The sequence below is a fragment of the Mya arenaria genome, chromosome 3 (assembly GCF_026914265.1).
Source record: "Mya arenaria isolate MELC-2E11 chromosome 3, ASM2691426v1".
In the NCBI taxonomy this organism is placed as follows: Eukaryota; Metazoa; Mollusca; class Bivalvia; order Myida; family Myidae; genus Mya; species Mya arenaria.
Window position 1 is genome coordinate 69,869,343 of NC_069124.1, and position 252,744 is coordinate 70,122,086.

The 252,744-nt window shown below is 35.5% G+C and overlaps 11 protein-coding genes, 2 long non-coding RNA genes and 1 pseudogene across 24 annotated transcripts in view; 7 read left to right on the forward strand and 7 right to left on the reverse strand.

Annotated features, from left to right (window-relative positions):
* LOC128228940 (uncharacterized) overlaps positions 1 to 1,798 on the forward strand; it is a 3,375-nt gene extending 1,577 nt beyond the window's left edge. The window contains exons 3-5 of the mRNA XM_052940502.1: positions 288 to 385; positions 718 to 807; positions 1,026 to 1,798. Of these exons, the coding sequence (XP_052796462.1) occupies positions 288 to 385; positions 718 to 807; positions 1,026 to 1,069 (232 nt within the window). The 3' untranslated portion in view covers positions 1,070 to 1,798. The remainder of the gene's footprint in view (positions 1 to 287; positions 386 to 717; positions 808 to 1,025) is intronic.
* A 2,966-nt stretch (positions 1,799 to 4,764) lies between these two features.
* On the forward strand, positions 4,765 to 7,434 carry LOC128228939 (uncharacterized). The gene is made up of 4 exons (XM_052940501.1): positions 4,765 to 5,040; positions 5,421 to 5,518; positions 5,913 to 6,002; positions 7,276 to 7,434. Exons 1-4 carry the CDS (start codon positions 4,904 to 4,906, stop codon positions 7,371 to 7,373), a joined length of 423 nt encoding a protein of 140 aa, XP_052796461.1. The 5' UTR covers positions 4,765 to 4,903; the 3' UTR covers positions 7,374 to 7,434.
* A 35,559-nt stretch (positions 7,435 to 42,993) lies between these two features.
* Positions 42,994 to 51,961, reverse strand: LOC128228869 (uncharacterized; annotated as a pseudogene).
* Positions 51,962 to 53,926: 1,965 nt separating this feature from the next.
* On the reverse strand, positions 53,927 to 57,310 carry LOC128229212 (uncharacterized). Its single transcript, XR_008260055.1, has 3 exons — positions 57,211 to 57,310; positions 56,245 to 56,315; positions 53,927 to 54,485 (listed from the first exon to the last, which is right to left on the reverse strand). It is a non-coding gene; the product is annotated as an uncharacterized LOC128229212 (long non-coding RNA).
* A 4,112-nt stretch (positions 57,311 to 61,422) lies between these two features.
* LOC128226607 (uncharacterized) lies at positions 61,423 to 62,998 on the reverse strand. Its single transcript, XR_008259704.1, has 3 exons — positions 62,945 to 62,998; positions 62,662 to 62,719; positions 61,423 to 62,281 (listed from the first exon to the last, which is right to left on the reverse strand). It is a non-coding gene; the product is annotated as an uncharacterized LOC128226607 (long non-coding RNA).
* A 3,760-nt stretch (positions 62,999 to 66,758) lies between these two features.
* On the reverse strand, positions 66,759 to 67,799 carry LOC128226238 (uncharacterized). Its single transcript, XM_052936125.1, has one exon. It carries the CDS (start codon positions 67,797 to 67,799, stop codon positions 66,759 to 66,761), a length of 1,041 nt encoding a protein of 346 aa, XP_052792085.1.
* Positions 67,800 to 82,026: 14,227 nt separating this feature from the next.
* LOC128226869 (uncharacterized) lies at positions 82,027 to 100,508 on the reverse strand. Of its 5 annotated transcripts, none has more exons than XM_052936962.1 (18): positions 100,133 to 100,508; positions 98,897 to 99,009; positions 97,542 to 97,612; positions 93,999 to 96,357; positions 93,599 to 93,727; positions 92,809 to 92,906; positions 92,304 to 92,468; positions 91,881 to 92,051; positions 91,483 to 91,635; positions 90,999 to 91,160; positions 90,597 to 90,686; positions 90,172 to 90,253; positions 89,300 to 89,373; positions 86,524 to 86,661; positions 86,134 to 86,274; positions 85,706 to 85,851; positions 85,363 to 85,522; positions 82,027 to 84,460 (listed from the first exon to the last, which is right to left on the reverse strand). In XM_052936962.1, exons 2-18 carry the CDS (start codon positions 98,925 to 98,927, stop codon positions 84,377 to 84,379), a joined length of 4,254 nt encoding a protein of 1,417 aa, XP_052792922.1. In that variant the 5' UTR covers positions 98,928 to 99,009; positions 100,133 to 100,508; the 3' UTR covers positions 82,027 to 84,376. The 5 variants fall into 5 exon arrangements, with proteins under 5 accessions (XP_052792922.1, XP_052792917.1, XP_052792921.1 ...); XM_052936957.1 differs by having other exon boundaries at positions 91,480 to 91,635; XM_052936961.1 differs by lacking the exon at positions 100,133 to 100,508 and adding an exon at positions 99,573 to 99,587 and having other exon boundaries at positions 91,480 to 91,635.
* Positions 100,509 to 100,815: 307 nt separating this feature from the next.
* LOC128226868 (3'-5' RNA helicase YTHDC2-like) lies at positions 100,816 to 128,649 on the reverse strand. Of its 2 annotated transcripts, none has more exons than XM_052936956.1 (34): positions 128,512 to 128,649; positions 127,516 to 127,722; positions 127,149 to 127,239; positions 126,315 to 126,502; positions 125,877 to 126,079; positions 125,239 to 125,405; positions 124,807 to 124,909; positions 124,018 to 124,174; positions 123,642 to 123,696; positions 123,457 to 123,509; positions 123,176 to 123,314; positions 120,672 to 120,829; positions 119,689 to 119,881; positions 119,062 to 119,246; positions 118,216 to 118,303; positions 118,004 to 118,091; positions 117,698 to 117,778; positions 116,151 to 116,233; positions 115,413 to 115,518; positions 114,868 to 114,987; positions 113,636 to 113,801; positions 113,328 to 113,434; positions 112,946 to 113,040; positions 112,575 to 112,751; positions 108,311 to 108,540; positions 107,951 to 108,063; positions 107,602 to 107,697; positions 107,290 to 107,359; positions 105,076 to 105,219; positions 104,490 to 104,719; positions 104,105 to 104,250; positions 103,633 to 103,717; positions 102,676 to 102,796; positions 100,816 to 102,432 (listed from the first exon to the last, which is right to left on the reverse strand). In XM_052936956.1, exons 2-34 carry the CDS (start codon positions 127,715 to 127,717, stop codon positions 102,197 to 102,199), a joined length of 4,476 nt encoding a protein of 1,491 aa, XP_052792916.1. In that variant the 5' UTR covers positions 127,718 to 127,722; positions 128,512 to 128,649; the 3' UTR covers positions 100,816 to 102,196. The 2 variants fall into 2 exon arrangements, with proteins under 2 accessions (XP_052792916.1, XP_052792915.1); XM_052936955.1 differs by having other exon boundaries at positions 107,263 to 107,359.
* A 4,657-nt stretch (positions 128,650 to 133,306) lies between these two features.
* LOC128228248 (advillin-like) lies at positions 133,307 to 152,999 on the forward strand. Of its 3 annotated transcripts, XM_052939431.1 has the most exons (27): positions 133,307 to 133,488; positions 133,976 to 134,165; positions 140,901 to 141,102; positions 142,681 to 142,834; positions 142,992 to 143,066; positions 143,246 to 143,302; positions 144,251 to 144,328; positions 145,457 to 145,509; positions 145,662 to 145,761; positions 146,050 to 146,160; positions 146,331 to 146,397; positions 146,669 to 146,819; positions 146,978 to 147,158; positions 147,502 to 147,658; positions 147,892 to 147,989; positions 148,218 to 148,436; positions 148,653 to 148,718; positions 148,858 to 148,941; positions 149,170 to 149,315; positions 149,571 to 149,670; positions 149,780 to 149,863; positions 150,009 to 150,053; positions 150,177 to 150,242; positions 151,211 to 151,336; positions 151,582 to 151,653; positions 151,958 to 152,053; positions 152,353 to 152,999. In XM_052939431.1, the coding sequence occupies exons 2-27, from the start codon at positions 133,982 to 133,984 to the stop codon at positions 152,500 to 152,502; spliced, it is 2,922 nt and encodes a 973-aa protein (XP_052795391.1). In that variant the 5' UTR covers positions 133,307 to 133,488; positions 133,976 to 133,981; the 3' UTR covers positions 152,503 to 152,999. The 3 variants fall into 3 exon arrangements, with proteins under 3 accessions (XP_052795391.1, XP_052795392.1, XP_052795393.1); XM_052939432.1 differs by lacking the exons at positions 133,307 to 133,488; positions 133,976 to 134,165 and adding an exon at positions 136,212 to 136,839; XM_052939433.1 differs by lacking the exons at positions 133,307 to 133,488; positions 133,976 to 134,165 and adding an exon at positions 139,848 to 139,956.
* A 479-nt stretch (positions 153,000 to 153,478) lies between these two features.
* Positions 153,479 to 168,266, forward strand: LOC128226833 (uncharacterized). 4 transcript variants are annotated; one of them, XM_052936905.1, is made up of 4 exons: positions 153,479 to 154,232; positions 160,005 to 160,053; positions 165,961 to 166,249; positions 167,178 to 168,266. In XM_052936905.1, the coding sequence occupies exons 1-4, from the start codon at positions 154,140 to 154,142 to the stop codon at positions 167,746 to 167,748; spliced, it is 1,002 nt and encodes a 333-aa protein (XP_052792865.1). In that variant the 5' UTR covers positions 153,479 to 154,139; the 3' UTR covers positions 167,749 to 168,266. The 4 variants fall into 4 exon arrangements, with proteins under 4 accessions (XP_052792865.1, XP_052792864.1, XP_052792866.1 ...); XM_052936904.1 differs by lacking the exon at positions 153,479 to 154,232 and adding an exon at positions 155,632 to 156,570; XM_052936906.1 differs by lacking the exon at positions 153,479 to 154,232 and adding an exon at positions 158,206 to 158,563.
* Positions 168,267 to 170,410: 2,144 nt separating this feature from the next.
* On the reverse strand, positions 170,411 to 174,320 carry LOC128226743 (uncharacterized). The gene is made up of 4 exons (XM_052936768.1): positions 174,102 to 174,320; positions 173,229 to 173,444; positions 172,306 to 172,428; positions 170,411 to 171,493 (listed from the first exon to the last, which is right to left on the reverse strand). Exons 1-4 carry the CDS (start codon positions 174,308 to 174,310, stop codon positions 170,668 to 170,670), a joined length of 1,374 nt encoding a protein of 457 aa, XP_052792728.1. The 5' UTR covers positions 174,311 to 174,320; the 3' UTR covers positions 170,411 to 170,667.
* Positions 174,321 to 174,400: 80 nt separating this feature from the next.
* Positions 174,401 to 195,850, forward strand: LOC128229410 (putative elongator complex protein 1). Its single transcript, XM_052941322.1, has 33 exons — positions 174,401 to 174,480; positions 177,584 to 177,758; positions 177,968 to 178,114; positions 178,493 to 178,574; positions 179,277 to 179,357; positions 180,360 to 180,445; positions 180,699 to 180,798; positions 181,609 to 181,699; positions 181,995 to 182,118; positions 183,742 to 183,820; positions 184,044 to 184,271; positions 184,528 to 184,698; positions 184,901 to 184,994; positions 185,234 to 185,392; positions 186,351 to 186,457; positions 186,769 to 186,866; positions 187,482 to 187,535; positions 187,812 to 187,914; positions 188,192 to 188,381; positions 188,836 to 188,994; positions 189,301 to 189,456; positions 189,613 to 189,698; positions 190,167 to 190,312; positions 190,531 to 190,654; positions 191,974 to 192,071; positions 192,263 to 192,464; positions 192,727 to 192,851; positions 193,154 to 193,328; positions 193,633 to 193,756; positions 193,973 to 194,100; positions 194,439 to 194,593; positions 195,326 to 195,419; positions 195,628 to 195,850. Exons 2-33 carry the CDS (start codon positions 177,612 to 177,614, stop codon positions 195,696 to 195,698), a joined length of 3,984 nt encoding a protein of 1,327 aa, XP_052797282.1. The 5' UTR covers positions 174,401 to 174,480; positions 177,584 to 177,611; the 3' UTR covers positions 195,699 to 195,850.
* A 3,787-nt stretch (positions 195,851 to 199,637) lies between these two features.
* On the forward strand, positions 199,638 to 209,819 carry LOC128229033 (protein C1orf43 homolog). Of its 2 annotated transcripts, none has more exons than XM_052940674.1 (8): positions 199,638 to 199,740; positions 203,978 to 204,052; positions 206,354 to 206,455; positions 206,832 to 206,931; positions 207,596 to 207,649; positions 207,951 to 208,111; positions 208,386 to 208,444; positions 208,863 to 209,819. In XM_052940674.1, the coding sequence occupies exons 2-8, from the start codon at positions 203,990 to 203,992 to the stop codon at positions 209,191 to 209,193; spliced, it is 870 nt and encodes a 289-aa protein (XP_052796634.1). In that variant the 5' UTR covers positions 199,638 to 199,740; positions 203,978 to 203,989; the 3' UTR covers positions 209,194 to 209,819. The 2 variants fall into 2 exon arrangements, with proteins under 2 accessions (XP_052796634.1, XP_052796635.1); XM_052940675.1 differs by having other exon boundaries at positions 199,683 to 199,714.
* A 4,270-nt stretch (positions 209,820 to 214,089) lies between these two features.
* Positions 214,090 to 215,391, forward strand: LOC128226239 (putative nuclease HARBI1). Its single transcript, XM_052936126.1, has one exon. The coding sequence runs from the start codon at positions 214,090 to 214,092 to the stop codon at positions 215,389 to 215,391; it is 1,302 nt and encodes a 433-aa protein (XP_052792086.1).
* The last annotated feature ends 37,353 nt before the right edge of the window (positions 215,392 to 252,744 follow it).

Below are 252,744 nucleotides of genomic sequence, written 5' to 3' on the forward strand. Positions count from 1 at the left end.
TACCAAGTTTATGTCAGTTTTCGACAATTTGTTTTCGCTATTTCATCATACAGTGTATAGCCCCTAAAATATAAGTTTATTAACGTTTTCTTAACAGTTCGAATATTTACAACACATTCTCCTTAAGAAAAGAATGGAATGTCAGTGATTTATTAAAAACCCATGTAGCATTAGTCAATCAAATCAATGATTTGAATCGAGTACATGCCAATTGCTGTTAACATGCGTCTGGAAAGGAAGGCTATTTATTCGTGTAATATGAAATAGGATTTTTTCCTATCCAACAGAGCAGTACACTACTTCGCCAGACACGGTCTGTGTAACCATAGTTTTGGCAAGGTCAGATTCTTCAGGGCTCTCCAGAAGCACTTCCATAACATATCAGGTTTGTTAAACACATTCGTTTTTTAACATTAATTGTATTGAATATACTATGTTGTGATTGGCTAATTACCTAAGAGTATCTAGTTCAACTTGTATGTATGTCTTGGAATATTTTGACATATCGTATGTGGAAAATATTGTTCGTGTAAAAAAGCGTGTTACAGAGTCACAGCACATAAAGCGCTGTATTTTATATTCGTATTAAGTTATACTAAAGTACATAATGGCAATAGTATGTGCAGTCAAGTTGTCAGACAATTTATCTAATGTGTATATCTGTTAGGGATTTCTTTTTGCTTGTCTCTTACCTAATATTTCAATTTGTTGTTTCAGATGATATGAAAATTGCATTCGTTCTTGATATCTGCAATAGACGAGATCATATGCTTACTAAGTGGGTCCAGGAAATATTTGATAAAGACGGTATGTTCTTAATCTGAACTGGTTTAACGAAAAGCAATTCTGAACAAGTCTGATTTTCGTAACGCATTTGAATTTGTGATTATATTATACGCAATTTGCTTTTTAAAAAATACTATGAAGCTAAAGTATTAAATTTTAATGTTTTATTGCTTAGCAATTGAGTAAGATACACATATAGGTTCGCCCAAAACACATATTATTACGTTTGTATTTGAAAGGTGACGGATACATCAGCCATTTTGAAAGGGAGATAGACAGATGAGCCAATTACGACAGCGTTCGTCACACCCAAATGAAGAACAGTTATGCAATACATCCGTGCAACGTGTAATAGTATATTTGTTACGGATACGTTCTTGAGGAAAACCCTGTCTCCTTCCAAAGGGGAGTAATCGGATGTTTCGGTCGGACGATTAAAATGACAATATAGCATGTCTCAATCTTAAATCCCTTTAACATTTTGAATAAATCTCTCCAATGTGCTAGGCGTATGCTATACTACCAGAAACCTTCTAATTTCAAGAAGAAGAAAGAAACAAACATATGTTGAGAGAACAACGAAATATACGAGACATTCACATTTTTGATACAATGACCTTTCTAAATATTGCCAATGTTTCCGATTCGTTACGTTAGCGTATCCTTATGAACACCACTGCAGTCTGTGATAACCCTGTTTTCGGGGTATTTGTGATTTAATTATTTGTCAATGTTGTTGTTTTCATTTTACAAACATAATTTATTTGTTTTACGCAGGCAAGACGTACATGTGTAGACACTGCATTGTCTAGTCATCTTTGTTAAATTATATTTTGCTTTTTTGCATACCTTATCCCACCATGTTATTATTTACTCTAATGCACGTCCAAAATAAACAAAACAAAACAAATTCGACCGCTAGGTGTTGAGTACATTTGATTTAAAAAGACACATGTGTACATATATTTTTACATGTATGTTGAAATATGTTATAATTGTATATGCGATTAAAAACTACATGTATTTAATAACTAATTGTATGTCTATCATCATTAATATAAATAAAGAGGATCCCTTTTTAACCGTATAAAATACATCGGTCAAGACTTTCCTCCAGATCTATAAAGCCACTTTGAACAGAAAACCTCACTTTTATAATGACACGTTAAAACATTTAATACATGTTGTTATTGAAATGCAACCTTGGTCCAGAGAGGTCTGTCGTACTTCCCATAATTGACGCACTTCCCATAATTGACACATCAAAGAAAAGTATATTGTTTGTATCGCATATTGCATCAGTTAATATTTTTTTCTATTTGTTTGTGTTGTCGCAACATACATTATTTTGCTGATTTTGTTCTGAACACGATTCGTCTTCGTCTCGAAGAATTAAGAAATACTTCCTTATCAATGTATTAGTTATATCATAGGTTGTGTAATTTTATTATAATATTATTTTATTTAATTAATCTTAATAAAGTTTTCCGATTAGGCGGTGACGGGAATATAGGGCAATAATTGTGAGAAGGCAGAACAATCGAAGAATGCATTACTATTAATGCAGAAATATCTAATACCACACTCTTTCAATTGTTAGATTGTCAAGCATCACATACAACAAAGAAGGTGCATTCATCCTAAACTTATTACTTTATAAAGTGTTTATCTTGCAGAGTCAATGTCTACGTTACCACCTTATCCTGTTTTAGCAAAGATTAGGTACACGTTTAAATCATAAATGTGTCGTGACGATAACTCATCGGCATAACCATATATCCCGAACATTTAATATTTTAATTTAATTAAGTATCTGCATAAATGTTTAGTATACGTAGATATCACCAGACAAAAATATGAAAAATATATTCAGTCTATGGTTAAAGTAACTCGCTCGTGGTTTGTAAAATGCTATCTTTAATTACGAAATTCTGTAGCATAATGTTAGGAGAGTTAAAACAAAAAAAATCCAAAAGCTGGAACCCATAAGCATTTAATTAAGTATTAATTTTGCTCAAATATCATCTTTGAATACCACAATTTCCATTAGCGTTTATTATCCGATTGAAAATTAAGTACGGCTGTGTTGTCGCGAGATTGGTCGATGGACATTATCACGTGATGTTATTAATGTATCCTTAACAGGTCAACATACCAACCACTTGTGTTAAAGTCCTTGTGGCCATGTGGACTACCTGCTGTTTTCTATATTTTCATGACTTTACCGCCGTTGGTTAGAACTCCATTAAAACCAAAATACTTTTTATGTTATAACTGTATTTTTTCTGTAATTTCGATATCATAGAGTAAAATCATGATAAAATAAGTGTTTTCAGATGCATTAACGGAAAAACTAATTTTTAGTACAAAACACGATCGAGTCACTTTAAATGTAATAAGGAAGCCGCAATAAGATACCTATGAAATAACGTTTATAATTCAATATCATTTTCTTTTTTTTTATCAATATGCACTCTGCGTCCGCTTTCATTAAAACTTCAACACGTTCACTTAAGTCTTGATCTTTGAATATTAAAAACTCATATATTCATATATGTGCCATCTGGTTGGCTAAAATTCTTAGGATAACCGACGCATAGATAAGATGGTAATTAACAAAATGATGTATATTTAAGTACACACGTTTCTCACGATTTCATTTTTTTTATTTTAATTCTTGGTAACAAGGAACACCTAAACATGTATTAGATCTATACATATGTGTTTGCAAGATAATATTGTGACCTATCATTTCTAAGCATAACGTAGCGGATGCTTTATTTTTTCGCACTCAAATAAGTCAACTGTTCTATCCATAAAAACGCAATCAATTTATTTTAATAGATTCATGTGTAAAGACACTGCTCGCGGATTAACGGAACTGAAGCCCATATTTATGTAATGCGATAGCATGTTAAAAGACATAACATTTCGTAGTATGTCGTATGTTTGTGTCTATATGACAGTTCTAAGCGGAAGTAAAGCTGAGTGCGAATCAATGACCTAAAATGTCCACAGACACAATATATGACAGTTCTAAGCGGAAGTAAACCTGAGTGCGAATCAATGACCTAAAATGTCCACAGACACAATTAAGAATGTTTATGACGGTCATAAAGCTAGTTCATTTTGATGTAAGCATAGGCAAAAACATTAAAGTGAGGTTTCGGCTCACGCAATTCGTGCAATTAATTCAAACACACTGTATGAATAGTAGCAAAATGAAAATATATCATTCCTGTGATTACGATCTTACACTGTATTAAAACAAAAAGCTGATGACGTCATTTTCATTTCTATTTCCGGTGCAAGGAGAAATAGTAGTCATATAGTGTGTTTATTCTTAACTTCTGTTTTAGTGACAACAATTGTCAATCATTCGGCAATGACTTTTGTTAATGCATCTTATTTTCCAAATAATAACAGTTACTGCACGAAAGTATTTTCAAAACTAGATACTACACTAAACAAATGTCATATATTCGCGCCAATAGTCAATAGTTGACACCCTCGAATTCGGTGAAACAAAAACCTTCTTGGATGCAGATCAAATCTTCATGTCTCAACATTGGAAAGAGTTCAAGGTGCAACACGAATAATAACCACAGACAAATCCAATTGGTTCTAGGAAATTATTTTAATGACAAATGTAAACGACTTAATAAAGTGATATGTAATTCTTAATGTAGACGTTTAAGTGCATATTGCTTACATTATCTTTTGCTCTCAGATGACATTTCAGTGAACCGTATGAACCACGGTTGTTATCTATGCCATAATCTGGGACTAGCTTGAAACAACAGCATCATTTAGGTGCAGCATCGTACGACGACCTCAAGTGACACGTGGGAAGCAGGATTGTACGCCCGTTTACATTTCAAACCTAGTTCTGGCTATTTAAACGGCAGTCTACCACTGCATTTGTATGCTTTTGTTTTGTAACTATACTTTTAATGACATTTATTCAGAAATAAACATTTAAAGAAAGAAACATTGTTAAATAACACTTGAAAATTGAATGAAGAGGAAATTTTAACGGAGTGAATATTCTCGAAATTTGATTTTTTTTGCAAAAGTTAATAGTTGTACATCGACAATATTTATTGAGCATTTATTTATGAAAATGGAATTGAGTCTGACGATAGTTGTAACGATAATTTTAATCAATGGATTTTACGCAGCTTCACTGTCCGGGATTGACATTACTTTACAGACTGACCCACACAGTGACAGGCATCATCATTATCAGCGAATGTGAGTTTTATAATATTTATTCGTACATGTATTTTGCTGTTTATATAATCTTTGTTTAAAAGCGTACTATGTCGGGAAAATATTTTATCCCGTTTTGACCCTTGTGTCTTTAAACGATGTCGTTCTACAGCAGATGCTCCAGTATCTTGAATTGTAGTAAAATTGTACCTATTCACATGTTCATAATATTCAAGGTATTACTTGTCGTCTGTAGTACAGTGTTTAACTGTAGTCATACATTGTCATTCAAATTAAATTTTTATTCATGTATATACACATATTTTAACGCGCAGTAGTAATAATGTTATGTTCATTTAGGTGACAATTTAAAGTTTGATAGTGTAAGTTGTTTTTAAACTGAACTATCATTCTTCTTTCAGAACATTAAAACACTTCTCAGAACACGCTTTATGCAGAAATACTCGTGGAAAGATAACGTTCCTGACGGCACTTGAAGACTACTTTCAAAATATATCAGGTATGAATTCAACGTTACTCATTTATATGAGTTTAACATACGCTTCGGGTTATTATCCTTAATTTGTTTGCAAAAAATTGTAATTTTTCAATACTTGAATATTGAAAAATAATATTGATGAATATGAAGGTTGAAATCCCTTTCGATATCGACAAGGTAATTTATTATTGAACATCATTCATTTTCCATTCTTTTCAATGTTGAGGCTGTGTTGTTTAAATAATGTCATAACGATATGGGTCACCAGATTTTACATTATGCCCAATTTAATTGAATCGTAGCATAGTGGTAAGTCAAACAGCTATAACATGTTTGCATAACGCTTTCCTTTATTGCTAGACTGTCACTTATTGTATTCCTCCGCACCATATGCTCTTAATTCGTCTTATTTCAGAGACATTGCGGGTCAATTTTATCCTTGAATTGTGTTCGAGACGGGATGACATGCTGATTGACTGGGTGAAGGAAATATTCGACAAAGACGGTAAGTAATAGTATTACGTGTTGACATCTTTGATTAAGGTATTTCCCATGTAATACACACCTTTCTAAATCCTTTAACCATCAACATAAATATACTCTAAAAATAGCAACACCCGGTACATACCGAATATGCGACCTGTTACGGCGAGTGGCGATATATATCGGTGTTACCCGATGTTACCCGAGTTGTATAACATGGCTAATACCTTAAAGCATCCGTACTGTTTTCTGCCGCTGAGTTATACTGCCCGATGTTGAGTCTCGCCAATAAGAATCAAAATAGTGTTGAATAAATTCATTTTGTCATTTACAATGTTTTCCACATTCCAGGTAAAGGAAAGTATTTTAATCAATTAAGTTTTTTTTCGAGCATAAATAGTCTTAATTAAATGGTGAAAATTGACGAAATATGAGACATTCTGAAAACAAGCTTAACGAAATAATTCCGAAAATGCTTTTTCAGGGAAGTATTTTCAGTCCATTAAACCATTCATATACTATATACAACAGAATGCCAGGCGTCAAAATGAATGAAGCAAAAAGCATATCTATTAAAGAGTCCAAATCAGTTGAATGTCATTTGACAATGGCAGAAATGCTCATTACGGAAACCGTTTATACCCCTTACAGAAATAGTTTCGTAGCTCTCAAAATAGCTACCCCCATTACAACTATCATCGAAAGCTCAGCTTACACACCGATATTACCAATTAACGCATCCAATATAAAACTATGGGTCGCCTCACTGTGGTCGCAAAGATACATTTAAAGATAAAGAATCGTTTTGCGTTATTTATAGATGCCACCAAATGTGATCAAATGATATATCTTAAATCCTTACGATTTAGTTATGATAACTTATACTCAGTCAATCTTGTTGGCACGATGTTGCGCGAGAGTGTGGTCTTGTGTTGTTGGGAAAACCGGAGTGCCCGGAGAAACCCCACTTGTCTGGCTTGCTGACCACTTGCCAAAGTCACATGCGCCCTGGCCGGGAATCGAACCCGGGTCGCTTTTGTGATAAGCGAGTGCGCGATCAACTGAGCGAACCGGACAACCCTTATGATTCGGTGTCACAAATTAAATCTGTATGCATAAACAATATATAATTGATGACGTAAACTATGTGTGTAGACCACTGTGTACCTTTCTTTTCTAGAATGCATTAAGGTTTTAACATTTTGCTTTTAATAAAACAGTTCTAAATTCTTATCCACTCGGCTTGTACATATAATAATAATGTCGTTTAAAGTTCGTATACTTTTTTACTGCAGGTGACGGTTACATATCGCACTTTGAACGGATATTCTACAACTACAGAATAGTATATGGAGAGGGCATTTGGAAGAATAACCTGTTAAACGACGTATAGTATTGAACACATCATGAATAGCGAGGAAGAAATAGCAATACCAGAACCCTTTCACCAACAAGATGACGTTATCCCGATGTTTACTGTGCAGCTTATGTCACTGTAACCTGTTGGCAATAGTGATACAAACGCTATATATACCAACAATAGGACTATATCCAAATAATTGCTAATTGCATATCGTTTAATTGTTCAATGGTTTAACTTATTAGTCTCAACAAGCAACGGTCTAGAGCAGCAATAAATTCGTAGTGGACTGGTCAATTAATCATTTAACAGATTATCAAGAATATATTGTGTGGTTTGTCGTAGTGTTGACGCCACACGATGACGCTCTTTCCCATATTTTGTGTAATTCCCAGTATTACAAACTTAAGACTGAATCCGTAAGTCCTTAATTGCAATTATCCTAGTCATGACCTCTCAATAGAGTTGGCAATTGTCTATTTTTATTCTAAGGCTTTCCACTGTATATTTTATTATTTCAATGATCGATTCTGACCTGGCTGGTTTGTCAAGACCAGAATTGGCCTGGATTTAATAGTGTGGTATGACATTATTATTACTGGTGGGATGAATATATAAGATTGCCCATAATCTTAGAGACAGGCTTATTTGTTGAAGAGGTATTTTGTAATAATTTCTTGAATGTCCCCATGGAAGAGAAATTTATGTCGTGAGGACGTACCAGTCGATGCTGCATGTCATAAAGTCGAGATTTCAATTTTCAATTTTGAATCAAAACATGTTTTAAAATAATCAGCCCCTGGTAAAATATCTTAACAATCCACCATTATTCTAGAGGTTGTAACGGTTAAGTTTCAGTACGTTGTCACCCACCGTTAAAACCTAACTTAGGTAAAATCAAAGGCATCTTTTTAAGCCCAGAAATTGTTTTTAATGTCACAAACTCACCGCATTGTAAGTTACATTAAATAGCTCTTCATAGTTATTACTATTACTGTCACTTTTGCCTTTAAGCATGGTATTCATTAAATGCATGGCTACCGGGTTTTTCCCTTGATCTTCATTGACTCATCATGAGATCGTATTTAGAGAGAAGCTTTTTTGTCTTATCAAAACGGATGCAATTTCGCAAACACTTGATTCTCGTTTAAACTAAACCTTTGGCAAGTCTGGAATGTTATATTAGAACAATAATTACATTGTCTAGAAATTTTTTAAGACATTACAGGCATTTTTTCATTACATGTAATATCCTGATAAAGTGCGTTATAGCACCAGAACTAAATATGTCAAATCATATCGGAAAATATGAGAAAAGTTCGAGATAAAATCAAAATCAAACCGTGTAAATTGTTTATGTAGTAAAACTAAGTCATTACCAAGACTCATTAAAATATTCAGTTGAGGAAATATCGCTTATTAAATACATTCTGATAGCTGAAAGCTACATTTTGGTTGAAATGAAAAGATTGAATAATTGTATCGGTCGCAGTTTATCTTTATAAACAGTTTAATTTATACAGCTACTCTGTGTAATAAATTACTAATTTACTGCTGACGACATGCGTTGACGATAAGAAATATGCTTTAATTACCAATATGAACCAGCGAATGATTCAAACGGGTATCCTATCTCTGTTGAATCTGATACACTGGTAATAAAGCATATGATACGGTCAGATATACGATGAAATAAGTGATAAATGTCGACGATGCAAATGACTCTTCTATAAAAGGACTATTTAGTGATTAAACAGATTAATGCTGATAGCAACGTGGTATTAATATTGCTTATCATAATAATCATAATCATCATACATAAACCAAGGAATAACCATCTCATTAGCGTTTCATTTTCAATTTAAAATAGTGATAATCCTAATTAAAATAAAACATTTAAGAGTGGCAATAATTGATTAGCCAAGTGATCAATTGATTGAGCGTAATATCTAGATACAAACGTTTGGTATGATATGATCAGTACTGCCGTTAAATCAACAAAAGTCACAGATATAATATTTAAGATACCGATTGCAATCAGTTGACCAAGCTTTCAAACGTCCCTTAACAAAAAGCACACGTGCGAAATAGGTAAACAACGACATCCCCCATACTACTAAGGCTCATTATATACTGTGTCATATTTTTCGCCGAAATTTCATGTTTTACTTAGTAACTTTATCATAGTGTAAAACTATATGATGATAATAAAAAAAAGAAAGCTTAAGGGGCAAAAAGCCAATAATTAAACATTTAAAAAAAACTGTTAGGAAGCACGCGTCAAGGATCAGGCTAACCCTTACCCTGGCAAGAACCCTTACAATTTTGAATAAATCTTAAATTAATTTATATGGCCGAAGCATAACTCTTGTAAAAACATTTATAAGCAATGACAAAAATTAACAATTCATGAACTCGATGATCGGATACATCACCTGAAAAATAGATACATACAGCACAGCAGTGCTATCTCTTGAAAGGTACACTAACGACAGTCAAGGACATTTATCTAATATAGATCGCCTAAGCAACGAATGTTAAACTACTTTTACAAGACGAGGTATGCAAAACAAGTTTTAAAAGTTTAATTATATGATCAAAAGAAAAATAATAATGAGAAGTAATAACCTACCGTGCAAGGAAATTGTGATTTTCAATTTAAACCCAAAACTGTTTTAAATTATGACATTGAATACTAAAATATACTCTAGTGCAGTTATCTGGCTACTTTTTCACCACAGAGAAACGTTCTTGGTTGTTCATTACTTTATCTGTTTTTAATTTATGTCGATATTAGATTTTAATTGAAATGTTAAATGTTAGGTATTTGCGGCTATGACACCAGGTCTATATATATTACTGACACGAGAAATTTCATGATTCAACCGGGTATCATATCTTTGATAATACATAACAAATTGAATGGCAAAATATGATATTACAAAGTAAAGCTGTTAAAAAGCGATAACATGACTACTTTTACTACATACCACAATGTTATAAATCTAAAATAACTTTCCAGAGTTCTTCATTTTAGCCATCATCTTCTTGAAATCGGTCAACTTAAAAAGGAGTGACTAATTTATCATACAATTGATGTAGATAATTTGTAAATACCGCGATAAATAGTCAGGTCATATTTAAAGTGTCCATCTTTCTGATGTTTTACGAATAAAGAACACTTGAAAAAAGCATGTTGTATGCATAAGAATAATTTTCGGTTGTTAAACGATAACTTACTTCTCAAGCACTACATATGTTATTTATCTTGCACTGTGGGTGGTTCAGTTTACAAATATGTGTACCGTATTTTACATTGTTATATTGTGATAAGCAACATTTAGTGTCTAATTTGTTATTAATTGTTGTGGTCGTTTTACATAATCAAGGGCATTCGCAATTATTTGCCATTTAACCATATAACAGATTTCTCACCTGAGAAATTAATTAAGGCAAATACACCTGCTAAAGAAAAGTAATTGTCATAAAAAATTGTTCGTTCAATTTGTTATCAATTATATTTAAAAGCCTGTTAACCATAAACAATTAATTTCAACTCTTACTTGGTGGCAATACAAATGTTAATAGTTGCTGTATGTTGACAATGAATGATAGATGTGCTATAAATTCCCTACGAATGAACTATATTACCACATCAGACGCAAATCGTAAGCGTTCCGTATCATTGTTTAATACTAAAATTAAATATCATTAAAACACATTACAAAAATGTCCATGCGTTCTAACAACTTGCCATTTTGCATATGGACATAGAAATCACAACAGATGGTAAAAACATTAGGGTAAAAGACAAGTCGATCCAATGAAATAACTTTATCAAGAGTGCCTACAACATTTTCTTTGAAAATGTTCTAATTTATTTCAAATCAAAACGGTTCCTATCAAGAGCAATGATTTACAAGATTTTCAGTTCCAGTTCTGATCAAGATTAAAACCAATTCTATCAAACTTTAAATCCCATTTTGTAAGCAAGAATCTGTGTTTGAAGCATATAATCAGAATTACTCAGTATCTGTCATTGTGCTACGTGATAACTAGATCTGAGGCATAAGTAGAGTGAATCATAACACGCATTGCCTTATATTAATGACAATGTCATTAGGTTAAGTGCCAAAGTATTATACAACGTTCACTACGGGCGCTAATGATCCAGTGAGTCAATGTGAAAGGCATTGTTAAAATATTTAATGTCCAACAACATTAATGTTATTTAATTTTATCTTCTTCGTTCTGAAGCATATTAATGATGCAATCATAATGCATTTAAATTAACTCATATATTTTCAATTTGCATTCAAACTCAATCTCTCTGTAAGCTTGTTTAATCTTTTTTTATTAACAGTTAAGGTTCAGAGAAGATGCGATCAGACAGGAAAATAAATTGTTTGGTATATAATATTACAACATATTAAGAAGAGTGCAAATGGGAATTCTTGCATTCCTTTCTATACCAGAGTGAGCACATGAAGCAACGTAAACAGTGTATTTACTGTCATTATGAGATATGGTATGCATTATAATATATGGGAGATGTGATGTTTATCTACTTGTCAAGTTTCATATAAACCCATTCATATAAATGTGTCAGTACCAGTAGTCGGTTTCTACTATTTCTTTAAATCAATTAATATTACATTAACCTTTGTCAATGTTTGAAAATGAGAATCTTGGTGTGTTACCACATCAGTGCATTCATATTCCGACCAATATCTGGATTACTACGTAAGAGTGGAAGTACTTGCGTACTTTAATTTACATTTCTGGTAGGCGTACGGAGGTATTAAAACTTCGAAGGACATCTAAAATCTGAGTAATGAATCAAGTCTTCACTATAAAATAAGATACATTTCCAACTTAAGCTCGGTTTCAATATCTAAAGTATCACTGACTTTACTGAATTCACTTATTTATACGTGTGGAGTATTCATCTTATTTGAGGAAAATAGGTATTTCATACGATATAATATTCATTTTCATACGATATTAATTATGTTGTGTACATTTTGATGTAATTGGAAGGTTTTGTCAAGAAATGTTTTAGTAAACTCTTCATATCTTTTTCATGAAATTTTAATCGATTAATCATGCTAATGAATGGCATCCGTGTTTATTTTAACGTGCGTTGGTTAGCGTTTGGACTTCGGCTTGTCCCGTAGTTTTCATTATTTAATTTTTGACAATAATGGTTATATGTATGCAGTGGAGTATGTTAGGGGGGTATTTTAACATTGCCTTCGTTAGCTTTTTGACTACGGCTTGTCACTGTTTTTTATTGTTTATATTTTGACAATACTGGTAATAAAAATGGTGCGAAGTATGTTTACATTTGTTTTTACTTACAGATCGAACACAATATGAGACAGTTTGTCGTGTTGGTTCTGACTGTTTTCGGAATGGACGTTTTATGTGTATCTGGAAAGTCCTTCCACTATTTGTAAGTAGCATTCTTAATGACTACAGCGTATATATTTATTTTATATATTAAGAATATGTTTGTGTTTAAAAAATTGTTATCATTTTAACGTTAATTTGATCAATGCAAAAATTCCCCCATTCTAAATGAAAAACAGTATACAGTTTGAACAAAAACATTGTTGCAGTGGGAAGGGAACTAATGCCAGTACAGTCAATAAAAAAGAAAACCGCTCGCCAACGAGGACTCTAAATAAACTGAGGGATGATTTAAACGTTTAGCCTTTTGTTGAAAAGCATTACTAATCGTGGACTTCAAAGATATCATTTGAGCATATATCAACATTTTTTAAAGGGTTCAAGGCGTCAGTGTATATATTTAAACATCCTAATGATTTGTCAATTTTTGTTCCGTTAGAAAAAAGTGTATTTTACAAAACATTAGTACATACAAATGAAATATACAAGTACATACAATTGAAATATACAAGTACATACAATTTAGATAAACGAGTACAAACAATTGAAATACAAGTACTTCCCATTGAAATATACAATTACATACTTTGAAATATGCAAGCACATAACATTGAAATATACAAGTACATACTATTGAAATATACAATCACATACAATTGAAATAAACAAGCACATACAATTGAAATATACAAGCACATAAAATTGAAATATGCAAGCACATATTACTAAAATATACAAGCACATACAATTGAAATAAACAAGTACATACAATTGAAATATACAAGCATGCACTTTTAGAATATACAAGCACATACAATTGAAATATACAAGCGCATACAATGGTAATATAAAAAAGCACATACAATTGAAATATAGAAGTACAAGCAATTAAAATATACAAATACGTACTATTGAAATATTCAAGCACATACAAATGAAATATACAAGTACATACAATTGAAATATAAAAGTACACACACTTTAAATATAGAGGTACATACTATTGAAATAAACAAGTACATACCAATGCAATTAACTAATTAATATAATATACATATACTAGAAGATACCATTGAAATATTCAAGTACATGCAATTGAAATATACAGGAACATACAATTGAAATATGCAAGTATATACAACTGAAATATACAAGTTTATACAACTGAAATATACACGTTCATAAAATTAAAATATACAAGAGCATACAATTGAAATATACAAGTACATACAAAAACGAATGAAAATTCAAACAAGCAACGGACGTCAAACAGAATAAAATTGAATTTCAAATGACTCATAGATTCTCATCAAATACCTAGCAGAAAGACTGTAACTTTTTGCTCTTGTATTTAGGGAAAGTGCTCAAAAGTTCGGACAAGACAACCTGTGCAAGACTTATGATCAGAGACAGATGCTCCAGAGGGCAATACTTGGCAAGGTCTGTTCATCATCTGACACAGGATTTTTAAATGGTATGTGAATACAACATAGGTGAAATATGACGAATAACTTGTATAAATAAACTGAACGGATAAGTTGTTGATTTTGTAATCAGGATAAATAATACCATTAGTCCAATCGATTAATTGTATGTTTGAGTTACAGAATAAGACATCATTATGTATGTATTAAAATGTTAACATAATGTGTATTTTAACTTGTTGTCATTAAGTATAACTAATTTTAATTCAGAACGAGTATTGTATTATAAAAAGAACGAGGGACGTTGTTTTTTATTGATTTATGGATTATTTCGTGATAAATCATTTATTGAACTATTATTCATTCCCTTGAACGTTTTAAGATGACTTCATGATGTACTTAGTACACACACTTTGCAAAGTTACAGGCGGCTGGCTCGCTGATTGGGTGCTCACACACGTTGATACGGATGGTAAGAATGGCTCCTGTTTTTAATATTTTCTCATAGCAAATGCCTTTCAGTATCAGATTTGTGTAGTTTAGATAAGCAAATATAATAAGGATTGTAATATATATTTTCAGGTGATGGAAGGTTATCCCATTTTGAGGAAAATATGTTCTACAATAACTACGAGCTGTCACCAAACTCGGAACAATATAATTGTATTATTGAATACATCCGGTCTTGTTTGAACAGCTTTCGGATTGCTGGTTAATCCGTTCTGTATTTCCAAACTTTATTGGACACTTCTGGTGATTTGCCAGGGGTGCGGATGGCTGGTCAAACCTTTATGTATTTCCAACCTTTATGGGACACTTCTGGTTATTTGCCAGGGTTGTGGATTGCTGGTCAATCCGTTTTGTATTTCCAACCTTTATGAGACACTTCTGGTGAATTACCGGGGTTGTGGATTGCTGGTCAATCCGATTTGTATTTTCAACATTATGGGACATTTCTGGTGAATGACAAGGGTTGTTGATTGCTGCTGAATCCGTTCTGTACTCTCAGCCGTTTAAACTATTATGTTTAATTTGCAGATTGGCTCTTATGACAACCAATGAACTTTCTGTCTGTAATATGCCTTGCTTTTTGTTCAATTCATTTTCATTTTTACTCGTTTTAATGAATCGTTATTTATTGTGTATAGCTATTTTAAATGTATCTCAACCGTTTATTATTTTCGTTTGAGTTATGCAGTAAAATAGTTGATTATTTTCTACAATCTGTAAGACTATGTATGAATACAACGATGGGAAATAATTGTAAACTTTGGTTCCTCTTCAATTGAGTAGTATATAACTTGTGGTTTTCTAATGTGTAAAGTAAATGACAGAAACAAGATGTATAGATCTTTTTCGCAGCTTGTATTTTAGTTGTTTATTATAAACGAAATCGGTCATGCATTAGGCTTTCGGTATTTTTGTATTGTATCTATATGCTTTTTGGTGTTAAGACTATAATAAATGTATTAATAAACAATTAAAACAACTGCGATTCTCCGACTTTGAGCATTCGAACAAATGAACTAGTTAGAGCATTGTTGCAGATGGGAGCCTACGTCTACCTGGTCAATTCACAGAGGTTGGTTGACTGATATGGTAAAAGTACACCATTTGATAATACAATCGTGTATTATTATCTATTAATCTATTAAAAGGTTTATTAAATGGCAGATTGCGTCGTAGGCTGGACGAACTAAACCATTCTTTTAAACGATTTTAATCAACATCAAAAGCAATTACTTGTTTTAATACGTTATAAAACATTTGCATCGAGCCAAATATGAATAATAGCAACACTTTGTAAACGTACAGTTTGCTATTCGTTTTACAAATCAGGTAACCACAAAGTGAAGCGAATGTGTAAGCTAGAAAAGCAAATGGCATGCCGGCCATATTTCTATTTTTACTGTTATACTGTTTCTAAATGCTACATTAACAAATAAACTTGCAAGTTTAAACATCTCGCCAATGAGAGGATCATCATAAATCAGAATACTAAGTATGATTTTCTGCAATATGTTCGCCGCATTTAAAGCAGCAGTACCATTCAAACATCTGTATTACACTCAGGATATATAAACATGACAGCATGAGGACAAATAAGATTAGTCAACAGTTTCATTAGAGCTTGATAATAGTAATACGGAAAAGAATAACCTCGAATGGCCAAAAGGGAATGGTTGTGTATTTTAAATTGTTTTTAAGCAAATCTTAACCATCAGTGTGCATATGTATCTTACATTGTTTTAAAATTCGTTATATATGAAATGTGGTTAACCAATGGCCATTTCGCACACAAATCCATCTTGCTAAGCATTGCGTTTAACAAAAGTGTATGTTTTGAAATGCGAGATTGTAAAATCTGAACTATTTTCTTTTCAATACGAAAAGTCCATGCAACTTAAAGTGTGTTAACTGAATAGCGTCATAAAATGAGTATATGTATATATCAGTAAATATACTCGTACTTAAAAACCATAAACGACTTCAATATCTATTGTACAAACGCTACAATTAAGTTTGTCTCAGGGCTTGGTTTATGACAAATCATGCCTTAAAACGACAAAATATACATTGATTGAGTATTGATTTTTGAAAATGCCATCCTCGATTTGTCATGACATTTTTGTGAATGTTTGTTAGTTCATTTCGTATTTCCTACCAATCTTTTTGCTGCTTTAGAGGGCAACCTGATTGGTAACTTTTTCGGTAGCCGCTTTGCAGACGAATAGGACAGGTGCAAATATTTTGTTGCAAGATCATAAGGAGCAAAATGAAAAAGATGGGTTGCTTGCTGAAGCCGGAGTTTTTGACCCGGTGAATAATTCAAATTAAAAACAGGTATCTTCCTTCCGGAATGTACCTTGGAATAAGTCGAAGATATTTATACAGTTTTAATTGACACTTGTATGAACATTTAACAGCAATGTTTGTACAATGTGAAAAGGTAATACACAAAACACCACTAGAATTCCTCCTTAAATAAATATTATGTCTACGCTGTATGAGAAGACAATCACTGTTTGATGAATAAGAGATTCCTATTATCAAGCCGGTGATGGTGTCTCAAACGCCTCAACTTTTCAAACAAGTAATCTGGATAATACACTACAACATTCCTTTTTGCTTTATAATTCAATGCGCATGTGATTGTACAGATGTTTTGAGAGTTCAACGTTGATGAAACGAGATATTTATAAAAGTTATAAACACTGCACATTATTTACGCATGTGTATTAAAATCGTAATATGTATTGTTGCGGGAACAGAATGTAAATTGTGTACGTAACAGTATGTTAAGAAGTCATTCGAACGTTCCCGAAATATTAATAAAACTAAATTCAGCGTTTATAATTTATTTTTCCTTAAAGGAAATGATAATTTTGCTGCTGCTTTTGCTGCTACTGCTACTGCTTCTGCTACTACATCTACTGCTGCTGCTGCTACTGCTGTTACTTTTACTTTTACTATTATAATTAATGTTATAATTATGGTTATTATTATTTTTTTTATCATACTTATTATTAGTATTAGTATTAGTATTAGTAGTGGTAGTGGTAGTAGCAGTAGTAGTAGTAATAGTAGTAGTAGTAAAAGTAATTGTAGTAGTAGTAGTAGTAGTAGTAGTAGTAGTAGTAGTAGTAGTAGTATGACTGTTATTAATATTAGTATTAGTATTTTTATTAATTGTAGACGTAGTGTTAGTATTAGTATTCGAATTAATTTAATTATTATTATTATTATTATTATTATTATTATTATTATTATTATTATTATTATTATTATTATTATAGCATCATATTACAAACAGTTTGATGTTTTAACCTACGACGCATATCAAACAGTAATTGAAACCAACGGAAGAAATAAAAAGAGAGTCTTAAGAAATCGTATATTTACCATTACTATGACTTTGCTGCAAATGAATGATTAGTGTCGCGGAAAGTAACCAATAAAAAAGTATTTGATTTCAATATATTAGGCCCACAACTATTTAGTATACTTTGATGACGTGCTCGGGGTAGTTTTCTTTAATACAATGAATCACTGTGTTAAACAGTATTATGATTAACCCTATCCTTTTTGAACTGTTTTGAAGGTGAAAATGCTACGTCTAAAATTCCTTTAATATGTAATGGAACAATGATAAGCAAGTTTATATTGAATGAGTCTTTTCCTTTTCTAAAATATTGTATAATTAATTCCTGCGAGCGTAAAATATGGTGTAATTAATGTGATGACCAACACATATTGTTAATTTGACGTCGAATGGACATATTTACCAGTTTGGAAGATACTTGTGTTAAAAGTGAAAGTATTTCTCTTTTTATAAAATCATAACATGTCATGACCGGTCGAATGATTTAAAATCCCCGGCAAAAATATTAATCAGGGAAAATGTCAGGTGAGATATCATTTAATAACCGTAACACTCGAAAGGTAAAACACTTTTCAATCACAAGTCTATCACTATTCTAAGCCATTTCAATTAGATCATTGTATGGTTTACCATTGCACAGATTCATGTTAGAATTTCTGGATTATATTATTTCAAACTCATAATTTCTGAGTGTTTTTCTGCAAGGCATGGAGGCAAAACAAAGGCAAATATCCTTAGATGTAGTGTTGAACAAAACAAAGTATCTTCTACCTTCAACAAACTCTTGTTATATTCTTTGATACACTTTCATGTCTGAATGCAATGTGAAATAAGCTGAATTTTGGGATAAAAACTTACTGTTTTCACAAAACTACACAAGGAAGATTAAATGAGTAGAATTCAAATATCAGCGTACTGCGGCGAATACAAGGAATGGATTATATTTGTTACACAATTGCCGTATGGTATTGTGGTTATGATATTATCCAATATCATCTTTTTAAGTGATATATGAGCTTATTATATTGTAGCTTAATTGGACGTAAAAAATATCAAATCTGATTGAGAGGAATTAATGCATACATTTAAACAAACGCAAGATAAGAAAGTGCGTGTTCATTATAAATATCAACTTCTGTATGGTGTACCAGTACTTGCGATATGTCTCATGCTTTTTCTGAGTAACAAGCAGATTTAAAATGATTCATGTTTATGAGAAACGCTAGACGGGAAGAAGATTAGATACTTCAATTCAATATAATTATTTTAGAAGCCGAGCAGCAATTCCTTATCATGTCAATGGTATTTCTAGTTTTTGTGCTCGTCTTGTTTCTCACCGACGGAAACAATAGCCACCTGCCTCGCTTTTATTCCTTTATCAAACCTAATGAGCAGTTTTCATAATCGAGTCGACATCAGTATTAATATTAACATACAGTTGATTTACATTTATATGATATGAGATGAACCATGGGCTCTGTTATTTACCAGTAGGTCTTTCCACGATCCAACGCGTGGGCGGGTAAAACGTTTTGAGGTCAAACAACGTTTATTATATCTCTCATGAGATATGTATCCCGTTTGGTTTCAGTTCAAGTGCAGACATACTCTTACATATCTACATATGTTTGTTTTACGATAACATATGATAGAGAACGACGATTACCTTGAGCTCTATATACCTATGTTTGCGAGTTTAGAAGTTTTATAAATTAAATCTGTCTCGTCGATAAGACGGTCATCATAAACAGAAAACACATATGTTTTTTGACCAAGTTATATTGTCACCTTAGTGCAATAACTCAATATCTGCATCTATTTCTTAATGTATATATTGAGTTATTGCACAAGGACGACGATTAATGAGTTGAAATTGAGGTTAACCAAAGCAACTTTCGCACTAAAATCGATATCGCTACGCGCTAAACGATAAATTATGCTTTGAAATGCAAGATCGTAAAATATGTAAGATTTTATTTTCCAATACGAAGAGTCCATGAAAACCAAATTATAATAATTGCATAGTGTCAATAAAATGAGTATATATCAGCAACTATATTTAAAAGTCAATACAAAGATTATAATATGTATTGTACATACGCTACATTTAAGTTTTTCTTAGTGCCTGGTATATGACAAAACACGCATTTAAAACGACAAAATATACATGAGTTTTGATTTTTGAAAATGAGATCGACAAATTGTCATTCTTTTTTCGTGTATGGTTGTTCAAGACGGTGTTTTTCGTATTTCCTACTTATCTTTATGCTGCTTAACACGGGCAACGGGACTGGTAACTTTCACTTTCACGATAGCCGCTTTGCAGATGAATAGGACAATTGTTTGTAAAGATTCCGTTTCAAGATAATTAGGAGCAAAAAGAGAAAAAATGGTTTGCTGAAGCCGATGTTTTAATTTTCGACAGAGTGGTAGGTTTTATTTATGTTTACAATTCTAATCTAGAACAGGTCTCTTCCTTCCGGAATGTACCTTTCAATAAGTTGAATATTTTTCTACAATTTTAATTGACTCATACATAAAACAGCAATGTTCGTACAATGTGAATAGGTTATACACAACACACCACTAGAATTCCTCCTTAAGTGAGTATTTTGTCTACGCAGTATGAGAAATCGCTGTTTAATGAAGTTCCTATTATCAAGCCGGTGATGATGTCTCAAAGCCTCCTCTTTTTAAACAAGTAATCTGGATTATATAATACTAACTTCCTTTTTGCTTTATAATCTAAGGAACATTTGATTGTGCATATGTTTGAAATTTCAACGTTGATGAAACGAGATATTTATAAATGGTATAAAAACTGCACCTTATTTACAAGTGGCATAGTGGTATATCTTAAATTCAATCTGCATCGGTGCAGGAACAGAACGTTAAATGTGCATGTAAGAGTATTTTCAGATGTCATTCGAACATAAACGAAATATAAATAAAACTAAATTCAGCGTTACTTCTTTATTCTTTGGTACTCAAGGTATGCTTAATTTCTACTACTACTACTACTACTACTACTACTACTACTACTACTACTACTACTACTACTACTTCTACTACCACTACCACTACCACTACCACTATTACTACTACTACTACTACTACTACTTCTACTACTACTACTACTACTACTACTACTACTACTACTACTACTACTACTACTACTACTACTACTACTACCACTACCACTACCACTACCACTACCACTACTAATACTACTACTATTACTACTACTACTACTACTACTACTACTACTACTACTACTACTTCTACCACTACCACTACCACTACCACTACCACTACTACTACTACTACTACTACTACTACTACTACTACTACTACTACTACTACTACTACTACCACTACCACTACCACTACCACTACCACTACTACTACTACCACTACTACTAATACTACTACTATTACTACTACTACTACTATTACTACTACTACTACTACTACTACTACTACTACTACTACTACTACTACTACTACTACTACTACTACTACTACTACTACTACTACTACTACTACTACTACTACTACTACTACTACTACTACTACCTACTACTTCTACTTACATTAATTATTTTTAAAACTTTTATCAATTAGTACAAGTCGTAGAAGTAGTATCGTATTATATTAAGTTTGATGTTTTAAACCTACTACACATGACAAAACATCGAAAGAAAACAAAGCTAAAGAAAGTCTTAAGAACTTGTATATTCACTATGACTATGACTTTGCTGTAAACGATACACTTCAAATTTATGACAAGTATCACGGAACGTAGCCAGTAAACAAGTATCTGATATCAATACATTATGCCCACAACTATTAAGTATGCTTTCTTGACATGCTAAGGGTATCCTGCGTTAAAACAATAAATCCCATTGTTAAGTAGTATTATGATTAACCCTGTCCTTTTTAAACTATTTGAAAAGTGAAAATGTTACGGCTAAAATTCCATTTTTTAGTAATGTACGACTGTAATGACTGGTCTGAAACAATACTATTACTGGTCTGAAACAGTATAAGCAAGTTTAAATTGAATGAGTATTTTCCTTTCCTTAAACTATTGCATTATAAATACCTTACTAATATGATGACCAACACATATTATTAATGTGACGTTGAGTGAACATTTTTACCTGTTTGAAAAGTACTTGTGTTAAAAGTTAAAGTATATCTCATATTTATAAAATCATAACGACTGTAATGACTGGTCTGTCAAATATTTCGAAAAGGTGAAAATGTCAAGTCAGATACCATTTAACCGTAACATTCGAATGGAGTTGTTTTTTTCAATATTCTTAGCCCGTTCAAGTAAATTATTATATGGTTCACGATTGCAAAGATTCATGTTTGAATTTTATGATTTGATTATTTCAAACTCTTTGTGTTTTAGTGCAAAGCAAGGAGGCAAAACAATGGCAAATATCTTTAGGATGCAGTGTTTAACAAAACAAAGTACCTTTTACCTTCAAAAAAAGTTGTCATATTCTTTGACAGACTTTTAAGTCTGAAATTCATGGCAAAATGAGCTGATTTTTGGGATTAAATCTAACTGTTTCCACAAAGCTGCATAAACACGATTAAATGAGTACAATTTTAATGTGAACGTATTGGGTCGAATACTAGGACTGGATGGATTTTTGTAACACAATGACCATATGGTATTGTGGTTTGGATAATATCAAATTTTATTCATTCAGGTGAGTTAAAGGCTTATTATACTGTTGCTTAATTGGATGTAAGAAATGATAAAGGCAGATTGACGAAATTTAATTCATACATTTAAACAAACGTTAGATAGAATAGTGCAATTCATCATTAATATCAGCTATGCAATACCTTACTTGTGATATGTCTCATGCTTTTTCTGAGTAACAAGCAGATTCAAAATAATTTAATGTTATAAGAATCGCTTCACAGACATAACAAACAATGTCTACTTCAATCCAATACAATTCTTTTAAAAGCCGAGCAGCCTTTCTTTATCATGTCAATGTTATTCCTATTTTTTGTGCTGGTCTTATTTCTCACCGACGGAAATAAGAATTCCGCAGCATCAGTGGTATCTTTGTTCATGACCCGTTCCGTACATATTTAAACTGTTAATTTGCTACTGAAGTATTTTGAATTGTGTGTAAACGAGTAATGAAAATATGCCTAATTTATAAAATATGCAGTTTAATTGTAATCAATAAACGTAGGTTAAAAAATGACATATTTAATAAAGCACACAAGAGTATGGGAGTATTGGGTTATTGGACATACTCTCTCATACTCATATATTTATCGTTGTTTCATTAATGTTAATATCAGTGTTAACTGTAATTTACTAAATCATTTAGGTCAGTGCATGTGTTAAATTTCAGGTAAAAAATAAAACAGACATCCATTTAATCAAGTAGAGCGTTTCTCGCTTTTATCACTTTATTATACCTAATGAACAGTTCTTATATTCGAGCCGATATCAGTGTTAATGTTCACTTACAGTTGATTTCCATGCATTTGATATGAGATGAACCACCGGCTGTGTTGTTTCCCTAGTAGGTCTTTCCTCGACCCAACGCGTGGGCGGGATAACAGTTTTGAACAAGGTTAAGCGACTCTTATAATATATATCATGACAAATGTATCCGTTTGGTTTCAATTCAAGTGCAGACACCACTCTAACATATTTACAAATGTTTGTTTTACGATAATATATGATGGAGAACGACGATAACCTTGGGCGCTATATACCTATGCTTGCGAGTTTTGAAATGATAAATTATATCTGTCTCACGTATAAAGTTAAAGTGATTGCTGTCTGTGCAGTACAGTCAAACAATCTTCATAAAGCGGTGTAATGTTTAGGTAATGCAGCTGTGTTAGTGAAAGTTTATGTTTGAGTATGTTTTTGACAAAGCAGATTTATCATGCATATCAGCGTAGTTGCGTACTCAGTGCTAATGCAATTCCGCCTCAAAAAGGAACGAATTTGAACAGTATCAAATGTTCGGACGTAATAACATCAGCCTATACAACACAACACTGCATGCATGCTGACTAATCATTTTGATATAATATCTGAGTGTGGCTATTCAATAATCCTTAGCATATGCTGAAGTATGTGTACATCTCTTAAACAGGGTGCCGAAAGATTTTTATTTGTTGCGTTATTCTTCATTGCTTTCAAGCTGACGCGCGCTCTGATGAGGCTTATTGATTTAAAATTACTAAACTTACAAACGTATTGATAAATTATTGGACAAGTGTGTGGTTATGGCCATGCTTACTAGGTAAAGCTCCCAGTAGACTCCAGTTAGAAAGAACTCTTGTTTCACTGACCGTTCAAATGCTGTTATCCTATTATTTAAAGCCTTCGGGTTGGTATTTGTGTATGTGATGTTAATATGTTTGTCGCGACTTTCGCGAGTATTCCGCCGGATCATATCCAACGGATATAATCCTTTCGGATTGTGCACGTTTTTCTCGGGCGTTTCGGGCCCGAGTGGCGGGATAGAAAGGTATATAAGGAACGGTTTTATAGTGCCAAAAAAAGGAAGTTTTTCATTTTGGACAATGGATTATTAAAAACGTGAGTGATAAACGATTTATTGTGTATTATTTAGGAAAATCATTTAAGAAAACTATATTAAATTTGAAACAAATTAAAAACTGTAAAAATTAAACTGTGTTGTTTCTTGTGAGAACATTCAAAACCCAACCCCAATGTGGCAATTAAATCTCAGGGGGCAATAACTCAATTAAACTTCGCCATATTGATGGTGCCGGAACCCGGGACTATTAACCGGACATAATGAATACGTGTGCAGGTGGAATAATAAGTAATAAAATGTAATTTGAGTGCAAATAAGATGGATTAAAATTGTGTAGTGATGAAGTTATGCAGCTGGAATTTTCAGTGCTAAGCGAATTAGACATTAATAAGTTTGTCAGTGAATCAGGAATAAAGCAATAAGGAAATAAATTAAACAAAATGGCTGGGATTTCGTATTTAAAGGGAGTTAGAACAAGGTACAGAAATACCTTAGAGACCGAAATTGACAAAAGTGTTTTGTTAATAAAGTGTAACTTAGATACAAGTAACATAGATGATGTGCTTTCGAAGACAAGTAAGTGTTTAGAGAAACTAAAAACCTTTTCAGAAAAGTTAGAAATTCAATCTGGAAAATTAGCAAGTGCTCTTGATGATAGTGAAACAGAGTTAGTCAGTGCAATTATTGATGAGGACTGTAGCCTGTGTGATGAAGCCATATCGGCTTTACTCGATTTGAAAGAGTATAAAGCTAAACTCATTTCTAAGAAAGAACAGGATGTGGATATTAAGAAAGAAAAGGATGAATTAAGTCCGTTTGTACAGTTACAGCATGAACTTCAAAATATTGCTCATGCTCAAGTGAAACAACAACAAGAGTTTCTTGAACTACAAAAAAAAGAACAAAAACAGTCCCAAAAGAAAGCGTCAACTTCAGTTAGACTCCCAAAACTTGAGATGATTTCCTTCGGTGGTGATAGATTACGTTGGATAGAATTTTGGGATTCGTACGAATGTGCAGTGCATAAGAATGATCAATTATCAAAAGTGGATAACTTTAATTATCTCAAAAGCAAGCTCTATGGTGAAGCGCGAGGTGCTATAGCCGGATTAGTTATCAAACGAGAACTATGAGGTAGCGATTGGAGTACTGAAAGAGAGATTCGGTAAGACTCAACAAGTGATTGACTTACATTACAATAAATTGATAAATTTACACAGTGCAAATAACAATGTTCCCAGTTTAAGGAATTTCTTGGATAATGTTGAGCGTCATCTAAGGAGCCTTGAGGTTCTAGAACAGAACATAAATCAGGACGTATTCATATCGATGATACGAGCAAAACTTCCTGAAGATGTGCTTCTTCAATTAGAAATGTTAAATGGTGCTGAAAGAAAATGGACAATAACTACATTAAGGAATAGACTGAGGGAATATATAGCTGCACGAGAAAAGTCAGACAAACGGCAGTTTGATACAAAACCAAAGATACCACAAAATAAATCGCTGTATCGTGGTTCGGAGACTGATCGAATACCAAATAAATCAAACTATGGTTATAAAGCAATAATTTCGGCTGAGGCTTTGGTTGCAAATACAAAGAAACTAACGCCGCAGCAATCAAAACCAAGTAAAGATTACTCGGAAATGTGTAGATACTGCGCAAAACATCACTGGAGTGACGAGTGTCTACAGTACCGGACACTCAGTGCGCGTAAACAAGTGCTTAAGGAGAGTTGTTTTAGATGCTTAAAGGTTGGACATAAAACAGCAGAGTGTAAGAAGAACAAAGTGTGTGTCTATTGCGGGGAGAGAAACAGCCACCATAGAAGTCTATGTCCAAAGCGCTTCAAGAGTTCTGAATCTAGTGTTCATTTAACGGAAGAGTTGCCAATGACACAAAAAGTGATATTCCAGAGGAAAACGTTCTTGTCTCTTCAGGAGAAATGGTACTAATGCAAACGGCGAAAACGGAAGTTAAAGATGCAAAAAGTGACAGACACAGAGTCGTGAGAATGCTCTTAGACTGTGGTTCTCAGAGGTCATATGTTTCGGAGGCTTTAGCTCGAAAATTAAACCTAAAACAAGAAGGAAAAGAGGAAATCAATGTTATGACGTTTGGTAGTGATAAATCCAAAGTTGTGAAAACAAAGATATCTACAATGGAACTTAAGTTAAAAACGGCTGATTATATGACAATATCGGTGAATAATGTGCCTGTGATCAGAGGAAATATTCAAAGGCAACCCATGAAAGGGCTATCCGAAAATGCCAATCAGTTGTTGAAATCAGTGGATTTGGCAGATGACATTGCCGAAGATAGTGAATTGTGCCAAATTGATCTACTCATCGGTAATGATTACTACTTGGACATTGTGCTTAGTCAAAAACTTGAAGTTCAACCAGGATTATATTTACTTAGTTCCAAATTTGGTTGGATACTTACGAGACGTACACAGGAAGGTGTCCATGACAGAAATGACGTCAACATGTTAATTATGACGTATGGTACAAAGTTTAATGAAATCACCGCATTCGTTTCCACCGATGATTGTTTACCGAAAGTGCCAGATTTAGAAGATTTCTGGAAAATCGAATCCATCGGAATCAATGATTGTCCAGCGCTTTCTAGTGACGAAAAAGCAATGTCAGCATTCAAAAATACGCTTCAATTCTCTGATGGACGTTATCAAGTCAAATGGCCCTGGAAGGACGAATCACAAGATCTACCAGTAAATCGCCAACTAGCTATGGGACGACTGCGTTCGACAATTGCTCGAATGAAAGATAAACCGGAGTTAATGATAAAGTACGACAGTGTGATAAAGGACCAACTGACCAAAGGTATCATCGAAAGGTCAACGCAAGGACTGGTAAAATGATACATTACTTACCACACCACGCAGTGATTACTCCGTTGAAAACAACCACGAAATTGAGAGTAGTCTACGATGCGTCGGCAACATCTAGATCCTGTGACAAGAGTTCGAACGAGTCCCTTTATAGGGGTCCTGTCATGCTTCATGACCTGTGCGGAATGTTGTTACGGTTTCGTGTTCACAACATTGCAGTTGTCGCCGACATAGAAAAGGCGTTTCTCCAAATAGGATTGCAACCAAGTGATCGTGATGTGACGCGTTTTTATGGATTAAAGATTGTGACAAGCCTGTAGTTAACAAAGATACGATCGAAGAATATCGCTTCTGTCGTGTCCCTTTCGGAGTTATATCGAGTTCGTTCCTTCTAGGTGCTACCATAGAATCTCATTTGGATTCGTACGAGTGCGAATTGTCTAAGAAAATTAAGAGTGATATATACGTAGACAATCTAGTAACAGGAGCAAGAAACATCACAGAAGCAATTGAGCTTTACAGCGGTACAAAGCAAATGTTCAATGAAGCCTCAATGAACATAAGTGAATAGATATCTAATAGTGTTGAAGTGAACACTGTTATTCGGGAATCCGATCGAGCTACTGAAAGTTTAATGAAGGTTCTTGGACACATCTGGGATACAAGCAGTGACACTTTTGGATTAAAGTCATCTACAGTGCTTGAAAAAGGTGTACAGACCGAAACAAAACGTACTGTTTTAAAGTCAGTGGCGTCAGTGTTTGACCCCTAGGACTTTATTCACCAGTTGTGCTACAAGGTAAATTGCTTATGCAAAGTTTGTGGAAAAAGCAAGTTAAATGGGACAGTGAGCTCGACGATGAAGACAAATGTTTGTGGGATGATATAAAGGCAAACTTGAAAGATATGTGAGTTCCAGATTCCAAGATGTGTGACATTAATTGCCAAAGATAGTGTGATTGAAACCAGCATTGTGTGTTTTTGTGATGCCTCTGCGAAGGCATACTCTTGTGTGATTTACCTACAGCAAGAAACCAAAGGTGATTCAAAGGTAGAATTAGTGTTTGCAAAAACAAGATTGGCTCCAATAAAGGAATTAACAATTCCAAAACTTGAACTTATGGCGGTTGTAGTTGGTGTAAGGTGCTATATACAGATGCAAAGTGTGTTTTACAATGGATTAAGGCAAAGACGGAAAAGTCAGTATTCGTCAGAAATAGAGTGGCCGAAATACAACACCACGAAGATATTACGTTTCAGTACGTACCAACCAATCAAAACCCAGCTGATATTGCAACCCGTGGGATAAGTGTAGAAAAATTGAGAGCAAATAATTTGTGGTGGCAATGGTTAAAAGGCCCATCGGTGCATCGAAATAAACAAAGATCAAGTGAAGTAGTAAGTGAAGCAAACAAAAACAATGAACAAGAAAGTGACAAAAAGAATGATCAAAAAGTGAAACTGAGAACGAACAAAAGAGTGAAATGGAGTTAGTGAGTTGTCCAAAGAAGAAATTTGATTGTGAAAAACCGTGCGTGTCACATGTCATAGATATAGAACGATTTTCACCCGCAACTAAACTGATACGTGTGACAGCGTACGTTCTTCGTTTTGTCAAAATACTTTGTAAGAAGACGAGGAAATCAGAGCTCGACGGATTAAACAGTTGTGACTTGAACGAAGCAGAGTTATTGTGGTTGAAATATACCCAAAGAAAACACTTTGGTGACGTCATAAGTGACATTGCAAACAAAACAAAAACAAGTAACATACAACGTCAACTTGGTTTATATTTAGACGAGATTGGCCTCCTTCGTTGCAAAGGACGATTGGAGAATTCAAATATCGGCTCGAGATATCCAGTGTTGATACCTAAAAAGGACAGATTCACGGAGCTTCTGATTGAACGGTCGCACAAAGATCTGTTACACAGTGGTATATCACAAACACTTCGTAAAGTTCGACAAAGATTTTGGATACCACAAGGGCAAACAAGTGTGAGATATGTTCTAAACAAGTGTTTCGTATGTCGACGAATAGAGGGTGGTCCCTACAAAATGCCAGAAATGCCACCCCTACCGAAGTCACGTGTTAATGAAAACCCACCATTTTCTCAAACAGGGTTAGACTACTTCGGTCCTTTGTTCATAAAAACAAACAGTGGTTCGCAAAAAGTATGGATTTGCCTGTTCACATGTCTAGTTACGCGAGCGGTACATCTCGAATTGGTGCAGAATATGACAACAGAGGAGTTTTTAATGGCATTTAGGCGGTTTATTTCACAGAAAGGCGTACCGACAAACATAATAAGTGACAACGCGCTCAAGTTCAAATCAGCAAACAAGACTTTAGAGAACGTGTTAAAATCGGAGGATGAGCAAAGCTATATGTCAAATAAAGGCATTCGTTGGTCGTTCATAGTTGAACTTGCGCCATGGATGGGCGGTTTTTATGAGCGACTTGGTGGATTAGTAAAACAAACACTCCGAAAAACACTCGGACGCAAATTGTTGACTAGCGTAAAATTGCAAACGTTATTGAAGGAGATAGAAGCCGTTATAAACTCTCGTCCGTTAGTATACGTTGGTGAAGACATTAACTCAAGCATCACGATAACACCATCTCACTTTATTTCACCAAACATGAATTTTAGTGTTCCAAACATAGAGTACAATGAAGACAGTGACTACAGTCCCAAAAATAAAAGTGCTAACGACCTTTTAAATATTTGGAAAAAGGGACAAAAACTGTTGTGCGCGTTTTGGAAACTTTGGCGGGATGATTATTTATTAAGTCTTAGGGAGCGAACTCAATATAAATTAAAAGGCAAACGCATTCAGTCTCAAAAGTCTCCAAACATAAATGATGTTGTCCTGGTCAAGGATGATTTACCACGTGGTTGTTGGAGATTTGGAAAAGTGAAATCTTTAGTGAAAAGCTCGGATGGAAATATACGATCGGCAAAACTTCAGTTGCCATCAGGTAGAGTTGTTGAACGTGCACTTAACTTATTATACCCCCATGAGGTTTCCGATCAAAATACGCAAACTAGTGACAGTTCTATGAATAAAAATAAAGGATTTAGATATGCAACCAAATCGCCCGGTGAGGAGGGCTGCAGAGTGCGCTAAGAAAAAGATCAAAGCGCAACTCGCAGAGTAAAGTGACATTGACTGTTGAATTTAATGTGATTATATTCGCTTAAAAGTAGGCAAGGCGTACTATAATCAATTAAGAGTCATATTGAATTGAATAACCAGCCTAGCAGATCAAAAGTTACAGTGGGTGTATATACGGTAATTGTATTACAATTGATCCGCCGGACTCAATAATTGTGCACGAGGAACTCGATTATAATGTGCATATGGTAATATAGAAAAGTCATTTCAGCCAAAATGTTTGTCTGTGACAGTTGTAATCGCTCTTATAAGTATAAATCAAATCAAAAGACATTCGAGAGAAGCATCTAGGTGCTGATCATTGGGAATGTTTAAACACGACGTGCAGTTCAAAATTCATAAGGAGGAGTTATTTGTATCAACATATGGTGTTAAAACATGGGATACCTAAGACGGAAGCTGTAAACATGTGTGTTAAGGTGTCAAGGTGTGGGACAAAACAAAACAAATATTATTCTGATGTCAGTGATGACGATTCTGTTTTTGAATTGATAAATGATATCAATAATAACAATTGTACATCCACATATTTGACGACGCTGTAGCTTCGTTTGATACGGGATTATTCGTTAGCAACCAAAGCACTGTAAAGGCTTCTGGAAGTGGTGTTGCTTCAAGCGCCGTGACTTCCGGTATGGACAAAAGAGAGCCGTCGGATAGTGATTCATCTTTCGGTACACAAGAGAGTCGTCGGATAGTGATTCATCTTCCGGTACAAAATCCGAAAGTCATGGTTCATCTGACGAATCTTCTGTTGGTGAAGACACTGACAGTAATGTTGCCAATAATGATTCCAGCGCCGTCACTTCCGGTATGGACACCAGTGAGTCGTCAGAAAGTGAGTCTTCTTCCGGTACGAACACCGGAAGTAATGTTGTCGACAGTGTATCTTCAAATGATGTGAATAGTGTTCATGATGTCGAAAGTGTGTCCCAGGATAATTCAGGATCAGCTAATAATGATGATGAAAGTGCTAAGACCGTGAAAGAGTGTTATTCGCCAGAGGTAGTATGGATCAGTGATGACGAAGAGTGTAGTGCACTAGTGCCTTTAAATAAGTGTATTATATATATAAAAAAGAAAAGAAAAAGTCTGGATTTTAATTTAATATGAAAATGAAATTGCCAGGTAGCAATCAGAAAGTGTTTAAAACAATTGAAACATTAAAAATTATGTATTGCTAGGTAGCATTATGAAACAGTATAAGCTTAGAATTTAAACGTCATTGTTTGTTATGTTCTCAGTAAGCATATAATATCTATATTGTTTGTAATGTTGTTAATATGTATTTGATGTGTCAATGTTCATATAAACAGATGCAGTTCTTGATATTAATACATATGTATTAAATTGTCGGCGGATATAATCCTTTCGGATTGTGCACGTTTTTCTCGGGCGTTTCGTGCCCGAGTGGCGGGATAGAAAGGTATATAAGGAACGGTTTTAGAGTGCTAAGAAAGAAGTTTTTCATTTTGGACAATGGATTATTAAAAACGTCAGTGATAAACGATTTATTGTGTATTATTTAGGAAAATCATTTAAGAAAACCATATTAAATTTAAAACAAATTAAAAACTGTAAAAATTAAATTGTGTTGTTTCTTGTGAGAACATTCAAAACCAAACCAATGTGGCAATTAAATCTCAGGGGCAATAACTCAATTAAACTTCGCCACACAAGGAATGAAAGAAAATGTCAACTTTGCAACACTCTCGAGGACGAATTTCATTTTTCCTTAGAATGTCTTATATATCATGAATTACGAAAATCATACATACACCGATATTATTGGCGTCGCCCGAATATTATAAAATTCACTGAACTTCTTTCAACGAATAACATAAATATCATACACAAATTATCGTACTATATAATTAAAGGTTTTAAAACACGACAAAATACATACTATAATTGACACTTTCCTCCAAATGTAAGATTTAGAGATATATCTGTTATGAAATGGATATTTTAAAATTACGTGAATAAGGTAATGCTTCTATAAATCATTATTTAACCGAATTAACTTTTTCACTTGTAATTTTATTGTTAGATATAATATATTCCGTTGATAATTGTATTGGATAGCATCTTCTCACATTCAATTGTTAATCGTTTTGAAAACATCTATTTATCCGATATAGAAATTGATGAAAAATGTATAAGATAAGTATTATCATTTTGCATACCGGAAATGTTTTATTCTCTATATTATTGCTGCAGGAGTCATGCGACCTGATGTTTTGCGATGAAGAGGAAGAAGGCCAGATCGCCGCAGCCTTAGATCGTCCGCTTAGGGACGTTGTCGGCGCCAGCGCCCTCAACGTCGACCCTGACACAACGGTGGACGTGGAAGTATTGAACGTTGCAGATATGCGGTATTTTATTGCTGTATATATTTGCTTTTCATATGAAAAGTTCCACCAGAGTCAAATAACATTCTTATAGGCAGGCCAAATCGACTCAGTCTTAATATAAGATTGCCCGCGAAGGGACTTTGTCGGCACCAGCGTCCTCATCGTCAACCCTGTTACAAAGGTGGACGCGGAAGTGTTAAACGCTGCAGGTATGGGGTATTTTATTGCTGTGTGTGTTTGCTTTTCATATAAAATTGTTCCACCAGGGTCAAATAACATTCTCAGTTCCGCATGTCCGCAGTAGAAAGTGATTGCTACAATGTCAGATGGACCATATCGACTTGAAAGAATGCGCCCTTCGTAACATCGCCGTAAGATACAAATCCGACAAACATTCCGACGCCGTTGCTAAGGCAATCACCGCTCTCACTATTGTCACCGCCCGAAGATAAGAAGAAGGTACTGCAGAACTTTGATACACATACTCTAAGCATTTAAAAGCTGTTGAAAATAAATTGGACCCAAAATATATCTTGAATAATTTGAAAGATTTAACACATTCAAATAAATGTAATAAAATAAACTTACCAACACAATTGGTTGTAGATAATAAGTTATCAACGGAAAATGATACAGCATTAATGAATTGAATAATCATTTCATAAACATGTCAAGTATACTTGAAACAATACCGTTTAGACATGAAAATTGTGATGCTCTAAAAAATCAGTTGATATAAAACTGGGATATAAAAAGTTTTGTTTAGAATAAATTACTCCCTTAGAAGTAAAACATATTATACTTATAGATAAACTTGATTTACATAAATTTACCGGTTTCGATATAATAACACCAACTTTTGCCTCTATTATATATACTAGTATCAGGAAAGAAATATTTCCTGATAAATTGAAAACTGAACGAGTGACACCATTATTAAAGAGGAACCAAACAATTATCGACCTTTTTCAATATTACCTACAATATCTAAGATTTTTGAAAGACACGTAGCTAAGCAACTTCAGTCTTACTTCCAAGAAACTAATATAATATTTAATAAACAATCAGGGTTTAGGGAAATAAATGTATTACAGCATTGATTAGTTTAATAGATGCGTATATTAGAGATGTAGATAGTGGCAAGCTCATTGGAACTGTTTTTCTTGATCGCAGTAAAGCATTTGATTTAGTGGATCATGAAAGTCTTTCGCACAAATTGAAACTGTACAACGTGTTGGTGTTCTTTTCGTCATACTTAAGTAACAGAAAATAGTCTGTAAAGGTCGGAGATATACAATCTGAATTACTCACTGTTATTTCTGGTGTACCTCAAGGGTCCATATTGGGTCCTTTATAATTTATAATATATATATCAATGATATTGCTACATGCATTAATAAAATGATGTTTTGCAGATGATACTACATTGCATGAGGCGGGAAGTAGTCTCTTAGACGTTGAACATAAGCTTCGAAGTAATCTGATAGTATGTTATTGCATCCAATTAAATCAAAATGCACGGTCATTGGAATATCATTTAAAACGAAACGAGCATCCGACTTGCATCGAATAATAAACGAAACTTCATTAGAAAATGTAAATGCCATAAAACTACTTGGTATTTACATTGATAATAATAAATCTCAAGTGGCATTTACAGATAGAGTTTGTCTGTAAAAAAGTAAACTCAAAAGTTTCGCTATTTAAAAAAGTTGTCTTTTTTCAGTCTGATCAGATGAAATATATGCCCATATATATTTCTGTTATTCGATTAATGTTCTCATATTTGGGACAAAGGCAATGGTTCAAATGCAAATACAATAAACATTTTACGAAGAAGAGTGGCAATAATCATATTAAAAAGACCAAAGCGGTCTTCATCTTGTGGATTGTTGCAAGAGTTAAAATGGTTAACAATAACAGATAGATGTAACTATCATACTGCCGTACTTGTATATAAAAACCATGCATAATATGGTACCAACATAAATGTCAGATCTTTCTTAACATTTTCAAATGATCAATTCTTTAAACTTAGATCAGTTTCAAAATTACACTAAGATCAGTTTCAAAAACGGACCTTATTTGTAATATGTTGCCTAGAACAAATTACCTCAAGCATTCCTTTCATATAACAGTGTGCACGTATGGAATGAAATACCTACAGAAGTCAGAAATGTCAACAAATTGGCAACGTTCAAATTTAAGTATAAAACTTTTCTTTTGCATAAACATTTAAACGTTCTAATAAAGACTTGTAATCCGACTGAATATATTAAAACAATTTATGAAAACGTTATATTCATTATTATATTTCTCAGCTATTGTAAAATAAGTTGGGTTTTTGTCGGCAAATGCTTGAAATGATACATGTGTTACCATGGTTTATTATTCATTAATACTTCATATGATTTATTTTTATCTTCATTTGCGATTTGAATGGTAGTATACATGTGTGAATTGTGTACTTATGTTTAACAAAATTAACATGTTTAATTATTCATTAATGCTTTATATGACTTGTTGTGTTTTTTAATGATATTTGAATAAATGCTTTGGTCCTGTGCTTTCTGAAGATCATTTCACTAATCTTACTGACGTTGAAAAATTGGCTTTTTACATAAATAACAAATAATGCAGTAAGCGAAGTAAACTGTGAAAGTTATAAATGCTCTAAGAAGTACATGCACTATAAGCATAGCATTTACACTTGTATTAATATGTCTTATGTCGTTAAATTTTGTATTAAACATATGTTTCAACATAGCATAAACGACCAAGTATCTTCATTTATATGAAGGATGTTAGATAAACACGTTAGCTGTTCGATGTTCTGGAAATGATCATGATTACTTTAATTTTTTAATAGTACACACTATTTGCTAAAGAGAAACAGCACCGCGACCTACATTAACTATATATGCTAATATATGCATCAATGCTTGAGAAATGTTAACATTAAGATTGGCCGGGTGTTATCATCATTTATATTTGTATTGTGAATGTCATTTGTGTTATGCACATTCTCTATAATAAACAACTTACTTACTTACCTACTTCATACAAATACAAATACATTTGTATAGCGCAAAAAGTATTGTTCAATATTCGATTGCGCTTCACACAGTTCATGCGCTATTTCACACAAGGTATATACAGTCATTTACACATAAAATCTGGTAGGCTCCTAATTATAAAACAGTCCAAACAAATACGTTTTCAGTTCCTTTCTAAAAGTAGGTTCACTTTTATGTGTTTTATGTCTCTAGGAAGAGCATTCCACCATTTTGGCCCAACCACAACAAGTGATCTGTCAGCAATTCTGGTTCTGGTTCTTGGAACAATAAATTGAATGTCATCAGAAGATCTTAGTCTGTATTTTCCCTGAACACGGTTTAACAAAGACCTCAAATAAGAAGGAGCTTCTCCCTGCACAATACGGAACACATTGACAAGAATTTTAAACATAATTCTTGCCCTCACAGGTAGCCAGTGAAGGGATTTGAGGACTTCGGTAGTTGGATGACCGTATGGTGTGTTGGTCACAACTCTTGCTGCTTGGTTCTGAACTTTCTGAAGTCTGTTAATCTGATAGGCAGGAATTTCCGTAAATAATCCATTGCAAAAGTCAATATGAGAATGAATAAGGCCGTTCACCATTATCTCTGTTGATCTTTGTGAAAGGTGTTTACGAATTTCTTTCAGATTTCTAAGCTGAGCATGCGCAATCTGACATTTTTTCTGATATGCATGTCAAAATTAAGCGTACTTTCCATATGTACACCCAAATCTCTGACATTATTAACACATTTTACTGATGATCCACCAACACTCACACTCGAAATGTTAAGTTTTGCTAGCTGATGTTTAGTGCCATACATGATAATTTCTGTTTTTGAGTTATTCATTTTCAACTTAAAATTTGTCATCCACACAATTATATCATTGAGACAATCATTAAGCATTTCAAGCACATTCGCCTCATTTTGTGCATTTCCAGCTTGAATTCTGAAAGCAATTTTATGATCATCAGCATACCCATAAAGTCCAGCTGGGTATTTTTGTACAACTTTGTTCAGAGCAGCAATATACATGGTAAAATAACTGGGCCTGCACAGGACCCCTGTGGTACACCGAACTGCAGCTGTTCTGTGTTGGAAGATGTGTTCTCAACAATAACTTTCATTGTCCTTTCAGTTAAATAGGAATTTATCCAGTTCAAAGGAATACCTTTAATACCAAAGTCTTCCTGAAGAATTCGAAGTACAATTGGAATATCCACTGTATCAAAAGCTGCACTGAGGTCAATCATGACAACGATAGTAACTTTATTGTTGTCAAAGCATCCAATAAATCACAATACATTTTCATCATTGCAGATTCGACACCATGACCCTTTCTGTAAGCGCTTTGATATGACGGAAGAAGTCTGTTTACTTCGATGTGATGAGTAATTTGTTGTAATGCAGATTTCTCAAGGATCTTTGATAAAAACGACAAGTTTGACACAGGCCGATAATTTTTAAGTTCTAGAGGGAGACCCTTTTTCTTCAATAGAGGCTTTATCACAGCACGTTTCCACTCTGTTGGAAACACCCCAGATGATAATGATCTATTTACAATTTCTGTCACAACTGGTATAAAAATATTAAGATTGTCTTTCAACTTTGGTGTTGGAATAACATCTAGTTCACAAGTTGTTGGTTTTGATCCTTGGATAAGTTTCATGACATCATTTTCTGAGAGTGGTGTGAACTCAGTCAAAATTGTGCCACCCAGAGGCTCGTTTAATGATACAGACCCGATATGTGCCGATTCAATGGTTATATTATCTAAGTCATTTCTCAACCTGGCAATTTTGTCAACAAAGAATTGCAAAAATTCGTTGGCTAGAGATACATCATCAGTATGCGGTGGAAGTGGATTGTCCTTTGTACGACCGAGCAGACAGGCAGTCACCCATATAACTTTTTCACATCGCCCTCTGCCCCACTGATTTTAGACTGATAATATCTATTTTTTGATGTTGTCACTGCAGTAGTGTAGCTGTTTCTAACCTTTTTATAAATATTTTCCATCAAATTTGATTTGTCAGACTGGTAAATACTTTCTATTGACCTTTTAAACTGCTTGAGGGATTTCAGGTATCCAGAATACCATGGTACATTTGGTCTGCAAATAACAGTTCTCTCTTTGAGTGGAGCATGCTTATCAATTACATCTGAGGTACTCTTGGTAAAGTTTGTAACAAGTTCATCAACATTTGAAAATCGTTCTAAAAGTAGATTCAATTCAGAGATGTCTTTCTGAAAAGCTTCTTTTGACACTGATTTCCAGTTTCTGCTTTTGACAGTTTTAACAAGTAGAGGAGGACGACACTGTTCAACATAACAACTAACGAAGCAGTGATCAGAAATAAAATAGTCAGTCAGAGGTTCAGTTACATCTGAGAATTTATCTCTTTTTCTTGTAATGATCAAGTCCAAAATATGCCCTTTGATGTGTGTAGGTCTCTTAACTCTCTGCACAAATCCAAATGTGTGAAGACACTTCATGAACTGTTTGGTATAACAATCTGATTTATTGTCTTAGTGGATATTAAAGTCACCCATTAACACCAAAGGTTCAGATATCACTGAAAGTTGCTCCAACAAGTCTGAGAATTCATCTATAAACATTGCTTGTGTAACTGGGTGCTTCTCAGAGTATGGCGGTCGATAGATACCAATTATCAGGAAAACAAAGTTGTTTCTATTTATCTTCCACTCAACATACTCAAAGGACTCAAAAGTTTTGCAAGAATTGCGTGACACTTTTAAGTTGTCTCTATATAACAGGGCTATTCCGCCTCCTTTTCGCTCAGGTCTAGGGACATCATCAAAACGATAACCATCCTGTGACAGTTCTCTCCGTACAACATCATCACCATCAGCATGGAGCCAAGTTTCAGTAATCACACAAAGATCAATGTTCTGCTCAAAAATATGCTGTAGTAGGTCAGACGATTTTCCTCGAATAGATCTTGTATTGACAGTTGAACATTTGAGCCTGCTTTTTCTTGTTTCATTTAAATAAATTGTTCTGTCTAGTTTTATCTGTGTTAAGTTCTTCAAGTGAACACCATCATTATAATCCTTGATCCTCGTCCTGAGGCGACCAGCCCTTTTACCTCTGTATACCAGTATACCAAATTCTTTCAGCCTTGTTAACACTTCTTTGTCTAATTTAATTGACTTTCTCGGTGGTGAGCGAAAAGTCAGTAATTGCTCAGTACTGTACTGTATAACAGTAAACGGCTTATTCATTGTGAGAGCTGATAATCTGTCCACCATGTAAGTTGAGATCAATGGGGTGGAACACCCTTCTTTGTTACATTGTCTTTGTTTCAGATGCAGATTTCTATGTAATACAATTAAAATTCCTAAGAATAATTTCACCAGCATATTTAATATATATTCATAACACTATAGTCCAAAATTCCAGTTTTTACACACAGTAATTCCAACAGAAAATGCAAATTATTCAGAGAACAAAATAATGCAGCCTACACCTGGCGCAATAATACCTACAAGTATTTTCATAGTATGTGTACATGTGTGTGAATTGTGTAGCTAATGGCATTATGTTTTAATTTAGAAGGCCATATTGAAAATATGATGTTTTATTGTTGACACTGTAATTATATCATAATGTGTTACCATCTTAAAATAATTGCAGATTCTGAAGTGCCAAGAAACTGCGCATGGCTCCGGCAAGTGGTCAAGAAATCCGAAACCGGTTAGTGCAGCTCCGAATCCCCCATTTCAGGAGAATGGAGCTGTCAGTCACCCCTCTAGGACGTGCTGGTGTGTAAATGATTCAATAGATTGACTATCACACTAAATCAGTTATAATTAAGGGCCTTCCACAGTGCAAAAGTGGGTGGGGAAGGCTAAAAATTATTACGTTTCAAAAATTCGTGTATCATTTAGTTGGAGGAACAATCTTTTTAAGAAGTAAAATATACATCCTTTGTTTCGGGGTATTAAGGGGTTGGCCAAATTTTACGAAACAAGATTTTACATGATTTTGGACCAGAAAGAGTTTGCATTTTTTCGAACAGTCCGTCGACATTATTTTCTTCAAAGTCATCGTTTAAGATTACAAATAAAATAGGCATTGCTCACGTTTTCTTATCAATATAAATTCAATTGATTAACTCCCTGTTGCTCTTGGTGATACCATAGTTTTCTCATTTTGTCTTTTTATTTTGAAAAGCAAACTAGTCTCATACAGGTTTGTATCTGGAACAGCCTGTTGGTTTTCTACCACGCTATACAACTAAGCTTCCGAACATTGTGACCCACCTAACCAGGCATTACAATCCCATGTTCACATACACTATATACCGGTATGTAGTAACTATACAAATTCAAAGTCAGTTATTGACCTTTTAACAATAGCTGACCCTTGAGCTCTACTTGAAGAGTTATAATGTTGACCTGAACGGACGATCATGGGCAGTGGCAAATCACAATAGCTCACCATTAAAAATAAACATGTGCAGCTAAGTTATTGAAATTAGACTCCTGCCCTGTTTTGTAAAATACAAAATTTGAGCAAGCCCTTAAAGCATTTTACTAGAGCAGGGCTGCTGGCTTGTGCTTATTTCAACAGTGTTCACACCAAGATGGTACATGTATCTGAAAAAGATCATTGATAGGAACAAGTCAACACTGCCAAATCGTTTCTTTAAAAGTTTCAAATAGCTATTTTTATTTTGGCATATAGGCATTCAAAGCAAAGAAACGTCCATTCATAATTATAACAACAGCTTTTGTTATAGAACGGTTTATATTCAAGTACAGTTAAAAGTGTCTCTCAAGCATAAATGTTAAAATGTTTTGTAGATAAAAGCATACAATTGTAAGCATACACATAGTATTAAACAACATTACACAAAATAAAACCAACAATTTCTTCTGTTTTCAACAATGAATATATTAACAAATGCATATATTACAATGAACAGTGCATAAGGACTAAAACAATCAGTCATAAAAAAGTAATACCACTGAGAGACAGCAGCTAATTTAACATTACTTAAAAATGTATCTTACATTCTTCATTTATATAAATAAAAATCTAATTACAACAGTTAATAAAGTTAACGCATATTACCTTAAAAAATAGTTAGTGGTCAACATAATATTTTGTTCATTGGGAAGGCAGTGTACTTCAAATTTGCCAAAACCTCTATTTCACTGTGTGGGAACGGACACCGGATACTGTTAACGCTTATCTACCGTATCAACAAATGAAACAAGTGTTTTAACTAATAGCTGAATGCTAAATTTGGCCTATGGTATACTTTAAAGTGGTTATGATTTAGCAGACCTCGAAAAATGTTTCTTCAAATCTGAGATGATCACCTCAAAACTTACAGAATTTCGACAAGTTTAGATATTTTTAGGAAATATATGGAAATAAATAAAAATTCTGAATCGAAGGATTTCACAAGCATAAGTTAAATATATGCCCTTAGAAATGTTCACAGTACTGTACTGGGGATAGCCGTATTATGTACTGCGGATAATTTCACAAAGTTGAGAAATGTGTCCTGGTGATAACATGTAAAATGGGACAAAAATTGATAGTAACACTGTTAATATACAATATACATGTATGTCTATTTCGAACTTTCAAATAATCTGCAAAAAGTGAGAGTACAATATGATGAGAAATTATTGAGCAAACTTTAGTTAACAATGAGTTTGATCCATGCTCTCCTAAATGTTTGTTGTAACAACTGGCAATGTAACCTTTAAACTGTTAAAGATAAGCCCTTAGAAATGTTCACAGTACTGTACTGGGGATAGCCGTATTATGTACTGAGGATAGTTTCAAAGTTGAGAAATGTGTCCCGGTGATAACATGTAAAATGGGACAAAAATTGATAGTAACACTGTTAATATACAATAAACATGTATGTCTATTTCGAACTTTCAAATAATCTGCAAAAAGTGAGAGTACAATTTGATGAGAAATTATTGAGCAAACTTTAGTTAACAATGAGTTTGATCCATGCTCTCCTAAATGAACGTATATATGCAAGATGCTTAAATATCAGGGTTGGTCACAATCCATACTTTCTCACTGAAGTGAACGAGTAGAGACCATTATTCTGTTCTCAGTAATAGCAACATCGACCCAAGCTTAGAAAAAAGCTTCACATGTTCCGAATTTGATCAAAATATCTCATTCCTTACTGATGACTTTCAGTGTGCAAAAACGTACCTACTTGATTTACATAGCAATACTATATATAGTCTCGTTATTCTTATTACATCGTTACTATCCTCAGTCCACTTAATAGCTATCCCCTGTGCAGTTATTTATTTGCTTCATCTATCCCCAGTACACTGCCAGGGCATCAAAAGGTATTAATATCTCCGTAACAACAAATCATATCATATTGATATCTTACACATTACTAGATAATGTAATTACAATGAAATCGCTCGAGTTTTATTCTTATTTTCAATATGTTGATTTATGTTGAAATCGTACCACAAAAATGAACATTTGTGAGCGATCATGCAACTTTCGGCGAGAATTGGGCTATTATACAAAAGAGGACACACATTTCCATCATAGTCGTATATTGCACAGGGTCAAGTTATTTGAAACTCTTCGATTTTGATAAATATAACCATAACATACAAAACATGATAGAAAACTTTCCATGTGTCAAAATCAAACGCTTATCGATTTATCACTTTTTGAGCTATATCCGGTGTCCGTTCTCACACAGTGTATTTTAGTAAAACAAGAGTCAGCCATTCTTGATTGTAATTAGGTAAAGCGGTAGATAAAAACATAGTAAGTGGGTAGTTTACACAATATTATGCTGAACACTAAAAAAGTTCAAGGTTGTTAGTATGAACATATACAAAATAAGCAAATTCGTTGAATTGATATCCCTGGTAGATTAGGCAATAGATTGCATTAAAATCATGTGTTGGTGAAACATTCCAATCAAACCAAGCAATACGACAACAGAATGATGGACTCGAATGAGCATTGGATATGAGAAATGAGTTTTTTGCAACTGTTAGAAATAAAAGAATATCATATATAGTGTAGCATTAAGATTTGACCCAGTAACCTTGAGTTTGACCCCACATTACCCAGTTTCAAACTATTAAAGTATTATTTCATCAAGGCCAGATTGGACAAGTAATATTGCAAAATATAAAGCCTCTAGAGTATTCCCAAGGTTTTTCAAGATTTGACCTAGTGACCTAGTTTTTGACTGAGTTTTTTCAAACTAAGCCAAGATTTCATCAAGGCAATTTCTGATTAAGTTTAATAAAGGTTGGATTGGATACATTGCCTTTTTGTTCACTGGTTTTCTTTAAAATTTGACCTAACGACCAAGTGCTTGAACCCCATGTAACCCACTTTTAAAATCTACCAAGATACATCAAGAGGAACACTCTGACCACAGTTTGAACAAAGACCAATCAATACCAATATTTGGTTTCAGACATGTTTTTTGAAATATTCGACATAGTGACCTAGTTTCTGACCTCATGTGACCAAGTTTCAAACTAGTCATTGATTATATCAAGGAAAACGTTTTGATTCAAGTTTTATAAATATAGAATCAGAAATTTGGAATTTATAAATTGAAAAATAAAGGGCCATGATTAGCATTTTATGCAAAATAGAGTTATCTAATTTGAGTTCCATTGTATAAAGTCTTGATGCAATACATCAAGTAGTTGATGATATATTAACTTATGTATGCTTACATGCAAAACCATAACCAGAATTTCTAAGTCAAATAATAAAGGCCCATTATTTGCATTATATTCAAATAAGTGTTATCTAACTTATTAATTAAGTAGGTTGGATAGTTGGGAATACATATCTAAAGTTTCAATGCAATACAATTTGCTGAGATAATGACCTAAGGTGCTTACATGCAAGACCTTAACCAAGGTGTGACGCTGACGTCTATGTTTGGGTGAGTAGTATAACTCTCCTTATTCTTCAAATAGTCGAGCTAGAAATCAATTTATATTAATATGTGCACGGACCTATTGTCTGTGATTTACAATCAGAACATATCCAAAGATGTTGCGTTCTTCAGAAATGTTCATTTAAAAAATGGAAGTTGAGGTGTAAATAGGATAGATTAAAAACCTAAAAAAGATTGTTCAGAGGTAATTGATACTTGTCAGATTAAGAACATTACCTAAAAATGCAAGTCATAATATAAGTAGATGGTCAATAAAGAATAAATTAAGAACACCTTCACATTTCAAAATCAAGGGAGCACACTACAGGTAAGTTAAACCTACATTGAGCTGTTTCTTTTATATATCTTAACACTAGGAACTATCTTGTGAATATCCACTGGTCCTTTCAGTGAAATACGGAAGTTCAAGTATGTGTGTATCCAATGATGCTCTGTAAATGACACATTCAGTGGCTTTCTCTTACCACCCACTCGCTTAAGTGTAACACAAGCTTGTTTCTGTATGTCAGTCAATTTGTTAAAATTTGAGCACTGTATTCTAAACCAAAAATGTTTTGAGGGGTCGATAGTGGGAAAAAATATTCTGCAGGGGCAAGATATACGCCATTATCATTGATGGGTTCTAAATGTGTTTCATCCGTATACCTTCTATACACATTGGTCAAAAAATGTGGACCTGTGCTGTCCAATACATTCCACATATGAGAAAAATATGGCAAATTGTCAATAAGCATTTTCATGAAGGGATGTCTTGGCCTGCATCCCATAAGCGCATTGATAACAAGATGTTCAAAGTTGCCATAAAGTATTGGATGTTCGTAGGGCTCCTGAGGAACAAAGCAGGCATACTTTCGCAACATTGGGTCCAGATTCTGCAGACTTTCAACATCCATGTCAGCGTACACTCCTCCAAACTCGTACAGTATAACATATCTAAGGGCGTCAGCCCTTCGTATGCCCTCAGTGTAGCTATCAAATGTCTTCAACAAAGTAGGGTGTCTTTCTTTTATCAATTCCCTAGCACTCTCATCGGTCCAAAGATAATACTGATAATCAGTATTTACTTTTAACCATGACCGTACCCAACTGGTTAGTTTCATGGGAATGTTGGTATCTTTCCAAGTCTGGTGTATAATTCTGGGTACCCTTACTTCCCCACTAGAAGGGAATATTTCAAACTCCTTCAGGTACAGTGGTTGATAGTTCGAAATCTCTGTATCAGTCAAAGGCAGATCCAGACTCTTGTAGTCACCATGTTCGTGTATCTGCTCGAACTTGATGATGAAATGCATCACGGTGATGATAATGACACACAAGAACAAAGTTTTGGTTGTGTCCCTCCGGCACAATGCCTCCATGTACCGTGCCTTGCATGCCATAGTCTCTGAAATGAGAAATCACTAATATTGTAGCATGCATTGTTACACGACAAGTTTGCTTTATATAATATAGTTTATTCATCTATGTATTAAAACTTTTTGTACTTTTACCAAGACACTCATTCAATAAAAATTATACATACAACATTACTAGAAACAAGAACACATTGTCACATAGAACTAGTTTTATTAATTTTAGTCCTCTATAATTATAATCCATGTTAAAGTCAGCAGTTTTAAGTATTAACCTAAAGTTATCCAAAGCAGAGGTTTACATCAGTGTGCCCCTGTGTACAAATTAAGAATCTAAGGTCTCTTCACATATTGATAGTTCGCTAATATGTACATGCATGCAGGTACGATCCTTCAAACATTAAACTGTTAAAAAAGATAAGCATTTGAGGTTTGAAGACATTGCATAGTGGCAAACAGTGATGATGAGTTCAGCCAAAATCACCAATAGCTTTCTTAATCATTCAAGTTTCAGGAACATAAAAAAGTGATGGGGTTGTGAGGGTCACATGTCAAAGCTGCAAAGAGAACGTGCCTTGTGTGACGGATGGAGTAGAACATTTTATTTGCAAACAATTGTACAAGTACAATGTACATTCCATTATGATAAACAGGGAAAATCTGTGTTTCTTTTAGGCATAATGTATTTTAGTTTGAATTTACTACCAAAAAAGATTATCATGATAACTATGAAGATATTTTCCTTTAAAGGTCTCAGAACAAATGTAACACTAATTATAACAAAAAATAGTGTGTTTTTACATTGGTTAAACTATACCAATATTCCCAAACCGATCATTGAGTAGTCAAATGACCAGATGTTAACCATTTAATACTTCATTGTAAATTGTCATGATTTGCTTGAAATATTATCTTTATGTGCACTCAGCCATTGTGAATGCATTCACTCATCAAATATTAATATTATATATTGATATTGAGAGATGAATGTGAAAAGTGACATTAAATTTAAAAAATGATGGAAGAACCATTTTGCTGTCACTCCTAGACATGTAATTAGTAAGTGTCAGCAGGTGGTAAAAACAAATATACAAGAAAAGGTTCTAAAAACAAAATCAAATATGAAATTAATACTTTGCTTGATCCTATTATAAAGAGCATGAGATTGTTCGAAAAATTCGGACAAGATGTTCTTTAATTATAAAGATTGTAGGGTTTGAAACTTCATTTTGTCAAGCCTCTGATTGAGTAGACAACCACTCAGCTAGTAAATGTCTTTTAGTAAGCAAATTTGGTCAGTGGTTGTGATGCTGCAACTGACCATATTCACTTTCATAAATACAAATACTATAACCTATACTTCAGGTTGGCTGACCAAAACAAATAAGTTATAAAGGTTTAACAAAAAGTTGGTATCAAGCATGGTAAACATTTTATTTTGTCATTTTAATGAAAAAGAAAATGAAGTATTAAATAACATGTGCAACAACAAGAAACGCTGAGTAGGCTGAGGCAAATCATACACATTAGTAGAGAGAAAACAGATATGCAAGGAGAGTTAGATGGAATCAAACAGCAAAGACCCCACGCAGGTTGAGAACTAAACCCCAACATTTCCCTTGTGATTAGTTTCTATCAAACTACAAAATATTAAACCTCAAATATTCTAATGATTACATACCATTAAGTATAATCAGCCTGCAAACACATCCAAAATAAGCACTTAAATACACACCTTATCTACCGTGCATTTAAGCCAATACAATTTAATTGCCAGGGCAATACAAGATCAGACCTTAAGTATTAAATCGTTAAAATGATCTAGTTAAAAAATGGTACCAAACACAGTCCAAAGTTATACATGCGTTTTAAGTAAATGTTGTCAAAAGCAACTTAACAGCAAAATATTTTCTTCATTGACCTTCAATATTGTTTAAAACTGTTGACATAAAGTCATTGTTGTATTAAGCAATTTATCTTTCCTCCAACTTTCATCAATATTCACACAGAACTATTAAAATGAGAGAGACAGCATTTTTTTCTATTTTAGTGACCTTGACTATGACCTTATGGTCCAAAGAGCATTCTTAATATACTTTTTCATTGCAGCTGCCTGTATATCTATATGTTGACAATTGACCTACTGATCTCAAAAACAGTTAAGGTTCATCTACTGCTCAAAGACATTCTACCACTGCAGTTACATGGTCCCCAGAGGTAAAACTCTCCACGCCAGTCTACTGACGGACCAACCTACCATACAACATTGCAAACCTTTATTCACTTTTTTCAAAAGGGGGCATAAAATTAATTTGATCCAACGCTATTAAACATACATAAATATTGATTTGAGCATATAAGTAATTCTTGTACATATTTGGTGTAAAAAGGGTATAGTGTAGTTTTATTATAAATAAATAATCATTATTAATTAATTTACTTACTTTTCTCCATTGGTCACTAGATATTTTCAGAAAGCAGTTTCATCCAGGCAAGTAAGAGTCACCTGTGACTAAAAATAAAATAAAAAAACTTAGTAAAAATATTTAGTTGTATATAAAGCAATTAAACTCTACTTTTCTGACTAGGCAGTAAGTGTTAAATAATTACCATTATCATTTTCAGTGATATAAGTTTCTTTGATGGTTTGAAAATGTGATGTACCATAAAGAATTTAGTAAACTTTTTATTTACAGTTTGGAACAAAACTCACTCTGAATAGCCAACTAGAGCAATCAAAGGAATTATTACTACATCTGCTTTAAAATGACAAACACCATGAGTTTTAAACTCTGCTGTATACATGTGATTAATTAGACAAATGATCATGTCGAAAAATTAGGATGAGTCTCATGGATTCAACACTGACTCAAATAGTGGAGGCCCTTATAGTTGATTTTTCAAGATATCTTTTTATTAATCAATGGACACAGCTTTATTTCCAATGACTTTTAAACAAGTAAGTCTTTAAAAAGATTTTATCAGGGCCTCATAAGGTGAAGGCAATTATAATCATCAATCTTGTACATCTAACAGAGAAAGCTATATAAAAATCATCCTAAATTGTCTTCAAGAACCATCTAAGATTCCTTGGATAAAACAAGATATAATAATCGTCATAGTTCTGAGTGGGAATCAAACTTGGAACCCTCTGATTATGAGTATGAAATAATGATATGCTAACCAATTGGCAATCGTAAATACTTTAAAGAAATATTTCCAAGTGTAACACAGTTTTCACTTTTAGATGCACAAGTCCCAAAATCCTAATTGTGGCACATGTCATCATCTGACTTTCTTTCTCAAATTTTGTTAAAAAAAATATTTTATTTTTTCGAGCAATATTTTATTTTAAATAATACCTACTTTCATATTCAATTTTCTGCATCAACTTTTGTCTGTCATTCTAATTGTGTTTTGGCATTTCAGATAAGATTTTTACTGCTTCCTCTTCTTAATTATTATCAACTTAATTATCTCAGATTTTAATCATAAACCTTACTCTTTAAGACTATGACACTTCAATTATCTCAGATTTTAATCTTTAATTGTAATTTTACTTTTTGACAATAGTTATTATTGTGTGACACTTCCACAAATCTGCATTATCTTTTTATCACTAAATTCTCATTGGTAACTTTTTCTCTTTAAGTTTGTTTAAATAGTCTGTACATTATTTATTTATGGGTGGACAAACTTTGAAAATTAACTAGGAACTTTGTACTTCTTCTTTTACTAAAAAAACTATCAAACTTGTTTTATTGCGGTAATATATTTCATTCACTTTCTTTCATAACTGACAAATCAAATCAACTAATTGATGTTTCTTATTGAATAAGTCTTTGGATTTATTTTGAATTACTGTAACTATAAAACTTCAATGTGGAATAAATCAATAACTTACTTTTAACATGTTAATTGGACTTGAGTTGTTAATCAAATTGAAGATTAAATGTGATCCGAACTACAGCGACAACCCACAGTTGTGCCAGCTAATTAATGGCATACTGCACGTGCCTCTTAGACAGTGTGGCTTGGGCTTGATGACACCTACTATATACTGAAGTGTATATACTGGCCCGTTCCTGACGCTGCACGACTTAACCAGCACAAAGTCGCACACACTTGGTGAGGCATCAATGTCATTTTGTTGTTGATGAACTTATTAAACTACAAAAGGGTACGATTATGTATATATATATATATATATATATATATATATATATATATATATATATATATATACATACATAGTGTACATCTTTGGATATTGCCATCAATGGATTAAGATTGGGCTGGGACCATAATTTCTATAGGAAAACTAATACAACTTCTATACAACTTGTAGTTGAAATAGAGTGGATGCAATCGATATTCAACACATTCATAGCACATTGACTTATATTGATCTATTTTGTGAACATAAAAGTCTTATTTACTGAGGAATGGTTAATCATGCAACGTTGTCAATCCTGCAGTGGAGTAGCACTAGTCCAATAAATGAACGTCATAGAATCTTTTGACATAATTTTAGTTGGCAGACTCATTTATAATACAGGGGTACAGAACGATTGTAAACTCAAAATGACTAAAAAGTATCCCTGAATGCTTTTTATTGTGACTTTAAGGTAGTCCACCTTAATAGATGCAATCAAGTGTTTTGAAGATTCTTGGCATGCTAATTACAGGTATACATAAGAAACGTCAAAAAGATAAAAAAAGAAAGAAAAGATATGACTACCTAGTAGGCGAGCAGTTTTCAGACAAGTGTTTTTTTTTAAGATATTCTGATGTTTGAAGATACATCTGAATATTTGTCCAAGTATAATAAACCTCAGAAATTTTTATGAAGAATTTGTTATAGTATGTGGTGGAGGAGTTGTGATCTTGTGATGCTGTCAAGATGGTCTTTTAAGTGAGATAAGGTAGCCGTAGATGGGGATGGCTTTAAGGTTATGTGTTATTATGTACATAAGAGAGAGCCCAATATCTTTTGCTCTATGATCAAGACTACATCACTGCATCTAGTCTAAAATAATAGACTTTCAATACCGGTTTCTTTTAATATTAAGAATTTGCCATAACAAAAATCGTAAAAATATCCATCCACATACAATTTTTTGCACTAAGACTGCGTCATGTCTGTGACACTCGTTGTTTGTCCATAGTCATGTTTGGTTACTACTATTAATTATAAGGTTGTTTGCACAAATAAAGAAGTAGAAGAAAAATATCGACTAATGTGCCTTAAGTCCGGATTTAATGAAGATTTTTGCAGTAGCTATAAAGCACCAGTCAGTTGTAACCACGGCCCCCCAGGTCGGGGGGGGGGGGTTACTAACTTCAAATATATCTTAACTGATAAAAAGTGCTTTTGACCGCTGATACGTTTTAAAAACCTAAAAATGACAGGGTTCGAATTTTACTTTGAGGAGCACTCGCAAAATTTTGCGAGTGCATTTTGAGGCAACTCGCAAAATGAAAAATCAACTTGCAATTTTATTATTTGCTTTATTCCCTTATAATATTGTCTAATTAAAGTAGAAATTTAGGCCTAAGACATATTATGAATATTAAAAAGTATCAATCTTGAGTGACTCAACTACTAGAACTTGTTGATGGCTTATTCTATTTGGGGGTACTGAAAGACTCACCTGATGCTGGCAGCTTTTTGATAACAAAGCTGTCCAATAATTTGACAATGTTCACTTTGTATATTTACGCTCGCCATCGGGTAATTTAATACCCATTCGACAAGCACGCTACAGATTTCATTAAGTCTGTAAGTATTAAAATCAATAACAATATAAATTTGAAATAAAAAAAAGCAACCGTAAATGTAGCTTGGATACATTGGACCATGATATATATCGATAGACGAAGTCTATTCATTTTGACAATTGGGCCAAATATATTCAAAGGGGAATGCGCGAAAGCGCTAAATTTAGCCAATGATTGAGCTAGGTGATTACGTCATTCGCATTCACTTTGTATAATGCACGCCTCGGAGCATCCCGGAAAGATTCGAGATAAAACTCGGCCTTTTCCGTATTTGTTCTATTTTTGGAAACTTACTAGAGGGTGACTCCGTACTGTCTTCTAGTGTAAACATGTCACTTATCGGCTGTTTACACTCGACTACGTAGCGGAGTTAAGTTCATGTTTATTCTACTTTCCTTTTAACATTTTGTGGTCTAGAAAAAGCCACTGGCAGAATTTTGCGAGCTTGAATAAAAGTCACTCGCAATTTGTAAATGTCGCTCGCATTTTGCGAGTATGCGAGTCTAAATTCGAACCCTGAATGAGGGGAAATTCACGAGTGTCCGTGAGATACTTTGTCCGAAAACTACTCACCTACTACTGATAAATTATATTTCTCTGCGTCGAGTCGACTATATTAAATAATCATCATGAAGGTGGAATGTAATCCTTACTTGTTCGCTTTTGTGTTGCCGATAATTTGGTAAAAAGGTTGGCTGTGACATAAAACATGAAACAATTACAATGTTGTCCATCGATTTGGACGATCGACTTCACTTGACAGAAGTTCGAAACACACAACAGTTATGGCAATCGTAACAACTCGGCCATCTCCGGCAAGCTTCGAGATATACCTCGTAAATAGTAGTAAGGATATACGAAAGTGCGATGCGGCTGCCGGCGATTAACACCGTTTTCAATCCGCGTAAAGAAGGCCCATTGTAACAACAAGGAAATGGATTGTGTTAAATTAAATGTGCTTGTTTAAGAGAAAATATTTATTTTAACCTCAAAAAATGTTCGTTTTATGAATATTTAGATGTTTTCTTATAGTTGAAGCACTCTATTTTCTCTAGAAAAATCGTGAGCACACAGAAAATGTACTTGACAGTCATTGAAATGATCATACGGTTCATGGCATGCATGAATCATTACATCGGATTAAATGCATGCATGGACTAAATGTCAACATTTTCTCAACAGTTATAGGAATACCCTATGAAATGTAAGTTTTAAGTCATACTTTGCCGTGTTATTTTTCACACCATGCCTTGCCATTAAAACAACATTACTATTCTGTAAAATCATTGATTGCATATTGTGCAGACTTTTGTGGATTGTGGTAGGATGGGTGTGAGCTTGGCACCCAGTCAGCTTTACCAGCTGAAATCTATGCATGCTTTTACTTCAGCATTATTAGGTTTGGGCTGCAGATTTTTTTTGTGTAAGCAGTTCTGTGGGGTTGAGGTGGGGCGGTGACTATCCACACAGTAAGCTCAATTGTTAGAGTACCAATACAACGTTCATGTGGATATGCACCAGACAATTGTAACCACGGCCTCCCCAGGTCTGGGGAATAGTGGGGACTTTGACTTTCAGTACAGCCAACCCCGGCTAAAATCCCCACCCTGTGCGGACGATCCAATGGCAAAATCCCTGCCATATGCCCCCACACCCAAGGGACTCTAGGTAAGGTCCATTCCCCTCTATATTTTAAGCGAAGATAAAACCACTGCATTCAACCAGCACTGCAGGGCCACCTGATAGGTAAAAACACGGCCCATATCCCCTGGTTAACCCCAGTATTCCCCCGGACCTGGGGTGGGGGGGGGGTACAATTGACTGGTGCACTAAGTTGACAGATGTTGTCTTAAAATTGTATTTGTTCAAGGCAGATCATGCTTCACTTTACCTCCTAGGCTGTGGATAAAACCCACTCATTAGAAGTTTCCTTACACATTATACTTGTCTAAATCTATAATTATTAGTCTCAATATCTTTGAGTAAATTGTCATTTTTTATTAAAAACAACACCAAATGAGTAACTGATAAGATACTCAACTGATTCATTTTTTTGTCAATAAAAGCCTTAAACAAATATTTAAACAGGTTGCTAAGCTTTTCAGCAATGTATACCAGACTTTTTTCAATAATACTTAATCTATTTTGAATAATTAGCCTTTAGATCACTCTTCACCAAATGACTCTTTTATGTCCAACTCCATAAAATGCAAACAAGAATAATTACAGTTTGGATCAACATGTCTCTTAATTTTATTTTTAATATTAGTCAAGTAATAACAGAGCCATGTGTATGCAATCCAATGTAAAACTAATGATAAATTAGATTTTGCTCCCATTTTTACTTTCATTTCTGTGCCAAGCCCTTTTAAGTGCATTGAGTCTTTTGGGAGACTTCACAATATTTCTGGCGCTTAATCCCCATATATGGATAGTAAGTTGCCCTACAAATTTAAGTCTTCAATACAAAATATACTGTATGTCTCCACTTTAACCATAAACACACAATGTGAGGACTATTTAAAGCATTACCATGTGTCAGAATTATAGATCTTTCTTTACATTTTATTTGTCTAATTGTATTACCGGTCTCTTTAGCAATATCCTTGTGCCTCTTTGAGTACTTGGCTTGACAGTTTGGTTTTTAATACATTGTTTTGAATGTTTTATTTGTACACAACAATGATGATGATGATGATGATGACACTATGCTATGCCAAAACCTCAACACATTTTCTTCAAACAAAAAAAGGACAGTCATTCAGAATAACTTTTATTACATCATTTGAGAAAATAAACTCATACAATCAACGAAATAAACATGCATCTGTAAAAGCACAAGTCATGTTATGTGTTCGTTAAATTCAACTTAATAAAGAAAACAAATATTGGTTGCAGTAAGCAATGCGCATCACTTCTAATAAACATTCCAACAGACTGAAAAATAAATCAACACAAATGGAAAAACTGTTTGCAAGTCAGCTAGTACTTATTCTATGCCTTATCAGATTGCTATGCAAGCTGGAAGCTTACAAAATCACTCTTAAGTCTGTTGCCTAAGAAGAAACAAGTATGGACATCCTTTTCCTGAGGTCAAGAGAAAGTATCTTGGAGGTCTTGAACTCACAACCTTGAATTTGGGACATCAGTATGTAAGTCATCAAATATTTGAGATGACAAGATGTTCCACTAAACGCTTTGTTTCCATCTTGCACTCATTTTTCCAAGGAAGGCGTTGCAGTTGTGTTAAGATGATTGCCATGCATTGCAGGTCAATCCTCATACAATGGCATTTTTTATTACATTCGGATTCCAGTGCCTGAAATAGAAAACAGAAAATACAACAATAATAGGAATTATATTTTCAGATCAATTATTTTAAAAGCCTGTACAACAACAGAAAAGTATTCATTAAACATTAAGTGCAACACCAATTTAAAGCTGCATCCTCACAGTTTTACTGTTCTGACACCTTTGTTATTTTTGTCTTTAAACAAGCCAATTGGCAATTATTGTGCAAATGTATGGAAACCAGTCAGGGTTCCCCCTGGGTTCTAAAAAGTTGTCGCCACTTTTTCGCGGGGGGTTAAGGGGGCCGCGATAGGCCCCTTTACGGGTCCAGGGCAGCGCCCTTGTGGGGGCCAAGGGGGCAAAGCCCCCTGAAGCTCATGGGGTTTAAGCATTTTAAGAGCCTTAAATTGCATTTAATTAGCACATTGTTGTGCAAATCATAACATTTTGTTGTACATGAAGCACAAGATATTAATAGCAAATTGCTATTCTGTTGACAAAATTCATTGTATATGGACTAGTATATAAATAAAAAAAATATTGCAAAAAATGTGACATAAACATCAATATGTTGATTTCAGTCTAATGCCTGCATACAATAAAAGAATACATTTGTGAAATTATGAGATAAATTTAAAATAAATGAAAACTCTAAGAAATATACATTGTCAAACTAGGGCCATAACTTTCCTAATAGAAATTTGTCTACCTACTCTTTACTCCAGCCAATATATTAGAAGCCTTATCAAATGGGGTTTAATCCTATTTATTTGATTTCTGTTAATCTTTTTGACACTTTTTGAACTCTTAGAATGCTGCATTTATAGCAATTACAAATTGCGACAAAACCGAAAGCAAGTCTATTTTAAGCGCGTAAACGTCATTACGAAATTTGCATATCACGTGACTTTCCGACAACATAAAATTCTACGATTTGCATATTTAAAACTAACACGATAATTACGCAACAACAAGGCTGTTGAGCTAAATATTAAAATTGTTTGCTAATAAGAGACATAACAGTTAAAGGATGTCATTGTTTATCCGTGAAAGCAATAAAATTCTGCAATAATTAGCGAGGTGTTGACTGGGCCGTGACTGCTTGCCCTAATTATCGGATTAATTTTTGTTGTCGCACTAGCAGCTCTGCGCTTGATTTATGGCAGTGACAGAATCGATTATCATGCAGGCCGCATGGTCACCACTTACGTCATTTTAAGAAAATATTTCAGAAAAAAATCGTTGTCGCCATAAATTCGCCAAATTTGAATAGTTATCGCCACTTTTGCGATTTTGTCGCAAATGGCGACAATGGCGATCGCCAGCGGGAACCCTGCCAGTGATATTAGACTGCTGACATAATATCAGATCACAGTCTTTCATATACAAGTTTGAAAATTTGGTAAAAATTCCTCCAACTAGTCATATAAGGTCACACATAATAGAACAGATTTCAATTGATTGGAAAATATTTTTTGCTATCGCTTTAAGCCGTATAATTAATTATATGTGTAAATTTAATTTAATTACTCCTTTGGGCTTTTGAAGAATGACCAAGAAGAACTGTCAATCTGTGAGAGAGCAGCTTTTAGCTCTGGACTGCTGGTTAATTAAAAATATGAAATGAACTTGTTATCATGTTTAAATTCATCTACAATGTTGATATTTTAATACTGTCAATCCTTGTTGGTTAATTGTACAAACATGCAGGTACTTTTGGGCTTAAACCAATAGGATACTTGACTGTTAAATTATTGTCCGAATTTCGAAAATAGCACAACCATTACCTCATCTGCCTTTTTTCATTTGAACAAGCCGGGAATCAGAGTCAGCTGCACCCCTGGTACCATACTCTTCTCTGAAAATGACAATAAGATTAAAATTTAAATGTCTGCATTTCATTGGCACAGTAAAAATGTCAACATTTTTCAATGTTTCTGCATCACCACCACTGGTGGATATCAAAGAATTTAGTCTTGAAAGAAATGTGTGCTGGTTTATGCGTTCAAACTTATTTTGTTAAACCAATAGAATGAAGATCTAATTTATTTAGAGAACTATATTAGTGAACAGGGCCGAGGTATTCAATTCAGTGTTCTCAATAAGAACCGGCTGCCGGCCAAAATGGACGGTTCAAATGGCAATAGGGCCGGTTCAAATTTGGAAAACTAAATGAATTTTTAGTAGAATAAGTAGAAGCTGGTCGGTAACTTTACTATTGGAGATGGTTCGACCGAAACTTATTGAGAACCCTGCAATTGTGCCATTACATTAAGTTGTTTGCTACCAACAATCACGGACATATAAACTATACATCCTTGGTTAAAAGAATGTAAATTTTAATTATAAAAAATTAAAGTTAATGATATGAAATGTATGAGATAAATACACTGAGAAAGAAAGTCTAACCTATTATCGATCTAAGTAAAGTCAGATTCAGACTTATTTGTTATTAAAAAAAAACAAAAAGAGTATTTGTTTTCTTAATTTTTGCCACTGATCACTGGAGCTTCAAAATTGTTATTTACTAAATTAGAATCTGTCAAATGAAAGAATACTTTACCCCTAGTCATTCTAAAATGCCGTCCAGGCTAACCATCATTAAAAAAAAAGCCTGGACGGCATTTTAGAATGACTAACTTTACCCCACCCACTAAGAATTTATGACATTTCCAATTAGTTTCTCATTAGGGCTCTTTTAAAACTATTTTTGTATTTTATTAAAATACAATAAGTATAAAAATAACACTTACACACAAATAAGTGGTAAAAGTTCGCTCCTCATTCTGTCTTTGGACTAACATATCTCTTGGTTGTTTGAACATCTTCTTGGTCGGCCATGATGGACTATTTTCTTACGACCCGTATTATATCCGAGGCCATATCTTGATACTAGCCGAGGAGTTCCGATTGCAGTTATGGGCGATACTATTTCCCGGTCCCGGTCTCATCCGGTCTCTGTTTTTAAAATTTTATAGTAGGTATCGGGCGTTATCGTGAAGGTGTGAATGACCGCGGGGGGTAATAGGATTGCAAAAGATTACAGTTAATTAACGTTGTTAAGAAAACAAACATTAGATATTTGATGATAATTATTTCATTTTTTATATCAATAAAACAAATAATAAATTAAGGCAAAGATAATAAAACCCATAAAATATACACATGTACTAAAATTAATGTCATGAATAACAAACACATTGTTTTTTATTGTTATTTTTTATTTTTTTTTATTTTTCTATATTAAATTCAGTTATAAGTATACTAATGATAAAAGCAATACAAATGTAAACAATGCATGCATACATGTAAATCAATTTTGCAAGTCAACTCAGTACTTCAGAAATTCTAACATTTTTTGTTGAAGTGACACTCGTATTTGTAACCGATACAAACACATTCATAACAAACATAAATTTTGAGTAATAAACCTTTAACTTTTTACTAAATAATGCATTTATGCAAAATATAAATAACTGATAACAAGATTGTAACCGTGTAGCTGAGTACGCAAAACTATTAAATGACTGGTGAATGCTTAAAGATTTAAAGTGGTCAACTATCATAACATAAGGTAGGAATATCGTGTTTTTTCACTTTTCTTTCAAATTCAACACGGTGTCCATTATGAGATATGTATTCATCATGGTTGGTAAGTTAAAAAACAACAACATGAATTGTAGTATAAATCATTTGGGAGTAATAGTGCATCTTTAACTAATACTTATACTTATTATATTTTCTGAAGGAACTCTTCATAACAGGTTTATTACAATACACAATAATTTCATACCATGAAAGTGATTTGAAGAATGATGATGTTGCTGTCGTAGTTGATGGTGTTGTTGTTGATGATGGTGTTTGTGATGATGCATGTGATGTTGGTGGTGATGATGATGCTGTTGTTGATGTTGATAATGTTGTTAGTGATCATGAATGTTATGTTGGTGGTGTCGATGATGCTGTTCATGATGATGATGATGATGATGATGATGGTGATGATGATGATGGTGTTAGTGATCATGAATGTTATGTTGGTGGTGTCGATGATGCTGTTGATGATGATGATGATGGTGATGATGATGATGATGGTGTTTGTGATGATGAATGTGATGTTGAAGGTGGTGATGATGATGATGATAATGATGATGATGATGATGATGATGATGATGATGATGATGATGATGATGATGATGTAAATGATGATGAAAATGGTGATGATGGTGGTGTTGGTGATGGTGGTGTTGATGATGATGATGATGATGATGATGATGATGATGATGAATTGTAAATCCATGAACCATGTTACGTATATCAACCAATGTACATGTAAAAATAACCATAAATAAATGTCTGGCATAAACAAATAATACAAAACAATTTTCGGATTATTTATTAAATTTTTAATATTTTCAAAATTCGAAAGTAAAAAAGGGCCATGATTGAGGGCGCCTCCACGTGGTATGGTCTGGATGTGTATGGATATTGTGTTTATCATGAACACATTAAACAATTATGCATACACAACACAACGCCCTCAAAATATAACTTCAACTTCCTTAATTTTGGATCAATTTGAAAAAAAAAATGAAATATAAACCCATTATGAAGCCTTTTCAATTATTTGTTTAACAAAAAAAATAATTTGTTAAGAATAAATGAGTTATGAGTGGATTTCACGTCTCAAAAAGTGGATTTCACTTGTCAAAATGTGGATTTCACTTCGAATTCCGATCTTTTTTTTCAAAATAGATCTACAACTTTCTTATTTTTGGATCAATTTGAATAAAATTTGAAATATAAACCCATCATGAAGCCCTTTCAATTATTTGTTTAACAAAAAAAACTTATAAAAAAAATGAGTTATGAGTGGATTTCACGTCTCAAAAAGTGGATTTCACTTGTCAAAATGTGGATTTCACTTCGATTTCCGAAAAATTGCTCTTACTTCTTCATTTCTTGATATATTTCAATAAAATTTGAAATGTAAACCCTTTATTAGGCACTTTCCAAAATGTATACAAAAAAATAAAAATTACTAATTAATATAACTGAGTTAGGAGTGGATTTCACTTCTCGAAAACTGGATTTCACCTCGATTTCCGATCTAATTTCGAAAAATTGCTCTAACTTCTTCATCTTTTGACCAATTCCAATAAAATCTAAAATCTAAACCCTTTATGAGGCACTTTCTAATAAGTATACAAAAACACAAAATTATTTATTAAAATTAATAAGTTATGAGTGGATTTCACTTATCAGAATCTGGATTTCACCTCGATTTGAAAAAAAAAATGAAAAATTGCTCTAACTTCTTTATTTTTTGACCATTTTCAATAAAATTTGAAATATAAACCCTTTATGAGGAACTTTCCAACATGTATATATATATATTATATTATATATAATATATATATTAAAATAACTGAATTCTGAGTGGATTTCACGTTTTGAGTGGATTTCACGTGAAATCCACTGGATTCCTGTATCACCCCGCACCGGATTCCGCCAGTGTGTCACAAGCGGTAGTGCTCGTTTTGTCGCACACACTTTTTGGAATAAAATTCATATTATCTTTTAGAGGTATTCTATTTATTATAAGTTATCGTTTATATTTTGAATTTCATGCAATATAACACAAACGCGCTCGCACTGTGAAATGTTCCATGGCAGGAGGTGTCCTATACGTACATGTAGCATGTGCGTTTCAGATAGATTTTACGATCTGCCATTATCGTAAATTTGCGATCGTAATAACGACCAACTTAACGATAATCATAAAGGCGTTTCAGAAACGTCTCGTAAACTCTCCGGTCGTACGTAAAGAATAACGATAAAGCACAGCGTTAAAGCGAGTGACCCAGTCTGAAGTTAAATGACGTTACGTCACTTTGACCTGGTGAGCGCACCTGTCTTTTTTATTAATGATAGTTATAGTAATAATAGTAATAATAATAATAATATAATAATAATAATAATGATAACCTCTTGAAGGGAATCAATTAATGTAACTCTCATTTTTATAATGATTTGCACAAATGATACAAACTCGCGGTCTCTATTCTGCTATTAATGTTACATTTGTATCTTAAGTACATCTTCATCCGGGTTTTCTGTGATGGAGGCGGTGGCGGGTTCCGACGCTCATTTTAAAATTTGTGTGATTATAATGAAAATTGGACAACAACAAAATACATTGTTTTTTTCAGGCTGGTGATTTTTCTTTGAATTCGTCTTTGATAAGTGAAATATTATAGTATGCGTATTATGAATGTTCTGTAAAGTAAATGCAAACGTGCAGAATGGTGCTGATGATGATAGTCACGATGATGCGACGACAACGGCAATGATAATTTAATAATAATAATACGACAACGACACTATCATGATGATGCGATGACGACGATAGTGATAATGCGGCGGCGACGAAGACGAATATTATCAGTATTATAATGATAATGCGACAACGACGACTAAGATGAAGATAATAATAATGATAATGCGACGACGGCAATGATACTAATCATGATGTGACGATGACGACAATGATCATGACGAGATGATGATATGTAGATGTTGCTGATGATTGATGATGTGGATGATGATGAAGATGGTGAAGTTGGTTGTGGTGGTTGTTGTGGTGGGTGCGGTGGATGATGATGATGATGAATGATGATGATGATGATGATGATAATGATGATGATGAATGATGATGATGATTATGATGATGATGGATGATGATGCTAATGATGATGATGATTATGAAAATGATGATGATGATGATGATGATGATGATGATGATGGTGATGAAAATAATCATCAACAACCAGCCTTAGTTCGGATAACGAGTAAAGTTCATACGTTTGTGCACCAAAACTGTGACTGAGAGTTGTTGTATTGGGAAATAGTTCGAAAATACAATTTTGACTGGTTGGATTTTTTGTATGAAGACAATTCGTGTCAATCGTTGTTATAACAGTTAAATAAACAGCATTTCAGATCCATTCAAAATACATGATAAAATCTACATTTGCAGACATGCTTCAAATACACAAAATTACTAAAAGAAATACAGCTATTTTACAAGCTCGTCTCTTCAAAACACATTATTTAACAAAAAGTATCTTAACTGGTGCAGATTGTCATAGTGGTTAAGTGTTCAGAGTTTCATGCAAATATTATCTATTATCTTTTTCAGTCATGTCATGATATACACTGGAGTATACACTTTATGTAGCATTCTGTGTTTATACACGAGACAGTCAAAGTAAAAATAAATGTATTCAGAAATATAAAGATGCACTTAATTTCTATAATAAGATAGTATGAATGTTTACATGATCAACCATGGTAGTGTGTGTTTTATATACTATCATAAGTTTGAATAAATGAATCATTTAGATTTTCCTATATAATTCAGAAGTGTTTTAATCCTTAGAGGAAACATGTACAACTGGATATACATCACAGTTGAAACTGTATAAATATATATATATATTTGGAAAATCTAATGCCAATGGCTTTTAAATGCAAAGTCAAACTTAAAAAATAAATAAGAAATTTGATTTCAAATAATGAAAGTTTCACACAAATTCCTCACTGCCTATTTAACAGTTTAAAGTTTTATGTTGTGTTGGGATATGCAATTAATTTCAGGTTCTGTGTCAATATATCTGTAGTTATCTGCTGGGTCTGGTATCTCCAGTGTATGTAGGTATTAAGTACTGTTCTGACAAAGTCTCCTAAAACACACTGGAACCTTTAAGGTGAGTATCTTGAAGACTGACTGTGAGCATATTCTAAACCTTGTGATTTTTCAGTGTCCTGAAAAAGACAAAAAGTTATAAAATATTGTTTAAAACAGCACAATATAATGCATTTATGAAAACGCCTTTTAATGGTTAAACAACAAGAAACACATAATTTTCATTCCCATTTTTCAACTGAAATAGTTGGATATTTTATGAAAATTATTGTCTTTTTAAAAAAATAAATAAGTAGGGTATTTAAGAAAACATGAAAAACACCATTCTGGTCACATTTTATTTCTTGTTTAATGTTCATATAAGTTAAATAACAATTATGCTATACCAGTTAACTGCTCAAAGTAAGATGCCCAACATTGTATCAATATGAAATTCATTTTATTGTATTATTCATAAAATCGGTTGATATCTTATTGCATTTTATCATTTCCTACCTACTTTTACATTTCCCTCCATTGCCAGCTTGAAGCATTCCTGATAGTTTTCTATCACCAGCCTGAAATAATTAACTTAAACAATATTTAACAAGCAAAAACACTAAAAAAAAAACATAGAATATCATTAAGCATCCGTTCATAGCCTGTGCATTAACTGCAGGTACATAATATGGTTTTGCAGTTTAGTTTCTACATTAGTCCTTATGAAAATGTGTTCATATGTTGAATATACCTCCATTATTATTCATTAAACCAACATTAGAATTAAATTCCCTTTTCCATACCATTATTAAACAGAGGTCAATGAAGAGCAAGGCTTTTTCCACCAAGACCATGACACTTTTGTTGTCAATTTTCATTGTACACTTGGCATCAAATGGTATGACTGAAAAAGACAAGATTTAACCTTTGTCAGTTGAAAACTCACATATGTACATATATACTACAAAGTTCTACATAAACCATATCATACCTTACTAATACAAGTTTCAATTACAAGTAAAGGTGAACTAAAATGATTACATTGTCACCCGATAGTGTTCATGGTATTAAAGTAGCCAATAATCAACTTATTTGTTGTGACAGTGTTGTTTACATTACTGTACAGTATCTATATTTACATATTAAGCATCAGTTTTAGATGTGTAAAATTAAGGAAAATAATTATGTTATATCATGACATGGTAATATGGTAACACTGTTTAATAATTCACTGACTACATGCCACAAAGACCGGTAATGTAACAACAAAATATGTACATGCATTTATTTATCCGAATTTAAAACCATCCGAAATAGAAGAATTTCAAGAACATGTTTTACATGACATATTAAACAACAATGGAACCAAATCAAATTCAACATCATATTCCATGTTTAAGATGTACTCAATATCAGCACATTAACAAAATATAACAAAAAGCTTACATCTTCTACAGTTAAAATCCGTTTTTGACAGAACGGCGGAAATAGAACATTTTCGTACTGTTTTCAGCTATTTTTAGACATAGTTTGAAAATTCCACACCAGCGAACATGCTACACGTAATATTAAACTCTCAAATGTTAATAAAAAAGTAAAAATATACTTTGATATGGAGAAAATCTTCGTCCGCCATCTTGATCGTTAAGTTAACGAGTGCCTCTTACCGGTCGTAGGTTTACGAGCAATATTAACGATAAAGCAGGTGCACGTTGCGTCTCTGAAACGGTGCGGATCGGTAATTTTGGTCGTACTACCCAAATCAGCTAACGATCGCCTTAACGATCGTCTCTGAAACGCACCCCTTTTTTAATAATATTTTAATAAATATTTTTTTAAGTTAAAGGGTTTGTCTATTAAGCCCTAGTAAGACTTATTAGGAACATAAGATGACTAGATTATGGGTTGGTATAAACCGCAGTGGCACAGCCAATATAAATATATATATATATGCTTACACCCACTGGACAAGATATGGCATTCAAATACCAGAAAAGATTCCATAGGACTTTTTTGATTAAAATAACAACTAATAAAAGTAAATTACATGGGCTCACATCTATTTATGTTTGTTTCAAATTTATATAAAATCTGTCGAACACATACAACTACTTGTGTTTTTCTTTCGGTGAGTATTTTATTTAGGTGTTACGACTTTACTTTTCAATTAACATCCTTTTACAGTGAGAGGTATATAATATCAAGATAACATGATATCATGCATCCTGTAAGCAATACTTTCCAAAGATTTTCCCTATCAAGCTAGATTAATTAAGTTTTGTTTACGAACTACACATCGATGTACAAAGATGTTATTCCCTTGTATATTTTTGCTACTTACAATTATGCTTTTTCAATGTATATGATTACCCTTTAAGTTATACTTTTGAAACAACTAACCATTTTACAGTGGTATATCAACTAGTGGAACCGTGCGCGTGTTGACTGGCCGCACAGCCGGGAAAACTTGTTGATGTTATCACTGTTTTCGATGATTTAATCCAATTTTCCTATTTGTATTTGTATGCATGATTATGATAAAAATGGCTTTTGTAAATACTTGCTCTAATATGTGTTCATTTTAACATATATGATTTTAATTATTTCCAAGTCACAAGCTCATTGTTATTTTCTAGTTGATATGTTAGGTATGTCTGTTATTCATGTCGGAAAATAGCTCATTAAGCTAATGTTTCTTGTTAACACATACCCGACTTTAAAAAAAGATTCTTGTATCTTGTATCTCTTGGGAAAAAACGGCGCAGCTTTATTTAAAAAAAAATGCATAGTTACTGCTAAAAAGGGGTAATTATATTATGATTTTATCTAGGCACAGTTTGGTATGTTAAAATAATTAATTAGTTAGCTACATAATTACAGCGAAAATTAAGTCAGGTTAACACGTAACAGTTCGCGAACGTTAACAGATAATCTTACGGCAGTTGCATGCCACTATAGATTAAAAATAATGAATACACACACTCAAAACATTGCCTTTTTACATCTCCATCTCAAGAAAGATACTCGGTACGTGAAGGCAGCATGTTGGAACACAATCCTTATAGACACGTGTTCACATTTACATTAAGATACTTAATAAAGGCATACATTGTACATCTCGCGCTTAAAAACCTTTTACAGAAAACCTGATATTTTCCTTTTCCAGGAAACACGATTTTAAAGTAACGTACATTATGTCTGGATAGACGTACCTTAATTAATTTGTTTGAAACGTATTAAATTAATGCCTACAGTAAAAAGCATGCACACTACAATGTGCACAAATAATGTGCCAAGAGCTTATTTCCCTCAAAAATAAAGCAAATTTAAGTCAATAAAAGTAACATTTTCCAGGTAAAGTATATTAAGTCATGGACATAGCATGCTCTATTCTGCTTGAAATAAGCACGGACCGTATTATATGCTTTAATGCTTAATAGGTCCGTGAAATGTGTTATTTAATTTTTAAATTAAAATGTAATATCAAGACAGGAATTGCGCAATAATAACCCATTATTATCAAAATCCTTCTGGTTCACCAGGGTGATGATGCTATGCGTTAGATTTGTCATTATCAAACCTCTGATAAATGGGAATGAACAGAATAGGCTGCTTTCAAGAGAAAACGCATTCGGAACTCCTCGGCCATTTTATCGAAAACAACCTCGGATGTATGCCGGTACATCAGTTGAAGTAGTTCGTAATATTTTGAATTATATCATTTATTAAATGTAGTGTTTTAGAGTTGCATTTATTGATCTAAGTTTAAATTAATTGCCAATGAAGTAAATTATTGCAAACATAATTAAGATTCTCAAGAGTTAAGTCATAAAGTTTACATGCTAAATAAAATTACTACGCGATCTACTTGCAGCGGACTTAAACGTACCACTTTTTGAGTATGTAAACCGTCCAAATACATCCGAGGTTGTTTTCGATAAAATGGCCGAGGAGTTCCGAATGGAGAAAACGCACGTTTTAAGACAACGCAGCTCATGCATCGGATATGTTATTCTATGTATTGCTTGAAATCAAACTTATATATTTATTATTTTTGTTTACTTCAGTACTCGCTTGAAATACGACATATTTTATGACATATCCTAATTTCTATTTTAAAATAGATAGATGTATGTAAGTGCGAGTGGTAATACGTGTGAATACGGATAATAATGATTCAATTATCTGTGAGACTGATGTTTGTGCTGCGTTTATTAATATGTACAATGAATTTCATAAATACAATAACATTAATCGATTTGGAAGTCCGTAGACTGCAGTCCGTTTCTGCACCTGGAAAAAAAGAAATCCATGAATTGTATTGTCAACCCTCATAAGTGGTAACTGTATAAAGATTATATAAGTAATTTACATACAGTTTAAGTTCATATATTCGTCATATTACATTTATTAAAAGTAAATGTTATTTGCACCATTTGAGCAGACGTGCAAAGGTAAAACGTTTTTATTGGAAGGGTAATTCTTACCAAACTAAGAACATACTTAATTGAAAAATTCGATAGAGAACATACTTAATGGAAAAATTTGATCGTTGTTACTTTTCAACTATATTATGATACATACCATGTATTGCGTTTTGGTTGACGGATTGCTGGTTTAATAAACCCTGGAACCGAAAACTTTATTGCCCCAGCCACTATTTCCATTGCCACCATAACCGCCATAACCGTAACCCATTCCGCCCTTTCCTCCGCCGTAACCGCCATAGCCGCCGTTGCCCCATCCTCCCTTTCCGCCACCATATCCGCCATTGCCTCCGTAGCCGCCAAAACCACCGTTGCCCCATCCTCCTTTTCCACCACCATTTCCTCCGTAACCTCCGTATCCTCCAAAACCGCCGTTACCCCATCCTCCCTTTCCACCACCATAGCCTCCGTAACCTCCGTATCCTCCAAAACCGCCGTTACCCCATCCTCCCTTTCCACCGCCATAGCCACCGTAGCCGCCATAGCCACCATTCCCCCATCCTCCTTTTCCGCCACCATATCCGCCGTAACCACCCATACTTCCCCTTCCGCCACCATATCCACCGTAACCGCCGTTGCCCCATCCTCCATTTCCACCATAGCTACCGTAACCGCCAAATCCTCCCTTTCCACCACCATATCCACCGTAACCACCATAGCCACCATTGCCCCATCCTCCCTTTCCGCCATAGCCGCCATTGCCATATCCTCCCTTTCCGCCATAACCACCAAATCCACCGTTGCCCCATCCTCCTTTTCCACCGCCATAGCCACCATACCCTCCGTTACCCCATCCTCCATTTCCGCCATATCCACCGTAAACACCAAAGCCTCTATTTCCGCCGCCACCATAACCACCATTACCCCATCCTCCTTTTCCGCCACCATAGCCACCGTAACCGCCATAGCCACCATAACCCCATCCTCCATTACCGCCGCCGTAACCGCCATAGCCGCCGTTTCCCCATCCCCCTTTTCCGCCGCCATAGCCGCCGTTACCGCCATAGCCGCCGTTGCCCCATCCTCCTCTTCCACCGCCATAGCCACCGCCTTTAGAACTTACAAAGCCGCCATAGCTACCCCCTTGTCCGTATCCTCCGCCTAACGCCTTTTTTTTGTAATAGGCGTTGGCTAGGGCTACTGTTGTCAATAGAAGCAGCACCGTCTTCATTTTGGCATCAACTGTAACAATTAAAAAAAGAATGTTTGTTAATTCTACAATGTAATGATGTTTACCAGACAATGCAACGAGGTCCGTATTAAATATAAGTTTATTATAAAATAAATTCAGCATTGATGTTAATAGTGGGATAATTAAGCGACTGCTTAAACTATTTTGATATATCGATTTTACAATGAATTTTCGTCTTGGGCAGTGATTTCTTTCAATGATTGCTTTGACGATAATCATAATTGTGGCAGTATCGGTCAGAATTGTGGAAGTATCGGGCAGGGATATGGTAGTACTGACCAGGGATGTGACAGTATCGGCTAGAAACGTGACAATATTGGTCTTGGATATGACATTATTGGCTAGGGGTTTGACAATATTTGCCAGGGATGTGACAGTACCAACAAACCCCCCTGCCAACACTTTAAACCAAATAAATTTCAGTTCAGAGTGAGGGAGTTATTCAAACGTTTGCGCCCCTAATATACGTGGAATCCTAGATCTGCCCCTGCATTGTAAATAAAAAAATTATTCGACTTTTTTTCTCACGGACAGTTACTGTCTATAGGCAAGATAGATAATAACAATATGGATTTAAAACCAAAGTTGAGTCAGTAAAGGCTAAATAAAATTTGATTTTATTTGACCAAATATAACATTAACTTTATGACATAAAATCAAAGTGATTAATAATTATTGAGTCTATGAGTGTTATTGTAAGGTATTATCTTTCCTTCATGAAACTTTAATTAAATTATACCTCTTAGATAGATTAGTGAATGCACTTCTTTGTGAACCAATGAGAATGAGTATTATTCAAGTACTCGCCTCTTTATATTCCACGGAACGCCCTTGGACTTAATTATGTTGAATGAACTGACAGACGAAATTCACCCTTTGTTTTTTTAGATACAGGTTGATTTTGACATAAGATATGTTCGAATGTTTGGTTGAACGAAATGGCCCTTTTGACTATTAATCCAGTGCCTTCCTAACACTAAGCTATCGAGCATTACATAAATTACTTCTTCTAAACCGCTTTTGAAAAGTTTGCTTAAATGTCTTTCAGACGTCTTTGGCCTGGAGGCGTACTGTGACTCTTACCTTCTTTGGGTAACAGTCGATTCTCATTAGTCCAAAACTACTCCCGTGCCACTAAACATGAGGGTGAATATTTTTAACGTTCTACAGAAAATAGAAAACTTCTTTCCGATTGCGGCCTCAATTTAAACTTTTATATACGTATAGTGATAACTGCGCTCAAACAAAGGTGCATATGTTATGCTGAAGCATTCATTATATTGATTCTCCCTTAATACGGTAATAATAATAATAATAATAATAATAATAATAATAATAATAATAATAATAATGATAATAATAAATTAATTAGAATATAATTTACATAGAAAAAAATAACTTACAAGATTTCTATGGCTCCCCTGGCTTGTCTGAGGTGCGGAAAACGGTCTTTATATATACATCCGACTCCTGACCATAACGCTGACCGAGCGCAAGTCATTTCTCCATGTGGACATATTCATTGTGCATTTATTGTACAAGGCCATAAAATTCAATTTCAAAATGGAAGTCACATTCATCATAACATCATCATTCATCATTCATTCCCTCCCGAAGTTCGTCTTTATGTGACATATATTTATCTTTTATAAATAAAAACAAAAACAAATCCAGGCAATAAATCCCAAATATGATTAATTAGCATGTGAACGTTGAACAGTGTTGTACAAGTGAGGACATTAATGTTAAGACATCAACAGTCAAATACATGTATTGATAGACAAAATATACTTTTCTCATTGTGCTTCTTTCAAAACAACATATTCATTTGAATTTAAAGTTGAACAGGGCAGTTTTTAACAAGTATTAAATTTATAACATTATGTTAATTATAAAATAAATAAGTCATCACTTTGTTATTAAAAAATCCACAGAAACAGTATATGCATCTTTGGGCTGATCATCTGCTATTTTGAGAGTCTGTCTCAAGGCGTGTTCGGCCAAACTATGTATAGCATTGTGACGGTATAATGCGCAAAATTCTTACCATTTTTTAAATATATCAACCTATGTATTTCCAATGAGCCATTGCTTTTAAAGTTGTATATTTAGAAAAGTTATCTAGTAATGAGGGTGTCAAAATAAATAACAAGCGAGCAAATACTACCGAAAAGAAAATTGCACATCACACCCTAACACATAGTCATAGTCGTTTGCATTTTGATGGTATGTACATCAGGCTCTGTCTAGTTGTTTCTCATAATTGCGTGGGCCTAAATTTCCAAAAGGCTATATTGCATTCAATTATAGCTACACCACATAGTCAGGAACAAGAAGAAATATCAGTTTTAAGTCGCATGGAATTTCCTTTTAGATGAATTTACATTGTCAATCAGAACACTTTTTTTTATTGATTTTAGTAGTATCCGTGTTTTATCACAATTCACTTGAACATGCAATATACCTTGTACGTGAGTATCGGTGGTTCGTAGGTTTGTTGTTTGGTGCCGAATTGTCGGAGATCTTGGAACATTTTATTCCAATGATCTTAAACATGGTCCGAGGGGTCTGGAGCTCTCCAATGGAAAATGTTAAGCGTGTATTCTTCTGAAAAATAGTGCCATATTTACCATTTGTAAAGGAAAGTCAGTTTACTACAGCAGTTAATGTTATTTGTTTCCTTGTGCAATTCGATTCAAGTTTGCACAACTAAGTTTTAGCCAGGGTACCTAACCTCGGCATCCGGGATACCGCCCATTAAGTCCCGGAATCTGGCGTCCGAAAATGTTTAAGTTTAATCATACTGTATTGTTCTTTTCTGTCAACAGTATAACATAATAACCTTAGTGCAATAACTCAATAACTGCATATAGAAATAGAAGCAGATATTGAGTTCTTGCACTAAGGTGACGATATATACATTCAATTTAAACACACATACAATCGAATCAAACAGCAGAAAAATGGGTTGGGCTACAAGTTATTACAACATTAGTTTCAGTTCCCAGGCGTCAATGTAACGTCAATGTCGTTTAAATCTATGACGAAACGTAACTAGAAAAAGGAGAAAATGAAAACTTACCTTAAATGTTAAATATTGGCAAAAATTGAAGTTGAAAATTCGCGTTCCGTAGTGTTTTTGGCGTCACGACACGCATCACGCATTTTGACGATAAATATTTACCTTTCTTTCATGCTTTTCGGTGGTATATCTTTCTTATTTCACTTTTGTAATTGAGAAAATGTCAATTTTGATATTTTCAATAATCTTGCATATCTTTGTTGCCAATAAAAGTAACGTGTAAATAATGTTTTCGTGACGCCGGTCACCAAAATGTAGTCACCAAGTTTCGCTACCATCGCTTTCATTCAATTTACGCTAATTGAATTAGATTAGTCCATCACTTTAAAGGAAACAGAAACATGTGTTGGGACATATTTCATCGCTATACAAAAATAGTCGTTTCGACGACAATAAATTATCATGGAATTAAAACTATTTCAAGTGTTCGATTGTTTTCGTTCTTATTCTAGAAAGTTGAATTTCGACAAGATATTTTGCCGGCTTCCAGACGTTTAGGTTCACATACACATGTCCAAGACATGAAATATGCATATACGTGCTATCCTTATTTGCTACCATCTATGACTGTATAATGTATATATGTATAATAATATCATAAGAATAAGAAGATATTTAAAGATTCCCAGAACTGCCACCTGTTACCTTTTTTTAGCTGTAGAGCCCTAACAGGTTAACTAGTTCTGTATCTGTATCTGTAAGAATACGACGCAAGACCAATTCTGGCATAAGGCGTCGGTGGTCTACTTTTACACTGACCGACTTTTCACCCTCAACAATAGCATTCATGATTCTGTTTTTCAAAAAAGACGCGAGCCAAACTAGTAGGTTTTCTCTGATACCATAGTTTTCTAATTTCTGTAGTTGTTTGTCGTGTTGGACAGTTTTGAAAGCTTTCGAAAAGTCAAGTATAGCTATATTTACTTGGCACTTTTTATCATATGGTTGTAGTAGATCATCCATATAGTTACTAATAGTTGAGTTTCTGTTGAAAACCCAGATCTAAATCCACGATTTCTATCAGTCAGAATAGTTATGGTTTAAATTGCGAATTCCACTTAAGGTAGCACACCCCTAATGGGCACCATTTCAAACTATTGTCAGCTTGATAATTTCTTAATGTGTATCATTTCCTGGATTCAGAAAACAAGATTAAAAAGATATTTACCGTCAAATAACAATTTATTTAAATTTGAATTACCCTGCCCCCATTTCAGAATTGTCGATTAAAACGACATCACCCGATAGACAAAAACAATCATTTATTTCATTTATTTTTCAACATTTTGGTAATAATTTGGTATCAGAGTAACAAGAAATATATGTGCTTTCAGAAATAATACATTATTGATCGCATCACCAACAAATATAATCATACTGTACTGAAATAGTCATATGGTATTTCAATTTTAACATTCTGTTTGACCGCGTAAAATTGGAACATCGACGTTTAAAAGCAAAAATAACAAGTTCTAGAAATACTCATGACCTGTTCTTAATTAATAATTATTTTTAATCTTTTGGGAACTTTATGCCAAAAAAAAATCAAAATGTTCTACCGTCTCATTTTGATAAAATATAAAGTATGTAATTCCTAACCACCTATTTCAGAAATATTTGTGCTTATGGATGGATTCGAATCACTTAACCGAAACCCTCAAAAGATATGCAGTCCTGTAGGCTAAAGCATTCAAATTGATGAGTTTCAATTGGAGGTTTTCATTAGGGGTGTGCTACCTTAATAAGTAACATAATAACTGGTTAACGTAATGAGATCTGGATACTTTCAAGCCTGTTTTTAATCTTATGATATTTATCATACCAACAAAAGTAACGCGAATATTAAGTAGATAGCTAGATAATTATCGCGAAAATTAAGTGTTTTACACGAAACAATTCGCTATTTAAAGGTTAACAGTTCAATTCAATTCAATTCAATCTACCGGCAGTTATATACCACCATATAAAAGCAATGTGCTCTTGTACGCAAGAGTACGGGAAGTATATCGTACACGGTGTCTATGCAAAATAGGATCTTCCGGTAAAATGTCAAAATATGCGATGTGGCTAAGCTTGAAATTATTAGCCTAGAACAAATTATTCTGTTTCGAAGCAAAAACTAACCTAAAGGCCTTTAAAACAATTGACATGAAGCATACAAGTGTACAGTTGGTTCTGTGTTTCCTTACGTTATTAATAACTCAATATGTCTCTGTTGATGGAACAGAGGAATCAACAAAAGCTAAACCCCAAAATAGTTTAAACACGCAAGCAACACAAAAGACAACCACTGTAGATTCAAACCAGAATGCAACAAAATATAATTCAACTGATGATGATTCCTTCTACAATAAGGTTAAGCAAAACAAAGGCATGTTGATGAGGACTCTCTTTGTTCTCATGGCAGTCACTAGCATCGTTGTTATCTACTTCGGAGTCAAATACTGGAGGTATATTTGTAGTGTCTTACTTACTGATATAGTCCATTCTGTCATAATTGAAAGATATGCTGAATACTGATAGAGAGCTAACCTGGAGCATATTACAGCTGATGCCACAACAGTGTTGATCATTGAATGCAGAACTATTGCATCCCTAAGTTTTAACACAAATATTTTTCACGTACAGTACTTTTGTGATGCGATACTAAGGGGTCTAGCCCATAACCAGGGTTCTCAAAATGAACCGGCCGCCGGCCTATTTGACCGGTTAAAACCAGAAATCGGCCGGTTAGAATTGTTCTAGAAACCATAAGGTCAAATTATTTTCTGACATGTTTAAAACTGATTATCTATTTTATCTATCTAAGAGTCTTCAGGTTTGAAATCGTATTGGTAAGAATGCTCCGTAATTCGCGCATGTGCAAGCACGTTTTCCTGTTAGAAGAACACATTGCCGATGTCCAAAAAATAGAACATACTATAATTCACCTCAGAGTTCCGACACTCTAAAAATTCGGACACCCGTAATTATTTTCAGAAATAATTTATTTTGCGTACCTAATTTTTGGACACCCAAAGGACATCAATCATAACTTTCACAGTTACCAAGTTTCACAGACGAAGATTATTGATTTTTATCTTAACAATGCCTGGCTAGATCACCTAACCATATACACCACTGGGACAAGTTAATTAGTTAATACCCATCCTAAATGATTTATTGCCTGAAGAAAGAGGAAGTGTGAAATATTTATTGGAGGATTATAGAAACAAGAAGGGCAATCAAGGGATTAGGAAAACAAAGACGTGAGTCTGACATTTTGTAAAACAATCTGCCAATAAACTTTGAAACTTGTACCACAAAATATAGACTGTAAGAAGTAATAATCGTACAGTTATACTTATTGAAACATCAATAAAAGTCAACACATTCAATGATATAGGTTACTAATTAATGTGATGAATTAAAGTTTGAAATGAAATACTTAAGTTACAATCGGAAACACCACTCAGACACATTAGTCCTGCATAGCAATATCCATGCTGTCCACGAGATCCTCGTGGGTATAACTGTGAGTTATGTGACGTCACACAATGTGACTGTTTGATCTGAAGCCGATAGAATGTGCTTATTCATTTCAATGCATGTATAAAATGGTGATTAATGGGATTTTAATTAATTTGATGAAGGATTTACACTTATAGGCGTAATATTAATAAGTTTATGACCATTGATAACTACGGATAAAATAATAAGTGGTAAAATGCAAACATGAAGAAAAAAGGCAGGTTTAAAATACATGTAGATAAAATGTAAAAATGGTAATTTTCTATGAAATCTGACAGCAAAAAAATAATTATTTAAAGGTGTCCAAACTCTAAGGTGAAATACGGTAGATTACTTTTTTTCGGCCACAAACAGCCACTCGTAAAGTATGAATAATTAAATACCATTGAGTATTCATCCATTTATTATCGACCTGTTGCATAAGTTAGGATGATATTTCTCTTTTTAGTTTATATATTCGATCGATTCTTATTTTGATTTGTTTGCAGGAAACTTCAGGAAAAGAAAATGGTTTATAAAATCGGTCTGAAATGTGTTCTTTTTTCTATTTTCAATCCAAAACGGCTTAGTCAGTGATGATACAGACAGTGACTTGTCAAGGTCTTTTTCTGAATGCATGCTATGTATGACATTTCTGTATATTGTATGTAACTTATGTACAAAACAGTATTTTTATCGAAATTTTGCATTGTTGTTCACTTCAAAACTCCTAGAAAAACAGTACCCTTAATGGCTCAGAATGCAGGAAATTGCATTCTTGTTTTAAAAAAGTCCGGAGGGGGGCATGACCCCGGACCCCCCTAGAAAGCCTGTTACAAATTCAATTTGGCCTGTTCAACTCAAACATTTTGAGAACCCTGTATAACCTTTAAGAATAATAGTCCGACTTTTGTGTAAGTTATGTTTTACATTTAGAATAAAATGCAAGCTACAATACTGGCACAGCTGCTTCTTTTATCCTACCTTGAACCTGTTACATGACTTAATCAAGCTTTTGAATAAACAATAATTACCATTTTTGCTGCCTACAAAGCTTGGCAGCCAAAGAGGGATTGCTTTGTCGGGCCGCTGTGCTTTCAGCATCACACTTGCGTTTTTTATCAATGTCTTTTAAACTTCTTGATATAGCGTCAACAAACAGGGTATGTATACTTCTAATGGTTTGTAGATGAACCCAATCAGGTCCAAAATTCAAGGTCATGGAAACATTTCTATTTTCCATTTCATAGAAATGTTAAGTGCCCTTTGCTTCCAATCAATAGTTTTGTATGTTTTGGGGAAGACTCTTGATACTTGGTAGGCACATTAGTCATGGTCAGTAGAATAGATGAATCCTATTGATTTGGTGGTCAAAGGTCCAGCCAAGGTCATGGTGACCATTACAACAAAAAATACAGGGGCTTTCATTTCTGATCAATAACTTTTGAATGAATTGATGAAGAGTCTAAAGGTCATGCTGACCTTCAATGTGAAAGTTATGGGCACTCCTGACAGGTGGCACATCTGATTTGTGGAATTGTAGGTTTATGTTAATAAGTGAATTTATAAACCAATTTCAGAACAAGACGTCGACGGAACAAGTCGAGGAAGTATGGTTTGATAACGTCTTCTGGAGCTGACCTTGAGATGGAGCCACTGGACAGGGAAGATGATGAGGACGAGGATATGACAATGTTTGACCGCACCAAATAACACAACCGATAACTAATTATGGTATTTACCCCATCTTTAAAATTACTAAGTAATTGCTTTTGAATTTTAATATTTTGTGTATTATAGGAATGGTAGGTTTCAAAGAAACAAATTGATATTAAATACAACTTTATTTGTCATAAAATGACAACATGTACTGGTTCACTTACTTTTTCAATGGAACAAAATGCTTATACAAATGTATGACATTTACATCAGTCTTTAATTGATTTATAGCATTACCTCTTCTTTGTTTCAGGTTCTTTTGTTACATGAGCTGTTGAGATGAACAGAAATCCCTCGAAGTGCAATATCGAAGTGATTCTCATAATTTTATGTAAGAAACAACTGTGATGTGAAGTTTTTGAATATTGGAGTTATGAGAAAGTACAGCTCTGCTGAATAGCTACCATTAAGATTGTAACAGCAACAGACAAGACAATATGAGATTACAGGAGTGGATGTATATATGACACAATCATAATTAACAATACTATGCATTCCTGACCAAGAGAATCATCTGCAAATAGGTTAAACATAATCTTCTGAAATATGATTTATTTTTATATGTGAACCTTAAATCCACTTTTCCATGTCACATCACAATGCATATATACCGGCATACACATTTATTCTAAAATATGGGAGAAACTGAAACCATTTCAAATTGTTTATTCTACAATATTTTTCATGTCCTCACACCTGTATATATTATATATATATGTTTTTGCATTGAATAACATTTACCTGTATATACCATGCAGACAGGGATTGATTAAACACACACACACACACACACACACACACATACACACACAGAAAGACTGTTTTTGACTGTTTACAGTATGCAATGGGGTTTGAGGGTTTCCAACTTCAAAAAACTCTGCCAAAGATACAAATTGCCAATGTGGATCATTGAGTCATTTTTAAATAGCAATCAGATTATCCATGTGCATCTATAATGTACGCAAAATGGTCATGCATTTGAAAAATGAATCAGTCACTTACATAACTGTAAATAGATTGCTTTAATATAAATAACTTGTGTGTAATGGTTCATGTGAATCATCAAAAAAATATTAAATCAACTCACATTTTATTTTGAATAATATTAAACCATTGAGTAAGTGGCATTGTAATAATGAAAAATAATTGTAATTTTGAAATGATTTTAGTTTTCTTTTTTAATCTTTTCATATGTCCTAGACTTTGTTATCAGAAATTTCCCTCATTCTAGAGCAAGTTATAGCGTACATTTTGTAGAGGTATCAGGAAACAGAATGCAATGAATCATTAAAAGTATTTGGACTCATTGTACAATTACAATTGGTTTAAATGTAAAACTTCCTTTTCTTTTCATGATGGATATCTTGATTGTTTGTCATGTCCTTGTGTGTGAGCACTTGGGTATTGAGTGTAAAATACTAAAAACATGTAGCCAAAATCGTTTAATGGAACTGATTGGCTAGTTGAGCCATTTCATCAAAAGACATTAAAAAGAGACTGTCGTGAAATTTGAACCTTGTTGATTATGGTATAAAATGAGTGAGCTGATACAATAAAAATGTTGTTTGCATTTGCTATAAAATCATTGGAGACCATCTACTATAAGTAAAGACATTAAAAAGAGACTGTCGTGAAATTTGAACCTTGTTGATTATGGTATAAAATGAGTGAGCTGATACAATAAAAATGTTGTTTGCATTTGCTATAAAATCATTGGAGACCATCTACTATAAGTATTCTTTGTTTCTTGTTGTATTCTACATATGGTGCTGGCTTTCAATGATATTGTCAAATTATAAATTTGTTTCGATATTTCAAACCTAAATGTCAGCAACACATTTCAGAAATTACCTGGATATGTTACGTGACAGGTTTTTTTAACCTGTCATATTTGTTATATTGCAACATAACTTCAAAAGTAAGCACTGATAGTATTTTTATTTGCTGATAAGTGACACAAACAGGTAATAAAATGCTTATAGTTTTTGTATGAAATCTTGAGGTCATTTTCCTACGGTGGTCTCCATGAGGGCAGAAGGGTCCCTCCAAAAAGGAGAGGGTGCAGAACCCTTTAGCTTAAACCCTACTAATTATTAGTAGTTCAATGGTCATATTCCATTTTAATAATTTTTATAATACCCAGGTTTTGTTGTGTTGCCAGAACTTTTCATTTCATTTGTTTCATTGTGTATCTCATTTTTTGTTGTTGTTTTTTATGTATATTTTCTTAACATCATTACCTTAGATGGTTGTCTTACAAGTAGAATTCATTTGTGATTTAAGTTTTTGTAGCTTCTCTTAGTTTTCATTTGCTCATCTAGTGTCTGACCAACTTTGTTTAAAGATTAAAAATAGATGAACTTGTAGAGACAATGAGCCCTAAACATGACCCCGGGGATATACATGTAACTGTAACAAAATATACCTGGTAGATACCTACATAGTTATAATTATTAAAACATATGTGGATTATGAATAAAAAATCACCAAATACACATACTATTTTTATGACTATATTATGTTCATTTGTGTTAAAATAATTGAATTCAATTTTTGAAATTCTTCAAATTGCCATTTGTTGTGATGGCCAGGTATTATTCTTTGTGGAAATAATATTAAAGATACATGAAGTACATGACGATGTAGTATGATTTGTGTAATATTTCTCAAGGAAAAGGTTTGTAGCCTCTGTATAGAGCTATATGATATGGGAAAATTATGGTTTTGTTACAACATGTATTTTTAAGAATTTCCTATAAGGCCTTCAATATGATAATACATTCCAGTTCGTGCCATTTGATTTTTCAGTTTTTTCTTGCTCATTATACCATTTCAATTTTTGTGTGCTAGAAAAATCATACTACTGACTTAATAAACTTACATGCATATACTTTCTGTCCTGCCCTGGTATGTATTAAAACACCTTTGAGTATCAAATTTATGGATTAATAACTGTATTCTTGATTAAAGATACATGTAGCGGTGAAGGGTTTTTTATACAACTTTTAGTTTATTTATTTCCTTTTGTACTTTCTGTTAATTGTATTTGTTGCTCATTTTCTGGATATTAATTTCAAATTGTTGAATGTGCTTCTTCTTGTTGATGTCAGAGATTATTTTTATTGAAATATATAATTATATGCTGTTGCTATTTGTTACTTCTTTATATGGTATAGCCTCCAGACCATTCTAAGTACAGTCTGTATACATGAAGATGATCCCCCAGGAGCATCTAATTATTCATTATACAGTTTATGTATTTTTTATGATGAGTGACTGAATATTATAATAACCAGGATCCATAATTACTCAAGTCTCATGTCTGATTTGGAGACTCAAGACTCAAAACTTTATTGTAAATTGCAATAAGAGGACTATTTATTGTGAAACCTGTTTAGAAATATAAAGATATATCGTAACATTCAAGATTTTGCTTAAGACGTTACTGGATATGAGCCTGGCTTTCTCATGCAGGATGCTGGTCAATAGAAACGCAAGATACAGGTACATCATCCGTACATGTCATACAGGAGAAGTATATGTTGTAGCAAAAGTTGACTTTATAGTGGGTATTGTGTGCAATAAACCTGATCATGGTGAATATAGGGTACATATACATATATACTTCCTTGTATGACAAAATACAGTCACACAGAACAAGCAAAAACGATACTCAATGTTACAGTAACCACAAGATTGACATTTGCACAGTGTAATGCTTTTAAATAAAAATATAAGTTTGACCTTGAATGATAAGAACATGAAAAAAGCCATGGTTAATGGTAAACTTAACTAAAATTGCTTAGCTCCTTAAATATTGATCACTGAAAAGTAGGCAGATTCATATTGACAAAGACAGAGGTTCTTAAAACTGTGATGGCACCATGTTGAGTTTTGATATGCAGGAATTTTGAGTCATACATAATCCAAAATTACGGTATGTGCAAAACATGTTTTTTCTCACTGACTTCTTGGTGTGTACATTGTATATTGAGTTTATATTACACACCGTTACACACCGCATGATTCTGTTATTTTACTTGCTTCACACTACAACACAGCGTTCTCATGAAACTATGCTTGCACCCAGGAACTTCAAACTTGGTATGCTAGTTGGTCATGACTAGTAGATGAACCCTGATTTGAGATCAGTAGGTCAAGATCGCCGTGACCTTGAGGTGAATAAACGGTTACTGCTCAGTAACTAAAGAACGCTTGCACCCAGGAACCTCATACTTGGTATGCAAGTTGGTCATGACTAGTTGATGACCCATATTTATTTTGAGGTCAGTAGGTCAAAGGTCAAGGTCACAGTAGATGTTCACTATTTAATACAGGTGAATTAACCAAGCTTCACTGTTAGTTCGTCTCCAGTCCAAAATTACAAATTTCATGTCCATTTATTTTTTCTAAGCTACGACCACACAATAGGGGAGACTAGCGCTTTTTCAATAAGCAATTTCTAGTTACTTTTAGCGTCCATTGCATGGTCTGGTTCCGAATCAGCAAAACTTAATTATCAGATTTGGGGACAGTGTTTTAGGACAAACTGACTGTGAAGTGGGATGAATTGCCGCAGTAACTCCCAGAGTTATGCCCCTTTTACATAAAAATTGTAAATTTGTATCTTGTGCAGCCAATAATGGAACTATTTATTATCCAATCATCATCAAACTTGATTACAGTGTTTGCTGAATTAATGTCTTGGTTTAGATAAATTATGACGTTAATCACAAGTCCTCAGTAACTGCAGAGTTATACATTTAACAATAGGTTTATGTCTTGTGCAGATAATGAACTAAGTATTTTATATTTCATCATGAACAAACTTGGTGACAGTGTTTGTGGGCACACTGTCTCTGTCAAGTTGGATTGTGAGATAATGCACCTTAGTAACTGTGGAGTTATGCCCCTTTACTTTAAAAAAAGTTTAAAGTTTATGTCTTGTGCAGATAATAACATAAGTATTTATTATCTAATCATGATGAAGCTTGGTGTCAGTGTTTGTGGACATACTGACTCAGTCACCTTCAATTGTTGGCTTTTTGCCTCAGTAACTATGCAGTAACGCCACTTTTACATAAAAATAATATAAATACATGATTAAATACCATCTGCAGACAATAAATGAAAAATGTATAACCCTATCATGATGAAACTTGTTGACAGAGTTTGGAGGCATAATGTCCCAATTAAGTTCAATCATGAGGTAAATCGATCAAATTACACCAGAGTTATACCACTTTTATATTGCTATACAGTGTGATTTTATATTGTTTGGGTATGATACCCAAACCAAGTTTTCAATTTACTAGAATGTTTTGCTCTTTTAAGGCTTTTACATAACAAAATGGTTATAAAAGGTATTTGGTTTGACTATGATGGGGTCAAACCAGCCACACATTTAATTCTGCAGAATTCTAGTTTAATTACTGTTCTACATTAATTAACAATTTTTAGAATATGTACTATTTAAAAGTATTTTAAAATTTATTTCTTGCACTGACATACAGTCTGCACACGATATTCAAACAATTGCTATCTTTTTTGTCTTAAATGTGGCAGGAAACACTTGAACGTGTATGCCAGAATACAAAATTACCAGGGCAAGCATGTCCCTGAAGCCCGCTAGCAAAGTCAGGCTTATAAATCTATGTTGATGTAGTCAAACCTTGACACTACACACCCTATTTTATATGTCACAAATGTACAGTCTTAACCAGCCAAAATACAAGTAATTTTGACCACTGACCCCTTAGTATAACCTTGACATATGACCTTCACATGTGAATGAAACAATAACATTAAGGTTTTTAGTTTAGAGTTGAACCTTCTGCCATGAGCGCGGAATGTTGAAATGGTGTGGCCCCTGCCGGACTCCTGGGTCTACAGTTCAAAACAATCAATAAATATGTTGTGACATATTTTATTTAAAATCAACCAATTATATTCTGTTCTTAAAACAATGTCTGCCGATTTTTTATTTAAAATGTACAAAAATAACAAATCAGTAAACAAATATAATAAATCTATTGGAATGTACTAGCACATAGCATAATTTATATAACATACTGGTAAATCAATCTTCTTATTGGCACTTCAAAAAAATCTTAACTAAATGTTAAACACAGAATTGAATAAAATAAAAGTATACAACATATGCAATATAAGTCATCAACAACTAAACTGGGGACGTGAGTATTATACAATATTGCACATGGTGTTTTCCCCAAATGTTAAAAATCATTTAAGTATGGTAAAATGCATATTTACAAGCATCATGAATAACTAGATACATACTATGTATTTCACAAAACAGTTAGTTCAACAGGCGTGAGTGTCACTATTTAAACTTGATTTAAAAATGAGAAAGGGAAATTTAATAATTTTTTATTCAATTTAATGTTTGATGAAAAACTTTTATTTTTGACATTCTTGATATTGACTGAAGATAAGTGGAATTGTTGGGAAAGTCCAGGGCTACATGTACTTAAACACACCATTCTTGCCCTTTGTCTGTCTACACCAATGACCTTATAATTAGCAGTCCTCTTTTATTAATAATTCTTAAAATACATCTTTAAATGCTGTGCTGTTATAAGATTTATGTTCATACAACATATATTGCTAAGATAAAAAGAAATATTGATGCAAGCTAACAATGTACATATATGCCACATGTCAGCCTGTTAATGAGATCGTTTGATAGAGCATTTGAGGTGAATATCATGGGGATTCCCTGGTCATCACTCATTTTTATTATCTATTTGTAAATATACCAAAATGACAGCTTATGACAAAACTGATATTTAATGTCCAAACATTGTTTTTGTAAACACTTTGGTTTCTAGATGTAACAGTCCAGCTCATAAATATGCCAAGCTATGGGTGGTTGTTGACAAATAGCTTAACCAAAAATAAACCACATGATGGACAGCAATTGTACTATTAATATCAAGTAATAAACTATGGTCAAAACTGTTGGCCAATATAAAGCTGTTGTGGTCAAGGATTCACAGGTCAGACACCGATGTTGAATATCATGTAGCTGATTAACAAGACATCTGGACAATAAAGATTCCATGCAAGGGTGGCTAAGACTTGATTTGTTTTCGGGAAGAGACCTAAGTTTTTAGGCCCTGGAGTCAGTTGCTTGTGCAAAACATAAACAATGACCTAGATATACCTCTCACATTTATTTCTTAATTTCTTTTAATAACACTTTCAATGCAGTTTGTAATTGCATAGTTCATTTAAGTGTTGTTGTAATTTTTTTCCTGCAAAATAGACCTGGTAATATTTGTATGGCACATGATCCTGGTCTAAAAATTAAGATCACAAACAACCATTACAAAATTAACTTGCCAAGAAAATATAGAAAATCCTACTGTTATAACTCATAAATATTCACAGCTGACTTTGAAACATTATAGAGCTAATACCACACTATATATATTTTGTATTCTTTCAATGAATCTTCTTCGATATGTAAAGGCCAAATTTCTACACAAGGATAAAACAATGATAAAAAAGCATCACACAAAAGACACATTCCTCATTCAACATGAATATAAAAAACCTACGGTAATCAGTAAATTAAAAACTGGCTCTTTTCCCAAAAACACTCACTTAAGGTCAACTTCAATGTCATTCACTTTTGGAAACCACTTTCCAAAATATAACATACAAGACATAGTATCAGTCTACTGGAGACATTGGCACATGTTAAAGGAAGATTATAAGATATTTAAGCATCATCCAAACAATCAAGGAATCTTAAAAATACATACAATACAATAGAAATCAGAGAAAAAAATGAGAAACATTTAAATGTGTAAATTCTGCCTTTATAACAGACAGATATTGATATCTTGCAACTATCAGTGCACATGCGCCTCTTGCTGTTTTATCTATCTATCAAGACTAATCTTGAAATGTTTTATCAAATAAACTTGTATTCAATCAAATGAAAAAAATATTGCCATTTTTCTTCTGTTTGTGACAAATATGCAGTGACTGCCTTAAAGAATATTTAAACAATATAAACAATCATGAACTTCATAAAAAGTCATATTTCTATTGGTTAATTTGTTATGGCTTAAGTTTATGTGAATTACGTGAATTGAATACTGTTCTGTTCGGCTTTAAATCGGCAACAAGGTGGTTGACTGCTAGCAAGTTTTGACATGAATCAAGGTCTGTGGTTGGCGAGGCATGGTCAGTCAACGTCCTGTGGTTCGTGAGCCACTGTCAGTCAACGTTCCCTCTAAAGCATGGCATGCAGAGTGATGACCGATGACCTTGTGGACACTGAGGGGCTGCTCAGGATCACCGCATACTCATTTAGGGCCTGCAAACAAATTATGTATCACACTTTAATATTGCATAATAAAATTTAAAAAAATCGATGAAACTGGAAGGCTATTGTATCCTGCAATACACATAGACAACACTTCTTAGTAGTTAGTTTAGTAGTCAGTTTTTAAAGGTGTACTAAATTTATTCAATTTATCCCACTCAAAACACACAGGTACACAAATGAATTTATGAGAAAGATCCCAAATAATTTGTTTTTTACAAAGAACAGTTGAACATTTGATAGAAAAAAATAACATTAACAAGAACTAAATATTCTTTATCATTTTAAATCATTTTAAATTAAACAAAAAAATAATTCACATTATAGCTATCAACTTAATAGGTCTTGAAACATTCTATGGCATTGTTCTTCAGACTTATTGTGAATGGTCTCCTCAATATCTTTATAGGTGTTTCCCCACTACCAGTTATCTGCATTTCTGATAAAATAAAAAGCAGAAGTACAAGCAATTAATGTGACAGAACAAGCTAAAAGTTAACCATCAGACTGTCACTCCATAGTTTTAGGATACTTTGTTGATTGCTGATTGGATAAGTGCAGGTGACGTTTACTTTTTTACTTACGTTTTTAGCTAAAAGTAGCAGCACGTTTTATCTCGCATCGTGACAGATGTTAATAAACAAAACTCTATAGTTTTGTGACCCAAACTGTTAAGATCTGTGAGTGGTCTAGTGGTTTGGGCGTAGGTCACTTGCCCCAATAGGTAGAGGGTTTTAGACCCACCAGAGGTACATTATGTTGGCCTCTTAAAAAATCACCAGCAGTCTTGTCTCCATTGGAATTGATACAAAAATTATTCAATTTATTGTCTTTCATGAATAAGCGAAAATAAATATTAACAAAGGGTCTTGAGAAATGGTGTAATGTTCTACCTGGTAGATGAGGGCATACTGCTCCTTGCTCTGCACAGCACCGGCCCGTTCACTGCGCATGCGATGCACACAATTCAAGATGTCCACACGACGGCGGTCCTCGTACATTCTCATACACATGTCTACAGCTATCAAGGTACATGTGCGACCAGTGCCAGGTCTTAAAAAAGAGACAAACAATATCAGATTTTTTTTATGGATATAAACATTGCTATAAAATGGACTAATAATTGTTAATGATTAAAAGTTAATTGAACAATAGATTTTTAAGAACTAGTGTATTTTAAAGGAGTAAGTCAACTTAAAATACATGCAACATAATGCAACAAATCCCAGTTCATACCCGCAGTGTAGGATGGCAGGTTTTCCTGTGTTCTCGTAAAGGGGCCTGGTGTCAAGCACAAACTTAACAAAGGCGAGAGGTTCTGGTGTCCGCGCCTCCGGCCAGCATGTGAGCTGGAAGTGCTTTACTTCACGCTTCAGGTTTCTCTGGAATACAGGTCAAAGCAGTAGCTATAAGTGTTAACTCTGGGTATGTTTAAATACTCTAAGGGATGGAAAATTGTAACTAAAATATATACATACAGCACTAGTATCATTGAGTGCTTGTGATTTAAGTCATCAATTTGTAGTTGAAATGAAATGCTTAATTGAAAATAGCTAGCTTCATACACATGTAGTTTTTCTTCCATTGTTTTTAACAAGATATGAATTAACTTCATAAGTAACAGCATACTATTTGGGAGGTTTTGTCCCATAGCCCCATTATACCTCAAGATCCATGATCTCTAGTGTACACTCCACATAATCATGCTGGACATCCCTCTTCTTCAAAGTGACCATATAGTCTCCAAACTCCCTATGCTTATCATCCTTCAGACTGTCTGGCCAGTAACATGTGCTGTATTTGGGCTAAAAATGGAAAATATGGATACAGTCTTCATTCTAAATTTGGAAGTGCATTTTCTTTCTTTTCATTACAAAATATTGAGTTTAGTCGAAAAATCCACATTTTAATTCACATTCTCTGCTGAAAATCACATAAAATCTTTTTAGTTATGGATCTTCAAACTTCTCTATTTGTTGAACATGTCCTGAAAGTTAAAATTAGACTTGAATTGAAGGTGGTACAGCTCATAAGGTAAAACTAGAGCAGCTTACCTTGCCATTGGGTGTGAGTGGGTTCAACATGAGGATGACTCGTGACTGCTGCTGCCAGACCATGGTCCAAAAATCCTCCACAGTGTTCACCAGGGGTGACTGGGTGGCTATATATACACACTTCTCTCCCATGTAACCCTGAAAGGAGAAATACATCTAGCTCATTTTTGTTTTCCTATTTTTTCTGTCATCACTTTTTGTTTAATAACTGAAAAGATTGGTGAATATATATTTTATTATTTTGAAAATTCAAACAACATCAGTTCACAAAACCGGAAAAAAAAATTGGCATATATTAAAAGTTAACACACTTATAAAACACGGATATGAAAAGGAAAACTCCTATAAACTGCACAACTCCTTGCAATTTTGGGTTTGACCTCATTGGAATAAGATTGCATAATAATTTTAACAAGAACTGTCACAGAGTCAGCACGCTCGACCATTCCGCCGCTTTTAAGATATTAAGAATTGCAAAGTTTTAGTTAAACATGCATGGATCACTGTAAAATAAGATTAAATGCAAAACCGTATCCTGAATTTCTAAGTCAAATAATAAAGGGGCAAAATTTGTACTAGTGCAAGAAAGAGTTATCATTCTTGATTGTTTAAAGTTTCAATGCAATACATCAAGTAGTTGCTGAGTCATTGACTTACATGTGCTTACATGCAAAACCTTAACCAGAATTTCTAAGTCATAAAATAAAGGGCCATTATTAGCATTACATGCAAAATAGAGTTATTTAACTTGGTTATACAAGTAGGTTGGATGTTGAGTAGTGTTGTATAAAGTCTCAAAACAATACATCAAGTAGTTGCTGAGATATTAACCTATGAGTGCTTACATGCAAAACCTTAACCAGAATTTCTAAGTCGAATAATAAAGGTCAATTGTTTGCATTATATTCAAGATAGAATTATCTAACTTGATTAACAATTAATTAAGTTGGATAGTTGGGAACACTTGTCTAAAGTTTCAATGCAACACATGAGGTATTAACTGAGATATTGACTTAACTGCGGTAACATGCAAAACCTTAACCAGAGTTTCAAAGTCGAATAGTAATGGGCTATAATTTGCATTTTATGCAAAATAGAGTTATCTTATTTGGTTATTTCAGTAGGTTGGCTGGTTACATCAAGTAGTTGCTGAGGTATTAAACTATATTTACACCTCAACTTCCATTCCTTAAATGAACGTCATTTCGGCAATTGCGTTCATCAATTGATGAACTCAACATCTTCGGATATGTTCGGATCGCAATTCATTGCATAACAATATACATGAAAAATATCTAACTTGTTATTGTTTGTATTGTGTCAGAAGGTCCCGTAAAATATAAATCAACATTTTAGAAAGTGTTGGTTTTTTAAATTTTAACTGTGTAGTTGCCATAACTGTTTGAATTTTACGTTTTAAAGTGATTTCAAGTAGTTGATCTTTTCCCGCGATATTGTGATGTCATTTGAAAAAAATGCTTCCGGTTAGAGTCGGGTGGTTCTATTTACAGAATGGGTAGGAATGGGTTACTGAAAAGTTTTTTTTAAATGAAATTAAGTTTTTTAAACAATTCTTGCATGAAATAATGAACTATTGGTGTAAATATAAGTAATGAATTGTGGGCTTGATGTCATTATCGGGGATATGAACGCAATTGGGCTAGTCAAAGTACCAGCCCAATTGCGTTCATACCCCGATAATGACATCAAGCCCGCAATTCATTCCTTAAATATGTGCTTAAGTACCGTAGGTTGGATAGTTGGGAATACATATAGATAAGTTTCAATGCAATACATGATGCATTTGCTGAGATAATGACCTAAAGGTGCTTACACGCAAAACCTTAACCAAGGTGTGATGCCAACACCAACCCTTGGATGAGTAGTTTAGCTCTCCTAGCTCTCCTTATTCTTCGAAAAGTCAAGCTTAAAATAAGGTACTTCAGGGGAGGGAATTCCATTATACAATACATTATTAAAACAATGCGATTTTCTCCCTTCTGTACTGCTCTAGCACTGAAATTAGCTTAATGGTGAGCGGGCGAGCGAGCGAGCGAGCGAATGAATGAGTGAGTGACTCAGTGAGAGTAAGGGAGTGAGCGATCGAGTTTTGCGGGCAAGCGTGCAACCAATAGTAGGATTCATTGCTTAAGCCTTTCAGCACTATCAGTGCTTTCATTTATGTATATGTATCATCAGGCAAAGTTTCAAAATATTATCCATAGTGCACAATTTAGTGATTTGTTTCACCATATGACTGGACTATATTAGTTTTGTTGGATTGATAACTGCCATTCTCGCAAAAGTGGACATGTATATAACTGAGTGGATATTAATAAGATGATATAATCATCAAAAAATGTTTAATAATTGTGCATTTGTGTTTTAGTTTGAAATGTATTTGTTCTTCGTTTAAACAACAGCAAGTGGTGGAGCACATTCAGCTTAAAATGTTGAAAAAAATATTACCAGTTCCATATTAAATGGCTAGCTCTATCTCTTCATAAAAACGTTCTATATTAAAACAAATATTAATTTTTGTGTTACAGAAGAGAGGTCATACCATTTTGATTCAGATGAAGTAACTAAACAACTAAAAAAAACCGTAGTCCTGTAGTTTTTATTTTCACTATCGTGAATATATCAAATTGATAATTTCACTGTTGAAATTTAACTTTTAATACTGGATTCTTTAACCGAAAGCATTGAAGAGAAGGTATCTATTTCATTTCATCTTAATATCATGTAATTTGGGGAAATGTTTTGATTTACTTACATTGACATAGTTTGCATTTATATAGTCTGACATGCTTTTATCTGCTCGTTCTAATTTCACCCTGGTGTTCTTATCTGTAAAGATAAAATGGTATTTTTTAACAAACAAGTAAGAATTTCATCACAACAATTCCAGACAGAAATCTTTCAAAAGACCTTCAAAATTAAACCTTTTTTGGATAATGTCTAAGAATAATATCACTATTTTTTCTTGTTTCTTCTTTTTTATATACAAGAGTGCCGTGATGTGAACATAAATACTTATCTATTGTTATTTTTCAGTGAACACAATGGGCATATTATTAAAGCCAGATACAAAGGTCTTGCTATACATGTGTATAGTGACTGTCACAACTAGATTTCAAAGTTACATTTAAATATCTTGGAACAGTTTTGGAGTCACAGCCGTTGATTTCAAAGTTACATTTAAATATCTTGGAATAGTTTTGGAGTCACAGCCGTTGATTTCAAAGTTACATTTAAATATCTTGGAACAGTTTTGGAGTCACAGCCGTTTATTTCAAAGTTACATTTGAATATCTTGGAACAGTTTTGGGGTCACAGCCGTTGATTTCAAAGTTACATTTAAATATCTTGGAACAGTTTTCGAGTCACAGCCATTGATTTCAAAGTTACATTTAAATATCTTGGAACTGTTTTGGAGTCACAGCCGTTGATTTCAAAGTTACATTTAAATATCTTGGAACAGTTTTGGAGTCACAGCCGTTGAAGGTTAAAGGTTTTGCACGCCAATGATGATACTGACAACAATGACACCAAGCCATCACAATTCATTGCCTTTATTTCCTTGAAAAGCAGACAAGCAGGTATTCTTGTAACAATCTTAAGATGATACAAGAAAAACAACTTTACGTGGCAGAACATTGGCATATCTGTTCTTGTCTTCGTCTCCGACAGGCACAATGGCAGGATCTGTGTTGTCATTTGGGATAGTCTGTAAAATGGTCAAATACTACATAGCCGGAAATCAAAGTTTAATATACAACTGAGTTTACCCTTTACATTAAAATGTCTATTTAGGTTCAAGGGAGTAAATGCATCATTATTTTGTTTGAAATTGAAACTAATTGACAGAGTTAAACAGTTCAGAACCACCAAAACATTTTATAAATTTAATATACAGGTGTGTTTTTTAAAGATTTTTTTTAGCAATATATGTATTTGTGATTGAAGTATAAACAAGACATGTTTATCCTTAAAATCTTTTTTTCAATTGAATGTGTTCCAATTCCATGAATGACTCTGTGTGTATAATACTGTCCTGTATCAGTCTATACCTGGAACTCTGCATGTATGGCGGTGGGGTCCATACACTGGTTAGCCAGACTAGAATAGTTCAGGATCCGTGAATACTCCTCAGGCTCAGGCTATAACAAGTCATATTCAAGATTGTTTTAATATTATTATTATTACTAAGCATTGACTGTAATAACATCATCAGGTAGTCATATTTATACTTCTTCCACTTTTGCTGAATATTAAAGACATATAAACTGGATGTTTTCAGTGTAAAAATAGGCCATAAATAACAGAAATGCAATGTCAATTGTTAATAAAATCGCAAAACCATGGCTTTGAATAAAAAATGATAACTTGAGTAGTCATATGCTCTGGGAATCTCTTATGCAACTTAGTCCTCAAGTAATGATATTATATTAAGTTCAGGCCTGCCCTCATACCAATTCCTTGTGATCATCCAAGCCTGGGTTCCAGTACCCACTGCCGGGGCGGGACTTCGGTATGACTCCCAGGGCGACATGATCCATGCTCTGTATGGATGCCTGCTGGCGGAAGAACACACGCTGCTTCTTCTTAGCCTTCACCCGCCGGTATAATAATACCTGTACGATGGACGGGAAACTATCAGACAGTATTTTATAATCGGAATGATCTCAGATGACCACATTTAATGAATATAATGATCTCATTTTATATGAATGATATAACTGTTAGTTTGTTTCTGTATACCAAATTATTTGTACTATTAAAAGTATTTTTTAGTAAAAACTAGTAAAAGAGACTTCAACAATTGTTAGTATTGTGTGAATTTCATGAATTTTAATCACAGAAGTTAAAACAAAATGCTCAGATTTTTTTTAGATCTATTCATATCCTATGACATGCAATTCATATTTTCAAAAAGAAAAAGAGTGTACTTACTACCTGTAGAATGACAAGTGCCACACAGCAGACTCCGCCCACTGATGCTATGACAACCACCATGGTAACACCGCTGGGTGGGGTAAATTTGCTCGCCTTACTGACCTCTGGCTCAGGTGTCCTTGGTCTGCGGTCCTGGAACTTCACTGTCACAATCTGGAACACCCAGGGATATCATAAACATTTTATGGACATATGTTAAAATAAAACATTATAATATAAAGTTTAATTTCAAGGATGTCAAATTTTGAGAAATGCTCCGTTATATTTTGTTTCCCAGAACTGCAGTTCTGAACAACAACTAACATTTTCCATACTGTGCACTCAAATGAAGAAATAAAGATTGCATAATATGCACAACAAATTAATAGATAACAGATTAATTTGAATAAAAAACCCACCTTGTCCTTGTATATGGATGATGAATCCTGAAAGTCCTTCTCAAGTACTCTAGAAGCGTCGATGGTGAGAGTGATGTCAACCTTGCCGTCTTGGTCAACAATGTACATTTCCACAGTGATCTCACTGTACTGCTCCCCCTCAAGGCCTACTGGGTCCCCACCCTCACAGTACTGTAGTGTATGCAATGCAGCTCTTAATAGTGCAGCTATCAAGAAATTGGATGCAATAAAAAGGAGAGACCAAGGATGACAGAAATTTAGTCTCTAAATGGCATTCTATTAATATATTTGTTAATACAGACATGAAAATAGGGTATAAAAGTAGTTAAAATACATCAATATCCTAAAGTATTTCAAACAACCCGACCAGCCAAAACTATAGCAAAAAAAAGGTTTGCCTTTGCAAGTATACAACAAGCTTACCTGTTCAGGAATGTTTGTCATTTTAAACTGTCCAATGTCTACCAGGACACTTTTCTTGATGTGGAGAGCCTGGCTGAGGGAGCTGAAGAAGCTGGTCTTTGTGTCGCAGAACTCGAGCCACGACATGCGCAGGGATAGCTGGATGAACACTGAGGGTGCCATTGCCTTGAGGTTGGTGGAGAATTAACATCAGTTCTCAAAAATTAATTTACCAATGTGACAATGAGTGTCATTGTGAACATGTTTAACATGTTTCATGATGGTATCTTTCAACGATCTTATAGCTAATATTTAAGCATTTGTATGACATGACAATGCAATTGTCAATGCTAAAGATCAATACCTATAGACTTTTTTCTTCAAGAAATGGACAAGCAAATAATAGAAAGAGAATAGACTAACTTTATATTTACCTCTGTATCTAAAATATTTTTTTTTCTAAAGTATTGTACTATCAGTAAAAAATCAAGTGTACACAAAGTCAAAAGCAACAATATAATCTCACCACTGTGGTTTGCCCAGCTCTGGTGATTGTTTGGGTGATAACAGGGGACACAGGTCCCAGTTGGGGTGGGCTCGTCACATTTTCCATCTTCGAGGAACCTGGAAAAACAGTATGAATTGTTGATATGCCGTTTATAAGGGACCATCTTTGCTTATCCTCGACATTGTTGGGATGGAGGAATAATAGGAGACAGAGATAGTGATTCATTTTGCTGCACATACGAATCCATACTCAATGTTTTGAAGGATACAGTATCAACAGGATGAAATGTTTTAAAATGTTATGAGCTCAAAGTCAAAGGAGCCATGATTCAGAAACATGTGAGTCATGGATTAATTCAAGTAGATTTCAAAGTGAATCACTGCAGATGATAAACAGGCCACTCGCTGACGTGGACATTGTTTATTGTATTCTCTGCCTTGGATGGTTCTGGTATAAATGTATGGCACTGTTCAACTGAATGCGAATAGTTACATAATTACAAAACTGATAGTATATTATCAACATTTTGTTGGATTATAAGACCAATGGCGCATGTTACAATTGATTGATCTGACTGAGAACAGAAAAATTACATAATAGTATATAAATAATATATAAATAACATAAATTGTAAAATAAAGTTAAAGTACAGTGCGTACTGTCAAAAAGTTTAGACCTTTAGAAATTTTCAGCAAATAAAATGTAGTTATCAGCAGTCTCTACATTCAACATGATTTAGTAAATTGGCTATCAATACCTAAATAGGTTTACTAAAAGCAAAGATAAGACAAAAGACAGAGTTTTGTACCTTTGGTGGTAGCAATTTTCTTCGTGGTTCTGTGTATTAGATGGGACGTAGTGTTTGTGCCTGGTGTTTTCCTGGTGGTCCTTGTGGTAGCAGCAACTGTAGACAACTGTGGCTCGATTCTTGATGTGACTGTACGGACAGAGGTGGCAAAACATTCATCATTGTAGCAGCAATAGATGTTTGTATGGATTAAATAAACTTCAATGGTTTGGATTCAATGTAAAAATACTAAAAAACACACAAAAAAACAACATCCAGCTTCTCAAAAGCTTGATATCTAAGCTAGCCTGTCATTTGGAGATGTGACAACATGTCAAATAAATTGATTTGAACAAGCATCTTGAAAAACAAGCATAACTGTATAGATGTCAAATATCAACCTTCTTAAACAATTTATTACCTGGTAAACTGGAAATATTGGTTGAGGCTGAAGAATTGCTTCTTGGAATCATAGAACTGGAGATATCTGCAAAAGCTGATGTTCTGGAGACCTTTGGTGATTCACTTGATGTTGTTGGGGTTGAAAGTTGTACAGGTAAGGTACTGGTTGGTTGAATTTGTCTAGTCATTGTACTAGAAACAGTTGAAACTGATGTTGGAGCTGTCGCCATTGGTAATGAATGGATTTCTGATGTGCTTGATTGCACAGCAAGTGACAAGGAGTATGACTGGGTACTACTAGTAACACAGGAGGTACTTATTTCGGTGGAAGATTTGTACAAAATATCCAAAGATGATACTGCTGGAATAATATATGATGGCACACTTGATTTGACATAAATGCTGGAAACACCTTCTTCAAAGTCGGAGGTTGAAACAGTGAATTCTTCAATTGTTTCAGAAGAAATGGTCTTCATGGTGTAGCCAATATCCAGAGAGGTGAAAACCTGTCTGTAACTGGTCTCTACTGTCTCCATCCTTGGTCTGATAAGAAAGGATGAAACTAAACTCTGTTGTTGTGAGATGGAAGTACTTCCAATTGCAGGTGAATCATATGAGCTTGTCAATACAGCACTTGATTTTGAAGGCAATATTGATGCTGTGGGTATCTCTGCTGTTTCGGTTGTTGTCACTGATGCTTGTGTCCTCATGACAGTACTAATTTCAAATGTGGTTGACAAGGATTCCCCCTCATAGTCAGAAGGGTAATATGATTCCAGTGGCAACATCATTGTCTCAGCAGTGCTTGTTTTGGGAAGTACAACTGGTCTAATGAAATCTGATTCAACATCATCAGTTTTAGAATGTTGGACAGTTCTTGATGGGTTGATGACCATACTTGAGTGTATTATAGAATTTGGCACCATAGTTTCAAAGGTGTACTTTTCTGTTTCTTCCTTTCTTTCACCATCTTTGACAGGTTTAATCACTTCCTGACCTTCAGTATGTGACTCAATGTGACCTTCCCCAGGAACAAGGTGACCATCACCGGGTGTCTCATGCACAATCTCCCCATCTGGGTGACCTTCAGTCTCGTGACCTTCACCTTCATTATGTCTTCCAACATCAGAGATGATCCCTCCTTCATGGTGACCTTCAACAATGTCAATATGACCTTGACCATGTGCTAATGATGACAGGTCCTGAGTATTTTCTGAAGTTTCTGTCACATTGATCATCACTGGTGTTGGTAATGTCACTATTATTTCCCTCTGTGTGCTTTCAACTCTTTCAAATGGTGGTAGTGTCTGTGTCCGTCTTTGATTTTCAGTTGGATTCTGCGTAAGAACTGGTTGTCCATGATCAACATGTTCAACTTCATGTTCATCAGGATGATGACCAGAACCTTTGTCAATTGGAACATCCACTCCAGTTTGTGTCTCCCCTGTACCACTGCCATGTCCACTATCCATGTTTTCGCTGCCATCTGGGATGACTGCAATATTTCCACCACCTTGGATCACTTGGTGTCCTTCAACATGTTCTGCTTCACGTGTTGTTGTCACAACTGGTGTGAGTACAGGGCTAACACCCCCATGTATTTCACCAGTTTGGCTCTCTTTATGTTCTTGGTTTGTATTATTGGACTGTTCATTGTGGTATCCTTCCATTTCATTGTCAGTTAAATCTCCATCAGAATGTATGACAAGAGAACCATGGTTGTCTAAACTATGCTCTGGTTCTAATGTATCCAATCTACTTTCAGTTGTAATAACTGGTTCTGTGGTAAAGACTGCTACTTCTTCTGTCACAGGTATTGCCTGCTTTTCTTCTGGCCTGTGAGTGACAATTTCTAAACTTCCAGCCATTAGAAAAGGTCTGTGTGTTAAAGGTGTGTTGTTAACACGCACAGGAGGATCAGTTCTCACATTTCCTGTGTTTCCTGTGTTTATCCCATCTAGAAGAAAGGGTTCATGTGTGTCATTGTGTCTTTCAACCAGAAATCCCCCACTAGTGTCCACTTCAGAGTGGCCGCCAGTATGATCACCATGCCCATGGTGTACTTCATTGACTTCAGTATCATTGTTGGGGTCTAGGTGATCTATCACATGGTCCCCATAAACAGGATATGATGGGTAGTCTTCACCATTAGATGGCCCTCCATCACTATGCTGGTCTCCCTGTATGTCCAAGTCCACTGCCTGGTCAGTCTGGTCAGCATGGCTGCTGTCCTGGAGGTCAGTGTCTACTGGCCGGTCAGCTGGGATGTCCCGAAGGTGTTCCAGTTCAGGGTTGTGCTGGGATCCATCCAAGTTCTGGTCACTGGCCACGGACTGGCCAGTTCCACTTCCACTGTGGAGACCCCCATCTCCGTAATCCTATAGCAAATGCACAATTAGTAATTTAAGCAATTAGACTCAGTGAAAATGGACATCATTATTATTATCTATAAACTCTTCTTTTTTTAGACTTTGATACCAGAAAATAACTCAACCCTATGACAACTGACTTTAACTACTGTGAAATCATTAATGTTCATGGGGCATTAATTTTCGTGGTTTTCGTGGGTTGGGTGATCCACGAATTCAAGTTCCCACGAAATAAAGACCCTTGATTCACTTTTTTAATTGCCATGTTATGTACATACTCTAGTTTATTTGTTAAAGAGTCTGCAGTATACATCGGTAATATCTGTCTCACTGTATGTCTTACTATCATTGTTTCATTCAATATATTATATCTGCCTTCAACAAATAATAAACCATATCATTTGAATAGGTTTTTATGAACAAAATGACAGAAGCACATGCTTCAACATGTGCTGTTCATTAAAATCTCCAGGTTTACAAGATTTGAGTGATAAGTGTTGGTTCTCGTTTTGTTTTCTTTAATGAAGTAATTAATTGATTACATTGGAGGTTAATGAGTGACCAAAGTGACAATGTACACAACAACACGTTCAATATCCTTATTTAACAAAAACGTGTGAATTAATATTGAAATGAGGTAATTTTAAAAAAGTGATTGACCTCAGCTATCTTTAGGGATTGTTTTCTCAAATATACAGACCTTCTCGGTGTTTTCACAGTTTGCAAAATTGCATTCAATGGCTTCGCCTATCTGTATTTAGGATCAGGGCACATCTTTTATGAACTTGATTTCCAATTAAATCAATAATTGACATGGATATATGCACTAATTGGCATGTCATACCACTTTAGTGAGTGTCATAAACCGGTGAGTAGACGGAAACCACGAGCCATCGCGTGGAGATAATGCAGTTTTGATTATTCCTTTTTCAAAAATGAAAAACCACGAATTCAAGTACCCAAGAAATTGTATTTTCGGCAAACCACGAAATTTTGTGACAACGAATATAAATGATTTCATAGTATGTATTTATGCAGGTATTAATTCTGATTAAAAATTGTAACAGTTGCAATGATAATAAGGTGTAAATTCATGATAGATATGGCAATTTGGTTAATGAAGTATGACCTGGTATGAAAAAACCTCTGTAACAAATTACTGACTTTACTCCGATAAATTTAGCCAAATTCACCTGGACTGTAAGGTCTGATGAGCCCCCTGGCTGGACAGGTCCACTCTCACACTTTCCCAGCAACAGCACAACTGTCAAAACCATAAAACAAACATGAACAGAGGTTATACCACATTTTTTACATAATTATTTTATATCAAAAAAGAGAAGAAAAAGAGTCAAAGTTTACATTATCATATCTTTCAAAGTTGCGCTTTAAACAAAAATAAGTTTTTATTTTATAAACTTGTGTAATAGAAATGTTGTATTAAACAAGAGCTGTCACAGAGACAGCGTGCTCGACTATTCCGCCGCTTTTCAGTGTAAGGATTGAAAAGTTTTGGCTAAACATGCATGGATCACTGTTAGATTAGATTTTAATGCAATACATGATGTGCTGAGATATTAACATAAATGTGATAACATGAAAAATTTTAACCAGAATTTTAAGTGTAATAATAAAGGCCCATTATTTGCAAAATACAGTTATCTAACTTGGTTATTCAATTAGATTGGGTGGTTGAATACCATTGTATAAAGTCTCAATGCAATACATCAAGTAATTGCTGAGATAATATCTTATGTGTGCTAACATGCAAGACCTTTACCAGAATTTCTAAGTCGCATAATAAAAGTGGCAAAAATTATATAATATGAAAGATAGAGTTATCTAACTTGATTAAATAAGAAGGTTAAATGGTTGGGAGCCTGTGTGTAAAGTTTCAATGCAATACATGATTTATTCGCTGAGGTATTGACTTAAAATTGGTTACATGCAAAACCTTAACAAAAATTTCTATGTCGAACAAAAAAGGGGCAATTAACTTAAATGTGGTTACATGCAAAACCTTAACCAGAATTTCTAAGTCGAATAATAAAGGGCAATTATTTGCATAAAATGCAAATTAGAGTTATCTTACTTGGTTAATTAAGTAGGTTGGATGGTCGAGTACCATTGTATCGAGTCTCAATGCAATACCTCAAGTAGTCGCTGAGATATTAACCTATGTGTGCTTGCACGCAAACCCTTGACTAGAATTTCTAAGTCAAATAATAAAGGCCTATTATTGGCATTAAATGCAAACTAAAGTTATCCAACTTGGTTAATTAAGTAGCTTGGATGGTTGAGTACCATTGTATAAAGTCTCAATGCAATACCTCAAGTAGTTGCTGAGATATTAACCTATGTGTGCTTGCACGCAAAACCTTAACCAAGGGGTGACGCCGACGCTTGGGTGAGTAGTATAGCTCTCCTTATTCTTCGAATAGTCGAGCTAAAAATTAAATGCAAACAAATCAATTTTTTAAATATAAACCTCCTAAATGAGTTATCAAATCTTAAAAGATTAAAAACATATATAAAAGCCTCAACCTACCCAAACAAATCATTGAGATCCATCGCTCCATTCCTTTTCTTGGCAAATTTTACTTACGTTAAGTCGAACAAACATGCCTCATTTGTGGTTTCTATCCAGCAGTTAGTTGTTTTCTGCATATAAATTGTAATTCTAATTTCATACAGGACATAGGTGTTATATAGATACAGTGTGTAGTTTCCTCTTTTTTTTTCAAATGATTACCAACATTATTTTTCAGCGAAATTAAAATATCAACAACTTTCCTTTTTATCAGTTAAATAAACCAATTTTTTTTAAGCAAAGAAAATGAAATTTACGATCTAAGGTTTTCGCATTTTAATAAACAGGGTATCTACACACATACTTAAATGATACTATGTCATTAGTGAATACTATCCTATTACTTTGTGAATGATAAGATAACTGATACCACAATCAATTGTTTACTAACACTCAAATAACTACCCTCATTTAGCTAGATAATGCTAGTACTACTTAATCATACATAGAATAAATATCTCTCAGAATATTTAAGAATAAATATTAATCCAAATTTTACAAGCACCTTATACAGGAAAACTGAACTCCTAAATATTAAAGCAAAACTGGGATCGTTTAGATCCAATTAGCATCAGTAAGTGAATTTGTTAGTTTAATTGCTTGCAATAACCAGCTTTATCTTAAGAGGACACACTTAATGTTGCCTTTCAACAACCACCATATCAAACGTTAAATAGCTTCATGAAAGACAACATGATATTTCCAAAATTGATTCATTTTTAGGCTTGTATTTCCTGGGGGCACTTAAAGACATTAAGGAAAAAAAATAAACACATTTACATGAAACTATCCCATGTGACACAAGGTAGCATTTCCACTCCATTTCAACTTAAGGCAGGAGTGGACTGTATACTAAAACCGAAGGACAGGCAACTATAAAAAAAAAACTTTACGGCTTGAATGGAAATTATCATAGTTCTTATACTGTCTTTAGCTAATACCGCAATAGCATTTTTCCCCAAATGGTAAAGCTTGAGTATACCAGTAATCAACTAGCATTGATAGACAGTCAGCCATATAATTTGCTAACATATTTTATCACATGTCTTTTGTTCCATTCTTTCTAATATTAAATTTTCACATTAAATGAAATCATGAAATATAGAGAACTGGATAATCAAAAACTAAAAATGATAAAAAAGTCAGGTCTTGCTTTATTGAAATTTCTTTAATTCAAGACATAAAACAACTCACAGTTATAAATACTATCCAAAATGTTTACTGCCTTTTCTCGGTCATGTGACTATTTTTGTGAACTTCACCCTGCTGCTGATAACTTGATCACTCTGACCATATCACCGTTAAAAATTACAAATAATTGCAGTTGTTATCAGCTTCATGATAAAAATTCAGAAAAGAAGTCTACGTTTACTTCAGCAGTGCTCAGGATATAACCATTGACTATAATTAACTTGACACTGTTTTGAATGCTGTATGTTAAGAGTGTTTAGTGTTTCTTCCAAGATTTTTTCTGAATGGGCACAACAGTAACAGGATACTGTTTTCACTTTCTAAAAGGGCACCCTGGAACATTTGAGAAGTCATGCTCTTCAAGCTTACCCTGGCGACTGGGCAAAGCATCCCCCTAACCACACAATTCCCACATAATATTGCATTGGTTTCATTTGCGAACTTTATAAGGTGTTTTTGGAAAATGAACTGTACTTTTATAATAAAACAAATAACAAAAACAACAACAAGAAATCTATTTTTCAAACAGAACTGCTTTAATTAAATTATTAATTTATTTTTGTTTCTGTTTGTGAGCCTTAGATAAGGCAGCACAGGACATTTCTGGCAGTCGAAATGGGCAGCATGGTCAAAAGCCCTCAATAATACATAAGCATTACAGCAATCATGATGACAATAACAATAACAACATTTGAAAATTTAATTGCTTCATAAAAATTTCATTCAGTAACAACACTAATAAATATGATAGAGTTAAAATAGTCCAGAATTCAATTCACAATAATGTCAAAGACATAACAAGAGTATATTAAGGGGATAAAAGTATCGTCTGTTTTTCTCTGAGTCTACCAAGGGGCACAAACCAATAATAATTTTAGTTAGATGGGTCTTGCTTCACAAACATGTATGGATAGTGTTATTGGAAACATGTGTGTCAAGTTTCCCAGGAATAATTTGAACACCAACACCAAGGTCAACAATACCGGGAATTATTTCTCAAAAAAAACCTATTAGCTACAAATTAAAAGAAAATCAAAGATTTGAGAAATTGAACCATTTAAACTTACTTCATCTATGCATGTTTCAACTAAAAAAGAACTATTTCATTCAATTTTAATTCAGTCTGTTACAAACAGTACACCAAACAAAGTGGACATGCTTCAAATAAGCCACTTAATAAACAAGAGGGCCAAAATGGCGCTAATTCGCTCACCTGATTCCAAATGACCAACTAGTCACTGGTTATAAAGAATGTTGGTAAACGGCCACTACATGAGGCTACATACCAATTATCAAGCCTTAGCCTTGCAGTTTCAAAGAAGATTTTCAAAAAAAATTCTGTATCAGTGTATAGGAAACCTTGGACCACAATAGTGGGCCACTTTTCATCTCATGGTCATAGTTTGAAAAATATTGGTCAAGGACCACTACCCGAGGCTGCATACCATATTGTCTGGCTGATGGGAATTTTAGTGAAGATGATGTTTAAGGTTTTAAAATGTTGATGCTAGATGATGGACAATGGACAAGGACACCGGACATCAATCGATCAAAATAGCTCACCTTGAGTACTACGTGCTCAGGTGAGCTAATAATATAAACTACAGATCAATTTCTAGGGAAATCCTTTGTAGGTCTCTCCCCTACTTAATGGACGGAGCAGATTATTTAAAAGTCTTTCTTCCTCTTTTTACTTGCATCAAGTTTTTTCCTTGATCTTTTTAGATTTCAGTTTTCCAAAATAATGATGAAAAATGATAATGCTGGAAGGTGATACATGATTTGAACACATTGTAAATATGGTCAAGATGAATATGTAAAACCTGACTTAAAATATCACTGTCATGGACAATCTTCTTGAAGACGTCTAATAAGTCCACTGCAGGAATGCAGTTTTCAAAACATTTATCCAATTTTCCTTCCACATTTGTCCATTCCTCTTTCCTGTGATGGTAGGAGCAATATTTCAAAATATATTCCCATGATCTTGTAAGTGGAAGCGCTACTGTTAAACTCCCTCTTTTTCTGCACAAGCAACAGCCATTTGGTAGGGCTTTCTGTGTTTTCCTACTTCCTGTGTGGGTAGTAGCCAAATTGCTGGTACTGGTTCCCATATACCACCTGCCCCTGCTGCCCCTGGTACCCGGCATATCCTCCCCTGTGGCCCTGGTAGGCAACAATGTGGCCCTGGCCCCGGGCTGGGCGTCGCCCACGGGGCTGATAACCACCCCAGTTCTGATATTGACCCATGTAGCCTGATGGCTCTTCTGTAATGTCTGTGTAAAGTTGACACCTGTCAAAACCTGAAAGAAACCAACATCATCAACACAAGAACAACGTTTTGTCATGGTTGTCAAGAATGTTAAACTTGTAATTGACTCAACAGTTCAATTATAACATGTAAGGGAAAATCAAATTACAGGTTTCACTCTTTTATGCTGGTATACTGTCAAATAGTGTCCATATGATAGTGATTGTATGCAATTATGCAGCCTTTAATACTTAATTTATAATTAAGTATGGTTATTTGATCATCTCCTACTAACCCTGTTGTGTAGACTCCCTATGTGTAGTGTATGCAGGGTCCTCATGTGTGTTGTCACCATTGTTGTCAGGATAGCTATCCCATAGCTGAATGAGGGCATGTCCCACTGATGGCTCAACTTCCTGCAAACAAGATTATGTATCCTCAATGAAACCCTAAGTTTTTAATTAACAAAGAAAACCTTAATAACTGGCATTAGCATAAACTGGAGTATCCGGAGATACTAGGGAAACAAGCTATTATCATTGAAGTCATTGGCTGCCTAGAAGTCAATAGTTGCTAAACAAAAGGCGATTGCTCAGGAAATTAGTGGTTGCTAAGGAAGTCCATAGTTGATAAGGAATGTGATGGTCAAGGTATTTATTGGTTACTAAGAAAAAATGTGGCTGTTTAAGAAGTGGCTGGTTGCTAAGGATGTCCATAATTGTTAAGGAGAGATTGTTGCTAGGGAAACAAGCTACTACTTAGAAGTTTGCTATGGATAGTGATGGTTGCTATGGATTTAAGGTGACTTGAAGAAAGTTGGTCAAGCACCAATATAAAAATCTACAGAGTAGATATCTCAACAGTTTTGCAAAATAAGATTGTTAAATATTTACCTTATATATAAGTCAAAGTAAAAAAGGTGACCAACTGCAGGACAGGGAAAACATTGACCCAAAGAGCATGATTAGAACAAAATTGATTGTGTACAACTAGGCAATGCTACATGCCAACTAACTAAGTTCTAGGCCTTGCAGTTTTGGAGGAAAATATTTTTAAAGATTTTCCCTGCGTATGTGTTTCCTTTTATATAAGTCTGTATTTAACTAACCCTGCCCACTGGTGGCCATTTCTTTAACAGAAGGAATTTGGTTGAGTGTCACAAAAGGAACACATCTGTAAATTATCTTTACAATCATGTGTGTGGTGCCTAACAAAAAGATTTTAAAGTTTTTCATAAAGTGAAATTGTATACCTGTCCATCCCTGCTGACTTGTACTCGCTTGCTCTCGTTCCAGGGGTTGCTCAGGTGGTGGGTCATCTGGAATGGTAGGTTTCCCCTGAAAATAGACACTGCTCATTTATTCCTGGTTTTTACTGTTATATAACCCTTTTATGACAATCTAATAATACTATCATAATTTAATCGATAACTGATACCTCTAAATTCCATTGGATAACAAATACAAACAATTTAAGTCACTTTCTTTAATTTATCAATGCGCCAATCGGAAAAGACCAGTGTAAGAGGATGATAATGCTTATTTCTTTTTCTTAAAAATTAAAAAAAAAATTAACCATGTTAATAATCACTAACAGTTTTCAAGTTATGGTTAGGATTAAAGTTTTTGCACACTTTTCTCCACCAACGACAACACCAAGGTATGACGATACCTCAACTTGTTTTTCTTGAAAACCCCCACATCATCTGCATTTCTGCAGCTTACCTTTTTACCCAGTCGACTGAAAAGACACCCCCTGGTCCATTGTAGTCATAGGATTTCTCTGTGCCAATGATGGAAGACATTTTGGCATAGCCCTGGAAATGTCCGCTACTCTGGATGGAGAAGATCAGGTACACTATGTTCCCATCCTGAAAATAGTTAATGCATTGGAGCCACTTGAGAAAACAACATCAAAGAAGAGAAACATTAAAAATATCTCCAGCTCTTCAACTGTATCTCTCTCATTATTGAAGTTTATACTGTTTGAGAATTGTTCCTAATAAATGACAGACTGCCATACCATATAAAGTATGTCTATATTTATCAAGGTAATCTCAATTAAAAGAGATAACTTACAAAATAAAGACAGCATCATACATAATCTCACCTGAAAAGCTTTATTCAGTTTCTTCTCATTAGCCCTTGATGTTGCCCAGGCTCCTTTGCTGACAGAGATGTCAATATTTCTCTGATTGGAACACTTCATGATGAAGTATCGCGGCTGACCACTGCCTGGGCCCAGCTGGGGACTTGTGTATGGGGAACTGGCCATGCTACCATGGTGACCACTGCTGGATGGGCTACTATGGTTTGAACTCGCTCCAGAGTGGATTAGCTCTGCAGGAGATACAAAATTAGAGTCAAATCTTAGTGGTACCTTGTACTGACAAAACCGACCTGTTTTTATTATGGCTAAGTCTCACTTTATGTTTCTCTTCTTTCTTGAATCATTTAAACATCTTTATGATTCTCTGTATCAACAGGGTAATATTGTAAGAAGTATGGCATTTTTTATACAAATAAAAGTAGTTGAAACTCTCAAACTCTGTTATCTGGATGTTCCCATCATGGCCATTATTTTTTTTATTTATTAAGACATGTTTTGCAGTTCAGTTATATCCAATGTTCGTGATCTCAAATTGCTTCCCGAGGTCCCAACACTTTCAAAAATAAATTCTCTATCAAAAACCTACTAGGAGACATAAAATCTTTCCTCTTTGGCGGTGTGCTGGTTGCCTTCTTGGCAGACGTGGAGAACCTGTGGCGCACACTGTCCATCGAGGGGTCATGTGACATACCATCACCACGACAACTGCCAGTCAGGATACTCTCTGCAGCTAGAGGTACAGCAAGAGATAAATGTGAAATGAATTTTTGTGTTACTCTGATGTCATTTCATTGTACTAGTTTGACAATACATGATTTAGTAACAGAGTGACAGTTGAACTGACTTTGATAAGCTTAACTTTTTGCTCATTTCAATTTTCTTATAGAATCTGATCTGTTCATTCTAAAATGTGCTAATGAGCCTCTCAAAATTTATATCTTTGTAAATTATTGTAACAATGTATATTTGTATATAACCTGTAATAAGATAGACCGGTGTAAAACACAAAACATTCATGCATTTACTTTATTTTGTTAGTAGGTAGTTCAGTATATTCAGAACAGATTTCAGAAAGTTAAAAGTTCAGAAACAATTACTATTCTACACAAAGTTTAAATTTCATATGTATGTACAAGTGCAACATAAACCATGCTGTGTGAATTGATGATGAACATTGTAAACATTGAAAAAACACAGAAGAGTAGACAGAAATATGTCCAACCTTGAAAAATTACCGTATTTCCCCGACTATAAGGCGATCCGCTTATAAGACCACCCCCTAACTTTGCCCATGAAATCTGGTGTTTTTGTCAAGACTGGTTTACAAGACAGGGTCAATTTTTAAAGCAAATCCAGCACTTGAATTTCCCAAGTCTATGATAATGTTCAAGCTAAACAGTCGATTTTCAACTGAATTTGTTCATTTGCTTAGAAGAAAATCGCCAAGTTTATGTCAACTGTGAACTCTCTAATGTGGGGGTAGGTTAATAATAGAACAACGTTACGAGGTTAAGGATTTATTGAACTTTTTTCGTACAGCCCTAAGGTTCATTCATATTTGTAGTAAACTCAAATATATTGGCCATGATTTGAAGGTTCTCAGACGAGGATTATTGATTATTATTTTTCTGATCGTATGGTATGTTCTAACCAGCCTAGACGCAATCTTGGGAGTAAATGGGGTTATACGGTAAAGGCTGACCTATTTAAATAAAAACCACTGCCATGCACCTTTGATATTTACACAGCTCGTGCTGTGACGTCAAAAATTGTACCGTTTGATCTGCAGCCGACAAATACGACACATTCCATTACAAGTGTTAATAAGTTAAATTTTCGCAGGTGTTTGTTTGGATTGCAGTTGATGGGACTTTAAATAGGAGAAATAAATAACCACTGATGATTGCGGATAAATTAATGTATATTAAACGATTAATGAAATGTGTACTGAAGCATGCCAGTAGGTCAGCATGATATATGCATAGCCTTACGTAAGGAAAAAGTAAGTTTTATTTCTGACATGGAAAAAATAACACAATGATTTTTAAAAAAAATATTTTAATTATAAAGGCAGTAAAATGTGTCTCCTGTCATAAACAATGTGTTTGGACCGATAACAATCATTTGCCAATTAGAAAATATCGAGTGTTCATCGTAGCAAAACAAAGCAGATGGTCATCTTAATCCGATTGGTGTGATCTTGTCACTTTTATTGGGGTGTCATCAGCAGACAATAAATATGTCAGTCAAATACCGTATGTTGAATATTACTGATTCTGACTCTATTCTTTCTGAATTTCTCATAGACTTGCTTATAAGACGGGCTCCCTACTTCGAGGTTAAAAATCGGGACCCAATTTCCCCGTCTTATAGTCGAGGAAACTGTAGGTACTTTGTTTATATAATGAATACATGTAGTTAAAACCTTACTTGTGATTGTCATCATTGAGGAATAGAGGTTACAGTGTCTGACTGACAATTGTGTGGTTATAGGCTTGATTTCTATTGGATGCACACTGCCTTTTTCTGCACCATATTTTCTTTGATATAAAAAATCAAGGCTATTTCATTTCTTAACTTTTGAATTATCAATAAACTATTGATGTTTTCTCAAATCTGCTAGCTTAAACTTTACGTAAAGTGTCCCTTAAAGTAACAGAAAAAAACAAACACATGCTTGAAAATAACAAGAGTGAGGGCTAGACAACCAAGCAAGGTCAAAAGAGCATGCATAGTTAACAAGCAAGCAAGGGTGTTAGTGAGGGCGGCATACACATGGGTCTGGGCCTCTGGCCAATACCGGCAGGCTGTTGAAGTCCCAGGGCCTGCTCCTCATTGGTCAACACATTCACCACTGCAGATACCACCGCCTGGAGTTATGTGTATTGAAGCAGTTTCATTATAATGTCAAATACCACAGTGTTGATAGATGCCTTTAGATATTACATACACATAGCAAATTATAGTTTATTTTTGTATGCTTATATTCAAAATAAATACTATGCACATGTTTACATCTGTACACCTTTAACATCAATCTTTATTCAAAATTAGAGTTTTAAAAATTACAAACATTATAAACTATTCTGAACTAATACACAGTAAATCAGACCTCATCAGCTTGAGTGAGAGGTTTGGATGGAGCTCCCATTCTTTTCAGGAACAAACAGTGCCATTTCTGTCTCAGCTGGATACCCAGACATGCAGACTGTAGTAAAAAATCTTGTTTCATATCCGATTTTGAGTCAAAAGAAACCCTTGTTTACAAATGAACATTTCGCAAATACATATTTCATGTATAACTGAAAATTCATCTAAACATATTTTTTTCTTTATTCATTTTTTTACAGCATTAAAATAGCCATAACTGAAGCATTTTTTTATTTAACGCATTTCTCTCCTAGACTAAGCTTTTAGTGTAATTATATGAAATGACAATTGAAGAAACTAGCAGCACTGACCTCAGCATCTATCCTGAATGCTAGCCAGTCAGAGAGCTGTAGGAGACAGGCCTTGTTTTCCTCTGGGTCTTCATTCTCGCTGTCACTCGGCTCCCCTAGTCCCACCATGCCCTCTACACACAGACATAAATCACATTGTATGGTACAGGTGGGTTTTTCACTGATACACATGTTTGATTTGCATGGCAAATTCATGTAAGTTTTCTGGATTTACCTTTTGAAAAAAATACCACAAACTACAAATCAATCTTTTATTTAAGCTTTACATTAAAATGTAAAATGCTGAATGTTATTTTTAGAAGCAATTGTTGTTGTTTTGTTTTTTTGAATCACGGATGTATGTTCTAAACTCTGACATACCATCCTGTATTGTTTCTTTGATGGCATCGGCAGGAAGTTTGGCCGGCCCTGAGAACAGGGCCACGGTGATGGGAGACACGACCGTACAGGTACGAATACATGCCAGGCTTTTGAAGGCCGGGGTCACACCTGACCTGGTCATCTCCTCGTAAAACACCCAGTCTGATGGCAGGCTGCCGACTTTGTCCGGCAACACTGAAGACTTGTGTACACCTATCTTCTCTGACGACCTGAGGTAAACAATTTTTATAATTTTTAATTCAGCACATATGTTTTGTAGGGAGTGAAATAACACTAGCGGCATCAGTCTAAACTGATTTATTTTACAATGATTGTGAAACAAGTAGGGATGCAAACGAATATTCTAATATTCGAATATTCGATCAAACGTTTGGTATTCGAATGTCAAAATCGGTATTCGAATATTCGAAAAAAAGAGTAACAACACTAATTCTCAATAAAGAGAATAAACTAGAAGCGCCGCAATGCGACGAAACCAGGTTTTTGTTATGGGCAATCAGAAATTATAGCCAATTAATTTGTTGTATGACTTTATCTTTACTTTTATCAAAAAGAGACGTAACTGAAAATTACTGTTGGCGGAAACCATTTTTCTATTTTTAGTAATAGTGACCTTGACCTTAGCCCCTCCCCACTCAAAAGCAATTCCAAGCTAGCTCTTCACATAAGCTACCTACACACTAAGTCTCATCAATATCTATCAATGCTAACTTATGTTATTGGGCAGAAACCATTTTTCTATTTTAAGTAACAGGCGACCTTGACCTTAGCCCCACCCCCTCAAAAGCAATCCCAAGCTAGCTCTGTACATAAGCTACCTACACACCAAGTTTCATCAATATCGGTCAATGCTAACTAAAGTTATTGGGCAGAAACCATTTTTCTATTTTAAGTAACAGTGACCTTGACCATTTTTCTATTTTAAGTGATAGTGACCTTGACCTTAGCCCCACCCCCCTCATCGCAATCCCAAGCTAGCTTTTCACATAAGCTACCTACACACCAAGTTTCATCAATATCGGTCAATGCTAACTAAAGTTATTGGGCAGAAACCATTTTTTTATTTTAAGTAACAGTGACCTTGACCATTTTTCTATTTTAAGTAATAGTGACCTTGACCTTAGCCCCTCCCCACTCAAAAACAATCCCAAGCTAGCTCTTCACAAAAGCAAGTTACGCACCAAGTTTCATCAATATCGGTCAATGCTAACTAAAGTTATTGGGCAGAAACCATTTTTCTATTTTAAGTAACAGTGACCTTGACCTTAGCCCCTCCCCCCTCAATAGCAATCCCAAGCTAGCTCTTCACATAAGCTACCTACACACCAACTTTCGTCAATATCTATCAATCCTAACTTAAGTTATTGGGCAGAAACCATTTTTCTATTTTTAGTAACAGGCGATCATGACCTTAGCCCCACCCCCCTCAAAAGCACTCCCAAGCTAGCTCTTCACATAAGCTACCCACACACCAAGTTTCATCAATTTCTGTCAATGCTAACTAAAGTTATTGGGCGAAACCATTTTTCTATTTTAAGTAACAGTGACCTTGACCATTTTTCTATTTTAAGTAATAGTGACCTTGACCTTAGCCCCAACCCCCTCAAAAGCAATCCCAAGCTAGCTCTTCCCATAAGCTACCTACACACCAAGTTTCATCAATATCTATCAATGCTAACTATAGTTATTGAACAGAAACCAATGTTTGACGCCCGCACGTCCGCCCGCCCAACGACAACCTCATTCTAATAACCCGGTTTTCGTTGAAAACCTGGTTAAAAACTTCTGCCTACAACATTGTTGTTGTTTATAAAGTTTGTTTCCTTTGTTTTACAACGACTGGCCCCTATTGCCAGAGGTGTGAATGTGGTGACAATACACTTAACACGTGTCATATGTCATTTAGGGACATATCGTTGGGTACTGTAAAAAGTCCCACTACTTTTACAATAACTGACTAGGAATCGCAATGTTTTGTCTCGGCTGCAAATTAAGCTGAGCAACATAGCTCAAAATGCCGTGATGATATGAATGCCATGTGCTACAATAATGTCTTACATGTATGTGCTTTAAACTGATTTCAATGGTTCGATACAATGTTCGTGCTTTGAAATGTAACTGTATAGTATAGCGTTTTAGGATATATTTCCTCTATTGTTGAACAATAGATGAGTCAAATCCAGATACGTTTTCGTTTAATTATTTTACTAGTTCCCGAGTTGGTTTAGGTTTTCCATAGTTATATTAAGTCAATTTAGAGGTCAATCTCAGAAGGAGGCTGCTATTGTCCTACGGAAGGACATTCCGTGGGCCTAAAACGATATTTGACTAGGATCCATCTATTTTCACATTGTTTACGAATATATAGGCAGCGGAATTGAAATTATTTGATTTTGTTGTTTGTCTGTTTATAATGTACCGTAAATGACTGGGTATTAGACGCACTTTTTTCCCTCAGATTTTGATGCAAAAAAAATGCCTGCGTATAATACCCAGTAACAATTTTTTGAACTCTTTTTCTGAGGTCAATTTCAAGCCGAGAGTTTGTTTAGATTTATGTAGAAAGGGATGTTACTCGCATCATATTGATCGAGTATATACGGGTTAAAACGGCAGTTGAAGATCGGGATACGGTATATCGTAAGACGTTTATAATTTCAACAACAATATTTTTCGATTAAAGTTACCGTAATTCACCTAAGAGTTCGGACACTCTAAATATTTGGACACCCATAATTATTTCCCAAAATAATTTATTTTGTGTACCTAATTTTCGGACACCCAAAGGACATCAATCATAACTTTCATAGTTACCAAGTTTCACAGACGAAGATTATTGATTTTTATCTTTACAATGCCTGGCTAGATTACCTAACCGTATACACCACTGTGACAATTTAATTAGTTACTACCCATCCTAAACGATTTATTGCCTGTTGAAAAGGAAGTGTGATATATTTATTTGAGGATTAAACAAACAACAAGGGCAATCAAGGGATTAAGAAAACATCGACATGGCGTGTATGTAAAACGATCAGCCAATAAGCTTTCAAACTTGTACCACACTTATAGACTATATGAAGCAATAATGGTACAGTTATACATTAATCCTGCATAGCAATGTCCATGCTCTCCACCAGATCCTCGTTGGTATAACTGTAAGTTATGTGACGTCACACAGTGTGACTCTTTGATCTGAAGCCGATAGAATGTGTTTATTCAGTTCAGTGCATGTATAAAATGGTGTTTTAATTAACTTCATGAAGGATTTACACTTATAGGCGTAATAAATAAGTTTATGACCATTGATTACTACGGATAAATTAATAAGTGCTAAAAAGCAAACATGAAGAAAAAAGGCAGGTTAAACGAACATGTAAATAAAATGTAAAAATGATAATTTTCTATGTATTTGGAGAGCGACAAAAATAATTAATTTATGGTGTCCGAACTCTTGTGAATTACGGTATTCAATATTATTTTGAATAATAAATTGAATTAAACAATAATCAAACTTACATAATTATAAAAAAGCAAAGTTGGGCACTGTCAAAATATTTTTTGCATAACATAACTTTTCATTCTCGACAGTATGGTTGTATGGTTTTAAAGATAACCATCGCCATTTTCACGAATTTATTTTTTTTTGTCACTGTCAACAAACATGGTGGCTGAAAATGCCGGACGATTTTGACATTTTTTCTATGCGTCTTTTAACCAAAAACATAGATTAAAAGTTTTTTTCTCGGATTTTTCAGATTTTTTTCCCTGCGTCTAATACCCCCTATCGTCTTATAACCAGTCATTTACGGTATTGTTTTTTTTTCTTTCTAAAATATTGAATTTCAAAGTCTCATTTGGTGGAAATGAGGGCCCACCGCGCGTACTCGCTACAACAAAGTAGAGTAAAAATGCCCTGGCTATTACTTAAGCAAACAATGATACATTTTGTAGTAGTTAACTACATCTTCCAAAACATATATTTCCTTGATCGATTATTCGAATATTCGATCGAAAGAATTACCGAATATTTAAATATCAATTTTGCCATTCGTTTACATCCCTAGAAACAAGCTATAACAACATTTTATTAACATTCACCTTGAGAGAGCTACATTAAACAATTACACATGTATTCATGTTCTTTCAAATGCAAAAAAGTAGTAAATTGCCTTTGCCTTTTTGATTGTTGGTAAATAGTACAAAATAAGGGCGAATAACAGTCAAGAATGGTCTAACATACTGTCCAGTGAGTTTCTGTGTGTACTTGTCCCTTCGCACAATGTTGGGGTATGCTCCAGCACACAGGGCAGCCTTGACCACTGCCCAGTTCTCAGAGTTTGTGTTCAGGTCCCTGATGTCACCTCCCCCTCGAGCCCGCACAAAACCTGAAGCCCGAAGCTGGCCTAACAGCTGGGATCTGTAAAGCAAGGAACTCAAATAGAGGCCAAGTGATTGAAACTGTGTTAGTTTTGTTCAAACTCAACTGAACAATGTTACAGAAGACAAGTTGAATTTCACTAACTAATATGTTCTTCCACAAACATTTAAGTTAAAACACTATATGCTCAAGTGATAAGATAAATTACATCAACTGAATTGTTGAGTGTTTACCTCATGCCAACAATCATCTCCATGACAGCCGGGGACACATAGTTACGGGTACAGAAATTTCTCTCCCATCCATCAGTGCGAGCCTTCTGCCAAGCCTTAAAACAAATACACAAGAGGGGTCCATCACTTATCAATGCCTTTCTTCAAATAGGTATAAATGCATTGTAAAGTGAACAACATCATAAGGGTCATGATTAACTGCCCATCAAACATGTACCGGTAAGTAAGAGTGCTGTCATCAAAGTAATTGTTCAGCTCCACAGGCTCCTATTCTTGGCCAAATAAATTGTAGAAAACATGGCTGAGTAAGAGTGTCCTCATACATTTCACCTATGCAGGGCTTGTGGGTTTTGAACTAGTTTTGAAAATTATGTCTGTGTACCTGGAAGACTCGGAGTAGAGCCATGTGATCACTGAATGAGTTGGCAGCATAATCCCGCCTGATGATATGAACTTCCCTCTTTTGTGAGGCCCATGCTGGTAACAAGACTACAAACAGAATTTTGCAACAAAATTTTGATGTAGTGAATCTAAAACAAGCCTTCATATTACGTATTTTCTTACACCTACTGAATCGATTATTGTAATACTATTCCACTTTCAAAGATACTAATACTTCTCAAGAATTATCAGTGGGATAACTGGACCTAAAGAAGATTTTTAAAAGCTAAAACTGCACGATCTACTTACAAGGGTCTTTATAAGAAAGGGCACACACAATGGTGAGAATGGGGTCTAGACACTTGAGAACGATTGAGTACAGGACCATCTTGCCGAGGTGCGGCTCCACAGGGAGGTCAGCCAGGTGGCGCCCCAGCTCGGTCAGCTCCTCGTTTGGGTCCAGGGCATCCATTTGCTGCAGAATGTAGATACAAACTAGAGATTGCTTTTTTGAAAATGAGCTTGTCTCCCCCATTGTGTGGTCGTAGGTGAGAAATAATCAATGATGGACATGAAATTTGTAGTTTTGGACTGGAGACGAACAAATATAGGGGTCATCTTCTGGTCATGACCAACCTGCATACAAAGTATGAAGTTCCTGGGTCCAAGTATGAAGTTCCTGGGTCCAAGCTTTCATTAGTTATTGAACAGAAAGAAGTGTGACGTACAGACTGGTGACCAACAAATTGTTTTTTACCTGAAGTAAATTTTAGTGATCTCAAAATCAATACGGTTCATCTACTAGTCATGACCAACTAGCATACCAAGTATGAAGTTCCTGGGTGCAAGCGTTCTTTAGTTTTTGAGCGGAAACCGTTTCTTCACCTCAAGGTCACGGTGACCTTGACCTTTGACCTACTGATCTCAAAATCAATAAGAGTCATCTTCTAGTCATGACCAACTAGCAAACCAAGTTCCTGGGTACAAGCGTTCTATAGTTATTGAGCAGAAACCATTTTTAAGCTTAAGGTCACCGCCAACACCTTGACCTTTGACCTAGTGATCTCAAAATCAATAGGGGTCATCTACTAGTCATGACCAACTAGCATACCAAGTATGAAGTTCCTGGGTCTAAGCGTTCTATAGTTATTGACCGGAAACCAAGTGTGATGTACAGACTGACTGACGGACAGACTGACGGACAGGGCAAAAACAATATGTCTCCCCATCAATGGGGGAGACATAAATACTGGAATTACATCAATGATTATTATATCTACTGATTATATAGGAAAAGGTTTCTTTAAGTACCCAAGCTTCGTTGATTCTAGTACCATGTAAATCTTCTTTATAATACCATTAGGACTATGATATTTGGAAAACTGGCTACCTGACCCAATATTTAAGAACAGGAATTTATGCTGGATGGCCTTAGTGCATGGCAAATTTGCTAACTGAGACTTTTCTGCAGTATTTGTACTCAATTTACATCTTATCTTCTGCATTTTATTCCCAGCAAAATATTAAGCATAGACATAAACCTTGAGTATATTGAGTGCTGAGCGGGTGACCAGGTAGGGCGGGGGTTCCGGAGCCTTGGCCAGGAAGTCTTCTATGTTCTCATTCACTGGGGCCAGCAGCTTTGTCTGCAGACACAACTCCTACAAAAAATATTCAGTTTTCTTTAAAGTATGCTTGTTAGGGTAGAAACTGTTTAATTCAACTCAGAGGTTGCAAAACATGACAGACACTTTAACTTGTTTGTGTATCTACATATTCATGTAAAAATTGTAGTTGAATTTAAAACATGTTTGAAAAACTTCTTTAATCATTAATTCACACAGATCACTTTCTTCATGCTATTGAAAATGTCATTGTAAACTTGCACAATAAAGACATCCCTGGATTAGGCGATACACAGAACATACCGATAGTGTTTCATAACCTCTCTAATAACAGAGCAAAAACATGGTAGTGTTTCTCATATGTATTTTACATAGTTACATGCAAGCAGTCATATGCAAACCCATGCATGCAGAAAAAAAGCATAAAGCACCATTGAATTTTAACAAAAGCTGGCTTGTACCTGGAGTGGGCATCTGATGAGTTCAGCAGTGGCAAACTCCATCATGTGTTGATGTCTCCTCCTGCTGAACAGGTTGTAACACACTCCCGGCTGACATCGACCAGCCCTGGGTGAATATGCACATATTATTGCAGTAACAGTAAGTGATAACAATTGCCCTTTAAGCCATTAAAGAAAAAAAAAATCAGTTTAAGTAGTTTAATTAAAAATCATTGGAAATATCTAGCTAAAAAATTACCAATAGTTCTGCAAATATTAGCAAATAAGTACTGGTAATTTCTCTGTTGAAAATGTTAACATTTTGGCACAGAACTTTTTAATCCACCAAAGAACATTAAAAAGTAAGCTCTTCATGGGTGCATATCTGTGATAGGTGTTCAAAGGAAAAATATCTGCCACTAATATGTTGTCTTTTTTTATTACCGGTATACGTTTTACTAGTGTTACATTAGTATTGAAACACATATCTTTACTGGTGGTTCCACTCCCTTTAAATACAGCTTGTGTTAAAGTAGTTACAGATAATTCTCTAAAACAGTTCTCATGCATTTGTAACAGAGATTCTCTTGAATGTCACTTCCAGGTAGTGAGTTGATTTAGTGTATTACATTAAACAGCTTGTTTACAACTGATAGCAAAGAAGAAGTTTTTAGTAAATCACAAAAATATAAATGTATCACCAAAAATAAAGTAATATGATCCCATGCTTTCCCACTAAGATGTTTTCAAAGCACTTACCTGCCTTTCCTCTGCGAAGAGCTGGCTTTTGAGATCCAGTTACTCTTCAACATTGTCACTTGGAGAAGAGCATCAAATGTTTTCTGTGAACAGCAAAATACAAACTGTCAGTAAACATTTTTTTATTAAAAATTTTGACATTGAAATAAGATTTTTATTCGGACAGAAAATGCATATTAAACCATGTGTGAAAACAAGAAACGCCGCAATGCGACGAAACCAGGATTTCAATGATTGACAGAACTTCAGCCTGTGTCTGTTTTTCTATTTTTAGTACCATAAGGACCCCATACGCAATCACATGAAAGGTATCAATAAAATCTTCCTTTATACCAAGTTGGGTCAAGATATGTCAACCCTAACTAAAGTTATTCAGTTTCAACCGTTTTTCTATTTTTAGTCAAGTGACCTTGGCCTTGACTCTAGGGACACCAAACGCAATCCCATGAAAGGTATCCATAAACTCTTCCTATAGACCAAGTTTGGTCAAGATATGTGAACCCTGACTAAAGTTATTCAGTTTCAACCATTCTTCTATTTTTAGTAACAGTGACCTTGATCCTAGGGACCTAAAACGCAATCCCATGAAAGGTCTCCATAAACTCTTCCTTTATACCAGGTATGGTCAAGATATGTGGATCTTAACTAAAGTTATTCAGTTTCAACCGTTTTTCTATTTTTAGTAACAGTGACCTTGACCTTGACCCTAGGGACCCCAAATGCAACCCCATGAAACGTATCTATAAACTCTTCCTATAGACTAAGTTTGGTCAAGATATGTCTATTCTTACTAAATTTATTCAGTTTCAACCATTTTTCTATTTTTAGTAACAGTGACCTTGACCCTAGGGACCCCAAACGCAATCCCATGAAAGGTATCCATAAACACTTTCTATATACCAAGTTTGGTCAAGATATGTCAACCCTAACTAAAGTTATTCAGTTTCAACCGTTTTTTTTCTATTTTTAGTAACAGTGACCACGACCTTGACCCTAGGGACCCCAAACGCAATCTGATGAAAGGTATCAATAAACTCTTCCTATAGATCAAGTTTGGTCAAGATATGTCAACCCTGACTAAAGTTATTCAGTTTCAATCATTTTTCTATTTTTAGTAACAGTGACCTTGACCCTAGGGACCCCAAACGCAATCCCATGAAAGGTATCCATAAACTCTTTCTATAAACCAAGTTTGGTCAAGATATGTGAACTCTAATTAAAGTTATTCAGTTTCAACTGTTTTTCTTTTTTTAGTAACAGTGACCTTGACCTTGACCCTAGGGACCCCAAACTCAATCCCATGAAGGGTATCCATAAACTCTTCCTATAGACCAAGTTTGGTCAAGATATGTCAACCCTTACTGAAATTATTCAGTTTCATAGGTGAGTTTGACGCCGCCCAGCCGCCACCCGGCTGCCCGCCTGAACAACGACGTTTGTCATTCTAATGACCATGTTTCACTTTGTGAAAACCTGGTTAAAAATCACTCTATTTTATTTTGAACCTTTGCCTAAATATTCCATGACTGTAGAATCAAGAGAAATACCTCTTTCACTTTCCCAGAATTTATGACATAGACAACATCATTTATCGTGATACTGGTCTCTGCTATGTTTGTGGCAAGAATCTGAAAAACACATATTTCTGCTGGTTATATTGCTGCCATCTTCTGTAATCATACAGTCTCACTAAATTGCTAATATATAAGATTAAAAAAAATAATGTCAAACAGATATTTCAGCGTTTTTAACAAGGTTCAAGCAACAATTATTTTGAATTGCCATCATTCATACAATGGGCAAAGAATCTGTTTTATTTTTGCTTGTTTTTAGTGTTCTAACATGATACTAACAATCTTCCTTATGCCTGGTGGTGAAGGTCTGAACACTTTCCTCTGGTCAGCAGTCTGCATAGCCGAGTGCAGGCAATACAAGGTGTATCTACAAGAGTAAAGGGTCCAGTAAAGGCATGTTATGAAGCTTCATGTGTTTTATGCTTGAAACATGTACACATGAGAAAGGCGATTTAGTAAATTTATTCAAAACAACTCATAAGAATTGGTACCTGATATTTGAGAAGGTATTATCATCTTCAATCCTACTTCTCATGTTGACAATTTCATCGTAACCAGACAGGAATATCAACACTGCACCTGGAAGAGTAAACATGAATGCATTAACAAACAACACTTAATGAAGTCAACTAAGTAAAAATTTCAGATGGCTAAAAAATGACTGTTTACCATACAAATGAGCAATACAGTATTGAATACCTGTATAGAATTGAAACTAAAGGCTGCACAATGGTAACTTTAATAATATCAATATGTTAGAAGTCAGTTTGGAAAACAAAGAGTAAATACCACATGCTTATACATCATATGTAAACAGAAAAGTGATTGATATTTCAGGCTTTTTCAGCGGTACATGGGTATTTCAGGCTTTTTCAGCAGGACATCAGTGTTTTTCACTAATTAGTTGTTTCCGAAGATGACCAATGTTTCAAAAGCCAGTGCAGGATGACCAAACAAGGATTAGATATGCATATGCATAACCCCAATAAGAATTCTTCAGTAGCTCATCTAAGAAATAAGGGAAGAGCAAATGTTCACTCATTTTAACTTCTTGTTTATCATAGCATATGACAGAGTTTTTGGAGGGATGTGCCGATGAACACAAAATCAATATATGGCCATCTTGCCTTAACTAATGTAACATTGCGAAGCTTCTGAAAAAAGAAGTAAATGAAAAGTGATCTGGTGCGGCTGCAAAATCTCCGAAATACGAAATATTTTTCTGTTTACATAGGTTTTATACATGTGGTAGGTACACTGTGGAAAAGTTAGCCTTTGGAGTAAAGTCATCAATCTAATGATGATTTATGTTTATCCAATGTACACATAACAATCACCTTCAGGTTTAGTGTTGACAATGAGGAAGAGTAGCTCAGCTATAAGGTCTATGTCCACCTTGTCATCATCCCAGCAGTGCTGGTAGACTGTGAGCAGTTCCCTTTGTTCCCGTTTTTCCTCAGTCTCACCAGACAAGTCTTCCTCCATCTCTGTATCCTTCTGAGAGCCCGCACTGCTGGTCAACCTGTAAAATAGAGAGAAGCTATGAGATCTATGTCCATCTTGTCACCCAGCAGTGCTGGTAGACTTGGAGACTGTAGTACTCTAGGTAGACTGTGAGCAATTTCCTCTGTTCATCCGTCACATCAGAAAAGTCCTCCCCTATCTCCTTAGCCTGCTGAGGGCATGACCTATTGGCAACATGTGTTAGACATGAAAATTGATTCCTCTTTTTAACTGATAGATTGGTCAGTTATTAATAAAAAGCTAGCATAGGAGTTATCAGTATTTCTTGTCACACACACATATATTTTTCCTCCCCACTCTCAATATTGTTTTCGTGTATGATCATTGGATGTACATAAACCAGGAAAGGGTATGCTAGATCTTCAAAATAAATGCTTAGTAAATAGTCATAAGAAATAGCTTACAGACTGAATGAATATAAATCAGTCCTCAATACATACATGTGTTCCTCGAGGACAGCAATGATCTCCTCCTGATTAAACTTCTTGGCCCAGTCCAGGGCCGTCCAACCATTACTAGAGCGGATCCCTGGATCTGCCTCCAAGGCTAGCAGTTGTTGTACAATTGGTACAAATCCACGGCCTGCAGCTATCATCAGGGGCGTCACAGTTGTGTCAGAGTGCTGATAGTCAACTGCAGAGAAATACAAATATAATTGTACATGTAAACTAGTAAGAACTCATAACTAGACACAACAAGAGAAGTCACTGACTGTCCTATCCCCAACCAAATGAAATACAGAATCTCCTTTGCATTTTCACATAGGATATGAATTAAGCAAAGGGTAATAACTTTAAGAATATTAAAATTGAGCAATTGGTTTTTGTTCATTTCAGTAACAGTTTTGTTGTTATCTGTTAGCGTGCAAACAAACATTAATTTGATTATTTTAATTATAGAATATTTGCTTTAAAACAATACACAGCAATATGATATGGGTTATGAAATAATCCAGACAAAATTAGAGTATAAAGAAGAACAAAGGGCAGAAACTCAAAACATATGGCAGCAAGAGTTATGGTTCCTGTTCACTGCACTTCTCCTAAATATTACATTCCTGTATACGATATCCGAAGTCAAAAATCCTCTATAACAGTAGTCAGGTTATTGACAAAAGCCTGCAAGCCGAGCACTGGAAAACATGTCTGCCATGCTTACGTAAAATGTAGATACCCAGTTCGTAGCATTATAAGTAAGTTACATTTAATGAAGTAGTAGTTTTACAATTTTAGCTTTTCTATAAATGAACATGATTAATTAATTGCTGCTTTAAGTGACAACAATTATCTTTTTCCTTGCACTCTCAATTGCTTAAACACAAAATATTGGATATATTTCACTCACATCCCATATTTGAATAGCTGCAGTATTTTTAAACTTTTATCAAAGTGTAATATAAAAATTATCATTTTCAGTCACATACCGCTGACATTCTCAGATGAGATGAAGTAGAAGAGTTGGGAGAAGTGCTCATCACTGCCGCTGAGCCAGATCTCGGACATACATTGGTCCATCTCGGCCTTGATTACAGAGTCCAACTCCTCCTCATCCTTCTCAGCTATACCAAGCATCGACAGCTGCCTGGAGAGAATATTTTGTTTATACATGCAGATAGTGACCCGTATTCACCAACTTCTTTAGTGCCAGGTGACATAGTGAAATATATTTCCAAGTATTTATGAAAGCATAAGAATTGAGTTAAATAAATTGTGATAAAATAAGTGAATACTAAGTGAAAACTAGAATGGTTGTTTTCAAAGGGCCGCACTTTTGAAAATTCATGTCTCTTAATCTGAATGGGAATATTTTAGGAAATATTTTATGTAAGCAAAGTGAATGGGAACCTTGGCGCAATAACAATGAATAAAGTTGCTCACTCTATCTCATTCCTTTCAGTAGCTTCAGCTTAATATTAAAGACAATCTTGAATTGCCATCTACCAATGTTCCAAATTCCATTCAATTGCTTGAGTTCTGCCTCAGACAAAGTTGTTTGATGAAAATCAAATACAAGGGGTAATTTCTTGGAAGAAAGTGACCAAGAGTTATATTTCCTTCACTGTAAACAACTTTGCATTCACACAATTGCACTGAGTTACTCCCATTAGTTTTTTTATTCACAATATTCACAAATTTTATTAGAAATTCCAAACTAAAAGAGGATAACTTTGCAAGAATTTGCAGTGTCCCAGAGTTATATCTAATAAACAATAGATGGAATTTGCGACCAGAAATGGAAAGACCAAGTCGAATTTGCCCCCCATGCATATCATACTCAAAGTCGTTTGTTTTTAGGACAACACAAAATAACATGCATTGTGTGTGAATCAACAGCTGTATTCACTCTTAATGTTCCAATCAATTTCTTTAATCCAGACATATCATTACAAAATTTACCAAATTGTGCACTCATATGCATGTTTGGGTTTAAAATGCTCTTAACCGACCTAAATTTTGTCTAAGATGGCTGCCATCACTCTTAGCATTATAACGAGGAACTGTCACCAATAAATAAATTGCAATATAACCTCTGTTTAAACATTATATATATGTTGAATTTATAATATAAATTTCAAACACTTAGTTTGGACATCGATTAATCCAAAATGGAGTCAAAAATAGCTGCCATGAAATTTATCCCCAGGTGCAAATATGTGCACAAGAACACAAATACCCACGGAGGTAAATTTACCCAAGGGTACAAATTTGCCCCAAGTCTGGAGGTTGGGTAAATTTTACCTGTGGTATTTCAGGTCATATAAGCAAATTGGGGATTTTTTTTTATTTGGCCGGGCTTTACAGTAAACAAGTAAAGAAGGAAAATTGTTAATACAACTTTCTTTACTTTGTAAACGTTTTTGAAATTTAACAGTTCATTTCTGATTGTTTCTACGAAGGAGTGAAAGGTTTAAAATATCATGTCATCTTTTTATTTAAATATATTATTTTCAAGTTAGCTATTTGGTCTTTCTTGGAGACTCATATGCTATCAGAACGGAATGCTTAACTTTCAATTACATTTAATTATAAAAGCTATCACACTCCTATTTCAGTTGAAACTTTTGAAGTTATCAACTTAAAACATATTCTTGATTGAAACAAACATGAATATGTGTACCGGGTAGTTTAAATGTTTTCTGACTGTATCACATGTCTATTTTAGAAAGGCAGATATATTTTTAACTTTCCTTAAAGTACTGAAACATGATATCGCCCAGTGAATAAAATACAGATATTGATATCTTATTTCAGCAATATTACCTAAATCTTTGATAAATGTTCTTTTCAACACAAACTATTTGCATTTAATTAAATAAATTCAATGATCTGAATTACCATATAAACATGTCCAAATTATACCCCACTTATTTGCCCACTTGGCATTAAGATATATATCTTAATGGATATATGATATAACTGCATTATGATGCACAATAAAGTTCAAACTCATTGGAATGTCAAAATAGATAAGAAATAGAAAAGGCATGCTGCAGACAGAATTTAGTTAAAGAGGAACAACAAAAGACTATTAAAGAATAACTAAAACAAACACTTTCTCCCTTATTTGAAGGGGATACATTATAATGCTTACACCAACCAAAATGACATGATCATTTATGGAATAACAATATTGAAAAGACTTGGAAAAAATTCTCACAATTGGTTACCTTGATAACATTCAAAAGTTTGGATAATTTTAAATCTATAATTTCATAATTATCTATAATAATAATAAGCACTAGAACAATGTATAGTGACTATGAGAACCAAGTGTAAGAGTAATCAGACTTAAATTGTAAAATAAGTTTGCACTACAGACATTTGTAACAAGACCACCTGACTGACCAAACAAACGTATAATGACTCCAGTGTACCCCTTCAAACTTTGATTGCAAGGGTATACTGAGATCTCCCTCCCCAGCCTTACTCTATAATCTTGTTCCTGTCATCAGGCTCCTTGTTCTCTTCCTCCTCATCTTCAAGGTCTTCCAGGTGGTGTTTTCTTCGTCGCCCCGTCACCACCCGTGGGTCCACCCAGTCTGACAGACGTGCATCTCGCTCAGTCTCTGTGAGAGTATGACAACAATAATTGTCAGGCATAAAACAATCGTCTTTTAAAGCTGAAAAATATTTTTAAAAATGACTTGTGATTGTCCTCACATAAGTGTTTATGAATTTACTTTACAAAGTACATTACAAATGCAGTACTGGATTTTCTCTCTGCCTTGTATCTCTCCATCTTCCGGTTGGTGTACTGGGTCCTGCAAAAGTAGGCAGTTGTTATTCCATCTATGCATGTTGTAACATACATAACAAAGCATTACAAACATCTCTTAAAATATACAGTAGCTCTATGATAGTAACAATGTACGTCTATATAAAGTAAAACATACCATGAAAGAATGTCCTCAAGGAAATATTCATCCACTGGGAAAAGATTGCCTGGCACTGAAATAAAAATGTCCAGATGTATACATTTTGTCTGAATATAGATATGTAAAATAAAATTATGTTACAAGTAAGTAATCCTAACAAAATGAAAATAAATATATTGTTCCATTAAGGAATGTTTACAAATTCTCTGTCATGAATGTTACATGTTTTTAGCTGAGCTTGTCTTTGCAGTTATATTCATTCAAAAGTAGTTTACAAGATCTCAGTAAACAAAGATAACAGAGTGCTTAGGTTAATAAGCATATATGTGGGCACAATAGAATTTAGGACTAAAATCGAGTTTATGTCATTCACACATGTAACACAGTTCCTTACCTGCAACGACAGGACAGTTATTGAAGTACTTGATGAAAAGTTTCGTGTTGAGCGTGGCGCTCATGAGGATCAGTTTTAGATTCGGGTTCCTCCTCGCGATGTCTCGCAGTGAGATCAGCAAAAAATCACAGAACTTGTCACGTTCATGGACTTCATCCTGAGGGAGAAAACATCATGTATCTTATTGCATTAACTGAAAATGCTACAGATCCTGAGAGAGAAAACATCATGCATTTAATTCCATGAAATGAAAATGTTACCAAGAAGAGAGATAAACATTCATCTCATTGAATAAACTTAATATAATAGGGAATGAGAGAGAGAAAACTTAATGTATTTCGTAGCATAAACAGAAATGTTAATGAAAAAGAGAGAGAAATACAATCCAAATTTGATGCATAATTTTCAATTTATCATCATTGACATAACCTGCACTTTAGGGAACACAATGGCATACTCCAGGCGCATAGCTGACTGTACGCAAATATGCAGTTGCGTAATGAAATTTTGACAGGTCAAAGTTTTTGTCATACCAAAAACCCTGAATTTGAAATCAAAAACGAAGGGGGCTAGGGGGTAAAGGGTTTAAAATGCTGTCCATCATCAATCTGCATAATCCCTAATTGGCACTAGCTACACGCCTGTACTCCACCAATCTTTCAGGGTCATCAACCTCAATTTCTGCACCATTATTTAGGTAGAATTCTATCTTCAAAATGTTAGACAGTTTTATGAACTTGTTATTAATAAAAGACAGCAATGCAAAAGACAGCAACAGTATATACCTACCACAATGACATGTGTGACTGTATCAAGGGCATTCTCATTCCCCATCATAGTTCTCAGCAACACTCCATTTGTACAGAATGTGAGCAACGTCTTTGGAGATACCCTGCAAAAACACTTCAATTCATATACTGGCACTTGTTTTGGGTATAATTATATGTTTTAAACCTTTTTTTTTTAAAACAAATACTATAATTACACTCAGAATTATGGGCCTTGCTACACGCATGTGGTCTCTGGAAAGAGTTGTTCTCAGTTTCATTAAATTTTTTAAATGGTTATGATTTAAAATTTTGCACATTGACAAAACCAAGGCTTTCACAATACCTTCACCTTTTTTCTATCAAAACAATAGACAAGCTTAAAATACCAGACGCAATTTTACAGTACAAAAAATCTTGAAGAATAACCCAATCCTAACAAACACTTTTTTACCTGGATTCCAGCCGTATTTGAAATCCGACAGTCTGTCCTACAGATTCTCCTCTTTCAGCTGCCACCCTCTCAGACACACTGAGGGCGGCTATACGCCGGGGCTGGGTGCAGAACAGGCGACATGGGAGCCCCCTTGCATGGCAGTCATCCAGGATCATCTGGGGAACCTACATGACAGTAATGCTTAGCAGTGATCGAAATTAGCACAAGCCCGCAAGCCCTGCACTGGTAAAATGTCTTCCGGGCTTGCTCAAATTCTGAAATTTATATAGCAGGGCTTGTTCAATAATATGATTCCATGCAAAAGTATAAGAATTCGGGCTTGTTCATCCCAAAGTCTAATTTCGATGACTGGTTTAGACAGGATTATAGTATTTAATGTACTGAATTATACTAACTGTAATCTTTTTGTGCTAACAATAATATGATAACCAATTTCAAGTTAAATTATTTTAATTAACCAAGTTTTCTCAAATAAAATTTTAATCAAACAAACCAACCATTAAAGAAAGAATTTGAGTCAACTTGGTCCAATCTTTACTTAATTATCTGGTTTTAAAAAGGGTAATTCTTTAAACATTCACATGTCAGTACTTTTTACTTTTCTCAGGAGTTCTTAAAAATCCTGACTACCCTACCTGTGTGGTTTTCCCAGAGCCTGTCTCCCCCGACACCAGGCAGATCTGGTTCTGTTTGACAGTCTCCAGTATCTGCTCTCGGTACTGGTTGATGGGCAGGCTCCGGGCAAAGCTGGCCAGCTCAGAGTTGCCTCGCACTGGAGGGACCTGTGGAAGACCATTATTGAGACGACCTGTCGCAGTTCGGGCAAGCTCCTTTGAAACTGTTTGGAAACAAAAAAGCTTGTAAGTTATGATGAAAAGCCATTGTATATAACCATTAGCATGTTTTTTGGGTGGTACTTTCAGTTACAGTTTAAATTTAACACAATTTCAATGAAGATCAAATGTAAAGCAATTTTGACTAACCAATAAAAAAAATACATTTCATTGAAGTAGTTATAATCATTAAGAATTTTTTTTCCCACAGAATGGAAAGCCAGGCGCCAGCCAAAGTACCTTCATTGACATGAGTTTTATCCACGTTGGGTAGGAGTTCGAGCCGTTCCTTGCTGGTGACGGGGAACCGCTGGAGCAGGGAACCAATCTGGAACTTGGAGTTGCGTACCAGCTGAAACGTGGCACTGCTCACTTCTGTCTTCGCTCCTTCCTTCTTTGACAGCACCAAGAAACGAGATGCATTTTTACTGAAAGAAAAATGTAAATATGCCTGGATGAAAGTCAAAGTGATAATGATAAAATATGGATTAATTACTATAAAATTTAATTAATCATTAAGGTTTTTTGAAATATATATACAATGATTCTGGCTTACATCATATTTCATTTAAGGGCTTTTTTAGAAAAAATCGGGAAAGGCCGAGCCTTTCTAGTATGGGAAATATTAGCATATTGTAGCATGAAATTTGGGGGAAAAGTCAAATGAATGAAATTGAAAATAGTCAAAGATAAAAAAAATGGTTCATTCGGTAAAAAAAGTTGCTAATATTTTTACATTCTTATTTGTTTTTTTCAAAATTTTACTATTTTACATATCATTAAATGCTACAAAGTTAAATTAGGGAAAATTCATAAAAGCCTTTTTCAGCCCCTCCCATATATGTAGTTTGTCATTTTTGGCAGTTGGGAAATAGCCTTTTTTTGTCCCTGCTATATATGTATAAGGTGAAAAAAATGTACTACATATATTGCTTACAGTTTTACTGTCACATTTATTACAATCTGATGTTAACATTCAAATTTTATTATCAGCAACTACTTAGGTGCCCTTATATCAATCAAACACTATAATAACATTAATTTGTTAAATACATTGTATTTTATAATACATACCCTCTACTTTTGTGAGTCAAGCCAAGTTGATCAGCAAATCTATGAACATATGCCCTTTCAGTAGCTGTCAATGATGATGGAAATTCTAATTCTGCAAAAAAAGTGGTTTGTAACCAAAGTAAAACCTGTATTTTATGGTGTTAAATATGTGTATCAACAGTTATTTCATTATGTCAAACCTCAACAGACCAACAAGCTCACTTCTATTTATTCCCGCCCTAAATTTTGTGATGTGGGGTATAATCAAATTATTTTATTAAATTTTTCACATTCAACAACAAAAAAACATGATCAGGTGTTGAAATAAAAACAAACAGAATAACATGTACATGAATGAATATGACCTGCAGTAGATGAACACACTAACCTTTTTGTTCTTCATTCATGCGGAATCTTTCAATTGCTAGATTGATTCCAATCTTAACTTCTTCACTTATACATGCATCTTCCTCTGGCCTTGGACCAACAGTGGGTCTCACACCCCAGTCAGGCATCTTGCCACCTCTACCTCTTCTGCCTGTACCAGCACTCCCAGTGCTCGATGGCCTTGGTGGCTGTTTCTTTGACATTTTGTCTGTAAAGAGATGCATTCCTATATAAATCGTTAATTAATAGATTTTGCTATTTGAATTTGGCAGCCAGTTACTAGTCCAGAATCTTCTTACTACTTAAAAATTGTCTTTTCGTTTAATTCTAATCTGTTTACATTAAATAAAGTTTAAACAAACTCTTAATAACATTATAAATCACGGTCCGTTATGTCCCAAAATATCCCAGAATATGGTCAGTTATGACAAGTTTGTATTGTCCATGGACTGTAATGTCCGTAATTCCTATAATTCAACATCCTAATAAACTATATTCAACATCCTAATAAACTATATGAAATTTAAGTTTTGGGGATAATTGAATTCAGAAATCATTGATTTTCATCACATTCAAGGATCAGTATGAACTTTTATCTGTAAGAAACTAATATTTAATGATTTCCTCATTTGCAGGAGAATAAAAAGCTTGTTCTTTTACCTGTAAAATTTCCCAATATACTTATATAGGCATATTCGTGACGCATATTTTCAAAAAATGTCTAGGGACTTTTTCAAAAATGGGCAGAAAAAGCCCTGCAAGTCATAGCAACCTGGCACAAAAATGTCGAGGCCTTTTAAAAGATTTTGGTTAAGTCATATTTAAGAAAATATGGGACAAGGAATAATTGATATGAAGTTTAGGATTTAACAATGTGGAGAGCTTCACCTTGTTTCTAAGAAAGAAATCTACTTTCATATTCAACACCGACACAACAGAGCCAATGAACTACATGTACAACACCAGGAGTTTAGACCCAAAGCCTCGGGGAACCTACCGTTCAGATCAAAGTATTATATTGCGAGTAATACCATCACAATGTTTAAATAAATCATTATATGGCTAGTATATTTTCCAAATAAGCAGATGACAATTTTGTTTTCTTTTGCAGCTGACATTTGATACTCGGGAGCAATATAATCATGTCCGAAAACACTTGTTATATTTCAATATATTAATTTATATCTAAAAGCAAATTTACAGCATTTTCGGGGTGCTTTTTTATTTGATAATTGTTGTTTAATAAAACATTTATGGCATAATCCGACGTGTATTGTATTTAATTGTCGTACTCCTAATATGTTCTGCTCCTTTTAGTTTTTCTGAAGCAGACAACAGTTTCACCGAAAGCAGGGTTACAAACCACTATTTTTCCTCGATTTTGTAACCAGTTGTCATTCATTGCTATTCAGAAGAACCGACCTGTGAATCAATTGACCGATTGTTAAGCGCTTTGTTAGCGTTAACAGCATAAGTAACCCTATCGTTTTAACTATTAATTATTTTGATACAACTCTGAAAAATTCATGGACACAATGATGATCTGGTATTGGTCCACAAGTTATCACTTTACCTACATACATAATAAATATAATCCATAGAAAATCAATTAATATGCTTTGGTATTGATCTGCATCTTAATATAATAATATTTAACGTGGCAAGGCAAATGTTTATTATTATTATTATTATTATTATTATTATTATTATTATTATTATTATTAATATTATTATTATTAACGAGATTCAAGTATGTATATACTTATAATATATCCAGAAAAATACAAAACATACTGTAAATAAAAAAAAACACTGTTGTTATAATTTTCCAATAATCTTAACTCATTATAAAAAGAAAATCATAGATCATTGTAAAAAAATAGATTATAACAGAAGTCTATATATGAAAATATGTTACGATCTTCCCTGTTATATAACAATACAAACCTCTGGCTTTGCACCCCTCAGCGGTCGACAATGCATGTGGTGGCTGTGCGCGATCGAAATTGTATTGCCATAGCATAAGGGCGCTTCTTTCAGGTAAATTACATTACTTAGTCGAATTTGGTAATGTTGTTTCACCAGAATATCAACATATCTTCGAGAAAGTACCGTAACGTTTGACCAAATCAAGTAAGAGCGTACTGGTTATCATGACTGACTACATAGCGTTATGAATATAGTTATGAAATTAATCATGCTAAGATTAGGGAACGGAGAACAACGTTATTTTCTGGCACTCTTTAAAGCGGAAGTTTTATTTCATTACCATGAAGCTAGCATCATGTAGAAAGCATAACTTATTTTAATATAAGAATTTGTTGTTTCATTTTAACATTAACTTAAAAATCTTTATCATAGTCTTTCTTAGTTTTCTATTTAATCGATTACATAAATTAATTTGATTTAATCTTATTTAATTTAATTTAATTTTTATATAATTGTTTGATTTTAATTCTTAATTGGATTCAAATAATATTTTGATAAATTTTAACTCATGTCACCTTTTACAAGTTTCGAGACAAGTGTTTTAGCTGTGCTTCTTTTATTTAAATATATCAGCCCATCATGAAATATCATGAAATATTTCATCGTTTTAAGTTATAACGATGACGTTAACAACGTTGTTCACTTTTACAAAAGTCTGAACAATCGGCAAACCTTTTTCATTTATCAACGTCCAGATTTTTTGTTGAAGAATCTACTTGTTGCACCCGTGTATAACATGTTTCACACTGAAACAATGGTTGAAGTAGCAAAAAGGGTTTAATGTAAATATATGGCAACGTATAGGTTTTTAAAACTTGAGCCAATACACAAGCGGCTCCAGTTTTCGTCTCCTTTAATTTTGTTGGTGAAATGTATTCCTTTATACTAATAGTATTAAAACAGAACAGCCTATGGTAATCATGCATATATCTGGACTTGGCTGATCTGTTGACATAGTGACGCGACGTCTCCAATTTAAAATTAATTTCGTAAATCCGTTGGATAATGCACTGAGCAATGCTTTTCATTCGATATTTTAATAAATCCACTAAAACCACAAGAAATAGAACTGATCAAGGATTTTATCCTATCCGTTTTTATGCGTAGGGCATACCACAACCACAGGGGTTTTTGCCAATAGTTTGCTCCAGTGGCGGGATTTTGAGCAACACAATTTGCAACTTGTCTAAAGCCCATAGGGGTGCACCCAACAGCACTTGGATTATGCTGCCGAATAATGTCATACGACAATACAGAATAACAGGTGTAAGGTACATGTGTTGTTTGTCTTGCTTTGATTTGTTCTGTTATTTCAATTATTTTGGCAATCCGTCATATTACTGAGCACTTCACCTTTTAAGTTTTTATCCGACTTCAGTGCAATGGCTAAAAACGGAAGCATTTGAATGATTGCCATTTTAAATACTTTTATTGATTAAAGTTTTAATGAATGCCTATTTGACATTTTTGACTTCTCAATGAATTTACCGTATCAATATCAACGTCAAACTAGTCGCTAAATTCAGACGTAATATTCAATCCATAAATATAGAAGATGGCCCTTAATTCCATGGACAGATAAATTATAAATAATATTTAAAAATAGTAAATTCATAATAATATCCCATAGGTTGTTTATGTGAAACAGTGTTTTTCATCTCATGTCTATAAAGCATAGAGTACAATATATTTATACATATGCGAATCTTTGTCTACATACATTTGGTCAGAAATTTTATCAAATGTATTATGTCTCAATTTTATATGTACAACGAGTTGAGCGTTTGTTACTCCTCATCATTATTATTACTGGTGTTGGTCATTCCGTCGGTATCCACCAACACTCTGCCTGTACTCATGTGTTCCTGATGCAAATAATTACAGTACCAACGTGAGCCCCTCCTGTGCCCTAGCCAGGGCCGCGTTTCAATAAAATAAATTATCGGGTAAAGCTAGAATGTAAGCGATATACCAGTGTACGCCAAAACGGACTTACGCCTAGAAAATTACGATCTTACGTCTTACGTTCCTTATTGGAACAGGTCTCAGGGGAAGAACCCCTCTATTTTTTGTCTTGATCAAACGGGACTCAGGGGAAGAACCCCTCTATTTTCTGCCTTGATCAAACGGGACTCAGTGGAGGAACCCCTCTATTTTCTGCCTTGATCAAACGGGACTCAGTGGAAGAACCCCTCTATTTTTTGTCTTGATCAAACGGGACTCAGGGAAAGAACCCCTCTATTTTCTGCCTTGATCAAACGGGACTCAGTGGAAGAACCCCTCTATTTTCTGCCTTGATCAAACGGGACTCAGTGGAAGAACCCCTCTATTTTCTGCCTTGATCAAACGGGACTCAGTGGAAGAACCCCTCTATTTATTGCCTTGATCAAACGGGACTCAGTGGAAGAACCCCTCTATTTTCTGCCTTGATCAAACGGGACTCAGGGAAAGAACCCCTCTATTTTCTGCCTTGATCAAACGGGACTCAGTGGAAGAACCCCTCTATTTTCTGCCTTGATCAAACGGGACTCAGTGGAGGAACCCCTCTATTTTCTGCCTTGATCAAACGGGACTCAGTGGAGGAGCCCCTCTATTTTCTGCCTTGATCAAACGGGACTCAGTGGAAGAACCCCTCTATTTTCTGCCTTGATCAAACGGGACTCAGTGGAAGAACCCCTCTATTTTCTGCCTTGATCAAACGGGACTCAGTGGAAGAACCCCTCTATTTTCTGCCTTGATCAAACGGGACTCAGTGGAAGAACCCCTCTATTTTCTGCCTTGATCAAACGGGACTCAGTGGAAGAACCCCTCTATTTTCTGCCTTGATCAAACGGGACTCAGGGGAAGAACCCCTCTATTTTCTGCCTTGATCAAACGGGACTCAGTGGAGGAGCCCCTCTATTTTCTGCCTTGATCAAACGGGACTCAGTGGAAGAACCCCTCTATTTTCTGCCTTGATCAAACGGGACTCAGTGGAAGAACCCCTCTATTTTCTGCCTTGATCAAACGGGACTCAGTGGAAGAACCCCTCTATTTTCTGCCTTGATCAAACGGGACTCAGTGAAGTAGCCCCTCTATTTTCTGTCTTGATCAAACGGGACTCAGTGAAGGAGCCCCTCTATTTTCTGTCTTGATCAAACGGGACTCAGTGAAGGAGCCCCTCTATTTTCTGTCTTGATCAAACGGGACTCAGTGAAGGAGCCCCTCTATTTTTTGTCTTGATCAAACGGGACTCAGTGAAGGAGCCCCTCTATTTTCTGTCTTGATCAAACGGGACTCAGGGAAAGAACCCCTCTATTTTCTGCCTTGATCAAACGGGACTCAGTGGAGGAACCCCTCTATTTTCTGCCTTGATCAAACGGGACTCAGTGGAAGAACCACTCTATTTCTACCCTGATCAAATCATGTAGATGGCAAATATCATGAACTATGCGTTCTCGGTCCCTTCTGTTTTTCAAGAATATATATTTAAATAGAAAAAAATAGTCTCAGAATGGATGTCACATTTTATTTGTAATAAAATTCGAACAAATGTCCAACTTGTCATATAAGCCTCGTTGTTATTAAGTAAATCCAATATGAATGAAAATCGTCGAGTGAATTAACTTACTGAACCGGTGTTATTGTTTTCACTTGCCATACAAACAATAAAAATCAATTTTAATTGGAAAAACTGAATCATACAACAATCGTATCGGTTGTAGATCCTATGTCGGTTTTCTTGTTAAAAACAAAACATTCAATGCAAATCAGCCTTTATTTCAGATTTTCGAAAGTTATACTGATCTAAAGTTTATCAAATTCGAAAGCTTATTCACGATAAGAACTAAAGAAAGTTGATTAATTTTGTTTAATTTGGCTTTAACTGAATGCTATATAGGGATCTTGTAGTTACCGCACGTGTGTAGTGCGGTGATAATGCACCGTGCAGTATTTATGCAGGAGATTCCATAGCTGGAGTTAGTCTTTTCACTTATTGTTCTTTGTAAGTACGATATAAACAATTTTATGTATATTTTGCATGAGTGCACGGTTTACGCGATTAAACATGTTCAACTCGCTGTTTCGTTTATGGTAAAGGGAGTTTTAATTCAAGTAAACAAATTGCAACCATGAGGATGTTTGTTCGAATGTCGCCTTTTATTCTTTAGAACTACTAGTAAAGTATTAACAAACTGCATGCATGCCGCTGTCGTTTAATGGTACCAGACAGTATCGAAGGTGACAACGGACATATTCAGTTGTATATTAAATGTATGATATACGAGATAGTTTTGCATTGATCAGCCAGAATATCGTTCCCTCCCCGCTGATGAAGGCTGCAATATCTGACGGTTTTCTTGGATATACAAGATCTTTCCTTTTCAGCTAAAGAGAGATGAGCTCCTCATCAGAGAACAATTGGTTTAGTATTGAGTACCGCTCAAAACTGATACTCATGCAATGTAACTGTAGTAGTAATGCCTGGTTAGTTGCAGATGTTTCCCGACCCCGTGATGAACTTTTTGCACCTGCTGGCGAACTTGGACGCGTACCAGGCGTGCCTCGAGTACCGGGAGGAGGAGTCCCCGGCTAGTGGGCGCCACTCCCACAGGGGCCGACACTCCAGGACCGTTGTCCGCTTTTCACCTGAAAAACCACAGACGCCCACATCAACACCAGGTTAGTTTAACATTTTGGAGAGTAAATGTATTTTATAATAAGGTACCGGTGAGGGGTCCAGGATTTGATATTAGTGATGTCGCGCATATGCGGGAACAGAACATAGGTTCCAACTTGTCTTGGTGTGAATGTATGGGGGTTCTCCCCGAGACAATGTTGGCTTATTTTAGTTCTAGCTTATTAACATTTAACGTTCACCTGCAAAATCTTTGGGGCGAACACCGAGTGGAAGCCCCCCCCCCCCACACACACACACACACGGTCTGTCAGTTGGTACCTGTATATGCAATCCCAGTGTATACATGGCATAGTGTGTGTTCACTAAACTGGATATTAGGAATTTGAAATCGGAAATAAGCATCGTCCTTAAAACATCATGTGTTTCAACTGTTTTTAGGATGATAAACATGTCAGATTTTTTATTCTCACGCATGTACAGCGCTTATGCGGGTGACTCCGGGTTGGATCCCGACCGGGTCGCACGGTGACGCTGACAGCACGTTAAAAGAGATGTCCAAAATACTTCCTTGCCATTAGAGACGACCATGTGCTGTGCACATTGATCGATTTTTTCCACATTACATGTACATATATTTATATATACACATATATTTGTCCTCACCGCTTCTACCCATTTTAATTAAGTTCCCATGTCGCCTCATCTAATTCAGGACATTTATATTGTACTAGTTTATTAAAACTTTAATTTATAGTATTTAGATAATCGACTTCAATTAACCATTTATAATATAAATATTTATTGTGTGGATTTTGGGAAAGGGATTAAGAGACCTTGTATTTAAAGCAAATATGGACATTCATTTTTAAAGGCTGTTGCCTTCAGTGAAATATCGACTGTGGATGGTTTCTAGCTATCCATATATAGAACTTGTTAATGATTTAGACTAGTCACTATTTGGCTTCGCGAGGTAATACAAATTTGCTTAAGACTTTAGCAATGTGCCAGGCCATGTCGTTTCTCTGAGTATGTTGTGATAAGTTCATAATATGTTCATTCATCCAAATGTTTGACTTTTGATTTAGAATTACCATCGCGTATTTACCTACAGCCTTATCACTGTAAGAACCCTTTATGTCTTCTTCAAGGACAACCCACAAGCATGGATGCCGGTTCTACCGTAGGCAATTCATTTTTGTTAAGGTTACACTCGATTAAAAGATATTAGCGATATTTTGGCGCATTTTAACTGGGAAATTGTGGCCACGTAGCTGTTAATTGAAACCGCTTTTATAAAGGCTAATATGTTTGTAACTCGACACAAATCATCTGTTTTGTTTTGTTTCGACGATTAAAGTCAAATGAGTACAATACAAAAATGGTTTAAAACTGAAAAAAATATGTAAGCATCTGTCAGATGTAAACCTAAATTGTGCCCTCTGAGGATGGGATATACGATATCACGAGATGATCGCTCTAGCAGGCAACCTATACCACAATGCAGTATAGAGTATACATCATCCAACAAGGATCTATCGTTATTGCTCATATTATTTTGTTTTTAATCATTAAGTGAATTTGAAGTTTGTTTATTTATTAAGAATGATACAATATTGATAATCGCAAATACTAATAAGCCGCGCCCAACCTGCCGACTTAATCTTCTCGAAGACCATAAAAACACGAACAATTAATTATACCTCGACCCGTTTGTCTTCATCTATGTGTAAGCTTATAGTATACAGGTCGTATGCTTGTTCGTGTTCAGTTAGTCTTGTTGTCCCTTATATGATTAAACGGATTAATTATAAATGGTTCAACAGGTGCGCGTTCGAAAGTAAACCGGCTGATACAAAATACCTGAAATTAGCACACTAAATTTAACCCCTCCTTTAATCCCCAACATTCTTAAGTTTGGGGAGATGTGTACGAACAGTGTCTTAATACCTAGTACAGGAAAATGCTGAACACGTTGACTTCGCGTTTGCTACTATATTGATTCGTTTGAAGTGCCCCTAGATAACAAATTCGGCTATTCAAGGTTCGATCTTAAAGCAAATCATTTCAAAAACATGCCTTAAATTGCTTCAATTATCGTTATCGAAGGCGCAATTGTATATGTTAGTAAGATCGTAATGAAGACATTCCGCTATACAAGTGCCATAAAAGTGCCTTATATAATAAATTTGAATATAATTTAATGTGAAAGCGTTCGCCAATTTCTTGAGGAGTGAGTTTGTATGGTTAAGAAGCCGTGTTTATTAAAAAGTTAATGTGTGTCAACAGCTCAACTAGAAATAACAAGCAAAATCGTGGGTGAATTTAAGTATTTGGACAAGTGTTAAAGTGATTCATAGAGCAAAGCAAGATTGATTTTCCACAGAGACTTTATAAATGGAACTATCAATATAGTTATATAGCGGCAGTAATAATAGAAGAAACAGATGAGATTAGACTGGACATAAACAGGATTAAATACCTGTTGAATGTCAGCAAAACGTGTTTTAAAATTTAGTTATTAACACTTTATTGACGATACAGTGCAGATTTGAAGATGTATACTGTTCTAGGTTGAAGGAAAGTGAAAAGGAAATATTGTGCAGAAATTAAAATACTTACTAAGATAGATGTACATGCTGTGGAGAATTTAAAAGTTTGGGACAATGAAGAGACCTAAATCAGGAATGCGGACCTTCAGGCCCATGAGTGCTCTTAGTAAGTGTTCTAAGTAAATAGTTACTGTTTATTTTTGTTTTAATCAACCATTCTATCGGCATTAGGCAATGACTTTGCAATAGCTTTCTAAATGAATCGGAATCTGTTCGGCGACCCGGGCCTGACGGGAACATAAACGTTCTTTTTGTTTTTATTTTAGAATTATGCATGCGTGTGAAACAAAATGAAACAATTGGTCGTAATCAGATTGAAATAGTTCGTGTGTTATTACACAAAGTTCAACTCTTCTAAAACACTCCTTACTATTAATCTTCCTGCTTGTATATTACTAATTCCAACCGAATGTTGGTTGTACGCCGCAGCAAACGGTCACTTCGTCCGAGACTTAAACAAATACATATCACGGCATTGATACCGAACGTAGACATTTTCCTTTCGTCAGAGATGATTGTAGTAAGGCCAAAGAGTCGATAAATATTGATACATGCAGATTTAAAATGACAATATCAGAAGGACCTTCTATGCAAAATAAAAATTTCATTATTCATCTTGAAATTGATATGCAAGAACTATATATTGAATTCATCTTCTATTTGTGTCGTAGTTGTCCTAGCAATACACGGTACTCATGACAGCCTGCTAAACAACCGTTCCGTGCCAGTCTCCGTATAATAGACCATCATCTTTTATTGATATCATAATGAGTTGTTTGATTAATGATGTTCAGCCATGATGTTCAAGTCGCTATTCTACATTATGGTGAATGTATTTTCTCATAAATAGTAGTGTTAAGGCAAAATATACTTCCCATATGAAGTTGTATCGTACATTATGAATCGGCTATAAGTTTGAGAAGGCTTATACTTAAAGCAATTTATCAAAAACAAGCTTTCGATGATATTTGTTTAGTAGATTACAGGGAATTAGAGGACTTCAAAATGTTGGTATGTAAGACGTTCGGATAAGTTATCTGTTGTCCTTTACGGCGGACTAAGATATATAAACTTTTACATCAGTATTTACAAACTTCAGCATATACGGTCATGGCTTTACTTTGATATGGCTGTAATTACGAATATATTTCATACTTATTTTATTCTTACACAGAGGAATATCCCGATTTTTGTATGTATCTCATGGTATTTAATTGATGCCCGTCCCAAAGACGTATCAGCCGGAGCCAAAGGTTGCGTCTGTGAACGCACCTAGTATGAACATTGTATTGTAATATTTCGTTAACGTTTTACCTTAAACGGGTTATATACCCCTCCAATTCTGGGTACACATGGACTTGCATTCCGTTCTATGTTATTTTAATAGTGTCTAGAACTAATTTTGGAGACGCGCTTTGTATTTCAAATTTGTATCCTTCTCTGCCAATAACCTCTAACCCTTTCTTCAAAGTGCTTATATAAACATTGGTTTAGATTTGTGCTGTTGAAATTCGAGAACTGTTAATTGAAAACATTGAAAACTGAAAGAGGGTTTGCCTTTCTCATGCGACCTTATAATTATGTTTCAAAAGGCAGTATAGGTGTCTTTTGACACTAGGATTTATACAATGAAGCTTTTGAAAAATAGCAAATATTGATGTTGCATGGGATTTATTATGTTATTCAGAGATTGCTCATAAATAACGTTTCATAATCATGGGAATTCTATACGTGTTTTACTGTTTTTCACGACCTCGGTCATTGCATGGTTCTACAATACAACTATCATGACCACAGTGATAAAGGGACTTTTGACCAAGTCATTTACAATGTACTGAGTCCAATGTATGTACAATGTATCTTTTACATATTCATATATACCATTGCGAAGTATTATCCCTTGTGTTAGTTTGTTACAATGTTTGCCATCTTTGTGTGTAAACAAACGACCCTCTTTAAACACAAGAGGTCCTCTCCCATAAAATTATAGTGTCATCAAAAGTCAGACTGTCACTGTCTATGTGGGTGCCTTGATCAATTGTAAGTATTCGTCTTCATTGCATTTTTTTCTGTTGAATCTCTTGTAATGAAATTACAAAACGTTTTGTTCATCGCTTTATAAACGTGATAACAATGTACACATTTTGTCACAACTAATGATTATAATTATGTATTCTCTTTCAGATTTTTTTTCGTTGAGCTTTACAACGGTTAGCTAAAAGTTAACATAGTCGACGCATTTAATCATTTTTTATTTGTTGTTGTTGTTGTTGTTCTTCTTCTTCTTCTTCTTCTTCTTCTTCTCCTCCTCCTCCTCCTTCTTCTTCTTCTTCTTCTTCTTCTTCGTCTTCGTCTTCTTCGTCTTCGTCTTCTTCTTCTTCTTCTTCTTCTTCTTCTTCTTCTTCTTCTTCTTCTTCTTCTTCTTCTTCTTCTTCTTCTTCCTAGTCTTCTTCTTCCTAGTCTTCTTTTCCTTAGTCTTCTTCTTCTTCTTAGTCTTCTTCTACTTCTTTCATGAGCCGTGATATTTGTCTATCAATGCCATTGGGGGTTGCGTGTTCTGCAATTTTTGTCCTCTTTTTCATGAATTCATTTTATATATTTAATAATAGTACGTTTTCGACCTACTGTTTATGTATTTAATTATGTACGTATACGTGTGCTATATAAGTAAAGACGGTGAGCCACCTGCTATAAGGTATTACGCAGTCACTGTATATATACTAGAGTGATTGTCTGAAAATAAAAGACCCCTTGAAAGGTTATCATGCCCATCACATAATGTGGGGCTTTGTGGGTAAACCAGGCAAGAAATCATTAATCATATATGACATTGAAACTTTAAGTAATTCTTTTGTTAATTGATCAAATTGAGTCGTGTGTTTTGATGGAACGAATGTAGTATTTCTATATGGAATTTATAGCATTTTTCCATTAGCTCTGCTTAAGTATTAAATTTTAATAGCAGAAATTCGATACTTGTAGATTAAGTGATGGATAGATATGTCAATTAAATGCTAGTGGTATTGTTAGGCTATAAATATTTAAATACGAAAAGAAATTTATTTATACAAATGGAAATAGCAAACTTTGTATCGTATGGAAGTGAAATGAAACATTAATTTCTGGTGAATAGTTTTCTCAAGGAAAGGAAATCAGTGTAAAATTGGAACTTTATACGTTATGTACAATAAAATGTGGAAATTAAAGAAAAGGAAAACAAAGGGTAGGTGGTGTCATTGGCATACGCTTGTTTGTGAAGTAAACATTTCAATAAATTACTTCAATCCATAGAATGTGCTTGGTCTTTTACCATAATTTTATAAGTCGGGATATAAATTCAATTATAATTTTTATTACTGTACTCGGAAGATGATCATATTCCCACGGGTAGCATAGGTGCACGTTGTGAACATAAAAGAACTTTTTATGAATATGATATCTTTTTCGAAATTAATCATTAAACAAGATTGAAGTAAATGCATAAGAACTGAAATATGTACCTGAGTTAAAATAGAAGAAACTCTTATTTGGAATATTTCCTACTTCTGCGTGTGACTGACTTGGAATTAAAACTTGAACTCGAGATATCTAGACCAATGTTCTTGAGTTGTAAATGTTTGATATGAATTTCATGTGTGTCTATCAGTTACCATAGATCAAACAATCCGTATTTATCCAACACATTAAACTCAAATGGTAAATATGGTTTAATATGTCATAAATCTGAGTATGTCATAAACAATCTAATTTAAAGTGTCACTTCTTCAGCAAAATCTAGTGATAAAGCCGCAAACAAAAATCTCTTAAACACTTTATACGTTATTGATGCGTTCTTATAGTGCTAAAAAACTGGATACATTCGGACGTCTTTGCTTGTCAGAAAAGTAGTTGATCTGCTGATCTTTCTAAAGAGGTGCTTACGACGTCATACGACATCTTTATATTGACTACGCATAAACGTAATAATAATGGTGGAAAATAATTTTCAACTCGACTTTGTATACGGTAGAATTTGCTATAGCCATGTAGTGTATTTTGATTACATACAGTATAGTTTCAGTGATGTATGTATTTAACACCGATGCATTTCTGTACAGCAAACAGCGAAACGTTTGTGAAACCGAAATACCTACACGATTTTTTTTTAAGATTTTCTCATTTCAATAGGTCTGCGACCAACAAGTGTTGTGAGTGTCCAAGAGGGACGTCTCAGCGGCGGAAGTACTGAGCTGCGGCCCAAGTCCGGCAAGAGCCTAACGTTCCGGTTGGCGCCGGGCCGTCACACCCCCGCACATTCTGTCTCAGAGGCGGAGTTTAAGATCATCCGCAGGGACATCCAGACACCCGTTTCCGTTACCAGGGTCGAAAAGTATGTGATTCAGACGTGAATAACACGACTTAATATATTTATTAAAATCTTAAATACTATTTGTTGTACATTTTTCTTAATGACTGACATGTGCTGGTTATGCATAACACACTCCTAAACTAACTCTGCCGTCTTATACGATTTAAGAAAATAATAAACGTATTAAAATCAGACAGATATTGAATTGTGCAATGTTAGATTATAAGTTAATACCAAATTTGACTCATGAGACGTATGGCACCTTTAAACAATTGATAAGCCGAATAATGTAGGACTTGAAGTAGGTGAACGACTTCGTGGACTTAGGTTAGGCCGGACAAGACCCAGATTTAACACCCGTACCAGAATAGTTTCGCCCTCAAGTGGCTCCAGAGGAAATGTTCGTAATAGTCTTACACGGTAAGCCACCCAGATTGAAATGCTATTGCCACCACTGGAAGAACGGCCAAATAAAACTGTTCAATCAAAGCAATAAATTAAACTTTTCGTCCGTTGCCAAACGGCAACATGGCCGTCCATGCAACAACAATGTCACAAACAGGATGTTTTCGAGAATGGTGAGATGCTCATTGTATACACCAAGAGTTATTAAAATAATGATACGGATAATTTATTTTTTTATTAAAATATACCTTTTAGCATATGTAAAAAATAATTATAAAAGATATATGAGGACGCATTTGTCTTGGACATCAGACTACGTTCGGTGAAATGTTTGACACTAATTTGTAGTGACTTTCGCAGATTTGCACTCATGGATTATCATGTCATTGGAGCCCCGAGCACGCTACAATATGGATAAATCTAAACTGTTGGAATAAATGACCAAGGACGGTGTTTATTGTAGAAATGTGTTTGATCAATATTTATCAAAGTGATTTACATTTAATTAAGATTGCACACGTCCATTAGCGTAAGATAACATTGGGGGAAAAACAACAACACCGTAGCGTGATTTACTTCATTAAAACAACAACCCGGGTCGTTTTGTTGAAGCGCACCTCACAGGCGACCTCCAGTAAACGGCCTTGCAGGTATGGGCTATCGATTCCAATTAAGCAGCCAGACATCCTGACAAGCTTTTCTCCAGGTTCTTAGAGGAAACAATCATTTGGACTTAATGTCGAGAAGGAATACAAATTGTCGTATTTGGATGGTGAATGGACTGTAAACAGTCGTTGTTTCGGCTGGTTATTCCTAACATGCAGCAACACATTACCGATTAGACAATGTTGTCAAAGAAATTTTCAATACGACTCAGTGATCGCCGGAAGAGGAAGTCGGTTAAGTTTGTGCGATTTTCAGGAATACATTTGGATGTGCAAATAAGTCCTACCATGCTGTACGACATTTATTTTTTTACTTTTGTACTGCTCAAGTGTTGCTTAATTTAAGATGAATGATTATTTGATTTAATGGTTGGGTTGTCCACCTCACATGTAAAAGGGCTTGAAGCCTCACAGATGTAGTCTCTACATTCATGAGAATGGAACTACCGTTGGTTTAATATTTTACAGTTAAACAGTGGAAGCGTAAGCCAAATGCCTAATACCACGGTATTTCTTTATGTACTTGCAGTTATCGTGATGGTTATGCGAGCGGGCGGAGCACTCAGCTGAGTTCTATCCGGGAGGGGGCCAGAAGCCCGACCCCCAACGCCGCAAAGGACATGGAGCACGCTTTCATTGACGTAACACCGGATATGCCCGGGCTCAGCGTGTGGAGGATCCAGGTAAGCACTGACAGTGATGCACAGTGTCATTATCAATATTTTTGATATAACAATGATTGGCTTCTTAAATAGTAATACTAGTATATAGCTGTAATAAATGACATGCGCTGTTTGAATCACGCGTGTCGAATTTATCTCAAAAAATTTATTCTTTTAGGGCACAACCGTCCGCTGTTGTGACGTAGATGAGTACGGGTTTTTCCACGAGGGGAATGTCTACATAGTTCTTAATGTAGGTGAATGTTTACATTGCGTTTAAAAATTTATTAATAAAGTGTTATCATTGTTTTATAATAGTACATCATCATGATATTCCGTTGTAAATATTTCGCTTTATTGCAATCTGTGCGTATCCAGGCTGTTACTAGATCGTTTTTAAAGTGTTAGTTCCGTATTTCAAAAATGTTTCAGGTTGTAAGTCCAAATGACAGGACACTTCATTACTGGATTGGATCTCAAGCAACAGAGGTATGTTCATCCAAACCCCTTGCAAATAGAGGCGGTATCAATTGAATCATAAGTATCGTTCGGAACACATTTTCGCCAATATGAAAGCTATCACAAACACCAAGATCAACGACCGACCGTGTGATTTTTTATATTTTTTACACTGCTGTGTCTTCCAACCTTGGAAAATTTTCAGACTTTCGAAAATACAAAAACATTTCAAATAGATGAAATAGCATATTTACATGTTTTAAAACTTTAATGGTAACTACATGTATAGGTTATTGTGTATCTGGATGTTTTTAGGAAATTTAACGTTCATACCTAGCGCAGATAGGCGAACGTTTACTTTTCACAAGGACTTTTTCGTCCCAATCGCTACAATATGTGCACTCAAAATACTGAAGCAATATAAATACATGCAGGTGCTAGGATTTGTCATTTAAACATGTCTGTAGTTATTGACTGTGTACGAACGGACAATAGGTTGGCGTTTCAACGAATATCTACAGTACTTATAACGTCGATCAGTATGGAATTTAAAAGTCGAATACATTGAAAAAATACTGCCATCCAATTGGTTCCAAAATGATTTCATGCATTTCACTTTTTCGAGAATATCTTGAATATTATTTTGACAAGTACAACTTTTTTATCTTTAACTTTTAAATGGTATCAGTGCCAAACATATCGTGGGGAATTCTGCAGTTTCGTGGGGTATGCGCGTTTTTGGAAAGGGAAACAACCTCTTAAACCAAAAAAAATCGACGTTATAAACGCTGTATCAATCTACGCGGTTAATACAAATGGAGATACGCCGACGAGTTAGTATACCAAAAAAACGATGTCAACCTACTCCAAAAATGTGTTGTTGCGTATGACAACTTAGAAGACATCGGACAAGAGTATGTCCACATTATGTGTATAGGCCATTTATAGAGAACGTTGTTTACTGTTTGACCACTGCAGGCGGAGGCTGCTCTTGGGGAGAAGAAGGCGCACCACCTAGACCTGATAGTGGCCAACGCCCATCTCTTTTCCAGGGAGGTATGTACCGACACCCTACAGCTACATACTAATGAGTGTCTCACACGTAGATTATATCACACCATTCAACTGATTAGCAACACCATAAGTGCTTATTTAATTCAGTTGACGCCTGGTTGTTCTTGTACAAGTTTTAAAAGAAGTGGCTGTTAGTAATTATCATTAATATAACATATGTCATTTAACTGAGTTCAAGTAATGATTTTTTTAGTGTACGTATGAAAACTCGTACTTCCTCAATCTGATAAATAACATTATATCCTCACTACACTCTGCAAGCAAGGACCTGCCTTGAACTAATATACATTCAGTCAAAATAGAATGCATGCAAAAGAATATATTTCTTGAACATCAATTTTAAGCTCACTTTAGTTTAATGACGATGTGACTACCATTTCCTTGAAACATATCTTTCTAACGTATAGTGTTCGTGGGAAGAAAGTTTGTATAAAGAAGACATTTGTGGAATAGCTAACCTTTTATTGTCTGCATGCTTTTTTTATGGATGTTGAGTTATTCCAACGGATAACGACACATATCAACGCCAACGTATGTTGTGACGACATCAGGCAATGAGCATATTGATACATGTACATCATTGTGGTTTACCCAAAATCTACACGTTAGAAATAAATCACGAATGCTTTAAAGTACACCTTTTGGTCTAGGCTTTCTTGACTCTGAGTGTAGTTTTTCTGCGGTTTTATAAAACTATGTTAAATATACAGTCTATCTACGACGCGCTCCGTGCAGCACCTGTAACGTGTAATTACGTAACCACTAATAAACACGTGGGTCTCAGTAGCGTGAGAATAGGTGAGCGATTTAGGGCCTCAATCTTGTTAAAACCTAAAAAAAAAAACACTGACGCATACACGAAAACTAGAAACGCATAAACACATTCAAAACATGCAAATTAATTAAGTCCCAAATCCTCTGAAGCGATATGTTTAATGTGATGAGTTTTTCCAAGGGTACCATCGATCTCGTATCCTCAAACCAGTGCGACCTTGGTCGGTTATAGGAATGTTATATTGTGATGTGTTTTCCATGAAAATGCTTATGTGAACTTCGCTATCGTTTCTTTTTTGAAGCAGTATATAAGCATTGGTGTTCATATTTTTTCAGGTCCAAAACCACGAGTCGACAGTATTCCGCCGCGTTTTTCCCGACGGCATAGTGTGAGTGTTGCTGAAGATGTTATTTTTTCTTTCGACATTTAATTATGTTTTGAGCAAAAATGTCTCTGCACTAGTGACTCCTTTCAATTTTCATGAAAAACTTCAATTATCTGGACACATTTGCAAGTTGTAACTGTATGTTCTCTCCTCAGATATATTGAGGGGAAGCACAAGCAGAGCGTCCCACGGGCGGCCCAGTATGAGAAGCGACTCTACCTCGTCACCGGCCGGAAGTACGCACGTGCTGCATGTGTACGTATTATCTTGGACTTTCACTTATTTTATCTAAAGGGCATAATTTGTATTATTATTTGTATAAAAATAAGCAGAATTTATAGAATTTAGTTCTTACAGTAATCATCAATTTTGTAGAAAAAAATGCCCACATAGAACGGCATCACACGCTCGGATATAATTCCGTAATGTGCTAGTATATAAAGTTTATATGTATAAGCAATGCTCACATCACCTGTCATTAGTAACTGTTCTCGGATTCATTTTTTTTCTGGAATTATGAATACAAAACATTTCAATTGACAGGTATTTCCAAGCCGTGTACACATGCAATCTTCCAACATCGTGATTCTAGACGGTTTTCCCAGAATCTACGTCTGGATCGGGAAAGACAGCGGCTACGTCATTAAAAATAAAGTACGTATAAAATCTGATAAAATGTGTCAAAGTATTTTGGAATTTTTAAAACTTGTTCTTAGAAACATGTTCTTTTAACATTTGTTCGACATAACAGGGATTACCCGGTTCATGTTTTGAATTGTCACGTTACCCAGCCAGACACAAATTGTATGTTTCCTTTTCTGCAGGCTATCAGGTTGGCAAGGAAGATGCAATTGCGACAGAGAAACGGAACGTGCCATGTTGTTGTCATCGGTAACCAGTTTTCTTTTTAATATTTCAAAACATATACATTATCATGGATTTACCAATGTTACTCTTGGTTGTAGCGCGATATCGTTTTAAACAAATGGGTTGTCGAGAAACGTAACAGTAGGTTTATCTGCAAATTTAACTATAATCTGACACTCGCAGAGTATTCATCGGAACTTCTTAATCTGATAAAATGTTGTATTAAGGCTCCAGTGATTAAAATCCTGTTGCAATTATTCCCAAATCTCACACCGTATTACCTCCCTTCCATCAGACGAGACCGAAACCAGTCTGTCCGAGCGGTTCAAGCTGAAGTTTGACGACTGTGCATTTCCGGAGCTGCCCACGAACGGCCTTCTCGACCAGGGAGAGGGCGAACACACAGAAGAACACGACAGCGCCGAACAGCGCCTGGTCATGCACAGGTACGACAGTTCAATGATCTCTAAAAATGGACAACCAATGATTAAGACGCTACTGTCAAAAGTAAAAGAAAAAGGAGGTTTGTTTTAGTAACTACTGTGTTAATAACCAAAGTATAACTTGTTGAATATGACACTTAAGTAAAACTAATAACCTTCAGAGTATCCGGTGACCGCGTGTTATACGACATGCCGGAAGCCCATAAGCGGCCGTTTAAGCAACGGTACCTGGTGACGCGAGACAGCTTCCTCCTAGACCAGGGGCCACGGGAAGCCATGTATATGTGGGTGGGTGCAGACGCCATGGAGGACGAGGTCAACAATGCTATCTCCAGGGCAAAGGTGAGCCGAATGCCAACTTGGTCGGATACTCTCGTGTGCAACACTCGATTACACTCTAAATCATTTAATAAAAGGAGAGTATCGTAATGGATATATCGTTGCATTCAGATGATGAGTCTCATTTATTTTACAATGTTGTTTCTTGTCAAAATGAGACTTTAATAAAAGTAATTTGTGTAAAAGGTGACTGACGATTTAATGTTAACGCTGTTTACTATGACTTCCTTATGTTTATATATTAAATGCCTTTAAACGCGAATGACAATACAACTCATCTTAATGTTAGAAGGTCAAGTTGAAATAATGGACTGTTTCCTAATATAAAACCTACCGTGTCTCTCAGTCGCTGCGGGAGCACCACGGGTACCCAGCGGAAAGCCCCGTGTGTCGCGTGCGGGAGGGGCACGAGCCCACGGAGATGAAGCAATGTTTCTGTGACTGGCGCGACCACCTCAGCAAGGGCATGCCCCTAACAAAGATCTACAGCGCAGGAAATGTCGGTATGTGAGAAACTATGCTATTCCATGTATTTCAAGTAATGCCAGTGTTATGAGGTTTGCTTTTCATTATTTTGTGTGGTCAATTTGGGGCCGAGAGTGTTTGATTAAAAAGAATTCTTACCGTTGTCTTCCAGATTAAATGAAGCATCAACTATTTGTTGACCAAACGAAAAAAGCGTTAGATTTAGAAAACTACAACATCTAATACAAGTAGTGATGTTTGCCTTTTGCAGGTCGAGCCTTGTTTTCACGCACAGACAGACGCACGGTCGCCACAGTCAAGGGATGTTGGTCAGAAGATACGCTAGGCGAAATTCGCAAAAATACGCAGGTATACATGCTGACAATGTAGTTGTATTTAACCTGAAATCCGGTATATGCACAGTGCTGGTGCCGTTAGGCCGTTTACTTCTCGCCGCTAGGCCGCTAACTTCACGTATATCTGATGCGATGCACTATTACGAAGGATTTTAATTTGATGACTGCATGTCGCCTTTAAAAGGTCAAAGCACTTGCTTTAGTAGGGTCTTTTGACGATATATTTATTTCTTCCCTGCAGGTGTGGGTGTTGAGTGAGGGCGAGCTGTCAGAATGGGACCACGTGGGCGTGTTCACGAACGCGCGCTGTTTCCTTGTATTCCACACCACGCTAGAGGGCGCACACTTTCAGTACGTGCTCTACTACTGGCTTGGTACACAGGCATCGCGTGCAGATAAGGACCGCATCGTACAGCTCGCTCTCGAGAAAAATGACCAGCTCGAGAACGCCGCCGTCTTGGTGAGTATACCTTGACATCTGGTTCGAGCCAACGAAGAAATCGAACCAAGCAAGTTCGATCCAACGGGGTTCGTCTGTATATAAATTGCATTTTAGTGTAGTTTTGTAATAAGTTGAATCTCATTGTATAATTCAGGAGTACATATATATATTCTAGCTAGTTTATTTACGGTAATCGTGAAATTTAACTATAAAAGATTACATCATGTGTTTCAGATTCGGGTATTGGACGGTAGAGAACCGCAGCATTTCATGACGGCGCTGGCAGACTGGATGCTAGTGGTAAAATACATCTTTAGATTATATGCCTTTAACTGCGTGGGATTTGTTTAACATTCCAAATATGAACTTCGAATATTCTGCAATAACATTAAAGCGGCAATTTAAAAGTAATAGGTACAGTACTGAATTTTGTTTTTAGTATGATGGAGAGTTGGAGACAGAGTCCGACAGGAAACTGTTCTGTGTGAGAGACGCCGGTGACAGGGCCACGAGAATCCAACAAGTAAGTATGTTAACTCTTGCAGAACTAAAACATTACTTATTTCTTCTTAAACTTTAGAAATCAATATAAAACAATCAAAGGTTATAAACTTATGTATTTCAAACCTGGTTTTAGTTGAAAACAAACCTATAACGTGAACCTTTGCTTATTAAGACAATACCGTACACATCCTGGCTGGGTTCTAGGTCTTCGTTTATAAACGTTAACATTATGTTGTTCCTCTCTCAGATGCCACTGTGTTGGGACAGCTTTAACTCGTCAGCGTCGTTCCTGCTATTGACAGAGGACAACCCCTTCCTGTGGTACGGCCGCCAATCCGGAAGTACCGAGCGCGAGGCCACCAAGGACCTTCTAGGCATTCTGTGTTCAGCCAAGTGAGTATTGCATAAAGGAGGGAGGCTTGGTTGAACGTATGAGTACAACCGAACAAATGTCATAAAAAACTTTAACAATGGTACGGTTTCTTTGTTTGTGAAAATTGCATCAGTCAAAAAAACAAACAAAAAAACATGGCCACTTAAGAAAATAATACACATCTAAACTTATCTTCGCCTTAAAGGTTTTTATATTGTATTGTAATCAAATTTCAATTGCTTGTATGAACTGGAAGCGTGACATGTATTTTGCAGAATGTATTCATACGAAGTTGTGCCTGAGGGTAAAGAGACCGTAGCGTTCTTGAAGCACGTTGGAGGTACAAAGGCTTATGAAACCGAGTACAAAACCCAGGTAAGTTAGTCTACCAGAGCGTGATTTTGTTTCATGTCATCCATATATACATCATCAGTTCATTAAGCTGTCATTTCTCTGTAACTCTTGTTTATTTCTTCTTTCACAGGTGCTGGAGCGGCGGCCGCCATGTTTGCTCTATTGTCATCCAAATGAGAGGGATTTTGAATTGATCGACAATTTTCAACAAGAGGTACGTTTCACGAAACTTCTAAATTCTACAGAAGTAAACACTATTTTTATCTATTGTTAACACAATTCTTACTTATTAAAAAGTACACTGTATTTTTAAGGCGACTGGCCAATCAAGGCTCAAACTTTCTCATTCTCATTCACAGGATCTTTCCGAAGAAGGTGTCTTTATATTGGACACATTCGATCAGGTAAGTCACATGTTAGTTGTTCTGTTCCTAGAAGTCGTATTTTGCTTACACCTGAAAAATCCATTTTCTAGTTTGATGAGCTGTATAATGTTGTAATTAAAGTAAGCATTCTTCCGTTTTCAGTTGTTCATGTGGTGCGGAGAGCGAGTGGAAGGAAAACGACGGAAACGGCTGCTGGAGCTCTCAGAGGTAGGGAGCCGCTTAGCATAAATAACAAACAGTTACCACTTTAAATGAAGTTGCTTCTAAAAAAGATGCAAACCGAACATTTGGAAGAAATACTACCATTATAATCATTAACGCAATATTACCACGGTATATATGGTTGCAATACTACCACGGTATACATGTACGCAATACTACCACGGTATACATGGACGCAATAATACCACGATATACATGTACGCAATACTACCACGGTATACATGGACGCAATAATACCACGATATACATGTACGCAATACTACCACGGTATACATGGACGCAATAATACCACGATATACATGGACGCAATAATACCACGATATACATGGACGCAATACTACCAACGTATACATGGACGCAATACTTCCACGGTATACAGTACATGGACGCAATACTACCACGGTATACATAAACTAAACACTAAATACTACCATTATATACATGGACGCAATACTACTACGATATTCATGGACACAATAATACCACGGTATACATAAATTAAACACTGAATACTACCATGGTATACATGGACGCAATACTACCACGAAATACATGGACGCAATACTACCAAGGTATACATAAACTAAATACTAAACACTACCATGGTATACCTCGACGCAAAACTACCATGCTATACTTGTACGAATTTATACCGTGATATACCTGGACGCAATACTTACATGGTATATATGCATGTTATACAGTCATGATATTCGTAGACACAATGCTTCAATAGTATATAAGAAAGAAATACTATCATGCTGTACATGCACGCATACTTCAATGGTATAACTGGACGCTGTACTACTATGCTAGACATGGACGCAATACTACCATAGTGGACAAAAACTTCCATGATATACCTGGATGCAATACATTTTGAGTCCCATATGTTTTAACGAAAATTATCTCAATATTATTTTGCAATAATTATATGTGTTCCCTTTCCGTAGGCGTACATCCGGTGTGACCCTGCGTGCCGCGACCACAGTGCGGTATCTGTATGGGCCGTCTCCCAGCGGTGCGAGCCTCTCGCATTTATCAAACACTTCCGTACATGGAACGCACTCGGATACTCGGTAACATTCCCATACCAGTTTCATCCTCATACGAGTTTTATATATTCGCATGTCCTTTGTTTGGTTGTATTTAATGAATTTAATGATAAACTGTTGAAGCTCTATTCACGTACGTTAAATGATAAACTGTTGAAGCTTTATTCACGTACGTTAGGATTTATCTGAAAGGTGATGTACTATATATCCTGGTATAATCATAATTTATTATATATCACTATTGTTATACTGTCTATTTGTTATTCCAGGGGAGGCATTCCTATGAGATTTTGAGGAAACGAGTACGCCAGGAAAATGCAAAGATCGACATTGATCAAAATGTAAGATAACAATTTACTACAACAAGAAGTATAAGATGCAATTGAACAAAGACTTAATATATTATTTATTTTTCAAATCAAAGTTTTACGCAGTCAATTCAACAGTGACCATAATTTATGTAAAGGCCCGGTTTGCTGGGGGAGGGGGAGCACGATCACCCCGACCCCCCCCCCGACCCCCGCGAATTTGTTTAATGCTGGATGCCTTTACAGCTTTAGGTACTTGTTCTTCTATGTCTTGATTATCTATGTTACAAGTGAAGTGGGTGTTAAGTGTACATGTCATATGTCTCCATGTTTACAGCTGGTTGATACGACGTTTCTGAGCCAGCCTAAGTACCCGTACCGCGTTCTATTGCAAAAGGAACTTCCCCCAGACATCGACGACACAAACAAACACGTGAGTAAAGAACAGAACATATATTTATAACAGTAAAGAAATGTGGATAATATACTGTTAGTCGTAGGTGCTTTTTCGTTGCAGTTTATGTAGGAATTAATCCCGCACTTATTAAATTATCCATTGTGATGCTTTATGAAACTTACTTTGAAACAAGTATCCGATTTATGTCCATAGGGTTTAATCGGGACAATATAACCCTTTTTAATGTTTTAAAATGTTATACTATTATACCCATCAACTTCTACGTAAACAACTTTTATATACAAAACAATGTAATCATTCTGACTACGCCACAGAACCACCTGTCAGAGCGTCAGTTCCGGGATAACCTAAAGGTGTCGCGGCTCGAGTTTTACCGATTTCCGGTGTGGAAGCAGCGACAGGTGCTCCGCTCCGCCCGCCTTTTGTACGTGCCGCCCGTCATCCAACACGCCGAGCCAACGTGACCCACAACCGGAAATACCTCACCAACGGGGGCGCGCTGTGATATCCGCTTATGGATGGACTGTGATATTTGACTACTGCAAATGATATGTGATAGCCATATTTTGTTGTCTTTTAAAATTCATATTGAATAATGACATTAAATACAATTGGCATGGTAGGCATTGAATAATTGATTTTCATTCGATATACATCAGATGTCCAATGGGGTGAATCATTATTGTTTATTTGGCAATTTTGCTACTTTCTTTAATCATTTACAGCAGAGGTACTATAATTTTAAAAGCACACTTGTCGTAATTTAAGCTGTAAAGCCACTGCCATGCCGCCATTTATTAGTCATTGTATATGGTATATTCTCCCATTGATTCAAAACGTGATTGTTCAATTGACGATATACTGACAAGTAAATCAATGCTATTTTCTTATTGTAATGCATTTTATTTATTTGTATTTATATGTAAACCATTTGATAATTTATAACTTTGTTACTTTTACAATAAATCATTTTTAACGTTAATTGCATGTGTTTTTATTTATGTAAATGCGTAATGACTCATCATATTTAGGAAAGTGAAATACGATGATGTGATGGACTCGCTAATAAATGGGTTAAATGATATATCACTTTAATTTCTTTAAGAAAAAAAAAATGACATGAATATTTACCTACTCAAAATCAATCAATATATGGAAATATTCTTAAATCTCGTGACGTCTAGAAGTCTGCTAGGCCATAAGGCATTTTGGAAACCTTTGTTTCAATACCTTCAAAGGATCAGTAACGCTCGAGCCGCCTTGTAAGCAATACTCTCCCGACATGTATGCATATATTCCTTGTTTATTTGTAGACAGTACGCCCCTATAAAGCTTTGTTAATCAATAATGTGTTCTTTGTTATGCATTCCTTTAATTATTTAATTTTGGTTTTCGTAGCATGATTAAGTTTGCAATTAACTCACCTTTTGCGTACATACGATACTCTCTGGGTCACGGGAACAATGTGGACCTTCGAGGATGGTACTGTGACATGTTGGCAATGAATGGAATAGTGCTTTATTAAATCGTTATCTAAATACACCCCAATGTTAATGGACGAAATTGACCGGTTAAATGAAATTAATATAGGATTTATTTCAGATATTGTGAAATAGAATGTTCAGCTTGACAATGTTTTTGTATGATAATTTAAATATTGAATAATTTTACGGCTATTTTGATATTGCTAAGTATAGTTTAACTTCTTGCAAGGTCAAATCACCTAGTTGGTGGCAATTTAAATCTCAGACAAAATCACAAGCAAACATCACAAAGATATTAAACTGGTCTAACCATGGTGCGGCATATATGACAATCAAGAAAATCTGGATAGTGCACGTGATATTTTCCAAACCGGTGTTAAATCTCATTTTCCACATGATCTACACCATTAAAGCAAAGGTTGGGTTATCAATGCAAGAGATATCATTTACAAAACGTTCGGATTCTAGTACATGTCGTTCATCAGGACATATTACGCGGTTATGAAATGTTTTGATTCCACCGAATAAACCCTAATATGCCAAACGAGAAAAAGGGACACCATTGCCAACATAAAGAACACCCAAACTACAAACGATAGTTCCAAGGAAACTTAATCATGTGGACGCGCGCATATGGCGGAATGGAGCTTGTGGAATACCCGGAGTTCTGGGACGCTGGTCATGTGATGCCACCTAACAGCAGCGAACAGGTACGTTTACTGCGTCAATGACGACTAAACGTTTATACTTATGGCATGACTCATTTCTAAAGAGCTAACATCTTTGCAGAGAATTCAGAGCTAATATAGACCCTCTAAAGGATGTTTACGTAACCACGATCGTTTCCGTCCATTGACTGTTTCAAGTCTCCAACCAAGACACAACAAACATTGAAGTCGAACCGGATAGGTTCGAAGAAAATATCATGGGGCCTCGTATAGAACCATACTTGATCCAAATCACATTTCACGTCTGAGGAATAGGAGCCTAACACAACACTATCACATATTTCACATTTCCTGTGAATTTTGTTACCGATGCAGGTTTCTGATGTGACATGTAATCACATCCTTCTCAGGCGCAATTAAATACAAAAAAATGCGCATTTTTCACGTATGGCTGCAACTGTAACCTTGTGACGAAAGGAGAAACTATACAGAAACTTCACCTAACCTAAGGCAATATGCATAACAAGGTTCATTGTTACTCAGCTTACTTTCCTTTACAACACTATATGTAAGGCGTTAGATGATGGACATGGGCTTCGAACAGTTATTTTTATCAGTAAGGTGTTTGATAAAATCTGGCATAAGGGTTTGCTTGTGAAGCTACACGAAATAATGTCCATGGCATCTTACTCTCGTGGATTCGTGATTATCCAGTAATCGTAGGCAACGGAGTACCTCAATGTTGTATTGTAGGTACCTTTTTATTTTTGATATTCAAAGTTTCCTTGCTGTAAGCATTGGTAGTAGTGTAAGGTTATTTGCTGACGATATCAGTCTTTACATTATCGTTAACGAGCCCTTACGGGCCACTGGAATACTCCAGAGAGACATTAATAGCATACGTGTCTGGGCTGATAACTGGTAAGTCACTTTTAACCGGCCTGCAAAAAAAATATGCCATTGTTTTTCTCCCGAAAATGACAACCACGTTTATATCCAAAGTTAATTATGTATGGTCAACATTTTTTAGAAACTTATTCACACAAACATCTTGGTAGTGACTGTACATGGCACGAGCATTTTGAGAACATTAAAATTAAAGCCCTAAAACAAATATGCATTATGCGAAAGCTCAAATTCTGCCTGGACAGAAGATGTCTAGAAATTATCTACTTTTCATACATTCGCCCAATTCTTGAATATGATGACTTATTGTTGATAACCGCCTTTTCACAACCACATATGTTACATTTGTGAAAGATAGGATGTTATTCTGCACAAGTGTGGGGAAAATGTGATCTGCGTAAAATACGGTTCTACAGAGACTGAGTCAGTCTATCTGTTTGTCGACGGAATACCCAAATATTCCATATAAGCCTTCCATCCTTTTCAATCCGCTATTAAATCGTTAAACGAGTATTTATATACACGATGTTTTCAATTAGAAGATTTGCTATCCGTATTAAGTCTTCCTTAATTCAGAATGTGCAATCACTGTGGGTAGGAGCATCTATCCATACAATCGGTTTAATCTTTCAAAATCGCAATGATGCTACCAATGGTTAACAAGAAACTATAAAACGAAAACTATTTTCATAATACATATTCCCAAATAAAAGGACTACTGAATAAAACGATCAACTCGTGGGAGCAAGTTCATATGTTTTAGTGAATTTCTTGGTATCCAAGGAACAGAGGAAGCGGATATTAACACTTATCGAGGTTGTATTTGCCCTTCACAGGAGTTTCATGCTACTCTGCAAATACACTTGTCTGTGGCTTATCAGAACACGTGGGAATTAGTTTCGCATGCCACAAGCGATTGTCTTCGTCAATATCGCTGCTCATCTTCGATCTCAGATTTCATTTTTATCATAAAACATTGACCAAAACGCCAAATTTATTCTCAAGTCAACACTGGAATCAATAATAAACCATATCGATACATAATTTCGTAGCGCAAACCGCAGAGATGTAAACGCAGATCAGAAGGGCAGCACTGCACTGTGAGAATCTAACTTACTACGGAACTTCCGTGCTCTCTCGCACATGCAATTTTGTAACTGATCGTTACCAATTATCATTTACATATTTTTGAGCCCATATCAGACCTCAATAAAACATTGACAGAAAAACGAATGACAGTGGCTTAAATAGTTGGAGAGTTTGAAATGACTGACAGAACGTGGTTGTACATAAATTGTCAAATATGGGAAGATATGGATTGACGCAAGGAGTACTGTAGATGATAAAAGGTGTAGTACATATGGATGCTAGAGGTGCTGGTAATGTCGCTGAGGATGCTGCAGCGGACCTTGCGAGGAGGCGGGAGGCGGCCATGAGCGCCTACTATGTTAACAGGCGCTTTGTTTTCATCAAGGTAAGGCGCAGTGGCATACAGCGGAACTAAAGGTTTGGTACTTAGTACTAGTAGCCATTTTGTTTTGTAACAGGGCCCGTATTTTCTTACGTATTGAGTTTCAGACTCATCCCCAGAAATCTGATTTTTTTTTTAATGTTTCAAACTGTAATATAACAAATTTTGACAAAAGACGTATGCCTGAATTAAGAACAGATTATTTGTAACAGATACGTACAGCATTTTTACCGTCTTTGCCCGTGTAACAGCATCTAAAATAACATGATTTTTATGGTACCACTTTTTAGAGCCTTTTAAATTACTAGTGAATTACATCTCTTACTACTATTAAATAATTTAAGTATATAAATATGGTAACAAACGGGATAAGCGATAGACTCTCGTAAAGTGGAAGTATAGTTACAGTAACAAAAAGTGTATATTGATATTTATATTGAATACTTGATCAAATACTTGTCATTAAAACGGAGAATTGAGTAAATACTCATTTTCTCTCATTGCAAAATATATTTCTAATGTGAGGCCTATGTTCCTGTTTGCTCATTGGATAAAAACTTACTTACCGTACTATAAAGTCATTATTCTAATGTCAATATACTGGTATGGCAGTATCAAGTTCAAACGGAAATTCTGCAAAAAAAAAATTGTATTTGGAAATTTTATCTGTGACATGGTCTGTCCGGCATTTAAAACTTGTTTTTTTTTTTTATTAAATGGCACACATTTAAATGCGTTAATGGTTTGCAATAATACATTATATAAAATACATGTAACTATGAAATTCCCATCACATCTTGGTTGGCGCATACTCAAATAATAATATGAAACTTTTGTAATTGTTAAAATGTGAGCAGAACATGGCCCGGATGGCATTCTCATACTCCCACCTCCGCGCAGAGGAGATTACTTACTGCGCTTGAGTTTGCATCCTCCATTGATAAATGCGAATACACACCATGGCATGTACAATTTAGCGAAACTCGTTCACAAAATATATTTCGCGAGCAAGCTTTCCCATGGAATATAAACAGACGAACATTCGAATAATATTTAAATTGCATTGGTCAACAAATAAGTGCACACATTAAATTATTATAGGTTATAGTAAATTTAACTCATGGATTTCAACCTGTTGTATATTTTATACTCTGCAATGGAATAATCCCGAAACATGTATAGCCAGTTGCGCAGCACATCACCCTTATTAGCCCTAGCACAAGTTTGTCATTGGTGATCAGTAATCCAGAGCCAAGGAAATTTAAATAACTTTTTACAACCCTTTCAAAAATATTAAATATTATATATTCGAAACCAAGCATTCTGTAAATCTGATCACTGCTTTAATGAATGGGGTGAATCTGTTCAGTGTTTTATTACCTTTCCTTTGTGGCAAGGTAAGGGTGCTTGTCTGTTACTCTGATCAAAGAAGTCGGATCGATGACATTAATCACGAAGGTGGTAAAAACAGTTCCGTAGTAATAAGATCAGCGAAATACCTCAAAGATATGTAAAATGTATATTTCACATTAGCATATATTTGTAATCGGCCTTCAACAGAGTAGGAGTGCAATATAGTTAACACTCTATGGAGTACATTCAATTTCAAAATCGGGTATTAGAGTGCCTTTTCTTTCATTTAAATGTGAGCACATGGACTTTGCAGATGTGTGGATTGGTTGTGGAAGATTGCAGTAATTCTTGTGCACATAATCAAACGTGACATGTCTTAAAGTCTGTGGATTTTAATATTGAAAACTCATAAAATTAAAAATTGTAAATATTGACTGGCTCCTTGCCTCTTGACGTGCTGCAGTTCTTATAAAGATGTCAGTCATAACTGTTTTCTCTGCATATGAACTGGATATGACCTTATACTAATTAAAACTCATCAGTTATCAAAAACTACTTACTGGTAATCAGTTATCTTTGGAAAAAATAGTTTATCATTGATGCCTGAACCATCATGGAGAGTGACAACGTAGAAACCAGACAGGTAGAAAAAAAAAATTGTACTTTATAAAACAAATCTTACGCGGGATTCAAGCTTGAGAAAGCTCTTTTGTTAATTTGCACGGTGAGGTTTTATTTCATTATATTGTTGCCTCCATTCTTTCAGTTAATAAAAGGTTCAATGAATAATGCTTCCGCCAATAAGTGTATGATTGACAATGTCTGCATACATTGTGCCAAATTATAAATGCAAACTTAATGAAATAATGAGCTTAGTTTAAGAGACGGTAAATATGATATTAATCTAAAACCCCGATAACCCTCGTTGACTTTTTGTCGATCGTTGAATAGATCTTTTGATACTGTATATGCTATATTTAAATTTTAATTAAAATGCTATATTCAGTTTTAAAAGAAGTAAATTAACCGGTCACTTGTAAGCTCTCTTCAGATTTTGATAAAAGCCCATGAATGGTAACATCATTACTTGTTCGATTGATAAGAATGTAAACATATTTTATATGGAGAACGTGAAACTAAAATATTGATACAATGTATAAAATATTTGGAAATCTCTTTAATTATTCGATTGCATTTGTAAGTGGTTGTCCATCTAATAAGTAAAAGTGCATCTACGAATGAATTCATAGCGATGACCAGCCAACAAGCTAGATGAACAACCAACCAACCAACCAACCAACAAATCAACCAACCAAACAAACCAACTTAACGACATATTGACCAATATCAAGAAATGAAGCATATCCAATCACCCGACCGACTGCTCAGCAGACATCAAAATAAACTAAGCAAGCACCGACAAATTGACCAGCCATGAAAGCGACAAATCGACCGACCGACCGACCGACCGACCGACCAACGAACGACCGTTCAACTAACTAAAACAGCAATAACCAATAAAGCAGGCACACAAATGAGCATCGTCTTCTATATACAATCAAGAGGACTGGGGCATGGTGGCAATTTATCACATCACATAAGACCCATAAGGTCAAAGGGTTATTTAATTATTTGACAAAGTGAGTAAGATTTTTTTTATTCTTAGGCTAGATAAACCAACTCGTCTTACATTTTATTCAGACAAACATTTTGACGAGGTTTCAACACGATCAGACATCAATTGTTTGCCTACAAATAAAGCTTTTCTTGCATTTGACCTAGTGACCTATTTTTAATCTACAATTACCCAGTATTTAGTAAAATCCTATTGCATTTTAATTGAAGCAATCATACTAATATAGTTTCATCAGATTTAAGGCCAAAACTATAGCGTCTATGGTGTAGAAAGGGTTTTGTATATTGTTTGACATTTGACATTGTTTTGTCCAAATGTGATACGGTATCGAATTTGTCCAAGAATGTGAACACATCTCAAGTGAGGTCAACCGTAGATCGGGAAGCTGCTTCTTGCCATGTTGATTCAGAAGTGTATTTGACTCAAGCTTTTAAAACTCTAATTTCAGACTGGTGTTCCTGGCTGTACGATCAGGATTCCTGTTGCTTCAAACTATGGTGGGTGAGCATGCAGTGTTTCATTGTAGCAGTTCACAGTGTGTGTATACTCCGTGATAGATTATGTCATATATGCTACGTCGGACGGCAACATTTCGCTGAAAATGAAGAAATAAGCTGCACTCTCACAGATTGAACATTTTGACAACTTTTTTATTTTTTGTCTTGGAACGCGCCAATTTTTGCATATATGCATGAAAACCAGTTATATAAGACTGCTGACAAAAAATTAGATCGCAGATTTTTATATTTAAGTTCAAAATTTGATGTTTTATGCATATTTCTTAAACCGTTAGTAACGGTTTAAGCCATAAAACATTAATTTTGGACCGAAATATGAAAATCTATGATCTGATCTTTTGACAGCAATCTTTTATCATTGGTTTGCAGATATCTATGCAAAAATTTGCTCTTTCCAAGACAAAAAAATAAAAACGGTATATCTGTGAGAGTGCAGCTTTAAAACAAAGATAAAGAGAGCTGTGTGAAGTTAGCTAAACATACGACATTGGACATTCAAAATCGAATGTTGTGCTGGCACGACATTGGACATTCAAAATCGAATGATGTGCTGACACAACATTGGTCATTGGACATTCAAAAATGAATGTCGTGCCAGCACGACATTGGACATTGGACATTCAACAGTACATGTCGTGCTGGCACGACATTGGACATTGTAATTTCGAAAATGAATGTCGTGCTAGCACGACATTGGACATTCAAAATCGAATGTTGTGCTGGCACGACATTCATTTTTTAAAGCCCAATGTCCAATGTCGTGCCAGCACAACATTCGATTTGTAATGTCCAATGTCTTGCCAACACGACTTTCACTTTTGAATGTCCAATGTTGTGCCAGCACAACATTCGATTTTGAATGTCCAATGTCGTGCACAACATTCGATTTTGAATCTCCAATGACGTGCTGGCACGACATTCATTTTTGAATGTCCAATGTCGTGCCAGCACGACTTTCACTTTTGAATGTCCAATGTCATGCCAGCACAACATTCGATTTTGAATGTCCAATGTCCAATGTCGTGATAGCACAACATTCGATTTGTAATGTCCAATGTCGTGCTGGCACGACATTCATTTTTGAATGACCAATGTCCAATGTCGTGCCAGCACGACTTTCACTTTTGAATGTCCAATGTCCAATGTCGTGCCAGCACACCATTCGATTTTGAATGTCCAATGTCGTGCTAGCACAACATTCGATTTTGAATGTCCAATGTCCAATGTTGTGCCAGCACACTATTCGATTTTGAATGTCCAATGTCCAATGTCGTGCTAGCACAACATTCGATTTTGAATGTCCAATGTCCAATGTCGTGCCAGCACAACATTCGATTTTGAATGTCCAATGTCCAATGTCGTATGTTTAGCTAACTTCACACAGCTGATAAAAAGGCCGAAGGCGGTGCCCTGTTAGCCGCATAGACTGCGTTATGTTTCATATAAAATGGTAAAGAAATAGTAATTTTATAAGTTATTTTTGCTTAAAGTCTTTATTCAAAGCAGAATATTGCCATCCGACGCAATTTATCACGTGGTTTACACACACTGAGTTCATTTAGAGCAAATGAATAAATCGCACATTGCACTAACACACCCTATTTACTTTAGTGTTCATGCAAATACCTCAGCCAATGGGATCGCCGGACAGATCCACGTTTTATCATTTGGAAGAGCTCTGACTACCGAACCGAAAATCCATTAAGCAGTATACTAAACCGCGAAATGTCAAATAAGTAACAAACACAATTAACTGCCTAATTTTCATTTAGTCTTTAAATTGTTTAATTAAGTGTGTTATTTAGTAGCTAAAACACGCACACTTGCATTCGCGCGGAATTAAAAAGTTCTGATCCGTTTTCTGATTACATGACCAACGACCAAATTTCCGAAATAAAAAACACTATTACTCAGAATATACTTTATAACGCATATGTTTTCTTTTTATGATATTAAGGCGTATGTTCTTTAGGCGGACTCGAGCTCGATCACTACATTTAGACGATAATGTCAATATGAGATATATACATGATAAACAACTATCTGGTAATGGTTTCAAAAGTAATTTGTCATTTTATCCGAGGGAATTCCTCCGTCCATGCCAGTTACTAAACTACCCCTGACATTTTTCCAATTACGTACATTTGTATTTCTTTATTTCAACAAAAACCTTGTTTGCAGACAGAGGAGTAAATTGTTGTGCAAATGATTTATATTTAAACAATCGATTCGATGGATCTAAAATTAACCGACATTAAGGAATTATTAACAAAGCCAGAGCACAGTAATTGGCACAAAGAAAACAAATAAAGATCAAAGACTTTTGCACGCCATAATATTTGCCTGACTGGGCGAGGCTCAGTTGGTCTTTGAGTTATTGGTACAAAATAGGATACAAAATACTGAAAGAACTGAAGGGGTCGGTTGGACAAATACAACTTTCCTGTGCCATGTTTTCTGGAAAGGCAGAAGGTAAAGAATAGGGATTTTGGGAAAGAAACATATGACGAAATATCACGAAATTACGTCATCGTATCGCGATTTATCACGATATTTTGTCAGCATATCGCGATATATCACGATATTTCGTCATAGTTAATTTATTCTTACAAAAACGTATATTTGACAAAACTGGCAGTGAACAACAAGAACTTTTAAAAGACTTCAAACGGGTAGCTACAAAAAAACTAATGAAAAGCTTGCCCCCATCGATACGTATCTGTATAGCAATAAATCGGTTTATCGATTCTATTGCACACCCAGTGACTAAAATGCGTGGGTTAAATTTCCCAATTGGTACGAAATGTCTATAATATCTTAGAATGATTGGTACGAAGCATATACAATATATGTGGCTACAAAATGTCAATTGTCAAGTTTCGCGTGCGAATACATTCTCGAGCTCAAAATTAAACTCAATATATGTCATAATATTAATTTGTTCATTTGCAAAAATAAGTACAGTCGAACCCCGATAGCTCGAGCTTAGGGACCGAAGAAAGGACCGAAGAAAACACCTCGAGCCTCGGGGAGTTCGAGCCAAACGGAAGTTTTAACAATTAGTATTAAGAAATCGGTCCTTTAGATCCAGTTCGGACCAAACGAGTTCGAGCCAACGGGGTTCGACTGTGACTATTGTAGATCAAGGAGCGCGAATAAAAGTTTTGCATTAACTTTCCAAATTGGTACGCATTAAGTGTACTCATTGAGGTGATTCAGTGGTATCTGTGGCAGCCTCTCATCATTACAGACGTTGGTTCAATCCAAGCAGAAGCAATTCTACCTGGCTTCTTACAAATGTCAAACTATTGCAATTGGATCTTGTAAGGGGCCGTTTATTTGATCAGAATATGGTCACAGTCCATATGGCAGTTTCATCAACACTACTAAGAGTAGTTTCGTACTAGGATATATGTTCAACAGAGCTGGCTTTCTGGTGAGAACCTCGTCTGGGTATTAAATCATTCCTAGTTATTTTATGAAACAGCATCCGTTGGTGTACACCCAATAGTAACGGATTCGCCTGGTGATACATGACAGCCTCTCATCCAGTATGTTATTGGATTGAGCCTCGCTAAGGCACTCGAATAAATGTTGAAAGCTGAACACCGTCCCAGCAGTTTTGAATTCTTCAAGTTCTTATTTGTAGTTGAATCGATGACAGATTCAAACGTTTTGTCTCGGGTTACATTAAATATCTCCTGCATATGTAGCTCATCTGACACTTCGTTAATCCAGCGATACCTCTATCATAATAGATCTTAAAGTCAAAGACAATGAATCAGTTGTTATTGTAAATATAATTGGGAATTTTCATAATCTGATGTTTGATTAATAGAGGAATGGTCGGTAGCAAGTAAATGAAATAGTAAATTATGATAAGGATCGGGATTTGAGACTATTTATAATGTCATATATCATGTAGAGTGTATATCAATTTGTGCTTGTTCAATTTATAAGGGCACTCAGAAGATATTTTGCAGACGGATTAAATCGTAATGGAAACACATCTTCTGATCAGTTTAAATAAATAAAGTGCGATTTCCGAACGCTTAAATATATAAGTAAAGGGAAGATGTATAGTGTATATACAGTAAATAAAATGAGACATGGAATAAGAATTGTGGAAGGGTTTTGAAAGTGTGAAGTTACTTTGGATTGTAAAATAACCAGTTAAAGGTGCATCCATATTGAAGTTAAAAATCACAACAGCAACATAAGCCAATGGGCGCAAACAAGTGTTTGTATTGAACTATAAACACAGACATTGACATCGAGAGATGCAACCAACATTAACAGCAATCCCCGTGTATGACGATGCAGTCGGTAAGTGGGCATGAACAACGAAGAAAATTTCAGACATGATACATATATCATTGTGCGGTTTGAACATACTTTTTGGCAACTGCCATTTAATGTTTTCCGTTCGGTCTTTTTTATGTATTCCATTCAATTATACATGCACGTAAAAATGAGTGTCAGTGCTCCTAGAAAAAGAGCGTTATTCTTTCGCAAAACATGTGCCGGGGTACAATGTGTTTTGCGTTGGCAGAGCGATGAGCTTTTCTTAGTTGTTTATTCCCATAGGAAGATTTTATGTGCCAGTTTATAACAGAAATCCAGTGATGTTCCATCTGAAACGAATGATCAAAACCCGTTCTTATTCTATAATTCCATTTGATTTCACTGCGCAGTTTTTGTTGTTACGTTTGTACATTACGTGCAATAAAACACACAATGTAATAAAAGTTAGAGGTAGGGACGATTGATTACCATTAAATTTTGTCAGTGTAACCTTTTTATAAATAAAAATTTCCAAGTTCAAATCATTTCTTCAATTTCTACTGTCATTCATGGCTTATGAAGTAAAAAAAAACACGGATCTTAGCAAAGAGGCCCATAAATCTCGAAACTCAAACCGACTTAAATGCGCACAATAAATGTTGATTATTTTTAATTGCTGATGCATTACTATGTTTGACTTTAATAATCAAAGCAAAACCCCCGGATGATTTGTGTATTTATAAAAAAATATAAGCCTTAATATAAATATTTATTTTTAATTGAGAGCTACGTGGCCATAACTCGCCTGGTTAAATAACCAACATATCGCTATTTTTTTTATCGGTACACAAATCGTATGCTTCTTTATCATTTAAGTCAAATGAGTTAACCATAATCATGCTTTAAAATGAAATTATATATATGCATCATCCTATATTGTGCGCCTTTAAGTAGCTTATTTCAATCAGCCAAAATATTAATTGAATTTGATTTTGATACATGATAATTGGTTTATTGTGATTATCATAAAGATAATTCCTATTTAAAGTCTAATACTCTTAAAGAAGTAAACAGCATGCAATTTATCGAAAATAATAGTGAGCTTAGATTAATCCTGTTAGACGGCGAAACTTCAGATGTTTCGAGAAACCGGGACCAGGCGAAGTGCATGACTTAATATGTTAAATATAGTCATTATGTGATTACTCACATCACATTAAAATTCCATTGCACTGTGAATCTCTGTATTTTACAATGCACTTTCCATAGGATGTGGTTTTGTGATAGTTTGATGACGTTTTCCAATGTTGAACAGCCTGATAGAGCCAGCTGTGGTGCGCGAGGAGAATCCTCCGATATTCCCGTATTGATCTTCCGATTGGAAAACCGCCATGTTTCTATCATGGCTGGCGTATCATTAGGAAATACTGTTTCTAAATGAACGTTTTCACAAAGAAATAGCTGACAAATTCATTTTCGTTATATAAACTTGGCATCTTAGTCGTGAGGCAGTCTTAACCCAAATTTGGATATTGCTCCATAAATCAGTTTTCAGTAAGTATCTCTTTATATGTTGTTTTAAGTTATAGTCTGGGATTTCAGATCTGGATAATGACTACGACTACATTATGTCACGAGCACTACGGTCCTACCGGCAGCACCGGGAGTGCGAGAAGGCTGAGACGCGGCGAGGACCGCTCAAGAGCGCCTACATTCGGCGTCACCAGCTAAGACCAAAAACGGCACCGCCGGCCAGATTCATAGAAGCGATCAAGGTCCGTCACGTGAACGGCGCGACGGAAGGACAATCCTTAGTCGGTGGCCACTTTGTGCCCAGGGTGGACGCCATAAAAGAAGTGTCAGAGGCAAACCCGGTGTCAAATGAGGAAAGGTACGGGGTAAAAGTCGGAATAGCAGTTCATACAACATGCCGATTATTTCACGAAATTGTTTTGTTTGTCATGTACAACAGTTACGCAATGTATTTCAGGCAACATGTATTAAGACCTAGAAGATGTGTTCGATACATTGATATTCACACCATTGTGGAATAAATAAACGAACAGTTTGACTAAGGCCAATCAGAAGCAGTGATCAAGACTGCCATGGTTCAGTAAGACATGGAAATCGTATTAATTCTCGAGTAAAATGCTGGATTGTACATATAATTGCCCTTTCAACCTCGACCATGAAGACATATTCATTCAACGGCAAAACTCATTATAGTTTTCCAATAGGAACTCTTGATTCCACTCTTGAACATGTACCTTGAGCTTTTCATTATTCTGTAACACTTGGTATCGGTTATGTTACACTTGGTATTGGTAAATGTAATGCGTTGCACGTGCGACCGGCACCTTGTCGGCGTCTTTATTGATTTCATTCCAGTTTTTCAAGGTTGCTTGATTTCCAATGTATAGCTTTCAATACACTGTGGTGGAATTAAATTCAGTGAAAAGTATGTGGCATTTGATGTTCCCATTCATCTAGAACAATCAAGTCACAAATTCGAATCGATTGATTCTGGTCGGTCTTCTACTCTCCATGGACATGCATTCCTTGTACTATATGAGAGTTCTGTTAATCACGACAGATCTTGCTTTTATCAAGTGTCGAAAGCCGGACTGCACTCAGTCTGAAAACGCCGACGTGCCATCGTGTCACTGCATGGATACGAATACGGTTCTTGAATGATAATTAATAGTGAACTACACAAAGTTTACTCATTTTGAAATTTATACTCTACAAAAAGAGTTCATATATTTAACGGCGGTCTTTTTGTGCATGGCATTTCTCATTGTTTCACTCCTGTATTGTAGATCCCCTCGACGAGTGTTGCAAGTGGCCAAAGTAGACCTCAATATGATGCAAGACGCGAATCGGAAGACGGCCTCATATATGAAGAGGAACGCACCGGCCCACCCCTGGCACAGCCACAGCTACCCGTCCGTGCGACCTATGGAGAAGTTCGTGCGACCTCCGCACGCCTACATGTCCGCCTCCGTCGGCGAGCGCGACCTGTCGTCTGCTCTCTCCAGTTCCAGCTCGAGAAGCTCGAGCGCAAAAAGTAGTCCGCAACATAGACCAATGTGCAGACCATCTTCTGGCGCTTCGAAGTCTAGTACGAACTCGAAACTATCCCCTAATAATAAATATTACTACGATGGTGGATTATTTACGCATCCTAAAGAAAATCACTCGGATTATTTTGTGATACATCCAGATTGGGTTTCTGAGTCTATGTCTATTCAAAAACTGAGCCTTTCAGAAAGGACCAAACAGCTTCCACCAAAAAGCAAATCCATGACTTGGCCACAAAGACGGTGTTACAGTGCGCCACCATCGAAATACCGCAACCCTATTACTTGGGAAAATATACAGACTACATAATGATATAACACATATCGGTATTTCTGTGCATTTTATTCAGACATTCTCTCCTAGTGCGCAATATTACCTCAGTTTTCCAATCAATGTGTGTGTTGTCAAATGAAAAATGGACTATTTTGTGCGTCCATGCTATTTATTAAATAAAAAGGGGAAAATTGATACAAAACCAATGACCATGATTAATTAAAACTAGCATGAAACCAACCGTGACGCCGTTTCCCTACATGTATGAACTCGTTTTCATACAATGCAGTTATATAACGTATCTATTCATGATAGAGGGAATAGACAAAGTGTTAGGTCTTGTCCGTGTATGTTGTTATGTCTTTGATACAATGTCAAGGGTAGAAAGAGTGGCATGTTATAGCTGGTTCGTGTTGCACTAACATTGTATGCTATATTGTCGAAGTGCTTCTTATTATGTAAATCGAGCTGCTTTTTGTAAATATTATTTTTCATCATTTTTATTCTTTAATATAAATCTGATGCTAATAAAAGTGGCATTTGCCAAGAAAACGTTTTGAGTTCTTCACAACTACAATGTACAATGTATACCAGTCTGCATTTACCAGTGAAAACCCTCATGGCCTGGGCGCAGTCAATTTTGAATTTATTGATCTGGAACGCTATAACGCTAATTGCTACTTTGACATTGACCCTTTGGCCTAAAATCAACGTGTTATGATCATCCGATGAGTTTTTGTGAAATTTGATAACCTTAGCCCAGATGTTTTTGAGTAATTGGCAAGAAACTATTGCATTCCTAATGCCACTGTGACCTTGACATTTGACCCAAAAATCAATTGACCAGTCGCCTAAACAATTAACACAACTTGCAAAGATCATTTGGCCAGGTTTTTCAGTTAATTTATTGGATAGTTCAATTGTGTGTTATTATTTATATACAAAATATATTCATATTTTTATCCACTTATTGTACGATGGTCAAAAGGTGTTTTTCTACTTGTCAAGTCCAACGTCCTTGTAAAGTTTTAGGACCCATGTAAACTTTATGCTATTGATTACACATTTTGTCTATTGGTCACTGTGGCCTTGAATTTTGGATTCCAAAAACAAGTAGGTGCCATTTACTTGTCAAGACAAAACTTCCAACGGAATTTGAGGACCCTGCATGGGCATATTCCATTGTTGTTAAACTTGAACCATAATCAAACAGACAGAGGGATTGAGAAACGGACAGATGGATGGACAAACAGACGACAGAATTCACTGGCATAACCTTATAATATTCCCATCATGACAACAAACAGACATATTAAAATACTGAAATCTATGAATTTGGTGTAAATTAGCTGTAATAAAGCAAATTGGTTGAATTGATATTGCTTGCCTGATTGGGCAAAGTAGATGGAATGGAAATCAATGAAATATTCCAACCAAAACATGCAATACAGCTGAAGAGTGAAAGACTCTTATGAACGTTTGATATAAGATATGTTTTTTTTATTTGAATGAAATAAAAGAATATTGTTTATAGTATAGTATTTAGACTTGGCCTATTAACCTAGTTTTAAAACCACATTACCCAGTTTAAAACAAATACCATATTTAATCAAGGCAAACATTCTGATTAAGTTTCATAAATATTGGACCAGAAATATAACCTCTACCATGTCTAAGATTTTTTTAAGATTTGACCTTGTAACCTAGTTTAAGACCCATGTGACCTTTTTTTCAAACTTATCCAAGTTGTCATCAATACAAATATTTAAAGTTTCATGAAGATTGGTGCTGAAATATGGGCTCGGTTTGTTCCTAATATTTTATCAATGAACTAGTTTTCGACATCAATTCGACCAAGTTTTAAAATCTACCAAGATTACATGAAATAAACATACTGACAACAGTTTGAACAAGGTATATCCAATTAATAACAATATCTGTTTCAAAAATTTGACCTTGTGACCTACTTCATAACTTCATGTGACCAAGTTTCAAACTAGCCAAGGAAAACATTCCAATAAGTTTCATAAATATTGGACAAATACATTGCCTCTAGTACGTTCCCAATTTTAAATCTAAAATTTGACCACATGTGATCCACTTTTAAAATGCAATGAGTTTCATCAAAGGTAACATTCTGTCCAAGTTTGAACATAATCTGATCAATGATATGGTTACGGACAAAAGAAATTGAGATTTGACCTAGTAACCCACTTTCTGACCTCAAGTGACCAAGTTTCAAACAAGTCAAATATTTAATCAAGGGAAACGTTCTGATTAAGTTTGATGAATATAAGACCAATTATTATGCCTCTAGATTTCAAAGATTTTTCTAAGATTTAACCCAGTGACCTAGTTTAAGACCCAGTATTACAAGCGGTTGAAATTTCATCAAGGGGAACATTTTAACCAAGTTCGAACATTATCTAACCAATACCTACAAAGGTATGGTTCTGGACAGAAATGAAAATGAGGGACAGATAAGCGGACAGAAAGACGCCAAAACCAAACAGCCCGATTCAGAAACCTTTGGTTTGGCGGGGGATAATAATTGTCTTTAATGTGAGATCAAAACTGTTTTCAGCAATGTGTCCAATAAAGTTGGAACATGACTTTGAAGTTTCTTACACAAGGCCACATACATTTTGAACAAGACAGTTAATTTACATGTTAGCTGAATATAACAAACGGAACAGAATAATTTCAAATATTCATTAAAATCTTAACACCGTAAGTGACACCAAGTGCTGTCAACTGTCAGAAACTTTAAACATTTCGTCAAACGAAACTTCACAATGCATGTAGCTTTGTGATGAAGGATATGAATTTGCATACAATAACATTAACTTCAGAGTATGGTACTTTCTTTTTTCATTGACAGCAAAAACAAAACCACAAGTAATAATGAAACTGATAATGCTGTATATTTACAGTCAAAATTACACATAATATATATCAGTTTTCCTCACTAGCTTGATTCTTCCCACTGCCACTTCTGCCAAGTCTCCTAGCCCTTCTGCTGGAACCAGCAGAGTCCAATAAGAAAATGTCTTCCAGGGACCCTTGCAGAACCTCATTAACCCCCCCTGGAGGCCCCTCTAGCTCGTCCCTATCGTCAAAGTCATCTTTATTCTCTCTGCTTGATTTTAGGGTATTCTGCTTTTCCATTTTTGAAGTCTCATGGGAATAACTTGAATATCGGAGAGAAGTTTTCTTACTAGTATCTTTCTTCTGTAAAGTTGATTTATCAAAAGATAATGTTTTAGCATCATATAGCTTGTCTTCTTCACTTTTCAGGTCTTCATCATCAAAGAATTCAAACTGACTCACAGGCTGTACTTCGTCACCATCATAAAATGAAACTTTGTCTGAAGAATGATTTGCACCATGTATGCCTTTCATAGATTTTAAAGTACCAATCAAAGGCTGCTTATCCCTTATTGGGCTGCTATTTGTATCTTGAACGTTTGTTCCTGTGGCCTGCTGATAAATCTCACTTAAAGTCTCTAACAACTCTAACGACTTTGGATCTTCAAAAGTGAATTGTTTCATATTTTCTTGACCAGTCTCATTTTTATTCGAGTTAGCATCTCTCACTCCAAGCCCTTTTGTCTTCTTCGGGCTCTCAAGTAATGAGCTAAATATGGGTGGGACCTTGGGCTTGCGCTGCTCTGCGATGTCATGTTTCGTTTGGAGAGCCAATTTCATATCAGGCATGGGCAGTGAGCGGGCTCCGGCTGCATTCACCATTAAACCCAACTTCTCTCCCTCTACCAATAACCTGAGATAAGAAATGTCCTCATGTACCATTACAAAAATTTGATCACAAAGACAACAATTCAGTTATAAAAGTCCTATTTATAACAATTATAAACATTCTGAAAAACAACATATTTAAGGCATCAATATTATGAAACAGGGACATAATAAATAAAATATCCTTAAAAATATCTTTAATGTCTACTTTGGTAAACAAACATATATATATATATATATATATATATATATATATATATATATATATATATATATATATATGTGTGTGTGTGTTAAGTTTCAATGCAATACATCATGTATTCCCTAAGGTATTGACTTTAAAGTGGTAACATGCAAAACCTTAACCAGAATTTCGCTGTCGAATAAAATAGGAGCCATTATTTGAATTTAATGCAAACTAGAGTTATCTAACTTGGTTAATTAAGTAGGTTGGATGGTTGAGTACTATTGTATAAAGTCTCAATGCAATACATCAAGTAGTTGCTGAGATATTAACCGAACTTCATTAATTTAGTAGGTTAGATAGTTGGGAATACATATCTAAAGTTTCAAAGCAATACACGATGTATTTACTGAGATATTGACTTAAAGGTGCTTGCATGCAAAACCTTAACAAAGGTGTGACGCCAACGCTTGAGTGAGTAGTATAGCTCTCCTTATTCTTCGAATAGTCGAGCTAAAAATGCTAACATCCCTAATCCTGGCAGTAGTTCACTAATCTCCCAACAACTTTGAGTAACATGCATTTCAAGTGCATACAGAAATTAACCAATTGTCTATAATTGACATTACTTTAACACACTATGACTGTTTCACCTGTAAGCTGGGTCTATAGGCCCTCCCTCCACAGTGGCAGCCTCCTTCAGCTTCTGCCAGTTGCGGAACACCGCACGATCATGCCGGTAAATGTCATACTCATCATTTGGAAGCTTCTTCTTTCTGAAAAAACACAAACAAATATTAAGCAAATATGAAACTTATAAAAAAATTAATACAATTTGAGAAAAACACAAAACTTACAGTTTTAACACCAATAAGTTATTATTCAGAATCATGATAATGTACATGTAGTGGCCAGGCGCTGCCTGTCAATTTTCTTCCTCATTTAATCAAGGGGCATAACTCATATGGATTATGCAATTGAAATCAAAATTTAAAAAAAAGTTTAAGAACAGTAGTATAAATGAATAAATAACAAGCTAAATTTTATTTTCATGTATATGCGTGTACTTAAAATTGCATTCCCATGAATGCAAAAGCTTGTACTATGTATTTTTAATAAACAGTTGTTTTTCAATGATAAGTTTGATATATAGATGAATACCAAATGATTTTTACACATGCACTCGTGTTCTACTCTTTATTTTCAGAGAATAATGCCACATATAGCGATAATCAGTTGCGAGGTTTTGCAATCGATTGTCAGCAACCTCAGTCCAAAACAATCTATTTTCTACAATACTTGATCATTGTTTTATCCCCAATAACTCTAGAATTATAAAGGCCTTTTTAACTGAATATTTGTACAGTCATTGTTACATGGATGTATCCATTAAAGTTATGGCCAAAGTTTAAGTCTTTACCAAACTATGCAGCCAACAACACTAAGGCTCTAAACTTTGTTCTTTAAAACACAGACTGTCTATTAAAATTACACTAAACATAGAACTACATGCATAGACACAGAAAAGGGAGATTCCTGTAAATAGAGAAGGGAGATTCCTGTTATTAAACATTACTTGATGATATATCTGATGACATCAGGCGTAGTAGGGAAGCTGTCGGCCAACATCTCGGGAGTCCAATATATTGGGTCCTGCTCGTGAAGGTATTGTATCTGAGCCCGTGCTGCCCAGGTGAGCAGGTTGGGCATCTGAGGTCCTCTGTACATCTTCTTAAACTTGGACTGAATTATTTTGTTCTTCACAAATATTCGATGTTCTTTTTTTAAGTTCCTAAAAAGGAAGACATGTATGGATGATTTAAGTAGTGGCTTCCATAAAACTGTTAAGGAAGGAAGAAGAAGATGAAGGAGAATAAGAAGACGAAGACGAAGAAGAAGAAGAAGAAGAAGAAGAAGAAAAAGAAGTGGAAGAAGAAAACCTTTTATGATTTGATGTTTGGCAGGCTATACAGAGTCATAATGTTCTGCACACAAAAATAATAGTATGTATATTTAAAAAAAATAACAGTATGTAAGTAATGCAACAAATTTTGAAACTTACATCATGACATTCAGCTGAAACGTTGAGGTTAAGCTTTCATAAATAGTCATTATAACCTATCATTTCAGAAGTCAATGTGTGAGTGTAACAAAGTTGATTTAAAAAAAAATCCAACAAAAGGCTATGAGTTTTGCTTTGTTTGGCATTGCAAGTAAATGGATTTTGAGGGGCATCATAAATACGGGAATGTGAGTCTAAGAAGCTTGGACTATGGTTAAGTAAGCTGATAACATGCAGAATTTTCACTAATGTTGCCAACAATGGGATCACCGCACTGATTCTGATATAAATTTATGTATATCCAACGTGAAAAAAGTATATTGCATCGTGCTTGTACACATGTACAAATTTGCTCTAAACCTAACATTTCACTTAAATGAAACAAACCTTTTCTGTTTGTCTTCAATTTCAACATCAGGATTCCCCAGTTCTGATTCAATCTGGTCTTCGAGAAATATTTCATCTTCATCAGGGTTATAAGAGCTTGCAGGTCGAATTCCTGGTAAGAAAGTATGTGCTTGTAGTATTCTTACAGTTGACACTCGCCTTAAAATAGTCGAACATGTTAAAAACATGTGTACTCTGCAAGTTGACATTTTGCCGGAAGTGTACAATTTAGCTTGACTGGTTTCTACTTATACGTATTTAACGATAGTTGAAAGGCAGTTCAGTCTCGAATTTTTGTGTACAGACCAAAAAAATGGCTGCGCCCTTGGAGAAATTTCACGTCAGTTGCAGTATCATCATTTGAGCGGAAATATCCCGAGTATATATTCTCTTTGACGCCTTTCTAATAAAACAAATTATTTTCTTAAAACGAAATTTAAGAAAATATACTTTTTTCTAAATATTTTAGGTACTGTTTTCAAAAGTAATATGTTTTCGCGAGTTTTAGTCGCAAAGCAGTTTTTTTTTGTATTCCATATAATATATCTGACTAATTCTAACACTTTGAATAACTTACTGACGCATGGAATCATCTTAAAAATGTTTGGCAGTAGAGGTAGCATGAACCATTGATTTTTTAAATATTGCAATATTTTAATGAAATTTTGCACACATACTGTATTACTCAATTTTAGAGAAGTTCAGAACAGTTTAAATTTTCAAATTTGACAAAAAAATGAATTTTTAAAGATTTTTTTAAAACTCATTTCAAAAAAGCCTTATTTTTCAACCCAAAAACTGATAAATTGGCCTAAAACAGCTGTAAGATGTTGTTTACCAGCTGTAAAAATGTTTTCAGTAATTCTTTTATGTAATCATGGTAGTATAAATTCTGTTTAACCATCTTTTGAATAAACCATTGGAAGATATTTGTCTACGAAGAGCATTAAATGATACATTTTATATGTAGAATATTGGTGAATTGTCAACTTGGAAATAAAGATACAAGTAATTGCAGCTTGCATGGACTTAGCACTTTTCAATTTTGATCTTAAATGGTATCTTTAACAATAGAGAAACAAACAAAAAAGTATTTGAATCACATAATTATTAAATTTTCTGCTTGTAGTATGAATATAAAATGATATATGTCATTTTGAAATCTTAGCCACAATATTAGTATTATTTTACTAACCAAACACTTCCTTTAAATACATTAAATGTTGATACCAATATGATGCAATGAATAACATTTTTTGTAAGTTAAAGCATTAATGTTTAAGTTCCATAAACCTAACATAATTTTAATATTGCCATATTCAATTTTATTTTACTGAATTAGAATACCAGTTCTTTTACCAAAAAATCATTATCCATAAACTTAAAATGTCATAGATAATTATAGTTTTAATATAAAGATTTTCATTATTTCACTTACAGTTTATTACAAAAATTAAAATAGTATCAAATTCAATCAAGACAAAGTAGATAAATTGACACTAAACCCTTATTGGCCTTAAAGCAAACTTTTAAATATTCGTCCGAAATAGTTGACGAAATATATACACACTTAAATTTTCAGGTTTTATTGATATTGAGCATTTCTTCAGTAAAGAAACCAAAATAAGCATTTTTCACAAAAATATGCAAACTATAACACTAAAAATACTTATTATACACAAAAATATTTACTAATATGCCTAAAGTGAATGGTTTCTTCTATCCCAATGCATCCAAACAGGTGTATACAATGGTCAAATGTTAATATTTTACAGCCCATTAATGTGGATTTTTTTGCATTTCTTTAAAGATAGGGAATGCAACTATAATTCTATTATATTTTTGCATTGGTGCAGAATTTACCCATTTTTAACAAAATCTAAAATTTTCAAAAAAATAATTTTCCAGTATTTTTTGCAATTTTTTATTTGAGAATAGTGTGCACCACAACATCAAAGTATCAACTTTAACCATCAGTCGGTTGTTTTGTTTCAAAGTAACGTTTTAACACATTAAAATGGCATAAATGGAACCCACTAAAATCCCTCCATTTTGTTACCAGTTTTTGGACAGTAAAAATAGAGTCAATTTGAGTTGTTCCCCTTGTGGTTCATGCTAGTAGAGGCTGATGATACAGGAAGAGAGCTCAAATACACAAACTGTCTAAAAGAGTAGGTGTAGAACTCCTTCAGCCTCAGGACCATAGACACAAGATTGTATGATGGATAAAAAGAGAAGTCGTACCAACACAAACTCGCACTACTATGAAGGTGCGCCAAATATGGAGAAGTCGTCCCACATATGGATTATATAGTACATGTTATTTCTGTCAAACTTTACAATGTACATTGGATATCTTTTTTAAAGGTATTTATTAATTAGGAATTTATGATGGTAAATTAATATAATGTCTATTTGACAAGCTACTTTTATGAATCTACCAATACCGCCTATATTATACATATGTGGGGCAACTTTGTAGTGGTGCGAGTTTGTGTTGGTACGACTTCGCCTGTTACTGTAGGATGCAGAGCCGCATTTTTGGGCTGTTTATCACATCATGGTGCATAATACAACTAATCATGATTCCATGACAATATTTCCTATAACTAGTACTATTACTTAGCAAAGTTAAATATCCTATCAGTGCTCCATCTAGGCCTAAATAGCATGGGTGAGCACCCTGCCTCCATTTTACTATGCCCCGCTGTGCCATTTTGTTTGACAGAGCTCTCTTTGATGATTATGATATTTATTGAACTAACCAAACTATCTATTGCAAGTAGTTACAATCCATACACAATATGAATTAAACATTGGCCCTTGCAAGTGACCCATTAAGGCTCATTCAATGCCCATCAAAAGTGCCTTTACTGACTTAACACCCAGGGTCCCTGCCCTTTTCAAATCCTGGTTGGTGCACTGTCTTCTAGGGTTGTTAAAAAGGGAAGACAGGAATCATCACTTTTTATGAACACAAACACACATACTCACGCCAAAGGCACCATTACAGTCAAATTTTCATTTTCATATTTATTAACATGAGTATATTTAACTGTACTACTTGACATTCATTCAATGTGCTTAAAGATAAATATAGGCATGACAAGATATTGGGTGCAAATATACAGGTTACATACTGATATGAAAAAATGAAATTAACATGAGACTTCTCAGCTATTTTACAACCATCAAAGCAAGAAGACCAGCTTTTGTGGCAGTACCAAAACCATATAACAGATGTTGGGGAAATATGTTGGGGATAGCAGAATGTTCATAAAAATTCAACTCCTCTTTTTTAACTATTAAAGGTAACAGAAAAATACAATTACTGAGCATAAACAGACATTAATAAATATAAATGAAATACAAAGAGGTCAGTATGTGAGTATGATTTTAGGCTAAATGCATGAGACTTGCTGATTGACATGAATAATATCCGTCTCTTTTTATAATTTTCTTTGTTTTCAACATGTGCACAGACTGGATGTTATAATATAGAAGTAAAAGATGAGGAACTTAAAGTTACTGTCCAATCTACACCAGCAAGTTGAAAATGCTCGCAGCGCCCGGCATCTGGCAGTCAACTTTGACAATGGAGTCATCTACTGTGCCTCGGACAGACATGTCACAGGGTTTGACCCTGTCTCTGGTCAGGTAAGAAAATATAGCCGTTATTATATGTAGTAAGTTTTAAACTAAAATAAAAATGTTTTATGTCAAAGGTCTTTTTAGCTTCATAGATTCTTTTCTCAATTTTAATCCATCATTTTGAAATTAATGCATGTACTTTTTTGTTAACAAGTCCATAAACTTGCAACACTATTCTTTTTACTTTAATATAACATGTCTTACAACTGCTGTAGGTAGATCTGCAAGTATCCCTAGATAGCGTTGAGGATGTGGACAGGGCAGCCCGGGTTGTCGGGCTCCACCACCTGGCGGAGGACTGTGCCCTCTGTGTTGCCACTAGCACCGGAGATATCCTCCTTGTCAACCTTGACACCACACAGGTACATCTTACTTAGCACAATGAAATGAATATTGCCATTCAACATGTTAACGGAGGTATGAAAAAAATTGTGATCTTAGACATTTTTTGAAGAAATTTACTGTTTAAAATGCCTCACTGACTCATGCACTTACTGTCAATAATTATGGAAACTTCAAATCATTTATTTTAAAGTCACAAGTCATGCTTGATAGAATTTATTGTATTTTGAAGTGGTCATTGTTGGCATTGGACTTTCAAATAGTTTCTGGGCAAGGTTTTTGTCTTTACTGACTGATCCTCAAGCTGTCAAACATGTTGGAAGCTCAAACTTCAATATTTCTTTCTTATCTTATTTGTTTTTTGATCATGAAGCTGGATCTATGATTGTTGTTGCCAGGTAGAGGGTGTGGGCAGTGTTGCCTCTGGTGTCACCGCCATGGGTTGGAGTCCTGCATCAGAGATTGTCTGCATCACAACAGGTACTAAGATCTTGTGAACATAGACATTCAAAGAGACAATACACATAAAGAAGTTTTCGCAGTAAGGTTTACATAACCTTTATCAGTAAAATCTAGGGTTAAGGTAAATAAGAAAAATGTTGCACACATAGTAGGGATCATTTTGTCAGGTGACATAATCATCCCCATCATTGCACAACTTCCGACGCCACATGTTCATGTCAGTTCTTTTACTTAGCCATTCCTTCTCCAATCTTCAAAGCAAAAAGCAGCAATTCTTTTTGACAATATATTTACTGAGTTTGGATACCAGTCAGATCATGAGTGTCACTTTAGAGTTATAGCCCTTAAACGGATGGGCACTCTCGCAGAATTCTAGTTTGATCAGTGTAGCAATATATGATGTCAACATTAAAACAACAACATAATGATATAAGTCACAAAATGTGCAAACTATATACTCAAATTTTTAAGCTTCCTGAATAGGTGCTCATCAGGGATATATCTTGGAAACTACTTAAGTGATTTAAATGAAATTTGAAATATAGATGGTGATAAGGGGAAGCGCATTGCACAAGTACCATTATCCTGTCCAACAAGTTGTTTCCCCTTAACCTGATGTTTCTTTGAAATGGGGTTTTGTCTGGGCCATATCTTGAAAAATAGTGAAGGGATTTCTGTAGCTGTAGATTGAATTTCAATGCCATTTATGTTACTTTCTAGGTGATGAAACTTGCATCATGATGACACGGGAGTTCGACCCTATAACTGAGATGTCTCTGCACCCTGGGAAGTCTGGTGAAGGTAAGCCAGAAATGCCTGCGGACATGAAAGTTAAATAATAACATGTGCCTACTTCAGATTTTATTCATGATTGTGGCTTTATAAAGCAAATATGTTCACTGAAACAAAGTTATTGATAATATCACCTTTGTATACATGTACTTAAGTAATGATATATTACAGAGACCAGTGAGAATCTTCAGTCATCAAAATTAGACTTTTGGATAAACAAGCCTGACTTCTTATACTATTGCTTGGCATAATTTTTTTTAACAAGCCCTGCTATATAAAATTCAGAATATAAGCAAGCCCTGAAGACATTTTACCAACGCGGGGCTTGCGTGCTTGTGTTAATTTCGACCACTGAATCTCTGGCGGATTTTCTTGGACTCTTTTTTTGATTTATTTTTCATATATTCTTTTAACTCGAACATTAAGGACAAATATGTTAAAATGCGACCTAAGGCTCTTTAAATGCTTCAAAACCAGGAGCTTAATTGTGGCAGCTCCTATCCAACATCAAGGCACTGGCCTGGATTCAGGATTTTTCTCTTTAGTTCAAACATGTTTTATCAACATAAATATCATACATTGCAACATTGTATGTCATACTATTATACATGATATAATGAAGCAGATTAAAATGAAAGCAGAGCTTATAATGTTTCTCCGATTTTTGCTTTGAGCCTTTCTCACCCTTGAATTAGTTGACATAGATTTATTTATTTAAGACAGAGAAAGATTTATATACGAGATATGTTATCACTCATACTACGAGCCATTGTCATACATTTAGTAAATAATTAGGTATTTTTGTTATGCCTCCACTTAAAGAGTGGGGGTCATATAAATTTGCCCTTGTCCGTCTGTCTGTTCATCACACAATCTTGTGTTGCATGTATCTCCCTAGGTATGATAGCCAGAGTGATGAAACTCTACAGGAATCTGTGTCCTGTAGTCACATTTCTAGTTTTAAACTTAACTTACTCTGATGTACTTGTATATTTCTTATATCCATTACAGCGGAGTTTGTGCAGGTTGGCTGGGGAAAGAAAGAAACCCAGTTTCATGGCTCAGTTGGCAAACAGGCTGCACAAGTCAAGGCTGAGGTATTTATGTAAAATAATCATAATAAGCATGTTTTTGTGTGTTTTATTTCACAAATCAAAGGATTATTTGAGGAGTTTAATGAGTGAACAACAATATGCAAGTTGTATTGAATCCACTTGGAATACTGACTTTTGTATTATTTATCTTAGCGTTGGTATATGTATATTGTTAGCAAATATATAAACATTTGTTTCTTTGTACAGTGTAGGAATTGCTTTACAAGAAGTCCAACATAATGTGTTTGTTTTGCAGGCTATGAAGCCAGTTACAGACTGGGATGATCGTTGTCCTCGAGTCACCTGGCGAGGGGACGGCATGTTCTTTGCCATTGGATCCATTCATCCAGACACTGGTGAGTAAATTTGCTGATTATCTTTTTTTGATGGAATCAAATACCTTTTTTGTTTTGTTAAATTAGCCTGTCTGTTTTTGGATTATGGCTACTTTGATAGCCTCATCGTCGGCATCGTGCAAAACATTATCCTTGGCTATATCTGAAAAAGAACTTTAAGATATTGAAATGAAACTTTGTACACATGTTTCCAAAGACTGTTAAGCTGGCTCATAACTTTTGCTTTAGTATTGTTTGAGCAATCCCCCTTGTTCAACTGTAAAGGAATGGAATGATGTTGGCGCTCGGTCCGCGTTGCACTTGTTTACACTTATCTTTTTCAAGGCTTTGATATTTTGGGATGGACGTGAATCAGTTTGAATTGTATAAATTAAAAAGACAAAACAGTTTGTACGCTGTGTATCACAATAAATACCACGCCAACTGGTCATTATGTGAACAAATAATATCCCCTAATATGAAAAAATGAGAAACTATGTTTCTTGACAGAATAACACATTGACAGTAAGGTTTTACAAATGAAGGGCTTTCTGAGTATAAAGGATAATATTGGTGAGTACAGTTTTCTGAACAAGAACATTCATAGAACTTACTAAAGTATGCCTAGTTACCATCTTAACTATAAACAATTCCTTATAAAGTATGTTTTTTTGTTTTGTACCTACATGTGTAGAATGGCTTTTAACTGTTTTCAACCTGGATGGCAGCTAAATAATTCACATTATTTTATAAGTGCAAAATTGGTTTGTTTCGAAATATATAATAGAAATTGCCTACACGTTTATCGTAATATTTTCTGTTCATGTGCAGGTGCCCGTCAGGTGTGTGTTTGGAGTAGGGAGGGAGTTCACCATTCCACAAGTGAAAATGTGGACGGCATTGAACAGTCACTGGCATGGAGGTATGTTCACATGTAGCTGATGTAGCTCATACTTGTGTTTATGCTGTGATATGTCTTCCAGTAAGAAGAGATCATGAAAATTTCAATTGTTGTTGATGTTTGTTATCTTGTTAAATTGAATTACCATGGAACATGCATGTTAATTACATTGATGAAGTGTCCATCATCTCAGTAATTCAAATTACCATCAGCTTTTGATACCTGATTGTTTGCTAAAACCAATTTTTTTTAGTAAACTTTTTACATAGTTACTCATAGTAACTTATTTCATAGTGATGTTTTTGTAACATTGTAGGCCAAGTGGAAGTTTGATAGCAACATCGCAGCGCAGACCTAACAAACATGACATTGCTTTCTTTGAGAAGAATGGTCTCCGACATGGAGAATTCACATTACCTTTTAAACCAGACGAAATCAAGGTTAGTTGGAGTTAATATTACAAATATTGGTATTATTAAGATGAAATAATTTAATTATGACTGTGACTCATAAAGTACATGTTTTACAGTTAATAGGAAGTACAAATGGAGTGATGTTTTAAATACTACTTATATTTGAAAAGCTACATTAAAACCTATGTTCATATGCTGAACTACAAGAATGGCAGCGCTGTGTGTTGTTCATTATTCTATTCTCCTGCAGGTGGTTTAGGTGTGTTGGATTGTGTTGTTCATTATTCTAGCCTCCTGCAGGTGGTTGAGGTGTGTTGGATTGTGTTGTTCATTATTCTAGCCTCCTGCAGGTGGTTGAGGTGTTTGAGATCATGTTGTTCATTATTCTAGCCTCTTGCAGGTGGTTGAGGTCTGTTGGATTGTGTTGTTCATTATTCTAGCCTCCTGCAGGTGGTTGAGGTGTGTTGGATTGTGTTGTTCATTATTCTATTCTCCTGCAGGTGGTCTAACTGTGTTGGATTGTGTTGTTCATTATTCTAGCCTCCTGCAGGTGGTTGAGGTGTGTTGGATTGTGTTGTTCATTATTCTAGCCTCCTGCAGGTGGTGTAGGTGTGTTGGATTGTGTTGTTCATTATTCTAGCCTCATGCAGGTGGTCGAGGTGTGTTAGATTGTGTTGTTTATTATTCTAGCCTCCTGCAGGTGGTTGAGGTGTGTTATATCATGTTGTTCATTATTCTAGCCTCCTGCCTGTGGTTGAGGTGTGTTATACCATGTTGTTCATTATTCTAGCCTCCTGCAGGTGGTCTAGGTGTGTTGAATTGTGCTGTTCATTATTCTAGCCTCTTACAGGTGGTCTAGGTGTGTTAGATCATGTTGTTCATTATTCTAGCCTCCTGCAGGTGGTCGAGGTGTGTTAGATTGTGTTGTTTATTATTCTAGCCTCCTGCAGGAGATTAAGGTGTGTTGGATTGTGTTGTTCATTATTCTAGCCTCATGAGGGTGGTCTAGGAGTGTTGGATTGTGTTGTTCATTATTCTAGTCTCCTGCAGGTGGGCGAGGTGTGTTGGATTGTGTTGTTCATTATTCTAGCCTCCTGCAGATGGTTGAGGTGTGTTATATCATGTTGTTCATTATTCTAGCCTCCTGCAGGTGGTTTAGGTGTGTTATATCATGTTGTTCATTATTCTAGCCTCCTGCAGGTGGTGTAGGTGTGTTATATCATGTTGTTCATTATTCTAGCCTCCTACAGGTGGTCTAGGTGTGTTGGATTGTGTTGTTCATTATTCTACACTCCTACAGGTGGTCGAGGTGTGTTGGATTGTGTTGTTCATTATTATAGCCTCCTGCAGGTGGTTGAGGTGTGTTGGATTGTGTTGTTCATTATTCTAGCCTCCTGCAGGTGGTTGAGGTGTGTTGGATTGTGTTGTTCATTATTCTAGCCTCCTGCAGGTGGTTGAGGTGTGTTGGATTGTGTTGTTCATTATTCTAGCCTCCTGCAGGTGGTGTAGGTGTGTTGGATTGTGTTGTTCATTATTCTAGCCTCCTGCAGGTGGTTGAGGTGTGTTGGATTGTGTTGTTCATTATTCTAGCCTCTTGCAGGTGGTTGAGGTGTGTTGGATTGTGTTGTTCATTATTTTAGCCTCTTACAGGTGGTCGAGGTCTGTTGGAACTCAAGCTCCACTGTGCTGGCTGTCTGGTGTGAGGACATAGACAACAAGAACAGCTATGGTAAACATCTGAAAACAATTATGTATTAAGTATGACATTACTTGCATTTTTTCATGTTTTGTACTTTGTTAAAGAGTATATTCTAGAAACACTGGTTTCGAAGATAGATGATAACAAGATTATGTTGGATTAGAGTAATGATTCAGTTTGAAATCGGTTATGTTTACAGTTGATTATTATTGCTCACATGTTCTTATATACTCCTTCTCCCTCATATTTGTAGTCCAGCTATGGACAACTGGTAACTACCACTGGTACCTGAAGCAAAGCCTACAGTTCCCCGGGGGTGAGGGGCATGTCAGAGGGGTTACCTGGGACCCTGAGCATGAGTTTAGGCTGCATGTTCTGGCGGGGGCTGGAGGATACCTTCAATACACGTGGGCCTGGACCACCTCAAACAGTCAAGGCAGAACGGGGGATGACCAGGCTATTGTGGCTGTCATTGATGGAGGTACAATTTTTCTGTGTTAAGGGGCAATTGAAAATAAGAATAAGATGGTATACAAATCCTTGTTTGTAATCTTAAGAAATTAGTTTGCAATTTAATGTATTGTTTTGAGTTTCCTCAGTATTTTATATTCTTACTTCTCACATAGTGGTTCAATAATATTAACTTTCTTTATCTTGGTGTGTAATGGTGTGTTCGGCTGACTGTATTGTATTTGGTGTATGCATAGTTTAATAGCTACAAATATCTGTAATTCCAGCATCAGTGTTGATGACTCCAATGCGAGACATGATAGTCCCTCCCCCGATGTGTGCCTACAAATTAGAGCTGCCTGCCCCTGTCAATCAGGTTGTTTTTGCCCCGCCCCCTCACTCCAATGATTTGGCAGTGGTACTTATCGATAACAGGATTGTTATCTACAGGTTTGAAGGTAAAAAATCTATCTCTAGCCAGATTTGTATCAAACAAAACATCCAGGTGTGACATATTCATGTATCTTTGGAATGTTCTAAAATATTCAGTGTTTTGTTAACTTGTTCTATTTATTATGAATATCATGTACTACAGTTAAGTTACAACATATTTGCTCAACAGTGTTGATGTCAGAGTATTCGTTAATTACACACTTTTAGGAAAGCCAGCAGGTGAGGGGGTGAAGGTGGAGGCAGCGGGAGGTAATGGCTTCAAACACTGCTGCCAATTCCCCACTCTGCAGGGAATATACAGGTACAGTTTTAATTCACAAATTGTTTACTTCTAATCATATGATCCCTATCCTTTAGCTGTTATGCTCATGTTGTTGATTTATTTTGCATGCTTCTTCTGACAAAAATATTTGCATAAGAAGTTTTATTTTATTTTTTCATCTTATAGCCTATCTTTTTTTGTTTTATCCATTAATTTTGTTTATTTGCATGCACTTAAACATAATACTTTTGGTAAATAATGCATTTTTTTATTTCTAGTATAACTGGCCTGGAGGAAACCTCCAGCTACCCCCTGTGTCTGTCCCACTTCACTTGGGTGGGCGATGATGTGATTGTGTTCTCAACTGTCACCATGGATACCTGCCCCAGATCTGTGCTACACAAGGCCAGGATAGGGGACAGTGCAATCACTGTGGAGTAAGTGTTTTGAATCTCCTCTGGGATGAACTTAACAGTAACGTAACAAATTAGTATTTGTATAACAAATCAGAGCTCCAGATGAGGTTTGGGTTCAAAGGATATTTAACTACCATATTCTTTTACCAAAGACAATTTCAACAGCGAGTATTCAAAACTAAAATATTGTTTGAGTTAAGATCTTTAGCTTGACTATTCGTAAAATAAGGAGGGCTATACTTCTCAGCCCCTGTGGGTGAGGCTTCAGGATCCAATATAGTTAGGGAATTTTTACTTATAACTCCAATACCAATACCCTTCAATTCAGTTCACTTCATACTTTACAAATTTTTGGCAACAGTCATACAATTAGCTTACATATCTCCATGTTATCCTTAATACAATTATGGCCCATGATTGACTTAGAATATTTGGTTTAAGATTTATGGCAACTTCGTGTTTTAATTCAGATCTCAAATACTGATTTTTCAATGGCTCTCATACTTCACTCATTTGTTTAAGACCATCACACAATTAGGTTACATCACTCCATATAATCCTAAATAGAAATTATGGTCTTTGATTGACTTTTTTTTATCAAAAGTTTGGTTAAAGTTTGAGCAGGTTTTAGACATTGGTTGCATTGCCTTGTTCTCCCCTTAAAATTGAATATTATGATTATGAATTGTAAAGAGAAGGATATTCTGTTAAATGCTTAAAATCAAGTGCATTTTACACTTATTTTTAATGCACATTTATGCATTTATGTACTTAATCTGGAATTATGAACAAATGCTAAAATAGAAATGCTTGAAAAATACTGTTTGTATTTTTTTGTATTTGGCAATTATTATACAATGGCATATAAATGACAAATTAAATGTACCTTGGAGCAATTAATACAAAAGTGTGCAACAATTATTAAAAAAAAGTTCACCCATTTTATTGTTAAATAGTTAAAGTGTTCCATAAATTATAGGAGGAGCTGTCCAGTGGAATCTCAGATATTTGGGGTGGCATTTGACCCAAACTCCCTGGCTGTGGCCATCCAGCTGATGGATGGTTCTCTCCTTAAATATGACCACAGTAAGTTATGGTAATTGTCATTGTAAATTGCAGCATCCTAATTTAAGAATATAACATTTTAGTTTGTTATGTTGTTTCAGTTTACTTATTAATATGTAGATATAGCCTTAAATAGAAAATCATCATCATCATTATCCTTGTTGTCATGATGGGTTTTGGTAGTTTTGTGTGTGTATTGTTTCGAATTCATGTGAGCATCCTGCACCCATAGCCGATATCCATTTTGTATCATATGATCAATATGGCAGATAATGGTTTATAGTATGTTCACAAAGTACAATTATTAAGAGCTGTAAGAACTATATTTCCAGACGATGATATGGTGTTGCCATGGGAGACAAGCAAGGGAGAGGAAGTACAGTTTGTAGTTCCCTGCTCCAGTATGGCCGTCTGTGATATAGGAGGAGAGGTGGACAATTTTAGATAATTATATGAAATGAAATGCAAACTTCTTTCGATTTCATTTTTAGCTTGACAATGAAACTACTCACCCTAGCGTCAGTGTCTGTGTCGGCATTAAGGTTTTGCATGTAAGCACACATAGGTTAATATATCAGCAACTTCTAGAAGTATTGCATTGAGACTGTATACCATTGTACTCAACTACCGAACCTACTACTACTTGAATATCCAAGTTAGATAACTCTATTTTGCATAAGATGCTAATTACAGGCCTTTTATTATTTAACTTAGAAATTCTGGTTAAGCAACTTACGGTTTTTATGTAACCACATTTAAGTCAATATCTGAGCAAATAATTTTTTTTATTGCATTGAAACTTGTGTTCCAAACTACCCATCCTACTTAATAAATCAAGTTAGATAACTCTTTCATGCATAAAATGCAAACTATTATTAATAATCATTCTTAAATAATAAAGTTGATAACTTCATCTTGCATATTTCATAGATTTTTTGCCTTTATTATTTGACTTAGAAATTCTGGTTATTGTTTTACAGTGCAGATTAAGAAAAACATGCTGGATGTAGTTGTAAAAGTTGTAAGAGTATCTCCTATTTTTCAGGAAGTTGTGCTGGGCTTGACACAGAGATACAGGTTCTACGTCAATAATATTGAGGTAAAACAGAGTGATGCTTTCATGTTTAGTACATATGTCATTGCTTGAATGTTTCCTAATAAAAGACTCTTATTAAATGTTGCGCTGAAGAGTGAAGTAAAAAGTGTCAGCTAAATCTTAATTATTGGGCTATTTCTTATTTATCTATATGTCTAGTTTCATCAGATTGATTTTATATATACTTAAATTTTCTTAATATTGCTTTGCTCTTTTTTTGCATCAAATGCAAATTCCTTCAATATTATTTTGGAAAGTTCTATAATTTTCCTTTTACAGATCGCCTCCAACTGCACGTCCATGATGGTTCATGATGAATTTCTGTTACTGACCACACTTCAACACACCTGTAGGTGCATCAGTAGACACACACCTGTTAAAGGTAATTTATGAACATTTACTTATCTATTTCAAGTCACAAAGTTAGAACTGATTGGAACCGCCTCTGTGGAAAGACTTTCAGATAATATACAAAAAATAAAATTGTTTTTACATAGTGCAATAGCTCATCATAATTATTGCAGCTTCTGTGTAATGGTACAAATCCCTTATTTAATGTAGCTAAGTCTTAAATGGTGCAGTTTTAAATTTTCGAGACATATGTTTGCTACCATTTTCATTTAGATGTTTCTCACAGCAATTTCTATATTCGTGCAAAGACCTGCCGACCCTGTCTGATGGCAAAGCCCATCCATTTGATGAGAGTATCCGTCGTGTGGAGCGGGGATCCCAGATAGTGATTTCCGTCCCTGATGACACAAAGCTTGTGCTGCAGATGCCTCGCGGTAACCTGGAAACCATCCACCCTCGAGCCCTCGTGCTCACTGCTGTCAGAAAACAATTAGACAAGTATGAACCCATCTAATATTATTTTGCTAATTGTTAATTATGTACATTTGTGATCATCATAAAGTATTACCGTATACAATTACTGACTATTTTATATGATCTGATATTCACGGATAAAAGTTGTGTTGACGGAGACACTGCCAATAGAAAATACCTATATATAGGTTGTATGATTAAATACCAAGCCTTTGATAACTTTCATATCATAGCCTTAACTAAGCATGAATTCAGTTTGTCTAGTTTGCATATTCACAAAAAACAATGAAAAACATATATAAGGCATGAAATATGTAATACTTGTGATAATACATAAAACGTGGCCAAAAATTTTTTTCATGTAAAGGTAAATCATTTTAAATACAGAATATAATACAATTGTAAATATATAAACTACCTTATCGTAAGCATTACTTAGACTTCAACTGTATAAAAACGTAATTCCACTCTATAACAGGTTACAGTTCAACGAAGCATTCACTATTATGCGTAAGCACCGTATCAACATGAACCTGTTGAACGACCACAACCCAGAGGTGTTCACTGCCAATGTGGGGCTGTTTGTACGCCAGGTGGCCAACGTGAACCACATTAATCTCTTCCTCACTGATCTCTTGTATGTATACCCATTTACCGAGGTTTGTTAGAACAACTTTGAGACTAATACCGGCTATGTGCTTTAATAGAGTAAAATTCATACTCAATGTGCTGAGTCCCTTTACTGGTCCCTGTTATGGGGATGATCTGGTGCTGCTGATGTTGAAATTACAAACGTTAAATGCACTACCTTATTCTTAAATGGTCATCACTTTGTAAATATAGATTACTTTTCATTATCTTATAAGACACTATTAATTCAACACATGTGTACAATTATTTGTTAAGCAAGGAAAATTGTGTGATTATGAGTTATTTCCACCAGGGAGGAGGATGTTACAGTGACGATGTACACAGCTGCCTATGAGAGGAACAAGTCTGTGTTACCAGGAGGCTTGAATACCCAGGAGCAGGGGAAAAACAAGATCAACACTGTTTGTGACGCAATCAGACAAGCTCTCATTGACATTGATGAAAACCAGTATGTAATGACCTGTTAAAATACTCACTAAACAAACATGATAAAACTGCATGTAGATCTTGTAGTACGATGTATAAGTCAAATATCAAGTATTGCATTTATAGATTTTACAGTAAGAATTGCATTGTAAAATAAGATGTCATTGTGTTTTTCAAGGTACCTGTTGTCAATTCTTACAACTTATGTGAGGAAGACCAAACCAGAGTTGGAGGAGGCTCTACACATTGTCAAGAAACTAAGAGGTACACTAGTAACTTGTTACGTATGTATGGCATACCTACTTCAATGACTTCATACCACAAGTTTCTAATACACCCTCAATTACTAAAAGTGTAGCTAATACACGGTTAGTAGTCTGCTTTCTTTGCCAGGGACTCTCCCTTTGACCTCACTGAAGGGACCAAAGTTTCTACCTAGGAAATGAATAATAAAGACTGATTAATTCCAATGTATGGCAGACTTTAAAGAAACAAAAATAAATATACTTACTTTTAACTCAATGAACATAAACGCACTATTTTTAAATACTGGTTCTCAGAAACACACTGAATTGATATGGAACCCCTGACCACTATGACAGAGTACATGAAAGTGAAAGGATAATGACCTCACCGACTATGCTAGCCAGGGAATTCCATAAGTTATTGCCTTGTGATACATAAGAGAAATGTAAAATACAATATGTGCAACAATTTCCTGTATGTCCTCAGAGTTGCCTGTGAACCTGCCCCATATCAGCGCTGAGGAGGCCCTCAAATACCTGGTTTTCCTGGTTGATGTTAACGAGCTCTATGACATTGCTCTTGGCACATACGACTTCAACCTTGTTCTTATGGTTGCAGAGAAATCACAGAAGGTATATTATGCAATTTCAACATTTACCAGTATCTGAGATCTATAAACTATTTTTATAAACAAAATGAATTTGTTAGTTTGAATTATGATGTTTGGAAATTCCCCTACTGAAAAACATGTGTTAACAACTATTGAAAGATAAGGTTATGTTGTCCTATATAAAATATTTAGGATTTTGTTTTATTTAAGATAGTAAACATTTCTGATTTTTCTTTGTAGGATCCGAAGGAATATATTCCCTTTTTGAACGATCTCAGGAAGTTGGAAACAAACTACCAGAGATTTACAATTGATAAGCACCTGAAAAGATATGAAAAGGCTCTAACTCATATAGTAAAATGTGGTGGGTATTTACAATAATTCTAAAAGTTTACAGTAATACAATGTATATGTAAGATACGAGGTATGTTCGGAAAGTTCCCGGATTGAACGCATTTCTTTTGAAAGGCTCATTGTATTATAATGAAATTAAGTACGGATTTACTACATCTTTTATTCCATTTCACTCTAAAATTTCGATTCCATACATATAACAGTAAAAAAGTTACAATAAATTTAAAACATATACCAACGATATGGCGGAGCAACCCGACATTAAAATTTATAACGTCAACGTCAATTCAGTTTACTCTTTCTCGAAATAGCGGCCATGTGCTTGCAAGCAACGTTCATGTCTCCTGACCCATGATGTGTAAACAGTGTGAAACCATTGTTTATCAAATTAAGACATAATTGTCTGCACATGACAACGTAGGCTCTCGAGATCATCGAATCGGATTCCGCGTAGCTGGGCTTTGACGGCCGGGAAAAGCGCAAAATCAATCCTTCATCTGATTGTCATCCAATAGCCTTGGTATCCATCGTGCGCACACCTTTGTCATCTTAAACTCTTCAGTAATTAACTTATAAGCTGTTGCTACAACAATGTCACATTCCTCAGCCACTTCCCGTGTAGACACTCGTAGGTCCCTATCAAGCATGGACTTTACCATTTCGCGCTTTTTCGCCACAAGTGCCGGCCTCCCACATCTCTCGTCGTCGGATGTTGACTCGCGCCCCTCCTTAAAGCGTCTGTGCCACTCAAAAACAGCTGTGCGACTCAAAGTTTGGTCTCCAAACGATTTCTTCAACTGTATCAATGTTTTCGACGGTGAAACATCTAAACTCTGGAGAAACTGTATCACCACACGCTGTTTTTCAATAATTTCGTGTTGCATGTTTGCTTTGAGCACCTGTTTTGGAGTTTGTTTTGCGAGGCGATGTCTGTTCAAATGACGTCATGCGTATTTTACTAATGACGTCATGTTGTGGTTCGACGTCAAGATGATGTTTCCCGCGTTGTTTAACGTTACAAAATGCGTTTAATGTGAACATTATAGGAAAATATATGGCTTGCTCCACAACAGCAAATATTATGTTGCTATGGATACAATATTTTAAGAATGTATTTGACTTAGGCGATTGTCCGCTTATTATCAAAATGAATATATATGTGTCTCAACTTGGCCGAAGTTTCAAAGCTCTACGTTGAAAAATAACAAAATTATTAGTACAGTCCGTGAACTTTCCGAACATACTTCGTATAATGATATTAAAAATTGTTTCAACTGAAAAATACAGTATACCATGTCAACAACACACTTATGAATGTATATGTTGCAGGTCCTGAGCATTTCCAGGAGTGTTTGAGTCTTGTAAATGAACATAAGCTACACACTCAGGCCCTGCAGCTGTATCCCCCATCATCTTCACAATATAAGGTAGGTCAGATGATATATAACTGATTTATTATATTTTAGATATAAGATAACCAATTACACATCTATAGTTTTTCCAAAAATGTCTAAAGTCTAAGTTATATTTTCTGGCTAGCTCTTATTACACATTTTTGGAAATTGACTTCCTACAAAATCTCTTAAACAAGTTTCTAAATGTATGAAAATTATTGTAGGAGATAGCCAATGGGTATGGTGATGTGTTGGCAGAGAAGCGTCGTCATGACGAGGCAGCCATCATGTATGTGAAGGGAGAGAACTGGGAGGCTGCTTTGTCCTCTTACCTTGCCTGTCACCAATGGCAACAGGTGTTCTGCATGACTGCACACCTCAAATACTCCTCAGACAAAGAGGCTGAAGTAGCCAGAAAATTAGCAGGTAAAATTATTCCTATAATTAGTAATTAAATTTGTACTTTTATCCCAAATATGGGTGCATCTTATATGAGCAAGTGATTATATACAGCTATTTGGTTATTAAAGCTCAAAGAAAAAATGTTTAGGCATTGGTCTAGCCTTCCTGTATTTAATGATAGTTATAAGCTGTCAACAACAAAAAAACATACAGGAGATCTATTTGTCTAATATTGAAAATATGAAGCATGTTTTTACAATATCTTAATATTTCTCTTGAATACCAGAGGAGTTGAAGGGTCGTAGCCGGTGGGGGGATGCGGCAGTGGTACAGGAGCAATACGCTGGGGAGGTTGAGGAGGCCATTGTCACCCTAGTTCAGGGCAGCCTCTGGGACGAGGCACTCAGGCTGGTAAGAGAGCTTAATATTGTTGCATGCGTTGCATTGATTTTGGCACTATCGGGGACTTATTGATATGATTATTTATTTAGAATGTTGAAAAGCCTAGCCCATATTGATGAAAGAAGTCTTAATCTTTGACTTACATCAAATTGCATGTAAATGCCTTAATACTGAATCTGTATTAATTGCATATTTTTACAAACTTTAAAATGCTTGTATAATAAAAGGCCAAGTAATGAAAGACATGCTTGCATCCATGAGAAGTATTTAAAAGTAATGGTAAATACTTATTCACATATCTTACCCTTCAGATGCACAAGTACAAGCGTACTGACTTCATAGAGACGGACCTGAAGCCGCAGCTGTTGGAGAGTGTGGAGGGTCTCCATGGCAACCTAGAGCAGACGAGAAACACTTTCCTCAAACAGAAGGCCCGTCTGGCAGTGGTCAGGCAGGAGAAGGAGAAACAAAGGCTGGAACTCATAGGTATGGGGATATTTTGTTTATCAAAAGATCCATAAAGTAAAATGATAGTTTTCAGATTTTCTATATTTCTTCTCTGTGGTTGGATATCCTATTTAATAGCCATAATAATTTCAAGACAGTAGAAGTTTCATAGTGAATGTAATATATGCATAGTGATGTTGATATATAATAGTAAATTAAAATCATGATAGCCTTCCAAAGCTATAATAAATAAAATATTGAAACATACCATGTATATTGCTACATAACAGTTTACTGTTGATGTGCATCAATCCTAAGAAGTATCATATTTTTTGCATTTCAGAGTCAGGGGGAGTGTGTGGTGGCCAGGACAGTGACCTGTTCTCAGACACGAGCAGTGCAACAGGGGAGAGCATCCAGTCATCTACACCCTCCACCTCATCCTCTGTCTACAGCAAGATGTCTGGGTTAGCTCCCTTCATTTATAACTGTAAAACAAATTATTAGCCTTTCATAATTGATAATTGAAATTTCATCATATCACTGGTGTTGTTTGTTTCACATGTAACAGTTACAATCTATGATGAAACATATTAAAATAACTAAAAATATGATTGCCATTTATATTTCATTTCTATTCAGTGTATCTGAAAGTTTTATGACACATCCATTTATGATTACAGACGATCTGTAAAGAATCGAAGGAAATTAGAGCACAAGAAATGGAGGTTGAAAGAAGGGAGTGAATTTGAGGACTTTGCCCTTATTGCCTCCCTTGCAAAGAGCATTAAATATGTTGATGATCTTAGAGGTATGGTAGTTATTTGTTTACCTAATTACTACCTTGTCAAGGTTATTTCATAGTTTTTGTGTTGTCCTTGTTACCTAGTTAGTTGGTGTTGTGCTATACATGAGTTCTGGCCGTGCACAAAGGTTGATTCATGTATTTGCCTTGAACATTATTGACAGCATATTTACAAAAAAAATACTGACACTCATGTTGAGTTATACTTTAAAGATATTAATCTCACTCTAATTGAGCTGCATAACTGAACAATTAGTTATGTTGTAAGTTGTGTTACCTTTTGAAAGAAAGTAGGAAAGTTGAACCATTTATCTTGTTTTTTATAGCCATTTTCATATTCACAGATGAAGTTCGAAGTTTGGTGCGAGCGTTGGTGATGTTTCATTATGACAAGCGGGGAGAGCAGCTACAGAGAGATTATGATGCCCTGCTCATCCTCCTGGACCAGTCCATTCCTGAAATCTGGATAGATGAAGACAAGGACACAGAGTTCAAACCAGTATGTGGTTGGGTTATATTCAGACTGAACCAGTATGTGATTGTGGTTATGTTCAGAACTTCAGACTGAATCAGTATGTGGTTGGGTTATGTTCAGACTTAACCAGTATGCGGTTTGGGCTATGTTCAGACTGAACCAGTATGTGATGTGGATTATATTCAGACTCAACCAGTATGTGGTTGGGTTATGTTTAGTCTCAACCAGTATATGGTTGGGTAATGTTCAGGCTGGACCAGTATGTGGTTGGGTAATGTTCAGGCTGAACCAGTATGTGGTTGGGTAATGTTCAGGCTGAACCAGTATGTGGTTGGGTAATGTTCAGGCTCAACCAGTATGTGGTTGGGTAATGTTCAGGCTGAACCAGTTTGTGGTTGGGTAATATTCAGGCTGAACCAGTATGTGGTTGGGTAATGTTCAGGCTGAACCAGTATGTGGTTCAGGTTATTTTAAGAGGAAATCACCATGTGGTTTTGATTATTTTCAGACTGAACTTGTACATGATTTTGGTAATGTTCAGATGAAAGAGGCATACACATCTATATTGTTTTGGAAACAATAATTCATATATTAGGGAAAGTGTTAATTCTTTATGTACAGCTATTTATTGTAACAGTTTAATTACATGTATAATTCAAGTTTACAGCATTCAGTTCATAGTGACATTGCTTATGTAGGTTGTTTAAAGAAACATTAAAAAAAAAGTTAAAAACAACCCATTTGTTGTTTCCACAGGTGTTGGGCCCCACAATGACGGCCAACGCCATAGCGCTGTCAGTGCAGCAGGGCAGGTCGGTACAGACTGCCGCTGACAAGGAGGAAACCACAGGTGAGATGGGAGGAAATTTTAATAGATATAGGATGTGTGTTCCATGTTAGAAAACAATATTAGATTATTATAAATATTCAATTTAATAAATATTGTTGTTTTGAAATTGTCATATCATTGATTGTTGACATTTGGATGGCCTACCCATGTAGTCAAGTGCTGAATGTTGTATGTCATGAATTAATTATTATAAAATCCTGTATTTCAGATCCAGTTGTCAGATTTGCTCCAGTGTTACAAAAGGAGAAAAGGTGGAAATTGTATGCCTTGGAAACCTGAGCATAGTTACTATATTCTGCTGCCTACTGGCAGTGTGGTGTTAAGGGAGTGGTTCAGAATGCAATATAACATTAATAATAATACAGTGTATCTAAATTAAGTTTCACTGTTATACATTATGATGTATGTATTTGAATAAATGTGTAACTGTATTGTAACTTTTTTGCATTGTTAGGGCACCCCTAAAATCAGTGCCCTATAGTAATCACCATGTCTATCTGTCGTGGGCCCCACAAACGATTTACTAGTGCTCTATAGAAAAGTACAAAGCTTAGTGTTTGTTTATTATAGTCTCACTCATTGAGGGCCAGCCTGCAGGAGAAAACTTACATCCAGCTTCCTATTCTAAATGCCGTTCATCTGGCAGAAAGGCAAGGAGTACCCATTTATCAAACTAGCTGCTGGGTAAGCAACCAGCCATATCAGAACAAGCCCTGTGTTGGGCTAGAACTTTTAATATTCCGCTCTGTAAGCAGATTTCCTAACCACTAGGCCATTGAGGCTGTTAGACTTCTATGACGGAAGAACAATTCATACTAGACAGTTTCTTAGCTTACATTACCCTGTATGTATATTTAAATGATTTTAGATATAAAAGAATAATCTTAAAAGACTATCTGATATCTGACACAAGCTTACACTGTGAAGTGATCCTACTGAGGATGTTTAAGATATGCAGTATTTCAAAAGGTTCTATTTTTAATAAATCAAGTACATTTTGCCGTGCATTACTCAAGTAAAGACCTTTATGGCAGTTTGAACTGACTAAGCAATGGTGCCCTATTAAATACGTGCTTTCCATATTATATGTGACCAGAATTTTATTAAACAAATAAGTTAATGTAAAAAGATAATATTTATTTTTGTCAGCAAGACCTATACAGAAAAAAGTCATTCTTATGAGCTAGTAAACCTGAATAACAAATAAATAAAACAAATTTACAGTGGCTGTAAAGAAAACATGTATCATATATATATATAAGATAAAAGAACAAGTAACAATAAGGAGTTAATACGGAGATGACACAAAAGGTCTATGAAGTCAGAGGAGGAACAGGTAATATGGTAATAAATAAGGCAAAGTTATAAATTGAATGATATAACCAAGTACATGGGCTGCGTTACCCAAATGCTCCACGACCTGAAGGTCCCAACCGTACAAGACATAAGGAAGGAAAATCACTTGATCTTCGGTTATAACGTTTATAAAGTGGTTGAGGGGCTTGTGCCAGCCCTGCCATGTCATGTCTATTGAAATCCTGTTACTAAAAATAACTTGGTGTAACTCCTAAGACATTCAGTGACTTCCACTCAGTTAACAATATAGAAAGCCAAATGAAAATAAAACTACACTTAACAACTTTTCTAACGCTACCAGTAGCCTTTTCGCAATAATTTAAAAACTACTGAGGATAATTGAGTGAAATTTTCAGGGCAGTTAAAGAAATGTATCAGACAGTGTTTGGTGGAAAACAAACAACAGACATTTCCGTATTTTGAAGATTTTGTATTTTATTCGATGCAACCCCCACTTTACAAAGTCGCAAAATTTATCGGATAAATACAATTACTAATAAAACGAAAGTCAAGGTCCCCAATCTTGAAAAAGTCCTTGGAATGCTAAGAACAAAATTATCAGTAGATTTAATAAACATGTAAATTGTTATCACCATCTTTGTATAACATAAATGTAAAAATATATATCACATGACGCGTGTCATTCCGACACATTGAAAGAAACGTAACAACACGCTGTCCACCTTGTATGACACACTTAACTAAATTGTGTATTTGTACTTAAATTACCATCTTTAAAGCTTTTTTCAGGCTCGATTACATTAAGTATCCAGTGTTTTAGTCATGTACTCTCGGCATTATTTAATACTTGGTATGACCACCATTTGCTTGGATGACCGCCCTGCACCGGCTGCGCATGGACAAGACGTAATTTCGACAAGTGGCCTGAGAAACACGGTTCCACTCCTCCATGACAAACTGTTCCAATTGCCTCAGATTCTGTGAAGCTCTTCTTCTGACAGCCTTACCGACTACATCCCAGATATGCTCAATCGGACTGAGGTCCGGTGAGCGGGATGGCATTGGCAGAACATTTACCCTGTGAGCAGCTAGAACAGCTGCTGTGCGACGTGCTGTGTGGCAAGGTGCCACATCCTGTAACAATCGCATGCCTCTATTATTCCGTATATGAGGAATACAAACGGGAAGCAAAATCTCATTAATGTACCTGTCAGCATTTAAATTACCGTGAATTCTGACGGCAACAGTTTTTGTGTTCATTGACATCCCTCCCCAAATCATTACGGAACCCTCGCCAAATGGTGTCTTTCCGACTATACAGCTATCTCTGAATCGTTCATTTCTCATTCGGTAAATTCGTACACGACCATCTTTATCGTATAAATTAAAGCGTGATTCATCGGTAAATAATACAGCCGCCCAGTCCGCTCTGGTCATTCGTAAGTGACGACGAGCCTAGCGTAAACGGCTTAGTTTGTGCTGATCAGTTAAGATAATCCCATGAAATGGGCGTCTGCAGCGTACACCATTTTCCCTTAACCTTCTACGCACAGTCTGGGCGCTGATAGGGCGTCCATGCGTTCCAACTGTTACCCTCGATGTATCAGTAGCTCGACGTCGCCTGTCTTGAAGATGTGTATTCAGAATGTTTCTGTCCTGATTTCTTGTAGTAACTCGTCCTCTTGGCTGGCGTGGCAGGTCTCGGACAAAGCCTGTCGTTCTGTATTTACGAAGCAAACGTATTACTGATGTGCGGTGCACGTTCAGCATTCTTGCAACCTGAAAATGAGCGAAATTTGCAGGTTTCTGAAAATGGCCTAAGTTATATCTAATATCTTTTTTTTTAAAAAGTCTGATCGAAAACGAAATTATAATGACTGGCAAAAAATAAGTAAACGAACACTTACAACATTGTAACTCGCACCACCTTCAATTAGACCAATCGCTCTTGCTCTTTCTTGGTTTGACAGTTTCGGCATTTCAAAAATATTTCCTAATAACTGATGCAAATGTCAATGTCCATGAATTTAACCGTTTATTTTTAGACTACTTAGAAAGTACATGTATTACTTACCAGTAAGCACAAGTTTCACGTGCACCGCGCCTGTAAAAACGAGTTCTTGGAAAAATAAAATCGATATCCACATAAGCAATTAAACAGTTATTTATCGTTGTTTTTTTTGGGGGGGGGGAATAAATATAAAATCACATTAAAATATAATAATAACAGTGATTATAAAAACGAAATTTAATTTATTATAAATTTGCAAGAATACAGTTAATAATGTGGAGTACTGAATTGTTGGCTTTGAAAAAAGGGTTTCATTGAATAACTAATATAATCTGTTAACTTTTAGACTTATTTTATGGTAAATTTTATATCAAACAATGTCCTCTGTATTAATCTATATTTCCTGAAAATATTATTCAGTTCCTTTCGGTAGTTTTAAAGTTATTGCGAAAATGCTACTGGTAGCGTTAGAAAAGTTGTTAAGTGTATGCTTTGTACCAGTACAGTGAAAGACCATAAAATACAAACATTCATTCTAGAATGAAATTCTGGAATAAACTAGAAGATAATGTTGTATGTGCTACTTCAATCGACAGTTTTAAAACAGCTGCCATCCACCGGGACTACATGTATACTCCCACTCCTTCTCTGCAATGTACCTATTCAGATCCAGATCCAGAAGAGACATACCACAGACCTATAAACCATTGTTTATAGGTCCTTGACTATACATATGATATTTATCAAATTAGATTAATCATTTATGGATAGGCGGTTTGATATTAAATAGCTTACAAGCTCGCGGACAGACAGTTGAAGAGACTGAATGTCTTGTGTGGCAACGTATAGAAATTTGGTTGGCTGTAACCTCACTTTCTGTTTCTGAAAGCTGTTGACTGCCGCTCATTCAAGAAGAGGGAAATCGAGTGTATTGTTTGTTTTTTGGAGCAGTTTTCCTTTCTATACAGTAAATGTTATTATTCGTCTGAAAAGGTGAATGTGCAATGCTAATAAAGACATTTTTCCAAGTTCGAAATTATTTGAATTGATCTAATAATCGCCAGTACTGTCTCGTACGGCTACCAGACAAATCGGCCCCTTACCAAATCGGTCCCTAGCTCAAACGGTTACCTTTTCGGCCCCTTACCAAATCGTCCCCATCCCGTAGACGTTTCGGCCCCTGATTACCGAGACGTTTCGGCCCTTATTTTAATTTTATTTTTTTATATCTAAATACATTGTTTAAGTAAAGAAAATATCTGTACACTTGAAAACATATTTTTATTTTATTTCTAATTATAAGTAAAAAACATGTAATTTCATTTTTTTTTATTTCAAGAGACAAAGCTATATACATGCAAACAAAGATATAGATAAAAATAGATTTAAAGAAAATATCTGTACACTTGAAAACATGTAAAGATTTATTCACGAGATATTTTTATAAGACGAAATAGAGTTGAAGAAGAAATGTTTAAACTTCATTTTTTTTTTAAATAATCTTTAATATTATACATAACTATGTTGCTAATATTATGTATAATGACATGTCCATTGTCTAACATCAGTCTTCACCAAACACCTATCGCCCGCCGTAGATGGCACCAACATTTTTCAGGACTCCTCGCAGGTGACCTTATGCGAATCGTATGAGTCCCACTCATCCATGATCCTGGCGTTGATGTCCCTGTAACGTTTCTCGATATTAGTTATAAATTTTATGAAATTCAGTTATTTATATTCAAATCAGGTAAGGATAAAAAACTATTATTAATCTTATATTGAATACGTATGCAAAACCATCCTGGCTTAAACGGTGTTTTTAGACAGACGGTCTTATGGCGAATTGTCACATTCCACAGAGGTATCAGGCGTTGGAATTGTGACACTTTGTGTTAACCAGCTTATAAATACGTCTACAAGGTTTGTTCCGACTTTCCCAACCGCTAATTCTCACACTTAAAGATTAATACCAATTATCTCTTCGCACCTCAAACAGAATATTATTTCACTTTCTTGATAGTTCAAATGCATTTTAAAAAGAGTAAAACAATATATCCGTACTACGGATATATTGTTTTACTCTTTTTAAAATGCATTTGAACTATCAAGTTGTATCTTGTTTGCAATTCATATCTATAAAACAAACATTATTTCCTAATTATGTTTAGATAAAACACTAATTGTCAAAAAAAATAATTAATAATTATTCTGGAGCAATAGTATACCACATAGATAACAAATTAATGGTTGAAATGTAAAGGCATTTTTAAAAAACGCAACACGTTTAAAACAAATGGTACCCACTTTTAGAAACGATTTAATATATATACTTACGTTGTTTATATTACTCAAATCTTCTTTAATCAACTCTAAATAACATTAACAAATTAAAGAAAATTATTCATTCACACGTCTTTGAATGTCTTTTTCACACCCACAACACTAACAGTTTGCCTTGCAAAAAAAGAACGCATGGTTCAAAGACAAATTTTCTTTGAAGTCTTTAATGATCAATTAATAATTAACAGTTATAACAAATAAACTTTCTTAGATTTTCTAACATTTTATATTAAAAATCAGGGTTAATAGTTATTTAGATTTTAATTATATTTTTATATCAGTCATATCAATGTTTTTCATGCATATCTGTCTATTTGTAAATTTAAAGATTTTATTTACAACTTATTTACAGATCTCATTGACATTTATAAGACGACCTACAATGTTTTTCTTTATACCCAAGATAAAAAATAAAATAAAATTAAGGGGCCGAAATGTCTCTGTTGAAAATCACTAAGGGGCCGAAACGTCTCGAGTCATTTTAATTAAGGGGACGAAATGGCAGGGCCGAAACGTCTTAGGGGCCGATTTGGTAGTAGGCCGATTTGGTAAGGGGCCGATTTGTCTTGCTCCCTCTCGTACTCATCCGTGTTCGAACAATCTCAATTCGTACCACTGAATCTGCTAGTGTTATATATATACAATATGCATTTTCTGTCATAAACTTTGCAGCTACAATGTATTGACTGTACTACTAAGTATGGCTTAGTTATGATCCTGGCTGATATGGAACATAATCTTTTTAACATTTTAATACTTTTATTTTCCACAGTGATTTGAAATTAAAGTGATTGCATTGGGTTTCATTTTCAATATGTTACCTTATAGAAGATATTGCAACTTCAAATTTACTATTTATTGTTTGAAATATACAAAAATAAAGTGGTTAAAATTGAAAGAAATAATTTATGACATTATTTTTGGAAACATCCGTGACTACTAATTTTGGACTAGAACTTGATCCCATTTGTACAGTACTGGTTGGAGAGCAGTAGCTGGCAGTTTTTGCATGTTTTTGAAGATTTTCTCGGTAGATCAAAATGTAACGTAAATAATACTTACATTTTATTAAACTAGGGGTCAAGGTCTACTAACTTTACAATTTTAAAATTTGTGTCGTCACGAAGCCCGTGCCTAATTGGGACCACAAAGGGGGTAATCAATTAGTGCCAATTTACGGATTATGAGAAGCAGTACCCGGCAGTTTTATTTCAGTACCGCTCCTTGACTATAAACCCGATATTTATCGGCTTATTAAGTATAATTTCCCCATAGGGTGCCTCTATTGAACAGGGAAGTAATACTGGTAACCAAGCGCTGGAGTAGTCTCTCTTGAACAACGCGTCTAAAACCACACCATGGAAACATAAATTTTTCAATATGTCTCAATATTGTTTGAAAGCGATTGACGGGCAATATGAAAATATCATTTCAACAGACTTTTTTAAAAATACATTTTGCTGTGATTCATCGACGAATAATCGTTTTTTACCAACAGTTGACTGTCGGTAAATGCTAGTGCTATAATTAGATATGCAAATTTATTCAATTGCGCATGTGCAGTAACATTCACGTGAGCATCCCCCACGAGAAAGTTGGCAAACTTTTTGACATTTCCAATACTTTTTGTAAATAAAATGTTTAAACGTACGCTTTGTGTTGGAATCGATGCAAATGGTGTTGCTTGGATACGGTTCTTTTTTACCATTCTCACCTTTTTTAAGAAGATTTTAAAACAACACGAATAAAAAGCGATTGCTGGCTACTGCTTTCCGCTGGCTACTGCTCTCCAACCAGTAGTGGGCAACCATAGGAAACAAACATGTTGTTTGATTTTAAGTTAAATTTTATGTTTCCATCTGAAGTTCACTGTTCATTAAATACATCAGATATCCGAACTTATCAGGAATGTAGTCTGAAATAAAAGATGTGTTATACAGCATTCTTTTTATACCTAACATATCAAAAATCTGTTAACGTACAATCTCCACTAATGGGGAATTTATCTTTGAAAAAAAAAAGTGTCAGAAATCTACTCTCCAACTAGTAGGCATACCTACTTTTGAATCAAAATTATTTCACTTCCAAAATTATGTTTTACCATCATTGATCAGTGGTCAAAATAACCATAAGCCTGCAAGCCCTGCATTGGTAAAATGCCGGTCAATAGCTATTCATACATGTAGCTAATTTCTTTTTCTGTTATGTCATACCGACTGAAAATAAAATTTGATTTGATTTGATGATTTTTGGGCTGGCTCATATTCTGGATTTTATATAGCATCCTGCAGGGCTTGTTGATTTTTTTTTTCATGCCAAACACTAGTGTAAAGCTTATTCATTCAAAAATTTAATATTGACAACTGTTTCTTATGGCAATTCAGCAAATCCATCTAAAAAGGGTAAACAAATCACAATATTAGGTCTAATTGTTTAGACAAGCTTACTTAATGATGAAATTTTAAATACTTATAGCAAATTCTCAAATTGAAACAAATTCGTCAGTTTTGTTTTACATAATTTTTCATTTAAAGAGTGGGGGTATTGTGAATTTCCTCCCTTTAGAGGTAAATGAGCATTTTATTCACATGAAGCAATACTATTTAAAAGCTCGATTTCTAGCACATTTTACATGCATAATAAAAGTATAGTCCTAATAATTGTATGTTGAAAAGATTTCTGTATGATTCATTATAAGAATCCAATGAATCTATCCTAGGTTGAATGAGCCCCTGTTTCAGTGCTTGCTGCTTTATCAATAAATCTTATGGGTTTAGGTAAATAACAAACATTCTGACCTGTGCAACTGTGACATGCATCTCCAGGGGTGACCCTTTTGTGGAAATCTCAAATTTTCAACTCATACATGAGCATTATTTGCTTTCAGATTGTCAGAAACATGGATATAATCAGCAAATTGCCAATTGTCAGTTTGATTTGGATTATTGCTGCAGGATTTTTGGTAAGATTCAAAATTATGATATTGTTTTATCCTTACCTTAATCTGTTTGACATTGGGAACTTATAATATTATTATATACCTACTTGTTGGTGTAAAGTATAAATCAGCAATTTTAATCCAGTTGCTTTAGATAAATCTTTTTTATTAGGGATGGCAATGAGTAGTAAAATCAGTAATCTAGTACTCAGATGATCTTCCGATCAAGTAATCAAGTAATAGGAAAAACTTGAATTGTTTTTGGGAAGACACTTTCTTATGTTCTCTGTATTATGTGGGTCATCCAGGTATTGGCCATTTCCATCTATGTTTTCATCCTTAAATAAGTGTTGACTTTAAGTCTTATGTACAACATAAAAAAGATTGATTAAAAGAAAAACAAAATGTTGTTTACAAAATGTTGTTTCGTTAATTTAATTTGTGGTTTCTCCTTTTTCATAAACATATCTCACTACAATATGGCACATGCAAAAAAATAAATAGTTTACACATCATCAAATAATCCTGTCATTAAATCAGCATAAGAGCAACACTGCTTGATAAAAAACTGAGCAAAAATTATTGTAGCTTCCGTCTTAAAAAAAAACTGGTCGTCTTTTGCTGGGTCTCCTCTGGCTGTTTCGTTTGGGTTGTTTCAGATTAAAATTGTATGTTTCACCCGCAGATGGTTGAGCATGCTTGTAGTGCCAGTGCCACCATAATAGGTTAACTCTAAAACACAAAGCATTCATTTAAACGTCTGGCTGTCAGCTGCCCGTTACAAGAAAAATATTGACTTTGGACTCTATGAAATACTATTAACCAATCAACATTCATAATTTGCAGGTCAACTTTTAATATTTGGGGTAAAGTATCTAATTGGTAAACAATAGAATTATGTGGGAGATGTTCCGCTATCAAATCTTTGCTTATTGACAAAGTGCAAATTGCAAATTAGGGCCCTTAGTTGACAGTTTGTATAATCTGACAACTGTCATTAAGGTTAATTTGGTCATTAACATACCTAGGAGGGATTCAAGGGCCAGTACATTGTGTCTTGTTGGTGCTAGTACTGTAACATTGTCTGTATATTATGCATTTAGTGAAATTTAAAATAATACCAGTTTTTTTGTTTGTCTTAATCCGAGTACTCAAGTAGTATATTAGTATTTGAGTACTCCAGACAATCGATTTAGTACTGGAGTACTCCAGTTCTCGTTGCCATCCCTATTGTTTAAAGAACAAGAATGCATTACATCTGACTGTTAATTCTTTTTTTTTCAGAATTGTAAGTGTTTTCTGCAAGATGGTTTAAATAAAATAAAATAAAATAGAGCTGTTATTTTAGATGTTTTATTGTTTGTTGTTAAATAACTTACACGTATACTCATTAATGCTGTTATTGAATCATATAATGTATTTCCCCAGGTGTTCATGCTGCTGTTCTTGCTGGGTAACATTAATGCTGTTATTGAATCCTTCAATGTATTTCCCCAGGTGTTCATGCTGCTGTTCTTGCAGGGTAACATTAATGCTGTTATTGAATCCTTCAATGTATTTCCCCAGGTGTTCATGCTGCTGTTCTTGCTGGGTAACATTAATGCTGTTATTGAATCCTTCAATGTATTTCCCCAGGTGTTCATGCTGCTGTTCTTGCTGGGTAACATTAATGCTGTTATTGAATCCTTCAATGTATTTCCCCAGGTGTTCATGCTGCTGTTCTTGCAGGGTAACATTAATGCTGTTATTGAATCCTTCAATGTATTTCCCCAGGTGTTCATGCTGCTGTTCTTGCAGGGTAACATTAATGCTGTTATTGAATCCTTCAATGTATTTCCCCAAGTGTTCATGCTGCTGTTCTTGCAGGGTAACATTAATGCTGTTATTGAATACTTCAATGTATTTCCCCAGGTGTTCATGCTGCTGTTCTTGCAGGGTAACATTAATGCTGTTATTGAATACTTCAATGTATTTCCCCAAGTGTTCATGCTGCTGTTCTTGCAGGGTAACATTAATGCTGTTATTGAATCCTTCAATGTATTTCCCCAGGTGTTCATGCTGCTTTTCTTGCTGGGTATTATTAATGCTGTTATTGAATCCTTTAATGTATTTCCCCAGGTGTTCATGCTGCTGTTCTTGCTGGGTATTATTAATGCTGTTATTGAATCCTTCAATGTATTTCCCCAGGTGTTCATGCTGCTGTTCTTGCTGGGTAACATTAATGCTGTTATTGAATCCTTCAATGTATTTCCCCAGGTGCTCATGCTGCTGTTCTTGCTGGGTATTATTAATGCTGTTATTGAATCCTTCAATGTATTTCCCCAGGTGTTCATGCTGCTTTTCTTGCTGGGTAAGAGGCAAATTATGCGTTTCACCTTGAAGTCAAGACGAGGACCATATGTTTCTGTGGGATCAAATGCCCCAAAAGTATGCTACATTTTCAATGTCTAAAATCTTCGAAAAAGAATTGTGTCTTCTATGTCAAATTTCCTATGAGATGATCTAAAATTAAGGAACGCTTAAAAGCATGCTCTGCATGTGAGGATGTGAACATAACCACTTCTTAAACATTGATTATGTCTATTTCTCATTTAATATTGAAATCTTGAATTTACTTTGGACATAAAATGTATTGTCCTGCACTAAATTTTATGCTATTATATACAATTACAAAGGCAAGTTACCAGTGAACATTGTGATCATGTGTCATTTTTGTAGGTAACAGTTATTACAATATACATATATCTAGGTATGAAACTGTCTAGGACATATCATGCAGATATATATAATGTTTTCTTATCAGTCAATGAGAGCAGAGATAACGCGCCGCCTTGAGCGAGTTCCAGAGATCAAACATGAACCCAAACTGTTGAACCCAACCATTGAGCAGGCTGCAAAGTCATGTAAGACAAGATATGTCTCCATTAATTTTTCGTCCATGTAAGCATATCTGATTCAAAATGGTAAACCAAAAATTGATGAATGATTTTCAGTGATGAGTAAACATAAATCTATCAGTTGCCCTGCCATTGATTGACTATACAGGTAAAACTGAAGTATATTTCAAATGACTGGAAGCCATTTTTTGTGTGTACTATACATTGATCGGTGTCCTTTGTATGACATTCTCTATGTATTAGTTTTACATGTTGGCCATAACTCAAAACCCATTCAAGAAATTGAAAGGAAACTTTGACACAAAATGCCAGTGACAATATGCACATTCTTAGCATGCTCATAACTCTGACTTTTATAATTATTAAGTTATGCCACTTCTTTAAATGAAAATAAAATGGACGAGTGTTCTTGTTTGCTTCACAGCACTTGTTGATCCTAAGTTAATGGCATTGTATGTAGTTATGATACTAGGTACATGAAGTTTAGGAGATATAGAAGAAAAAAACACCTTTAGAATGCCAGATGTTTGTAAAAACCTTCCATCAAAATCTATTACATGGAATGTCTTTTGTAGAAGATCAATAATTTTAAAGATAGAATAAAGATGCATTTTAGTACACTTACATAATTATGTATATTGTCTTATTGAATGACATGTATATTTTGCAGCCAATAACCACTACTACTATCGAATGAAGGCGGTTGATGCTTTCACAAAATTTGGTAAGACATACAATGTTTATAATGCATAATTTGTATTCTACATTCAATTATTTCAAAGAAATTTCTCATTATAAAGCATTTTAAGATAATTCTTCATCAAGTGCACAGAAAAAACAAACATGAATGATGTATAGGTTTCACTTAATGAACAAGTCTATGAATAGGGACTTAAGGAAGGTACAATTTATGTAAATTAAAGAGTAGGTCATGATAAATACAGGCTAAGTTACTGAAACTTAGGTACATTGTATATGACAAAATGCTTTGAAATGTGTTGAAATGCAATGTTTTGTATGTATAGATGAGTGTTTGCGGCAGGATGTACCAGCTGCCTGTCGTCACCCGAAATATAGTATGCGGGACTATCTGACCACGATCTATCCAGTATACCTCTCCACTGCCCCACCAGAGCTCATCAACAGGTTTCTCACACTATACGAACATGCCCGCCACAAACCAGAGGTACATCCAGGCTTCATATTCCTTAATGTCTTGGTTTAGAGACTCTGACTCAGAAATGCAAATTTTGACATGAAACAATCATTTTTCTTTTACAAATGTTACTTACCATAAATCACCGTGTATAGGATAATAGCATAGATAGGATGCTGGCAAAAAAACAACAAGAATCAGTAGTAATAATACATAAATTAGATTTGAGGTTCCATTTATCCTTTTAATATGATAGATTTATTCAAGACATGATTGTAAAACATATGAGAATGCATTATTTCAGTTATTTGAAGAGTCCGAGTATCTGCAGTATGAGCAGGCCTTGGACGAGCTCGTGGAATGGTGAGACTGCTGTCTGCTCTTACATTCTTTTGAGTTTATTTCTCAGTGTAGTTTAGCTTTGTTGATCTGTTTTAACATGCTGGTTAGGAGTGAGTATGAAAGAAATGTATTTTCCGTTTATTTATACTCTTTTGGAAGTTTGCTGGACAAAAACATTCTTAAACATGGTTAAATTTGTGCATTAATATGTTTTTACGTGAAAAGTTTCATGCTACTAGGATAAAAAGATTTTTTGAATACAAGGTACCGATATGTTGTTAACCTAATAGGGCTTAAATGATTTATACAGAACAGCACTTTAACACTCTAACTCCTTAAAAGTTTTAAGGGTGTACTCATTTTAAAAAAAAAACAACACACAAAACAAAACACACGTTATAAAGTTATTATGAGATTAAACTTATTTTCTAAATTCTAGTTTAGAGCAAGGGATAAAAATGAAGAATGAGGCAAACATAGAACAGATGAAGCAGCTGCCAACAGTGGACACAGAAGTGAAGCTGAAGTCCAGTCACAAGGGCATAGGAAAGACTAAGACCTCCATCCCATACAACCACATGACCTCAGACAAGCACTCGAGCCGGGGTCAAACACGGTACAGAACACGCGCCAACAGCAGTGAGCAGGCGGGGCTACTTGAGAGTGCCCCCTCGAGTCAGAGGAGCAGCATCGAGGGGCTTGTCACTGCGCATGATAGCTCCGAAAACGTCCGCCTGGTGGAGGTCAACATGAACACCATGCCTACATGATATCTGTTGGTTTGTGTGGTCATTATTATGGGACAGTTGCAATAATGGGGGTCTTTGAGACAAAAGACATTGGGCATGCCATGCCTGTTTTAAATCAGGAATTGTCGCCCCCTGCTCATATGGGGACATGTGAAAGGAAGTCCAGACTTTTCCCAGTTCATGACTGGTTAAGATTTTCTCATGATAAAAGTGTGTTTTGATTGATTCCAGGTAAGTCTTCTGAGGAATGTGATTGTCAGACAGTTGGAATTTATTATTTATTAATATTATATATAGTTAGCCTTTGTTATAGGTTATGTGTATGTATGTTCATTATTTTCCATGATTACACTCGAGTGTATTCATGGATATTGTGATTATCATTGTCCGGTCCAACATTCTATCTCTTTTTAATAAAACAGTTTTTAACAAATAATTAGATTTTTTAAGATTTTTTAAAAAAAGGATGAATAAGCACTTTCATGGTTGAAAGCTAGTAAAAATCAAAAACCTAAATAAAAAACTGTGGGCCCTGGTGTGTCAAGGGCAAAATCCTGGTTGTTGGTTTTGAAAATTCAGTTTTTGGAAGGTCTTAGAAAGCGTTTTCCAAGTGCTTAGTGCATGGGTAAAAGTTTTCCGGATTTCCGTATTCCCGGAGGGTCGAATTTCCAATTCGTCGAGATCCGTTGAGAAAATTGGGGGGGGGGGGTAGGCTGGGATCTTGTAATATATTTTCCATCGCTTGTTCGATGCTTCGACGTTCGTATAGATCTGCGATAACTTATGTTATTATTGTCTTATCCGAACACTGCGGTATTTTGAAACGACGCTGTGACGTATATTTCACGGAAATAGGCGGGAAAACACGACTTGCTGCTCGACTAATCAAATCGATCGGAAGATTAACGTCATTGAGGAGAATCACGAAAGTTTCCATATATGGTAGACGCGGTCCTTAGTCACAATTATATTCAAAAAAAGGCGCGAGTAGTATTTTGTTTTCAAGTTTGGTCAGCGATGATATCTAAGCAAGCTTAAATCTCAGTTTCAATCTTAAGAAATTCGAATTTAATCTCTCTCGTGGGCTTTCCGTGACAGAAAGCATCAGTTTTCGGGTCATTTCTCCAGAAGTGTGCGTAGATCGTAGCCTTTGCAATACGTCATGTGCTATTTTAAGCATTTTCCATATAAAGTAATCCTCTACTTCCGATACCGAAAAACTTACAACAGGCCTATCAAAAATAACCGCAAACTTGCTGAGTTTGCTTTGGCAATGACAGAGAGGTAGATTTAGGTCTCAATAGCGGTAGTTTGTGTTCAAAAGCGGTAGAATTTCTAATTTCTTAAATTTTCAGACAAAAACAATGACAGAAACAATGTAAACAAAAACTTGATATTTGTTACTATTTTTAGATTTTTGGAAAATACCCATTAAATACGTCATGGTTGAGACTTGTCAAGTACCAGTGTTTTTGATTGAGACACAGAAGAAATATTACCTCTGACTTGTAAAAACAAGTTTATTATCAGAAGTGCTGCTAAAAAAATCAAATCAGACTGCCAAAACAGGTCGGAGTGTAAGTGCAGACGACTGCAGTACTGTATATGTCAACTTTACCCCCAAAATGTCGTAAAATTTTATACACTGTAGATAATTTATAACACCTTAGTAATGTTGTTTTCTTTATGTTTTGACAGTTTTATGATGTCTTTGATATTTACAAAAATGCTGATTAGTAGGATGCCAATTAACAAGAATGATTAATGGTCTTTTGTACCGTACCGGTAACTTAGCAACGATCTCGGCCGAAGTGCGAAGTGATTTGACAAGTTGCTTATTGCATCATGTTCTTTAAAGTGACAGATTAATATGGTATTTTAGCATGGTTAATTTTGAGGTTTTTAAAATAAAATTAGTAAATCATGATTACTGGCTTGCTTATGCAAGATATTCTTCAGTATGTAGTGTCACATGTATATCAGTATACTTATTCATTGTCATATTTGTCTGAAAAACCTTATTCCAATACTCCTCATTATTTAAAATTAAAGCCTGGAAAAGGCATTTCATATCCACTGACCAAGGCTTTGCCCCCAGCATTTTTCAGGATTTTCAAAATTCTCAACTTTTACCCATGTTAGTGGATGAGTTCTAAACCAATCATTCATGTCAGTTTTCTCTTACCTAGTGTGCAGTAAAACATAAATACCAATGAAAAGTATACAGAGTCCTGTTTGTGTTGACCAGTAATTTGGAATGAGAAAGTTCTGCTGGGATACAGTTAGGAATAGGTTATTTTGAGATTATCTATCTCTCGAAATGACCCAGCATGTTATTGTTGAAATTAGGTATACAAGTCCAATTATGATTCATATCAATTTTATTTATTGATGACATCATCAAAAGTAACATCAATAGATAAATAGTAGGTGTACACACAATAATTGTAGTACTATGCATTGAGCATACACTCTTATCATAATAATTATTATTGTATCTAAAATACTATCAGTTAAACAATACTATGTACAACATCAATTTTTAGCTCAACCTATTCGAAGAATAAGGAGAGCTATACTACTCACCCAAGCGTCAGTGTTGGCATTGGCGTCACACCTTGGTTAAGGTTTTGCGTGTAAGCACACTTCGGTTAATATCTCAGCAACAACTGGAGGTATTGCATTGAGACCTTATACAATGGTACTCAACCATCCAACTACTTAATTAACCAAGTTAGATAACTCTACTTTGCATTTATGCAAATAATAGGCCTTTATTATTTGACTTAGACATTCTGGATAAGGTTTTGCATGTAATCACACATAGGATAATATCTCAGCAACTACTTGATGTATTGCATTGAGACTTTATACAATGGTACTTAACCATCCAATCTACTTAAATAACCGAGTAAGATAACTCTAGTTTGCATTTAATTCAAATAATGGCCCCTTTTTTATTCGACAGAAATTCTGGTTAAAGGGGCAACAGGACTATATAAACCTCCAGGTGGCGCTGGGGCAAGCTTTTGTATAATTTTATGCATGTTTCACATCAGGGACACTTTTTCCAAATTTATGCAATGCTTACAAAAAGTTTAGACGTGAAACTTTGCAGGCATGTAGAATGAAGGTTAAACAAATAACAAATCCTTAATTTGTTTTTGAAACATTACTAGAAACATGACTTTGAGAAAAAAATCCAATTGTCAGATTGAAAATTTGAATTTGCCGGGGGAGTGGCAAATTGGTGTTCTGGGGGTTATGATCTCTCTGTTGTAAACATTACCACTTGTGGTGTTTACATCCATGGCAGCTTGCTTGTAGCAGACGACATGCCTCACTATCAAATACTGTAGTAACAAAAGTGAACAAACCTTGATAAATTTTTATTCCACCTGCATATCCCAAAATTATTGATAGATATCATCAGCTTCATATGCTACATTTTAGTCTAATTGTTTTATATGATATAAACACTTTTTCCTTTTGAAGCGTTACGTAATTAATAAGTCTGGTGAATCTTTCCCAGGTTTAAATATGTAACATTGTTTTCATATTTGTCGTTTTAAAAAAATAATTATGAACCTCATTGCTTAAATGTTAGTTGCTCCTTCGCTTTTCATTACAAATGTTTATATCCCAGCCAGGTAAAGTGAATATCTCCTATTGTTCTTCAGTCATGTAAACTATATATATATATATATATATATATATATATATATCTTTGTCCTGATTATTTTGTTCCATATTTTGAGTCTTCTTATTCTGCCCAAAGTTATTATTTTAAAGGAAGGCAGTACCTAGTTCCATGTCTTGCAAATGTTCATGTATAACTGTGTTTGAGTTCCCTCCTTTGTGACTCAAAATGTGCATTTGATTTCCAGTTATCAATACACAAACCAGATTCCAGCCAGTGACATTTAATTACCAATTTAAGGTGTCAACACTATCTGAATTGTTTCCTTGTTGAACTCGTTTACAATACGGTTAATTTGTACTAGGGTTGTGGATGCATTCAATAAAGCATTATTATTGTATGTTGACAAAATAATTCGTTTTGGATTCCAGACTGAGAATAAACCTTGCTATTTTGGACTGGAATGAGAATGTTGATTCTAAACATTTGAGAGGGATGTCCCATACAGAAAAAAGATTTAGTCGAAATAACAAAATGCCAGTCAGGAACAAGAAAACAATTATTTCAAAGAAAACATATATTAAAGATTGCTTGATCATCTTCATTTCATATGGAAGATAGTAGTGTGGGGAAATATACGTCTGCTCTGATCAGCCCTGTTTGTACATTTCTCTTGTGTGTGCTAAAGATAGAACACTTGAGTTTAACAGACAGGTACATAGCTGAGGGAATTTACAATAAGCCACTCCCCATTTACTCGCTTATGGCCCAGTTACACAGAAGGTCGGTCCCCAATCGGTCATTTTACTCGCTGTTTTGATCGGTTGTCATGCGTGATTTTAGTTCTGGTTTTCTGTGTAACTGGCTATCGGCGATGGACAACTGTTCAATCGATTAAAAAAACATTTCATGTGTTGCTGGTAGGTGGCCAAAAGTTACTCAAACGGGGTTGGATCGGTGATAAGGATGTTTTCATCGATAAAAATGCTAAAATACTATCGGTTTTTATCGTTTGTAAATCGGAGCTAATCGGAGCTAAATCGGGCGTACCGCTGAATAATCGGTGTTTGATAGCTAGTCATCAGTGGTTAAACACTTTCCATCTGATATAGCCGGTGATTCACATGTGGTCATCTTTGTCCGATCGGCGATATCGGTAATTAATAGCTTGCATATCTCTTGATATAGGTTGCTGTCGGTTCTTTTATTAAAACAACATGTTTAAGTGATGAGAACCGATGATTTATTTGCAGTTGAGTACTTGACCGAATAACATCATGGAGAATGGCAGAGCCATCCAGCAATTCGGTGTCATATTGCAGCAGCAGGCAATTCTCAATGTCAGATATGCTATTCAACTCGTTCAGCAGCCCATAGCTGTTCATAGACGCCGCCGAAGAAGACAAAGGAGATGGTGGACCAGGCCCTGGTTAACCCAGGAGAGAAGGCTTCAATTTGGACAGTATAGCACCATTATTGCAGAGTTGCGGGAAGGGGACACCAACTCCTTCAAGAACTATATGAGGATGACACCGGAAATGTTCGACGAGCTTCTGCAACGCCTCGCGCCCAGACTTCAGAAGTCGGACACCCACTGGAGAAAAGCCCAAGATCCCGGATTGAAGCTGGCGGTAACACTACGGCACCTAGCAGCAGGGGATTCCTACCCTTCCCTCTCTTATGATTTTAGGGTGGCTAGTTCAACAATTTCCCTCTTTATCCCAGAAGTCTGCGAGGCCATAGTACAATCATATAGCGAAGATGTCATCCCTATCCCCAATACACCTGAAGAATGGAGGCCAATAGCTGAAGAGTTTGAAAGGAGGTGGAATGTCCCTCATGCATGTGGAGCTCTTGATGGCAAACACATTGCTCTGAGGAAGCCCCGTAGATCCGGCTCTGAATACTACAACTATAAAGGATTTTTCTCAATTGTGCTCATGGCTCTTGTTGATGCCAACTACAGGTTTCTGTGGATAGACGTCGGAGGTCATGGGCACATGTCAGATGCCCAGATATATAACAATTCAGAGCTCAGTGAGATGCTAGAAGATGGAACCATTGGCTTTCCACCTCCAGAACCTCTTCCAAATGATGACCGTGATATGCCTTACTTCATTCTTGGTGACGATGCTTTTGGGTTAAGGACCTATTTGATGAAGCCCTTTGGAAGACGCGGCCTGGAAAGGGAGAAGCTCATAACCAATTACCGGCTATCTAGAGGAAGAAGAGTGGTCGAAAATGCATTTGGCATCCTGGCGGCCAGATTCAGAGTGCTTCTCACAACTATGCAGCAAACACCGGAAATTGCTGCAACCATAGTTGAATCGTGTGTGTGCTTGCACAATCTAATGAGGATTAGGTATCCCGGCCTACAACAAGCTCAACTGGACCAAGAGGATGACCAGCATAACCTTGTTCCTGGAGCCTGGAGAACGAATGAGATGCTGACTGCAATCCAGCAAGTAAGGGGCCATAATCGTGACGCAACCGACGCCAAACAGCAGAGGGAGTACTTATCCAAGTACTTTAATAGTGCAGCCGGGTCTGTGCCTTGGCAAGACAGAATGGTAAACTAGCCACAAGATAGTTTATAGTGAGATGACAGGACAGAAACAATATTCATACCTGAAATGACATTTGATTGTAGAGATCTTTTATCATATTGTACTGTTTTGTTTGTAAGTTAACAGCTGAAACTGTTTTGTTTGCAAGTTAACAGCTGAAACTGTTTTGTGCTACTTGATTTTAATAATAAAAACACAATTTGCCATTTACGTTGTTCATAGATTGTTATATCATTTAACCTGAGCTACACTTATTTAATTAAGGAATGAAGATAAAAACTTTACGTTTTCATAGAAGTATGAAAAAAAAACTGATCACATACTATGAAACCGCAAAGCGGCTTCTTAGAATATGTGATTAGGGTGTTTTTCATACCTCGATGAAAACTAAAAAAAAATCCCTCCATTTTTTATAATTTAGCATTAATTATAGTGAATAATAAAACAATATGGTATGTTACAACGTTATTTGCAAGTCACGTTTTTCCAGCAGAACAACATTGACGTCATCGCGCGTGCATTAATTTTGTTATGAGGTTATAAAAAAACATTCTCGATCAACACAGACAACCAATAGTGGTGAATACAAATACCTAAATTTTACAATTGTGTTATTAATTTGTGATTAATTGGGGAACTATTATAAAAACCAGGGGCCAAATAAACAGATAAAAATATACTCTCTGTACCTCAGTTTAATTGAAACAAATATATTGTTACGTGAAAAGCAAATTAAACAGTTTTCCATAAATGCAGTTACACCACCAATTACACAAACAGTCGTTCAAACATAAAAAGTACAACAAACAAAACTGCACTTCTTGTGGACTTCCTGTCCTCATGTTGTCATTCGTCTAAAGGTCTTCCGAGCCCTCCTCAGGCTGTGAGGAGACAGGGATACCAGCTGTCACCATGCTAGCTGTGAAAATGTCCTCAGGCAAGGTTTGTCGGGGAGCTGACTGTTCCTGTGACTGTGATTGTCCCTGGAGGTAACCTGGGTGTGTTTGGCGAATATAATCGCACCCCATAGAACCCCACACGCTGGCTTGAGGTGGGTTGCTGGTCCACTGTGAGGGATCAGGCTGCCACTGTGGTTGCTGGTATGACATGGGTCTGCCTGTAACTGGAGCTTGAGGTTGGGGCGGAGCTTGAGTGTCACTGCGTGCATGGGCATTTCGCTGGACATCTTGCAGAACAGTCCAAATGCGGTTTGATGCCTCCATATACAGGTCCTCAGGCAGCTGTCTAAGAATGTTCGCACTCATGTCGGCAAAGTTTTGCCTCTGACGCTCCTGGGTGGTACTCTCTGGTCGGAGGTACCTTGCCAAATTGTCTCCTACCACCATTAGCTGCTGACTACAACGGACAAGAGCCTGGATACCCTCATCAGGCGCTGTATCGACTACCTTGGCTCTCTTGGGGTCACGCACAAGTGGAGGTCGCGTGCATGTGGCAGGGTCTGAAGACGCAGAGATAGGAGGAGTACTATTTGGTCGCTCTAACGAAGCATCAGCTGCAGAGACGTCCTCTTCGGCTTCTTGTGTGGGGACAACTCGGTTAGTCTGGCCCTCGTCATCAAGGTCAGGAAGTTGGACGTGAAGTCTGGCTGCTCTTTTCTGCTTAATCTGTAAAACATTAAAGACAATACTTTTTAGTGTTATGTACATTTAAAAACAGGGGACCGGTGTGGCGCCCAGTGGTATGGTATCCGACTCTCAATCCCTTGGTCTCTCACCCATGTGGGTTTGAGCCTCGCAAGGGGTGAACATCTTTATGTGAGAAAGCCTTCCGGCTGACTTGCGGTAGGTCAGTGTTTTCACCAAGTTGTTTGTCTGTGCAACTCAGACGAGATTCTGGAGTCTTCCTCCACTTGTTATTAGCCGAGCGTCGCGCAATGACTGAAATACTGTCGAAGTTACGTAAAACCCAACACAAACAAAACAAAAGAGCAAACGTTTAAAAACAATGTTGGAAACTGAAAACAAATGTGAAATAAAACAAAATGTACACGTTAAAATAATGTTTATATTTTATATTTAATAACTTTTACTGAAAACAAATTGTTTCACTTACGCTGCAAACAGTTCAGGATTTCACTGCACCTATGTGCGGAAGCAGAAACTGGAAACGTTCCCACAGTCTCCTGGCCTTGTCAGTGACTCCTTCTACTTCAAAACCACTCCCAGATGGAGTGACCTTCTTGTTCTTGATTTCACTCAGCTTGGACCTTGTGGACTGATACCACTGTTTGATATCCTTGGCATCACGGCCTATAAGTTCGCTCAGCTCCTCCCACTTCCTCTCCCTGGATTGTGTATCCCTCCATTGGTCTCTGTGTTTGTCGTACAGGAAGTCATTGGCTAACAAGAACTCACGAATCTTGTCCTGATCTTCCTCGGAGATGATACTGAAAGTACACAACAAACAAAGCATTTGAAAATAATTACATAGGATGAGAACACATGCATTTTCCGTCATATCTCAACACGGGCTCGACATAATTTTTTAAATGGAATGATTAAGCAAATCACGAGCTTAACATGAATGAAAAAATGGTAGGAGTTGACATATTTTTTTAAAATTTATTTAAAATTAATTACAATGAATCAGTTTTATATTTTTAAATTAATTAGATATTGCTGAAGTGCATGTAATGCTACTAACACTATGCGATTTCTGGGCTTCTTGGTCTTTGACTTGGGTTTGGTGTTCTGAGTGACGTCTTCCTGTGTCTCTCCACCATCCGTACTGTCATGAACATCAGAGGCATCGTCATGAACAGAATCACAGGATTCTTTGCCGACTACTGTAGAATCATTCCCACTCATCATAGGAGAGACGTTACGAGGTTCAAGGATATCCACTGAGCAGTTCTCTGGGGAATGCTGCTGCTTGGATCCGCCACTACCGCTTCCGTCTTTAGCACCAACTGTACCACTGGCACCGTGGCAACAAGCACTTCCCCTGACGATGGATCTTTTTGTGATCTGTGGGACCTCATCAGAGGCAGTCATGGGGGTCTTGCATTTGTCGGATTTCTTAAATTTCTTTTTTGCAGGCATTGTCAGAGAAGTTAAGTCCAATGTGGCGCGGATTAAACTACTGCAGAAACTGGAGCAAAACTACTGGCGACGGCCTATATAATACCGAGCAACACCCGACATCACCAATCGAACGCCGTTCTGTCTCCGACTAGCCACCCATTAGTCACTCACAAAATCTGACTGGTCACCGATCAAAAGCGTCTGGCAACCGATCAACAGCCGATGAGTACGTATAAATACCGATTGGCCATTTACAAATTAAACCCGACGATGACACGATGGCGGCAATTGATCGATCACAGATTGAATCCCTATTAACCACCGATCAAAACCGACGAAATCCCGCATTTTGATTTTCATCTTTATTCTATCGGTGGTAAGTATTAGTTGATCGGTTGCCTATCGGTGGCTCATCGGTGATATCGGTTGTAGACAGGTTGTCAATCGGTAATTTGTAAACTAATTTCACCGATCGAGAATTTTAAACATGTTTAAAAATCCCAATCGGTTATTTTTCACCGATATAACTTATCTTTTCCCAATAGCAGTTGATAGGTGGAAAACAGGTGACCAATAGGTGATATCAATGTTAAATACGTTGTCATCGGTTCACTTCTAAAAAAAACCCGATCAATCACCGATGGCTGTGTGTAACTGGGGTGTTACCGAGGCAGCGAATGTTGCCCCTTTAAGGTTTTGCAGGCACCCACTCTTAAGTCAATACCTCAGCGAATACATCATGTACATGTACACAGGCTCCCAACCATTTAACCTTCTTATTTAATCAAGTAAGATAACTCTATGTAGAAGGTGGTGGTAAACTCAACACTTCTCAGGGTCCTACTGTTTATTACCAGTATGTAGAAAAAACCTATAAATATAATATATACGTAAATATAATATAATACAATAAGCAAATGTTTAAAATACATTATACAAGGTACAATACAATGGCCACGTCCATGTGTTTGAACAAAATAGAAGCAAATACAAAACGGGTTTAATTATTATTTAATACAAACGAACGACTAATAGTAATCTATGTAATTATATATAATAACTCACCGGGCTGTGAAACGATACAATCATTTCAATAAGATTCAGACAGTTATGTTGAAACTGAATGTATTAACTATATACGGACAACTTTGCAGTTGTGCGTTTAGGTTGGGAATGATTAGAGAAACCTAGAAAATTAGTAAGGGCGGTGGGATAAAAATAGGAGAGCCAATGAAACTGTTAGTTAAATATAAATATACCCGATTGACCACTTTCATACATAACCTCATACACTCATTTACATAAACATGAGAATCACATGGACAAACAAGTGACAATAACAAACAGGACAGTTGGGGTGGAGTTATAGTTGAAATTGGCCTATTCTACATCTATCATATTATATAATTTTTGCCCCTTTATTATGCGACTTCTGCGAATTCTGGTTAAGGTTTTGCATGTAAGCACATATAGGATAATATCTCAGCAACTACTTGATGTATTGCATTGAGACTTAATACAATGGTATTCAACCACACAACCTAATTGAATAACCAAGTAAGATAACTGTATCTTGCAAATAATGGCCCTTTATTATAAGACTTAAAAATTCTAGTTTAAGTTTTGCATGTAACCACATTTATGTTTATATCTCAGCACATCATGTATTGCATTGAAATCTAATCTAACAGTGATCCATGCATGTTTCGCCAAAACTTTGCAATCCTTACACTGAAAAGCGGCGGAATAGTCGAGCGCGCTGTCTGTGACAGCTCTTGTTAAAATAGAAATATCAACAGTGTAAATCATGTAATACAGCATATCATTCAAAAACAATGGAAACACTTTTTGGTAAGAGTTGTAAGATAAAAGCACTGTATAGATTGTAATCTAATCTAAAAAGTAACATGTAAAAAATCAAAAAAATGTTTAAGGCATAAAACTATCAATTTGACATAATCTCATAGTGTAACAGCCATTTCTAATTAGTAAATTATTATCCCCCGCCGAACTGAAGGCTTTGGGAGGGTGATATTGTTTTGGCGTCTGTCCTTTCATCCGTCTTTCCGTCCTTCTTTCCATCCTTCCTTCCGTCTGTCCGGAACCAGATCTTGGTAGGCATTGGTCAGAAAATGTTCAAACTTGTTGTACTAGAGCTGGTAAGGGTCGGTGGTTGAAATGTCCAATTAACTGGTATATTGGAGTGCAACACAATAAGAAAAATCTAATTTACTATTATCCAATTTATAATTTTTAAGTTCATTCAACTAAACACAGTAGCAGGGTGAAAGGTCACATCCTGAAAGTCAATACAATAAAATACATTAAGCTATTATGAAACATAACAAATTAACTGATACATTACTACATTACACTGTTCATACAATGCAACAGATCACAACAATAGCAAAACATACATGGCAACAACATCACACTTATCTTACCAATTTGTGGAATCAAAAGCTTGCACGCTGTAACCGATGCTATCACCTCATGCTCTGGTTGAACTGCTGTAAATTAACTGTGCAAATATTATAATTACTGTGGTTGAAATGCAAGATAAATTGTTGCCATTTAAAGTGTCTCGAAAAACACATTGCAAAAACCAAAATTAGTTGTTTGATACTGTTATACAAAAATTGCAATTAAACAACCCATTGCAATCAATGCAATACCTAAAATAAACTTATGGAACGACGTAAGTCCCTATTGTTGACTCTGCTTGGCCAGGTGCTGCAAGTAAGGGCGGCTTCGCTGCTGGTGCTGTACTTGGCTGACTTGATCTGCCTTTGACTGGAAGCTGTTTGATGTCATCTTCCACATTGTACTTGCTGGTTTCTGATGCCAGCTTTCCCATCAGTTCCTTGTCAGTGGTGAATGAAGGCATGAAGGGGTCAGCCATTGAAAGGATGTAGCAATCTCCTGATGACCCACAAACTCAGGGTCTATGACCATAAGTCACTGAAGCAATGTGTTCGTCAATGGCATATCCAGTACCTTTTTTCCTGCGTGAACATATCCATTTCTTAGTTTGGAGTACAGGTCGTTTACCCAGTGATGACTTCTTTTATTTATCCTTTCTTTGTTCATATCCACAAAAGCATAATCTTAAGAGATTTGTCGGCCCTTTGGTTGCATTTTACCAACGGATGGTTTTGCCGACACCTCGAGAAAACATTGACATTTGGTCAAATCGCACGATCCCGTATTGTAAAAATTGTAAGTATCCATTGAATGGTTCAGGGCTCTTTGCCCGCCACATATGGGTCTTAATTGAATGCAGTGCCACTAAAGATCGTTATTGATGGTGGCACAAGATGACGGAGCTATAGATTGACTAAGTCTAAATTGCTCGTCGTAAGTACGCCACGCCATTCCGCCTTGACGCAAGGCACATTCGCAGATATTCCACATATACTGTAACAGTTCCTGTTTTTTGCCCTTGTTTTGCACCACAGTTATATAAACTGAAATGAAAATTATAAATGCATCAGTCCACTTTTCGACCGTCTGGACTTTCTCTCTACAGTATTTTGCCCTTGTTTCAAGACGACTGTATGCCGTCAAAAAGGGACGAGCCACTTACAAATTCTGATAACTCAATTGAACCTTTGAGCAGTAATGCCAAGTTGACAAACTTACCCCTAATGATCTGATTACAAATCTGATTTGGAACATTGGCTGAAACATCGTCAACTGCAAGGCGAATTGGTGCGGTGGCATTAGGGAATACCAAAGGACAGGACATTTGTGGATTGGATGGTAGTTGGAGGGTATTATCGTTAAAAGATTGGAGAGAAATGTCATTAAAAATAAGAACAGAAGGTACAGGGGCATCAGAGATGGAGGATTGAGGCAACGTCACGAGAAAGGACGAAATCGTGATGCGCATGCGTGAGATTCGCGCATGGTTTGAAACAACCGAAGCATACCGAACTGCTTAGCGACCGTGGTGTCCCTAGCAGCACGTGACTACCTGCTATTTCAGCCAAAATAAATATAATTACTTATATTCAGAAATAATTCATTATTATTGTACTAGAGTTGGTAAGAGTTGGTGGTTGAAATGTCCAATTAACTGGTATATTGGAGTGCAACACAATAAGAAAACTCTAATTCACTTTTCTCCAATTTATAATTTTTAAGTTCATTCAACTAAGCACAGTAGCGGGGTGAAAGGTCACATCCTGAAAATCAATACAATAAAATACATTAAGCTATTATGAAACATAACAAATTAACTGATACATTACTACATTACACAATGTTCATACAATGCAACAGATCACAACAATAGCAAAACATACATGGCAACAACATCACACTTATCTTACCAATTTGTGGAATCAAAAGCTTGCACACTGTACCCGATGCTATCACCTCATGCTCTGGTAGAACTGCTGTAAATTAACAGTGCAAACATTATATTAACTGTGGTAGAAATGCAAGATAAATTGTTGCCATTTCAAAGGTCTCGAAAAACATAATGCACAAACCAAAATAAGTGGTTTGACACTGTTATACAAAAATGCATTTAAACAACCCATTGCAATCAATGCAATACGTAAAAGAAATTCTAATAAAAAAATATTTACCAAAACAAGCTTTCTAGCTTACTTGAGTTTTATATTAAAATTATACAAATCAAGAATTATCTAAAATGACGTCTAGTTTTCCTGGCTTGGATCATGTAACAGAATTCAGCCAACCACAGAAGTGAAGCTTTTGTAAATTAAAAGCAATAAAAGGTTACAGACAATCGTAATTTTTAACAAAAATATGACACTGCTACATAATAATATCTTACAGTAAATAAGGAGCAACTACTTCATTATCAAGCAGCTCTGTTTTAAAATAAAGCAACATTTCTCATCAGGACCGTTTACAGCTTAAACTCGAACCTATTTTTTTATATTCTTTTCCATGTTATCCAAGTAGCAGAACCTCTAATATCTCCCGCTCAACTCTTCTTAGCGTTTTCTTTTTTCCACTAGCTGTACGGAGACATCAAACTTTTCCTCTTTTTTTTTTTGGTCCATCATTACCTTTTTAGTTTAAGATGATTTCAATTTTGGTTACTGTCATATGCAGTAATGCAGCACTGTTTCATATTGGTGGTCACTTTCATGTCCGTTGACTTTCCTTTGTTTCTTTTTGGAGCAGGTTTGTTGATGTCCTATGCTTCATAGTTCTCTATTGTGAGCTTGGTCCAGTCCTTTTCTACTATGTTGTTCATTAAATTGAAAGTTTATCCTATCACTAGACCACTTAAGATTGTAAGCAGAGTCCCTATTGTCGACTCTGCTTGGCCTGGTGCCATGAGTAGGGGCTACTTCGCTGCCAGTGCTGTACTTGATGTGCCATTGACCGGAAGCTGTTTGATATCATCATCCACATTGTACTTGCTGGTTTCTGATGCAAGGTTCCCCATCAGTTCGTCGTCAGTGGTGAACGAAGGCGTTCATCAATGGCATAGCCAGTATCTTCTTTCCTGCGTGAACATATGCATTTCTCACTTTGGAGTACAGGTTGTTTACCCAGTAATGACTTCTTTTATTTATCCTTTCTTTGTTCATACCCACAAAAGCGTAATCTTCAAGAGATTTGTCAGCCCGTTGGTTGCATTTTGCCACCGGATGGTTTTGCCGACAATTCGAGCAAACATGAGCAAATAGACATTTTGTCCAATTGCATTCCATGAGTAGGTCCAGTAGGCATTGAATGGTTCGGGGCTCTTTGCCTGCCACCTGAGGGTCTTAATTGAATGCAGCGCCACTAAAGATCGTTATTGATGGTGGCCCAAGATGACAGAGGTATAGATTGCATATGCCTAAATTGCTCGTCTTAAGCACGCCACGCCGTTCCGCCGTGACGCAAGGCACGTTTGCAGATATTCCACATATACTTTAACAGTTCCTGTGTTTTGCCCTTGTTTTGCTCCGCGGTTATATAAACGGAAATGAAAAGTTAAAAACACATTAGTCCACTTTTCGACCGGCTGGACTTTCTCTCTACAGTCTTTTACCCTTGTTTCAAGACGACCGTCCGCCGAAACTAAGGCCTAAAAAAAAAATTGTTTGGTTAGGGTTACATCCTTTTCAAAAATAGGTAGGGTAGGTAGGCTTTTTATATCTTCTATATAAGCAATTAAGGTTTTAAACTACATATTGAAAAGCAAAAAAAAAAAGAATGTTTATTTTTTATTTTTTTTTATTTTTTTTAGTTTTTCATTTTTTTTTCAAACTGACTATAAAAACGTTAGGGTCGGCGCCTATTCCGTAGGTAGGGTCGGGTAACCCGAACCAAATGTATTTTTTTTTGGCCTAAAAAGGAAGAGCCACTTACAAATTCAGATAACTCAATTGAATTTTTGTTGAGCAGTAATGCCAAGTTGACAAACTCAACCCCAGGGTTTCTTAAATTTTGGAACCTCAATAGGTAAAAAAAAATCTGAAAAGCGGTGGAATAGTCAAGCGCCCTGTCTTTGTGACAGCTCTTGTTTAGTATAAACATACAAGCAAATTAATATGGTCAAGTTCTTCTGTATGTTCTTTCACATTAATCCTTTAATGATAACAAGCTTTTATTTAATGTCATTCTCAGTGCAGTTTCAATCCACGTTGTACCCTTCTGCAGAAAAGTTCTACCAGTAAAACGTTCTTGTAGAAATTTTTCAACTTCACAAGCATGTTTTTCCAACACTTTTCATTGAACAGGATGCTTTCTACCTACACACCTCCAACAGTCCATACAACAAAGTCACACCATGGCTTCCCAGTCAGTGCCATTTGTCCCTGGACTTGAAAGAAATATTTGTGTCCAGTCTTAAGTGTACAGCAGCCAATTTCTGGATCCAGTAAACAAAAGAAGTCTGTATTTTTGCACATTCTTGAGGGGAAATTGATTTCCATCTGTCTGATGCTGGGCACTTGATCTCTAATACGCTAGTTTCTCTTTTACCATCATTTGTGTAAGTCATGATCCCGTCTGGACTGGCACCTGGGTATGGGACGTCACCGTTTACGAACAGTCCACATTCAGACACTTTAACATCAGGAAATTGCTTCTTAACAGTTAGCCAGTATTTCCTCCTTGCAGCAGGCTAGTGCTTAGTCCCCCATGTTATGTACCTATTTTGAATACTAGAGGGGTACATAATCCTCTTCAATGGCCCTTCAGAAGGAGTATCTGATTTTAGAAAAACTACTTCTCCAAAGTTTGAGGCAGTTAACCTCATTTTTCTTTCCACTATCCAATTGTGATTTTTCCCCTGACCTCTGTTTAGCCTTTCAACAGCCTCACATTGGTCCTTACTGTGTCATCACATTTGCCATATTTTCTACAACAGTGTCACTCTTCAGATTTACTGTGTCTTTATATTGATATTCTATCAATAAATATTGAGGAACTTGTTCCTCTTGGAGTTCTTCTTTACTGTTTACAAAGTTAAGTAGCCAGCCAGCAGATGAGTTACATGCTGACAGGTTTTTTTTGGAAGTTCTCTTCTGAGAATGAAATATTAAAGAGTTCTTTAGCTGTTTGCTTTTATGGTTTTGATAGCTCTTCTGTGTCCATTTTAAATTTTCTGAATTTTAATTCACTGGACTTTTTTGGTGTTAATTTCCTTTTCCGTGGGTTGTTAAACTGGTCCCAAACACATTTATTTGATGTTGAAGCAATGGTTCCATCTTTTTTCTTTGTTGAAATGTCCAAAAGGGCATACATTATCGCTCTGATGTGATTGCACGCTTCACCCCTCCTGAAATTGAAATATATTAAATAAAGAACTTGTCACATCAGTTTGACTTCAAAGCACTCCTGGAAACTTGTGTTGTTTTTTGCATTCAGTCAACTTCAATCTTGTATTATTACTTGTGTTGTTTTTTGCATTCAGTCAACTTCAATCATGTATTATTACTTGTGTTGTTTTTTGCATTCAGTCAACTTCAATCATGTATTATTAATTTAAATTTGTAATTCAGAGTCATAATTTCATAAAAATACAATGGGGACATCAGCAAACACACCTGACCCCTAGATGGCACAGTTAAAGGTAAGAAAATTTAGTTGCTAAATAATTTCATGAGTCTCGTAGCATCATAGATTTGAAGCTTCTAAGGAAATTTGTCAACGTTTAATTCAGCCTTGTTTGGGCGTATTTTAGTTTAAAAGTACACTCAATTGTTTTAAACTCTGTATTCTGAGTTAGTATCATAAGTAATATTCATTTATTTGAAAGAGTACATTTTATGAATAAGTCCAATTAAGCTTTATAAATTTTTAAAAGAAAATGGTTGATTTTTAAGCATTTTATTAGCTATAAAAATGTATGGTAACATGACATTATGTATATTTTCTTCAAAACTGGACGGTAAACTATCATAAATTGTCTTTTAAATTGTTCAATAGACATCATAGATAATATCTAAAATGATTTCAGCAGCTTGCCTTATAGTTAACTATTTTTTATAAATTTTATAAAACTGCTATACATTTTCAAACATCGAAAAACTGCTCTTTTCCGAAGAATCATAAGATCAATCAAAATGATTTTTTTCCATGTGTATCAATAATGTGTTCGTTTGAACTTTAGTTTTCTGTTAACTGAAGTTTATTTTACCAGAAACTGTTGTGTTTATTTCATAATCTCTGATAATGCGATTTTTTTTAAATATAGACAAAATATTTACTTGTCGCTCTTTGTAGCCCTTGGAGTTTGGGGGTGGGTGTAATGAAACATAAATAACTTTTTTAATTCACGGTAAAAAATCTTCAAAATTTGGATAAAAGTCCCATAGTGTACCGTGATTATAACTATGTTGTCGGTTAAAGCTTTTAAAAAAGTGTGTATTACGCGGCTAATACCTTAAACTGCTTATACTTTCATTTAAACAAATTCAGCGTTATTAATACAGAAATGTATTTCATCAGCATGTTTCAGTAGAATCTGAATATCTTGCATACGCAATCACACTCACCCAGCTGTACAATCACAGTCTGCAAAATGGACCTGGCCAGTGACTTTATTGTGTCTTCTGCGACCTACCAATACACCTTATTTTTTTCAAATGTCTACATGTATATCTATTTCATAGTCAAACGCAATGAGCATTCATGTATACAAAAGGTTCCTATATCAGCAGAGTCAGTTCAGGACTAATCAGAGCTGATTTTTCAATGATAAAGGACGAGATTGTGATGCACATGCATGAGATTTTCGGCCTGGTTTGAAACAACCGAAGCATACCGAGCTGTTTAGCGACTGTGGCGTCCCTAGCAGCACACGACTACCTGCTATTTTGGTCAAAAACTGTAAATGTACGCAAATAGCAGTGGGCTGACAGGACATCAATGTACGCGATTAGCAAGAGAAGAGTTAACAGATAGGCTATAGAGTGATCAGCGTAGTGGAAAAAGCAGCTGGTTGCATTAGTCTCATGGCAACGAAGACACTTTTATGACCTATTGGGGGTAGTTTTGAATGTGTGATTGACTCATGAATATTTATAACAATTTCTACAACTTTTACTGACCTAGTCATTTTGGAACAAAATTATAAAAAAAATGAGAAAATTTTGGACCGATTTTTTTTGCACTTTTTAAACTGAAATCGGTCTGGCTTGGTCAAAATCGGTCCATACCAGCAAATTGCAGGTTTTTAAAGCCCTGCTCATCCCTCATGATATGATTACGAATCTGATATCGTTTAAAGATTTGAGAGAAATGTTATTAAAAGTAGGGACAGAAGGTACAGGGGCATCAGAGACGGAGGATTGAGGCAACTTTGCTGAAGAAATTTTTCCAGATTCTTTCATTATTTGTTCAAAATCAACAGTCTGTCGACAGGATTGTCGCTTTACCTTTTTAGGCTGCTGTCCAGGCTTGGATCCACCAAAGGCTCCCTTGTCCTCTGCCTCTTTACCCATCGACCTCTTCCCGGCATGATGTGTCTTTATATTATTTAAGATCTGAGATTTAGTTTGATATTAAACTGTTTCAAAAAATTTGCGGCCGGTTACTTCAGTATATGTCATGAGAAAGGACGAGGTTGTGATGCACATGCATGAGATTTTGCGCCTGGTTTGAAACTACCGAAGCATACCAAACGGCTTAGCGACTGCAGCGTCCCTAGCAGCACGGGACTACCTGCTATTTCAGCCAAAATAAGATAATTATTTATATTCACAAATAATTATTTAGTATTTATCCTTTCTTTGTTCATACCCACAAAAGCATAATCTCCAAGAGATTTGTCGGTGATATCCAGTTCCACATGCTGGCTTGGATGTTGTGTTATATTCTCTGGCTTGAGAAACATTCCCAAGAAGTCCCTTGTAAGCTCAAACATCCTGCTGTGAAGAGTGTGGATCAGTGGACTCTCAGACTGGAACCCTTGACATATATCCACTTAAAATTTCTATTAGACCTCGTAACAAAATAATAAAGCTTTGTTTCTGTTTCAAACCTTCTGTGGAACAAGGGGTCAAAAGTTTGATCCTTCCTATCAGAATTGGTTGTAGACTTCTGTTGTTGGTCCTGGGACATCTGCAGTAAGATGATGGGGGCCTGGGCTTTATCTGACACTTTGTGATTTGATAACAGTTTGCAGCTCGAGTTGTTAAATTAATTGTAAAATTGTTTCTCTTGGTAGTCAGATCAAACTTGATTCCTACATCATTTAAATGGACACCGTCTGTTATCTACAGCCTTAATATCACATGAAACCATGTCAGACAGACCCCCGGATGCAACTAATACGACCTACCCAGTCTACTTATTCGAATACATTAAGGCATTTATTTATATGATGCAAAATAAATAAAACGAATAAACATTTCAGTTCTTTTTATTCATTATGAGTAACAACACAAGCAGACTTTATATGTCATATAGTAAATAAATCAATGAGTGGCCTCAAGACCGCGGTACGTGATGTAAAACCCTGCCAGGAGGTGAGGTGTGATGAATGTTTGATTTAAAGTACCGGTAGTTGGTGTCACGGCCGTAACAATAACATTTTACACAAAACGTGCCTGGCAGAATTTTACGCCACAATAAATTTTTAATGAAAATTTATCCTCCAAAATTCTGCTCGATGAAAACAGCAAAGATAATTATTTATATGACCTTTGTCGGAATGAACAACAACAATTAATACTTTAATTCATGTTATTATATATCAAACTTATTCATCATTTTCACCTTAGTATCTTTATGGTCCCCTTACTACTAATTATAGAATTGAAGGTAACCAGGATAAGCTCAAGGCCCGGGTAACCTTCTTATGTGGAATATAATGGCCGCATCACAGACCACCAGAATATGCTTGAGGCCCTGGTTGGCCTAAATGGGGAAATCCCTCCGGCCGAGGAGAGGTCAAACATGGTTGTTATAAGCTAATAACCCAATTGCATGGCAAACAGACTGCAAGTAGCAAAGCAAGGCAACTTTGAGGCAATCCTCCCGCAATACGCAATAGCAATACGCAATAGCAATACGCAATAGCAATACGCAACAGCCAGGTAATGCCAAAACACATGAGCAAGACCAAGGCATGACGCTATGTTATAACTGCAAGTAGTCTCACATTAGCTGTAGGATACGTCACCTAGGTGACCCAGCATACCAAAGAGACTAGACATTAACTGCAAATAACGTACGTGATAATTGATAATGCCTGACCTACCCTCGGCCATTGGAATTTTTCCCGCCACAAAATTTTAAGAAAAAATTTCCCCAAAAATTACATAGTAGATTGTAAGTAGTTATTGTTTGAAAGTACTCTTTAAGTTGACATGGTAGATTGTAAGTAATTATTGTATGAAAGAACATTTTAAGTTGACATGGTAGATTGTCAATAATTATTGTATGAAAGTATGTTTTAAGTTGAGTTCAAAGAATTGTCATTTTTACTTAACTTTTGACATCAGGACATCCTTGAGTGAGTCTAGATAAAATTCTAGCCCCACAAGGTTCAAATGAATGCCATCTGGCCTAAAGAATCCATCATTAACTTTTATGTCCATGCGAAGTGACTGTGAGGCCATGGTAGCCACAAATTGTCGCCCCATGCGGTTTATCCGCACCCGTATTTTGCCAGCAATTTTGCAGTCAGTGTGAGAGCCCCAATGCTGCCTGGGAAAGATATCTACCCATACCAGAGTCACATCTTGGAGAACAGATTTAATTTTGTTGATTTTATCTAATATGCTGTTCTTAATTTTGATGATGGATTTTTTCCCAATGTCATTGCCACCTGGGTGTAGTACGATGACTTCTGGGGCCTTGGAAAGTAAAAGATTTGCACCCACCAGGGAATCAAAGTCATCCCACCCACACCCTCTGCCGCACCACCAAGCTATTTTCTTATGTGCCAGCCGCAGGTTCGGTCTCCCCTGGTTTTTTGCATGGTGGCCGGCCCAGTAGGGGAATGAATCACCAATAACCCAGATATCTAAAAGTAGACAGTGTTATGTTTATTTGCAATAATATTACAGCAGTGTATTTAACTCTCTAGCGAATGTACCGTTGGTAGCAGCTCGATTGCCAGCGGCCAAGTTTCATTATATTATTTGAGGGTACACCCTGGGCAGCAAGGTCAGAGGCTCGACCAATTCTGAAACTGTGTGACTTAAAATGACCCAATTGAAATTTTGTCAATCTTAAACTTTTATACAAAACTGCTGAGAATTGGTGACGAGTTACCGGTGTGCGATCTGCATGACAGAAGAATATACCCTCCGTTTTTGGGCGAATTGCTTTATAGGCTTGTGTAGCTATCACTGGGCAGAGATTATACTGGTTGTTTTCTGCTTTTAGTTTTATAGTTGTTGGTATGGCTCTTTGATTAGTCTTGAATGTTCTTAATGTCAATGTCAGTGATTGTTTGTCGGGGGCACATTTAATGTCAGAATGTTGAAGGGCTGATCCTACTGTTGATTTTGCTATGGCAACCAGTTCACTTACTCTAAATAACCCAAAGTACGCCAGAATGTAAAGCGCAGTAAACAAAATTGATTCAAAATCATTGTGACAGACAGATTTTAGGGCGTCGCAAATAGCGGACAGTATAGGTTGACTTATAGGCGCTCTTAAGTCTTGCATCTTCCTTAACCTGTGACATCCCTCTAGCATTTTTGCAACCACAAACATTTCTGTCACCTTTGCCCAATTATTCAACTTGTGTACATAGTTGATGCCTGCAATGTATGTTGATATTGTGTTTGGTGACAAGTTTGATTCAAAACAATGTGTTATGAACAATACAATATGTTGTTGATTGACAGGCCACACTTTCTCTAGGCTGTAATCTGCCCTAAACCGTGTAAATGCATTTACACCAGTCTGGTAGGCTAATCGGCTGTTGTGTGCCAGCCCTGCTGTGACAAGATCTCCTGCTCTTTGCTGAAGATATTTCAAAAAAATGGGGCATTGGTGTCGGATCTGGGTCTGCTGCTGGAGCCAGTTCTCTGAATTTGTTCATCTGGAAACGAGACAGTGAATCACAGATGGTATTATGTACCCCTTCAATATGAGAGGCTTTTATGACCATGTTTAATGATAGGCATTGCAGTGTGAGGACTCTCACTAAGCACATTACCTTGTCTGACTTAGTACTGAGGTTGTTAAGAATGTGCACCACAGCTTTATTGTCACAATGGAATACAATCTTTTTGTTGGCCAATTTGGAACCCCAAACAAAAAGGGCTACAACGATTGGGAAAAGCTCAAGCACTGTGATATCTGTCATCATGTCCCTCCAAGACTTTGGCCATTTTTCTTGAACCCAGTGTTTTTGGAAACAGACCCCAAAACCCAGACCTTCCCTGCCGGCACTATCTGAATAAAGTTGTAAGTCTGCATTAGTGACCCACAGCTTATCATGGAAAGCAGAAATACCGTTATGATTTTTAAAGAACTTTAGCCACATGAGCAAATCCAATCTCATACCTCGAGTCACCCTTAGGTGGTGATATGGCTTTGTGAGACCACATGTTTTGTTAATTAGTCTTCGACAAAAAGGTCTACCAATAATTATCGCCCTACAGCAAAAGTTTAAGGACCCAATTAATGACTGGAGCTCTTTTAAAGTGGTCTTTTATTTTCATAATATCAGCCATATTTTTTGCATGAGGTCCTCAATCTTATCCTTGGGAATTCGAACCATCATTTTGTTTGTGTCTAATTCCAAACCCAGAAATACTATTACTTCTGATGGGCCCTCTGTTTTTTCCCTTGCAAGGGGAACACCTAAGTCATCCATGACAGATTTTACAGTCAGCATGTTGTTGTAGCATGACTGTTGTGTCTGTTCCCACCAAGAAAGTCATCCAGGTAATGAATTAATTTTCCAGATTTCAATTTCGATTTTGCACAAAATTCTAAAAAACTTGCAAATTGTTCAAATATAGCACAGCTAATTGAAGCGCCAAAAACAAGTGCTTTGTCAAAGTAGTATTCCCCATTGAAGGAAAAACCTAACAGATGAAAGTCAGAAGGATGTATTGGTATTATTCTGAAGGCATTTTTTAGATCCATTTTAAATAATTTGCAATTTTTCCCAAGGGCTAAAACCATTTCTATTGCTGCATCAAAGCTAGTATATTGTACAGAGGCTAATTTTGGGTCGATATAGTCATTAACTGACCCCCCTTCTGGGTAAGAGAGATGGTGTATCATCCTGAACTCTCCTTGTTGACGTTTTGGGACTAAGCCTAGTGGGGAGACGATCAGGTTTTCAAATGGGGGTGTTGAAAATGGGCCTGCGACCCGGCCTTCTTTGACCTCTTTTTCTATTTTTGATTGCAAAATTTCCGGGTTGGCCACTGCAGACCGTAGATTTTTTGCATCGCGATCAACTCTAGGGCCAAAATATTGTAAGAGAAATCCTTCAATTAAAAAATTTGTTGCTTGGGGATCGTAATTTTCAGAGAATTTGATCAGAGTATCAATATTTACAGGTGATGTTGCCAAACTTGTGTTGACTGAGGATTTCTCACAGAAACTAGTATTTGGTGTTAAACTCACGGCCCCTGCCTCTTGGCATCCTTGTAAAGGGTTGCCTACGAAAATTATGGGTTGGGGGAGATGCTTGTTGTCCTATGTTTTGTTTTAAGGGGCAGGCTATCTGTGGATGGACTGTGCGCCACAGGAGGAGCATGCATGTGAAAACTTGCAGTTGGGCCACCTGCAGGAGTTGCTGTTGTAGTCATTGCAAGTGTACCTAAGTTTGCCCTGACCCTGTGGGATTCCTGGTGCATTGTTGCGCACAAGGATGCAACGCCACCAGAGATCATTGTTAATGACCGCCCATGACGTAGGGCTTTGTGCCTGTCTGAGCCTAAATTGTTCATCATAGGTGAGCCAAGTGTCCCCACCCTGGCGAGCTGCACATTCTCGGATGTTGTACATATAATGTAACAACTGGAGGTTTTGGACTGGAAATTTAGAGCAGTAAATTGGAAAAAAAAATATAAATGCATCTGTCCATTTCTCTATTGATGTAATTCGGTCTTTGCACTGTTTTGGCTTAGACTCAATTGTTCCGTCTGGGTTCAATTTAAGTACACTGCCACTGCAAATTTCTGTGAGCTCTATAGCTCCTTTCAGGAGCAGAGCTAAATTCACATATTCTCCCCTGTAAATTTGCTGTTTTATTGACACAGGAATGTGAGCAGCGAGCTCTTCATCAGCTAATCTAAGTTGAGGAATACTAACCTCACAATTTGGGTTTGGGAGATTATCTGGAGGAGCAGAGACAGTTGCCTCTTGGGGGGAGCCACACCCTGGCAGGCTAACATTGTTTGCAATTGGCAAGATGTTTGACATATTGATAATTTCCTCAAAATCTATGATATTGCTATTTCCCTTACCAGCATCTGCCACAAGATCTGGTTCCTCCAAATCCTGTACTGGAGTGTGTTGCCTTCTTTTTCTTGTACCTGGGCCTCTGGCCAATGTCCCCTGTCTTTTTGGCATTGTATTTCAACAACTTTCACTTGATTAAATCAGATTATAATTTCTCCAAAAAAAATGTGTCTTTCTTCTGCAGTATCTTGTGCAAAGAGGGAGCATGTGATTTATTTGGACTGTGTCCCTGTCCTCACTATTTATATAATTGCCAAGCAGGGACACAGCCCCAAAGGGCATTTCCTGGGAAATTCCAAGCTAAAAATATAACAAAAAGAGATTACTGTGAAAGGGGAACTAATCCCTTTAAACTAAACTTTTGTTTACCATGAGTACTTTCCCATTTCCTCAAAGGCAAAAATAACTTTATTTATTTTTTGTAATGAAATAAATATTATTATATTTGCATTGATTGCATTATTAAAGATGTTTCGCGATGATGTCTTTAAGGGCACCTCCAACCCTACTTCAGACAAGTGAACACCGTCCTGGCGATAAAACCCAGGGTTCTCCATATCAATGTCTAGCATTAGTGTATCAAACCATCCGGTAGAAGGACCCAGATCCTGCCATACGGATTGATACGGGCCAGTTTTTGCTCAATTGCTTTACTGTCAGGATTTAATTTCCTCTGAATTCTATTGATAATATCTACCCAAATTAATATTGCTTGGGGAAAAGCTGATCTTAAGTATTTTATTTCCTTAGTGATGGCATTACAGATTTTAACTAGATGGTCATTCGAGATATCATTTCAACCAAGATGAATTATGATAATTTTGGGTGGGGTACCAAATAACACCTGTGTTTCCACCACCTGCTGGAACCTGGACCAGGTTAGGTCGCTGACCCCCCATCAACCGATCGTAGTTTGGAGTTTTAGATTGGGAATGCCCCTTGTCTGCGCCCAAACACTGACCCAGCGCGGAATGGAGTCTCCTAGCACCCAAACCTCTGTTTAAATAAAAAAAAAAACTGAATTTGATAAGCCTTAAAGTCTAATATAACGTTTATATGAGTCAGATGACCAACGACCTAATTAAGCAATGGCCTCTTTAGACATCCCACTCGCCGAGAGGTCTGTTGCTCGTCCAATTCTAAAACTGTGGGACTGAAAAAAATGTGCATTATGCCCTGTGCGATACAAGCATTTATGTAAGACTGCTGTTGCTTGTTGTCGTGTGACTGGTTTGCCATTCCTATGGGAAAATGCAGCTATCCGTTTTAGGTGCTACTGCCAAGTGTTCCTGCATTGCTCTGACAGGGCAGGGGTTTCGGGTTTCTTGTGGAATTTTAAGTGTTCTGGGACCATTTTCGCTTGTTTTGGATTTTAATAGAGTTACTACAATATACATCGAGTCAGGTGCAACTTGAGTGTCTTCAACACGCTCTTGGTTGCATAAACAGGCTAGTGGGCGATACTAATTCGCTTATCCTAAATAATCCAAAATAAGCAAGACAAGAATTGCGCGGAATAGTCTGCTTTCATATAAATCATACAATATGCAGGACATCGACAATTGAAACGACAATGGGCTTTGTAACGGGCCGACGGGCGTCCTTGACCTTAGGCATCGCTCGTGAATAGCCTTCGAGCAACTTGTTAACAGTAAAAATATCAAGAATATTCGGAAACCCATGTAATTCATGATGAAAATTGATACCCGAAATGTAAGTGCGTACTGTACCTGAAGCAAAATTTGTTTGGTGACAGTATGCAATAAACAATAATTATTATCTGTTGCTCTGGTATGGGCCAAAAACAAGGGTGCTTATATTTAGAACCGAATCCCTCAAATGCGTTTAAAAATGTATTTTAAGTCGTTCTTGTGTTTTCTGTCACCGCATTGTGCAAAGGACATCGGCTCGGTGTTGAAGACCATCCGAAGATGGTCCGGTACTTGCTGTGGCTCCGCATCCGCATTTTGGGCCAACTGTCGGAATTTGGTCATCTGGAAGCGAGAAAGCAAGTCGGCAATAATGTTTACCGTTCCCGGGGTGCGTTTCAGATAGATTTTACAATCTGCCATTATCGTAAATTTACGATCATTATAACGACCAACTTAACGATAAACATAAAGGCGTTTCAGAAACATCTCGTAAACTCTCCGGTCGTACGTAAAAAATAACGATAAAGGACAGTGTTAAAGCGAGTGACCCAGTCTGAAGTGAAATGACGTTACGTCATATTAACCTGATGAGCGCACCTGTCTTTTTTATTAATGATAATTATAGTAATAACAATATTAATAATAATAATAATAATAATAATAATAGTAATAATAATAATAATAATAATAATAATAATAATAATAATAATAATAATAATCTCTTGAAGGGAATCAATTAATGTAACTCTCCTTTTTATAATGATTGACACAAATGATACAAGTCGTGGTCTCTATTCTGATTAACCATCTGCTATTTATGTTACAATTGTATCTTAAGTACATCATCATCCGGGATTTTTTGTGATGGAGGCAGTGGCGGGTTCTGACGCGCCCTTTAAAATTTGTGTAATTATTATGAAAATTGGACAACAACAAAATACATTGTTTTTTTCAGGCTGGTGATTTTACTTTAAATTCATCTTTGATAAGTGAAATATTATAGTATGCTTATTATGAATGTTCTGTAAAGTAAATGCAAACGTGCAGCATGGTGCTAATGATGATAGTCACGATGATGCGACGACAATGGCAATGATGATTTAATAATAATGCGACAACGACACAATAATGATGATGCGATGACGACGATAGTGATAATGCGGCGACGACGAAGACGAATATTATGATTATTATAATGATAATGCGACGATGACGACTAACATGATGATAATAATAATGATGATGCAACGACGGCAAGGATACTTATTATGATGTGACGATGACGACAATGATCATGATGAGATGATGATGCGTAGATGTTGCTGATGATTGATGATGTGGATGATGGTGAAGTTGGTGGTGGTGGTGGTTGTGGTGGCTGTGTAGGATGATGATGATGATGATGATGATGATGATGATGATGATGACTGATTCCAATCACCAACAACCGACCTTAGTTCAAATAACGAGTAAAGTTCATACGTTTATGCATCAAAACTGTGACTGAGAGTTTATTGTATTGGGAAACAGTTCAAAAATACAATTTTGACTGGTTGGATTTTTTGTATGAAGACAATTCATAAATCCATCTTTAATGTGTCAATCGTTGTAATAACATTTAAATAAACATTACAGTTTGTCCTACTTTGAAAGCCAATGAGATTGCTGCATTTCGTTTTAAATTTGAAAAATATTTCCCATATTCTGCAATTCGTCCCTGATATGAACTCCGATACAGAGAAAATGATATAGTGATGATATAGTGATATTTGGCCTACGTGACTTTTCTAGAAAGTAGGCGGAGCCTGTATTGTTTACTGTAAAATGTTGATGCTTTCCATAATACGGGCATTCTAAAGTGGCCGACCCCTAGATTTGCAACCAAAATTAATCAACAACATATCTTGTGTGTTTATTAAATTTTGCAACCAAAATTAATCAACAACATATCTTGTGTGTTTATTAAAACGATATTTTAACATGAAAATTAAACATCAATGATTGCTCGAACATTACTATGTTTTTGTTCACAATTAAATAGTCTAAATTTCCAAAACCTGGCGCTTATTTTCACATGTAACAACTATCACCTTCCGAACACAGGAAGGAACATGTATCACTAGAGTATCATCCGTTGTACCAGACGACTTGGCGGGTTCTTCCGGTTCAGGGATCGGCTCTATCTTCGGTTTCTTAAATTCTTCAGGCAGAACAGGCTCGAGGGTTTTGCTGACTTCTTCTTGAAGAGGAAACTGTTCTCTTTGATACTGGTGTACTGCGGTAGATGAATGTTTCGAACGGTTCATAACAGTTTTGTCACTAAATCGCTCATTAAACAACGTGGTGCATAATGTTAAAAATGTCGACCCGAATGATTGCTGATATTTCTGTTTTCGATTGGAATGCCGGCCTGTTGGAACAAGCTCTTCATCATTGTTTTAAGTTGTTTTTGTGGCACATTTCCGGCACTGAATTTAAGATCTTCAAGAGGCTTTCTGTAAAAGTTTCCACATCTTGGAATCAAACTTAGATACTTTTCATACAACTTAAACACACTTATTTCACAATCAGTAGCTGATTCATAATGAACAATTGGTTCCCGAATGTGACCAACTTTCTTATTGGATTTTAGACCACCTTGAGCATTTTTCCGTAGACGAGGTACAAATTTAACAAAATCACGATTGTTTATGTCGTCGTGACCAAGATGAAATTGTTCGGCCAATAATCCAATATGTTCCTCGCCTCCCCGCAACCCAAATATTTTACCGTTGTAAAAAAACACAGCGTTTGAAAGTCCTTTTGATGTGTCCATCGAAAAAACGCCTTTTTCCCACATTGTTCTCTCATCTTCTTTAGACATGGGATCAGATCGTTTTTGTTCTACTCCAACGCCTTCGTTCGTAAGTTCACGCATCCGAGAATCGATGGTTTTACGAAATCCCGCGAATGTACTGTCGTGGGAGTCAAAAAAATTGACTTTCGCAGACTTTTCTACATGCAGGTAGCGCTGAAGCCCAGAAGCAATGTTCTGTAAAGTCTGTGGTGGGTTAGGCTGGCCGTTTTTTCTCCGTATTTCACAAATGAAACGTTGAAGCCAGAAATCCATATCTTGGTATGAAACAAAGTTAGAAATGTCCACAGGAATTGGATAACTGCATTCGTGTCTAGTCTCTGGCTGGAGATTTCGGTGTTCAGCCCAGTCCTGCCAAACGCCAAGGGCGAAGTTGTTGCTACGAGACGTGTTTGCAGGCACCACATTCTTTTGCTTCGTCCTGATGTCGTTGTCGGTGAGCGGCCTCCAAAACCGGCCTGAAAACCGACGAAAGTAAAGTTACCGATCTATACATTAAAATCATCTGAATAAAAACAAAACAACAAAAAATGTTAACCGATGCAAATTACATAATGACTACCATTCCAAAAATGAACTTACGCCGCTAGAATAACTTTTCGTAATATTGATGTACTAACCTGGGGCAGTATTTTCTTTGTTGTCGAATGAATCATTTACAAGTTGCTGAGTATCCAATGTAAGAAGTTGTGACACTGTAACATCATTATAACTAGAATCAAAATTCGACATTTCTTCAAACAAAAAGTTTTTAAAGAACTCATTATCACTATCCAGAATTGTAAAGTCCATGACGCTGACTTTTTAAAACAAAAGCCAACACAAGACTGCGACAATTTAATTCTTAGGTCTGCATGTACCGCACCAGACATCACGTGACATCAAAGAACCGGTGCCGCGCCACTAGATTATTTCCCTGGCTTGTCAATCAATTTTTGGGTGGAGTCCGCGTTTGTCAGTCAACGTTTTGCCGCGTGTGCGGACGTGACAAACTGTAAGCAAGTTATCTTTCATATTTTTAAAAATACAGAACATATTGCTGCGCTCGCCTTTCGGCTCGCTTGCAATATATTCCGTATTTTTAAAAATATGAAAGATAACTAATACGTATTTCAGATCCATTCAAAATACATGATAAAATCTACATTTGCAGACATACTTCAAATACACAAAATGACAGAAATACAGCTATTTTACAAGCTCGTCTCATCAAAACACATTATTCAACAAAAAAGTATCTTAACTGGTGCAGATTGCCATAGTGGTTAAGTGTTCAGAGTTTCATGCAAATATTATCTATTATCTATTTCAATCATGTTATGATATACACTGGAGTATACACCAGTCAAAGTAAAAATAAATGTATTCAGAAATATCAAAAGAGTCACTTAATTTTTATAAAAATATAGTATGAAGGTTTACATGATCAACCATGGTAGTGTGTGTTTTATATATTATCATAAGTTTGAATAAATGTATCATTTAAATTTTCCTATATAATTCAAGTGTTTAAATCCTTAGAGGAAACATGTACAACTGGATATACATCACAGTTGAAACTGTATAAACATATATATATTTGGAAAATCTAATGCTAATGGCTTTTAAATGCAAAGTCAAACTTTTTCATTTCAAATAATGAACGTTACACACAAATGCCTCACTGCCTATTTAACAGTTTAAAGTCTTATGTTGTGTTGGGATATGCAATTAATTTCAGGTTCTGTGTCAATATATCTGTAGTTATCTGCTTGGTCTGATATCTCCAGTGTATGTAGGTATAAAGTACTGTTCTGACAAAGTCTCCGAAAACACACTGGAAACATTAAGGTGAGTATCTTGAAGACTGACTGTGAGCATATTCTAGATGTTTGAAACCTTGTGATTTCTCAGTGTCCTAAAAAAGACAAAAAAGTTATAAAATATTGTTTCATACAGCACAATATAATACATTTATGAAAACGCCTTTTAACTATAAGTAACACATAATTTACATTACCATTTTTCAACTGGAATAGTTTGCATATTTTATGAAAATTATTGTCTTTTTAAAAAAAAATAAGTAGGGTATTTAAGAAAACATGAAAAACACCATTCTGGTCACATTTTATTTCTCGTTTAATGTTCATTTAAGTTAAATAACAATTCTGTTTTACCAGTTAACTGCTCGAAGTAAGATGCCCAACATTGTATCAATATAAAATTCATCTAATTGTATTATTCATAAAATTGGTTTATTTCCTATTGCATTTTATCATTTCCTACCTACTACATTTCCCTCCATTGCCAGCTTGAAGCATTCCTGATAGTTTTCTATCACCAGCCTGAAATAATTAAATAAAACAAATATTTAACAAGCAAAAAAACTAAAAAAAATGAAAACATAGAATATCAATAAGCATCTGTACCATAGCCTGTGCATTAACTGCAGGTACATAATATGGTTTTGCAGTTTAATTTCTACATTTATTTAGTCCTTATGACAATGTGTTCATATGTTGACAGTGTTTTTTTTCACTTTTAGGGGAATGGGGCCAGGGCCCGTCAGGAGGGGAAAATCGCGTCGTAAAAGGGCAAAAAGGGGAAAATGTATAAATGCAAAAATCATTAAAGCTTTGCCTTCCTCTTTAATAAATTGATCATATGCATATACATAACAAGATCAAAGTGAAAGTGAAAGCAATATACAAAGCAATATCTCTTTGTTTCATATTGTAAAGGTTGATTATGTTGTCAATGTCCCCTGCTGACAGTTCTTTTGGCACTCTCATACATATTCTTATAAGACTGTCAAGTGTGTTGCCCCGTAGTTTATTCCTAGAAGGCGTACAGAGGGAATTCATAAGACTGAAGAGTCTTTCGACACAGGCTGTTGAGGTCGGGATGAGTTGGCCTAGACTGTACAGATGTTTGACTGCAGGAAATGAATTGGCCATCTCTGGTTTTCCAAGCAGCTCCCCAACATCCTTTGATCCCCTTTGTCTGAAAAATTGTTAGAATTATTACATTACATTATGAAGTTCATGAAAAACTACTTTCAATTTAAGGTCTAACCTTGATAAATATGTTTTGTTCTTATAATATTACACTGCTTATCTATTGATATATTTGTCTTGTAGCTGTTTTAGTCGAGTTAAATTTATTTTGAAAAATTAAATATAATGTTATTTAAATTATAATGATAAATAAAGCCTTTTTGTCAATCTTTTTGAAGTAAAATTTCGCGTTGTGCGACATTTTGATTTTGAAGATTGACGGGACGCTTGTTTTTTCGTATAATCGTAATATAATTAATTTTCCGAGCGCTTGAACGATACCGATCAATCAAGGGAGACTAGCACGTATGATCACTACGTGTAAAATGCGGCGCCAAACTGCGTTTACCGTATTGAAAAGTGCCGTAATTACGATCGGCAAAGTTATTTTAGAGGACGATTTTGACATCGTCGGGAGGGGAATTTTTACTGAATTAGGGGAAAAATATATACTTTTTGGAGAGGGGAATGGGGCCGAATTTCGGCCCCAAATCAGGCCTAAAAAAAACCCTGGTTGAATATACCTCTATTATTATTTATTGAACCAAGATTAGAATTTAATTCCATTTTCCATACCATTATTAAACAGAGGTCAATGAAGAGCATAGCATATTCCACCAAGACCATGACACTTCTGTTGTCAATTTTAATTTCAGTTTTTATTGTACACTTGGCATCAAATGGTATGACTGAAAAAGACAAGATTAAACCTTTGTCAGTTGAATGCTCACATGTGTACATATACTACAAAGTTATACATATACCATATGATCCCTTACTAAAACAAGTTAAATTACAAGTAAAGGTGAACTAAAATGATTACATTGTCACCTGATAGTGTCCATGGTATTATAGTAGCCAATAATCAACTTATTTGTTGTGACAGTGTTGTTTACACTTACAGTACAATATATTTACATTTTAATAGCATCAGTTTTAGATGTGTAAAAATAAGAAAAATAATTATGTTATATCATGACATGATAAAATGGTCACATTGTTTAATAATTCATTGACTCATGCCACAAAGACTGGTAATATTACAACAAAATGTATATACAGGCATTTATTTAACCGAATTAAAAACCATCCGAAATAGAAGAATTTCAAGAAAATGTTTTACATATTAAACAGCAATGAAACCAAATCCAATTCTACATCATATTCCATGTTTTAGATGTACACAATATCAGCACATTAACTAAATATAACAAAATGCTTACATCTTTTACAGTTAAAATCCTTTTTTGACAGAACGGCGGAAGTAGAACATTTTCGTACTGTTTCCAGCTATGTTTAGACAAAGTTTGAAAATTCCACACCAGCGAACATGCTACACGCAATATTAAACTATCAAATGTTGATAAAAAGTAAAAGTATACTTTGATATGGAGAAAATCTTCATCCGCCATCTTGATTGTTAAGTTAACGAGTGCCTCTTCCTGGTCGTAGGTTTATGAGCAAAATTAACGATAAAGCAGGTGCACGTTGCGTCTCTGAAACGGTGCCAATCGGTAATTTTGGTCGTACTACCAAAATCAGCTAACGATCACTTTAACGATCGTCTCTGAAACGCACCCCTGGTAAATGTGATGCCTTTACCATGATGTTATACTGTAAGCATTTAAGTGTCAGAAGCCTAAGTATGCACATAACTCGTTCTGATTTAGAAGACATTGCATTAATTACGTGCACTACAGCCGAATTGTCGCAATTAAATCTTATTTTCATGTTGCGAAGAAATGGTCATCAAATAAAAATAGCCACTAAAATGGGAAATAACTCGAGCACAGTTATATCTTTAGTTATGCCCTCTATGTGCCATACCTCAGGCCACTTTGCCCATGCCCACTGACCCCGGAAAAATATTCCAAATCATAACCCCCATCCGCCCGCACTGTCTGTATATATGTTGGCATCGTCATTCGATTGCCAAAAATGGTCATGAAAAACAGAAACCCCATTTTAATTTTGAAAAAAACATAACCACATGGCAAGATCAAGTTTCATTGGTTTACTTATATGGTGGAATGGTTTTGAAACACCGCACGTGGTACGTCTGCAGTAAGGGCAGTTTACCGGAATAGCATGACAGCAAAGATTTAAAGAGTATATATGATCATTGAAACAAGCGCATCAATTTCGTCTTTTGGCACTATAACTGTCATTTTATTTGAATCTAACTCCAGCCCAAGATAAATAATAAGTTCTGTCGGACATCCATTTTTTTCTGTAGCAAATGGAACATTAAGGTCCTGCATAACTGAATGAAAATCTTGCATTAGTAGTTGCCTGCATTTCTCGGATGTTTTGTCTCCACCAAAAAAATCGTCTAAATAATGAATGAGCTCGCCGGAAGTTATTTTGGTCTTTACACAATGTTCGAGGAAGGTGCTAAACTTTTCAAACGTTGCGCAACTTATAGATGCACCAAATGGAAGGGTCTTATCAAAATAATAACTATCTCTAAACTGGAAACCCAAAAGCTCAAAATCTTCAGGGCGGATGGGCAATAATTTAAATGCATTTTTCATGTCCATTTTGAAAAGTTTACATCCCTTTCCCAAATTTTGAATCAGCTCAACCGCCTTGTCGAAACTTGTGTATTGTACAGAGGTTAATGACTGGTCTGTATAATCATTTATTGATCTACCCTCTGGATATGATAAATGATTTATCATTCTAAACTCGCCGTTGGATTCTTTGGGAACAAGGCCAATTGGTGACACAATAAAAAATTTAAAAGGCTAACTACTAAAAGGTCCTGTAACATGACTGGACGACACTTCTTTTCTTTTTGTTTTGGACAATATGCTGGTGTGGGGCAACTGAATTCTAATTTTTAGCGTTTCTTTCCTTAGAATTTAATTTTGAAAAATTATCATTGTAGTTATACAAGTATTGGTTCAAAAAGCTTAGGAACTGGTGAAGGTGCTAAATCAAAAACGTAATTGTTGCATAGCATTTGACCCCATCTGGTTGTGACTACTTCTGTTACGTCCGAAAGCAGCTGGGCTGAATTGTGGCCTCGGACGAAAAAAAGGGGACGGCGCACTTCCTGCCCTTTGGTTGCACTGTAACGCCGAGCATACATGGGCAAACTTACAATTGGAACAATTGCACGATCCCGCATTGTAAAAATTACAAGTAGGCATTGTATGGTTCGGGGCTCTTTTCCCGCCATCTACGGGTCTTAATTGAATGCAGCGCCACCAAAGATCGTTATTGATGGTGGCCCAAGATGACAGAGCAATAGCTTGCCTAAGCCTAAATAGCTCATTGTAAGTACGCCACGCAGTTCCGCCTTGACGCAAGGCACATTCGCGGATATTCAACATGTACTGCAACAGTTTCTGCGTTTTGCCCTTGTTAAACGGAAATGAAAATTATAAATGCATCAGTCCACTTTCCGACCGTCTGGACTTTCTCTCTACAGTCTTTTGCCCTTGTTTCAAGACGAATGTACGCCGTCAAAAAGGGACGAGCCACTTACATATTCTGATAACTCAATTGAACCTTTGTGTAGTAATGCCAAATTGACAAACTCACCTATCGTGATCTGATTACGAATCTGATCTGGAACATGGGCAGAAACATTGGCAACTGCAAGGTGAATTGGTGTGGGAGCATTAGGAAATACCAAAGGACAGGACATTTGTAGATTGGATAGTAGTTGGAGGGTACCATCATTTAAAGGTTGGAGAGAGATGTTATTAAAAGTAGGGACAGAAGGTACAGGGGCATCAGAGACGGAGGATTGTGGCAACTTTGCTGGAGAAATTATTCCAGATTCTTGTATGATTTGCTCAAAATCAACGGTCTGTCGTCACTTCTTATTACGTTTTTCATTGCTGTCCAGGCTTGGGAGAACCACCAATTGCTCCTTTGTCCTCCGCCTCTTTACCCCTCGACCTCTTCCCGGCATGATGAATCTATATATTATCTCGAGATCTGGATTTAGTTGGATATTAAATGTGTCTAAGAATTTGCTATAGCATACGTCACAAGAAAGGACGAGTTCGCGATGTGCATGCATGAGATTCGCGCATGGTTTGAAACAACAGAAGCTTACCGAACTACTTAGCGACCACGGCGTCCTAAGCAGCACGCCGCTACCTGCTATTTCGGCCCAAATAAATCTAATTATTTATATTCAGAAATAATTTTTTATTATTTTCCATAGCTTTTGTGTGGCTAACCCCCAACCACTTGCAGTGTTGAATGATGTCGACCCATACTATGGTGGCCGCCGGGAATGTGGTTAGGAGGTACCACAGCTCTTTATTGCTTATGCTCTAAAGCAAAACAATGGACTTGGACACAGGATCATTATCCCCAAGATGCATAATTACAGCCCTTGGTGAATTCCCAAACAATACCTTCGTTTCGATGGCTTTGCGCAGCCCTTGCCACCCCAGTCCCCTTACCCTGTACCATCCTATCTCATTGTAGTGTGTAAATTTGCTTTCCCTGTTTTCTTCGCCCGGACGCCACCCCAATATGGTATTGAATCACCAACTATCCAAATGTCCCCAGGTTTCTTTGTTAAATCTTCAAAATTTTCTGAAGGTAGTAATGATGATCAGTGGTTGAAAAACCTATCTGTGGTTATATGAAAGTCAATTAAATCAACCCTCCTAGAAAATAATTATAAGATTATATCATATAATCATATTTGAAACTTAATTTTAACATTATAAATGTATCAAACATGAAATCTTATAGAAACATGAGATTAACACACAGATGTACAAAAAGCTTGCCCCTTCACTTGGCCACAGCTATTAAATCCAGCATTACCCTTTTTGTCACACTGAGTCTTTTTTCAGTCTGATCTGTTGGAGGATATCTGGGCTTGTTAAATCTTTGTTGAAGGAGGCCAGCCATTGAAAGGATGTCACAATCCTCTGATGACCCACAAACACAGGGTCCATGACCGTAAGCAACTGCAGCCTTGTGTTCCTTAATGGCATAGGCAGCATCTTGTTTCCTGCCTGAACATAGCCATTTCTCAGTTCTGAGTACAGGTCGTCTATTTGTCACACTCAGTCCTTTTTTCAGTCTGTTCTGTTGCAGGATATCTGGTATTCTAGGCAAGGTCCACCACCATTGCTCTCAGCCGTCCTGATACACCCATTTGACTTGCTGTGTTAATTGGATAAACCAACCATGCAAATAACAGTGTGATTAGCAATGAATCTTGAATGATTCTTCAAATATTCAGTCAGTCCCTGTAAATTTCTGTTGAAACGAGTTTTAGAATATAGTGCGGAAATAACAATAAAAATAAAAAGTCTTAACAAATCGACCTTCCTAAACATCTAACTTCCTTCCTATTCTTCCGATGTGGGTCCCTCTGGATTTATCAGCGACTAAATCATTTAGGTCCAGCAGTCTCTTTTAAAGCAAATCAAATCCTCTAATTGTAAGTCTACTCACTACTAACTCGTGACAAGAAATGGTTACATATTCTTTGTCACCTCGCTACATTAACAGCAGAGTTCAAGTTCAGGAGGGACTGTACTTCCTGGAACAGGTGTTTCACCTGGGGTAACTGTTTAATGTCATAGTACACATTAGAGCAAAACTCTTGTACCCCATAGGTGTAAGTTCTGCGAGGTGTGGACTGTATTGTGAAAGGGTGATTGTTCACAGGAATGTTCATTGGGTGGTCCTCTTCCAGATTCTTTCAAAAATAATTCTTTCATCCTGTAATCTATTCTGGAATTGTTTTGATATACCACTGTACCAAGATGTCGATGCATAGTCAAAATGACATCAGGGTTCGAAGTTAACTTTGAAGAGCAACTCACAAAATGAAAAATCAACTTTTTAATTTTATTTGGTTTATTCCCTTATAATAATGTCTAATTAACCCTTAAGCCGCTATGTATTCAATGCATTAATCCTTTGTCTCTGCTGAATTCATAATGGATAATTTGTGGAAATACACCCATGTCACTTCAATTGTTGTATCTTCTTTATTTCAAGACTTAGGTATCCGATACCAATCTCGAAACAGGTAAATTATATATATTTTTACCTGCACAGGTGAGTTAATTGGAATATAGGAGGGAAAATGATAGTCATTAGTTTCATACTTTTTATGACATGCATCTGTCCAAAAGGTATATACATTATAGGCAATCTATAACAGTAGCATTTTAGTTGTATATCAAACACAAAATAGGCAAAATTGTTGAAAATTTATGTTTTCTATTTCATTTCATTTTATGCCAAACATAAAATATTTATTATCTTAACCTTAAGTAAAGACAAACAAAGGAACACAATATAGGTGTGCCAACAAGCGGGGTATTTTATCGGCAGTAAAAGAACGGGTGCGTAAACAACAGTCAAAAGTATATCAATGAATGAAATATACCTAAATTGTATAGCAATTCATGTAATCTATAAACCAAGATTAAGAGATACAAATTTCTTAGTGTCATCCGATTCCCTGACATAACGATCTTTTGCATTTTCAGATTTCCATCTGCCATGCCTTTTGAACAATCGTTCAGGGACACCCCCATTAGCAGCCGCCGTAGCACCCCCTGAACGGAAAGAATGAAGCCCATACTTTTCAGGGTTCATGCCCATAAATTTGATTTTTTCCAACAAAATTTCCCTGGCTCTACTATACGACATGGGTTTTACACCGGATAATACACATCTTTTTGATTTTTGACAACACATGATATTTCTAAAAATATATTCTGTGGAACTTTCCTCAATACCAACTGTTATAAGATATTTTTCCAAATATGATACTGGACACAACAATGAATTTGTTCTAGATATTGTCACCGTTTCACCAAGACGTAGTTGATCTGTTTTGCTTTTACTTATGAATATTTTAACACAATCTTCAAGAATGGATAAATCTGATCTTTTTATAGAAACCAGTTCATTAAATCTTAAAAAACCTGAAAAACTTATTAGACACATAGTTACAAAACGAATGTCAACCAATGCCTCTGAACTTCCAAAATGGTGTACAATACATTTCATATCTTCTACAGAAAATGCACATTTTTGAACGACAGGTCTAGAATTTTCTCTTATGAGACCATTTTTAGCAAACGTAACTAGATCGGAAGAACACGGATCTTCAAAACCTGCAATTTTATGTGCCCAGGAAATTCCAAAAACAATAGCATTTATTTTTGAAGCTGACGGTTTTGAATCTTTAATAGAAACAAGATACAGGCTTACATGGTAATCAGAGGTGGGCAAAGATTTGAAATTATATTTATTACACCAATTACAATACGATTTGAAATAGCAATTATATTGCTTAAAAGTATTTTTTGATTTAGAGGAAATGACTATAGACTTTAAATCTTCATGACAGCTTTTAAGATCTTTAGGAAGGTCTTCACGTGTGTTCCAAATTCCCATCTTAAAGGCATCTGTTAAATGTAAACACAAATGCACATATAATAACTTCACAAAATAATAAATAATGTTAGCACTAAGAATAAGGCTTTACAATTTTCTGATTTAAACGGAAACTGTCGAGGGAACTTCAAAGTTTTAAAATCCCCCCCCCCCCCCCCCCCCCACTCTCGTCATTATATATTTACATTCTTCGCACACGGTATACAGACTTAATTTCATAAATAAAAGTATAAAACACAAATAAACATAATAATTACAATAATTTCTATATTCTGCAATGCATAAAATAATCCTCGCACTCAGAGTACGACTTCGCAAGTATCTGATACAAGCGGAACTGTCCAAGGGACTAAACATATTATGTTATACTTCGCACACAGTGTACGAACCTCATTTACATCAGATGTAAATGGTATAAGAAACACACATTTTCAAATAATATCTTTACGTAAGTTATTTTAAAATAACTACGAAATACGATGATAAAAACCTTATTTTCTCATCTCATTCTCATTTCTCATTTTCTCATTTTCTCATTGGTTACATCATTTGTATTTAGAACCGAACTACCAGAACTCTGCTAGAGAACCTTCTAGCACCAAACACAGAAGCATTATTACAGACAAATATTCCCTGTTCTTTGTCAAATTCCATTACATCAAGAACATAATGTTTCTTGGAAAAATCTGCATCAAACAGAAGAGGCCAGAAAGGTGAGCTTGGCCACTTCGGAACTACCAGCACACCGTGTGCTTGACAAGTCAGCACATGTAAAATAGTCTTGCTGACTAGATAAATAGGAGGTACAAGCCAATTGTTATCATTACCCCAGTTTTGTGTAAAACTGTCAACAGCCTCTGTTTCAAAATCAAAGAACTTCGAATTGTAACGAACTACCTTTCTGTTTTTTGCATTGGCAAATCTGTCAATCGTGAAGGGTCCCCAAATACCATTGAGATATTGAAAGAAATCCAACGTTACCTCCCATTCATCGGTATTTCTGTATTTACTAATGTCATCAGCAATACTATTCAAATCTCTCGGCACCCACTGAATCTCGAGATCTATATTATTGGTGAAACATATACCGAAATTACCTAAAGCCAATTCGTGCAACTCTAACTTGGGACTGCCTACCTTAACTACTTGCACTCACGACTGTGAGTCGGAAAACCATTTAACAGATTTATGAGCAAGCACATCGCCATAAGATCTAAGTGCAAGAAAAACCGCCTTAAGCTCCCTAAAAGTTGAACTTTTTTGACAATCTTCGTCAGACCACATATCATGAAAAATGAAACCTGGACAATTTGCAATATAAGCACCACATGCAAAACCACTAGCATCGCTAAAGACTTTCAACACATCAATGGATGTATCTTTACTCAAAAACCTACAATTGATGTGGTCAATACGATCCATCCAGAACTCAAATTCTGACACACACAAATTGTCAGACGATATAGCAATCCGTCGATCCCAAGAGGGCCTAGACGTAATTTCTACATACAGAAATCTAGTCATGAGTCTAGTGAGATTACCAATAACAGGCATCATGGAAACAATTTTCCCAGTACATTTTGCGAGCTCTCTTGCGCTCACCATAGGCAAGTAACCTGTTACACGGGACAAAACCGTTTTTAAATCTGCAATTCTCCTATCAGGAATACAAACAGAAAATTGTGCACTGTCCCAGAGTAAACCTATCCATTCAAGTCTTTGTACTGGATACCAAACTGATTTTTCTTCATTTACCACAAGACCTGCATCAAATAAACTTTTTCTGACAAATTTAGCATCCTTCGTTGTACTTTCGAAATTCTTGTTAGTACCCCAGCCATCGTCGAGAAACATGACAATCTTAATTGAATTGTATCTCCAATATTTGACAATTTCACGTAATGTTTTAACAAAACAAAAAGGGGCACAACTCAATCCAAACGGAACGACTGAATAACAATAGTATTTTCCGTTTAAACTAAAGCCTAAAAACGTCTGATGCTCTGGGAAAATGTCAATATGATAGTAACCTTTAGACAAATCAAACTTGAAACAAAAGCTATCTTTATCAAAATATTCTATTCCTGTTTTCCAATCTTCAAATGTCATTTTTTCTTTCCAAATACATTTATTTACAATTCTAAGATCTAAAATTAATCTCTTCTTTCCGACAGAATTAATTGACACACTTAAAGGACTCACCACGTATGGAATTGTTTTACTTTCAATAATAAAGCCATTTTTGAGCATGTCACATACAGTTTCCTCAACAAAATCCATATTTAACAATGCCGATTTATTATTGTTTGAAAAGGATTTATCAGGACTTTTCAGAAAGGGGATTTTATATCCGTTTTCTATAGTGTCTACAACATCTGGATTAGCACCAATAGTTTTCCAAAAAGAAACATGTGACTTTAAATTTCCTTTTACACTTATGCCTGAAACTGGACTATACTTGTCTAAACAATGCCTATCAATGTCATTTTCACCCAAACAGTCACTATCATCATGAAAATACTTATCATTGTTTAGGCCCTCCGATGCCGCTCTCTCGTTTGACAGACGACCCGCCGACCAGCTCGCACTCCCGCCGGAAGTGTCCTTTCCGTCCGCAAATGAAACAGATGGCGTTGGTGTTGGCGTTGGACCTCGCTTGGTAAGGGTGGTAGGGGCGAAAAAGCTGCTGTCTATCCCTACCCATGACCATGGATGTCGCTCGATTGGAGAACGCAGGACTGGAGAAGTAGCCTTGGCCGGAAGTCGCTGACGTCACGGTGGCCGTTGGCGGTGGACCAGCGCGGCGAGAAAATGAAACAAAGCTGTTTGAATTATCAGATTTGAGTTTTTTGATTGCCTTGGACTCGGCCTTGCGAATTTTCTTTTCGTCATCACTGTCTGAGCCAATGTCTGGAGTTTCGTACTCCTTAACAGTGGCCCAGCCCCCGGGAGAAGAGTCTGCTAAACGCACAAGTTTGTTTCTATGATTTAATTTCTTTAATGATTCTTTAGCTTTCGCTTTGGCCGTGTCCAAGTTCTCGCAATCAATAAAAGATTGGCAAAGAGAAGAAATGTCCTTATTGAACATGAATTGAATTCTACAGGAAGTGTTCTTGAAACTAGGAATGGTCGGTTTATCCACCGAACTTTTGTTACTACAGAGTTCTTTTTTCAACGTATCTATCTGGGCATCAAAATATTCACGGAACAGACCAAATGCCTGAAACACATCTTCTTTATCTCCCGAGGGCCTACCTTGTTCTCCCTGGCCACGTGGCATGCCAGCTCCTCCTTCCGGTGTGTCGCTACGACCGGCCTCCGACTCCTTCCTCATAACACTGCCTTCTGTTTCCGTCCCCCCAAACATAGCCTAGCAGTGGCTTATTAAATTAAATAGCAATATTAAGTATTTAATTTCTAAATTTCCAATGTCCAAGAAAATAAATAGTGTTCACAATAATAAAACACGCTACTAGTGTACAATGACACGATCCTCTCCGTACCCCACT

Coding starts and splice junctions, on each gene's coding strand:
- LOC128226869 (XM_052936957.1), bottom strand. CDS start 98,927: ATGGAGCGATGGATCTCAATGATTTGTTTGG. Junction 97,613..98,896: donor GATCTCAATGATTTGTTTGG/GTAGGTTGAGGC, acceptor TGGTTTTGACAG/TTGTGCTGTTGCTGGGAAAG. Junction 96,358..97,541: donor CATCAGACCTTACAGTCCAG/GTGAATTTGGCT, acceptor CATTTGCTATAG/GATTACGGAGATGGGGGTCT.
- LOC128226239 (XM_052936126.1), top strand. CDS start 214,090: ATGGAGAATGGCAGAGCCATCCAGCAATTCGGTGTCATATTGCAGCAG.
- LOC128226743 (XM_052936768.1), bottom strand. CDS start 174,310: ATGTCAACTTGCAGAGTACACATGTTTTTAACATGTTCGACTATTTTA. Junction 172,429..173,228: donor GTCATCAGATATATCATCAA/GTAATGTTTAAT, acceptor GTGTTTTTTCAG/AAAGAAGAAGCTTCCAAATG. Junction 171,494..172,305: donor CCTATAGACCCAGCTTACAG/GTGAAACAGTCA, acceptor TTCTTATCTCAG/GTTATTGGTAGAGGGAGAGA.
- LOC128226238 (XM_052936125.1), bottom strand. CDS start 67,799: ATGAAGACGGTGCTGCTTCTATTGACAACAGTAGCCCTAGCCAACGCC.
- LOC128226833 (XM_052936904.1), top strand. CDS start 156,436: ATGATAAAAGGTGTAGTACATATGGATGCTAGAGGTGCTGGTAATGTC. Junction 156,571..160,004: donor GGCGCTTTGTTTTCATCAAG/GTAAGGCGCAGT, acceptor CTCTAATTTCAG/ACTGGTGTTCCTGGCTGTAC. Junction 160,054..165,960: donor TCCTGTTGCTTCAAACTATG/GTGGGTGAGCAT, acceptor CTGGGATTTCAG/ATCTGGATAATGACTACGAC.
- LOC128228248 (XM_052939431.1), top strand. CDS start 133,982: ATGTTTCCCGACCCCGTGATGAACTTTTTGCACCTGCTGGCGAACTTG. Junction 142,835..142,991: donor TCAGCGTGTGGAGGATCCAG/GTAAGCACTGAC, acceptor TTATTCTTTTAG/GGCACAACCGTCCGCTGTTG. Junction 152,054..152,352: donor TCGACGACACAAACAAACAC/GTGAGTAAAGAA, acceptor ACTACGCCACAG/AACCACCTGTCAGAGCGTCA.
- LOC128226868 (XM_052936955.1), bottom strand. CDS start 127,717: ATGTCAAAGAAACAGCCACCAAGGCCATCGAGCACTGGGAGTGCTGGT. Junction 115,519..116,150: donor TCTTCGCAGAGGAAAGGCAG/GTAAGTGCTTTG, acceptor ATATTCACCCAG/GGCTGGTCGATGTCAGCCGG. Junction 113,041..113,327: donor CTCTACTCCGAGTCTTCCAG/GTACACAGACAT, acceptor ATTTGTTTTAAG/GCTTGGCAGAAGGCTCGCAC.
- LOC128228939 (XM_052940501.1), top strand. CDS start 4,904: ATGAAAATGGAATTGAGTCTGACGATAGTTGTAACGATAATTTTAATC. Junction 5,041..5,420: donor CATCATCATTATCAGCGAAT/GTGAGTTTTATA, acceptor TTCTTCTTTCAG/AACATTAAAACACTTCTCAG. Junction 5,519..5,912: donor CTACTTTCAAAATATATCAG/GTATGAATTCAA, acceptor GTCTTATTTCAG/AGACATTGCGGGTCAATTTT.
- LOC128229410 (XM_052941322.1), top strand. CDS start 177,612: ATGAGGAACTTAAAGTTACTGTCCAATCTACACCAGCAAGTTGAAAAT. Junction 180,446..180,698: donor CTGCACAAGTCAAGGCTGAG/GTATTTATGTAA, acceptor TTTGTTTTGCAG/GCTATGAAGCCAGTTACAGA. Junction 187,536..187,811: donor TCTACGTCAATAATATTGAG/GTAAAACAGAGT, acceptor TTCCTTTTACAG/ATCGCCTCCAACTGCACGTC.
- LOC128229033 (XM_052940674.1), top strand. CDS start 203,990: ATGGATATAATCAGCAAATTGCCAATTGTCAGTTTGATTTGGATTATT. Junction 206,456..206,831: donor TGGGATCAAATGCCCCAAAA/GTATGCTACATT, acceptor TTTTCTTATCAG/TCAATGAGAGCAGAGATAAC. Junction 208,445..208,862: donor TTGGACGAGCTCGTGGAATG/GTGAGACTGCTG, acceptor TCTAAATTCTAG/TTTAGAGCAAGGGATAAAAA.